Raw genomic sequence first — 268,520 nt, 5'->3', positions numbered from 1 at the left:
TACTAGTGATTGTGGCCTAGGAATTGGTCTATTTTTTTCAGCTACTTATCTCCTAGGTTGATCATCCAATATGGGTCCCCCTTTCTTTTCTTAAAATTTCTTACATCTGTGGGTATTTAATGGGACTGCCACAAACCCGATGCCTCCTTGATTTCCTCCTAGTGTACCTAGTACTTTCCTAAGTGATATACAGATCTCCCTCAGATACGGCAGTCCTACTTCTGGTACATCAGCCGAGGTAGTTCTATTCCCAGTGCTATTGGTGGTTGGGCAGGAGCAACGGTGGTACGGTGGGGGTACTACGGCCACCTGAGGGGGAGCCACTGCGAGGTAATGTGTTACGGTATGGAGGCGGCAGGTTATCTATGGCTCCCATTTATCATCTTTTTCTTTCTCTTTTTTTCGTTTGTGTCTCCTTTCTTCTCCCTTAAACTCTCTAACTGTTTTTAATGTAAGTATTGAGGCTGGAAAAGGACATGAAGTCCTGATCCATAATCCTGCATAATCACTTTCCTCCTGACTAAAAGGTTTCCTTTGAGTTAACATATAATATATAGAAGCCTGGCAAAATCCAGTCTTCAAAGGATCCAAAATGGGCCAAAAGACATGTGGTCCTTAAAGGCTCCTTTGGCCATTCAATCATGCAATATGACTCAATTTTATTCATTTTTCCTTTTTCTGGGCCTTCTCTGGGGCCCCTTTCATTCCAATTTTAATCATTACTCCTAATGGACTTTCTGATGGTATATCTGGTAATTTGCTCTCCCTTTCTTCTTCTCTTCTGGTCCTTTGGTCCTTTCGATTTTGTCTGACCCATCTAGAATTTACTGTGGCAATTCCTACAACGCCCTTGGTCACCGGTAAGAGTGTCTTGCAGGGGGTTTTAGGAACCTATCACACCCCACCCACGAATCCTATAGGAGTCACTCGGTCCTTCACCGCCAAGTCCCATCGCGGAGATTGGAACCGCGGTTAGAAGACCTCCACAAATCGCTTCGAAACTAAGTTTCGCTCAGTCACACTCTTACAACACATACAGGTGACCGAATCCCACCCAAACCGAACGGTATAAAACCCCTTAAATACTTACGACTCCGTCGTCTTCGTTCGGATCTTCTGCGCGAATTACGGGCAAAATAAACTCTGCAGCCAGCAAGGTCTCAAAAAAAAAAATCAAATTCTTTGCTTGCCCCTATTCAGGTTCAGGATGGCGTTAGTCCCGACCCGACCCGATCAGATCCCCACCAAATGTGTGGGCGCCCCTCCTAGATTAAGTCGAATTCAGGAACTAAGACCATCCCGGACAAGCCCCCAGTTGTGAAAAAATGATCACGTCCAAAACAGGATTCTAATTAAAGTTTACAATTTATTATATGAATAGAGGCAAGCAAACAGCGCTGGGTGCACCGGGAGCACCCAGCACACTGTCAGGTCTAATTGTGCAGGTTAAGTACAGGTTCTACATGCATATTCACTAGATTCCTGAGAAATGTTACATATTCATTAGTTTTTTTCCGGGAAAACTATTAACATATGTAAATGTCCCTTTACGACAGGCGCATTGGTCTCTGGTGGTCTTCCATAGTGTTCCTCACTTGTTCCGCTATTTGACCCTCCTCAGGTGATTCTGCGCAGTATGGCCTTTCCATTTTTTGATACCTTCGTGCTTGTTATGTTCTTATTATCTATAGCTAGTTCTCATTAGTGGTATAGCACCGTACGGTTAGTTTAAGCTAAATTATCTACAGGATGGGAACAAAAGGCAGGAGTTCTGATCTTTTCTCCGCCTTATCTATCAAGCAAGCCTCTACTTGTGTTTCCTTAACAAGATCGTAAATTCAATCGAACACTAATTAAGTCTTGTGATCGCTCTTGGTTCCTCCTCTTGCTCATCATTCCTAAGTACCAGTCTCCTGGCAGGCTTAATTCCTTGACAAACACCATCCTGGGTATGTAAAGTTACAGAGAGACAATCATTAAGCATAAGCATTTGTTTCTCTCTAATCATCCCCCCCCTCCTTTTTCTTTAAAACCTTTGCAACTATAGGATTCCGCTACTTTCCGAGAGACCGTGTGAAGTATTTTTTCGATTCCTCTTGATGTCTGATTTTATTTCGTTTCCAACTTTTGTAATTCCCTCTGTGTATATGGCTTTTGCAGGAAGCAAGAACTATATACATACTCTCCTACTTCCCTTAGGCCTACGGTTTATACAAGATCCAAGTCAAACGGTTAAAGATTACATTAGCAGAGAGGGTCACATTTTCACCATGCGGCCCTATCGTTGTTTTTATATTGACACGATGAGGTTAATAATATTTCACACTTAACTACCAATCCTATACGTTATGCTTCACAATTTTACTTCTTAATCAAACCTAACTCTTCTACTGATTAATTTTGATTTCTTTACCAGAATATTTGCAACAGCTGGAGCCCAGCAGGAACAGGGGGGGCATGGCCCCGACCCCCCCAGCGGCCTCACCTCCTCCTCCCCTTGGCTCCCTCACGGCCCCTCGCCCCGTGCAAAGGGAGCGCAACACGCAGCCCAGAGGGCAACGGGAACGGACGGCCAGTGTCGTTTTCAGCCAGATCGCGCGCCTAACGAGTCCTGCCAGCGAGTCCGCTCCCGGGGCTCGGGCCCCCCCCCCCGCTACCGTTCCCCCTGCCCCTGGGACACCTCTGATAGCATATGTCCCTACATTCTGTATGCCATCTAAATATTGTTGGATGGTTTTAATGTTTTGTACCAGCCGTGGAAACTGGTTTTGCTGCTAGGTGACTGTAAAAGTGAGATTTGGTAATAATTATTAGAACTCTTCCACTAACACAATGATTGAACAGTAAGCAAAAGTAATACCAAGCATTTAACTAGCAAGAGGTAGTACTCGTAAGTTTTGCAGTTCTTTGCTCTTAGGACTAGATGTTCCTGTGCACTAGATGAGAACAATGCTGAAACTGACCACGTGCGATTGAAACTGCTTTAAGCTTCAATCAAAGAACAAGGACAAGAATAAAGACTTCAAGGACAGCCAGCAAGACATTCAATGGGCCGGTGGTCGCACAAAGCAGCCCTTCGTCTCAAACATATCCTTCATTGCGCGTGATCGATGTAGGCAGTACTGCGTAATCGGTTGGCCATCTTTTTATGTATACGTATACTAATCTGATTTATGCAATTAGTTATTCTATAGAACCTGTGTGTGCTAAACCTGTGGCACGCACGCTAGGTGGAACTATCCCCGTGCATCCCACGCTGCAACTAAGATGCCTGCTTTCTAAAACTACTCCAAAACGAGCCTTAAGAGTTTCTTCGACCGGCCTTTTCAGTATCAGAGTACAGGGAGGAAAGGAGAAAAAAAAAAAAAAAAAAAACAAAAAAAGAAAAAGGCAGCGTGTGGTGGGAAGGGAGAGGGCGGGCAGGCCGGGAGGGACCGGAACGCAGAAGAGGGAGAGAGACAGGCCCCGAGGCTCACCACAAGCTCTTGTTCTTGGCGGCTGCCAGGAGAATTTGCCAGTTTCAGGAACGGTTTCTTTCTCTCCTCTCCTCTGCTCCCCCCCCTCCTCTGCTTTAACTCCCTTCGCCGTGCTGCACGCCTCCTCCCCCTACCCCGTGTCTCACAGGTCTTGCAAGACGAGGCTTCCTAGGCACAGAGCCTCGCTCGCTGTCGCACACTACTTGGCCGTACGGCACCTTCGTGCTGCATACGGCTCCCTGCAGTGCACCTCGGCAGTCTGACCTGCTGCGGACTACGAGGAGGGATCCTTCCACACGCTGTAGAGGGGGCCTCTCTTTGCCTGCACGGGAGGCAGCTGCCGGCCGGCCGGCCTTCCATGTTCTTCTTTCTCTCTACCTTCTCTTTCTCTGGCTCTCCAGCTTCAGCCGCAGCACTCCTGCCCACAGCCGGTGGCGGAGAGTCTGCTTGTCCATCATTTCCCGGGCCTCCTGTCCCTTGTGCTCCCTCCCGCGCGGTAGAGAGGGAGGCGCCAGGCAGAGACAGCCCACGCAAGCCTGAGGCTGCTGCTTTCAAAGGCATCCCCGGGGGACGAACGGACAACCGCACCCACATCCTGGCCTCTGGGAGAGGGGAAAGAGGCAGCAGTGACCGTTATGACCGCAGCTCGACCCTGGCCGGATCCCCCTCCTTTCCGCATGGGCTTCCGCAGACCCGCTCTTGTTCCCCGCACCGCTGCTACGACCCCACCCCTTTGAGGGAGACTCGAGAACACCGCAGGGCCTGGCTTGCTGCCCTCACCACAGGGCATCGGGGTCTTCCTTCGGCCAAGCGACAATTCCTCCAAGTTATGTTGGCTTTCATCTTTTTTCAGCCTCACTGGGCCTATCGTTTCCTTTGTTCTGTCAGCCTTTTGTCATCTCTTTCCTTCTTCCTTTTCAGGCTCTCTCTTTCCGTCTCAATCGCTATTTTCTTCTCTCCTAGACCTTCCTCCTCTTTCCCTTCTCCGTTCTTCTCTCGGGGACTCCCCGTCCCGGCTACGCATCCGGCGGACCACGAGCCATGCCGCGACGCCCGCTCGCAGCTTCCTGGCCAGCGCCCCGTGCGGTCCTCTGGCATGCGTGGCACCCCTCGCCCCTCTCGCTTTCTCCTCTCTACTCACCCGCGACGTTCACCTTTTCCTTCTCCCCTCTTCGCGAACCCAACTGCTACCGCGGGTTCCTTCTCACCCTTTTCCGTTCTCTCCTCCTCCATACGTTCTTGGAACACTTTTACTTCTCCTAAAAAGGAGAGATGGGCGCCGGAGGGGGAGCCCGGATCCGGTGCGCGAAAAAAAACCGCCGGGCTGCAGTACCCCGCGCTTTGGCCACCAATGCGGTCAGAGCGGAGGCGGCTGCGGCGCGTGTTCTGCTGCTCACCTTTTCCTGTTCACTGTCGCTTGCCATTTTACCCCTCTCCTTCTGTGTGGCCCCCTCTTCTTCCTCAGCCTGCTCTGCTTAGTCAGCTCAGTTTACTCGTTCATTATCCCCTAGTGTTCTTCCCCTTCTCTTGCTTTTGTCCGCTCTCTTTTCGCTTCACCACTGATACGTCCCTCCTCTGCCCAACAGCGAGACTGCAATGAGGCTCTGGCTACTCCAGTTTTTACTTCCTCTCCTTTTCCTTACCGGGATGAAGCAAACGAGCAGGCGTCACCCTCCCGTCCGTTCGCATTGCGTTATTACCAATACCGTCGTACTTCACTGGTGCAGTACAGTTTTCTCCCCTCTCAACGAGACTGCATCCATCCTCTCGTTCAGTACCCGACGTTGTGGTCGCAGGGGTGGCAACGTGCCAGGGCTTGGCGCGGCGCACCAGCGCGCAATGTCGCGGCTCCCCACTTCAGACCGAACTTTGGTCATATGCGGGGGGCGGGAAGAGAGTGCTGGCGAAAACTAAACCGCGCCGCACCGCGGCATAGCCGCGGACTGCCTACAGCATCTTCAGCTGCGTCCTTTTTGCACTGTCCCCCCTGGATTTCGGTCCGCCCCTCTCGATCCACCGGAGAAATCAATCCTGGTGAAGTAAGTAGATAAACGCGTGAGTGCTCTTCTGACGACTCCCTTCCCCTCCCTTCCTAGATCTTTTTTTTTTCCCCCTCTGCCACCCTCTCTTCTCACATATCTTCCCTACTCTCCGTCCGCCAGCCCTCTGCCCTTTTTTTCCTTTCCCTCCTAGTATTCTCGATGCCTCTTATTATCTCAATATCGGCACCTCTTTCTCTCGTACCCGTCGCCCTTATCGTCCTCTGCTCCGACTAGGGAGGTGCGTTCCTTGTGATTCCCCTATCTTGTCACGATTTCCTCTACTTTTTTGGTGTGTCTCAGTTCCCCTCCTTAGCTGCTCTCTTTAGGACCCAACCGCGCATGCGCGGTTGCCAGTACGCCGTGTCGCGCAATGGTTGCCAGGCAACAGCGGCGAGCGCCGTAAAAGGCTCAGCGCGCATGCGCGCCTCCCATTGTTTCCCCGTTCACATAGTTTTGGTTGCCTGGTCAACATCAGGAACGCCGTACCCGTCTCCTCTGCACATGCGCCGCTTTTTCCCTATAACGACTCCGTGTCCCCGCCTCTTATGTTTTGGCCAGTCACCCTCTTCTCTGCTCCTTAAGAATGTCCCCCCTCTCATTCCTTCTTTTCCGAGCTTCTGTACAAAAAACCGTTTTTTGTTGCCAGGCATCCGCAGGAGCGCCGTAAACCGCACAATCGCGCATGCGTCTTTGCGGTGAGGCCATGTCACGCTTTGGTTACATGCGACAGCGGCGAGCACCGTAAACCGCGCTAAAAAACCACGCGCATCGCTCTCCTATGCCTCGCATTGCTGTTTTCACCGGATCACCCACCATCTGCATTCTTTCTTCGCTTACCCCCTGCCTTTTCTCCCTCCATCCCACCCCTCCCTCGAACGAACCAGTGTGTAGGAGAGTGGAGTGAAAGTAGCCTGGGGGGTAATATAAGTGGGAGAGGCGGGACAAGATAGGCGTCTCATGCGCGCCTCCGAACGCCAGTTCCCTACCTTCGGTCGCCGCGCAGCAGCATCCGCAATCCCTCAAACGTCCCTCTCTGAGCATCACAAGGCTGGAGAGATGGAGAGATGACTGACAGCTCAACCCAGTACAGACCAGCCACAGGCAGTAACTACTTACTGGGGGCACGGGGCTTACATTGCCCTGCCCTTTCCCCACTCGCAGCCTGGGCAGTCACCTTCATTGCCTCCCTTCCAAAAAGCATCCAAGGGCTGGAGCGGTTACAGCAGTCAAGCGCAAAGAACAGACAATTCGGGCAGTCGCTTCTGTCCCTGCCCCCCCACCCCATTATCTAGACAGGAGAAGCAGCACAGGGAACCTGCAAACGGAAGGGGGGAAGGGGGGTTGCCCTGACCAAGCCCCAGGGACTGCTGTATCCGTCTGCATGCAGCATCAGGGTTCTGGGAGTGACAGCAGCCAGTCAACAGATGCTGGCGAGAGATTAAAAAAAAAAAAAAAAAAAAAAAGCACCACCTGGTTCAGGTGACAGCCTGAAGGCAGGCCACAAGAGACCCAAAGCTGCTTCGTGCCAGGGGGGCAGCTCTGTTCAGCAGGAAACGGCGCATCCCAGCGGACCAGATGCGAGCGGCCCACCTGCAAGTGAGCGATACCCTGGCAATCCTGGGGCTCTGTTGGGGTGGGGCGCACCTTTCCTCACCTCTGTGCTATCACAACTCTGCTCTCCTAATCCTGCACGCACGCAAGGCTTCTTGTGCGGGGCTTGTCTCTTATCGAAGAGACACTGCACGGTGTTACTTACCGCCCCGCCCTCCGGCGTGCAAAGTAATTAGACATGAAGCAGGGAAAGCAAAGAGGTGCGTCGGGATATTAGATGTCCTCAGCAGATGACCGCAGAGCCCTCGAGGTTCCATCTTTGCTCCCTACAGGAGCGTGGCTCCGCACCCCTTGCCGCTCCCCGCAGCAAGCGTCACGATTGCCCTTTGCTGCCTGCAACGTGCAGTACCTGCACGGCCCGAGTACTGCTGCTTACGGAGCAAGAGGCGCTCGCTATAAAGCGGCAATGAAGAACAAGGACGGCCCGTCAAGATGGCAGGAGGAACGCAGAGAGCCTCCAGCATTAGCCAGGCAGGGCTTGCGACTCGCCTCGTGTCGTGGTCTAACGCCAGCCGGCAACGAAGCCCCACGCGACCGCTCACTCGCTCCCCCGCCGCCAGTGGGACGGGGAGACAACCGGAAGGGCGAAAGTGAGAAAACTCGTGGCTTGAAACGAAAACAGTTTAATCATTAAAAAGAAACAACAACAACAACAACTTGTAAGGAAAAGAAGAAAAAAAATTACAGAGAATGGGGTGCAGGCAGCATGCCAGGGGTCTGGAGCCTGACAGATGATGGGGGGGGGTGGTGTGGCATATGGAGGAGGGAAAGGAGGGAGGGGGGGGGCAGGAGATAGGAGAGCAGGGCATGCAGGGGGGGAAACAACTCGCACGGGTTAAAAACTCACGTGGGTTAAGGGGGCGGGCCGGAGCAACGGGGGGCACATGGGGAAGAAACACACACGGGGGGAGGGCAGGTAAGGGTACAAAGGTGGATGGGGGGACACGGGCAGGGATGACCTACCCCAGGGAGTCCACCCAGGATGATCCACAGCAGGTAACTCACCTGGGATAACGCGCAACAGAGAATCCACACCAGATCATCCACACTGGGAGGACCCCCAGCAATGCCCCTCAAACTGCCTGTGCTTTGCCCCCAATCTTCCCCAAACTGGCAAGTTTTTTGCTTTTTCAAAATACTCAGTTTGGGGTGTGTTTCAGTGCTTTTCCACAACATAAAAAGGGGTGATCTTTTGGTTGTGGTTTTGCGCGTGAAAACGGGGTGGGATTTTTCCTTTCCAGCTGCACAGATCCAGGCGGATTTGGCTTTCCCAGGAGTCCCAAATTCGTTTGTTTTTTTTTCCCCTGTTGCAGACCCAGAATCAGGGGGTTTGGGGTTGTCCTGGTTTTGGCTGGAATAAAGTTAATTTTCTTCCTAAGTAGCTGGTACAGGGCCATTTTGGATTTAGGAATGAGAATAACTGTTGACAACACACCTGACGCTTTAGTTGTTGCTAAGCAGGTGTTTATACTAAGTCAAGGACCTTCCAGCTTCTCATACCGCCCTGCCAGCGGAGGCTGGGGGTGCACAAGGAGAGTACGCTGAGCTAAAGGAGGATTCCAGGGTAAACAGGTCAGCTCGAAATACACCACCTCCTTTAAAAGTTAGAGCTGATTTGAACACTTAAAATCAGCATTTAGGCTAATTGATATGCATTTTGAACACCTTCTTAGCACACACAGTAAACACTCTTGCCTGGGTTGGAAACATCTCCTCCCTTCCTTACAGCACTGCTGCAGGGAGATAACCCCTGGGAGGCTGCGGGACGAGGTCGTACACAATCAGAATCTACGCTTACGGATCCACCGCAACAGCTACAGCCCTTGCCTGCTGCTGCTGCTGCTTTGCATCTTGCTCTGTTTGGTGAATAAAGCTGAAAGTGAAGTGGAAAACTTCAAAGAGCAAAATGAAAAATAAGAATAAATCTCAATATTCACTTTACACTAAAAGGTTGTGCCCATGTTATATACATCCAATAAAAATACTTATACTATAATGTAAGGTATTTGATTTTTCCTTTTGCATTACCTTAACTTGCACAGCTCTGAATTCATACCATTAAATTATCTATCTCCAAAAGTACACAGTTATAATGTGACTAGGGGTTTTTGTGTGTGTTACGTAATGAGGAGGAACACCTGGCCAGCTGCGCTGCCCAAGAGAGTGCTACTGAACTGCCAGGGAAACACACCACTTGAAAGCCGAGACAGAAAGAAAGTACTTCAGAGCACTCTGTCAAAACGTCAGAAAGAAAACCCACAACATTCAGTTGCCTCTCTTTTTAAACATTTAGAAAAAATACCTAACCTGCTTACAGTACACCTCATAAATGATATACTACAGCTATTTGGCAGTTACACTTTAAACAATTGCAGGTCAATTTGTAAAATCCCCCAGTGCTGCAATACCTCAGACTACCAAAAAGGACTGGCGGATTTCCTAATGCTTTTGGCAGTACTGAAGCACGCAGAGCAACACATTTTCATGTTGTCGCGACTGTTACAACTGAGAAACCAAAGACCAGCGATGCCATCAACTTTAGGAATATGTGCTGTGCTTAGGTCTTTGGAAGGAAACTGACTTTTTTCTTTTTTTTTTTTTTTGTTTTGTTTTTTTACAGAGACTGAAAAGTCTTATTACTGATGACTTCTACTGTCAGGTCAATCACCTCTGAAGATCCACTCTGATGGGAAGTTCATAAAAGAAAATTTCTTTGAGTGAGAAAGACTTCCATTGTGGAAAATCTCTTTCCAACTGAAGTAAAAATTACACACTGTAGGTTAAAGGAAAAAATACATTATTGAAGCAGTAACTCATCAAAAACACCTCAGGACTCACTATCACTAGTTACAAGGCTGCTAATGCTTCTTGGGAGAGCCTGGAAAACACACAGATGCGACGCCAATTTGTCCCGTTTTGTCCACGTCTCTTCTTTGACCTTGATTGCTTTTAGTACGGATGCTAATTATCTCAGTAACGGGTTTCAGTACTACTATAAGATATTTTAAAAAAACTCATTGACTGCAAAAGCATAAAGCTTTTGTCATGAAAACAAAGTCTGTTTCTTCTGAACAGCTGAACTCTTATGAACAATTTCTTCTCCTCTTTTAGTACAAAACTATTTTCACAGTATCGTTTACTAGCAAGCACACAGAAACAGAAGATTATGCTTTCAGGAAGAGAAAATAAACAGAGGGAAGTAAACTTTGTATAGGTGTAACATGCTCCAGAACAGGACTTATTTTTAGTATTTGTGTCAAAATATTTCATGTAAAAAAAAACATAGAAGGAGAGTTGGCACACTCTTAATGTTAAAGTCCATACCGCAAGTACCTTTGGAAAAATGCAGACACACATCATAGATGTACCTTGTACTTGCAGACCACTATGGATTCTTTCCATCTGTCTTGTACCGTCATGGCAGAAGAAGGGCAACCACGGGCGAAACGGTGCCAGCTGACATCCAAGCTGAGAGAAGAAAAAACCCAGTTAGCATAAAGCTGGGTAGGAATACAAAGCTGCCTTTATTTGTGAAGGTTTGTCAAGACAGTACGACGGAGCAGAGCAAAAACTATTTTTGCATCATCTTCAGTACAGTTGTTGACACAGGCCACTAGAGCTTTTGCATTTTTTAGGCAACCGTGCCTTTTTTTTTTTTCTTATTCACTCATTAGCAGGTTTAGTTTCACTAGAACTCACTTTCCTAGATACACGCAGGTGACAGACAGAGAGACCTACGTACATTTTCTCAAGCCTTAGTATAGCCAAGACTTCCTCACCCTATACATCACAAGTTGAGTATTTCTGTTAAGAGCACAGCAACACATCTGTCTTTGTGAACTCCCTCGTTGCAAAAAAGGAATGATTTTATCCAGGCCATTGCTCCAAAAGGTCAAGATCTTTTAAAACCGCAGTTGTGCCACCAAACCTGCTTAGGGTCCCTCCTGGCTTTTGACTGCCCTGAGATTTAGCAGGCACACGCTCCATTCCATCTGCCCACAGCAAAAATACGTTAACGCTCTCAGACCCAGAGCGCAACCCTACAGATGTCCACACACACACCCACCCCTTGCCGTTTTGATGAGGAGCCACCAAGCATCCCTGCGAGCACAGCTCGCACTGGCCAGATCAGTTTCACCTACACTGTCGATATTACCATTTTCAGTGAATGTAGTTTTTGACACTTTAAACTGAAAAACCGTATTCTCAACGCTTTGCCACAGTAGAAACGACCCCATCGCTAGAACGCTACAAAAATGCAGTTAACACAAATTGCAACCCACAGCAGCAACAGCTCCAGAATTATTTAGACCAGGAACAAGGGAGAAAAATAAAACAGCTTCATCTCACGCTCAGGGGAGCGGCAGACAGAGAAAAGGGTTGGCATTCTGAGCCCTTACAGAAAACGGGCATTCTCCTTCCATTCCTCGGCCCGTCCGTTAAGGTCTCAATACCGCAACACTGCCCTGGCAACGTCGAGAGTAGGGAACAACAGCCCTGCCGCTGGACTTGCCACTGACCCATGCTATTTACCGTAGCAGGACGCGTACGCAGAGGGACACCTTTTGCCACACACAACCCTGAACTTCCTAAAAATTTACGTTTACCAAAAAAAGCCATTTGGAACATATTGCCAAACAACATTTGGCAATAAAGCTTTGATGCGTTTGACACACGCAAATTTTTGGTCACTTGCTATTTGCTTCCTGTTGCTGCTGCTGTTCTTCCTTCAGAAATTCTACTTGTAGCCAAGTTATTCACTACTGGTTCAAGCATTTGTCTTCCTGGTATTACCAGCACATTCACAGAGGCAAGTAACTTAATTGCTCTTCTACAATTATCCAAACGACAATTACAGCCATGAAAGAGAAGAAGAGGTCAGGCAGCAGAAGAGCTCTGCAGGCTGGCACCAGTCAATAAAGCACTCTTTAAAAACAAACAACAACAAAACAAAACCGTGACCCTGTAGCGCTTTTTTTTTTTTTCTTTCAGAGCTCATCCCTGCCTCAGCATTTTGTCTTGTCAGAGCATGAAGCGCAGGTGATCCGCACCCTGACGACTTTTGCATGTGATGAATGCCTGTTCAGAAAGAGTCCAGATCTGCAAGACTGGTGTCATTTTTACGGTTTTAATCATCATAACTCAAATTTTATTTACTCATGCATTTGTGAGGAAACTAATTAACTTTTAGACACTGCCTCTCCTTTTTTGGGGGGAGGGGAGGGAAATGTGTTAGAGACTGAAAAAAATTACGATTCAGAGCTACCAACCATGCGGGAGTGCTGGAGTAATCAATGAAAGCAAAGACCAACAGCAGCAACATTAACTGAAAGTTGGCTTTAATTCCGGTCACGTACTTGGTGGAGTAATCAATGAAAGCAAAGACCAACAGCAGCAACATCAACTGAAAGTTGGCTTTAATTCCGGTCACGTACTTAAACAACTCTCCAAGTCTATGCCTCGGTCCGATGAATGACTAGTCCTTTTTTGGAAGGACAAACTTTTTTACTTAAAAGTCCTAGACTGAAGACTCCGCTGAACGGAATGGGGATTGTGCCACGGGACAACATGCCATCAACACTCTTAATGGGGAAGAAGAAAAAAAAAAAAAAAAAAATCAAATAAAAAATCAAGTTTAAGTACCAGTTTCCATCATGTTTAACTCACTACATTTCTACTGGCATCTAGGTGCTTAAAAATGAACTACAGGGACACCACATATTCCTAAAAATTCAATTATACATAAAAAAAATAAAAGGCTATTTCCAACTTGCCCATAAAAATCAGTATGAACAGAAAGAAGAGAAACACTCGACCCTAAAGAACCTAACAGGCAGCTCTGAATTTACCAGACACAAAATTTCGTTCTTTCACCTGAAACAAAAACATATCAAGGGACCAGTTCAGGAATAGAGCACTATCTGGTAACAGCAATTTTTCCATCAGCTTTTCTGCAGTAGCAGCAGATTTGCCTTTTCTGTGGGTTTAACGTGGAGCATCTGTAGTGCCCTCGAACTCGCAAGTGTTTCTCTCCACTACCCCAGCCCGATACGTGCGATTACCTGAGCAGCAAGCAGAATTAACCACGCAGGATTTTCTTCGTGTGATGCGCAAGGTGACACTGGGAAAAGAGGAGACAAAGAAATGAACCTGCTTGTCGCACCCAGCCAACGGTGAAAAGACAGGGGAGGATTCTGCCGGAAGGGCTCTCCGCACCCCAGGAGCTCCCACCGGCCCGTTTCTCTCCCCTTTGCCCGGTACCGAGGGGACGACGACACCTCGCCCGCGCCCCCTCACAGGGGGGCTGCCCCAGGAGAGCCGGGGGACCCCCACCTCGCTTCTGCCCGCGGGAACGGACCGGGCGAGACCCTCCACGCAGAGAGAGAGGAGCGTGGCGCGGATTGCATCCCCGAGGGAAGAGGCCGGGCTCCCCGCCGGCAGAAGGACAACTCGCCTCCCTGCTGCTCGGAGCTGCTTGCTGCCGACAGCCCTGCCTGCGCCCGGACGCCCTTCGGCCGTGCTGGGAGCGCAGTCCGGCTGACGGACGCTCCAGCAAAAAGACGCTCCAGCTAATTGCAGCTCCTGCTCGTTACAGCCACAGGTTAATTTTGCCTCTGGCTAATGCACGCTCCAGATAGTGGACACCCCGCCTCGTTCCAGCTCCCGCTTGCTACAGTTCTGGCTCACTGAAGCCCCAGCTCCGCGCTGAAGCTCCGGCTGATTTCAGCTGCTTCTCCTTACAAGCTCCAGCTACGTGCAACGGCCTGGGCTTTCCATAAGGTTGTGTATCAACTGCTGTCAAAACTGGAGCATTAGGATTAAACGTCAGAGTTACACGCCGTATAAATATTCATTAGTTTGTGTGATTAATTACTGAACAACTATTCTGAGCAGCGCAGAAAGAAGAGCTGGACTCAAAGAGGGCACGTGGGGTCTGAAAAGCGCCCTTCCCCCCACAGACCATCGCAGATGTTGAGTTCGGCCTGCTGCGCGCCGGCCTCCCGAACTTCGGCGTCCGACACCAACCAGACCCCCATCTCCGGGGACGGTCCACGCACCCTGCCCACCCCCCGCTTCCCCCCACAGCCCCCAACACCCTCCACCCACCTGCCAAACCAGCCAAGCCGGCTTCTGATTTTGGCCCCAATACCAGCGGACTCGGGGCCCGTTTGGGAGCCAAAAACCCCAGCTGCCGAGCCTGTTCTCAAGGCCCAAAAACACAGGGCTGGACCTCTGTTTCTGGGCCCAAAGCCACGCAGCTCGGTCTGTTTGCGAGCCCCAAAATCAGCCGCACGAGCTTGTTTTCAAGCCCCAGGAACAGAAAACTTGGGTCTCCATTTCTGGCCCCCAAACCAGCTGACCCCCTTTGCAGTCCCCGTGGGCATGCTGGGGGGAATGTAGCCACCCCACAGCCCGGCACTCCCGGTGCCCCACACGCAGTTTTGGGGAGTGCTCGGGAACCGCAGAGGGCCCGGCCCCACGCCTCTGCGGGGCAGCCCCAGCACAGGCAGGGCGTCACTTCATTATTGCTGTTTCAGGCTTGCTTTCCCTGGCATCACCGCCAGCACTGGGCACACACCCCAAACGCCCCAGCCGAAGCACCCCTGCAGGGAGCTGGGCCCAGCCACCCCCAGCCCGGCCCCGCTCCAGGACCCCCCGCCGGCAGCAGCTGGGGCCCTTCCCCGCCTCTGCGGGCACCGGGACCCGCCTGCCGCCGCAGGAGCCCCCCCGGCCGCCGCTGCCCGACCCGCGCCGAGAGCGGCAGAGGCCGCCCGGCCCCAGCGAGGAGCAGCCGGGGACGGCATGGGGCTGCCCCTGCTCCCGCTCCCCTCCGGCCGGACACGGGCTCGGCCCCGAACCCCCCCCGCAACGACCCCGGGGCAGCTTCCGCCCCCGCCGGCCCCGGGAGAGCAGAGCCCGGACCCGCCCGCGGAGGGTCCGGCCAGGGGATCCCACCTCGGCGACCCGCCGCGCCTCCCGCTCCCTCACGGCCCGGAACCCGGCAGCTGGGGCAGCCGCTGCTGCTCTGCTGGCCCCGCCCAGGCATCCCGGCCCCGCCCCGCTCCGACCGCCCCCGGCCCCGCCCGTGTTCAATACAGCGACGGGGAGCAGGACGGAGGGCTGGGAAGCGAAAAATAAAACAAGGGAACAGAGAGGGAAAGAAAGAACAAACAGGGACAGGGAGAGAGAGGCAAGGAGAGGGACGGGCACCAGGACAGCGGAGAATATATACACAGAGAGGGACAAGGAGCGGGACACAGGATTGCAGAGAGGGGTACAGGGAAGCGGAAAGAATGACAGAGAGAAAACGAGGCGGGTGGGGAGCAGGTCAGAGAGCTGGAGAAAGACAAAATACTGCTGGGGAGCAGCACAGGAGGAGGGCACCAAAAGAGATGAACGGGAAGCAGGGCAGTGGGATGCAGACAGCAAAAATAATGATCCGCAACAAGACAGAGGGATTGACAGAGAAGTAAGGGACAGAGAACAGGACAGAGGAATGGAAGGAAAAAACACAGATGAGCAACAGGACAAAGGGACGTAGAGAAAAGGAAGGAGGGAGAGAGAAAAAAAGATGGTGATAGAGCATGGGACATGGAAAGACAAAAAGCTGGATAAGGAACAGGACAGAGGGACTGAGGGTGGTGGGGAGGGCGGAACCAGATGTAGATTAAGACAAGAGGTGGAGAAGTGGAAAAAACAGTGATGGGCTGCTGGACAGAGACAGATGAAGAAAAAGTAGGGCCAGAGTAGGGAAGAGAGAAAGGAAAAAAGGGACAGCTGGCTGTACAGGGGGTTATAACTAGAAACAATGAGACAGGCAGGAGGACAGAGGCATAAAGGCAGAATAACCAGGGAGAGGAAGCAGGACAGATGGTGAGGGAAAAAAAAAAAAAAACAAAAAAAGGCCAGGGAGCAGGACTGAGAGATGGAGAAAGAAGCGTTACAGGCAGAGGGATAGAGAGAAGAAAGCGAAGGCTGGAAGAAGGACGGGGCAGGGAGGAACAACGGATACAGATTAAGACAGAGTGACAGAACCCAGACAGACAGCAAGAGAAAGAAAAAAACCAGTGACAAGCAGCAGGCCAGAGAGGGGGGCAGGGGGAAGGAGAGAGGGATACAGAAGACAAGTGAGGGACAGGGACCAAGAAAATGGGATACAGAGAAAAAAAGGAGGGATGGGGAGCAGGACACTGGGATGGAGAACAAGTGAGAGCAACGGGGAGAATGACAGGGAGATGGAGCCAGAGGAAGAAGAGGGACCGAGAGCAGGACAGAGAAATGGAAAAGGAAAATTAGGGATGGGGAGCAGGACAGACGGGTCCGGGAGAGACAAGGGACCCAAGTATAATGACAGAGAAAGAGGGAGGAAGGGAGGGAAGGACAGATGGCGAGCAGCACAGCAGGATGCAAAAAGAAAGAGAGGAATGGGCAGCAGAGAAATGGAGAAAGAAAATGGTGGAGAGCTGGAGAGAGAACTAGAAAGAAAAATAAGACAAGGGAGAAAACTGAGGAGCAAAGAGAGAAAGGAAGGTAGAAGGATAAGGTCAGAAAGGTAGAAAAATCAAGAAAAATAATAAGGACGAGAAGCCCTGCAAAGAGATGGCACAAGAAAACATAGGGCCAGTGAGGAGGACAGAGGGATAGAGAGATGGGGAAGGAAAGGAGAGGAGGGAGAAAGGAGGAAGGAGGACAGGGACAGGGTGCAGAACGCACAGACAGAGAGAGAAAAAGGACAGGGAACAGCAAAAAGGGATTGAGAAAGAAAGAAAGGGTCAGATCAGTACAAAAAGACCAAGAAGGAAAAATTAAAAAACCAGCAATGGGCTAGAGGACAGAGGCAGAGGAAGATAAAGGGCCAGGTAGCAAGAAAGAGGAGGAGAGAAAGGGGAAAAAGTCAGAGCTGGTTGGACAGGGAGGTATAGCAACAAATGAACAGACAGGCAGTGGGACAGGGAAATAAAGAGAAAAACCAGGGGCAGGAAGCAGAACAGAGGGACAGCGAGAGGAAACAAGGGGCAGGGAGCAGGACAGAGGTGGAGAAAGAAGCATTGGGGCAGAAGGATAGAAAGAGAAAAGAGACAGGAAGAGGGATAGGAGACAGGGGGGTAGGGACAAGGAGCAGGACACAGATTGTCAGAGAAAGACAGGGAGCAAGACAAGGTGATAGAGAGAGAGAAAAAAGGGACAGGGAGGCAGGACAAAGTGGAAGACAGGCAAAAAGAAGAGACGGGGAGTAGGACAGAGATGGAAGAGAAAAAGCCTAGGATGGGCAGCAGGACAGATAGCTGGAGAAGGGAAAAAAGCACTGAGCTGCAGGACAGAGATGGATTGAGAAAACGCAGTGACAGGGAGCAGGACAGAGTGACAGAAAACAAAAAAAAAACAAAGAGGGAACAAGACAGAGAACGTGGGGAAAGGCAAGGAGGAGGACAGAGAAACAGAAAGAGAGTGAGAGGGATAGGGAGCAGGACAGAGAGACGGAGTAAGAAAGAAAAAAAGGATGGGAGGCAGAACCAAGGGAAAGAGAGACAAGGATGGGGAGCAGGACAGAAGGATGGAAGAGGAGAAAAAATAGTGATGGGCTGCAGGACAAAGATGAAGGAATTAAAAAACAGACACAGGGAGCATGACAGAAGGACAGAGAGAGAAAAAAGGGACAGAGAGCAGGCCAGCATTAGAGGGGAAAAAAACAACAGTGATGGGCAGTGGGAGAGAGGTACGGAGAAAGTAAAAAAAAAAAAAACGAGGAAGACAGAAAGGAGAGAAGGGACAGCTAGCTGGATGGGGGGATACAGTTAGACAGGATATGAGAGGGAATGGGACAGAGACAGAAAGACAGAAAAGACAGTGAGAGGAAGCAGGGCAGAGGGACAGCACGGGGGGGGAAAGGGAAAGGGATGTGGACAGAGATGGAGAAATAGGCAGCAGGGACAGAGGAAAAGAGACAGAAGGAGGGACAGGGAGCTGGGCAGAGAAAGAAGAATCAGGACAGCAGCAGGACAGAGATGAAAAACTGGGATGGTCAACAGGACAGAGAGCAATATGAATATGGGCAGGGAGCGGGACAAAGGGACACAGCAAGAAACGACAGGACAGGAAGCAAGACAGAGCAACAGACAAGAATAATGACAAGAGACAGAGAAAGACAGAGACCGTGAGAAGCACAGGGGGTTGGAGAAAGAGAGACAGGTATTAGGAGCCCTGCAGAGAGACAGAGGATGAATAAAAAAGGGCCAGGGAGCAGCACAAAGGGTCAGAGAGAGTAAGAGATGAACAGGAAGGAGGACCGGGACAGTGAGATACACAATAAAAAAAAAAACCAAAACCCAAAACCAGCAACAGTGAGCAAGACAAAAGGATAGAGAGAAAAAGAGAAGGAAGGAGGGAGAGAGAGGAAGGCAGGGACACAGAGCGGCACATACAGGCACAGAGAGGAAAAGAATGCCAAGGAACAGGCCAGAGAAATTGTGGGGGAAAAAAAAGAGACGGATGCAGATCAGTACACACAGATGGTGTCGTCGTTTAACCCCAGCCAGCAACTAAGCACCACACAGCTGCTCACTCACTCCCCGTCCCCCAGTGGGATGGGGGATAGAATCAGGGAAAAAGAAGTAAAAACTTGTGGGTTGAGATAAGAATGGTTTACTAGAACAGAAAAGAAGAAACTAATAATGATAACACTAATAAAATGACAATAGTAATAGGATTGGAATATACAAGTGATGCACAATGTGATTGCTCACCACCCACCGACTGACGCCCAGCTAGCCCCCGAGCAGCAATTCCCTCAGCCCCACTCCCCCCAGTTTATATACTGGGCATGATGTCACATGGTATGGGATACCCTGTTCGCCACTTTGGGTCAGCTGCCCTGCCTGTCCCCACTCCCAACCTCTTGTGCCCCTCCAGCCTTCTTGGTGGCTGGGCATCAGAAGATGAAAAATCCTTGACTTTAGACTAAACATTACTTAGCAACAACTGAAAACATCGGTGTGTCATCAACATTCTTCTCGTACCAAACTCAAAAACATAGCACTGTACCAGCTGCTAGGAAGACAATTAACTATCCCAGCTGAAACCAGAACAGATGGAAAAGGAAAAAAAAACACCTATGGGCTGCAGGAGAGAGACGGAGGATGAAAAAAAGGAGGGAGAAGGAGCAGGACAAGAACCCAGAGAGAAAAAAAAAAAAAAAAAAAAGGGGCAGCAGTCAAACAAGAAATAAAGGGAGAGAGGAAGAAGGAGCAGGACAAGAGAATAGGCAGAATAGGAGAGGTACAGGGAAGAAAAAAAAAAAAAAACCACAGCAGCTTGGGAAAAAAGGGGCCAGGAGAGGGGCAGGGAGGGACTGGGACTCACCACAGCTCTTGTTCTCGGTACTGCCAGAAGCCTTTGCCAGTTCAGACGTTTCCTTCTCCTTCTCTCCTTCCTTCCTCTTCTGTAACCCCAGTCACTTGACTGTCCTCCACCTAAAAGAATACGTGGATGTATCACAGCTCTTATAAGACGAGGCTTCCTAGACATATAGCCTCGCTCACTCGCACACTACGTGGCCGTACCCCGCTGCTGGTCATGCATACAGACCCTGGCGGTCTGACCTGCTGTGGACTACGAGGAGGGATCCTTCCACACCCAGAGAGGCAGGCTCTCTCTTGCCTGCAGTGGGAGGCAGCTGCCAGCCAGATGACCTTCCATTTCTTCTTCTTTAACATTCTCTAGCCTGTCCAGCTTCAGCAGCTCCTGCCCACAGCCAGTAAGCGCTCCGCCTGTCCCTCTGCGCTCCCGCGCCGCGAGGAGAGGGAGGCCAGGCAGAGACAGCCCACGCAAGCCTGAGGCTGCTGCTTTCAACGGCATCCCCGGGGGACGAACGGACAACCGCACCCACAGCCTGGCCTCTGGGAGAGGGAAAGAGGCAGCAGTGACCGTTATTACCGCAGCTCGACCCTGGCCGGAGCCCCCTCCTTCCGCAGGGGCTTCCGCAGACGCCGCTCGTTCCCCGCACCGCTGCTAGCGGCACCCACGTTGAGGGAGACTCGAGAACACCGCAGGGCCGGCTTGCTGCCCTCACGACAGGGCTCGGGGGCTGCCTGCGGCCACAGCACAGGCTTCAGGGGAGGGGCTGGAGCTGGGGGCAGCCGCACGGGCCGAGCGGGGCCGGGGGAGCTCTGGCGACTCGGGGAGGCGCCCGCTGGCCGCGCCTGGGGGGTGCGCGCCTCCGTCCCCTCTTCCCTTCTACCGGCGGCTCTCGGGGAACTCCCCGGCGCTGCCCTGGCCCGGCTCGCCTCCGGCGGACCGGGAGCCTGCCGCACCGGCCGCTTGGCAGCTTCCCGTCCCGCCAGCCCCGGGCGGCCAGCGGGCAGGAGGCACCCCCCGTCCCCACCGGAGGGAATCGGTCGCCTCACCCGCGGTCCCGGCACTCGCCCGCTGCCGCCGAGACCCGCGCCCTGCCACGCCGCTCCCGGGGACCGCGCATGCGCCAGAGGGGCCGGAACCGGCGCACAAACACCCGGCTGCCACACGCACAGAACGGCGCATGCGCCCGGGAGACGCGTCCGCACGGCTGGTCGGGGAGCGGGCGCAGCGGGAAGCCCGCGGAAAACCACGCGAAACCAGCGACGCTCCTGAGTCTGACCCGGTCGGACTCCGGGGGCCGCGGCGGCAGCGAGGACTACGCCGCGCCCGAGAGCCACGCTGCTGCCCAGCCGCCGAGTCCGCGAAAACTACAGCTCCCGGCATGCCACGGGAGGCAGCCTGCCCTGCTTCCCTGCCTCGAGGGGACGCCGCTTCCGTTTCCGCCCACCCCAAGACGGCGCAGCCGCAGTCTCCGGCGCGCTCCTGCCGCCCGGCTCCGGCACGGCGCGGCACCCCCCGCCCGGCTCCGGCTCCGGGCAGCGCCCGCCGCCGCCGCTCCGCCACGGCGCGGCCCCCCCCCCCGCTGCCGCTCCGTGCGTCCGACACCGACCCCGCCGTCCTCCTCGGAGCTTTTCCCGGTACCCGCCGGGCGATTGCGCAGCCCCGCCATGGGGCCGGGGCCCGGGCCCCCGCCCGGCCCACGTGCTCCCAGCCCCCCTGTGAGCCCCCAGGCCCCCCCCCCCCCCCGGCCTCGGCACGGGCGGCCCCCACCTCCCCCGGGCCACCCCCGCCTGGGACGTTCGCGGTCCGAGGGGCGCCCGGCCCCGCTCACCTCCCGAGGGGCAGCCGCAGCCCGGCCACCGCTCCGCTCCTGCCTGGGCTCCCACCGGCCCCGCCGCGGCCCCTCCCCCGGCAGCCCCCCCCTTTCCAGGGAGGGGCCGTCGCCATCAGCCTCACTGCCCGCACCTGGGGCTCCTCCAGCCCCGGCCCGCAGCTGTGGTACCGAAAGCCGCAATCAAACTCCTCAACACCCATGGGAAGTTAAGAAGCAGGCGCTTCGTTTATGGAATGAAAGGTGTCAAGAGTCATCTTATTTTGAAGAGTTGTTAACTGGGGTAAAAATACAGATTTTAATACCCATCTTATTTTCCTTCTAAGACTTGGCAATTGCCAGGTATCGTCTTCTCGATTTACCCAAGTCCACCATCGAGGCCACAAGGGAGATTTCTTCCAGAGAGAGGACAGAGTTATTAAGTCTAAAGTCCGTTATTTGCTTTTGTCCTTCATGAAGAGGTGAGTGGAGCATATATCATCACTAGTCACCCAAACAGTTAACCCTAGACTTTTCACCTGTCCTTTAATACAGTCAATTCCAAGCTAATTTTTTTCCATTATTAAGAGGGGACCCAGGATCATTTAAAATGTTACTATACTTTCTACAAATACATCCCCCCTCTTAGAGCTTTAGCCACTAGAGAAAGTCTTTGGATTGGGGGGTCAGAGGAGTTGCAAGTACAAACTTTCATACCGTTCTGTTTAGGATGTGTGATTTTGCTCTCTTTGTCTAAACCAATCTAAATTTCCATAGATGGTCCTGACTCTGGGTGGCTCTAACAAGGATCCTGGAACTCCAGTAAATTCTAAACATTGGTTTAGATTTTAAATAGGATCCCAAGTTCCTTTTTGCACTCGTCTCTACGGTTTTGGCAACTGACAGCCCCAAGGGGTGTTTGTACAAGTTTCTCCCTGAGGGCGATAAATTAATTCTTTTGTCCGTGAGGTGGATGGTTTGGTAATGTTATTATTCAAAATGCTATAATTCCTTCTTTCAAATTTAAAAAAATAATTGCCTTTTAAATCCATCCAATTTAATTTGCTAAAATGATTCTCATTGTTCTATGTCTTTTCTCAAGTTTTGGTTAAATTCAATGTCAGTACTCTCCATGGAACTAGATTTTCATCTGACTTTGGAATCGGAAGGCAGGCTGTTATTGAGGTTAAATTTTGTGTCTTTACAAAACTTTGAATCAATTACAAAACTAGATTTTTTTTTTTTTTCTAATCAAAATTACAGAAACGGTTAATATCAAGATTAACAGCTCAAACAATAATTGTTTCATTTTGTTTATCTTATGTTTAGAACCCCTCAAAAAAAAATACTTAAACCCTATAACACACAAAAAGATTACTGCCCTTGACAATATTCCTAATAGCAACCCCAATATTATAAACTTTACACAATTGTTTTCCCAAATAGATAACGTGAAACTTACTTACAGATTTTCAATTTCAAAGGGCCAGTTTCTTTAGACTTCCAATTTCCTGTTGGTGCTTGCTTTATTCTTGAATAACAAAGCCAAGGTTCTTCTCCCAGACCTTTACTGCTATAAGCGTTGTTAAAATGACTCGATACGGTCCTTTCCACTTCTCAGTGATTTTATAGATATTCAATCTCCCGGTCGGAAGGGATGTGCTGCTACGTCCAATTCTAAGGGTCCAGCTGCGGAGACATACTGACGAAGTTCTTGAAAAGAATTTCTTAAAAAAATCATAACACCTTTTAAAAACATATCTCCAAAGGCACTCAAGAAACTCAGAACATAGGATTCTTGATACGGTCTTTCATATAACATTGCATAATGACTTAAATTTTCTTTCTCTTCTGGCTATACTCTGATTCTTAATAGAGCCGTCGGTAAGGCTTTAACCCACGTGAGTGAGGTTTCCTGACAAATTTTACTCAACTGTTGCTTAAGGGTATAGTTCATTCTTTCTCCCCCCCACCCTGCCCCCCACTTGCTTGTGGTCTATATGGGGTGTGATAGTCTCAATCTATAGATAGTACTTTGCTCAACTTGTCTCATAATCTTTGCTATAAAGTGAGGGCCATTGTCAGGTGACATTCTTACGGGCACCCCATATTTTGGTATTATCTCTTTGAGCAAGACTTTAACTACTTCTCTCGCTTTGTTGGTGCGACAAGGGAAAGCCTTGGGCCACCCAGTGAAGATATCAGCTAAAACTACGATATATCCTTCTTTTCAAGGCAATTCTAGAAAATCAATTTGCTAATATTCCCCTAAAAAATTTCCTTATTTAATAATTCCAAAGATAATCTTATTACTGATTTGGGGATCATTTTATATATAAATTTCACATCCGCTTATAAGTGTTTAAACGATCTTTGTCATGTTTTACCTTCTGTTCCCCAATATACTTTGTTATGTTCAGCTCGGGCAATTTCTGTTATTATTGTGGGCGGGACTATTATTTGACCTGTCAGTGTTACAGCCTGTCCTGTTTCATTTTGTTAGCCTGCAATCTAACAATTCTTCATCTTGTTCATTATAATTTCGAGTTTCTTTAGGCAATTTTATACTTTTCTCTGGAACCAGTGCTAGGATGCCTTTTTCTGCAGCCTCTTTAGCAGCTTTATCAGCCAGTCGGTTACCTGCGTTAGGAACAGTCTTACCTAACTGATGTGCTTTACGGTGCATTATTGTGACTGCTGTTGGGTTTTGACCGGTTTCTAACAATTTCAGTATCTGTTCTGCATGCTGAATGGCGGCTCCTTGTGCAGATAAGAGTCCTCTTTCTCTCCGTTATCGCTCCACGTGCACGTACTACTCCAAAAGCCGACTTTGAGTCTGTCCAAATGTTGACTCGCTTTCCTTGGCTTAGTTCCAGAGCTCGAATAAGAGCTATCAATTCAGCCTTTTGGGCAGATATCATCGAAGGCAAAGTTGGCAACGCAATTACCTCCTCGGTTGTTATTGTATATCTTGATAAACGTTTTCCTTCACGGATGAAACCGCTTCTGTCGGTATGTAGCTCCCGATCCGTTTCTTCTAGCGGCACGTCTCAGAGATCCAGTCAGCTGGAGTAAACTCTTTCGATTGTCTGCAAGCAGTCACGTTCCCGTTCTCCTTTAACTTGATCAGTTCTTGAAAACACAACAGGGTTAACGGTGGTAGTAGTTCTCAAGTAAACATCATCTTGTTCCGGCAACACCACTTGGTATTTCAGCATTCTGCTAGGGGATAACCAAGGCCCCCCTTTCTGTTTTAGCGCAACAGTTATCATATGGGAAACATACAGTCATCCTTTGTCCTCAGGTGAACTTACGAGCTTCCTGGATCAGTAGCACAGTTGCAGCGACGGCTCTCAGACGACCAGAGCATCCCAGACTCACGTGATCTCATCGCTTCAAGAAGTAGGCCACAGCTCGCCCACTTGGCCCTAAATATTGGGCCGGGATACCCAGAGCTATACCTCTTCTTTCACGAGTAAAAAGTTCAAATGTCTTTGTGAGATCTGGCAGGCCTAGGGCTGGCACCCCCCGTTACAGCCTGTTTCGATTCTTTGAAAGTGGCTTCCTCGGCATCAGTCCAATCCATCGCTTGAGGTTTTGAGCTGCTCGTATAAAGGTCGGACCAGCAAGCCGCAATTGATAATCTACAGGTGACACCACTCAACCATTCCCGGAAATGCTCGTCATTAATTTTTTTGGTCTTGGGTTCGGGGAGACGACAGATTGCCTTTTTTCTCTCAGCTCCTAATTGTCCTTTTAGGATTTTAAAACTCAAATAAGTGTCTTCTTTCTGGGTTCTTTGGCTTTTTTCTTTTGACACTCGATATCCACCGATTCCCAAAAAGTTCAAAAAGTTAATAGTTAACTTTGTGCATTGTTCTTCCACCTCAGCTACAATTAACAGATCATCCATCTATTTCAACAAGATTTCTTGATTATTTTCTTTCTTCCAAATGTCTCATTCTTGTGCCAATGGATTTCCAAAAATGGTAAGACTATTCTTAAAGCCTTGAGGCAACACTGTCCATGTATATTGTGTTTTTCTCCCAGTCTCAGGCTTTTCCCATTCAAAAGCAAAAAGCTCTTGACTATTGGGATCCAAGGGAATACAGAAAAAGGCATCTTTTCAGCCTAACACTGTGAACCATTCTCGTTTCTCTGTCAGGGTTGTTAACAAAGTATAAGGATTTGCTACTACCGGATGAATACCTTGTACTATTTGATTTATTGCTCTGAGGTCTTGAACTAATCTATAACCTTTTTCGTTAGCCTTTTAACAGGCAAGGTCGGGGTGTTACATTTGGATTCACGTTCTACTAACAATTTATATCTTAAAAATTTTTGTCTTATCAATACTGACCCTTTCTGACTTTCCAGTTTTAGGGGGTATGGTTTAATTCTTAGCGGATTTGATCTGGCTTTAAATCAATTCTCACAGGTTCTGCTTTTTGGATTTACCGGGAACTTCCCAGTCCAGACGATTGGAATTACAGCGTTATACTTTGACCGGTATAATCTTCGGCTTTCAGCAACCATCCTGTAACAACAAAGCCACTGCTTCGATACGTTTGGTTTCTGGAATTAAAATTTTAACCTCTCCAGTTTTTAATTTAATTTCTGCCTCTTAAGTTCTCCAGTAGATCTCTCCTTAACAGGAGCTTAGGAGAATTTGGCACATACAAAAACTGCTGAGTGACGCATTGCTTTCCTAATTTCATTGTTCAAGATTTAAAGACGGGTCTAGTTTCTCGTTCACTTGTTGCACCACCACCACCAATTTCTTCAAAACTTAACTCTCCCTCTAAGGTATCTAAAACTGAAAAGGTGGCTCTAGTGTCAATTCAAATTCAATTTTCTGTTCTCCCAGTTTAGCTGTAACCAGAGTTTCTGCTGGGAGACTCCCCTCCGGTCCCCGTCAGATACGTTCCCTTAAAAAGAACAAATCTACATATGGCACTTTATTCCATTTACTCTCTCTCCTACAAAACAACAGTAATTGCGATATAGCATTATAACTCAAAGTTCTGTTTGTTTCCCATTTTTCCTGCAATTCACCCCAATGTGCCAATAGACATCCCAACGGTGATGTTTTTGGTATCTTTTCATCAGCAGTTCTGTTTCCTGCACTCTTATTCTTGAACAATTTTGCTAATGCCATGATACTTACATACATTCAAATACCAAATACCAAACAAACGCAAATGACAGTTGTCCCAAATAATACACAAAGTCCAACCCAGCAATAGCTTTCGCTCGTGACTTACGGGCAGACGCCTAGGCTTCCACTGCAAACGGGTACCCTCCAAGCCCCAACCCTGCGAAGCTTTCGCCGCGCCTCACGGGCAGGCTTTCCAAACAAATTCCAAAGAAGCGGCGCCTTACCTTTTTTCCAGGGAACGCTGCGAGGAGCTTTGCGAGTCGAGGGTGACGGTTCTCCCCGAGAATACCTCGGTGCCGGCCGGAGTTCGATCAACACTCGATCTTGTCCAGTCTCACTCGCAAGGTCCCATCTGGGTCGCCAAAACCGTTACCGAAATCCAGAATAAAACTCCTTAACGCCAAGGTGAAGTTAAGAAGCGGGCACTTCATTTATCGCAGCGCTGGGGACACGGGGGATCGCTCCTCCAGAGGCGTGTCCCGCCTAGTATCAAAATCCATCAGTTTTTACAGACTTTTTCTGTCAGGTCATTGTTACAGAAGCTCGTTCCATAAAAATGCATACTGTGCTCGTTCTTAAATTTAACCTTTATAAGGATTGGTCCTTTGATTATGTAACCTTATCAATATTCTTATTTAAAAACAATCATTGGTCAGTTACACTTAGCTCTCCTGACTGGAATCTTCGATACTCAAATCAAGATGGGAAGGGTGTAAGGGGGTTTCCAAGCAGCAAACTGGTGTCCACGACGGTTTCCTTCGTTTCTTGAAACAGAACATAGGAAAACCAGTAACTTCCTGGTGAGGTTTCTAGGGTTAGCTATTTCCAACTGTTGCAAATACTTTGATAAAGATTTGATTAAAACAAAATCGTGAGATAGGAGTGTGAAGTTTGCAACGTAGTTATAGAGACTTAGGAATATTACAAACTGTGCTAAGCATAATCATAAGAATACAAGTATTGTTGACAGTCAGTTAACCATAGAATTCTAACACAGATTGGTTAATTATAGTGGTTTGTTTTAAGAAATCGTTATGGACCTTAGTTCTGTTGCTTAGAAACCCTACTTTGATCAAAGTTCTGGTTAATGGATTATGTGAGATCGACCAATGATTGTTTTAACATAAGAATATTAATAAGGTTGTGTGACTGAAGGACCAATCATTAGAAACAATAAATTTAAGAATTAACATAGAATGTATTTTATGTAATCTAATACATGATGGCAAAAATCGGACTGCGCAGAATCACATAAGAGAGGTCAACTATCGGACAAAGTGAGGAAGACTATGGAAGACCACCAGAGGGCTTTTGAAGACCACCAGAGATTTCACTGAGTCTGCGTAAAGAGACATTTATATATGCTAATGGGTTATCGGGAAGTTGATGATTATGCATTACATTTCCCAGAAATCTAGTGAATATGTATAACAGGTGTGTATTTAACCTGCATAGTTAAACCAGACAGGTGCACACGCTAGGTGGAGCGATCCCCCGTGTGCCCAGCGCTGCAATAAAGGAGTGCCTGCTTCTTCTCATTGCTGTTAAGGAGTTTTATTCCGGATTTCGGCAACACAACTTTAACAATATTAAGGTTCCGATAGTCACACATAATGCAGTTCCTAAAGCTTCTATGGCTACGTTTCAAACGTAACAATCCTATACGTTATGCTTCACAATTTTACTTCTTAATCAAACCTAACTCTTCTACGTGATTAAATTTTGATTTCTTTACCAGAATATTTGCAACAGCTGGAGCCCAGCAGGAACAGGGGGCGGCATGGCCCGACCCCCCCAGCGCCTCACCTCCTCCTCCCCTGGGCTCCCTCACGGCCCCTCGCCCCGTGCAAAGGGAGCGCAAACGCAGCCCGGAGGGCAACGGGGACGGACGGCCAGTGTTCGTTCAGCCAGTCGTGCGCCTAACGAGTCCTGCCAGAGAGTCTGCTCCGGGGCTCGGCCCGCCCCCCCCCCCCCCCGACGCTCCCCCTGCCCCTGGGACACCTCTGATAGCATATTTCCATACATTCTGTATGGCGCGTCTAAATATTTGGATGGTTCTAATATTTTGTACCAGCCGTGGAAACTGGTTTGCTGCTAGGTGACCGTAAAAGTGAGATTTGGTAAATAATTATTAGAAATCTTACACTCACACAATGATTGAAACAGTAGACAAAAGTATAGCCAAGCAGTTAACTAGCAGAGGTAGGTACTCGTAAGTTTTGCAGTTCTTTGCTCTTAGGACTAGATGTTCCTGTATGCTAGACGAGAACAGTGCTGAAACTGACCACATGGGATTGAAACTGCGTTAAGCTTCAAGATCAAAGAACAAGAACAAGAATAAAGACTTCAAGGCAGCCAGCAAGAACTTCAAATGGGTCGGTGGTCGCAAAAGCAGCCCTTCGTCTCAAACGGATCCTTCATTGCGCATGATCGGATGTAGGCAGCGCTATGATAATCAGTTGCCATCATTGTTATGTATACGTATACTAATCTGATTAATATGCAATTAGTTAGTCTATATAACCTGTTTGTGCTAAAGCTGTGGCACGCACGCTAGGTGGAACTATCCCCCGTGCATCCAGTGCTGCAATGAAGAATGCCTGCTTTCTAAAACTCCAAAACGAGCCTTAGAGAGTTTCTTCGACCGGCTTTTCAGTATCAGAGGTACAAGGGAGGAAAGGAGAAAAAAAAAAAAAAAAAAAAAAAAAAGGCAGCGGTGTGGGAAAGAGAGGGGGCCGGGCAGGGCCAGGGAGGGACCGGAACGCAGAAGAGGGGAGAGAGACAGGGCCCCGAGGCTCACCACAGCTCTTGTTCTTGGCGCTGCCAGGAGAATTGGCCAGTTCAGACGCTTCTTTCTGCTCCTCTCCCGCTCCCCTCCTCTGCTGTAACTCCGGCTGCACGGCTGTCCTCCTCCCCCTAGGAGAACACGTGTCTCACAGGTCTTGCAAGACGAGGCTTCCTAGGCACAGAGCCTCGCTCGCTCGCACACTACGTGGCCGTACGGCACCGTCGGTGCTGCATACGGACCCTGCAGTGCACCTCGGCAGTCTGACCTGCTGCGGACTACGAGGAGGGATCCTTCCACACGCGGAGAGGCAGGCTCTCTCTTGCCTGCAGCGGAAGGCAGCTGCCGGCCGGCCGGCCTTCCATTTCTTCTTCTCTACCTTTCTCTGGCCTCTCCAGCTTCAGCCGCAGCAGCTCCTGCCCACAGCCGGCAAGTGCCCCACCTGTCCCTTTGTGCTCCCGCGCCCGCGCCGCGAGGAGAGGGAGGCCAGGCAGAGACAGCCCACGCTAGCTTTCCTTTTTGGCGGCGTTTCCTTACCGGGAGGAAGCAACGAGCGCGGCGGCACCTCCCGCCGCTGGCGCACTGCCGTTACCGTCGGACGGCACGTGCAGGACAGGGGCAGCCCCGCGCACTCGCAGCCTCCGAGCTGCAGTACCGAACGTTGGTCGCAGGGTGGCAGAAACATCCCCGCAACGATCCTCTTCTGAGCATCAGCTGGATGAGCGATGACTGACAGCTCAGCCCAGCAGAGACCAGCCACAGGCGGTAACTACTTACTGGGGGCACAGGGGTTACATTGCCCTGCCCTTTCCCCACTCGCAGCCCGGGCAGTCACCTTCATTGCCTCCGTTCCAAAAAGCATCCAAGGGCTGGAGCGCTTACAGCAGTCACATGCCAAGAACAGACAATTCGGGTAGTTGCTCCTGTCCCTGCCCCCCACCCCATTACCTGGGGAGGAGAAGCAGCACAGGGAACCTGTGAACAGGGCTTTTTTGCCCTGGACCAAGCCCCAGGGACTGCTGTATCCATCTGCACGTGGCATCAGGGTTGTGGGAGTGACAGCAGCCAGTCAACAGATGCTGGTGAAAGATTTTAAAAAAATAACACAACACAGGTGACAGCCTGAAGGCAGGCCACAAGAGACCCAAAGCTGCTTTGTGCCAGAGGGACAGCTCTGTTCAGCAGGAAACGGCACATCCGAGCAGACCAGATGCGAGCAGACCAGATGCAAGCGGCTGATCTGCAAATGAGCGATACCCTGGTGATCCTGGGGCTCTGTTGGGGTGGGCGCACCTTTCCTCACCTCTGTGCTATCAGTACTCTGCTCTCCTAATCCTGCATACACACAAGGTTTCCTGTGCAGGGCTTGTCACTTAGGTAAGAGACACTGCACAGTGTTACTTACCGCCCGGCCCTCCAGCATGCAAAGTAATTAGACATGAAGCAGGGAAAGCAAAGACGTGTGTCAGGACACTAGATGTCCTCAGCAGATGACCGTAGAGCCCTCGAGGTTCCATCTTTGCTCCATACAGGAGCGTGGCTCCGCACTCCTTGCCGCTCCCACCAGCAAGCATCACAGTTGCACTTTTCTGCCTGCAACACACAATACTTGGTAGGCTGGATGGGCTGTTCTGCCAACATGTCAGGTGAGCATTTCGGTTCCTTTGGCTGCCTAATTTGCCTCCTTAAAACAAACACTTCAACACTCAGTTTAATTCAGACCCCTCTAAAGATCTCCTGGCCTGCAAGCCACTTCCAGCTAGCAACACAGCTGAAATACAGTGCTGGTAGAGATCTAGCTGTCATCGTGCTTTGATATCAAAAGGCTATTGTAACTTGAGTCCCTGATTGTTTTGGCATCAAGACTGCAAGGCAAGAAATATGCTTCTACTTGAACAAGCAAGACACCTGCCAAACAGCTGTGCACAGTGATATGTGGCTGCCTGTGACTGACACTTTTTTCTACTAAAACCAGAGCACAGTTCCTTTGTGAAGAGCCATTGGCAGTGCAGAAAGTACCTCAGCTTTCCCTGCACTGGGTCCCCAGAGCAGCGTCTTAGTCCGACTGGAGCATGCGGGAGCCTGTTGTTGTCCCAGGCCCTCACCCTTGAGAAAGTGGCTGCCTGTAGCAGCCGCAGAACCACTGCTGCCCAAAGGGAAAGGAATGACTCGGTGTTAAGCTCTCCAGGGTGCTTATGTCCCGTGCAGAGTCAATGACCTTGGCAACCTGTACATAGGGCCAAGCTAATAACCCGAGAAGGAGGCACAGGGGGTAGCAGTTTCTGCAACAACTGTACTTTGTCCAGCTAGGCTGGAAAGAGGCACGAGAAAGGGGCCTGCTGGGTCCCTCGAGAGGCAGAATTGCTGTAGATTGTGCTGCGGCTGTTTCACTCTTTGCCTTTGGCAGAGTCACTTCCCAGCGGCTGGGAGACAGGTATGCTTGCATGGCCTGAGTACTGCTGCTTACAGAGCAAAAAGGCACTATAAAGCATCAGTGAAGAACAAGGATGACCTATCAGGATGGTAGGAATAACATGGAGAGCCTAAAGCATTAGCCAGGCATGGCTTGCAACTAACCTTGTGTCATTGTTTAACCCCAGCCAGCAGCTAAGCACCACACAACCACTCACTGACTGCCCTACCCCCTGTGGGATGGGGGAGAATCACAAGGGTAAAAGTGAGAAAACTCATGGCTTGAGATAAAAACAGTTTAATAACTAAAAAGAAACAATAGCAACATGTAAAGAAAAGAGGGGGGCGGAAATAACAGAGAGAAAAATAAAAGCCAAGAAGAACAAGTGATGCAAATGAAAACAATCGCTCACCACCGACCAACTGATAGCCAAACTAGTCCCTGAGCAGCACACCCCCAACCGCACTCATCTCCCCCCTCCAGTTTTATTGCTGAGCATGTCATCATATGGTCTGGAAAATCCCTTGGCAATAACTAACACATCCCTGTTACCAACACTGTTTTCAGCACAAATCCAAAGCACAGGAGGAGGGAAAGTGGGGTTGTCAGAGTTTGGGTAGGGGGCAATGGGGGGATTGGGGGGCAAAGGCAGCACCCCAGGGATCCAGAGGCAAAGGGCGTAGGTGGGGGGGCTGTGCAGAATATGGGGGGAGTGGGAGGAGGGGTGACACAAGATAGGCAGGCAGGGATTATGGGGGGCATGTGCAGGGGTAAAAACTCGCAGGGGGGGAGGTGGACACGATGGGGCAAGAAGAGACAGAAGGTCTAAGACAAGGAAGGTCTAAGACACAGAAGACAGACTACACAAAACAGACACAGGCTGGAACTGCCCTGCCCAGCACACGCTAGTGTTGTGGTGAGGAGTAAGCCGCTCCCTTTGTCTGCCTAAAGGGGACTGTTCCACACAGCCCTCTCTCCTACACTAATTTTAAAACCCCTCCCTGCAATTCCCAACCTTGTACCCTCCTCCCAGCCCTGGTCCCTCAACTTAGCTTTCAGAGGGCCAGCAGTCTGAATCCATCCTCAACAAAAATAACATCATCAATTAACTGGGATGTTCCTGTAGTCAACAGGTTCCTCTTCATTTGCACACACCCCAGCCCCACCTGAAAAAAAAAAAAACAAACCAAACCCCCAAATCTCACCCCCAAAACACCTACAATCCCCCCTCCCAAAAAAACCAAAACCAAACACACACACCAGTGCCAGCAGTTACCATCACCTCAGCCAACACCAAACTCTTCCACAACACCCTCCCCCTCAAAAGCACCATGGCATTCTGCTCACCTGCTCCGCAACAGTTCCAGAGTCAGACAGTGCAGCCATCACCACTTGTGGTACTTAAGATACCAAGAGACACAAAATTACCGTTGCGCTTGCAAGAAGTCACCAGCCCCATACTCCTCTTCTCTGCCACACCAGCTCACCTCAAATACCCATCCAATTCTGAAGACAGCCTGCACAGCATCTGCAAAACCAGGGGGAAATGTTTAACCAAGTTGCCATATGATTCTTTGCTATTAGACGTCAACTGGCCAACAACCACCTCACCTTCTTGGACTGCTTGTCAGCATGCAGCTTCGCCCCTCCACAGCTCTATGCGGCACCTGAAAAAAAAAAAACAAAGCAAAAGAAACATGCTGAAATACTGCCTGAAACCTCAGCAATTACCATCTCCCTCTCCTTTACCTTGGTTGCTCACCCACCCAGCCTCTGCCATTTTGGCCTGCCGTATTGAAGCTTGCACACCACCTGTAAAACCCCAAAAATGGAATGATTATAACTTCACCATACAGCACCTGAAAAATAACAGCTACTTCAGCCCCCATGACATTGCTTACCTCGCCCGAGTCATCTCCAGTGCTGATATCCACTTCACTCCAAAACAAGGGAAAAAAACCCACAAAAACCCACACACAAGCTAGCAATACAGCCACCAGTCACCTCTTCCCTCCGACACCACACACCAACCCGCCTTCTTACAGTGGTCTACTTGCCTCCTCTGTCACCCTTTGGCGCACAGCTCATCTCATCCCCCTACATCTGCAAAAACATTATCAAACAAGTTACCTGGATGCTCTGCGATAGCTTAACAATTCCAGAGGTCCTATTCCCATTTAGGAATACCATCTAGATTCCAACTACAGCCTGCCATTAAAAAAACAAACAAACAAACAAACAAAAAAAACCCCAAAAACCCAAAAAACAAACCCCAAAGCATTAAGCCTCACACATACAAGCCTTAACATCTTTGAGACTCACTCTGCTCAACTACCACTTGAGCAGCATCTCCCAGATGGCTCCACTCATCCCCTCTGCTTCCTCACCAGCTGCAGACAACTACTTGCTCCGAGATGGATTGTACAGCCTTTGCCTACAAAGTCTAGTCATATCAACATATTAATCATAGACTCTTATTGCTATTCTTCCCCTGACTCTACCATTGCTACACCCCCAGGCGGAGCAGCTCCAGTCCAGACACACATCTACAGACCAACACTGCATAAATAATACAAACAACATAACCCAAAAACGTGAGAAAACTCTTGGCAAGAAGAGTGACTCCCGGACCGGAGACACCACTGGGTGAAGAGACTTACAAGGGCCCTGAGGAAGAATCTACAATGGCCTTGGGAAAGTCAAATGCCTTGGTCCATGACGAAAAGTTATGGCCCCAACTGGGATGATGGATGCACCAGAAGCCTGTCTCTAAGACCTAAGAACATAAGGACACAGGGAGGAAGTCGCAGAAAAGGGCTCCGTGAAAACAGATGGCTGGAGAATGGAGATGCTGACACTGCCTGGAATACCACTACAAGAAAGATGACCATCTGTAAACTTCTGGGGGCAAGACACACAAGACATATCCATGCGTTAAACTTCTAACGCAAAAAAGGAAGAGCTCAGTTAGCATTACGCTGATGAGTCAAGGCATGTGAGACTGTCTGTATGGCTGCCAATGTGCCTGCCAAGCATGAAGATCACCAGGAACATCAAGACCCAAGTAAGGTATTGCATAGGACACATAAAACAGGCTACACAAACTACACAACACCACATAGATGGGCTGGAACTGCCCTGCCCAGCAGGCGCTTGCATTTTGCGCAAAGGAACCTGGACCCTCTCTCTGCCCAAACATGTCCTACTCGGAACCGCCCTCTCAGCTACACTGAATTTAAAACCCTTCCCTGCCACCCCATGCAAAGATAGCTCAATTTAGCTTTGAGGGGGCTGGGGGTCAGAATCCATCCTCAATGCAGACTGACTAGGGTAACTAGGATGTTGCAGCAATCACCCAGTTCCTCTTCGTCACCCGCAAATGGAGTGCCATCAGCCAGTTTCACACCAGTCAACGCTGACCTCTTCTGCAATGATGGCCTCTTTGGAAGCGCAGTCACACCAGTCAACGCTGACCTCTTCTGCAATGATGGCCTCTTTGGAAGCGCAGTGGCATTCTGCTCACCTGCTCCACTCCCAGTCTAACACCAGATGTTGCAGCTGGCATCACCCGTGGCACCTGGAAAACCAGAGAGGCAAAGTGACCATTGTGTCTGGAAGCACTCGCCTACTCGCAAACAACATTGATGTCTCAAAAATAACCACCAATATGTTTTGGTGTTGCACCTTGCCCAACACACTGCAGGACGGACATTCCGCTTCACACATGGTTTCATGAGTTTTTTCACACCTTCAAAACAGAGTGTTAACTGGTCATTTAGGCACCAACGATGGAACTATTCCCTCCATTGTTGTGTGCTGACTGACCTTCTTAAGGCACTCTGCTTGCCATTTCCCTTCAGTGACCAACTCCCTGCTCTGCATCTGCAGCAATAAAACAAAACAAGTCACCTGGATGCTGAAAAACACCCTAACAAACAGGAAACTGTCCTCATTCTGACTTTGCTCCACTAACCTTGTCAACCTGTGCTTTGTGCTCCAATCCACCATGCTGAGACAGTTACATCAGCGAGTCCAAGAAAAACAGTAGTACCCATGAAAAGCATACACCTTTCCCTCTTCTTTCCCCCACCCAGATAGCCACACCCCAGACTCACCCTTTCTGCCCACCTCCCATGCCATGCCTCTAGGGTCAGTATCCATGTCAGGCACCTGCTCATATCGTCAGTCCATCTCCAACATCCCAGAAAACAGAACCTTTGATGCCAGGCTCACCTTGGGAAAATGCAGAGGCACACAGGTTTCTGACATAGAGAGCCTGCCAAGCAAAACAGACTAACAAATCCCACTGACCGACTTACATACTCAGGCAACTCAGAGAGACCCCAAAAGCACAAAACCCAAGCTGTCGACCGCACCCCCCTTGGCACCATCTGCTCACCTTTGCTGTTGCACCTTCCTCATCCATCCTGCTTAGCCTAGACCTATTACTTAAACTGCAAGAATAAGTCAAACCACTCATCAACACACAAAAATGAGAGTTACCGCCAGATGACTCAAATATCACAGGCGGGGTGACAGACAGAGCTGAAACACTCAGGCCTGCAAATGCCAAAACAGGTATGGGTAGCTAGCATCTGTGGCTGGTGTAATGACAGACTTTTCCTTTATGGATAAATAACTCCTAAATGACTCCATGAACTGCAGCAAGGAGAACCTCTTGGTAGACAGCATTCTGGAATGAGAGTGCCAACATAAATGGGACAAAAGACTGGGCTGCCAGAAGCCTCTCACATACAGAACGCTATTATTGGATAACACGGTGCTAAAAAGTCTTAAGCCGCAACTGCATAGGAGTTACAGGAGACCTCACTGCAGACAGATGCTGAATATGACTCGATGGTCACAAAATCCAATGGAGACTGGCACCAAAAATCTAATGGAGACCTCTCAGACCCAAATGCTTGTTGAGAGCCACTTCTTGCCAAAATACAAGCTCGATGAGGAAAAGCTGAAGGTGACCAAGCTATTAAAAACTCGGTACAGAAGTATGCATTACTTCAGATGGCAGGATAGTTCTGCCAGGTCGGTCCGATCTGGGCACCAGGTTCTAATGCTTGTCCAGTGGTGTCTATGATAGGCCTCACTGCCTTGAACTTAATAGACAGTGCCCCCATCCAGGGCCATGTTTACACGTCCAAGCCCCACCCCCCACGACGAGGGGTCCCCTCATAATGAAAATCCAACAGACTCTGCTTCATCACCTTGGACTCCAAACAGGTGCTTCCTTCCTCTGCTGCCAGTTGACACACATATCTTTACGCAGTTCCTTGAATGCAGGGTGACCCCTGGGTGCCTGTACTGCCAAAGGAAGTGAAAATGATTATGCTCCAATAACCTGCTCCATCGTCCTCTTGTTCTTCAAGAAATCTAAAGAAAGCTACCATCCCGATCACTACATAACAGAAGTTTGTGCAGGAGATGACTAAGCCCATTCCCGTAAATGGAAAACTCTATGACCCTGCTTTGCCTTTTGGTGACAGCACCTGCCATTGGGGTGCCCCAAACCCTTTTGTGAGTTGCTGGGAAAATCAGATACAATTAGTTCAAAACATCTGGCAAATAAGATACGACCTAAAAACATGGGTGTATCTGACTTGTATCTATCCGACTGTTTTGGCGATAAAGTTTTGTGTGGGAGGAAGCCAGCTTCAACAAGTGCACAAAACAGAACATTACACCAAACAGAACAAAAACCTTACCCTCTGACACACTTTGAAAGGGATTAGTGCACTGACATCATATATACTCACAGAATCAACCCACATACTGGACTTCCTCAGGGTCAACCCTGCAAAGATGAGAGGAAGCCCAACGCTACCTCCCCAGATGATCCAGCGCTCCAAGCACTCTGCTTCCTCCTGCCCCCCCCCCCCCCATGGGAAAATGCTGGTGAAGATATCTGGCAAAAAAAAAGAGGAAAGAGAGCCACAGGGACCTTGATGTCAAAAGAAGACCTGACTTTACCTGCAGGAATAAAAAAAAAAAAGAAAGAAAAAAATCAAACTAAAAAACAGAAAACATGAAAAACCCAAAACGCTCAAAAAGACAGGATCCCACACCATACAGCAACCAAGACCCCCTAACAGATGAAGCTGGGAGGACAGGAGACCCAAACCTAATTACCTACAAAGGCCCTTAGGGAATTATGGAGGTGGTCAGCTGATGGAAAACCCACAATGGTGTGATGTAGTGACTTGAAGATCTAAAATGGACACCTTACAACTACAGAAACTGGTGCTAAATATACAGTAAAAGACTGTAACTGCCATAAGTGATAGTGGAGCAAACCGCATTGGACACTTAAGGAAAAAAGCAAAACTGGAGTAATAGAAGAAGCTTGCATGCCCAGGGACTGTGATAAAGGAAAGACCAGCAACTGGAGATTCTTACAAGCACAAATAACATGCATCCTTGTTTACAATAAATTCCAGGGAAGACAGTGACACAAACCTGTGCTGGAAATAAGTGCCTAGTCAATGCCTCCAAGTAACAACGACCATGACACCTAGATGGACAGTGAAGGGAAGGATACAAAAGTCAGGGAATGAAGTTAAGTAAAAGGCACTTTTAGGAGGAGCAGAGATCTCAGAGTTCTGGAGGGCACGTCCCTGAGGGAGTGGGGGCCAGAGAGGAAGACTACAATTACAAAAAACATCGCTAAATCAGTGAGAGGAAAATGATGACATGGAAACAAAACTGCCGTGGCTACACCACTTTGTGCTATACCCACAGCTTAGCCTTGCCATATCCCGTTGCTCTTATAGGACCCTATGCTTCCCTGAGCTTGAAAACATACCTTCCCAGACATCTTTATTAGCTCAAAGACCGCCAGCAAAAAAAAAAAAAAAACCAAAAACCAACAGACCGCTAAGCTCCTTAGAAGCCAGAAGCAGAAAGAGAAGCCCGCGGTGAGACCTGAGGTTGACATCCCGCTGAGCCCCACCCACAGTCTCCTGAGGAAGGGGAGGGGAAAACCGGGAAAATGCATGAAGACGGCCAGCGGGGCAGTCGTCAGTCTTGTTCTCTGTCTTAGTTTAAGCATACAAAGCACAGAAAAGGGAAATAGGCTAATACTATGAAGGACTGCGTGTATTATAGCAATGACATAAACAGGGAGGTAATTTAAACTTGTTTTTACTCTAGCAAATGCAGACTCTTATTTTAAGCTGTTAAAAGCATCTGAAGTTACTGGAGATTTAGTGTCATCTAAAAGGGATAAGAGAGGAAGGGAATCTCTGACAGAGAAAAAGAGATGCAGAAGGGGTCCTAAAAGGACTAGGCGGGCAAAAGAAGGCTGCGGGACTCACCTCCAAGCAGGCGGCGCGGAAGAACACCTCCGGCTGGCAGTCGGAGGACGGCAAGCCGCGTCCCCCGGCATGCCGCGGAGAACAAAGCGCCCGGTCGGCGGCGCCGTGCCGAAGGACTACATCTCCCGGCATGCAGTGCGCGCTGCTGTGGGCGGTGTGACGCTGGGAGCGGTCTTTCTCCCGCCAGAGCCGGTAGCCGCTTCGGCGCTCTGAGCCTCCGGAGCGGCTGCGGGCTGCTCCAGCCCTTCCCCGGCGATTCCCCCGCGACTCCCCGCCTCGACACGACCTGGCCCAGGTCCGTGTCCAGCTGACCTCAGGCTACTACGACTCCTCAGTAAGCTCCCCGCCGTCGTCCGCCTCTGGCGCAGCCCCGGCGCTCCGGCAGCCTCACCTCGCTTCCGAGCGGCCCCGCCGCGATCTCGGCTCCCCGCCAAGGCGGTGCGCCGCCCTGCTGCGGCCCCGGTAGTGCGGCTTCGCTTATGACTCTAGGCTGTTTCTCTCCTCGCTCGTTGCGTGCTGGGACCCCCAGCTTTTCTGCCAAGTTGCCCGCGACGTTCCCATCTGCCCCCCCCCCCCCCCGGAATGGGAGGGACCCGCTGCCCGAGCACAAAACCTCCATCAGCGCTCGCCTGCTTCACGGTTGCAGTCGTAGTTCTGGTCCTAGCCGGCGATGTTCGGCAAGTCCCTGCCGCACGACTGTCCCCCGGGGGGCAACGCACCCCTGCCCGTCCATCCGCAGCTGCAGTCCGGTCTGCCAGCCCCTTGGTCCGGAGCTGCTGTCCATCAGGAGCTGGTGAGCCACCGCCATTAGCCCCATCAGGGTCGGCTGGGCCTGCCAAAGCAGCTGAGGTGTGCCCCAGCTCCTGAAAATGGCATGCTGAAAGCTAAATAGAGAAACCTGGAGTGTGCAAGGAGAAGTAGTGTTAAGAGGACAAGAGAGCAAATGGAGAACTTTGCAGTGCGACAAAAGGGTAAAAGAGAAACGCCAGGGGGTGACACACAACTGGATGACTTTGGGAGCACAGAAAGGCAAAAGAATGGCCCGGTGGCATGCCAAAAGGAAATTGGAAAACCCTGAGGCACACCAAAAAGCACATGGAAAAGTCTGAGACAGAAAGGAAGGCTAAACAGAAAACTTTGTCACGCTTTTCATGACAAATGGCAGGCCTTTGTACACACCAAAACGCCCCTAATGCCTGTAATGGGGCTCAGTGGGGCTGACAGGAAGTCACCTGTCCCTATGGAAATTCCAACTCCCACCCCACCACCGAAGGCCCCAGCCCTTGGCGCCAGACACACCAGGAATGTCTCAGGAGCTGACGGATAATCCAGGACCAGCTTTCAGGACCTTGCACGGTACTGGAGGGATCCTGGCAGCCCCCAGGGTGATGCAAACAGTTCCTAACAGTCAGATGTCTGTGGCTATGTGAGAGAAATTCGCTGCAGCCCCGTGAACAGCACAGGGGTTGCTCTAGAACCTTAAGGAACCTTAAAATGGTCCAAGAGCCCTTAGGACTGGTCCCCATCTCCTTAGACGCAATGTGTAACGTGGTCCCTGGAGCTCAGTGTTGAGATGCTTTTTACTGATTGCAAAAGCTTGTGGGAGCTCCACTCATGGATGATGACATGGCATGTCTATCAGAGACTGGGTGCTGAGACCAGAGGAAGCTGGGTGTATCCCCCACGAGGTGGTGTTAACACTGGGCAGTGTGTGAGTCCAGCCCAACAGAAAGGAGGCAGGCAGCCCACATCTTGCTCACTCAGACACACTGCAGTTGTGCTTTCGGAGCGCCTTTGGGGAAGCATCCTTGCTGAGGGCTGTTTGTGCCATCTGAGAAAGGCACAATGAGATCTAGTGCTTGGAAGGAGAAATGAAGCATATTCAGACTGAAAAACAAGTTTGTTTTTCCTCCGTGGGAGGAATCAGCTGTTGGAACAACTTGTCCAAGGAGGTACTGTATTTGCTAGTGTTTGGAGCTTTCCAATCAAGATTATATATCTGTATAAAATCAAAGTGCTGTATTTTATGACGATATGGCAGTTTGGCCACTATCTTTTGTCCTAAGTTTCGTTAGCTGAACGTACTCGAGGGCAGTAGGAGTTTACTTCTTTCTAGTATGCGTGATCCAGAGTTTGTTTCTTCAGCTACCTGGGAATGACAGACAGGTGGGAACTGAAAATTTGTCTAGAGGAGTTAAGTCAGCATCACAGGCCTTGAGACAGCAAAGGGTATTTGAGGGAGCGTGTTACTAAAATCTTAGCCATATGCTCTTAGCTAACAGGCCCTGCCTGAAGAAGGAAATCGTCACAATGCCCATTTCTTTTAGGACAGGACCAATCCATTTTCTCCTGTGGAAAAGTTCCTGCCCTCTGCTGCTTGCCCTTGCCCTGCATTTAATTCAGTGCCTTCCTGATTTGGTAACTTGGGTGTCAGTGAGGCTGTGCTGTGACATGTTACTTCTAGCTTGCTTTCTTTAAACAAACAAAAAAACCCCTCCGTCCTGGGGATTATCTCTGTTACCTAGTTTATACTGTGACTGCTCAGACCATTGTAGCAGCTCCATGAAGAGAAAGGTGGATAGGGCAGTGAGAAGGAACTACTTACCCTAGCTTCACTGCCTGAGCAAGTCTGCCTGTGTACTTCACCCTGATGCCAGAAAGAGAGAAGTGATTTGCCCAGAGTGGCTGAGCCAGCCTTTGTCAAAGTTAAGTTAGCACTTGGCCATAGCTGGCTTCTGGCCTGCAGGCAAAATGCCAGTACCCTGACTCAGTTTGTATGTATTTGCAAAGTATAGCACTGAATATCCACTTCTCTGCTCCTGCATCCAAAGTAAGGGAGTGAGAATATGACAAGCAACCAAGAGCACTTTGCAGATTTATGGTCCTAGGGCAGTTTTACTCACGCTATCAGGGCTTTCAGAGAGTTGTTTTGAGAGAATTGGAAGATGTGATGAAGTCACAATGGCTGCGTATGTTTGAGGCGAGTCACACAGTATCATTTTAGCTGCGTTCCTCAGCTTCTTTCTTTGCCTTGTATTGTAGGTAAGGGTTACAGTTATTTTGCGGGCAGTACGTCTGGATTAAGAGGCTTTGACCCGCCTTGGAGGGCATTAATGTCCCGTCCATAGTTCTGTGGAGGTGTGTAAAGTGATTGAGTTGTAAAACAAAACACTTGGGGAGGAGATTTTTCTTTTAAAACCAAATAACTCTCTAGATGTGCTCTAGCTGGCAGCCCCACACAGCTGCGGCGGCTGTGGTAACCTTTGCTCCCAGGGGACAGAAGTGTGCAAAAGGAGGTGGTGCAAGTGGCCTTAGGAGCCGCTGCTGAAGGAAGTACTGCTCATTCAGATCCTTGCAGCCTGATACATCCTGCTTGACTTCCCTCTGTGCTGTGTCTTGACTGAGGACAGAGTCCATGGAAGCTAGGTTCAGTAATACTTACCTTGCGCTGTCTTTTGGACACTGGAAGGTTTTGCAGACTCTTGCTTGCTGTCTGTTTAGCTGTCACTGGCCTTTCTTGGTGTGGGACAACCATGATGGGGCTGTCAAAACCAGCTTTTCCGAGAGCTGTTTCGCTGTAGCTTCCTCTGTCTTGACTGCCAGATTCACACAAGAGACATGCCTGCTCTACTTTATTGCATGGGCAAGGGATCTTTCTCACAGAGGCTTTTCTGCATTGCACATTTACTTAGCCAGTCTCCTCTTTGGAGAGAAGGCAGAGCTTCTTGACTGTTAATAACCTTCATTTGGAGCCAGTTGTTGACTTTGGAAAATTGTGATGTGGTCGAAGGCTGAGCCTACCCTTAGAAACATGGCATGACTGACAAGGCGATCTGTGGAGCATGTGCTATCTCCAGAGAGGATTCAGTGACAGTTACTTGGGTTGTAGGAAGACAGCTGGTGACAGCTGGCGATCATCATGGCTGTCAATGCTGCTGTTCTTTGCTCAGTTCCATTTCCGTGCATGTCAGTGCTGCAGCTGTGCTGATTAAGTGCAGAGGATAAATTCACTCGCTTGTTATTTCAGCCTCTTACAGATCCAGATACCGTTAATGAGTCTACCTGGCAGAAACAAGAGGAGAGTTTGTTTGGGTTTTTTTAATTTTCTTTTTTTTTTTTTCTCACCCTTTTGTAATTTCACTGATAAGAGGTAATTCTACAACTCAGTTTTCACTCCTGCTATAGTATCATGCTCAGCTGGGAAAGCTGCAAGTGAATGAATGCACATTGCATTCAGCTCTCAGGATTAGTTTCTTATCTGTCCATCTGCATCGTGGCACAAAATTAGAAAGCAGTCCATCCAGCATGCAACTCTGCCCTGCATTTCCCCTGAGTTATTCAGTCCCCAAATTGTCAATTTTGTCATCTTTCAACTCTTCTTCCCAACCAACAAAATACATGTGAAAAGGAACTGCCTGCAGGCCATAAAAGTATAACTCCAAGTACTGAATCAAAGCTGAGCTGAGCTTCCTGGTCTTTTCACAGCTTTCTTGCCAAACTCTGACGAAGCACAGACCTTTTAGAAGTCAGCTCACCTGTGGCTTTCTCATCACCCTGCCAACACTGACTGTGGTATCATCTTTTATTTTCAGTTCACAGATTCTGAAATGTAAAACCCTCTTTCCATCTTATTCCCTGCCCACTACACTCGCCACCTGTCAGCTCTCACCTTACACAATCAGAATGCTCTTGAAGACTGGGACAGACTTGGCTCTGTACTGCCTCAAGTATGATGGAGTCCTGATTCTTTATTGAATTTCCTCACTGACTGGATAAATTCCATAGTTTGTGTTATGTAGGAGGTCAGCCCAGAACAGGCATTCCCAGATATTTTGGTTCATGAGTGAATGTACTTTCTTGCAAATGGGCAGCCACTGCTTCCTTTAAATTTGGGATGAGAATGGTATACAATCATACTGTTTCATAGGCCTGCTGTGAATCACTTACCTGCACCCTTCTGACTGCTGGTGGGCTGCAGAGCATGGTTAGGAATGCCAATGAAATGATCTAATTGTCCCACCTGGTTTTAAAATCTAGTGAGTGAGGCCTATGGGCATTACTTTAACTTTCATAGTTGTGTCCGGTATGTTTAAACAGCACAGAGGTTACTTCTAAGAGCCTTCAGAATGTCTTTTGTGTCGTAATAAATTGGTAAGAATGCAGTAAATAATGTGCAATGGGAATATTAACAGAGTATATATTTTCCCCCAAAGCTCTGAAAGGCTCGATAAGGAAGGAATATCCCTGCTGCTCACTGAGATACAGCTCCCAAAGACAATAATTCAGGACTAGGTCTGAGGGGTACTGTGTACGATGGAAGGCAATACTGAGAATTTTAGAATGTCAAAAGAAAGTCATTCCCAAATGGTAGGTGGGCCAAAATAGAAGTAGTGACAGTGTCCAAAAAGTGTCAGTGCAAGCTCCTTGCTTCTGTGTTTTGCCCAAATGGTGGTGCCTCTGTTGACACAAACCTCTCAATTGCCCTGCAGATTAAACACGGGCTGTTACCAGAGAGGAGTATGATACCAGATTAATCGCTGCTTGCTCCAGAGTTTGGCTTGCATTTTTCATGTTGGCTCAGCTTGGTTTGGCTTGCATTTTCATTGTTACTCTGATTACATTCCCAGTTGGGTCCATAGGTACCATTGGAAAGGGATAATTCGCATTCTTCACCATGGTGTAATTTACAGGTTCCTGACTCTTAGGCTGTAGTCTTCTGTGTGAGATAAGGAGTAGGAGAGGAGGAGGGCATGGAAGATGACTTCATTCGGACTTTAATTCTCACCTTCCTAAGATGTGGGCTTTGTTTCTAACAGTTTGTTGGCTGCTGCAGAGCTGCTCGGGGAAGGTGACCAGATGTCTGCGTTTTGCCTCTACTGTCTGGAATACAGGATGGTACCCAGTGTCCTGTTGAAAATTTCTACAGGGTTGTTTTTTTTCTGAATTTTGTTTGGGTCACGAGACTTTCCTTGTCTCTCCCTTTCAGTGATATCCAGCACCGAGGCAGAGCCTTAGTAGACCAGGAGCAATCCTGCATCCATGACACCTAAAAGGGATGTACCACCGTAGTCTGCAGGATGCTTCTGTTACAAGCTCCTTAAAGAAACTTAAGCAATGAGTTTTCTCAAGGGGAATATTTTCCATACAGAAATATCACAGCCTGACTGTCTGTAGTCTGTCTGACGTTTTAAATATCTAGTTCCCAGAGTTCATCTTCCTTCTTATTCAGCTATTCACTATGTGAGAGATGCCCCCTACTCCCGTTAGCACTATAAAGAGCGCGATATCCTGGAGTTAAAATCTCTCCCATCAAAGGCTGAAAAACAAACCGTTATTTGTGGTTGCTCTCCTGAGAAATGGCCTCTCTCTCTCCCTCCCCTCCCTCCCTCTCCTCCCCTCTCTTCTCTCTTCTTTGTTGAACTAGGCAGTGCAGTTGCAATTCTTGCATTTAGCTGGTTGATTGTAGCTCAAATAGCAGATTTTACTTCTCTCGGCTTTACTCTGATCACTTTGTCATCTCAAGATGCTAGAGATATGCTGTGTCTTACTCTGAAATGCTACGCTCTCAGGCATTTGCATTCCATCCCGTTCTCCAGAGATGCTTATGCTGTACACCTCATCATATTGGGTGCCTTCCAGTGGTGCACCAAGTGAGGTGGCTAACATCTGTCACTCTTTCTTTTTGAACTCCTCACTTTCCCTGGGGGAAAAGAGTGTGCCAATGAAGTTTTGCTTTGGTAGAATGTTTTGGCTATGGACTTTTTCTTGGAAAGATTTGGGGTGATTTATTTTGGTGTGTTTTTTCAAAAAAATTCAACTTGTTCTTGGAAGGGCACGAGAAGAGTTGAGTGGTGGTCCTAGTTTCTGGAGGGTGATCGAGAGCATTGGGAGGGCTCATTTCATAGATTTGAATCAGCCTGTAAGAAAGGCTGATTTTCAAAGCAAGAAAACGGTCTACCGGTCATCTTGATCAGTGATTCACAGTACTTGGAAAATGTAATGCCTCAGATGTGGCAAATGCTAAGTGCTATACAGGCCCTGGGGTGGACTGGGAGATTAAAATTAATGACAGCTTTGAACATGTGGTTTGGGAGTGCTGAGGAGAGACAGAGAGAGAGGTCAGTTTGATCTGTGGGGAAAGCAGGAGTTGCTTCCAAAATTTGAGTGTGGGTCAGGGCATACATTTCAAAGTTGAGCTGCATAGTGTTCCATCCAATCCCCCTAGACTACAATAACAAAGACAGTGAGTACAATATGAATCTTGAAAAATATTTAATATGAAATAATATTTTTATTAGGTTGCAGGAGCTTTTCAGCATGTGCATGCACAGTGGGTGTGGATGTAGTCAGTACCTACCTTCCCAGGCTTTGCATGGTCCTCTCAATGTAGCTGTGAGTGGCAGTATTCATATTTTAGGCTTGGGTAAAAGCCTAAAAAAAAAAAAAAAATTTTAGGCTTTTTTTTTTTTTTAGAGTAAAATTTGATTTACCCCAAATATAGCCATCTTAATTGACTTTGTAGGTGATGACTATAATTCACAGGCCTTTGGCTTTCTCTTTATCTTATTCTGTTATTGAAGCTACCCCTTCTGCATTCAGGTTTCTCACAGGTTCTCTGGGTTTAAGTGTTTAGAAAGCATCTCATTCAGCATCTGCTCAAGGCAGTACCCTGCAACTTGGAACGTCATTCATGCTTGATGTTAATAGATTTTGTTTTTTCCATTGACATGGGGAACATTAGGTACCTGTTCTTTTCAGTGGATGGAACAGATCCAGAATTCTCAGAAAATGTTTCAGGGTCAAGTTGGTTTTGGTAGGATTCTACTGAAAGTGCTAAAGGTGACCTAAATTGCTAGGGGTGGACCATAAGTGCAGATTTGAAGAGAGAGTAATGTCTAGCAGGGAAAAGAGGAAGCAGTGGATGACCAGAAACAACACATTCAACAGCAGTTTGAATGACTTGACTGAGGTCAGGCACCAAACCCACAGCAGAGTCGGAACAAGAATCAAAGCTGCCAATTTCTTCTGCAACATCTTCATCTTGGGACCTTCAGCCATTCATTTCAACACTCCAGTAAGGTGCTATGCAGCTCAGAAGTGGGGTTAAGAGACTGGATTAATTACTTGTTTACCAGAATCTCTTTGCTTAGGCACATCCATTCAAAGTGAACCCTTCTAATCACTGGCCTTCTGACCTCAGTGTTTCTCACTGATCATTGACAAATGCATGCACAGCGATACTGTGGTTCTAAGTTGCAGTGGGCATCTTGTTACAAAGATCGCTGCTTTGTAAAGATGCAGAATCATTGTGCTGGTAATAGCATCGTGTGTCCATTTCCCACCCCCCTCCCCACCCCCTTCTTGGCTGTTTGTTTGTATGTTTGTATTTGGTGAAAATAATACCCCTTTGCCATAAAAAGTGCAATGTCCAAGCTGCTACTCACATTACCGCATTTTATTTGCTCCTGCTGTCACACAGCCCCTGCAGGTTATAATTCACTGTGGCTGTCATCACAGAACAACCTTGCTGGCCCTGTTATTGTTGTGGGGTCCAGAAAGATGAGTTGCTGACCTTTCCTAAGTGCTATTTCTGTTGACTGCTAAAAACCTTCAGAACAAAGTTGCGTGTTTCTTAGTGGTGCAAGCCAGACTATCTGCCTGCAAGCCTGCTGAATCTTACGTAGCGCATCTGTGAAGATAGGTCCAGGTATTTCAGAGGAGAGCCTAGTTTACTCTGCATATACTCTGGGGAAGGGTAAGCTTCAGGCCCGAGCTACCGCTACTAAGTACTGCTGGTTAATCACATTCATGTAGCTTCTGGTTTGCTTGTAACAGAAGAGTGAGCTCACCTCTGCTTACAGGCTACCATGTAGAAGGCATACTGCTGACCACCACATACGACTGCCTACTGTTTGTGTGGGCAGCCCAGTGTAGGTCTACACTGTAAGGAGCTCATTGGGAATACAGTAGCAGGGCTGGAAAAAAGGCATTGTATATTCCACTGATTTCAGGATAACAGTTGTCAAATGTCTGCTATTCTGCTCTGCATCTCAACTCTTTTGGGTATTACTTGCAATGCTGATTTGGAGCAAAGCTCCCAAGCTGTTCCAAGCCATACAGGATATAGGTAAAGGAACTGCCAGTTCCACAGTCCTGCAGATTATGGAAGAAAACCCCACCTTTCTAAATACAGGATGGGGGGTGGGGGAGGAATTTCTGGAAAGGTTTGATGTTGATGTTCATGGGAAAGTTTAAAACCAGAAGTGTATGGAAGGTCCCCATATTTTCTCTAAATTTAGGGTGAAGGATGAGGAAGTTGTATTAGTTTAATTCCATTGGGGAAGTGTTATATATTTCTTAGCTGAGGGACATATCTTAGTGCAGCGAGAAAGAGACGGACGGATAGGTGCACTCCCCCTGTTTCCTCCTTTCATAGCTGTCAGGGCACATGCTGAAGCAGCATGGAGGCAAAGCTCAGGGCTGATGCTAGAGGACTAAATGGGAACTGTACAGAGTTCTCATACAGCAGCTTAACCAGTGGTGCTGTAGGCAGATCACTTCAGAAAATGCCTCTGTTTCTGTCCTGTCTGTAAAATGTGGATAAAAATCTTGGCTTTCTTAAAGAACTTAGTGATCTACTCACAGGAAGAGGTATATGTATCTAAGGAATCAGGGATTAGTTTGGCTTTATATAAAATGAGTTGAAGCAAGGTCATTGGTGAGCATGCTGCTACTCTCCGCATCTCAGTGTTCATTGCTCTGATATTAATGCCTCACCAGGGTCCAGCTAGCCTGTCCAGTGCTTCTAGACTAGTGCCTTTCAGTTGCTTGCACTAGCACTTGGCTAAGAAATGCTTAGCAGCAGTTGGGATCAAAGGTTTTTGATGAAGCAAAACACAAATGAGAAGAGAATGCTTTTATCTCCCTCTTTTTGTGAATGTTCTTGTAAGCCTAGATAAAGAACACCTTCCTTTTTTACTCATTTATTGGCCTGTATGAGAGGATAACAGTCCTCTTTTATAGAATTGTTCGGGGGTTTTTTTTTTCACTCCTGTGCAAAGCTCATGACAGTGCTGAAGGTCACAAGTTTAAACCACCCTGATGACCTTCGGGGGGAACCATTATGCTTAGGCAAAGTGTGATTACTTGCTAGTGTGAAGCTGTTCAAATAGTTGGTAAAAGCATGGGAACTGTTATTCAAATAGTTGCCTGCGGAGGAGTGAGACAGTTTCTAGTTGCTTCCATTTTTCAATGTTGAATTCTGTGCACTCCCGGATAAATCAGCGTCCAGTGTCACACAAGCCTCAGCTTTTGAATGCCAGCCATCGCAGAGGACCAAGCTCTGTGCCCAGCCAGGTAACTCAAGGAACAATGATGGGTATGCAGTGGCCATGGCATGTTCTCTTTCTGTCTATACAAATGCACCCTCCCGCCACCCCCCAAAATAACTTCCTGCTTAGTTTGGTCTGTCGGTTAACCAGCCAGCATTCCCAGTAGCTGGATAAAGGCCACCTGGACACCGATTGCCTCACCATGTTCCAGATCATAATCTGTGAAGTGTCTGGTATTTATGGTACTGTGATCAAAGGACTGATGTGGAAGCTCTCTGAGTTACCTGTGTCCTTATATCATCAACTTGCTATATCCTGTTATTCTACAGATGGCTGGGGGAGCAACTCTGCACTGAATGTAAATATTTTTAGTTTCAGTAACTTCAGATATTTTGTCTGTATTTAAACAATGCAGTTAAGCAGAGGAATGGAGTTCAATGTTGGAGAAGCAGAACTTTGTGAAGGGTCTGGACATAATTGTTGCATGTGAGAGCTGAAACAAGGAATGCTAGTGTACTATCAGTGCATTTGTACTGCCTTAAGTAACAGGAAACTCAGGCTCATTCTTGTAACGGGTTTGCATTAAATAGATAGGTGTATCATCAAAAGTCTTTAGCATTTTTACTTCAATAGTAATACAGTTTAAGAATTTGAGAGAGGGTAATCACCTTGAGATTGTATTTCACCACTGCCCCCCTTTTATTGTTTGAACAACTGGTTTCTGGGAATATACTGAAGTGGCCTTTAAGTTTAATATCTGCCATAAGGTTTTACATGTTTTCAGTGCCAAAGTTTATATGTCCAAATGATGCTCTGGTATCCTTGTTATTACAGTGGCTTGCTATAGCTGAAACTTAGTCTCCCTGCATAGTCCTCACTAGTTCTGTGACTGCAAATACATAAGCAGCTGAGATAGCTTCCTTTTTAGCTCAGAAGTACCTGAACAGCAATAAAGGGAGAACAGAACTAGCGAATTAGAGCATGTTTAGCTATTTATGAAGGATCACATATGAAGCCAGAGTTGGAGGCAATGGCTCAGTGGAAACAAAATATGACTCCATTGAGGTCAAAGCAGTTACATCAGGATTCATCTGTAGCCCCCATTTATTTTTAGTTTCCCTGTTAACATTCCTTCTTATGTACTTATAGCATGCCCCTCCCAATATTCTACTCACCCACTCAGTTTCCCTGTCCTTTCTCATGACAGAGTGTTGGAGCTCTGGTTTAACTTACGGTCAGATATTAAAAAAAAACCAAACCAACCGAACAAACAAACAAAAACCCGAAACCAAAGAAAAGACACCTAACTGCCATTGCTGTCAGCAGAAGTTGGCTGGGAAAACATCCTAATAAATCCAGTACTTAGTATGTGTAATCTTCAAAATCAAGACCAAGGCCTGCATTCTGATTTTAGAGATACAACTGTAAATCTCAAGTAACTGCAGGAATTGATAGAATAACTCCACATTTGCCCTAGTTTTATAGCTGAGACTGGAATTTGCCCTGTTATCTTTTAAATTAACAGCATAGCATATGCATATTTACCTTGATTAGGAGCTTCAGCTCATTCCTTCCATTATGTTTAATGCAAATATGCAAGGTCTGGGTTCTGTCTTTGGTAGAAGTCTCTCCCAACCTTTCAGAAATCGCATTGCAAACATTACGTGGCTGCCCTTGGTAAATGTCTGACTCTATTGCCAATTACTGGTACAGTCAGTGATTTAATGAGCATTAACCATGTCACCTATGTTACACAGGCCGAAATACCACAGCAGCCAAGGGCTAAAATTCTCCTGTTGAAGGAAGAGAGCTGATTGCTCTCTCTTTGGGACTGTATCAAATTTGTACAGGTTTGCAATAGGCTGTGGGCATGTTTTAACACTCACGATCTCCCTCCCAAAGGAGACGTAATGAAATCGGTTTGCTGTAGAACAAGGAAGAGAGGGACAGGTCGTAGCAGGCTAGGAAGGATAACAAGCCAGAAAAGCAGAGCATCCAGGAAAAAGGGAACCCCACGCAGGAAAAGAGACAAGCCAACATACTGGTCAGGCCGCTATCCAAACGGTGGGAATTTTATGCGGTACACAGGAATGTGTTGGAGCGTTTGTGAAGGATGCTTGAAGAGCTCATCAACCAGCATTATCAGACAGGAAAGCCACTATCAAGCCCTGGCCTGGTAAATGGTCAAAGAGCCCTGAAGAATTCCGTAATGGAAGCTGGAGTAGTTTATGAAGTGTTTGGGGAATGCAGAGTGAGATAATGGGGTACCCAGCAGTAGATTACACCCGAGGCATGAGCAAGAACAGCATGCTACTGGTCTCTTGACATTCCTGAAACTCTCCAGATGCCTGGCAAAGGTGTTTCTTAGAATGAAAACAAAAGCAGACTGCAATTAGCTGGCTTGGGAACAAAGCACTGGCCATTTTAGTTGGAGTTTTGCATGTCTTTTGGCAACTCCATGGGGGAAGCTCCCCAGCCATGGATGCATGCAGCGGTGTCCCAGCCTGATGGGATGTCAGGTTGCTAACCATGCAACTGTCACCTTCCCATAGTGGGCAACCCTGCTCCTTTCAAATGCAAAATCCAAAGGTCAATTACTACAGTAGCAAGTTTTCATCCTCCCTCCCAGGGGTTTGCTTGTGAGACCCTCAGCCTGGGTCACTCTCACAGTGCACCAGAGCCTGGTAAGACTCATGGTTACTTTTCCCTTTTGCCCACCTCTGCCCCAATCTCAGAATTTCCAGTGGCGTCACCTCTGGCCCCCAGACTGGGTAAGCTAAGTGCTGTGGAAAATAATGGCTAATAATAAGACACATTGTAAGATGCTGTGCATGATGAAGCAGGTGCTAAGGAGGAAATGTGATTAAGGAACTGGTTTCGGTGAAGTGACTGTAGATTTTTTCCACTTCTTCTGTAACAGAGCACTTTGAGACAGGTGCTGACAAAAAATGTCCCATTGCTGAGGCCTTCCCCTCGGCTGGCAGTCCTGTGTAAGCTGGAGCTAGGCCAGAGTATCAGGTTGCCTTCTGCCATGAAAAGCTAGAACTCTGACCTGGAAAGAATTGGAACTGCCCATGGAATGCTGTCAGACACACGATCAGATAGCGATTTGCTGAGGATGACCAGGCCTCAGTGTTATCCAAGATCAGTATTGAGACAACAAAGTCTGCAGCCATGGCAGTGACTGCTGTCTCTTAAATGTTACCCTTTACAGGGCTTGGCACCCTGAAGTGTAATAGAGACCGTTAGTCCTTCTTGTGGTGAGTCAACGGGGCTGAAGGAGCTGAAAGACCGTGCACAAATCGGGGAAGTGTTGCTCCTTTTGCTGCCTGTGGATGTATGTGATTGCACATGTATCTGCAGGCACATGCCTTGTGCATGCGCTCTGTTGCTTTCTGCCATCGTCATTTCAGTGTTGTGATCATTCCCAGTGCCAGGAAAGGATGACATGGTAAAGTTGCCTGTCAGTTATGTTAAACAACTGAGGACTCTTGACTATTAGCCTACACAAAGTGATTGTTATCTTCAGCTGTTTTCAAATAAGCTTTGCAGATTAGAACTAATGACCAAGGTAAGTCACTAAGAACATAACTGATTTTTAATATTTAGAATGTTTATGCTCCTTTAGTTGCTAAAATCTTGTAATTTCACATGCCATCAGACTGTGAAACTTCATCTGAGCAGCAATTGTTCATGTGCGCTCAACTCATCCCATTTTAGAATCGGCTTGTTACTTAAACTATCCAAAGTCTTTCTGCACCTAAGGCACCTCTTTAAATCCTTGTTGCATAAATTCCGGTGGGTTACTTTGCTTTTAGATTAGTCCATTTTAGTAGGTTGTGTTTTCTCAAGGTCTGAAATGAGTATGACTTAAGACAAGTCTAGAAAGAACTTATTTCAGGTGAGGATTCCCCAGCTCGTGCTTCAGCTCACAGATGCACATGGGCACACCCATCGATGTTATGGGCAAACAGTACCGGCCACACAAAGACACATGCACGCTCCTCTCAGAGACTGTAAGATGTAGTGAATGTTGACCAGATTTGCCATATGGTTCTGTTTATTTAATCACACTCACGTGATGGAATTTAGGTTTCTTTTCCTACCTTCCAAGCTCTCCCACCTTCTTACTCCCCCAGATCCTCTGCCTGGGAACTTGATGTTAAAACACTACTGGAAGAAGTTGCATGAAAGGCAGTCCTCCTGTTGTCCTGAATGGCAAGACCATGGTGGGAAAAGCGATGACTAGTGCAGCAAGAGAAAGATTATATAAGGTAATAGAGAAAAAGGCACGGAGAGGATTGATAAAAGCTATTGGTGAAAGAAGGGGAGAGAAAAGGCAAGCTATTGAAAAAAGCAAGGAAAAATGGTATTTTACTTTCAATGTCTCTTGAGGGGAGGATGGATGGTGACACTTAACAAAGAATGGAAAGGTCAGCTGAAACTTACCAAGTTGCCAGATGATTGTGACAAGAAAGGGAGCCTATCCCCTTCCTCAACTGAGCAGAACAACTCCACGATCAGTGGGCTGGACTCCCCTACTCTTCTTACACCAGTTTCATCCAGGTACAGCCCCACCAGCTTTGGAGGGATACCTCCTCTGGCTGATGGGAGTAAACAGACAGGCATCTGTTTTCAGATGCTGGCTAGTGGGAGATGATAGGCATGATCCCAGGCTTCCCTGCAGAGGAGTAAATTCCAAAGGGTGGAATGTGGAAAGTCCTCTGATATATCAGCTTCTTTTCTGCAATGCTTATTTGTCCTTCCAAATGTAAAAGTCATCAACAGCGCTGTCCAGGAAGATCACTTCACAGAACCCAATAACATATCCGAGCTACTGTGGAGTAGGAACATACTTCTTTCTTTATATGATCCTGGCTTTTTAAAGAAGCCTTACAGCAAACTGAAGTCACATCCACTTCCCATCACCCCAGTTTTGGCAGAAGAGTGTAAAGGGCCTTTAAGTCTCAGTAGTCCCAGAGATTCAACAACTTGCCCAATGATTGCTGGAAAGTCAGTGGCAGAGGGAAGACCGGAGCCCGATTGCTAGTCCCTGCTCTGACTGGTCTGCTAATGTGAATGAAAAGAGACTCAAGGAACTAAAACAGTTCATAAAATAGAACAAACTTAGAAATTACATCCAAAGGGGAACAAATCTGAAGTAAGGAAATCCAACAGCGAAGCACTTATCGTATGCAGCCGTAGTGCACAATTGATTTTAAGAGCTCCAGAATTATGACTGCAACGTGCTGTGTTGATCAGCATGCAACACACTGGCAAGTCACATTGAGGGCACTAGCAATCTTTTTGCATGTGCATTTGCCTTCTGGTAGTAATCAAGTTTCACACAGTAAGTGCAAAGCCTCAGGTCTTTTGCATGTGCATTGATGTGGTTTGTGCTTGCTTTGGCACTGCATGTCTATGTTTCTTGTGTCACGCTGAAGTACAGCAAAACACTCAGGAGTATCTGCTTTTAAGAACAAAGCCAATCACATGCAAATTTGTACACAGGCTTACGCGTCTTTTTGAGTTGGAGTTCAAGTGGACACGTGCATTTCAGTGATGCGGTCATTCCCTCTGCTTTGCCTGATGCTGTGAAGCTGCCTGCTTAATCCAGCACTTTTACAAATGGTGCATTTCAGCTCCGCTTTGACACTGCCAGTCATTATAGTATGTTTTAAAGACGTATGCTGATTAATCCAAGCTGTCTTGTTGGCAGCAACCTAGAACTTTGAATCTTGTTCTCTAACTTCATCTCCTCATTGATTAGAGGATTAATTTTGGAATATGAATGACAGCAAGCAGGAGTGAGCCGTGGAAGATGCCAAGCACCGCTTGCTAGGATAGGGAACAGTCTCCCAGTGGAAGGCTTGAGCCATCTTGCAGGTTGCTGCTTAAACTCTGGTAGCCTGGAACCTGTCAGAGCAGGGGGAAAGAAGCAATGTAGGCTGGCAAAATGTCATGTCCTAACAGCAGGACATGCATCCTGGCGGTCGGTTATAGTCATCAAGATTCCAAGCCTAAACCTGTGAATGTGCTGAGAGCTGATGGGTTAAGCTGGTGGTTAGGATGGCATGCTGCCTTATGAATGGTGCCAGTGTTACAAGTACTTCTTCTATTATAGGAGTACCGAGAGCTCCCAGTTATGCCGGATGCCGCCCAGTAATTCATGGGGTAAAAAATAGTCTGTCACCAAAAGAGCTGACCGCCATATTTGGCAAGACAGTCAACAGAAGTTGCTTTACCTGAGGGGTTGTTATTAGCTGTATTCTGCATATAGGATAACTGAGGCAGAGGAGGGATGAAGGTGACTAGTGCAAGGAGGATGTCTCTGACAGAATGGTTGAAGTGACTCGGGCTACTGCATTAAGCGGTTATGCCTGTAGTTTTAGAAGCGTCTGGCCCGGCATGAAAAAGAAGAAAACTGCTGTCTTAAAAATGAGTAAGAAAGAAATATTTCCCACCCTTAATCTATTGCACCTCTACATCCAGTCTGTACAGCGCATTTCAGACTCCTTTGGAACCAAGTCTTGGTTGTGGTGGTTGTTAGTATGACAAGGTGCTTTCTGTAATAAATGCCAAGACTGCTTCTTGCAGGAACAGCCTGATGGAGCATCCCGTACATCACTGGCAAATCTCCTACTGACTTGGCCAGCAGGATCTCACCCAAGCCATCTTTACAAAGCACAGCATCTGGCAACAAGCAGAAGCTGGTTTATTTTCTTTTTTTAGCCAGTTTCCCAGTACAGACTGGAAAAAGGCCAACCCCATCAGAATCAGCAGAGGACGAGAGGATATTAGGATGGGGCTTGGCAAAGAACAAACGGGCGGAAGTGAAGATACTGCCACGTGACCTACTTCTTGCAGGGAAAATCGATTCTGTACCTTCCCAGAGCACTCCCAGCTGGAATGCCAGGGGGAGAAATAGCAATGTTTTTGGCATATAAATTGCAGTAAGGACTAGGATAAGCTGAGGAAGGACTGGCGTAATTTGAAGAGTGCATGTTTGCTTTGTTGGAGGAATATAAACAATATTGTTCTTCTATTGCAGATCCAATGCAGACTTGCTACAAAATTGGCAGGCTCATGAACAAACTGCCCTCACACAGCAGTAACCTCTTGCTCATCAGTATGAAGTGCACACCCATGCAGATGCTCCGTTTAAATATTAGAGATGTTTAGAGATTCCCAGAAAGGACAGAATTTGTGACATACTTTCTCTGGACTTAAACAATAAACACTCACGTGGTAAGCCTTTCTATGGGAGCCTTCTCCAAAAGAAGGTATTTTGCAGGTCACTGGGAAACGGACAGTCAGCAGGAGGATGAACAGATGCCTGCTGGGATAAAAAGCCTGCCACGTTTTTTGCTCTGAAACTTTCAAGTGTTCCCGTGTGCTTGCCACCTGGCTGTGCTTGAAGGTCATCTGTTTGCAGGAAGACAGCAGACAATGTGGAAATCGGGTACGTGCCGGCTCCTCTCTGAGCTCCTCCATTTGCCAGTCCTTGTCAGGCTACTGTTTGCTAAGGTGAAATGTCCATATCTGCAAAACTCAGTCATTAATGTTGTAGAAGTAGGAGCCCTGAACTGAGTTCTCTTTGAGGTCAGCCAGTGTGCTTCGGCTCTGCTCCAGCAATGGCAGGAAAACAATGATTCAAAAATACTCTGAGGAGTTTCTTCACCAGAGGGAGGCAACACAGACTGACCTGTTAGTCTCTGCAGAAAAATCACAGACAGCTTTGCCTTCAGCTTTTAGCTAGAGATAGCGCTTCCTTGCCAAGCGGAAAAGGCACAGTATGAGAAGTGGTTAAGCACCTGTGGGCAACACTAAATTTATTCTCACAGCCCAGTTTAAGAGTAAGTGGAGTATAGATGGGATAGACCCATGTGTACCAAAAGTCCAGGTGCATATACAACACCGCACATCACACACACCCATTACTCATCCTGCTGCCTGCTCTTCAGTGCTTCATTTTAGCTTCTGTTCTCACTTCTTTACTCCTTTGTTGCTTTCAGTACTGATACCCTGAGGATCCTGCTTTATTCTCACTGCTCTTTTGGCGGTGGCAGCGGACAGCGGTGGTGGAGAGATACAGTCTTAGTCTCTTCACAAGCAGAATTTTGGCTGGCAGCAGTACAGAGGTTTCCAGTATCAGGACTGTCCAGCATCTGTCACAGCAAGCCCTTTAGACTCTTTTGATGGCAGAGAACAAGGCCTTTGGTTACTTTATAGAATTTAAGGTATGGTTTTCAAGCTGTTGAAGAGAGGAGAAGGGGGAAGGGAGAGGGAGAGGCAGAGGCAGACTCGCCCTGGGAAGCAGTGTACCACAGGAGATAAATGGCTCCTGCTGCAGACAGCCAGATAAAGGATGCAAGTAACTATGTAAGAACAAAATATAGAAAGAGAGATGGAAAACATGAGTGTGGCTAGGGCTGGTGACAGCATTGTTCTCTGACACCTTGCCAAAAGCAGCATTCCCACAGAGAAAACATTTTCCACCCCAGTGGGTAGCTGTCAGAGAATACAGCAGTTGCATCCCACCACCTTTCTGGAAGGAAGACGTCTCTGATTATATTTTTTTTCAAGGCAGGGACAGCTTCCCTGATGGCAATCATCCTGCCACCCTATTGGTTTATGAAGCTTTGCCAGTGTGGTGAGAGCTGTGTCAGCTGTTGGAAGTTACTGGGCAATGAGGTATGATACAAATTTGATGTGCGCTAATTAATCAGCATGCTTTGTGCAGAGTGAGACTGAGGAACTGACTCCATTCAAGGGTAGTCTCACTGCATGCTAAGAACCAGACCAGCCACTCACTGGTGCTCAGCAGAAGTGGTCTTCTTCCTTTCCTGGTTGCTGCTCTGAGTGCTGCCCAGTTCTTTCCTTCTCCTTCCATTGGCTCCTGGGCTTTTCAGATTCTATTCTGGGCTGACTCAGCTTACTAGCCCAGAAGAGAGCAAATCCATTTCTTTTTCACTTGGACTGGTTTTCTGCTGGGTTGAATGATTGAGTTAGCTCATGAAGTGTTCTGATGAACCTGGAGCTGGCGCAACACAAACAGTGGGAGTGAGGATGGTAACAGGGGACTTGGCTCTCCATCTCAGCCACACTGTACCATTAGATTGGATCAACTGTATCATCTCTCTTAACCCCATCAGTGCCTGTATAAGGAAGAGGTGTAGAATACACAAATGAACTTCCTTTTAGATGGCAGTTCCTTCCTTCAAGAATGGTGTGCTTTTCTGGTCAAATTGCAGAGGAGGATCTTTTCTTGATTACTCCTAAGTGCGTTCACATCAAATTTCCATCTTTTTCATTGTCTCCTCTGCATTGTCATGTACTTCAAAGGGGATGGAGGAGAAAGGCTGCTGTATTGTGTCTATTCTGCAGAGGAATAACATCCATCTATCGTTTTTTCAGCTGTGTTGGCAACCACCCAGAGTCTTAGTCTCCTGAAAACATGCGAAAGTGTATGTGGGTTTTATGCTCCCTCCCTAAAGGCCAAGGGAGTGTGTCCGTTAGAAGACTGCTCTTAACAAACCTGTAAGCAGAGGAGTTTGACTTTGTGGACAGTAATAGGGTCATCAGTGGAATTAAAGATCTATCGGTAAGTGATACTATAACCTAGGAGAACTTTCCAGTTGCTCCACAGTTCGTCAAGGCCTCTAACCTTAACATGCACTTTGCCAGTCTGAGCCCTGAAAGCGAAGGAAGAAAAAAAAAATTGGCCAGTTTTACACTGGCACTGGAGAAATGAGAGGAACTATGTTGCCTCGTGTGTGATGGTAGTAACCAATGAGGAAATTAACAGTATGTATCTTTTTGCCAAGGAAAGAGGTTTTGCACTCTTACAGTATGGCTTTCCAAGTGTCCCTGTCTTGCAGACCCATCTTTCTATTTCATGTATCTCACATGGTCTCTTTCCTCATGCCTGAGACCTTTCCTCATGCCTTTAAGCTCCTCCTTATTTCAAAGGCATTTTGATGACCAAAAAGAACATGGAAGATGCAAATGGGCCAGGAGCACTTGGAATCTTTGAATCAATATATCGTGTCTCATTGTTTTCATTAGTGTCTCAATTTTGCTTTTCCAGTTGGGAAGGAAGCCAAAAAGGAAAGGTAAAAATAGCATGTGTGTTGGGAAAGGGAGATGTTGATCCCATGGGTTACTTATAATGCACAGTTTTGCCCTATCCCTGCTTGTTACGTGGGCCACAGGCCAAATGTTCGGCTGATACAAATCTGCATAGTTCCAAAACACTGTGTTAATTTACGTGCTTTATTACAACACCATTGAATAGTAGCGTATTTCTCTTTAGTAAACATCTGATAGCATGGTAAATCCAGCCATATTTTCAGAGAAGCTACTCTATCTCCAACCATTATATTTATCAGAGCAAGCAAGAACAGCCACACAGTTTTGCATGTCTGGCTTTCCTCTTAAGCCTGTCTCCTATTTGGGTCTAATCACATCATACCCAGGAAGGTTTAGATGGATACCAAAAAATAACTCGATATCGGGGTAGTAATTCCAATTTAGTATCCTCTGACAAATAAGGGGAGGAGAAATGAATGGTTCCACAGTTATTTTCAGTACTCACACATTTTTGCAAGGTTTTACCCAATTGCCTAGTCACTTTGACCTTAAAGAATTTAAAATATAAGACAATCCCCTGCCCTGCAAAGATCAATCCAACTGCTTAAGCTCATGCTCTTCCAGTGTTCATTGAATTCAATGACTACTCATTAGCTGTTGATGAGCATATACCTTTTTCATAGCAACCAAGGCACTCGGGTATGGAGGTGGTAACAACAGGGGCTATCAGGACAGTGTTGAATTTGAAAATGGAAGAAGTCACTCCTTCCCTCCCTGTGGCTAGCTGGGGAGGAGTAGATACAGTGTAAGGAGAGATCACCCCTACCAGGAACACTTTCCACTGTGGATTCACTGCATTCTTATCTCAATGCTTCTCTCCTGGGACTGATGAATTCTGATGCAACTGGATTCACCTCTAGCATAACAAAGACACAGTTTTGTCCTTAGAGGCTGCAGAGTGATCCTGGGCTTTTTATTCTACTGCTGGTTTGCTTATCTCAGGTCATTCTTTATTCATGGAACGAGCCTTCTTGTTAGCCCTGAATATGGCCCTGCACCATCCCCAGTCACAGCAACTCTGACAACAAACCTGCCCAATAGAAGATGGGATAAGCAGCAACATTCTTGTATCCATAAGGCTTGATCCTCCCCCTCTCTGCTCTGGCTGAAGTGAGGAGATTATGCTTTGTGGGAGACCAGGCTTGCTCTTTCTGACTTGAACAGCAGGCTTGATTCTTCTTGCTTACATGCTGCAGTGGAGTAAATCAGGAACAGCTCCACTAGAATGAGAAAGAGAGAAGGCAGCCAAGATTAGGAAATTTTCATTAGATGGGGACTTTGTAGGGACGAGGACTCTGGTCTCCCTCCATTAAGATCCTCATTCATGAAAGACGCTGGAGAAAAAAACATTGATGACATATGTATGCACTAGTATGTGAGGATTTGTGTTATCACACAAATAAGCAGAGTTGGCGTGGGAGCGGGGGGGCTCGTGGTGTCAATACATAACTTGTCCCAGCAAAGAAGAGTATTTTGGGACAGCTAACTTCTGCTGTTGAGGTGCCTCAGCCTCACAGTTCCTAGGGACAGCATCGGTTGTCCATGCCCTTTTGCTAATGCTGCCTGGCAATGTGGCATGTCTCTCCTTATGTTATTTTTACTTTGGCTTACCCATCCATCTGTGGCAAATGTGCGGATGAAAGAAAGCTTCAGTCACCAAAGCAGCGGTAGCCACCCACCTGTCTAGGACATGGCTCACAGCATGTTGATGTCAGGCAGAGTCATGGCTTGTTAGTGAGGAGTGAATAAATGATGCTGCTGTTTCCTGGGGAATGACAATACTCCAGTGATGTGATGTATTATAGCCAATGAAATTGGCAGTCTGCATTCTGCCTCTCCTGGAAAACTTTACCATCCTTAAGGTGCTGATGTGTGTAACGATGAGGAGGGCAGTTCTGCCCAGGGTTCAACTGGCTTATTCTAAGTTTGCAGGGTTTTCGAGTCTGACAAAGCTAGTGACCTCACTGTTTTCATAATTAATCTCTCACATATTGTAAAATATGTTGTAAAATGCAAAATGACACAGTACTGTAAGTACTTAGTTGTCATTGTCTTGTCCACAGTGATTTGACCCTTATAAAAAAAAAATGATGAAGGGCTTACTAGTAAACCCTGGAAGCCAGAATATCGGACTGTAATTGTGTATGCCTTGATAAATCCCTAGCAGTTGCTTGCTGTAGTAATACCTGATTGAAGTCAATTCTTCAATAGCAGCTTTATGCTCTTACTTACAAGGTTTTTTCTGAGGCTACTTGGGGAAGGAAAGTGAAGCTTAGAAATAATGTTTTGCTTGGGCCCAGTAGTCTAGTTGCAAGTCCAGATCTGGAAATGGGTTATTTCAATGATTAAAGAAGGTCTGATGTGAGGGCTGGTTTAAGCCCCTCTCAGGTTCTCTACCTTGATGAGACTGTGTCAGGTGATATGCTCAATGGTGTAAAGGCTCTTTTGACCATGTCGTAAGTAGGTCAAAGATGGTAGAAACTAAGATTCGCCTTGTCTGGCCAGGGTTTTTTTAAAGCTTTGTTGTGAGTTTGAGGCTGGGAAGAGGTGTCTAGTTAGCAGCTTCAGACATGTGGGTCTTCTGCCCGCATACCAGCTACAGCATGAACAGTGTAGCCTCGAAGCCGGCAGACTGTGCCTTTCCTACCTTAAAAAGTTATACCATTTTATGTGTAGTGGCATATGGCACACTCTGGGGGTGCTATTTGAACTCAGAAAAAGCAACAGAAACATGTTGCATTGTTATGCTTCACTCCAAAGCATAAAGCAGTTCTGAGAGAAGGAGTGTATTGCAGGAGTAAAAAGTATAAAGACAAAAAAGCCAGTGAGGGCGTTCTTCCTCTGCAAACTTTCTCTGATTAAGGACCATGCAAGATGTAACATTTCTGTTCCGTGCTTCACTGAATAAGCAAGGAATAAATTCTTTCCTGCGAGTACCAGACTGGCTGATGAGCTCTTAAGTTCAGAGCATTGCTTTTGAAAAATAAAGATCTAATATGGAAAAGCTGCAGCATGTGCTTTTGCCCTTTTGGGTCTCATTGCAGGATCCAGTTGACACAGACTGGCAAAATGACTTAGTCTGGGGACTGTTCTTTCGAAGACGGCATTGGGACCTTGTGTGCCAGTGGCACTTGTGAAACAGGCTATGCCATTTGCAAACCAGACACTTTTCAGAAATCCAGAAGGTACCATGCAAGCAGATATTTATCTGCTCAGTGTGCAAGAATGCAGAACTTTCCATCATCTGGTCAAGGAGGAAGTGGCCTCTTCAGTACTGGAAATAACTGAAAGTTCTGAGCATAAGGATACTGCAGTAGTTTGTAGGATGCTACCTCCAATGAACTGAGCTGGCCTGGAAAGAATGTTAAATGTGCCTGATGAGAAGCTCTGCTCAGTCATCCTGAACTTCAGGGTGAGCTGAGCCTCCTAGCAACTGCTACTGTCATTTATTGGTGGGCCCTACCAAAGCCAATGGAAAATGACACCGCTGTGCCAAGTTGCTCGGAGAAGTGAAAGGCAAGAGAAGCATCTTAGCTGCAATGGTGGTGCCCAGAGTAGAATTCGCGTGACCTTCCATATATGTGACAGCGGTGGATACCTTTTACTGGCCCTATGCAGACCATGCTTAGCATCTGGGTGAATGACTCTGCTCTTCACATTGTGTATGATAGCATTTTTGAGGCAAAATTTGGCAGTGTTGAGGTCACAGTGCTGTTTGTTTGTTTTGCACTAACACAAATGGAGTTCTGGCCCATGACTGAGTTTCCCTTGTGCTATTATCATACAACTAAGTAAATAGTAATATTAAAAAGAGGAGGGACAAATGTGTGGTCTTGAGTAGAGCAGGTTGGATATTCTACCATGTTTCAGAATGTGCTCAGCACCTTGTGGGATTGGGCCTTGCATGTTTTGGTGTCTGATTAATTTTTTTTTGCCTTTGGGAGGGGAGATAAGAAGCTTTTGCTTCTGGGCCAAAGCATCTAAATCATGTATTTTTATATTCTACAGGACTAGAGATTTTAGGAAGCTGCCAAGCATTTTCCGATTAAGGGAAGTACAGTAGGGATTTCTGTAAAAATTCCATGAAGAGAGCAGTTTGCTGTAGGGACGTTGTAGAATTCTGCCTGCAGGACAGACTAACTTTAAACTTTCTAGGTATGTGGCAACCTGCTGTAATTAAGGTATCGTGTTCATGGTGACTGTGTCAGCAGAGGTAAATCCAGGCGTGGCTTCTGGTGTTGGAGTTGTGAGAGTAGTCGAGTTGACTGTCTTGGGTTTTAGTGCAAAACAGAAGGGCCTCTAAATGGTGCTTCTGTCATAGGAGTTGCATCCTTTTTGGTAAAAGGAATAAGCTCTACCCTTATGAGTTACAGGAGTGGTGATATAACTACATCAATGCTATGTGTTGTGTAAATATTTCAGTTTAGGAAAATGATACTCCTAACTTATATTATGTAATATCATTGCCAAAATTCAGGGTTTTCTAGGAACTGAAAGATGGAATCCAGGTCATGCTGTCTTTAGGTGTCTTTCTGCTCTTACAATTCCAATGCATTTAATCTCTCCAGCCTTACAGGCCTTCAGATGCAGCTGTCCAGGTGAAAAACAACTGCAGTGACCCACAGGTTTTATAAAAACATGGAAGGTAGAGGCTCTTAGTATGACAGCCCTCCGCTTCTTTCCTTCCCCTCAAAATATTTCAGAAAGGCAGAAACTATATTTGGCTTGAATTTTACTGAGTGGCTACCTTGTGTTACAGTTTATTGCATCAGGGTTTTTGTAAGACACTGACCACTTTCAGAAGCATCTCTGTGTAAATCAATTGCAGACTAAGCCATTATCTTTACTGTGGTACAGAACTAAGTTACAGGGCCCATGTCAAAGAGAATTAAATATCTACAGAGTGGAATAAATCCTCACTCTGATATAATTCACAGCAAAATGCACACAAAAAGATTAACTCTGTATATGCCACTGGTTAATACACCAGTGTAAATAGATAATTCTTGAAAGGAGGTCGTAGTGAGGGGGGTGTTGGTCTCTTCTCCCAAGTAACAAGCAATAGGAAAGGAGGAAACGGCCTCAAGTTGTGTCAAGGGAGGTTTAGAATGGATATTAGGAAAAATTTCTTCACTGAAAGGGTTGTCAAGCATTGGAGCAGGCTGCCCAGGGAAGTGGTGGAGTCACTGTCCCTGGAGGTATTTAAAGGATGTGTAGATGCGGTGCTTAGGGACACAGTTTAGTGGTGGACTTGGCAGTGTTAGGTTAACGGTTGGACTTGATGATCTTAAACTTCCTTTCCAACCTAAATGATTCTGTGATTCCTCATTTGCCCTGTTAATTAAGGAACACTCACAAGTATTGGTAAATGCCAAAATGGTGTCAATAATCTAAGTTAACAGAAGGGGAAAATAAAGCCTGAGGTGAAATGATATCCTCAAAGCCATGCTAAGAAAATGTGCCAGAGAGGACTAGTTCTGCCTCCAAGTCCTATTTCCAAGCTGTGAACAGACCTCTGTTCTTCACATAGCGTTTAAGTGTAATGATAGAGTATCTCTCCTAGGTAGCAGAAAGACTTCTTTTTCTGCACTGGAGTTTGCCACATTGTTGCAGGTGATTGATAAAAAGCTGGAGGTGATATCCCCTACTACTGAAGTAGCAAAATCCTGAAGGGGACATCTGTCCACCGCCTTCAATACCTACATGCTGATTCTCTTCTCATTCAGCTTTATACAACCTTAATTCCACTGAGCACATAGAATTAGTCTAGATTTACACCAGAGGTAAACAGAACCTGGGTCAGACCTTTGCAACTAGACTGGTAACAGGCATAAGAACCCATGACTTTAAATCACCCATATTACTGTGCTACACCTGATTACCCTCTAGTGCAGTAGTCACAGTGGACACAGTTGTAATTTATATCCTTAAAGATTATGTTAGGAGGAGGAGGCAGCAAGAGCTGTGCTTCATCTCAGGGCCAACTTGCAGTAACCTGAGTAAACAGGAGTCATTGGAGTTACTCCAGTTATAATCACAGTGGTGCACCTACCCAGAGAACATGGTCCATGCTGGAAGGAACAAACTAGCTTTGCGCAAATTCTTCTGCAACTAGAGGGGAGAACCAAGAGAAAATCACAGGCAGTTGCTGTGTGCAGCATTGCCGCAGACTTCTTAGAGGGAGCTCCATGGAGGTATGCTAGCATCTGTGTGCATAGAGCCCCTTGGAGAAAAGGCAGACAGCTCAAGCATTTCTGGGTCCTATCCTATGAGGTGTCATACATCAGACTGTGTAACAGGACCACGCGTGTGTATGCTAACGTCTTGCAACAGGCAACAGGCGATTGCTGCATCCAGAGACAGGATGCCTTTCAGTTGGGCTCCTTCAAGTTAAAGACCTGCTTAAAAGGCTCCCTCTCTCTGGCTACTGCTCAGCACAGAGGCAGTTACGCCTGTGTCCCTTTAACTATGCTGGCCTTTGGGCAACAACGCTGAGTGTGTAACTCACTGCAAGCCACTGCTCTTCTCTCCTCAGCTGGCCCGGGCTTTAACTGTAGAATGTCCTGTGGAAGGAGTAATCTCAGAAGGTCCCATAAGGCAGACATTGTTTGCAAGGTGGGGACTGAAGACTATGGCTTAACACTGACAACCACTGAGAGTGCCATAGAACAGAACTGGAAAGGACTGCAGCAAATGCTGATTCCAGAGGTTAAAGGGAAGGAGTGGAAGAAGGTGGTGTGTGGAACCTCAGCCTGTTCCAAGGGAGATAAGTAATATGATGTCAGTGCTTAAACCGATGTAAATCTTGTGAGGGAAAACAGTCCCACAGCCTGGGAAGATTTGTGACAAGAGCTGAAAGCCTCATTTTGAACTCTTCATCATCCTGCTCTGCTCACAATGAAAACAAAGACAGCAGTTGCTGAGCCTGAGCTTTTATTCTGTTCCCAGCCTTGTGCCTGGCAGGGGAGAACTGAAAGGAAATTCCGTCCCAACCCATTGAGCTTCCCACTTCCTGAAAATACTAAGAGAGAGATAGGTAGGAGGCGGAGGCTAACAAGACGGGAAGGATGTCAGTTTTTAAAAGCCTTAAAACTTTCAGAAACCTTGAAAGAGATAGCTGGAAACTCCTCTCATACCAACATAAAACACAAGTATCTTCCAGATGTTTACACCAAGTGAATGTCTAGATCAGATCCGAAGCGTTAAAAAATTCCCTCAGTGATTTATAAAGATGTAGTGAGACCCTCATCCAATATAGCTTATTCTCCTTGCACTGAATTCAACAGAGCTTTACTACTTCATATATATTTAAGAAGTGACCCATTAAATCTCAAAAGAAAGCACCCCTAGTGTACGTGGCCATTATATTCTTGTCACCATTTGCCACTGCAATACGTATTTCAGCATACTCCTTAAATGCATCCTGGCAAAATGATACTAGTTACGCATGTATTTGTAATACCACAGTGCTATTAAAATATCATGAAAAGCAGTTTACTCTGCAGTGGAAGTAATCTGTGAACACCCAAGACTAAAAGAAAACAACTTTTTCACAAATCTGAAGCTCAAATGTACATGTTGAAGGGAACCTCTGGATCATGCAGAACTTGCCAATCAATATTGGCTCATACTTATTTTAGGTCCATTTTATGCCAGTGATTGAGTAATCACCTGTTTTATCACGTTCTATATATGCTAGCAGATAATCCAAGACGATGTAAATCCAAATGCTTGGATATAAATTTGCTTACTGTGTTTAAAGGAGTGGGTTCAATTGTTTGGATGAAGTTTAATTTGGATGATCTTGTGGCCTGTTTTATGTGCCAAATTTTCACTCTCAAACCACAGGGAAAACGATTTAGAGCTTAGCACTGCAAATTAAACTATTTTAGTCTAGTATCATTGTACTAGAGCACTAGTGTTGATGTCAGAGATTTGAACTGCTGGGGAAAAAAATTACAGCAATGGATCAGTGCAGATCTGCCAGAACAGCTACACAGGTTTTTACAAAAACATACACACACATAAAACCATCAGCATTGAGCTTTAATGTGAAATAAAGCTTGGAACATTTAATAGATTATGTAATACAGTGTTATTTCCTGTCAAATGAGTGTCAAATGAGACAGACTTCTTTCTTTTCTTTCTTCCTCTTCCCCATTCCCATCTTTGCAGGAATCTTAATAGACTTGTGGAAGTGTTTCTATTCTCTGCTTAGAAATGCAGATATGGTGAACTTCCCTGGGCAACACTGGGAAAATGATCATGCAACTGTTGCATACCCTAGGTGTTCTACTGGGCGCAGATCAGTTTTCAAAAGGATTATTCATACTTGCACAAGGATCAGTGACTCATATTGCTCTAGTCCATAGTTCCTAACCAGGACCACTGAAGGCAGTGGATTTACACAGAAGACAAAATGGGCATCTTGTAGCCTGTTGTACTTTATCACTCCTGGTGGGGCACCAGATGAAAAGAACTCAAACTTGTTTATCAAAACCTGTGGTGAGCATGTTGGACTGGCATTTATTTAAAGACAAACTCAAAACTTCTCGCTATGTAAATTGAGCGTATTTTGTTCTGGACTGAAACATTTTTGGTTTTTCCTTAGTTTGGGGCCTGGCCATGCCATTTTTTCAATGAGTGTTTTCCACGCTAAAGGCAGCTAAACTGGCTATTTGAGATAGGCTGTGGAATGTAATATGTTCCATGGATGCTGGTTTGCTTGCAGGGTAGATTAGGTACTCTAGAAATGCCATAAGACCCTTAGGAAAAACATGTGATATTGCTACAGAAATTGTTCAAACTGTTGTATTACTGTAGGCTGTAGTATTTGGACCATTGCTAACAGAATATTGACAGGGTTATCCCTAGTCAGGTTTTCCTGGGTGTTTCCTCTTCTCCTGCCTGGAGATTTTGCCAAGTGAGATTTTGAGAATTTTATAGTCCTTGTCTAGGTTTCCCACATGCCAAATATCTTCAGTCAGGCTATCCTTCCTCTAGAAATCCTGGATGTAACCACAGCACATTTTTAATATCATTTGTTCATCCTCCCCATGACATCCAGCCAAGCTGTGTTACCAGCTAATTTAGCTGGAACTGTATGTTCTTCAGGTTCTAAACTGTGTCTGAAGCCGTAACTGGAACCTCTTTCTTGCTGGCAGAAGAGAGTTTATTTCATCGTAGTAGACATATGTCAAGAAGCCTCGTTTGGAGAAATGGAGGAAAGCGAAGAGAGTTTGTTTTAATGAAATGGCATGTCGCTGCTGTTCTAGGACAGTTTTTCTTTCTTTCTAGTACTCCAGATTGATTCTAAAAAGTGGTAAACACGAGCCCTTAGGGAACTATTGAGACCCCATGAACAGAAAAACACTCATTGATATTGGTTTTCGGGCTGTGGCTCATACCTGAAAAGAGATCGTTAACTGCTTGTACTTCAAAACAAAAAATCTTATTTCCTGATAGGATTTTACTGAAGAAAAAGAGCATCAGGTACTGAGACAGAGAGTGAAGGAGAGCTGAACATCAAATTCCTAGTGTGATTTGGGCATCAAAATCTCTTAGGTAAATTTAAGCTCTGAGAATCTGAGTGTCGTCTTTCCATCTTTGAATCGTATCATTTGGTTTGGGCTTCGCTTCTGGTGTTTACTTACAATACTATCTGTTTTGAGAGGCTTTTGGAGACTTAATGTATTCCCATGCTGTATCCAGCTGCAAGAGCTCCAAAGGAGATTTCAAATGGGAACAGAAAGGTGGGTGTGGTTTTAGACTAATGAAGTATGAAGCCAGTTCCTCATTTGTGGCAGGGCAGAGAGACAGACAGAGTGAAAGTTGTACTTAAATTTGCTGTGAGATTAGGAAGCATCCGAATTGTTGGTATCCTAACCTGTACTGTAAATTGTTCTAAATGCATGAACAAGAGGCAGTTTTGAAAATGCTAGGTTTTTATGATTGTTCTATGGTCACTGAGTCTGGAAACAACAAAAGAATTTGATTTTCTTGGCTCTGCTAGACCCTGCAGAGAGTGGGTTGAAAATTTTCTTTCAAAACACCTTTTGTCAGAAAACTGAATTTTCAACTAGATTAATACTCTGTGAAAAAGTGTAAGCTTTCCTTAGTAATTAAAAAATAATGTAAAAATGGAAATCTTTACCATGGAGGGAAGAATATTTTCCAAAGAATTACAGTATTAGTACCATTAGCTAATAGCTGATAGCTGTGAGCTGTCAACTTTAATATTCACACACACATACATATATGTTATTGTTAGATAAGTTTGTATATGTTAAGACATGACCTATGAGCAAGTGGTAATTGACTTCTCTTATTACTGCTCTAGGGTTTTACACATACTGACTTAAACCCTTTGCAACGTGGAGGTGGGGTTAAAAGTCGAGGCAGAGTTTCTCCAACTTTCCCTGTTCATTCTAGATTTACAGGCTCAGCTATTTGCTGCTGCAAATAATGTTAAGAGAACAACTGTTGACAACTGTTAAATGATGACTCCTTTCTGTAAGAAAGCAGTCATTATCTTGTAAGATATAGCCATTTTTCTACAGCAGTGTCTCAATGCTGTAAAATAGGTCCTACAAAAGAGCTTGGGGTAAGAGAAGGGGAAGGCAAGGAAAAGGAATGCATACAGTGGTACTGGAAAAAAGGAAGAGATAAGTTGGTATTTAAAGTTATCAATAGCTTAGATAAATGAGTAAGTATTACATACAAATACACACACATACAGATGTCCACAGAGGAGCCTAAGTTTGTACACACAAAAATTTAAAATGCAAAAACCTTTAAATTAGTGTGCATCTCTGTCCTGCTTCACTCCTGGAGGGTTCTGACACAGACCTGCAGGGATTATCTCTGTAGTGTTCTGCAAACATCTGGGAGTCTAGGCATGCTCGTAAACATGTGTGTAAGTGAATTAGTTTTGCATGTGAATGCAGTGTTCCTGACAGAAAGAGGCAATGATTCAGTAATATGGTAAATCTTGTATGGCACCAAAAAAGCTGTAGCTACCTGACATGAAGTACTGAACACATATAGGCTAACTCTGATGGTCTAAATTTGCTTAAAATATCTTTCCTTTTCCTCTGAGGCTTTATGCATGAGGTATTGTCTTGTGCTGCAGTAGGCAATAAAGAATGAACCCGAAAGCATTCCCCATCGCAGCTCTGGCTAGTTTGACAGAAACGTGTATCTCATCCCGCATGCACACACGTTGGATCTGCTGGATGATTTGGCAGCTTAGTATTAACGCCCATTGAATTACAGCCCACAGTGGGACACTCTTGAGCGTGAGAGTGAGTATGGGGGGGGTGTGGGGGGTGTGTACAAGTTTCTCTGATGAAGGGACATGTGAGCCTTCAGCATGCGTGTCTAAAGGCACATGCATGTGCATTTCTGTCCCTATTCTCCCAGAGACAGCTCTCCTCTCCCCTTGCCTCGGTGCTCCCCCCGGAAGAGATAAGCAGCGCTTACTTTGGCATCATCGTCCAAGCAGCCCGGGAAAAAACAGATACTTAGCCCTCCTCGCCTCACTCTGTCTCTCCCGTATTCCGCCCCGACCCCCATCTCCCACTCCTTCCTCTCCCTTCCCCGCACCGGCGCCGCGGCCCGCTTCGCGCCGTCTCGCTCCCGCCGCCCCGCCCGCAGCCCACCACGCCCGGCCCTCACAGGCCTCCCCAGCCCAGGCCAGCTGCGAACGAGCCAGCGCCCGCCCCTTCTCCCTCCCTCTTCCACCGTTGCCTCCTGAAATTACATCTGCCCCTTTGAAGAAGCGTACGCCGAGCGGGGCCGCCCGGGCAGCCGCGCCGCTCCCGCGCGCCTTCCCTCGCTCCGTGCCCCGCTGCCGAGGCGCAGCCCCCCCCCCGGCCCCAGGCGCGGCGCGGGCTCTGCGGGGCTCTTCCTTGCACCATGAGGGAGGGCCGCGGCCCGGCGGCAGCGGGCGCCGGCCAGCGCGGGGGCCGCGCTTAGGGCCGCCGGGAGGCAGCGGGCGTCCTCCGAGGGAGGAGAGGAGGCGGCCGGGCGCCTGCAGCTAGCGGCTCCAGAGCCCCTCCGCCGCCCCGCGCAGCCTGCGGTCCGCGGACACCATGGCCAACGAGATGGAGGATCTGAGCAGCCGGGAGGCGCAGACGGTCTGTGAGGCCCTGGGGCGCTACGAGGACACGCTGCGGGGCGCCGTCCAGGAGATCCATGTGGACATGCAGGTGTTCAAGCAAGGGGTAGGCCGGCAGGTGGAGGAGGTGCTCCGCCTCGCCAGCCCCCTGGCACACACCGTCTCTGAGCTGCAGCAGGAGAACCGGCGCCTGCGGGCGCAGCTGGAGCGCCTGTCTCGGCAGGTGGAGGCCCTCGGCCGGTCGGCGGGGCTGCCGCAGGAGTGGGCGGACGAGGCGGCGGGGAGCCCCCCGGCCGCGGGGCCCGGCTCTCCGGGGCAGGGTTCGGCCGGCGGCGGGTTATCCAGCCGCGCCAAGCTGGCGGTCGCCGGCCGGAGCCAGGTAAGCGCTGGCCGCAGGCAGGGAGGCGGCGGGAGGGAGGGCCGAGAGGGTGCGTGAGCGGATGCTTCACGGGCGCTGCCAGGTTCTGCGCTGGCATGGGGGCGCGTTTAGGGGCACGGGGCTCCTCTTTTGCAGTGCGGGGTCAATGGGCTTTTGGGAGGTGCTCTGAGAAATGGTCTTGGCCCTGATACCACCTGGAGATGTTCCTGATTCTAGCACTGCTTGGTCAGACTGGGATCTTGGTTAGAGTGGTAGCAACCTGTCAGTTCACTGTGGTTAGAAGTAAGAAGAGAAGCTGAGGCAGTCTCAGCTATCAATATACGTATGTATGTGAATATCCGTGTATCCTTTCTGGACTCGATTCAGGGGGATCTGTGTGCCAGCAGTGCTGTTTGCCAGTTGGCAAGCTTACAAAGGAGAACACCTCAGCATATAGCAGGCAGTAACGTGTTTTCCTAAGATAGTGACTTAGCATCCTTCAGTGAGACAGTTTTGCTGCACAACCACTGTCCCGCACTGCTGCAGCTCGTCCTTGCGAGGCGGGCCTCGCACAAGCTGTCATGGTCACCATGACCTAAACTAGCACAAACACACACGTTCCTCCCAGTGATAAAACTCTTTCTGCAGCCTAGTGGAGCATTGTAACTTGGTGTATGGAAACCTCAGTTAGTGGGAAGCTCATCTGGCCCTGAGACGTTTTGTGTAATACTTTTTCTATGCGTCCAGCTCTATGGAAAGAGTTGAGAGCTCCTGTACAATCCTTGGCACCAGGAGGTGGCAGCCAGACAGTACACCATGATTCAGTCATGTAAAACTGTGCGACACTAGAGACTTGTCTTTCACAGATGACAGCTTATTTTGTGTAATCTTGATTAATCCACGTCTTAAGGGGCCTTTAAGACTGTTGGAGCATGAAAAGCTGGTCTGTGGTCTATCCAGACTTTGGGGATGGAAAATAAAAGCTTGGAAATTAAATTCAGTGAAAGTTAAATTGGTGGGATTGAACAAAGAGTCTGCATTGCATTCCAGCCCTTTTCATTCCTACTAACTCAAGAATGGGGGCATACGGCTTCCCACAGCTGGGCAAGTGAAAAGGTAAAGCTGCTGCTTGATGCATTGTTCCAACATAGTCATGGCAACTGCTGCCTTTTCCCCCACGTGACAAAGGTAAGCAGCATACACACAACTTTCAGATCTGTTCCTTTTTGCTCCATGGAGCCATCCACACTTGTTTGTATTGCAAGGAACAGAAGTGAGCTGAGCAACATGGAAGGGACAAGGGGGTGTGGTCCCTCACACCATCTCACCTGCTCCATCATCACTGCCTACGTTGTAGTGTGTACTTCATGCTCTGTGAAAAGTCCTGCGTCGAGGGTATGGCAATATCCAGCTTTAGGTATCGGTCTGCATTAAAGCACGGAATGAGCTTTTGTTTGGATTGGAACCTTCCCGCTTTGCTTTGAGAGTTCAGGGAAGATCACTTAAGTACTGATAGTTCTTCAGTGCCCTCCCAACAATTTTCCCTGGAAGGTTGGACAACTAGTTCCCAAGCTAGCATAGTTGACCGAGAAGGAATTTCAGTACTGAGAACCACGGGAGATGCAGCTGCAGCTACACGCACCAAATGCATGCAGTGAAAACATGATTTTGTGGGTAAGGCTCTGATGTGGCTGTGCTCAAATGGCTGAAGAGCCTTGGTCACTGTGCCGGTCACCCAGATTCTCTGTAATGAGGAAAGTGTTCCCTCAGTTGCTTGCAATTTCTGGTTATATGACCAAAGCACTTGAGACAGAGTATCATAAATGACACTGTGTATATTTTCAGGTAAATGAGTACCTGTGATAAAATTGGTGACACTTCTAGCCTTAGTAAATACTTCTATGACATATGAAGAGCAAATAATACTGACTTGGAGATAGCAGCAAATCAAGATGTGCTCTTTTGCTCCTTAAAAGATTTATTGGTTGAGTTCCTTTTTACTGTGTGGTTGGTGTAGTGTTTGTGCCAAGAAAAGGCTGGGTTCTGTTGCCTTCAACGTTTGTAGCAAAATACTTGGGATAAGAGTTAAGACTATCTTTTGCAGATTGGATACTGGAGATTCTGAGCATCTTCAGTGTCTGAACCATTATTTTCTAATATTGCTAGATTATTTTTCCAGGTAATTTGATTTAAAAAAGTGAAGCTAGGGAGTTCCAAGCATAGTTCAGAAGTAAGGACACAGATCTCCTTTTAATTCTAATCTTCAGTCAATCTCTGCTGTGCTGTTCTTGAAATCTGGTATACAACAGTCTAAGTGCTGATTCAGTTGGCATTTTAAATGGCCATTAGCCACTGTGATTTGGAGGCGAGTCCTTCTGGTATTTTGATGCCAAACTTTAATTTGGCTACCTAACCAGGCCAGAATCTGAGAGCTGCTTTCGCAAAGGTGAAAATAGGGTATGTTGGAAGAGTTAATTTTAAAGCGGGATCCTGGAGCCATAGCTGCACTACGGAGGATTTATCCCTCACTGAGCAGTTTGTTGCTGTTTGTCATCCTTTGCAGTCACTGAGGTCTCTCTCCTACCTGCCTGTGACTGTTAGAAAGGAAGAGTTTTGACCTTCTTGTTCAGCAGGTCTTACATGTTGGCAGGAGTTTTATCACTTAGGATCTTTCCATAGTGTTTGTGGTTGAGCATGATGCCTTTGTGAACAGGGAGGACTGAAAAAACTCTAAGAGTGTTCTGGTTTGATACACAGAAGAGTTTCTGTGCAATGGGGACAGACTGCTGGACAGACCGCTGCAGAGAATGGGCCTGCAGGGGTCAAAGCAGCAGAGAGTTGAATAGCTGTCTATGACCACCTGGGAAGATCTAAACAAATATTACACATTGGTATCTCTCTGTTGTGACCTGATGGCACCCAACAGTTAGTTAGCCTGGGAGTAACTGCATGAGACATAATGACCTGGGGTATACAGGCAGGGAGATTAAGTGATCCAGCAGTCACCTGGCATTACATACTAGTGATTCTAAACAATCTCAACTCCTGTATTTGATAAAGGAAGTCCGGTAGGTCCATTTCCTTATATTATTCTCTTACACTTCCTGCAAGTGTCCTTTTGGAATGGTGGCATTCCAAGGTTGCCTTGATCCTTATCTAGATTTTTTGTTGTTGTTTGTTTTGTTTTAATTCGCTGTGACATAGCCATGGGCATCTGCTGAAGCTGCCAAGGTAGAATTGTTCCCTGCTGTCCATTTTTATCTAGCCTTGCTCCAAAAAAGGTTCTGTGAAAAGTGCTGCTACTGTTTTTCTTCAGTGATTATTACTCCATGTGCAAAAGCTTTCCTAATATGCTCACAGTGTTCAAGGCTTTTTCTCCAAGCTGCAGGGTCAGTTACCGATAGAGAATACTTGTGTTATGTGACCGATGATGGCTTTCTAGTACAAGAATTAAGGGGTAAATGTGGTGTGGTTCTTGCTGGCATCTATCAGCCTTGTTTGCATTTCCTCACACATTTCATGATTCCCCATTTCTGATGTATCAATGATCTCTTTATATGCAAGGAACAGAGTGTTAATTCTTGCCTTGCGGAAGGCAGTGGTGGTTTTGCTGTTCACCAAAGTGAAGCATCAGTTTCATCTGGCATGTGTACCTCTCACAGATAAATGGCATTTCTAGATCCAATTATTTTTGCCATGACCCTTTTGATAATTGGTGCTTTTATGAAAGGCTTTGGATGACTGAGATCTCTCATTTGAGAGAAAGGAATCTCATTTGTCTGTCATTCTTCTACAGTTTGACCTTGTTGCAGAAAAAAGCTTGAAGACGTAACAGACGTGCACTTTAGAGGCTCAGAGAGGAAATAAAAATTGTATTTCTTTTCTTTCTAATCTCATGATCTGGTGCTTACTTTTTCTGGATGCGTGGGATTTTCACTACTGGGTTACGATATTTGCCTGTTTTATAGCAGCTTCCAGTTACAGATCTCCAAGGTCTAACTTCTTTGCAGTGAAGGAGGAATTCCAGCAGCCCTACAACTATGGAAAGTGTTACCACTCTACATTACATGGAGACTTCTGAGCTACAGAGAGATTAGTTCTAAGAGCAAGCCTGAGTAAGACATACAAAACATTAGTGTTAACTTTCTTTTCTTCAACTTCACCAGTTCCTCCTCATCTTATTATTACGTGAGTTGTACAAATGAGCACTTATCATTATTAAGCACAGATACAGGTACCTGTCCCTCTGCTATTTACAGTCTATGTAACCAGCATTGACAGAAGAAGTATTGTTACACACATGGATTTGTCAGAAGCTTGCCATCTCCAAACAAAGTGGATTTTAAAGTACTTTAGCCTGACACTACTAAATGCGTGGTAGAATCTGATCCCAGATCCTCCAGTGTTTTATCAGCACATGGGCCTTCCCCGTCCTCCAGCCTGGTATCAGTTTCTTCCCCAGCACTGTTAGCCAAAATGTCGTAAACAGGTTTGCATAAAATAAATTAATGCAGCACCTGTCACTGCATTAGGAAGCCAGTTCAGTGTGTAGGATGCTACATGATCTTTGCAATGACCACCTCATTTGACTGCTTCACTCGCTTCGACCCCCACAGCTTATAAATTAGATTCATGTTTGCAGTCTACATAGGCATTTGACACATTCAGGTCATAATGGCTGACATGAATGGCTAAACAGTTCGAACTGTATGCCACGGGTACATTCTAGGGAGCTGCATTAGCTGTGCTTTATATTTCAGTTCTGGATATGGGCAATAATTGTTGACTAGGATCTCAATTACACTAAATACAGCAATAAAAGTTCTGAACCCCTGATTCTGTGTGGTTTGTATAATTAATATTTGTGTGCTTTTCTCAAGTTAAGCCTGGCAGTTAGTCATAACTGAATATACTCATGCGTAGTACCTTCTTCTTGACAAATATAAAAGTTTGAAAATAATTTTATTTTTACAAATTAAAAGGTCTGGATACAATGACACAGATCCAGTTTAGTGGCAGTAAGTCAGACTGTGTGTGCATATAGAAGCATTCTCTGTGGGGATAGCAGATGGTATAAAAACGAAAAATATTTTTGATTGAGAGACAAATGTTATTTTAAAGAAGTTGTTCTTCTGGTGATGTGTTGTGAAAAAAGTTTTGTAGACTAGCTTTGCTAAAGAACTCATGACTCCTTTTGGGCCTAAGCTGAGTAACTAAAGAGTGCAGCTTTGTTGGATGTGAGCTCTTCTGAAAACCTGTTTGTAATGAAGCCTCTGAATGGGAAAGATCCCACAAAAATCAGTGGAGCCTAGATAGCTGAATTGCAGTGCTTTTGCTTGTAAGAAAGTTTTAGATGCTGGGATAGTGGGAAGTTCTGAACGTTCCAACTTCCCCAATCTAGTTTATTTTCCTTTCTTTTTAAATAAGAAAGATAGAGGAAAATTAAAATGAAGCAAAAGTTCTTGTTTGGATTGATGTACTGAACTTCATTCCAGGTTTGATTTGTAGATGTACTGAATTCATTACAGATTTGATTTGTAGAACTTGCAGTCTAGGCAGGCTAACCTAGTTGTGGAATGGACATTCTGACTCCCAGCTATCTTAGGTGCACCTGAAGCCTTTATTGAGCATCAGTGGAAATCTGTCAGTCTTGTTAACAGGGCTATAAGCAACACTGGTAAAACATAGTGTTGTGTGTGGTTGGTTTTTTGAATGGTTGTCGTTGTTGGGTGCTTTGTTTGTTTGTTTGTTTTTAAAAAAAAAACAGCCACCCTCTCATGCATTTTAGCGGTAAACAGACTAAGAAATGTCTTGGTTTATCATGTAATCACTGTGCTCTTATTTCGCGGAGCATGTAAGTGCATATATAACCCCAGGAAGATAATTCACTTGGAAACTAGGCAAGAGAATTAAATGAAAGCTTCTGGCTGAGAAACCTTTAAAAGTTCTTTTCTGAGAGTACATCTTCCACATTTTCAGGAAGTCTCCAGTCCTCCAGTCCTCTTCTGAACTTTGTTTTGTTTGAAAATCATATCCAGGTGATCCTATTGCTTTTCCTCACCTCGCATAGAAAAAATTGACATGAGAATCTGACCCCAGCTTAAACAACAGTATACAACCCAATATAATAAAATACACCATCCAAGCTGAGCCTTAAAGACAGTTCACAGTATCTCAGTGTCTTGCTACCATTCCTTTCTGTGTTCTATTGTAATACGTCTTTGTAAGACACTTGCTTACGAGGCAGTAGGTCCTCATCTTAAAGTCAGGTTAATGGGGTTGTATCACACCTCAATGGTTTTTCCAAATTATGCTGTGGTCTTGAAAAGCCTGCATACCAACTGTGATCTGAGAATGTAGGGCCCAATCTTAAGAGAAGGATTTTCCTTTACTTTAGTAGTTGTGGTTTAACCCCAGCCAGCACCTAAGCCCCACGCAGCCGCTCGCTCACTCTCCTCCTGGTGGGATGGGGGAGAGAATCAGAAGAGTAAAAGTGAGAAAACTCGTGGCTTAAGATAAAGACAGGTTAATAGGTAAAGCAAAAGCTGCGCGTGCAAGCAAAGCAAACCAAGGAATTCATTCACCGCTTCCTACAGGCCAGCAGGTGTTCGGCCATCTCCAGGAAAGCAGGGCTCCGTCAGCGTAACGGTGACGTGGGAAGACAAACGCTATCGCTCTGAAACATCCCCTCCTTTCCTTCTTCTTCCCCCAGCTTTACATGCTGAGCATGACTTATTTATGGTCTGGAATATCCCTTGGGTCAGTTGGGGTCAGCTGTCCTGGCTGTGTCCCCTCCCAACTCCTTGTGCCCCCCCAGCCTGCTTGCTGGTGGGTTGAGAGGCAGAAAAGGCCTTGGCTCTGTGTAAGCACTGCTCAGCAGTAACGAAAACATCCCTGTGTTATCAACACCGTTTCCAGCACAAAATCCAAAGCACAGCCCCATACTAGCTACTGTGAAGAAAACGAACTCTAGCCCAGCCGAAACCAGCACAGTAGTGTAGGCACGTAACTCAAATTCTGCTACATACACCTGTGTTCCATTGAAATCAGTTGGAGGTTGACACTTAAGAGGATCAGAATCTCAGCCCACAACTGTATGACAAAATTCTGTTTAGGCTGCTTTACTGTAAATTCTTAGCAAGATCTCAGACCATAGTTAGCAGGAGTTGACTGAGATTTGTACTTGGGGTAATAAGAAAGTTCTAGTATCTCAAGTCATGGGATATTGCAACACTCTGTGCACTCTGCAGCATCTAACAAGATTGAACGCTTTCAAAAAATCTCAAAATCTCCAAGGTGCGTTAACGTTGTTGACTGGTGTTCTTAATTAAGTTTGGATGAGTGTAAACATGTGCATAGTAAACAGCAGACAAGTTCCAAGAAACTATTTTTGTTGATTTATCTTTAATTGATCATATGGTTTCTGTATTTTACATGAGATATATTTTTGCACCCTGTAAGTAAATTATTCTAATTTGTGAAGAAGCTATGGAATAAATAAGTAAAATCAAACTACCAGTTTGCTCTGTATTTCCTGTGTATGAAAAGCAGAGACAAATTGTTACTACATATATACGCCCTGCCTCTTTCCTTTTCTGTTATGTTCTGTTATTTTTATACTTGCCTGCAGTATAAAATCTTCTTCAGTATCTATCTTCAGTCTTTCTGTCTGTCTGTCTTTAAAAAAAACAAAAGAAAACAAAACTTGTTTGGATTGAGTTTATAAGAATTTTGGATTGCACATTACAGATTTTTTTCTTTATTTATTCATAAAATTTTTGGCCAATCTGGTAGTTAGATATCTGCCTAGAATCAATTAAAACTTTTTCATGGACTTTGTGTTGGGGGATTTCATTCTACTGCTGCTTCTTGGAAGCTACATTTTTTAATTGAAGTAATCGGTGTCTGTGAAGCAGTTTCTTCTTGCTTTAGTTCCTGCAGCCAAAAATCACATAGCTCCTCATGATTTTTTGCACGCCCACATACACATGAACCAACCAAAAAAAAAGAAACCACCAAAAAAATGCTTGGCTGATTTTTCTGGAATTACATTGGCAAACATTATGCAAAAAATTGGTGCTTTTCCCAGAAAAAACTATTCTTACAGAAGCTGCAGGTTATAATGCAGCTGTAAGTTCTAGGATCATACTTACTTTATGTAGTGCTTTTGCAATACATTATCAGAATGTTATTTTTTCTGCAGCAAACAGAAAAAAACTGCAGAGCATTAAGCGTTTTATGCAATCTCAGTCAATCTCTCCATTACTGTGCGGAGTCTTCTGTTTATCACCTTCACAGTGGATGGTGATACGTTTATCTAACAGAAGTGGAAGACCCCTCCTAGGTGCATGAGGCCTGTGAGGACAAGTATGTGAAGATTGATACAAGTCCTGCATTGCCAGTGCTCAGTTTGCAGCTTTGGCTCTTGGGGTTAGATAATTGTTGCCACCTTGTATTGTGGTCACTAGCACAAGGAAGACCTGTTCTTGGCGGATGTTTCTGGATATTCTACTAACTTTTGCTGCTGTTTGAAATTTAGCTGTTGTGTCTGTTGTCTGTTCTGACAGAGTGTAGACCTGGGCGACCACCACAAACCTGAGTTTAGAAGAGTTTTTAGTTCTTCCATCATTGAAAATGGGCATCAGTCTTCATCAGGTAGGAACAGGGCACGAAATGAAATAGCGCTACTTGTAAAATACCTGATCCTGGCAGTCATAGAGCAGCTCTCACATGTTGGAAGCATTAGAATCTTGCTATGGTTTCAGCATGGATATTGTACTCTGGCACTGATACCATTTAACTTTATTTCCTAATTAGGAGTTTAACTTTTAAACTTCAACTTTATTGTTAAGCATGCACTATGGTGTTTCATAAATTAGAGACTATTACTGTCACATTATCTTGGGCCACTAGTGATAATAAGGTCTGCTATTCTGGGTGCCATTGTAGCCTTGCATCCTAAAACATTTTGCAAATTACCTGTCTGCTTCCATCATCCTTCAGTGGAGGAAGGGCTTACTATCTCCATTTTAGAGAAAACTGAGGCACACAGCATTTCATAGAACCATGAAAAGAACAAGAATGCTGACTCCTAACACATGGCAGGAGATTGGGGGGCTGGGGGCGGCACAGAGGAAGAGGAGGAGCTTGCCAAATGCAGATGCTAGTGGATTAACGATCTGAAGAAGTTTCTCTTGCTGAGATTCATGTAGGACAGGTGTGATCGCTGTAAGGATCACTTACACTAGGATTGTTTCTTTGGTGTGCTGTAAATGGTATAGTGTCCCACAGGTGGAATAATTCAAATGACTTGTAAAATAAAGTTTTTGCATGGAAATTGGTTTGTAACTTTGGTACAAATCTGCAAATAAATTTACTTACTCTCTCCTTTTTATTTACTAGGTCAGGCAAAAGCCTCCCATGAACTGACCTCTTCTCACACGTCAGACTCTTCCCCTGAAGCCCATGCCCCTGCAGTCACCCTACAGATGCCCCACCTTCCCGTTACTGCAGTAACCAGGATATCAGAGAGGTTTTCAGGAGAGACTGTCTGTTCAACAGGAACAACTAATGCGTCTGCTGGCCTGCTGGGACAGAGCAAGAGCAAAAATGCGATGGCATTGAAAACTCCCAACCAGTCAGGTAAAAGAGACAAAAATTTGTTTGCTGAAGCTGTGTCCCGTTTCTTTACTTCAGGAAACTGGTGCTACAGGGATTGTTCTGTGACCTAGTGGTAATTATGAAACCTCACTTCTATGGCTACATATCCCATGGTGGGGCACTCTGATTTAGAATTTTGTGGCTGCTAGGTGGAGCTTTAGGCTATAATGTCACATCTGCTGAGAATTTTTGCTGCCTAATATAGTTGAGTTTATAGTGCAGCCTATCTTGATAGCACAGTTGCTGAATGAGTATCTCTTCAATATGGCCAGCTATTTTAATGGAATTTGCAGGAGTTTTTAGTGTTTTGAGACCTAAGGCCCCTTGAGAAGTTAGGCAGATATTTGGCTAACGGGTTCAACAGTCATTTGGAGGGAGGAATGACAGACAGCAGACTGACACATATACACAAGTCAGAGTGATTGCAGAATCTTATTTATATCTAAATTAAGTTTAAAAAAAATCTCATTTTGTTCATATTGAAGTCATTAATCTTTGAGCTGTATTTCATATACATTTAGTGATAGTGACACTTATACATCGGACTATATATATGGGTCAGAAATTACAGAGACAGACCAGATGGAATTGCCAGCAAGAGATAGGGATTATTTGCAGATTATTCGTTCAACTTTTATCTCAAGCTAAGAATGTAGCAAAGCCTTCCTTTGTCTTTTTTTCTGCTGTTTCAGTGAAGGCCTGGAATTCAAGTACGGTGAGAACAATGGGTTCATCTGCCACTGGAGGTGAGTGTTCCTATCAGCATGTCCTTATGCAACACAAATTGAGAGGGATTCCATGCTTCATGTCTGGGGGATTCAGATCTGAGCATGTAGTTCCAAGTAGTAGGTACACAGTAATATTAGAATTGCTAACAAGACTGTATGCAGATTCAGTTTCCCAGGTATCATAGAAACTTGTTCCACTGTATCAGATTCTCAATCAGTTCAAAGCGAGGGGTACTTATCCTTATTTGCACAGTGGTGTACATGTGTGCTGTTAGGCAATCTCTGCAGTGGAAACAATAGGTGCCAGAAAAGCGTGGCAGAACAGACAGTTTGAGTGGTGAAGATTTCAGCTGACCAAGTGGAAACTGTGACTGAACGCAAGGTAACGGCAGTTGGAAAGTGGTGGGCCCACCATATGGATGTTGAAGCAAGTTTCTTTGAGCAGAATAGCGGTAGTCTCCTTCATATATGAATGTGTCAAAGGAAAAAATGCCTTAAGGATTTTTTATGTCAGTCGAAATAGATGAGTCAAGCTCTGTCAAAAGTACTTCTGATTGATGTCACCAAGCTGTTACTGTCTACACAATGTACTGGCATTTCATAGTGGTCTCAAGTGTCAGTTTAGCAAAGATGTTGCTCTTCCAGAATAGGGATCACACTCCTCAGCTTAAAACCTCTGAGATTTTCACAAATAACTGGCAATTGTTTGTGGTCCCAGATTCGTCACATCTGTATGCTGGCATTTACCAGGGTGTTTTACGTGAGAAGTCTAATTGATGTGGATCCTGTCTGTAAGCAGTGGGGAGAGTTCAGCATTTTCAGTGTGGTTTGGACAGTGATCAGGTTGGATTGCTTCTAAGATGCCAGTCTTTCTTCTTTGTGTATAGAAGGAGCCTTCAATGAATGAGTTGCTGGCTTATGCAAGAAGTTTTGGCTTTAGTGTGTTAAAACAGGGCAAGCCACTCCATTGTTCCGCATTTACAGAGCATAGCTGGAGTCCAGAGCTGGGCTCTAAGACGAAAAGCACAAAAGGTAGAACCTCAGGGGTTGGGGGAGGAAGATGCAAAGTTGGTTTTAAGCCACCTTTGCAACCTTTGGAGTCTGTTCTACTCTACAAACTAAAATATTTCCTGGTGGAAATGGATAATTTAAATTATGCTCTCAGTCATGGCAGCCTTCCCAGGACTCCTTGTGTCTGCCAGAATGACTGTTGCAAGCTGAGCTGTAGCACCGTTTCTTCCTTTCACTGAAATGTCCATGGCAGTGTGCCCTCCACTGAGGTCTGCACAAGGGCCTGAAATGATCCAGCCTTCCCAATGCAGTTTTATCAAAGGCATCCTCTTACGGCCCTTTCTGGTATGTTTACACCATCCTCGCTGCAGTGCAACAGTTTTGCAGAGGGATTGAACCCCTGGGGAAAATCCCTCCCTGGCTTGTTAGCTCATACTGGAAGTTAGACAGAGGCCTGCAGCTTTTCACTGTGGTGAGTAAAAATCAATGTGTAGTTATCTATCAGGAAGCGGTTTGAAAATGTATGAGGAAAGGAGATAAAAGAAGTTCTGCCTTGATGTATCTTGTTTTTCCTGCTTTTATACAGAGAATACCACTTCTGTCACTAAGTCTGTCTCAACTGTGAGCTCTGGGACGAGTAGTGGAACCAAAACTGGTGAAAGGTATGCATTTTTCTTGACATTTTGTTAGGCCATTGTGGTCAATATAGTCTCAAGGGACAGGCGTTCTGCTGGCTTGGAGAACGGGTGAGTCCCAGATGCTGTATTTTAAGCCGTTAAAGGTTGTGAGCTTTCCTGAGACTAGGTGGAACAGAGATGGGAAGGGATAAAAATCTTTTCTAGAGCAGTTTAAAGCAGACCTAATTGTGGATTTCAGCATTCTTATAGTGTTAGTCAGTAAAACTCTCAGTGCCAGCGGTGGATTTTTGTTAGGAAGAGCAAGTTGTCAGGCCCTTTGAAAACACTTAAAAATACTCAGCTGTGTTGAAATTTGTACCTTGGGCTTATTTTTGGAAACCAACATATGACTGCCATCAAATATCCTTAGTTTGGCTAGCCTAGAATTCAGTTTGTAGATAAATGCCTTGCTGAGGACTGAGGACTACTACACATTCTTGATTAACTTGGAGTCGCAGTTGCTTAGTATAGGATTACATGGTATCACAATTACTACTGGCATATCCAGGCATCCTCAGCATGCAAAATATCCATCAAGAAAAATGGGACAGCAGCCAATTTAAATCTCTTAATTTGGGCTTGCATCTGCCTTGAAAATTATCCCAAATTTGGTATAACATTTATTCTGAGTTAGTTCCAACATCAGCGCTTCGGTATTTGAATCAGGATACACTGAGCACCCTAGAGAACTTGCTGTCAGATCTGACCTCCATCTGTACCAGAAATTAATGTGTGACACTGATGTCATTGCTGCTTGCCTCAGTTTCCCCATCTCTGTCATGGGGAACATTTCCAAATGCGATGTGTGGCTTACTTCATTAATGCCGATGAAGTGGTTCATGGCTCAAATAAAGATAAATTAGAATATAATCCTATATTTCTCGATCACATTACCAGCTTGCGGTCAGTGAAGCAACACTGACATGAGCTCAGGATTCTGTGTACTATAAGTAAAAATTCAAAAGTACTTCCTGAATTACTCAAGTTCCATTTTTAAAATGTGACTTACCCTCCAGGAACCCCAAAGTTGGAAATTAAAGGGATTTAGTGCTCTTGTGTGGCCACAACTTTTTTTTTTCTTCTTTTTTTTCCTTTTTTCTTAAAGGTGTTTAATTGCTGTTCTACTCAGTGCTACAAAGCATTTGTGACTTGTCCAGCTATGTCTCATTTGTAAAAGTACCTTAGACTCTTCTATACTTAAGTGCTGTTGTCTGTCAATAAAACTTTGACTTTCACTTAAATTGCTTTTGACTCATTCAGGTCCTCTTGAAACGGCTGGTTTGGGAGGTTTAGAGTAGGCAACGGTTGGACCTTTATGCTGACTTCTGGCACTGCAGAGAGTTACTTTTTTGTTTAACCATATACTTTTCATGTTATGTTTCTCCAGTGCCACTGACAGTTACCGTGATGTGACCTCCAGCTCTCACTCCTCTCCTCCCACTGTACATCGCCAAGTTGAAAGGAGGCGAGAACTCGTGCGGTCTCAGACACTCCCACGGATTACAGGAACACAGGCCAGGAAAGCACTTTTCGATAAATTTGAACACGATGGTGGAAAGTATGTCACACCCCTTGTCTCCAGAATGGGTTTGTTCATGGGAAACTAATTTGTCAATTTTTACCAGCAGAGGACAGCTGGGTGGGAGGACTCTCTCAATGTAGGATTTTGAGCTAAGGGACAATATGAGGTCACGTACAGCTTCACTGACTTCACAGTCTGAGCCCTGGAAATTCACAGCTACAGATTCCTCTGGCTTTGGAGTTGTTCAGCTGAAGCAGCAGGTGCTTTCTATCAGGAAAGAGTGCTGTGAAAGCTGCCTTCTCTGTCATTATAAGAGACTGGGAGTATAGTGACTTTCTGTTGCGATTCATTAAGGACTGAAAGTGTGGACTGTTCTTTATGCACCATGATGGGGCTATGATTTAAATAGAATAGGGCTTGGAATCCTGGCTTTAGTGAAATGAAAACGAGTTTTTCTTGCAGGACCAGCAAGTTGAAGTTTCAGCAACGTGTTTCTCAAATATCACCTGGACAGGGGCTGACCTGGGCAAGGTTGCATAGGTGTTGCTGACAAGTAGGTTTAAGTTTTTCTAGAATGTAATTTAATCTGGTCTCTGTTAATTTTCCAGAGGAAAAGGAGAATCCAGAGCTAAGCTGAAGAGGTCGCAGAGTTTTGGGGTTGCCAGCGCTAGCAGCATTAAACAAATTCTGTTAGACTGGTGTCGCTCAAAAACCATAGGATACAAGGTGAAGACATGCTAGCACTTTCAGCTCTCTCTTTTTCAGGAGAATTTGCCAAAAAAGCGTACTCAGAAAGTGAATGTAAAACATGCTAGACAATGAGTTAACCTCCTCAAGGTCATCAAGTTTTGTGCGGGTAACACAAACGTCATGGTTTGCATGGGCAGCACTTCAAGACAGTCAGTGATTGCATGAGTGAGATTCTGCATGTGTGTCAAAGCAATGCATTAGTGTTTGTCTGGAAGCCTACATTTTTGTGCTTATGGATATAGACTACAGTATACACTCACACATTTTTTTCTTAGTTGCAGGCTGTGATTTTAGCATTCTCATTATATATGGCAAGACCTGAATAACATTTTGCCAGTACGTGGAGACTATGGCCCTTTTGCTACACAGTAGACCAAAGTACTCTACTGGTATTAGACAAGTGAATTTGTAGTAAATGGTTGAGATTGAATCACACAGTGTTAGTGAGCTAATTTCTATGAGGTAACATCAGTGTAGCTAAAAGAATTTGGCAGTTGAGATTTCAGTAATTTTACCTGGCCTTAAACTGCAACTGCCAAAGCAATTTCCAGGAGAAAGAACGTTTTTTTTCCTAGGGTTTCTTTTTTGTGTAATATGTTTTTCAACATTACTGTAAAATGTGCATTATTATTGCTGAACTCTAAATTATAGTATACATAAGCAGAACTAGTGAAAATTACTGTTAGTTGCTTACCAGAAAAGGTGGGGCTTGAATTTTATATGATGGGAAAGCGGCATGAGACAAGAGCCCAAATATGTTTCTTTTCACTGTGGCAGTTGAAAGCAACAATAAGCATTTGTTCTAAGAATCAGGTTTTGCAGTAGGTGTAATTCTTCCTATATTTCTTCCTATATTTCTACCTATCTGTGTTCAAACAGGCATTGAATTGGGCCTTACTGAAAACCAAAGCGAGCAACCATAGTCTTTATCTAGTGTTATTCACAGCCACAAAATGAACAGTTCTTCGATTATAAGTATTTCACAGGGATAAGCAGTGTCCTTAGTTTCCGCAGATACTGAGCTGGTGCATTAGGCCTGCTCCAGAGCTCACTGACGTTGACAAGATTCTTCCCAGTATTTTCAGTGGGCTTTGGATCAGGGACCCTGACCGTGTGTCTGCTTTGCATCTAGGCATTTCAGGCAAAAGGCTTTCATTGCCGAGTGCTGTTTTTTTCTCAGAATACAAATAATGTAAGGGATGTACAAAGAGGGGAAGAAAAATGTAAAGCCTGTGCTCTGTTGCTTTGGTTTGTGGGAGAGGACAGAAAACTGCAGTGAGCAAAAGCAGCTGCTCTTCCCTGTTCCCCTGTGCTGCATTAACATGCGTCTTTTTTTCATCATGACAGCACATTGATCTCCAGAACTTCTCCTCAAGCTGGAATGATGGGATGGCATTCTGTGCTCTTGTGCATTCTTTCTTTCCTGAAGCTTTTGATTATAATAAACTTGACCCAGCTAATCGCAAGCAGAACTTTGAGCTGGCCTTCACCATGGCTGAGTGAGTATCACATTAGATCTCCATGAAATGCTTCCAGTTCAAGTCTAATGCAGCTGGGCAGCAGTGAAGAGTTTAATCATTCTTCTTGTAGATCCTGTATCACTAGCTTACGTGTCATGCCAAAAAAGATAATAAAGCTCTGCATAGAGAATGCATAGAACAGGACACTCAGGAGTTTAGAATCAGAGGTGATTTTACCAGGCACAGAATAATTTACTGGAGTCCTGTGTTCAGGTCTTTCACAGTCTTCAGGCAGCACTTGAATTCTGCTTTCACACCTCTGTGATTCTCACCAGCCTTAGCACTGACACACTAAACTTGAGAAATCAGCCTCGAGTTATGCTTGGACAGAAGAGGAAAAAACCCTAGTTCTCTCTGTGTTTGTTTTTGGGTTTTTTTTAATTATTTTGTTCTTGAAGTAATGAATGATTCTTAATGAATTTGCCGATATCAGTCATAAATAAGAAATTTGAGTTCATAGAGCACAAGGCATCCAATGTTTGCTGACAATCCATAGGAACTGGACATACAACTTTTAGTTTCTTAGCCAACCCCACCTGCTTGATACCTGATTTGAATTTGAGGCATGTTAATATACGCATCCAGCCTCTCTGCTAAAACCGTGGCCCCTGACTGACTGGGAGCAGGTAGATTAACTTTTGGAATTGGATTTGTGGGAGGGTTCACCTATGTCTGTACGTTGCTTTGGTTGAACAAGAATGAAGGTTGAATTCAGTGTAAGTAGAGTTAGATCAAGGCTGAGAGCTTCTCAATATCTCAACCTGGTAACTGCATTTTTGTAAAACAGACAGAGCTAATACCCTCAGTCACACTGTCCTGATCCTTTTTGATGCGGTATACCAGGCACTTAAATGATAGCTTGTTTGTTAAATTCATCACCAGTGTGAACTTGTCAGCTAGAAACAGTAACTTTTTTGACCCAGTGTCAACATGATTCTTAATTGCTGTTTTGTTTGACTTGTCTAACAGTAAGAACACTCCATGTGGTATGCAGCTGGGTTTGGTACACTCTTTCCGAACACTAACAGGATGTGGGAATACATGGTTAAAGTTACCTGCAGCTTCTGATACAGCTTCAAACAATGGTACCACCACACTGAAGCTCTGGGGTTCTTTCAGAGCGCTTTTTTTTTTTTTTTTTTATTAAAGCAATAACTTACAGAACTAGATTTGCTATTTGCCATTCCAGAGCAAAGCTTTAAAAATTCTTAGCATAATGTTGGCTCTCCTTATTAGAGCCCCTAGCAAAGTAATTTATTTGGGAATTACAAGGTTTCTATACACACATATATATGTAAATATAAAAAAATTTGTTGCTTGTCAGTGAGTTGAAAGAGATTCTATGACACTTTTAGGTGGTTGATCTCTAAAGTAGGAAAGTTGCAGTGTTTTTCTATCTCAGTTTATGTATAACAGTAAGTATAGGGGAGAACAGAAGACAGCATGCATAGAACAGTAAGAAACATTAGCTAAGAGGTATCTACAGAAATGACTACTTCATAGCTGTGACTGCCTTTAAACTGTTTTCTTCTAGTGCCAGAAAAGCCAGTTATTGGTGTTCACCCCAGTACGAGCTCTGCTGATCTAATTGCTTCCTGCTCTTGTGATTTTTCACCTTAGGCCTCAGCAGATCTGTCCCTTTCTGCTGGTCCAGATCTCAGTCAGGCTTCTGCTCTCCAACCTGATCATCTGAGATTGTTGTCCAAGTCACTCACACCTTGAAGATACAGGGGTGGTGAACAAACAATCCACAGCCACACGGGCCTTCATTGGCACATCTCATCTCTTCTCATGTTTTCCCATTCTTTTGGAGCTTCCTATATAATAACAACCAGAAAAACTCATGATTTACAGACTTGCATGACCCTGCTTACTGAGATTTGGGCAGAGGAGTGTGAGATTGGGCTACATGCTACAGATATCAGGGATGTGAATGGCAGTCAGGGGAAAGAAAAACCCTACAGGGCTTTGGATCAGATGGATCGGATCCCAGTATAGAGGAAGAGAGGGAAAGAACAGGAATATTCCATGGTCACAAAAATAACAATCTCCAACCTGAGCCTGACTATTTCATTGTGAAATGAAATGTTGCTGATAAACCTCAGGATTTCTTAAGTGCCTCAGTGACGCTCAAATCAGAGCAGCAAATGAATCTTGGAAGTAGTTACCGGCCTTAGATTTAACTCTTGATTTGCTGTATCTCTTTATTATTACTACAGGAAGATGGCTCACTGTGATCGTCTGATAGAAGTGGATGACATGATGGTGATGGGTCGCAAGCCAGATCCCATGTGTGTCTTCACCTATGTGCAGTCTCTATACAACCATCTACGACACTTTGAGTAAAACCATCGACAACTCTCCAGCCAGAAGGGTCAAGTACAGCATGCTAATGGGAAGAGTGACATTTTGCAAATGGAACGCAGTGTTATTTCTTGCTTTTTACTGTCCCTTTGCTTACATTCAACTGCGTGGCTGGCTGACTGAAGTGTTGCTGAGCAGCGCCCCGAAGTGTTGATCACATCAGCATGTCAGTAATATAGAAATACATTTGAAAAAGACAAAAAAACATAGGGAAAGGCAAATGCTGTCATTTTGGTGCTAGTAGTAGGTTGGATCTGTAATATTCTTGTGTTTAAAGATCACAGGAAGCTAATTCGCTGCTCCTATCTCTGTTAGGCTGGGGACACAGTTTTATGCAGTGACAGGTAACTGCTGCAAAGGTGTTCTCTCTTAAAATGCAGGTAAAATTCCAGAAGATAGCACCTTCGGTTCCACTTCTCCATTGAGCATAGCACAAAAGAAATAGCAGATGGACAAGGAAAATTCCATTTAGCAAATAATAACCTAGAGTACTCAACCACTAGGGCAATATTGCCTCTTCTCCAACCCTAGCCCCCCCAACTCCAGCATACATGCACACGCGCACACACACACATCCAACAGGCATTGATTGTTCTGTTCTCTTAAAGCAGAAAGAGCACATAGCCTCTTACCTGCTGACTGGGGGGGACAGATAACTACCATGTTACACAACAGCGTTTGTCTGTAATGGTCAAATCTAAAGGGATTTGCTTAGAGGCTTGCTAAAGCCTCTACTGGCAGTCCTGGGTGAATTTCTTGATCATGAAGAATTGCAACAGCTGCCGCTGTTCTGTGTATGAGACTGTGTGTTTGCCTCATTTAGGATTACAGGAAAAGAGGGAGCTAGGAAGGTACCAAATCCTCTGAACAGTTGTAATAGAAGCAAGACTGTAGTACGCTTTTGACCTGGACTCTGGGGGAGAGCAACTCTCCAGTGTGGACAGGAATTAAGTCTCTACGGCTTGCTCAGTCCTCATGCTGACTCTGAGGGGGAGAGGGCATGTGCAAAAAAAGTATGAAAGATGTGGGAGTTTTGAAATGTCTCAGACTAGTTTCCATTTTCAGTTAAATTAGCGTTAAAACCACAATACAGTGTGATTATTCCAGATTTACTGGACAAAAAGGTCATGTGTCAACCTTCCTGGTTTTCTCTTTGATAAATCAACAGAGCTTTGTTTCCCAATGAATGTTAAAAACAAAACCACTAAAAAATGATACTTTAAAAAAAAAGAAGCCTTTTAAAATTATTTCTTCCCTAAGAACAGGCTCATAAAATTGAAAACTGAAAGCCACGAGCCCTCTGCTCATGCTAGAGAATGTTTTTTAACCTGCATTTGTGCTTTTTGTAGATATTTATAAAGATGACTTTGGTTCTGCATTGATGACCATTTATAATAAAATATGTCAAACACTCTTCAGATTTACTGCTTCTCTTTAGAATGAGGTGACAGATAACAAAGTAAAATGTGTGAAAAGAACCCAGAGGTTTTGCTTAGATTTTTGTTCTAGCCATGATGCTGTGCGCTCTGAATTTCAGTTTTAAAAAGTACAGAAATTCAGTGGCATTTGCAGTAGGATTTTAGTTCAGCCGCCCTTTCTAGTGAAGTTTACTTAAGAAACCATAAGTCAAGCAACCACTTTGTTAGCAGACTCAGGAAAAAAAAGCGAACGCCAAAAGTGTACAAAGGTAACGTATAAGTTAACTGCTGAAGGTCTGGATTGTCAAATTCTGTTTGAAGTGTAGCTAGGCTGTTGCTGTGACACTATGGAAACAGTTTGAAAGACTTTTAAATAAATACACATCTTAATATAAAGTATCTGAAAGATACTTGGTCAAACTAGCAGGATCCTTGGTATTGCTAATCTCACAGCTTTAATGCAAGCGGACAGAGGTTGGGTGGGCTGTTTGTTATTTGTCATATGACTGCCATTGTCTTCAGTTTTTTTGACTTCATCTTGAATGACCATAATTCTGAGGAGTAAGTGTGCAGCTGTTGCTCCACCAAATGCACTGTAAGGATAAACAGACTGCACTTGTGTTTTGGAGAAGTGATTAGAGTAAGCATAATGAGGAATCTGTCCACAACTGGCACACGTGATACACATACTTACATTCTTACAGCAGAACAGTTTTCATTGACTAGCAGAGCCAAGTTCTATTGTAGCTACAACAAGAGGGGCAATACTGGCTTTATACATCACATTCCTTCACAGTCCCAGGTCATGGATGATTCTCCTGTGTGATGCGAGTGCTAAAGACACAGGTAAGTGCTTGGCCAATTTAGGCCTAGTAACAAATAATTATATAAAGGAAGTTTTAGACAGTAAAATTATTGCATATTCACCAGGGGGAGTTTACATCCTTTCTACAATGTACCTTGTTTTCACAGCTACCCAGAAGCTATTTGTACAGGTTTTCTGAAGTTGTCCCACTTCAGAGAGGTAATGGTAAAGATAGCTGGTACTTGCCAGCAGACTGATTGCAGCGGGATGGAAGACTATAAGCTGATTTTAACTGCTGGTGGTTCGCATGTAAGAAGATGAGGGAGATGGTGCTATGACATAATTTTAGAAAAACCTACAGCTTTGTGCTGACCTATATGACTAACCTTGACTATTTGATTGTATGATTAAATTGAATTAAAGTATGTAATGTATATGCCCTGCTGGATGTTTTAGTATTTTTAGTTTAAAAGAAAATGCAGAGTGTGTGTGTGTGTATATGACAGTAAATGTGTTTAGCATAAGTGATAAAAAGAACAATATATTAAGTTGGCATAGTATATGTTTTACACAGATGGACTGTTTCCTGGCTTTTCTAATGTTTCTGCACTGTATCTAAAATTCAGTACTGTCTAAGGTGGTTTATTGGCAACTTGATCCTACTTTTAAAGGCTTGATGAATTTGTTCTGTGCAAATTTTCAAAATAATCTCAGCAGAGACATCACCTACTTTTTAAAATTATGTTTGCATATAGCAGGAAAGTCCTCCTCCTTGAAAGTACAGTAATTGGATAGATGCCTCTCATCACTTCTCCCTTTGTGTGACGTTTCCAATAAAGTGTTTAATCTAAGCATATGCTCAAACCAGTGCAAACTCGGATACATGTAATTAGGTATAACACTAGCCCACATGCTTCAGCCTGTGTCATTAATTTAAACCTGGCCTGGCTCACAGAGATAAAGTGTCCAAAATAGAAGTTGGCATTGCTTTATGTAAAGTGCATTTAAAAGCCACTTCTGCTTATGCTAAAATAGCTCTATGTCTAGATAGAACCTCAGTGGAGTTAACACAGACTCATAGAACGGTTTGGGTGGGAAGGGACCTTTAAATGTCGTCTAGTCCAAGCCCCCTGCAATGAGCAGGGACATCTTCAACCAGATCAGGTTGCTCAGAGCCCCGTCCAACCTGGCCTGGAATGTTTCCAGGGATGGGGGCATCTACCCCCTCTCGGGGCAACCTGTGCCAGTGTTTCACCACCCTCAGCATAAAAAATTTCTTCCTTACATCTCATCTAAATCTACCCTCTTTTAGTTTAAAACCATTACCCCTCATCCTATCGCAACAGGCCCTACTAAAAAGTTTGTCGCCATCTTTCTTACAAGCCACCTTTAACTACTGAAAGGCTGCACTAAGGTGTCCCCAGAGCCTTCTCTTCTCCAGGCTGAACAACTCTTCAGCCTTTCCTCATAGGAGATTATTCCAGACGCTAGCGGAACACCAGAATTCAGACCCGTTAGGTTAGTCTGCTTTGCAACTTCAGCAACACTGAAAGCAAGCAGTTAACGATGCTGCAGTATCAGCTCAACCTAGAGACTTCTCCCACTGCAATGCACTGTCACAGCAGTTCGGTTGACAGTTTAATCCTCTGAAGAATGAGACAATCTGTGGTATTTTTAATGCGCCTAGTAAGGAATGTAGCAACACATTTAATTTAGCTCTAGTCTCATTAACGCCGGTTGTTTAGATTCCTCCACAGAAAACGTGTTTTTCCAGACTCGGAGGACTTTGGCCACTTCTTCGTAAATAACGAACGCAGCGCCTACGTCCAGACACAATTCACCAAGGTGAGGAACTGCTGCTTTGTCAAATCCTTTATAAAGGCGTTAGTACGGGATGTGGTAGGTGGAGAGCATTTCAGCAGCGCAGAAGTCGGTGTTAGCTTACCGGTGCTCCCATACCGAGGAGGATTCGCCTTCTCATCCCGCCGTCACTGTGTTTTTACGCGCGGTGTGGGACCGGCGACGCACGTTTCCGCACATCCGGCAGAAACCATTCCGCAATTCTTCACTCGCCGATGGGGACGGTGCGGCTCGTGCCACGCCGCCCCCGCCGCCGGGCGCGCGGGCCTGCGACCGTTGGCGGGAAGCGCGCGGCGTGCGGCGGCGCGGACAGCCGATTGGCTGGGGCGGGGCGGGGCGGGCGCAGGCCGTGGGCCGCGCGCGGGCGGGGCGGGGCCGGGCGGGGCGGGCGGGTAGCGCGCGGGCGGCGCGCGGCCTGGGTCGGGGCCGTCTTCTGCCCTCGTGGATTGCTGCAGGTTTTCGGGAATTAACAAGCCTTTTCCTTTTCATTCCTTTCCAAGTCGTCCTAGTGGCTGAGTCGATTTGACCTGTCTTATTTGACGAGCAGGACTGCTGTTAGCCTCGGGAAGTCTGCAATGATTTAACCCCGAAAGACACCTGAGGTAAAACCAAAACTTTCTTATGTCGTACGATTCATATGGGAGGATCGGTTGTAAATCTCGTATTAACAGTTTAAAAGGGTATAATCTTTTATGGCAAGCGAACAAGGACAGATTTAGGGTCGGTAGCTACAAATGAATTACTTTGTGATGGTGCCGCTCACAAGTTGGGTCGGGACAGCATCAGGTGCTGGGCTTTCTGACCAAACTGCGCAAAGTCCCACCGGTCTCGCAGTAACGCCTTGGAGGAGAGGACCATCGCCCAGGGAGCCCTCGGTTTTCAAAGTGACTGAGCGCGTCTTCAGAAACGTAAGACATTAATTGTTCTCAACTGCTGTTCAGATACCACAGCATTTCAGTTTGTTGTGAATCAGTTTGTCGTCTCTCTTTAATTTGCTCATACTTCTAAAAGCCTTGGAACGTTACTGAGAGTACAGATGATAAAATTTTGTGCAAGACGACTAATATGCAGCCTGATATATATTCTGTGACTCACGCTGGCCAAAGTCAACCTCTGTTCAAACTAGCTTTGAGTTCAGATCTACTTAAGTCATGGGAAACCTTTCACTTACTATGGAAATGGCTCCAGTTACTGCTCCAGCTGTTCATATCACAAAAATTACTGCTTTCAACTAACTCATTTTAACACGTTATCTGTTTAAAAAAAAGTATATCTAGACCAAGGCGGGGGGGGGGGCGGCGGCGGCAGAATGTAGAAATCAAGGGACGGCTCAGAGAAGCATTGCTGTCTTGGACAAATAGTTGTGGACTTCATGTGTGCAGTACCATATAAATTGATTTACAGGTCTGCCTCAGTAGTGGTCTGTGTAACTGGTTCTGATCAGTGTTCAGCCTAGTCATAGTTTTGCTTTGCCTAGTGAATCAGGAGCATGCTGAGTGTCTGTGACCACAGCTTTCCATCCTCCTGCATCAGTTAGCATATATTGTTCATTTTCCTTGCTTGCCTTGCACCCCATTCTCTGCTGCTTCTTGAATCTCTAGGTCCTTCTCCTCTCAGGCTAATGGCTTCAGTTCTAATGTCAACCCTGTCTTCTGAAGCCTGTATTTTTGTTTGGCTAACTGAAATAGCTGCTTTTTTCTATAAGACGGTGTTTCTTCAGCAGAAACCCCTTTTTTGCTCCTCTGGAGTATGTGCAGATTTCTGCTTACACAGTAACTGCCATGAGAGGCACTGTAGTTACCAGTTTTAATGATCACTGAGAGAATTTAGCTACTGTTTGAAATTAAAGATCATTAGCAGTTTTCTAGCTGTCACCGCACTGTATTTGCAGCCAACAATTGCAGTTGCTTCCCACTGTTCTGTCTTGGACCAGCTTAACTTCTTTTGACCAATGCTACTTGCTTCTTTATCACTTTGCAAGCTCTTTGAATCTTGTTGGGAACTCTGAGAAACCCTGCTCTGACCTAAACTACATCAGGGCTATACGGAGGGGGCATTACTGTACCATCTGATGTAATGCTCTTTTGTCTCCTTCATTTCTTCTGTCTGGCTCCCAATCTCTTTTGTCCCAGGAAAGAATATAGTTGCCACAAAGATGCAGCATACTGCTAAGGATATTTTATGACTGACTTTTTAGATAGCTAGGTACTTAACATGCCTTTCATTTGCTTTCACAATCTTTATGCACTTCTGCAATAAATCGATCAAAAATTGCTGTCTGATGCTGTGGGAACTATCTCAATTAATGTACAAAGAACACGTTTTTATTTCCACACAGATGTTAACCAGGAATGGGTGAAAGGAAGCACCACTGGCTTGTGCGTCCTGTGCTTCTTCCAGCCGGTGGTGCAAGAGCGGGAGGTTGCTAGAGGTAGTGTTGCTGTTCCCACAGCAACCTGTTTGTTTACCTTCCAGGCTGTTCTGAGCCACCTCCTGGAATATTTAGTTGCACATTTAGAAAGAAACTACGTGCTGCTGCTGTGGAGATTGAGGTTGGGAGCAAAGACCATCCCCCGCCCCAGCGAAGGGGGACCGAGGATGTGGCACTTAGCCAGGGTTTGACCCTGGGAGCGGTCCAGGCCGGGAGCAGTATCAGCCAAGGGGTGTGTGAGGGAGAAGGGGGATTGTTTTGGGGGTACCTGTGCTGGAGTGTGGGCAAAGCTGTGTGTTGCTGAGGAGCAGCTGTGTGCATTTGGGGTGAGGAGCTGTCTCAGGAACACTGGATGAGCATAGTGCAAGAAGAGAAAAATTGATAATCAAACTGCTGTGACTTTGCATATATTTTGGGCATCGGTTTCACCCTGCATTAAGCCAGTGTCCCCAGTATGCTTTGTTCTGCTTTAGCCCTTACTAGGTGTTTCCTTTTCCTCATTTACCTGCTGTATTTCCGCCTTCAGCTTTTCAGGACCTGTTTTCTCTTTTTTTTTTCTAAGGGCCATTACATTTCTTTTTTACAGCCTAGAGTTCATCCACCTCTCCAGCCATGTTCTTAAAAGGTGTTTACTTCTCCAACCTGTAGGAGACTATTTACCTTTTATATCTGTTCACTTTTTCTCAGTTTTCTGTGATTGTCCATTTAGTAATTCCATCCTTCCTCACAGGTCTCCTTTTCTTTCCCTTTTCTTCTCCCTCCTATTGCAGACAGCCCATCTCTCAGTTCCACTTTCAAGCTCCTTACTCTCTCTCTTCCTAGCTTCCATTCCCAAATTCTTCTGTTTCTTCATTTTCCCACTCCAAACTCTCTCCCCCACACCTTAGCAAAGTCTTGGGGAGTCTTGAGCAAGAAGTCTTTTCTTTTCATATCTGTGTCATTTTACAGGTGAAAGGGACAAGACTTTTTCTCACCCTCATGGACCTGTCTTCTCACCTTCTTGCAGCCAAATATAATGCTATTCCTGTTTTCAGGTTCCACATTCCAAGAACTGACCTGCGTTTTATCCAGAAACTTTCCAAAAAACAATGGCCAGACTATTGCAAGCTCCACCCAAGTTTCTTCCCACAGAATGGGACATTGCAAACAAGATGCAGTGTGCCAGTACAGAGTCTCAGAAATCCAGGTCAGAGCGCACAATAGCTGAGAGTCGGAGGCTGCTGGATGAAATAGAAAAGACAACTCAGAAAACTCAAAGTGATGTCAACAAGAAAATAGGTAATCTCACGTGTTCTGCAAGTGTCAAGATGTGTTATTTGAGCTCTATGTTTAAGATGGACTTAGAAAACTGGTTGATAGTGAATAAGAATATATGGCAATGCCATGCTCTCTGATCTCATGGAAAAATTAAAAATATTTTAAAAAATATTTTGAGACAGATTCTTTATTTTGTAACAAATAAATTACTTCTCCAAAACACACAGAAAGCTGTTGCAACCAAACCTCTTGACACAGGGTTGCAAAACTGTCTCCACGCATCAGCACTACATGCACTCCACTATGGAATAAGTCTATTTTTAGCCATATCTAAGATCTGACCCACAGCGCTTTGGCACATAAGATGGGCTTGTATTAATACCTGTTTGCAATTTTCATTCTGCAGAACAGAGACAGGAAGAAATAAAATTCTGGAGGCAAGAATTAGATAACAAACTTGAACAAATTGTTCATGAGACAGAGGTACTGTTGACTTTCAAGACTAGGCTGGAGAAATCCTTGGAGAGCTGCAGAGAGCCACTTGTCATTGCACAAAAGTGTCTCCTGAACAGGTGAGATGATTAAGAAGAAAAGCATTCAGGGAGAGAAAAAAAAATCTAGGTAATGAATATTTAACAAATAATAAAAAAGGCTGCAAACTAAGGGCCTGCCTGTCTTTGCAGTGGGAGTCACAGTTTGATTTAGGTGTTGTAACATTGGGGAATCAAGGCCATTAAGGAAAAATTTCCTGTGTCGCAAGGAAAAGCCTTCAATTTGGAAAGCTGGGCTTCATCATATTCTGTTAGCTGCAGGCATTTGAACGATGTGGCTGATGGCTTTTCCTCTTTTTGTTTAGGCAGAGGCGAGCTGGGATTGACTTGGTGCATGATGAAGTGGAACAGGAACTGGTGAAGGAAGCTGAAGTCCTCCAGGGGGTTATTGCTTTGCTTGGACGTACATTGGAACAAACCAATGAGCAAATCAGGTGCAGAGGCAAAGAGCGTAACTGAACACTGATTAGCTGAAAAGTAGGACAGCCTTAATTCTGAGAAGTTGTAGTGTTAGGCTGAGCACAGGTCCAAAGTTATCTTCAGTGCTTAACAGTTACAGGAGGTCAGTCCTAATTCATACTATTCGATCAGTAATGGTGAGAAGTTCTGTTTGTTAGAACTCAGAGTACTTGCACATGATCCCTGGTCTTCTCATGATCAAGTCCTGTGCCTTTAATTCCAGTGGGAATTGCTTATATGGAGGCAGCTTCATGCTCTAGATGTTGGGACTTTGCAACTAATTGTATTACCTAATGCATATACGCATGCGTGCTAGGAATACCTGTGAGTGTCCACACTCTGGCTTAGAGTCCAGTTGTTTCTCCTCCTAGACTAAACCGTTCAACAAAATACAACCTGGAAATGGATCTGAAGGACAAGTTCACAGCTTCGATGATTGATGATTACTGTGCCAGCCTGACAAACAACACTCCTGATATCAGATATGCTGATAATGCAGTGAAAATAGAAGGAAAGTAAGTGGTTATTTAGTGTAATTAACATATGATAATTATACAGCTAGTATGAGCTGTTCCAGCAATAGCAAGATTAAAGTAACTTTGTGTGAAACAGACTGTATCTGTCCATCATCTCTGTTATAGTTTTTTTTTATACTTCTGTCCCTCACTTTAGTATTTGTGTAATACATCTGTGAAATAAGCCACAATAATCATGTTCCCAGTGAACTGCCATTTACTGAAAGTTTTTGAGGCTTGCAGTTAGCTAAGGAAAAATGTCACACATTAATTAAACCCAGAATAGATTTACTAATCTAACTTCCTCTCCTCCCCCAGGGTGTCCTAGTGGGGAGAACACTGGACTGGGATGCATGAGGTGCAGAGTCAGTTTCTGACTCAGTTATTTACCTGTCAAATGCACCCTTTCTGTGTGGGTTAGTTAGTGTGAATGGTTTAGATGGAGAAATAGCTACCACAGAAAAACAGGCTGAAAAGAGGAATCATACTGAGAAAGCAGTGTGTATGAGAGAGGCAGTCTCCCAAGGACACTGTTGGCTCTGCGAGAACTGACAAACTTGTAACACCAAGAGACTGACTTGCTGCTAGCACATTAGTGTGCATCAACAGGTTGTATAACTCAGACCACACCCAGAATGGTGTTGGCTGCTATATGCAAATGACAATTACAGCTTTATATATCCATCCAATGAAACAACCCTCTGAGGAACTTTCCAAACACCTGCCTGCAAGCCACTGGTGCACAAGTATGACCCTCGAATTCTGGGGATACATTTGGGGGGTTGGCTTCCCAACTACTGCTCCAAGCAGGTACTATAAGTGACTGTCTTGTAGGCGGTGAACTGTGTGAGAGAATAAGTGAACGTTTTGTGTGAATAGTTACCAGCTATTAATAGTAACAGCTGAATTATATTGGTAATAACAGCTTGCTTAATGAAAGGTGTTTTAAGAAATACTGGTTATTATCTGTTTTTCCCCCACAACAACTTAATCCTTTGTCAGAGAAAGGGAAGTCATAACAACGTTGCTCTGTGACTTTAGCAAATTCATTTCCATCCTACCCTTGTCTACTTCATTCTGAAATGTTTGCAACAGAGAGGGTCTTTATTTTGTATCTGTAGAATTCCCAGCATAACTAGCACTCACTGGGACATGCAGTTGATAGTACTTCTTTATTCTTGGTTTTGTGGAGTAATTATAGATTTATGAAGTCACGGAGGGCCTGATGATGCCAGTTGATGACCTTATATTTTTCACCTCTTTCAGTTTTGTTAGCCCTGAAGACTGGATAGATTTCTCAAATATAAATGTCAAAAAGGCTGACAAGCAGAGAAACAATTCTTTGGCACTGAGGGCGCTGATTGATGGCATCCTCTCACAGACAGTGAATGACATGCGCAAGCAATGCGAGATGGTGAATGTCGCGTTTAGAAATAGGGTGATGGAAGTCAAGGATGCTAAGCACAAGCTAGAGACACTCCTTGCAATGGTAAGTGGTAGGGGACAGTCAGTGAAAAAGTGGAAACGATGGGCTTGGGTTATCTACCCGTTTTCTCAATCCAGTGGCTTGAGCTACTTTGCTTTAAGAATTTTATTTTTGCAATACAGGCAATCCCTGCCACATTTTCTTTTTTTTTTTTTTCCTCCCTCCTATAGAAGTTGTCTTAGATTTTATTTTCTCAGCTCTGTGTGCACCACTACAGAGGTGAATTTCTGGAATCACGCACTCAATAAGTGTTGCTGTAGACATCAGTAAGGTCAGGATTTCTCTTGTGATTTTTTAGTTACATGGTGCTCCTATAGAATTTTCATGATTGTGATACAAGAGCCTAATAACTTATTAAATCATGGTCAATGTGCTTGAAATTTGATACATGAAACCTGAGTGTTAATATTAAAAATTAATTGCTGAGTGTAAATCTCCAGTTTCACTCAGAACAGTGTCACCTGCTTTCCAATGAAGGAATCATAATCTTGGCTGATCTTTGTAAACTATCCCTTGATGAAATAACCTCTTAACATAATGAGTGTTACTGTGATTCTTATTACTATAACTGTTAAAGAAGATGTTGATGATTTCACCCATTGTAAGAGACAGTGTGCAGCACTTCCTTCTGTTGGATTTGTTAAGGTGATGAATGAGACTGCCTCACAGGAGAAGAACATTGCAGCCTTAAGGAAAGCAATCGCTGATAAAGAAGGACCTGCTAAAGTGGCTCAAACCCGCTTGGAAGCAAGAAACCATCGCCCCAATGTGGAATTGTGTTATGACACAGTGCAATACAGGCTGATTAGTGAAGTTCAAGAGATTACAAAAAATATTCAAAGGCAAGTAGAAATGATGAAAGAGGGGAAAATCTGTGGTATAGGTTACTGGGTTAATGTAATGAGTCAAAGTAACATCAGGTCCCAGCTATTCTCCCTGAAAGTTTGGGAATTGCTTTTCCCTTAAGGGCAGGACACTTTAAGGGAAGCTGCATGGATATTGTCTCTCTGTGAATCCCCTTCCATCTTTTTTTTCACTCAGAATTTTTATCCTGAATGAAAAAAAAGTATCCACATGTTTTCAACTAATGTCTGTGTGTATTTTCCCTTTAGATTAAAGGACACACTGGCACAGGCTGAGACAGAGCTAAAAGGTCTGAGACGCCAACAGCTTTCCTTGGAGGAGGAGATCCAGCTCAAGGAGAATACATTGTACATTGATGAAGTACTCTGCATGCAAATGAGAGAGTCTCTTTACATTAACAACTTCTGAAGCCATCATACTGGCAGATTGTGTGCGCTCCAAAGAGCCAGCTCCTGCTGAAATTTTATTGACAAACCTCCAGATTTATTGGGTTGGCTCAATGCTGTCCTGGTTCTAGTTGTGCAAGGTAATTAAAACAGACCTAGTACTTAGAGCTATCTGTTTCACAGCTGTCTAGGCTCTAGAATGCCTGATGAAACCTCCCACTTGGCAATAAGATTCCATAATAAGAAATGTCCCTTCTTCCATGTTATTTATCTTGTGTGCAACCAATGTTATCTTTTGCTATTGAAAGCTCTAGAAGCTGTGGAAGCTAGAGCAGGAGTCTCCTCATGAGTCACTTGTTGGAAAGCTGGGCAAGTGGGAGGGGTGACTCAGCACTAGCCATGGTATGTTTTGTTCTTAACAGCTGCTGTTAAGTAAGAACTAGGCACAAGGTGTCTATCAAACTTAACAGGAGATAGGGACTGGTGCTACACTGGATAGTACATCTGATGATTGCATCAGAGTCAAGATCAAGCCAAGGCTGACTTTGGGCTAATCGCTTCCTCACCCGATGTCTCGGTTTCCCTATTTGTAAAATGAGATGGGCTTCACTGGTAAGGTGTTTGAAGCTCTACAATGTGAAGTGCTGAAAAGAGGAGGGCCTTATTTTTACTAGAGATGCTTGTAAAGGTGGAAAAGGGCTCACTGCTTCTTTTGGTTCTGGCGAGGAAAAACAAAGCATGGGTAAGAATAAATGATGCTGGAGACATAGGAGGCCAGTTCCCACGTCCAACATTTTAATGCATGGAGTGTAAAATTGTCCCTTGCCTCTCTCTTGCTGTAATGCTATCTTCCCTTTCAGAGGCACTGCTGTCAAATCTCTTACTAATGCCCTCCAAAGGATCCATTCATTGCTTGCAGATGTCACGGGGTGTTCTTCTCTCTCCCTGTGGTTTACACCATTGGGTAGGTGATGACAAAATAATTCAGCTCTGAGTCAATCAGGTATTTGAACTTCCTGTAAATATCGCACAACAGCCGATCCTCCTCACTGCTTTCTTGTCGGGCCATGTAAATCCTGACCTGTATGCATGAATGACAGTCATATCTCTCAGATACATGGAGCAGGCTCAGCCCGTTAAAGCTTATGACAACAAGAAGCCTCTGTGACTAATGAGGAGTCTAGAGAAGCCAGACTCCTTGGTTTTGAGTAAAATCTTGAGGTTTAACTCTGGTTTCACTCCGAACTCACTGAAAACATCATCTTCTGCCAAAGAATTTGTGGGAAGATCAAGGTTCCTTTTACCCCCAGAACTGATGCATCCCTGGGATCTGCACAGATCTGGGAGGATCTACTGAATTCAGAATCTAGCACGCAAAGTAGCATGACAATATGGTTTACACCAGCTGCAATTGTAGTCTGGCCCCAGTTCAACACAGCATCCCTAAAGAGTGAGGTGTGTTTACATCTTTTCACAGTTTAGTGGGATTCAACCCACCTGTCTCAGTTTAAGCATAGATGTAAGCACTGGACTTGGGAGGTGACTGAGAAGCCCTAGCTTGAACTAGAGGTGACAGAGGGAACCCCAGTCTAGGAAGGACTTGTGGAATTGATGGGGCTTGTTATTAAACTTCTATAGTATTCTGTACATGGCTAAGTAGGTTAGAAAGCCCCATTTCTGTGAGTGGTTCTCAGGCTTGTTATAATGCTAAAACATTAGGGAAGGGAAGGTAGTTATGTTAACAGTTTCATAAGTGAGCTTTCTATGGGCTTGGGGACCTCGCCTTTCTCTGGGTATTGGAGAGAGGAAGGGAATGGGAGTTTTGAAGCACAAAGTCTTACCTTTATGGTAGTCAAAATGCATTTCCTTTCTGCACGGTTTTGTAGCAGCCTCTCAATAAAGGTGACACTTAGAAATGCCCAGACTTTCAGAAATAACAACCTCTTGCATGATAAGATGAGCTGTAGCAGCTCATCATCCAGCAGCTCATGGTCATTGTTTAGTTCAAGTGTTAATTTCTTGAAAAAGAATGAACACTCTTAGTACTACTGAACAGAGCTTGTGAGTGCAGTAACTAGAATTCAGTAAACAAGAGTTTCCCAATTTTACCAACAGAAGTGACTGTCAGCAGATCGATTTTGTACCTTGACATTTGCAGAGAAACGGTTTTATGTTATGACAACAGTATGTGCTACAGTAATCTCCACTGTCCCGTTAAGATGGGGGGGGGGGGGTGTCCCTTGTGTGTTACATACCATCCTAAGAGATGGACAACTTCTATTACCATTAGAAGATGCTGCACCCACAGCTCATGCCATGGTCTTATTTGATATATTGGAAATTATCCCAGATACGAGAATAGATCTGAAGACAATTTCTAGAAAGCTTTACAGATCTCTGGTGTTTACTGGAAACCCTGCAATGCAAAAGAACTTAAAGAAAGCTGTCAGCAACCGTCAGGTATAAGGCTGTGTGGTTCCCTCAGTAATGCAAAGACCTCATGCTCATTTACATGGGTCAGCTGTTGCACACCTTTGGTGACACATCCTTGGTGACACCAAAGTGCTTTGACATGGGCACCAGTTAATTTACGTGTCCTGTAAGACATTTGTGCATTGCCAAAATGGAGCAAAACCATCAGTGTAGGTTGATGCAAGTTACAGCTCTGTAAGCAAACAAGGTGTACAGACTATTTTCCTCATATGCAGATTTCCCTGCAAAAGGGTGGGGTTCAGAAAAAATCAGAAAGGATAAGAATCTTATCAGTTACTAAACATGAAGGCATCTAACCAGAATAAGCCTAAAGCTTTCTTACAAAAATGACATTTTTCTCCCTGAAAGGTTCTTTTTGCTCACAGCTGACATCACAACCACCAGTATGTTGGGTAGTTTAGCTTTTTATGAGGGCAACCTGACATCAGCCTGACAGTGAGGACTAGCATAATGGAGATTGTAACTGGACAACGATAATTACCTGAACTAGACTATAGCTGGAGCACTGGAATGGCTCGCTTTTATGAAAATTACCCTCTGAACATAAAGCTGAAGTGGTCAGGAATTCTTACTGATGACTGCTGTTATGCAGAAGGCCTGTATGATTACTTAGCTTTGTAATACTGCAGTAAGATGTCACTATTGTTTCCCTTACCTGCAGAACATGCCAGTAGGCTGGGAGGAGGTTGGTGAGGGTAGGTCTCATTGTCCAGTCTGGGTCACTGAAATAGCAGCTCCGTAGACTGATGCTCCTGACTGGGATCTCCACTAGCAGGATCCTGGCTAGGTGATCATGCTTCATGATTCTTTCAAAGAAGAAGTTCACATTTAGTTTTGGGGCTCTCTTGGCCAAGTTTGCCCACGACATTCCCCAGACCACTTGCCCATGAGGATCATGGACATGACATTTGATATTCAAGGTACACAGGGAATGAGCACTATTCCACAGGATATCCAGCAGTTCATCAGAGATGCAGTTATAATTTAAAGACAGGATGACCAGGCTGCGGAACTTGGACATAGCTTGGTGAAACAAGGTGCTGCTGTAGACAGGAGGGTGGAGACTGAAGAAATCCTCAATATTGATTTCAGATACAAAGCTTTTATTTGTCAAGCAGCTCAGAGAATTCAGAAGCTCACAGCCTTCTTCCAAGGTTACTCTCGCACCTTTTAAGTTGAGATAATCAAGCTGTTTGCTCATTCTTTTCAGGAAGGTAGCTAAGTTCTTGATAAACTGAGCCCTGACCGCGTTTTTCCAGATCAAGCGGTCTAATTCCAGGTACTTGATGCTCAGGGATACTAGGCGACTGTTACACTTACCCAGGTGTGAAAGAAGACCTTTCATAGTGACTTGAAACTTTTGGGTAAAGGCAGTATTGTAAGGATTCGATAACTTGATCTCAAGGTGCTCCAAATACTTGCCAAATTTCTTGACATACCACAGTGCACTTTGAAGCTCCAATGTGTGTGCCCTTGATGGTCGGCCATAGAATGTGATGGTTCTCCTTCTCCAGAGGGATCCTGAATACATGGCACAACTCCATTTTTTACAGACCAAGGCAGCCCGAGATCTGTCCCTGTCATCTAACCAATGGAAGACATGCCTCAGGCAGACATCAGGTAGATGAGCCCAGGAGCTCTGCTCAGGTTCGCTGTTGTCTTCCATTGAGAAGACAGTTTTTCACTTCTCTGCCGGCTGTTGAGCCAAACCTAGATGAAGAATGCTGTGGGTAGATTTCTTGTCATTCCCAGCAGAACAGGCTCCCAAGCAAAGGGATGAAAGTTTGCTGCTTCACATTCAAAACCAACAATCTTTTCTTTGCCTCTGTACTCAAGCTGTCAGTGTCAAACAAGCTCTTGGGTCTAAACTATAGTCTAACCTAAATCAAAAGAAAAAAAACAATGTGTGAAGAACAAGCACAGTACAAGCACAGGACCCATCTTTTGACTTTTTGGCCTTCAGTCTAGCTAAACAGTGAAATGATATCAACTGCTGATACAGCAGCGACAGCCCCTAGAAACCTTTGGTTAGCATCAGCTGTAATTGATAATGGCTTCTGGCCTGATGCCTAGTGTCTGAAAGTATCCAGTGCTTTGGGCTGTACACATTTGAACAGTACCATTGGCGCAAAACTAGTGCAAATGACTTTTCTTATCCTTCGCGGGTACTGTTCCATGACAATCATCTGAGATAGTACCCTGCCATAGATTAAGGTGCAATCCCTGTTGAGAGTAATAAGCAATATGTAAGCTGCTCCATCACTCAGTTCAAGCAGGATGTTCAGTCATTGTGCTCCAATGGACAGGGAGAAAGCTGGCGAGTCAGACGACCAGCTGCGTAGTAGTAAAACACATAAATAAACAACCATAATGCAAGAAGTTACCAGTTCCACTCTCAAGGCTGGGCTGTGTAAGTATTCAGCTTCCTGTGCATTTTTCCAGCTCTCATAGTCTCCCTCCAGAGTTCAAGATTTGTTTCCTCTACCTCTGACCCCTCCCTCTGCAAAGTTCAGCCATTGCCATGGAGCAAAGAGGTGATGTTTGTGATGTCATGACAACTGAATTTATGCAAGGGCAAACAGTGAACAGAGCTGACTTGAGCCAAGTCATTTGGGCTAAAGTGAAGACAGTGAAAAGGAAAAGCAGACTTGTTTGGTAGTCAGGAAGTGAGAAATAACAGGCTACAATGTACAAGCCAGATGCAGGCTGTTACATCTTGTCTTGTCACTTTTCACAGACCAGATAAATGGATCAAGCAGCTAAGCAATAAACAGCCAAGGTGGCAAGTGATGCATCCTTTATCTTTTCAGCTCTGAATTGCAAATGTCAGCTGTGAAATGCAAACCACATCCCACTGGCATGTTAGGTGCTTGTTCTCATGAGGCCTTTTACAGGCTATTAGTTGGCTCTGCAAACAGGCAAAGGGCATGGAAAGCTAGTGTTCTGTTAGTACCTTTGCAGGGAGGCAAAAATTCAGAATGTATTTATTTCCCACCTCTATAGTGCACGTCTTATCATGTCCACTTGGTAAATCACTCCTTAGCTCTTGGGGATGAAACTGGAAAAACACCTAGTGATACTTTCTTATGATCTACCCCAAAATCAAGGCTTATTGGCTGACAGGACTACAAGAAGATGCAACTCGAAAGTACATGATGCCAATCTCCAAACAATCTACCTTTCCTCCTTTGCATGTGCTGTTCTGTTGGGTTACAAAGTTGAAATGGATGGAAACAACAGAGGCACTGTAAGAAGATGAAAACATGCAGATCCCTGAGAGTCTGTTTACAACTAGGAAGGCTCAGATAGTTCTATTTTAATTTTCTAAACAGGCACGAAAGGACAGGCTGACTGCCCAGTTCAGCTTCAGCCTGCTGCTTCCCTTTTGGCCTACGGTTCTTCTGTCACACATTATCTCTCTGCCTGTATGTGCTGTCTGTTCAATTAGCACCATGTCTATTGTTAGGGATTCCCCCTTCCCATCCAAAATGCCAGTCTAAACCCCCAGCTCTCAAGATAACCCTTAGAAACTGAGCATGTGGGTCTGATTACCACCTGACTCCACCTCTTGTATTTAGTACTCCCATCTCCCCCCCCAAGAGCTCTTTGCTTTGTAGAACTGTCATCTTTTAGAAGGTCTTTAGATGAATGACCCCATTTTGCCTGTCCAAAGATCTGAGCTAAGTCTTAAAATATGGTGGCTCAAGCTGCAGTTTGCCAGTGAGAGGAGCCTGAAACTTCCCCTATAGAGACAGCAGGCGGGGACGGGGACGGGGGGGAGCATAACACATCTGCAACTATCTGGAAGCCGTAAAGCCAATGGGCAGAGGAAAGCAGAACAGCATATAGGGGGGGGTAATACATAGAAACATGTCTATTAACAAGGGATATTTATTGAGCTATACTCGACCGTATTATAGTGTATGAATACAAGGGGGTGCAAACATCATCACATGGAACTTTTTTTAAACCATAGCTCTTAGAAACTTAAAGAAAGTATGTTCATAAGCCAGTGGTGGGACTCAAGAGGTATCCTGCAGTGTTACTGGGTTGGCTTTCCCATGGCTCTAAGACAAGACTTAGCTATGGAGGTATATGTATCTGTCAGTGCTGAGTTTAACTTGGCGGGGGGGGAGGGGGGGAAGGAGATGACAAAACCAAACCTTTGAGAAAAAAACAGAACCTGCTACAGGTCTTTCCAGAGCAATTTTTCAGGTAGAAGTGTTTTAAAGGTAAATGCTTTGCACGTCTTGTTTTCATCTCGGGTAGGATAGAAAAAAACAAACAAAAAAACCCCACGCCAAACAAACCACGTTCTGTGCACTCGGCCTTTCTTTGCTGCCCGATTTGCCACAGAGGACATCCCAGGTGGTTTCCAGTACAACAGTGCACTTACAGCAGCTGTCTCCTCCAGCAAGAGCTGCAGAAGCCGGTGGAGAAAAAGCAAGCAAACAAAAGCTTCTAAGACATCAGCTGTCAATTAATTACTAGAAGAAACAGGATCCGTGGCTTGGACACCCAAGTGGGCGACCCAACCTCTCGATCTTTTGGCTATTCCTGCCGACGTGGATCTCTAGGCCACAGGGTCGCAAAGGCCCCAGACCTGCGGGGCGGGGGCGGGCGCGGTCGCCACCACCTGCAGCTGTGCCGCGGGGGGGGGGGGGGGGGGGGGGGGGGGCACCTGCGACTCGTCGGGACGCACAGCTGCCGCCTCCCCGCGCCTCGACCTCCGCTCTACTCGCCGCCCCGCCCCCCCCCGCGGCACCCCGGCCGAGCGGCCGGTGCCGACGCGCAGGCGCCGAGCCCTCCAACGGCCGCCGCGCAGTGCGAGGGGCGCAGCCAATGGGGGCGGGCCGCGGCAGCGGCGCCAATCCGGGGAGCCGGAGCGGGCGGTGCCGCCGTTCAAACGCGGCGGCGGCGGCGCAGGCGTGAGCGGGCTGCCGCCGGGTGCGGTGAGGAGGGTCTCGGTCTCGGTCTCGGTCTCGGTCTCGGTCTCCTCCGTCGCCGTGAGTACAGCCCCGAGCAGCTGCCGGAGCGCCCCGGTCGCGGCCCGCGTTTCCTGGCCGCGCTGGAGGCCCCAGACGGTCTCCTCCGGCCTCGGCGTCGCCCCTCGCTGCTCGTTGCCTCGGCCGTCCCCGGCGGGCGAAGCTGATGCCGTCGGCCGGGCTTCGCCCTGCGCCGCCGCACCAGCTCCCGCGGGGCAGCACCGGCGCCGTTAGCCAGGCCGCAGCTCTCAGCGGCGAGTGCGGGGGACGCCGGCCGCGAGAGCGAAGTCCTGCCCCGGGGCCGCGGCCGTGCTACCGGCACGGGCCCGCCTCCGGCGGCTGGCGCGGGAGGTGCCCGTCCTCTGCCCCGGGCTGCAGCTGAGCCGGAGCGCCGGGCTGTGCGGCGCGGTGCTGGCGCGGGAACAGATAAGCGTAACCCTGGGACGGTAGCTGTTCCCTTCCGGGCAGTGTTTTCTAGCATAAATTAATCAACAGTTTATCAAAAGGAAGCCGGATAAGCCGTGAGCTAGTAGGAGAACTGACTGGCTGCCGCGTGCAGGAATGCATTAAAGGTGTTGATATCCCAAATGCCTTCATGAATACAAGATTTCAATAAGCCTTATTGCTTTCGGACACAAATCAGGACACTCGTGAGAGATGGAGACAAGTTGGGAGCGCAGAGAGAGTAAGGAGTATCAATAGGCTTTCCTAATATGTGGTATAATGATGGTAGAGACCTCCCAGCTTTTTTTATTAACAGTAATCTGCAATGAAATATTGGTAAAATTAATTCACTCTCAGTTCAGATTGCTACAGTATGTCTGCATTTCAATTGCTTTTTAGAAGTAATTCGCTAGCAGTATCCTAGCTTCATAGCTAGTGAAAATGAAGAAGTTAAACTATATATATGTTTAAATTGTCATATATCCTATAGATAACAGGCATAACTCAGGCAGAAGACAGTAGCAGCTGTGTAAAGTCATCTGGCAGTGGGAGGCTGGTCTGATGAACGAAGGCAAAAATTTGGGATATGAGACCTTAGTCTGAGACACCAACAAGAAACTTGTAGTTACCGAGCATTCCACCTTACAAGCTTGAGACTCACAGCTTACCAGGTCTGATGTCCAGTCCTGGAAATGCAATGTAAGACTTCTTCATGAACACGCACAGACCTAAATAGCTGTAGAAATCAATACTGTTCTCCTTCAAGCCTCCAAGTAAAAGTCTGCTCAGCTCTGATTTTGTGGTTTCAGGCAAATGTAACTGAAAATATTGTATAACAATTTCCATTTCTCCTTTTCTGGACTGCTCTGTACCTTGCTCTGTCTAATTCTTGTTCTCATTCTGACTGTTTTAGAAATAAGGTTGACCAAGAACTGGAACAAGATGGTATCTGTGCTCCAAAATGTCAAGGCAACAATGGCCTGGCGGAAACACCAGCTCCTAGCTGACTTTGATGAGAATGAGAGCCCTGTACCCAACGAATTCAAGAGAAGGGCTTCTCTGAGTTCTCTCAGTACCATCCGCATGTCTGTAAGGAAGCGAGCACCATTAAAGCAAGTAGAATTGAATTTTCCTAAGACCCCAACTTGGGAAAGCCTGGAAGCAAGACAGAAGTGCCAAACTCTTCAGAGTATTAAAAGAACGGCAAAAAATGCTTTTGGAACAGTGTCCCAGGTACTTTGCCTTTGCAGTGGAGTGTGGATGGAGTTTAGTTTTTGCTTCAACTTCAGTACTAAGATTTCTGGAGTCTGTACAGAATGCTGTATTCCAGAGGGTTTATCCCACACCCTTGCACACCATAATGGTTGTCTCATAGCTACTAACTAGTAAAATCTTTAATATCCCTGCTAAAGTACAGACAGGCAAATTATGGATCTGGCAGAATAGGGAGGAAGGTACAAAGAAGAAACATGAGATGTAGTTTCATCAAAACTTTTATTTTGTTACTAAATAAATGCTTTTCCCCTACTGTATTTCCTCATGTATGACAGAGCAGCCTTTATGAGGAAGGAAGGTGGGTAAAAGACTGCCATTGCTTGCAAAAAATTTTTTCTGAGAAATGTGTAGCACTTTGGATTTATTTTTTTCACTCCTTCTCCTGTACCCATATTATTTATTAGCATGTTCTTCATTATAGTCAATCTAAATTTGGACTGACAAAAACTGCTAGATGGTAGCAGGGTAGCAACTAGAGCTTGCACTTCCCTTTGGTGGAGACCTGATTTTAACCACATCAATTATATGTTAGGGAGCCTGGGTCTTTCCTGTATAAGAGCAGCAGGAGCTCTGTTCCAACACCTGCTGAAGTCCCTGACAAGTTCCAAGGATTGGGGGAGCAAATGACTCCTCCAATGCAAATGGGTACAGGGGGTTGAGAAGCATTCATGCTAGACTAAACCTGATATGAGAATGAAAGCTAGGGATTCAGCTCAGATGTTCCTTGTCTTTCTGGTTCCAAACTCTAGGCTAATTGAGTTCATTTAGCATGACATGTCTGTCTAATGCTTCTTTCAGAAAATACAGAAGTCTTGCCAAAGCCCAGAAGACTTGATGGTGACCTTTCCAGCTGAATCCATCAGCAGAAGCCGTGCAACCAGTTCTACCAAGAAAACAAGTACTACACCTCGAACTGCTTGCCCTAAGAAGATCATTACTCCAGCAGCCAGTTCCAAAGGCACCCCAAGATCCAGCAAAAGAGCCTTGCTCGGGCCACCAAGGGTGTCACAACACAGAAAATGGAGGGGTTTCTCATCCTGGCTTGGTAAAGATGCTGTCTCTCTCCGGAGATCAAGAAGAGCAGCAGCACTGAAGAGCCCTTATTCATCACCTGTTCCTGCCAGCAGAAAGATGTAAGCCACATTCTTCTGTAAACCTTCTTTCTTTCTTTTTTAATTACCGTGATTAGAGTATGTTGTAAGGTAAAAGGCAAGATATGAAGTTTGCTATCCTATTCCCCTGAAAGGGTGTGCTCTTCGAATAGTTAAGAGAGTAGTTACAGGTCCCTGTATAGACAGGGACTGAGCACTGCATAAAGCTGAAACATGAAACTTAATTTTGTGCTGTGACAAGAACTTTTAAAAAGTCATTCTCCCACTGGGTAAGTTTACACCATGTTTCTCAGCACCAGTCCCCATCAAATACTAGAGACATATCCAAGTTCTTTGCTGATGCCCTTCTGGTAAAGAAAAATGCTTCCAATGCATCTCACTCCTACTTAGCTCTTAACTCTTCCAAAGCTGCTATTGGTATTGCAAAGATACCTGGAATTGCCTCGCTTATGCTGAGCTCTTTATAAAGAGTAGATAGATTCTTGCCTTGAAGATTTAACACAAATTAGATAAAGGGTTGTGAGCTAGGGAAATACTTCATAATGCGCACATAGGTTTTTGTTTTGGTCAAAGTCACATGAGAAATGTCAAGCTAGAAGCTGAATCCAAGCCTCATGAATCTGAACCCAGTATTTGAATTGGAAGATAGCTGTCTTTGGCATGAATGGAGATGTGAAGCAATTGGGTCACTGGACTTAAGAGCGTGATTGCTACAGCCCTAAACTTCTCTAGATAAAGTCTGGAGGTAACTAGAGTTGTTACTGCAGGATAGAGGCTTGGGTAATGTCACCTAGTCAGTCTGTCCTGTTTGATCTTTAGTAATGACCATTCTGTTTGCAGAGAGTTTGACTGCGAGTTGGAGCTGGTCTCCTCAGGGATTTGTCAATTGAAGCGTATCTCCCAGGCATTTGATGATGCCATTGTGCAAGAGGAAAGGTAAATACCACTAACTGTCCCTCCACTTTCAGCAACAGGTTACCTCTGTTGTGGCTTAATCCCAGCTGGCAACTAAACACCACACAGCCACTTGCTCAGTCCCCCTGCCCAGTGGGATGGGGGAAAGAATCAGAAAAAAAAATAGAAGTCATGGGCTGAGATAAAGACAGTTTAATAGGATGGTAAAGGAAGAAAATAATAATAATGGTAATAATAATAAAATAATTAGAATATACAAAACAAGTGATGCACAGTGCAATTGCTCACTACTTGCTGACCGATGCCCAGTTAGTTCCTGAGCGATTCTGCACCCCTGCCCCAGGTCAACTCCCCCCAGCTTATATACTAGGCGTGATGTCACATGGTATGGAATACCCCTTTGGCCAGTTTGGGTCAGCTGTCCTGGCTGTGTCCCCTCCCAACTTCTTGTGCCCCTCCAGCCTTCCTGCTGGCTGGGCATGAGAAGCTGAAAAACCCTTGACTTAGCACAAACACTACTTAGCAACAACTGAAAACATCAGTGTGTTATCAACATTCTTCTCATACTAAATCCAAAACATAACACTATACCAGCTACTAGGAGGAAAGTGAACTCTATCCCAGCCGAAACCAGGACAACCTCCCACTCGGACATTACCAATTGCAGGCTAAGTGATCCTTGTAACTCAGGATCAGGAATAGTTGCAGAACTTTCTCAGCTGTAATGTAGCAGGGCCTTTCTTCAAGATACCTGTGCAGATTAAATCTGTAATTGGACTTGCAGCTTCTAAAACCTGTCAAATGCTCTCCTTGTCTTCAGGTTTCTTGCTGTGGAAGTCATATTTTTCCCAGCAAGAGCCTACCTTTCATCTTGTGTGAGAGCAGTACCTCCCTGCCTCTGTCTAAAAGAGGTGCCAGTCCAGGCTGGGGGAGGCAGGGAACAGGGGGATCCCCATTGCACTGACACTGTCATTAGTACCTGCACATTTCTAAGAAAATCCTTTTATTAGGTACCATTACATTAACAAATAGTCCATGGTACCCATAACTCAAAAACTTAAGAGGATGCAGAAATGTCTTATACAACACCTTGGTTAATCCATGAGGTGGTAGGCTTCTGTGTTTGTAAAGGTTATGTCATTCTGAGTTAGACATATTAAGACAGTAAAACTAAAGGTCAGAAGTCTTGCCACAGGACAATTCCCTAAACGTCTTCCTCTCTTAGAACACATGATGATTCTATGTTGAGTAATTAAATGTCCAGCACCTAAAATCCTTGAGAGAGGGCTTAGTATTAAGTACTTTTATCTAGAAAAAGGTAAGGGCTTAAAGTCCTATGTGTTTCCAAAAATTCAATTTTTACCAATGGGACCATTTCTAGGTAACTATAGGTTAAATCTTGTATTAAGTTAATGTTCATATCCATTGAAAGTTCACTACATCTCACTCCTAATATTCTCCCATCTGTTAGTGATATGACAGTTTCTCTCATTCGTAACTGAAGATAGTATCAACCAGGTAAAGTAGTTGTTCACTTACCTTGTCTATATCTGCATGCACCTCTGGGGAGAAAACCTGCTGTTTGGAGACAGAAAGGCTTATTAACTCATGCTTCTTTAAAGTATTACTATGCGGAACCACAGGGTTCTTCCCTCATATTCACTGTGGCTGTCTGCTACAGCAGATCATTGTGCAGTTGTAAAACTTCGCCTTTATATTGTGGATTAGTGAGACCTTGTGGGTTCGCAATGAACTGTAAGTTGGGCTTCTATGCAAACAGCAGGTTTTCTCACCCCAGACCAGAAAACTACTGGTACTAATGTCTTTGTCACTTGACCTCAGTTCTCACTGATTACTAATGAAGATCACAAAGCATGACAGAACAAACTACCACCCTGAGCTGTCTAATTTTACAGCCTTTCTTTTCCATCCCTAGCATTGTCTTAGCAGTTAAGATGATGCTATCACAATAACAGCAGTTGATACCTGTATTGCTGGCATTTTTAAACACAGCAATTGTACCTAAATGGATGGGAACAGGAGTTCTTTGCTGTAAGTTTCTAAACATCACTTCCAGTGTCAATTCATTGAACCATTACCAGGTAAATGCCTTATTACCTTCACTGAGATCTGTATTGTGACATTAATATCTTCACCTATTGTGCTGGAAGTGTTCCTTTTGTTAAAGTTACACCCTGAATACTATGTCCTATTTTAGCAACAAAGACAGGTATAAGACATTGATTGCTGTAACTTTTCAGGAAAAAAGAGAGCAGTTTCAAATGCTTAACTGAAGCTTTAAACAGTGATGCGTACTGCTTCCACTATGCAATTTGGTCCAGTTCTCCTGCCTGCTCTGTCACTGGCTCATTTGTAGGTTGCCTACTGGAATAATTGTGAAATAAACTTTTTTGGAGGTGCCCTTACAGTCTTGCATGTGACTTTCTGTCCTGGTATTCAATTACCATGAGTTTTAGTCTTACAGCTCCCTCTTCATCTTTTCTGTGATGAAACAAACCCTGATCTCAAACTGCTTATAGTTGCCAGCTCCATGCATTGTTCTAATGTTTTTCATTTTAATGAATTAGATTATATCACAAGAAATGCTCCTGTTGCTAGTTAAAGTATTGCAGTACTTAATTTGTGTACTGCCATTTATGCTCACTGAAGGTAACAAAAATATTTTCTTGCTAGTGTTTACAACTGTTATGCAGTGAAAGTATACAGGTTCCAGACCTCCTCCTTGCTCCCATCTAACAGTTTTCCAGCAATTTGTGTGACAACTGGTTAATTAACCTTACTGACTTCATGCTGCTAATGGCAGTCTTGTTCTTCTGCAGGCAACATGCAATATCAAACTACTACTATCTAATGGCACAAAACTTACAGTCTGCATGTCGATCTGAGAAACTTTTTCAAGCTATCCGAAGGCAAACAAAGAAACTCCATCAAGCACTTGGTACCTAGACAGAGATGGCTGTAACTGTTGTTAGTTTATGAGCATAGATAAAGGAGAGCTCTGTGTAGCACATGAAAGGGTGCACTCTATACATTGAACAAGCCATTCCATTTTATAATCTTTCTTGACAAAGCAGCTCAGGACTTCCTTTCCTTTGCTTTCTCTTCTTAAGTGAACAGGAGAATCAAAATTATACCACAGTGTATTATCTCCTGCTGAGACAAGGGACCATCTTGAATGTGACTTTTATAAGGCAGTAAGTACTTTGAAACTTGTTGAACTGACCAATAGGAATGGCCAGAGCAAGGGCCACAGACTTATGAAGTGTGATCATAGGTAATAGTAGTATTTAGAGTGGTATCCAATTGCCACGGGTTTTAGTATGAGTACTTTGCATACTAAAAGTACTGGTCCATTATTCTGAAAGCCTAACAATTTTTTTTCTATATACAAACAAACCAAAAGTTAAGCATCATGTTTAACTGGAAGTTAATGAAACAGCAGTGGCTTGTTTGAGTTCTGACCACAACTGCCATTCCAAGGCAACAGGTTTCTGTGGAGTCACTCACACTACAACAGAGGAGCCACATTAGGACTTGAATTCATGGCCTTAAGGATTGCTATTAGATTAGCCTAACTGATCCTGTGTTAAGTAATTGGGCTCCAGACAAATCAGAGCAACTTTATGTCATTTCTTGCTGCTGCTTTAAATAGCATCTTGGCAGTTGAGTTAAACATTGCTTTTGTACTACAATATCTGTCTTTTAGTTATACACAGAAATTGGTTACTACAATTATTGTAACCTCTTATAACTACTGTTATTAGCTAGTATCACAGTGCAGGCATTTGATGAAGTATACTAAGTGTTTGATGCCTGTATTTTGCCTCTAATTACTTTTTTAAAAAAAGTAATGTTCATTTGATAAGCCTTTTTTGGTAGGTGATTCACTTTAACAAAGTTTAGTCTCAAACTAAAGCACAGATTTCTCAAGCTCTAGAATTCACCAGGGCTGTTTTCCATGGCAGCAGCTTTGTGCAGGCTTCTCAGATTACATTCACTCTAAGATGAACCTTCAAACAAGACTGATTTGGGAAACTTTGTTCTCCTTGATAATTTTTAAGATGCACATGTAATTTAGTAAAAGTGGAACTAACTAAAATTTTAATGGTATTAAGTATAAATATGGGAAGCAGTCATATCCAAGTCTGATTCATGTGTAAGTAGTGATTTTAAACTTGCTCCTGATTATTTTTTTTCTTGTCAAACTAAATTGTTTTAAAATATTGAAACAGTTAATGAGGCCTTGAAACATGAAAACAACTATGACTTCCAGGCTTTCATATGACTGAGAGTTTTAGCTTGTGTTATTTCTTGATGTAGTTTTTGTGTGTGTGTTTTGTTGTGGTTTTGCTTTTTTTTTTTTTTAACCACCTTTCTATATGGAACAGTAGCTTGAAGTTATTCTTTGTATGTACTGAAACTACTTCTATAAAGCTTTCACAAAGATGGTGTCTCATTACTGAAAAATTCTTATATGACTCTTCAAAAGGAAGGAGGGTTGGAGTTTTGTGAAAAGTCAACCTCCGATCTGAGTATCATTTCAGATAGTCAGATGTATTAAACAGCCTCTCTTTATACTGTTTCCGCTGGCTACTAGGACATGTACAATGATGATCTAATACTTCCCCCATCACTTCTAAGAAAAATCAGTGACACTGTTTGCTTAAAGGCAAAGAAGGTTTTATTTAAGTGACTAATCTGCTATAAGATTTTAAAAACCAGCTCACATCAAAATCTATACCAGTTGTAGAAATCTTACTCCTTATTTCATATTAAGAAATTCATTATTGTACATTTTTTGAATCTTTACAAGGCAGCCATAAGAAATATAAACATTTGTCACCAGATACAACCTTCTCACTGACAAATAATATTTAAAAGTATGCACTTAATAGAACTGTAGACTGAAAGAACATGTACAATTTCAAGTTTCCTTGTATGAATTCAGTTCTAAGTAGACTGCTCCCTTCCCTCCCTCACAAATAAAAAAATAAATTTTATGCAGGAGGCTTGGGGTTCTGCAAGAGGACTGCCATTCTGGGCCCTACACCAGTCCTCCCCAAGTAACCTTATCTTTAAAGCTTGCAATCTGTGAATTATGTTTCAATGCTGTAATCTCTGGTATACCATTTCCCAGCATGTCACAGTAAACCTGCCCCTCTCTCTCTTCCCCCCATAAGTTCTGTACATCCTTACAAATGAGAAATGAACTGTTAAATTTGTTTCATGTTCCCCCATCCCCCACAGTTATATCCACTTTCAAAGGTAGCTTATTGAGATAAATACAAATAGAGGGTAAAATGTAATCCCCTTACCTTGGGCTTGAACTAATATGAGGGAAAGAGGAAATACCAACACCTGACTTCAATTCCAGAGTCCATGGCACAGGATTCTAGCTGCTCCAGGCCCTTTCTTATTTCTGAAAAAAAGAGCTCTTTTCATCCCAAAAAATGTGTTATTACCTCCATTTTTCACGGGGCACTGAGTTTAGGATCATCTGTAGGAACCTATATTTACACTTGAGTGATTAAAGATCATGGAAGTCAAATTACCTTGTTACACCCACAATTTCTGCTGAAGCTATGAACACGGACCGTGAGGAATCATTGCTCTTAGAGAAGCTGAGGAGGTTAAGTTGGAAAATTTTGTGTTTATAGGAATTCTATCCTGTACCAGCTCCAGATGAGGATGGAAAGTGCCACTTTCTCCCCTGCATGCCTGAAATGAACAATTCAATGCAGAAATCTTGAGTTCAGATCCCACATTTCAAGCTCTAATCAGAAAAATGATGAAATTGCAGTGTAAAATCTTGTCTCCATTATTAAGCCAATCAGCTTATTAAAAAGGTGTCCATACTCCAATCATCTAGTACTTTTATGATGTACTCACCTTTTCGGTGGCTTAGATGCAAGAGGGGGGAAAAAAACCTGTGGAAAATCCTATTTGTTCAGTAACAATTGTTGCACTTGCTTACAAATTTTAAAAACTGAAAATACCTATTGATTTCATGTATTATTAAAAATGCTTATAAACAAACTTTTTAGCAATTTTAAGACAGGAAACTATAGAAAGATGGAAATGCTTTTTTTCCCTTCTAAATTTATTCTGTGAAGTACATGATGATACTATAAATCTAAGTATTGGGAATTTGCTTAAATACACACATTAGTAGTGCCCTGACCTAAAGACTCCAATATATAAATGGTACAACATAATGGCAAACAAAGGCTATTTTGCAGAATAGTGGAGCTTCCAGTTAAAGTGTCATTGTTCTGCTTATTTTAATAGTAGATTAAGGTGTGTCTTTTTTTTTTTCTCTAGTTTACTGATAATTCCACTTCTACATAACCAGTGAAAGTTTTAACTCTGTTTAGAAGCAACTTCCCTAGGTACTAGAGGAACAGGTGAAGTAATTTCTAAGAATTAAGACTCTATTTTCATGTAAACAAATCAAAATGGCAGCTCTCAGGAACCCCAATGAACAAGAAGGAATTAACAATGCCATGTCATTTTTACACCTAACAAAATTTTATGCTGAATAGATATAAACCATGCCACAAAACTAAACAGGAGTACTTTGGTCAAGCAAGAATCTGTTCCAAGAGCACTAGTGTATGCAAACACTTTAGAAAAAAAAAAGGTTATTCAAAATAAGCATATTTGGATCAACATCACTATTCAGGTCTGTGGAATATTCTGCACTCTTTACACAATTATATCTTTTTTCAAACTTAGCTAACTAGACAACAAAAACAAATAAACAGCCATTGTTGTAGGTTTTTTTTAAAGTATATTGGTTAGAAATTTGCTGTGAAAGCAGAACCAAAACTTCACTTAAGGTGTCTTCCAGTAGCTACACACACATACACACACACACACACAAAACCAAAACACCACAGTTGTGAAGGTGTGTTTTCACAATATCTCAGATAAATCTACCACTGCTATTAATCACAGCCATTTTTTTACAGTAATTTAAAACTGGACCCATATCAACAGGGCAAAGAAGTAAATGCTTCCAACTGTGGCCTACTTTGCACTGACTTGTACTGCTGCCTTAGCACCCACTGGAATAACAGTTTTGTGTTTTACAGTTTCACTTATGCTTCCTCCATTCAGCAGGTTAAAAGAATGTGCTTTTCTGTAACAGACTGGAGGCACTAAAGGTGCTGAAACGGCTGATGAGTCTAACTTGTGTTCCTTGGGCACCCACCATTCCCACCTGACTTCTCTGTCCCTTTTCCCTTCTGTGTATGCTTTAACACTTCCATAGCCTATAAATTTTTAATTAAGTGCAGACTGCAGAGACTGCAGCAATGAGAACCTGCAATCAGAGAATAAGACTGTAGGATCAAGCCTCAGCAAATGGCCTGCTTAGGAGGACTGATAATCCTGTGAAAGCACAAGTAAAACTGAAATCAAATAGCAAACTGCACACCCATGAACCACTGCGTGTAGTTTCATGTGGAAAAAGTGCGTAACTAAAATTCTGACCAGAAGGAAATGTTTTAAGAGAAAACACAACTGAAAAATTATGCTATAAAACTAGTGATTCATCAGACAAACCTCAGGGATTGCCCCAAGCATAGCTGGGGGAAAAAAAAGTTAGCGGTTCAACATGCATAAAGTCCCCAGCCACTGCCACAGTATTTTTTGAACTGCCTGCCAGCCTAGTTGTGACATGTCTAAAATCACACTCATCTTGTTCATACTCTCAGCTCCAGCAGAAGTTGTTTTACCCTTTTAGCGGCAACTGGCTAGTGCTTTCAAAACAAATGCATCTGGCATCTGATGTTTCAGAAGATCAGCTCCTAATTAACATGAAGCCTTAAGCTCCAAGCTAATGCCTGTATCACGGTTTGCCAAAGTGCTCAGCTGGAGGCATGTGATCAGGAGATAAACCATTCTATCCCTGAGCAATAAGTAGTGTTGTACCTATGCAAAGGCCACATGAACTCACATATATTCTAGGAAACGAAGTTAGGGAAAATGTTTTCAGCTTGATTTCAATACCATGTGTAGACACTTTGAAATTGTTACCACTCTAAATCATGCACGCACACTAGCATTTGTTTTACTACTATTAGCTCATAATATTCTTAAGAGAAGCCAGCACAGTGACTACCGTGCAAGTGACCCAGTTATTAATACACAAAATCAGAGTTTTCATGACAAGGTACCCTGCAAAATGTCATTGTGTCTGCAAGAGTAAAAGACAGACCTTAACAACCTAGATTTCTCTAGCCTTGTGCTCAGACACTAGTTCCTTTAATACCGTCACAGAATTACACAAGATCCCTCTTTTGAAAGGAAGTAGGCCTTTCTACTACAGCAACTTAAAATGAAAAATAGATTTTGGAGTCTCTTGGATGATAGAGGTAGATGGCTAAAGCAACATTAGCTTTGAACTTTGCAGCAGGAACAGTGACTGCTATCAGGAGACATGCTCCACAACACCCAGTGCTTAAAAAGAACTTTGCAATCAATGTTGCTTCTAGGTGCCCTCAGCAAATTTAAAGTCTGCCTAGTGAGTTCCTCCCCCACAAACCTTGGATTCCCATGCCTATTTAAGACTAACAAGCCGGAGCATGCTAACAGTGAACTGACTGGAGGGAGATGGAGTCTGCTGTACTTGTGCAATCTCCTCCTAGCTGCAGAGGACAGGAGAAGAAATGGACTATGTGATTAGAATTAATACACACAGCGGGCCAAGATGGAACACAGAATAATTCCTCCAAGTTTGTGGGTTAAAGAACTAGGTGTGATACTACTGGGAAGGCATTTGTAAACCTGAAGACTGCTTCATTGTAGTTTGTGGATATCTTTCATTTAGCTTTTGTAGCTGGCTGACTTGGCAACAGAGCATAAAAACCCAGCCCCCTGTAATGTAGTTAGCTGCTCCCAATTAGTGTGAGCTACCAAACATTTAACATCTTTCCTAAATCTCCAGTGAAGATTACCGCTTCCCTTAAAGGAAGCATTATAAAAAACAAATTACTGATGTGCCAGAGATCTTTCAGGAAGTTTGAAATAGGTAACTGACAATCTTGCCAAGTAATGTCTAAAAAAAATAAATTAAAGATCTCCATTTATAAGCTACTTTGCTGCCTTTTAAGGCAAAAGCCACATTACTATGCCCTTCAAAAAGCACACTGAAACTTTTGGGTGAATAGGGAGTATAGTCTTAGGCTTAGTTCTGCACTGTCTTAATAGTTTTCCATTGCATTTCTTGTTTGCTTTGCATGTCAACTTTCAAAATCATTAACCAAAAACTTGTTGAGAGACTGGTCTAGCTACAGACTAGGAAAACCTAAAAGTAAGGGCGGGGGGAAGGCATGACACCCTTTCCACCCCAACTTCCTGAAATTAAAAACAAACAAACAAACCAACCAACCAACCTGAAAAAGAAATCTACTGACTTCAAGCTTTCTCAGTGTCAATAGTCTGGTTTTAACTTTTAAAGAAAAGTTTTTTTATGTGCACTTGTAACTTCACTGCAGATTTTAAAACATGCTTCAGTTCAGTCATGAAAGTTCTCTTGGTGAATTTAGTGCAGTGGAAGTATCTGCATGAAGAATCTGCAAACTGCTACTATGTTAAACTAACTACAACACTTCAGAAATATTACCACTTAGGGAAAAATTCACACATTTTACTTCTACCAAGTTCATTGAGAGATCCAAGAGAAATTTAAACCAGTAGGAGAACATCTATTTGGCATCTGTAATTTGGCATGTCCGTTCTTTAAAGCTCAAATGCTGTAATTCTGAATGCTACACGTTGTCTTAACACAGCAGTTGCTATATAGCATGAGAAGGTAAACAATTTACCCATAGGAATTCCATTACTTTTTTCCTCCTCCAGTGTAAAGATTCTAGTTAGAATAATGAAAAAAGTGATTGCTCTGAAGTTTGCAGATCCCTTAGTAAAAGGGCTCCCTTTAGTTTACCATCTCGGGATCTGTCTCTCGGACTGAGATGGTCAGAGCCATCTCCTTACTCAGAGTAGTCTACACATTTTGCACTGTCACCAAGTTCCACAAAACAATGTGATCTTTGTACACTTGCACATTACTTTGTATACAGCAACACTAACTGCTTCAAACTGTGGCAGACACATTTATTTCTAACATGAAGCTTTTATGATTGGTTCATAAGTGGAGTTCTCCCATTTACTTGATGTCCAGCACCTCACACAAACTCGAGTGCCCATGTTGGGGTCTGTTGACCAACACTGTAAGCTGAAAGGAAATCTTGGGTTTAAGGCACCCAAAAAGCATCTTGCTGTACAAATCCAGACCACCCATTATTGTAGTTCCCACCTCTGCTTCCCTTGCAAGTGTATCGCTTTATCGAAAGTGGAAACAGATACAACTATTTAAAGTGTAAACCTTCTCTGTAACCTATGGGACCTACTGTTTATACTGTTTCGGGTGCAGCTAGCTAGCTGATACCACAACCCCTCTTCTGAGTAAAATCAGCCTGTTACAGCTTTTTCTCTTATTGCACATTTTATTGTATCTGTTGTAAAAAATAACCAAAGATATTTCCTGTTGCTTTGATGTTATAAGCACTTGCGATAGTTTTAGATTGTTTTAAAATTTCCCAATAAACATGTCAAGAGGAACAGACTGGTGGTTCCCCAATTGGTGTAAGAAGGCAGATTCCAGAGCAGGGAAGACTCCGAGGTACAGGTTCCCCTCTACGACTCTTAGTTTGAAGCTGCCTAAATATTATCTTTGAGGCATGCCTACAAGTTTAATTGGGTGCACCCAAGATCTATATTCTCAAGCTTCCTAGGGGACAGATTCAAATTTGTGAACTCCACCTCGAACCCAAGCAATGGAGGGCAAATGCCTGTCATGATCTTTGTCTGATTCAGGCTGGCTCTGGGCACGCTCTGGCTTGGGGTTCGAAGAAGGTGGGTCAGGTTGCTGTACAGACATAGTCCTGCGGAGATGGTTTCTCTTGCGCAAGAACTCAGGTTGGGAGTGGAGGCCAAAGCTGCCTTTTCTCAAGATCATCCGAGAGTTGTTCTTTTTGGGTCGTGAATGGAGACTGAACTCCAGCGAGGCCAAGTGGGCTGCATAACCTTCACTGAGGAACTGAAATAGGAAGGAAAGAAAGGGAGTGACAAATTACTGCTGCCTCAACCTATGAGTTCTACGAGGAATTAAGTTCCTATCTTTGGCATCCCAGTTAGATCCCTACAGAGTACTAATACTCCTCTCCCCTCACTGTTTTTTTTCAGTGACCTGTTCCATTTTGTCATTCAGCAATATGCGATGCATGCACTTACAGATACAACCTATGACCACTCAATTCTCTTTCCTATTCACCCTGCCAGAAAATGCCTCTGAAATCAAAAATGCCCTTCTTTCTTTGAAACATTGTCTCTGCTCTTTATCTTTTCTGTGTGTGTGTGTGTGTGTGTGTGTGTGTGTGTGTTTGCACATGCATTCACACACGTGCATTTCCTTGCTCCCCCTAGGACTTCCTGATTGAGTAGCAAGAGTTACTTACTTGACACTGTGCCTGGTATTTCTTTGTTGATCGTCCAACTATGTAGATCTGGGATGGCGACAGAGCCAAGACATTGTACACAGAAATATCCTTCATGGAACCATATGCGGCACAGATTTTGATGTGGCACTGAAACAAATATTACTTCCAAAGTGAACGCTCTATTGAACACTACACACTACAAGGATGGCACTTGTTTTGCAATGAAGCAGCCGATGAGTTCATAGTTAACAACCTCATTCTGTAAACCACAGAAAGCTAAATCTGTCTGCCTGCATGCCAGCAACAACTACAGATATGCACATAGGGCAGAACAAGCAGCTTATATATTTGTCATGCCAGGAGGCCCTTTTGGATGTTTTATCAACCTTCCTTGCTCTTTAAAAAGTGAGAAAAGAAATGATAAATGGCAAAAAAGACTTTGTGATGGCCAGTGAGATTTACTGTTCAAAAGGAAGAGAGAACTCTAACTTCACTGGATGATATTCTCTAGAAAAAGTTTTAAGGCTATAAACAGGTTTCTAGTACCTCTTGCATGAGATTCCGGAGAAAAATGGTCTTTTGTCGCAGTGGGTCATGAACAAGTCCATCTGAGAAGAAGATCATCCCTTGTGGAAAGTTGTGTTGAGACAACCATGAAACCACACGCTGTTTTTGCATATCTGGACGGCCAGTAATATAGATAATCAGATATCCCAGGTCCTGCCAATGCCTGTCAGAAACAGCAGGTAAATTATGTAGGTGCAGAAAGAGAATACCCAGCATTTTTTTGCTTAGCACAGACCCAGTTGGAAGTCGAACGTTATCCTTCAACAAGTGGAAAGCAGCATGCCTAAGTCTCTGCTCCTATCGAGAAATTAAGTAATAATGTCTACATCTTGAGGGAGATGGAGGGAAGCAAGACAGATTCTTATACAATATGTTACATAAAATATGACAGCTATTTAAAAATGTACTTTGAATAGACCTTGCTACACATCAAGTCCTGCTATACCTTTGAAACCTTTAATGAGATTTCCTGCCATTTCAGCTGTAAGGAGTGGAAACCCTTGGAAACTGACATCCCTCCATTCCCATGCAAGTTCCAAAATGAGAGCTGTATTTCCCCATCCAGTGTAACATCAACAGACTTGCAAGAATGGATTAAAAGGCCTTTTAATTTTTCCTCCAAAAAAAGCTCTTGCATTCATGGCACTTGATATTTTTGAAGTAGATGCCCTTATTTGAAGTTAGCGAAACACAAAATATACTCTTTGCTCATCACAGTAGAATCATTATTAATTCACTGCACACACTTTAAGGCCATATTCCCAAGAAGCAAGTTTTAATCTTTAGGCAACTTAAACTACAAATTTCAAAGTAAACCACAGCATTCTAAGATTCCTCCAAAAATCAGGCAGACCTGATGTCCAAGCAAATACAGAAATATATCTGCAAAGCATCCTGGCCTTTAAAGAACTGTTGTTTATTTAGTAAAAAAACCTATTCTGCCCTTTTCCTTCCTATTGTGTTCAAACAGGAAAGCCAGAGATTTAGAGAGTGAAGGGTGCAAACCTCGCTTACCTGACAACATCAACAGCCCCAGCTCGGACTTTGGGGTCACTTCCCATAATTGAAACACTTGCTGCAAATGAACCGTCAATGCTGAATACAACACATTCCATTCCTCGGGGAAGCACAGTCAGGTAACTTGCAGCACTGCTCTGGTCCCCTCTGAAGAGTCAAAGCAATAAATACATTTAAAAAGCAAAATGTTGGAATGCATTTTCTGCACGTTCTAGTTAAGACCTGAAATTAGATCTGTCTGGATCTACAGCTTCAAAAATCGCTGTCAAATAGGGCTTCTGATTTCAGTCCTATGTGGGACAATTAAAACTTACTTTTAGGAAATAGCTTTCCAAAGAGAAATTTGGAAGCTGACTTTAATAAGAAATCACATGTGTATAAATATCTAAAAGAACTAGGAAAAAAAGCCCCAAACCAGCTTGAAGTACTCAAACATGCTATCTATCTATATGTATATATATATGTCTATATATGTACACATATAAGACATGAATGCTATATATATATGCACACACACACACATACATACACACACAGCACACAGAAATTAGCTACATTTTTTTTTCCAGCAGTCTACAGTTACTTGCAAATTATTAAAAATTACAAGGGAAGAATTGATATGCACCTTTTACTGGCATGTACTTACACAAATCAGCTTTTCTCCATTAGCTAAACAGCTGGTAATACTAGCATTACCCATCCCTCTATCCTTGCAAATTGCAATGGGAATGTCAATCCAGAAAAGTGGGGGGGGGGGGGGGGGGAAGCCCACCCCAAAACAATCCTAAACCAAAAGATAAATGCAATCATAGGTGGCTTTTCTCATGGAAAAGCATGCAAAATGCAATCTTCTCATGATGTATTTTCCTCAAGAGGTCTGGACATTAAAGCACAAAGCGATCCAAAGCTCTTACCATCTCATGACCTCACATTCCCTAAAAAATGTAACCTGGAGACCACATCTTCTTTCATTTAGAAAGATGATTATTTTATGATCTAGAAATTTATGTCTGGTGATGAAGATTCTTACAATATGTGTGCACAGCTTAATGACCAAAGACAGGACAATTTCTTTCATTCCTGTTTGAAACTTACTCCTGCAGTCTAAAAGCCCATGGGAGCTTAGCTTCTGAATACTCCTTAATTAGTTTTTAAGTAACTCTCTTTTCTTGAACTGTCTATTACACTGAGGTAAAACATTTCTTCCCCCTCAATTAGCACTACATAAGATTGTAAATTGACTTTGGACTTGGTTAACTGGTGGGTATTAACACATTCTGTTTCAGCTAAATTCCTCCCACTGATTTAGCCTCTGAAGTAGGGATTCGAGGGAAGCTGTAAAGCTACTTCCTAAGTGGCTAGGCAATTTAATTCTAAGTTCAATATTAAACTAAAACTCTGTATTAAATCAAACTAGGCTTTTATTAAACATAAGATTTTTTAAAAGCAGAGCTACCCAAGTCCTGCACCTAAGCCAACAAATTTATTTCACACATCTTCATTCTTCATGCTTTACTTAGCATAGAGATTTTTAAGAAATGCTGGAGAGCTAGGAGAGCTGACTGATTTTACTTCAATGAATTGTTATTTTCATGTACTGGGGTTTGGGGGAGGGTGGTTTTGTTTGTTGGGTTTTTTTTCCCCAATTTAGAATAAACATGGTCTTGAGTACAGAATTAATGTAACTTTTGATCAGCCTGACATCAACAGACAAACAGGTGGCTGAGAGCAAGGCGGTACATCCTCTACTGTTAGTTTCAATGAGAAAAGCTTCTTATCAGTCTGAAGAACACAAAGCTATACATTTCAGCAGTCTTTTCCCCAATGAACAGGCTGCAAAATATCCCAAGTCATACATTCTTGTCACAAGAAGACTGATTACAGTCATCCAATCCCCATATTTTTGCAAGACCAAGAGCTCCTAAATTGAACTTCACTGAGGATTTGTGTTGCAGTAAGGATAAACCCATTGGGCTGGGCACCTCCAAACTGGTCAGTAAACAGATGATCACTGCTTCAAATCTAAGCTGACAACACAGTGACAAGACCAAGAAAAGATAACTAACTGACCGAAATCTCCCTCTGCACCTCCTTCAATCTTGTACACCTCAGTGTCTTTCTGATCACAGCAACCCACCACAGCTGTACTTCCAGCTTGGAGCTATTACCTGACCACCATTTTGACGGGATACACACCAACTCTCAGTCTCTTCTGTTTGGGTATGTTGTAGGATATCCGGCCACTGCTGTTGGATATCTCTGTGTCAAAGTACACCCACCTACCCGAAGATGGCTCAGTCATTATGAAGATATCAACCTGTAAAAACAACAAAACAGTCATCTAGTGTGATAGTAGGCAACATGCCCTCTATTTACAAGGCCTGCCAAGCCCAGATCACATTAGTATCTCCAATTATGGCTTGTACTAAAAGCTTACAAGGAAGTTTGAAGGAACTTCAAAACTCAGTAAAAACTTCACAGAGGGTCCTCTCAATTAGAAAATGCTTCCTAACACACAATACAAGACCTTATTGCCTTCATCATTTAAAGCACTTAGCTTAGCACTGCAGGTGTCAAACGAGGGTATAGAGCTCAGAAATTTGGCAGGAACCCTAAACTAGAAAAAAGATCATTTCAGCTTGCATGTGTATAATGCATTTTTGCATATGAAGCCTACAAAATGGAAAATTTCATCTGCTTATTAGCAAAATGAAATCTTTCTCAAACCATAACCTTGCCTACAAATGCAAAACCTAAACACTTCAAATTATCAAGATTTTTTTTTTCAAAAGGTTTCATCAATATGTCTTTCTTCAACTGAAATATTTCATCAAAATTAACATAAAGTGTATTAAATACTTTGACTTGAACTGGCACTTTTGAGCAATAAGTACATTGGTAAATCTGAGGGAGGTATCTGCCAAGCTCTCCTTCTGTACTCAATTTTTACAGAACTTAGGCATACAAGGTTTATGTGGATTTCTTCAGTGCTCAACATGCAGCCAAATACTCTACAAGATTCACCAGTAGCTTACAAGATGATGCTACTTGTGTCGATAACCTTGATAACTATGCAGATATGCTCTTCTTGGACATTATGTTCCACGACATTGGGATGTAACCATAAATAACACTAAAATTATTCTGAACTGATGAAATTCAGAAATGAATTTTTCTAAGGGATAAGCTTTGGTGCAAGGGAAGAAATTACAGGTATTGCTGAACCAGAAGTGTTATCAGGATCAAACAATGGGTTTACTCCTTTCTTCTGCTTTTTGACTGCAAAGTGAATTCACAGTTTGAATACAGATGTGTACCAACCGCCTCTTTAAAGTCTTGGATGGTATAAGTAGGAGAAAGGTTCACTTTGTACCCTAACTGATTCTGAATTTCCAACTTTCAGATGCACCATTACCAGTGAGAGGGCCAAGGAAAACATTTTTATGATTTGCTAGGGGAAAATCTAACTTCCTTCCAACCTGCAAAGGAATACAAGACCTAACAAGGAACAGAAATATCTTCTTTCGAGAATCATACTTCTAACTTTGTTTTATTCAGCCATTCTGTTCTTACCTTCTATTCTTCCCATTTAAAACATTTTCTCACATCAAGCCATTAAAGGTGGGGGCGGGGTGTGTGTGTGTGTGTATGTGTGGTTCAGAAAAGTAGTTTTAAGTTTGCATTGGGCATGCTGAAAAATCTGCACAACTACAGTCCTTTCAGATCAACATTTTCTTTTTTCAATATCAATGTGAAAGCTACTAGAACAGCATTCTGCTGACTGTGGTCATTGAACTGTTCTGGCTCAGTTTTCCCCTTCCACATCAGGAGATTATAAAATATAGCATTTTATGTAAAGTTACTTGAGATCCTTGGAGGAACAACATACAAGCATAAAAAAAAATAAAATACAGATAGTATTTCTATTAGCTTTGAAATCCCTCAAAATTAGAATAAAAACTATCAGTAATTAATCACTGAGTATGGAATTCTCCCCAGTGCAATAATTAGTAATAATCTTAACATTTTTACTTAGCAATTTCTTTCAAGAGATTTTAATGACAGGATTTTATTCAATACCCAAGCATAATATGAATCTGTTTACCCACTGCAGAAACACAGCTTACTGTTCACCCCTATTCTTCTGAAATAGGAATATGACTTCAAGGCAACCAGCCACCATACAATCATCTATGTAGGGAGGAAAAACATTAGACTATAATGCCCAGAAAATAATGGGTTAAGTAAATCCCAGAGAGACACCTCTGGCCTCAAGAAAAGCACTGAAATGCATCTTCAAGGTAGTTTGCATTTGCACACTAAAACACTGAATATCTTGTCTTTTTTACTAGCCTAAATTCATCTCAGTAAAAGACCCAGGGCTAAAATGAATCCACTCTACAAAACTGCAGAAACCCCAACAGGCCCCTTTTAGGACTCCTTGGGAAAACAAGGGTAGTTTCCAGGACTGATGCTTGCCTCAGTAAAAACTGGCATCTCAAGCCCACCTCAGGTTAATTAACATTTTCTAATAGGTCAACAGACTGAAGCTGAGATTACTTAGGTGGCCAGTCCCATGGGAGCATGAGGGATACTATTGTCAGAGACTCTCAGAGAAGCTTAAGCTCCTGTCTCCTTGTCTTGACCAGATGGCCTCATCCCCATTATCACTACTCTGTTGTGCCTCCACAGGAGCCACCCAAAGCAGATGAGGTTCAGGGAAAATTTCCTGCCCGCTGAGAATACCACCATGATGTGACAGAGCAGATCAGGCTCACCTGTCATACGCAAACTAACACTTCCAGGTCTGCTCAAGTCTGCACGCCACACTGCTAATTGACCTAAAAATCCTTCCCCCACTCTAATTCCCACTAGGGAAGGTGGGAGAGGTATGGCCTTTCCTTTGACAGATTCAATGGTCTTGTGGTAAAAACAGTTTCTTCTAATTTCTGCTGTACCAGTTACAAGAGCGTCCAACTTTTGACCTGAGGAATTGCCAGGATATAGGCACAAATAATGCATGGCAGGAGATTCATTACCTACACAGCTTTGATTTGCAGTCTTCCTGACTAAGATCTAATTGAAGAGCTCCGATGCAATCCAATACACTCAGATACATTTAACTGATGTTTTGAACTTACATTTGAGAAATGGCACAAAGAGGAAATTATTAAGTCTTGGAACCATACAATTTCGGTGTTCTTCATAGGACCACTATGAACCCCTTTGGTGCCCTACTGTCCTGGTTTCAGCTGGGATAGAGTTAACTGTCTTCCTAGGAGCTGGTACGGTGGTATTCATCGTTGTGCCAGAAGAATCTTATCAATGAATAAAATGTGATCAGATTGAAGAAATTTATAAAAGCTAGTAAAGAGCTATGATTAAAATCTTCAAAATCAGACAAAATCTGTGATCCTGTCTTGCATGTAAGCTCAAGTGATGGGGCTGCTTTAAGTTTTTTTACAAACCATATGGAATAAGATTGAAGCAGTGATGGTCTTAAAAATATAACCATAACTTATATTGACAGTTCAACGTGTATCAGCACAGGTTATGCTGAATTCTACAACAAAATCTTAGAAGCAGCACATCACTTATGTCTTGTGGAGTTGACTAACAAAAGCCCAGCTGTGACAGAAGCATGGTCATCAGAAACATGGTTCCAGAAACATCCATCCCTGCCGTTTGCACTAGCAAATACACTCCAAAGAAGGCATGCTGTCAGCAGGCTGATGCCTAGATGCATCAGGTTAGTGCTGCATCTTAGCAGAATGGGCACCCACAAAATAGGCCAAGTGAAGCCTCCATGCTTCAGTTTTACCTTCAGCTCAGAAGCATTGCTTTGTTAATTTCCACAAAAAAATCTTACAGTCTCCATGAATATGAACAAATGTGTTCACTTAATGCTTGGCTTTGTTAGCTGTAAGCCTGGCTACTGCAGGCAGCTTTAGGAGTGACAGTTCCAATCGTGTCACATTACTACTTAAATTCTAAAACTAATCTTTACTCTTCCATGTGTAAGAGAAACGGCAGCCACCTAGGCTCTAGAATCCTTATTCCTTTATCTAGTTGTCTTACCTGGATAGGAGGATATAAATGTTTCTTGTAGTGATTTGCCAACCACTATAAAATTATTTTTCCTCCTTGCTCAAAAAGTTCATTGTGTCCAGTAGGTGGTACGATCGGATGACAGGTTCAGAAATCACTGCACAGCACACTCATCATTAACCAGAGGAGATGGCCAGCATCATGTAAGAAGGATAAGCTGGGAAAAAGGTCAGCTATCAGGAAAGCCCACTTACAGCATATTTTTGCTGAAGTGGTGGGGGCTAGTGACATACTTCCCCTCACTGTAAGGCTTTCTCTGGTACTATACATGTGCTACATTCAAAAACTGTTTCTAGTAAAAGCTGGTTCAGAAAAGTAAGGAAATTGATCACTCAGACTTTACCTTTTCACCTGTTAAAGCTACCATGTCCAGAGGTCCATACATAAAGCGCCCAACTAGTACCTGAGGACCGTCTTCTGCTGCAATGACATCATTAGCTCGGTGATTAGCAGTCACATTCTGAAATAAGAGCAGAAGGTGGGAAGGGTAGTGTTTGCTCTTGTAATGAGGCTACTGTCTCTCATGTTAACAGTGACACAGAAACACAGTCCTGGACAGGGTGTCTGAGGTACATCACAGTGCACATTAGAGCACCTGGCAAAACTGCGTTCCTATTTTAGCTGGAGCCAGGTTTCCAGTAATGGTGAGTTCCTGAACAGACTTCCTAGTGAGAGTGCTCAAGACAACCAAATAAGTGAGAACATTTAAGGGAATGCCAATTATCTTTCACTTCAAGTGGTGCCATAGATTCACACGATTATGTGCAAGACACGCATCTTAATTGACATTTCTAACTGAACTGGCATCTGAAGAATGAAGAAAATATTTTTTTCTTGAGTTATGGATTCTTCTAGCATATAAGAAAATAGAAGAACAGCCTCTTTCCTTAACTAAAACTTAAGGCCCCTCTGTTATTTAAAGAAAGAAATACACTTTCTCCCAACATGTAGTAATAAACCAAGAATAAATTGTTCCTATTCCCTAACTGTTGTTTGCCTCTGGATTATGTTAGCAGTTTTCAGCTCTTTAGTAATATTCAGTTATGTAAACTCATGCTTTGGGAGATCAAACTCCATTTAAATTGCTCCCAAACCCAAGTTCTATAGCTGCCACATATATACAGATTTATACTTACTCTCAATTTGACATGTGTCCTTTTGCGTAGCCATTTTTCTCGTGGATTGGATGGACTTAGTGTTGCCGGATCCAGGTTGTCATTTTCCTTGAAATTTACGTTTTCATACCTCATCACCTGAAATTATATTAATATTTTAATAAACAGCGTGTAGCCTGGGGAGTCCTGGTACATGGCAAAGAAAAGGAAAGTACACTGCTGCTCCAGCTGAATGACACTGCAGAGCCAAAAGCACAAGGAAAGTAGAAAGAGGTACAGGCCATATGTTCACATTAATTGTATAGACAAATAAACTGCTTCCACTCTGTTGGCCAACACTTAATCTCAAGTACTTTTTGAACTGCTTTTCCATTCACAACAGAGCTTGCACATTCTTCCAGAGAAAATGGTGAAAACATTAGGATGGTATCAAGTGACAATCACATTGTCTGCTTTAGTCTTCAAAGTCAGTAAAGCAGCTTAAGACCACAGAATTATTTTTTCATGTCCTTTATGGGGCAGAGGTCAGATTTCTGACTCCATCTGTACTGATTTTCTATACATATATCCAGACAGAATGGTTCTTATCGCCTTTTGGATATTACTGCGGTAGGTGATAGGCTCAGGATTTGGCTTGTGGCTAGTAAACTTGTGAACATGCAGAACCCTAATATGTCATACAAGCCACAGATTCTTACAAGCTAAATATCACACACTTACCAAGAAACTTCCATGTCCAACTCAAGATTTCAGAACACAACCCACAGATTTCAGAATCTGTGGGTTATTATGCCCTGTTTCAGTTGAAACCACAAGCCCTGTCTTACTGAAATCTGTGGGTTGCACCCTGGGATCATGGATAGCGTGAGGCTACTTCATTTTGAATGAGACATAGCTTAGTCTGTCTCCCACAAGCCAGCAGAAAGTCACTCAAGTTGAACAGTTGGTTTTCCGTGCTGAAGTTTTCCACCCTGGGTGCCCTCTCTGGAAGAGTGGCCTAGAATCATTTTGAAAGATGTCTTATATGAAGTCCTTTGAGTAAAATCCTGTTGCATTCGGCCTTAGCAAAGCAGCTGGCTTGCAACAAATCATAGTAATGCTGAGGGGTCAGTGTGCTTTTTAACAAATTGGCATAAATTCTATTCACTGGAGGTCATGTGCAGGAAATATATGTGCCCACAGGGCATTCAGGAGCCATTAGCCTTAACCTTAACCCCCAGCAAGGGCAGAACATCCAGACTATGCTGGAACTAACCAGTCCTTTATGTAGTGCTGTAAGCTCACATATTGCTTTACAGGCATGTTCCAAATGCTTGAAGGGCTTATTAAATTCTAAAAGCTGTGATGCACATATAAGGCTAGGTAAGACACAACAATGCAACTTGATATGAATGCACAGAAATAACAAGTAGAATAAAGCAGAAATGATTGCTAAGACAACTGGGCTCAGGGAGGCATTTGAAAGGAAAGATGGGAGAATGTTCTGATGGATTCAAGGCAAAAAACATCCTGAGAGAGAAGATGAGATGACAAGAGCTATAAGAGAGCTGCAAAGGAGAGGAGAAACATCTATGTACAATTGCCCTTGAACAGAAAAAACAGGGATTTGCGTCCTGTCTCTTCCAGTAGAAACCTCTCCTCTACTTTCAGATGAGCATCAAATAAGATTCCTGTTTTAGAGACTGTTCTTGTTCATGGAAAAGCTCTTTAGCAACTTTTTCTTTGCCTTGATTACGGTGACACTAGTTATAAACAAAGTTTTTTAAATTAGCTTTTAAAATTCTGCATTGCTTACTGATACATTTTGACTGGAATCATATATACTAAAGGATGCTCTGAAAGGACAGCAAGAAGTTGAAGGACTCTTAGAATTTCATCAGTTAAAAACAGCAATCAAAAACTCCGCAAGTGGTCTGGTTACCAGTCAGACTGTATGCTGTGCACTCCACTCACAGACTGCTGTATAAAGATGGGGCCTCGATACAATTGCACAGTATGACTCAGCAACAGTTCTGCACTGGAGGGAACTCAGCCACTGAGCTTCCATTCCCAGGAAATACCAGGTGAGCCTCCAGGGAGCTAACATCATTGACACCAGCACTGGGAGCAGGAGGTGGAGGGAGTTAACACTCAAGAGACCAGCTAAAAGGAGTTGCGAGAAAGGCAGGCACACTGACATCTGCCAAACTGATTTCATGAAAAAAAGTCACTGTGCAGTTTTCTGCATTTTTCTCTCTACTGTTTGCCTGGCAGCAGCTGTTTCATCATTCACTAGATATAAAAACCACCCTGATTCTTGGGTTAATCCAGATTAAACTGCTTGCGACTGGCTTTCGGGTGAGGGTCACTTTGGGTTCTTGGAGAGACACTTATCCTGCAGGTTTCACTTGAACACCACTTCATGTTTTTTTTTTACCCCAGGTGAGATTTCTCAGCCTCACCACTTTCTCTAGAGGTCAGAGCACTGCATTATACCTAAGTCACTGCGAGCTGCTGTCAAATTACTGACATAGTAGGAACAACAGACCCATCATATGACTCAGAAATAAATACTGAGGAGACAATGCACACAATGCCTTGAAATACTCTCATATAGTTACAGGAGAGACTTGATTTTCTTATGGGAGTATTACTTTCAAACTGCTGGTTTATTATCAAATGTATGCTAATAATTTGACATTTAGTAGGGAAATACATAATTAAGAAAGGCTGGAAATAGCCTATTCCTTCAAAACCAGAAGGAAATTAACACATAATACAGGGTTATACTTATCTGGGGCATGGAAGAGGTGAGTAAGGTATGCAAGACAGTGCATTGTTCCCACACAGTCAGCAGTAAGAATACCAGCCAGCCTTGCTAATGGTGGGCTCACTGTCCCCTTCACCCCTCCAATAAATCCACATCTGTCATTCCTACCTCCAATTGTATGTGATGCAACCACAGTTAGCCATCTAACTGAACTAAAGATTAAAAGACTGATCACCCTTGGAATATGCAATTAACGATCACAATGTTATTGGTTGCAGAGCGAAAAAATACAGAGATCAATGACCTGTCTTAAAATGAAGGCCACAACATCTGTTGATTCCCAGTAGCTGGCATGGAAGAGATGCGGCAGGGCCACAGTTGGAAAGGCTGTCAGCACATCTGGACAATACAAGGCATAATCTATTCGTTTTGTTCCCCACCACTTTGCAGTAACTACAAAAAAACCAAACAAAATAGCATCACATTTCCATAAGGTATCTTCTTAATAAATCTCTTGCTGTCTTTTATGTTTAAGCTAGATAATTGAATGAAGTCTTCTGCTTTTTTAATCTTGACATTTAGAGTCTGTTAAAGATATCTATCAAACATGAAAGTATTGTTTCCACTGACTGCATCATCACTTAAACGTCTGCAATCTAAACAGTTCTATTGGGTCCAAGTTTGGGGAAGCAGAAATCACCCCAGCATGATTCCCATTGCTTCCTGGTCCACAGAAAATGTACAGTGAGACTAGTACTTCTATGATCATGTTATAGAATAAGAATTGCAAATGCTTCCCAAATAGTGAACGGAATATTTATATATGACTACAGTCCATAACAGGACAATGTAATAATTCATAGCACTTTTAATTATGGGTAACAAATCTTATCTATCTGTATTTCTTCATGCCTGGAACATGCTTCTAAACCCCTATTAGTATGAAACCCTTAATGACTATTTATGAGTGGCACCTTAATATAAAACTGTGACTTCACTTCTGTTACTTTATCTACTTAATTACAAACAGAAGAGGAAGCTAAATTGTGTTATTTACAATTGCAGCAAGTTAGGCTGTTCTCATTCTCCCCAAATTTCCAAGCAGGTAATTTTCCCTTTCATAATAAACTTTTCCACAGAAAGGATGTGGAGGGAAGGGTTGTTGCCATGTCAGACAGCACATAGCACCAGGCTTCACTCACTGTTGGTGAGGTATGCTGATGGCAAGCTTTCTGTTGACCCTGAGTTTTCACTGTTTGTGCTGGCCAAGCTCAACTTTCTTGTTCTTCCTTGTGGTTGATCAGATGCGTTTGGAGATCCAGGATTCTCCTGAGAGAAAGGTATGTTCAAAGAGCTGTTCTCAAGGAACAGAGCACTGTGGTTGTGGATAGCATCACCTGCAGGTTACAGAAAGGAAAATAATTAAAAAAACCCAATGGGATGAACAACATGGCTTTGAAACTGGGGGAGTGGGGGGTGTGCGTGTACATTTTTTTTATTTAATTTTTTTTTTAAACACAGAGCTAATGGGCGTTTTCCTGAATAATATCAGATTTCATGACCATGGATGAAACTCCTTCAGAGTGAGGAAGACATTATGACTAAATGGAGAAAGCACACCCTACTGCCATCAAAATGCAATGGCAGCTGGGCGGTTTTGGCCAAGATCTTCCAAACTGTCTATTTTACTTCACACTCAACCCTATCCATTTTAAAATCATTCTCTGAGAAGAGCTATACAGCCCTGGGAGTCTGTGATACTTCTCTTGTCCTCTTCCTGACATGAACAAAACGACTTTAGAAAGAGAACCTTCAGCAATGCTATCTACTGGTTTGCATGTTCCCAAAAGGAACAGAATTCTCATTTATTCATGCCACTCTGACAAAGCTATGGGCCATGGCTAACACCTCTACTTAATGAAACAAAACACAGCCTTTCTCCTGAGGTGTTCTGAAACATGTAAGAACAGACATGCATTTAAATAAAAGCATTACTGATAACTTTGCTTGAGGCAGCCTACACATCCCTCCTGTACCTAGGAAAGGCAGAACCTCAAGTGAGACAGAGGTTATACAGCGAAGTGCATATCAAAAGCAGCTGACTCTTCAGTGTTGTTTTTCAGAGAACAAACCTCTTTGAGAGGTTAAAACAGTGAACAAAAGTAAAAGGAGACCCAGTTCAATGCACATAATACAAAAGAAAGCAGATGTCCCTTGATGATGTATTACTCTACTTCTGAGTGTATTTCAATCCCATTCAGAAAAATAACTGTAATCATGCTGTGCTCATCTTTCACATGGTCTTTGGTTGGGGAATATGTCATACATTTCTTTATGTAGTGGAGGCCTGGAATAAGTTTCTCTTGAACTTTTCAAGTCTTACCAACTCTGAATGTAATGAATACCTCAATGGTGCACACAGAAGACAACAACAAGTTGCTGCTTTCAAGGATACCATTCCTTAAAAAAATACACTGGAAGCATAAGTGTCTATAGATTATCAGAACTGGTAAAACATGTCACCATTAAATGAAAAGGAATAGCAGCACAGCTCCCTACAATGTCCTCCCTTCCAAAAAGCAGACATGGCTAGGAAGATTCTGGCTTGTTTTGACATAAGCCTGAATATATCAACTGCGTGAGACAACACTAGGAGCTGTCCTGCAACTGAATCAGAGAAACAATTAAACTCTAACACTTTGTGACAGCTATGTAGTTTGGACAGGATATGTTCAATTGTAGTTTCCATGGGAACATGTGCTTTGAGTTTTCATTAAAGGAACTGCAATGTACTGTTCTTTCAAAGGAATCTTGCTGATGCCATACATTAAGGAAAGTTATGTGTGGCTACAGGAAAGCTTGATGGAGGTGAAAAGAATGGAAGGATAATTTTATTACTTCCCATGTCTCAGGCAAACTACATAGACTGCAACACAGACAGCTGAAAGGAACACACAATGCTGCTTTCCTATTACTTACCTCACAAGATGAGGAAGTATTATATTCTCTTTGTAGTGAAAGAAGCAGCACAAAGAAGTAAAAGGTCTGATTCTATGTCATACTAAATACTGAACAGCAAGGCACCTGGTCCTTCTGGCAACAAACCCCAAATCATGTGGCCTAAAGCATCACAGCAAATCAGTTCACTGAAGAGAGTAGCAGAATCCACGGACATAAGCAGTAAGGAACAGGGAAGCTGCCAAATTGCACCCCATTAGGGGCCTATCTGATCCAGAACCCTGATCCAAACATCAACCAAGAGGAAATTCCACAGAAGAAGGTGCAATGCATCCCATAAATGAGAGCTGTATCTCCATGAAGTGCTCATGATCAGCAGTGTTGTGATGCATACTTTCTGCTTCCCCTTCCAAAAGATTCACTGAAATATAAACGGTTGTGCTTTTAAAATAAATTTTCTGCTTCTGAATTCTTGTTGCTCGCTGAAACAGTCAGAAATTGACCCTAATCTAATCCTTCCTCCCCCATTATAATTTTGCAAGAGTTTTGGTTTTTCATTCCCACTAAAATGGAGATGGGGAGAGAAGTAAAAATAGTAACCTTGCACAGAATGGAAAATATGTTGTTAGCCAACATATCTGTTAGCCTTTTCCATATTATTGACCAGCTTAAGACCAGCTTGGTAAGGCGTCTGGTGCCTTGAAACCTGTTGTTTATTTTGTAATACTGTTATTCTAAGCTCAGTAACCCTTCTCCCTGTGAAGAGATCAAATCAATAACATGGAAGGCATTTTCTGCAGTTTTTTTTCTCCTGTTTCCTGAATTATCTTCATGTTAAAAAGGTAGGTCAGCCTGCCTTCATCGCTGTGGGTCAGGTCTTTGTTGAATTGTAAAAGAGGACAGAGAGTACTGGTTAGAGATTGATAAAATACATGTAATACTATTTTTTTCTAAAAGCCCTGTGCTCAACTTCTGACTAGGACAGTCTATGTGCATAATTCTTCCATTTAAATAACTGAAATGAATACTTCCCACCCAAAACAACCTTTCTCATGGCTCTGAGGATCACTAAAGGTTCTTATTAATCCTACTAATCTAAATTTACTATCATGCTTGATAAGAAATAAAATAAAGGCAGACCGTTTTACAGAGTCTCATCTTGGATAACTATGAGTTACAGCCAATAAAAAGAGGCAAAGCAACTTCCTCAAGGCCACACAGTAACCATCTCCAAACAAAATTAGCAATACTTTATTATATGCATACACAATTGGAGAAGTACTGTGCTTTTAGACCTTAATTTCTATCTATCCATAATGAAGCAGACCAGTTGGATCAGCCATAGTCTGGACTGGCACTCCTGCACATTCCTTAGAAATAAAACTTTGCAAGAGAAAAATTGCAGCACAATTGAAATAATTGCAAAAAGTAAAATGTAAGGTAGAAGCTCAAACAGTAAAGAGGATTATGTTTATCTATGTTCTGCTATGCCAAATGTCTAAAAAGTAGGATAAGTTGAAACCAGGTGTTTTGAATTAATACATAACAACCATATTTTTAACCCCCAAGTAGATATAATGCATCATGTCATAAGGAGCAAAGCAAAAAAAGGAATTAAAACCCACATGTTAATAAGTGTCAAAAGACATGACTGCTGGTAGATCAGAGACCTGTCACAGAGCTAAGTCTCACTTGTAATAGCTACAAAAGCACTTTGATTATGAAATGTCAACTACACAGCAGCTGAGAAAGCTGCTGTTTAATGAAAGGTCAAGACAGCATGGCTTTCTCTGGGCTTTAACAGAACCTGAACTTTGTACCTTGCCCTTATAGTAAAAAAAATCCCACCAATTAATAAATCATATTTTTGTCTGAACCATTATCTACTGCTATGTCTTCTGTCAGCAATCACCATAGATGAAAGAGTTAGGAAGATAAATGTTTTTTGCACCTGCTCGGTATGTCTGGCAATGCTTTCAACACAGTTTCTTTTACTTTCACTTGTCTGTATATCACAGCAACATGAGATAAATATCCCCTTAAGAGGTGACTTCTGAAAAAGTGGGATGCCTTATGTGAGTATTTCCATTCTATCTATCCAGTGCATAGGTCGAAGATATCTCAGATATTAAACTTAATCTTTGCTCATTTTTCTTTCTCTTTGCATATAATGTGTTGACTCTCCTATACATGCAGAAAACTGAATTTAAACCATGCCTCAAATAATTTTATATTATTAAGCTATTTTATCAATAGCCTAATAATGTTATCACATCCACATTAGGAATTGTATCAACAGAAGACACAGTTGCAACTGACCAAGTAATTGACAGAAAGAGGAACAATTCTCTGGGCTAGTCAAGTCTCTTGTGATTATCAAAATCAAGCCTGGTAAGAGTCAGCTTTCATCATCATTAACATCTTAATAGATTGATCCATCACACACACAAACACCACCACATTACTACAAACTGTATGACCCTGGGGGCAGACTTAGTGATAAGTATTGATGCCTGCTGGATGCAAAAGGCAATCATCTAGATAAACGTGTGCTCTGCTCTTTAAGTCCTGACATTTAAGTCTTAGATGTTTCCTGAATCTCAATGGAAAAAGTAAATTTGATAAACTAAAAGCTTCAAGACAAACCCTATGCACAGAGCATCTGGCTCCAAGAGCTTCATTTGATTGGCAAGAACTGAAAGACAGCTATAGAAATCCTGCCCCCCCCGCCCCCGCCAGTTTATCTGTTATCACTGAACCATTCCTATGAATCATATAGTGAAATTCCCTTCTAGTAGTAAATATTTTTCATGCAGGTTCCAGATCAGATTTTTTTTCCACAGAGGAACCTATCAGGAATTTCAGGAAGACAACAGAATCATTCTTATTTTAATCATCAGTTCTTATGAGAAAAGGAACAGGGAGTGAGATTGTTTAATGACATGAAAGATTATCAGAAAAAGCTGAAGGCTTTGGGCAGTGCATAGTAATTAGTTTGGTGCAACTAGGTCTCATCATAATTGATTAGTAAACTACCATTCCAGCTGACACCACGAAGGCTCTCATTTTAAGAAATACTTTCACAAGCCCAGGTATCAGAGAAAGCAAAAAAATTATACAGTCACTAGAATTAATCCTCTGTGAATGAAGAACCTTAAATTCCAAAAGGATCTCAAAGCACTTGCATTTAAATGGGAGGATTTCACATTCATTGAAAAATAACGCAGCGTAGCTGTAAAGCATGGCAATGATTTAACTCTGCACAGAGGCTTAAATACAAAACCATACCTTGGAACATTTGCTGATCATTAGCACTCAGGAATCTTTATTTTATAATACTTCCAACAGACAGGGTTTCCAGATTTAGATGCTCTGTAGGGGAATCTTCTGACCCAGTGCCTTAGATGAACTCAAAAAGAACACCAGTTGTTCCCAAATCACTTATAAAACCTCTGCTTCAAGAATCACTGTATCTGAAGGGTTTACTTTAACACAACAAAGCTGGTAAAATGTACCAACGCAAGGTTTTCCACTTGAAAAGCAGCCTAAGGGAACTATTCTTTCTAGGAGAGTTATTTAAAGGCAGGTTCAACTTTTCAAGGCAGCCTTAGATATATCTCAGTGACAGAATTAGTGCCTAACTAACCAGCCAGATTTCCAAGTGCACAGTCAGGCTTCATAATAACTCCAAGTCAGAATGCAAAGCAGGGTATATATTTGCATTGAAAGAAAACTTAGACATGGGGGCGAGGAGAGAGCACATATTCCCTGGTTTGGACTGTCCCTCACCTTAGCTATTACTTAAGTCAATTCCTGAGGAAGAGCCAGATCTTCACATGTTTCAGTGAAGCCAACACCTAGAAAACACCTTTCTGCAATTCAAGATCAACCGTTGCTTTTCAAACATTGATTTAATCAAACACATTTGCATCCAATGTACACCATATTTGAGCAGATAAAACAAAGGAGTTGTGTGTATCCTACTGCACAGAACAGTTTCCCAATGATACAATTCTCCTAGCTCCAACAAATAGAAAACACTGCCATTTTACTATATTAGCCTCCAACCTTAAACTCTGAATCCTGAAAAGCCTTTTGAAACATGCTGCTGAGGCTTGAATTCATGTCTCAATCTGTAGCAAAAAGAATAAATCCAATGTGCATGCATGTACAGATAGATACACACTGATCAATTCCTTTTTTGCATAATATGACAAGTCAAGGTACTTTGCACCTATATGAATTTATCTCATTTTCTATAAAGTCAAAAGAGCACAATTCCTTCTATTAGCACCTCGCTCATCCATGTCTTCCTCTTTCCTCCCCACAGATCGGTCTATTTCTGTTTTTTTCCTGCATTGAAACATTTATTACCCAATATAACTATTGTTTAGTAGCCTACCTAGGAGAAGAGCAATCAAAAGACAATTAGCCCAGTGCTCTGATTTGCCCTAGTAGATATCCACAATAAACCAACCACAAGCGACCAAAGGAAACAATATCTGAAGATCTAGGCAAAGGTCAACTAACTGTAAAAATAAATTGTTTAAAATGATAGCCAAAGACACAGAAGTTTGCAAGTGACACTTCACCTAAAGCAGTGGTATCACCTTCCAACCCCTCTTTAACACAACTAGCATCACAAAGCTCATATACGAGAATAATTTTTTCTTGTTAATCTTCTTTGGTTCCACACCTGCTAAATATGTCTGTGCCATTCTGTGCCAGATGACTTGTCTTTAGCATGTTAGCGCACTGGTATTTCAAATCCTCTTGACCTGTGTAAGGAGAGAATGCTCAAGAGAACAACAGGTAAGGACAGCTATGAAAATAGGCACTGTACCTAACTGGTGAGATCTTCCATCTCCTAGTGGGTATCTCTGGTACCGTGGGACACTGAATGGAGGCAGGAGATGGAACCTTTTCTCCAGCAATGGTTCAAGTCTGCAGGCAGAGGGGTCAGCAGAGTGAAAGAAACTGTACACTTGGCTGCAGGCTGGGCGGACCTGGCATACTTGGATGAGAATGAGACAGAGAAAGAGAGGTCAGTATTTACAATTTTCAAGGAGTCTATACAGAGACATGGTTAATATGGTCATCTGCAAACTCCAGACTAGCATACATCTGGCCACAAGAAATTTAACTAAATTGTTTGCTATTTCATATGTAAAGATCACTTTGCTGCAAAGGAGTTTATAGAGACATCACAATCTGAGATGCAGGCATGTAGCAGACATGAACACCAGCCAGAGAAATTGACAAGTAAGGAAGGAAAAAGAAGTTTTAAAATCTTGTAAATATAATATTGAGCATTACAGCTATGATGCTCAGCACTTCAAATATTTACCAGCAAAAGGGTTTGATGGGCCTGTTACGTCGAGAGGACTTAAATCTAGGTGACAGCAGTTTCTGAAGTCACCTTATGGAAGCTAATGTCTAGAAATGAGGCTGGTCATACTATAACAGCAAAGCAATGTTTATGATTCTTGCTGAAGGTGTGCAGTTCCTAAGGTTTTTGGGCTGCAACTGTAAATGCAAATCTGAAGATCACTTACTCAGCTAATAAGGCATTCTTTTGACTAAACATACAGCACTGAAGCATAACTTAGATGGGTGATCACATGAGACTGCTAAGGTCTGTAAAACAGTCTGTGTAGTCACTTCTCACCACACCACACTTCAATCACACTGAATCTTGCCAGTGTGAGCAAATCAATTCATTATAGGCTTATTAAACTTAGTACGGTTTGTATAGTACTGCATTTCACATTACAACAGTCAGTTTATTAACTACAAGAGTAAAAGAATGACTGAAGTATTTACAAAATATGTTTGGGAATATTATGTCTGCTCCCCATGAACTCCATGCAAGCAAGACATGTTTTCAAACTTGCTGTGCTACACAATAAACCCTAAATGTTGTTCTGATAGAATTACTATTTCCTCGTGGTGATAATGAAAACCTGGTAACATATATGATGTTTTTCTTAGAAGACATTTGGTGCAGCATTGTTCCCATGCACAAGCCAAACACATGCTTAACTGGAAACCATGAAGAAAGATGTTAGTTTTAATATAAGGTGTCATGGAATATTAGATCCAATGCAGTCTATCTTAAGTGACATCTCTCACCAGAGCACCCATCGTGGAATTAAAAAAAGAAAAGAAAATCAAAACCACACTACTTAGGTTCTTTCTCATTTTCAAGTGCAACAGTCAAGGTATCTGTACATAAGCAAAACTACAATGAGCAAACTTGATGCTGTACATCTTCCTCTGCTGCAGTCACAGAGAGTCACTAAGAGCTACAACAGAAAACACTACATTCTTACAGGTTTTCGCAAGTGCTTTCCATGTTGCTGGAAGGACTCTAAAAATTCATGTTCTGGTGCTTGCTGCTATTAAAGGTATACAGGGACAAATCTTGATATAGACTATGTCGATGTTACCAAGTTCTAAGCTTAAAAGATTGATACTGACTTGTAATAGCAGCATTGCCATGAACAGGTCAGAGCAATACTTTGTTTTGTCTTGTTCTATATGAGTGTTTGTTCTATGAAGGCTACAGCACAGGCACACAATGTTTCTTCTCAAACTAGTACGACAATTAACCTTTTATTGATCATAGCAAAAACCTTCTCAAGATACTTTGAATATGATGATGAATCACAGCCATGGGGACCACTTTACTGCATACGCTTTGTGCTAAACTGTCTAGGAGACTTATCTTCGTGTCATGAAGACGTCCATACTCATAGCCTCTCAAGAAATGCTCTGGGACAAATCTTCCAATAAGAGTATACCTATATATGATTCAGTTCTGCGAAACCATGAACTTTTTTCTTCTTTGGACATGCAGTCTGCATGGTATTTTGTATTCACTGACTCACTCTGAGGATGGTGCAACATCTCTTTAATTCTGCAGGATTTCTGTCACACAAAGTGAACAATGTGGGTGTCTTTGGAGGCATTAAGTGAAGCTTTGTATGTTGTTTTTTCCCCCCATGCTCTCTTTGTAAAACATTTTAAGATTGTTATCAGTGGCAATTACCAGGTTTCCAGCTGCAGGATAACCAAAACCTACTTTTGATGTCTGCTGTGTGTTGATTTTTCTAGAAAGGATGGCTCTGTGCATCAATCAGCACTCCTGGTAGCAGATGAAAAGAAAGTAGGAGAGAGTAAGACTGCTTGTTGAGGATACCACAGAATCTTTTCCCTTTCCCACTATCAAATAAATAGGAGCTTCATGCCACCTTTGTCCCTTTCGCACCATTAAGCCAGCCATATGCAAAAACTATGGCCTGTGAGATTCTTCTGTGAAGTACCTTTCCACAGTTCTCTGGGAACCACTATCAAGTACCCTTTTTTCTTAACATAGTCTCCAAGTAGGGTACAAAACGCACGCACCAGTTTATTGTGCTATGAAAACTGAGTAAATTCTCCAATGTATTCCAGTTAATTGCATCACAAGAGAAGCAGAAGGGAAACACCAGCAAGACTGCCAAGATCCAAGAATACTTTTGATGGCTTTCTTCAAGCTGTATTTTGTTCTTAGTGTTTGCCAGAAAAAATGGAAACAGATCACCTGTGTGAGAGCATTTAAGCACAGCAGAAATTAATTCTTTGCAAGGAAAGTATCATTCTCTTGCTGAGCCCAAGTACTGTGAAATACATTCTGTGAGGTAAAGCATTGCACTGCATTATAATTAAAAACATATTTTGGCAAGCCCATAACTTTGACGTTTGTATTTAGGGATCTAGTGCTTATGAAGTAGAGCAATAAACTGGGTATTATCCTACTAAACTAGAGCTTCCTTCCCTAGTGGGTAGTATATTGGTTTATTCTTTCTTTCTCATTATGCTTAATATTAACTGTCAGAGCTAAACATAAGGGAAGTGTTTAATGTAATTAAATCAGTTGCCTAATTGCACCTTCTAATACTTCCTGTACAGTAACTTTTTCTGTATATGTCTGCCTTCTGTATATGTACAGAAGGCAGACAGAGACAAAGCAAGCCAGGAATGCAAAACAGCAGGGTTATGAAAGTTGTTAGCATAGGGCAAATTATGGTATTTAGCGGCAACAAGAAAGCATGTCCTCTGAGTTATCAGCTGTTTTCATATCCCTCTTCCAAACTGGCAAGGGAATATAACATGTTCCAAAGGAGATTACTTCCTACTACTGTGGCATTTAGCAGTATTAGTTCCTACTGAGAGCAAGTGCAAAACACCCTACTATTACAACCATCCTAAGGTAGAACAGTGCCACTTTGTGGATGTAGATAGATGCTCATGATCTATTTGGAATTTTAAAAAACACTGACATTTTCACAGGGTAGCAAGCCTCATCCAAGGATAATCAGCACACAGAGAGTGGAAGATCTGGCAGAGACACACAAATGATCAGTACTTTAGAAAATAAGAACTGAGACTAGACAGTGGGAGGACCACAGAAAAGAGCATTAGAGGGTAACCAGAAGAACTGTTAAGGAAGCACTAAGGGACCAACAGAATATTCAACAGAAGAGAATTAAAAGGCATTTAGCAAGGAAATAAAAAATTGGAATGAAGATTTGGTTTTAGGCACACTCTTATTACTGTAAAGATAAATAAATATTCAGAAAGTAAAACATGACAAAATGCAGCTGTTCTGCAGACAGAACAGGCAAACCTCTGGATATAATTTTCTTCCATTTTATTTCAAAAACTGACTCTAACAAAATAAATAAATGAAAATATCCTGAATTTTATTTCTCAGATTTCCAGGTAGCTTTCTACCTTTCATTTCAGTAAAAAGGGCACCCAAGTCTTCTCACCTAACTTCCAACTATCTGCATGATAGGTTTCAACTTGTCTGCTTTCATCTCAACTGCACCATAATTATCACTTTAAAATGGGATTCTCTTATCATATGTACCTCTAAAGACTACTTATGCTTCAAGTAGACTCTGCTCACCTTGGAATGTGTTTGAAATGCTGGTCAGTTGAGCTGCTCTCAAAGCATGCTCCCTGCAGGACACCAGAGGGAGGATGGAAGTGAGAGCTAATTTGAAGAAAATAGTTTAAAATACCAGTAATTAATGTGAAATTTTCCTGTCAAAGTGTCTGGAGGGTACCAGAGCTGAGATTAGGGAAAGAAGGACTATTAGAGAGTTTAGAAACATACAGCCCCAGTCCAGTAAAGCATTTAAGCGTTGAAATTTGCCATCCATCTCTACCTGATCCCAATTCTTTATAGTTCTGTCATTCACCCACTATAAATTTAAATATGAGAAGGGACCTTTGACTTGTGAACAGAGCTGCCACCAAAATATTATAGAAGGACTCAGAAGTTGCGTTTGCTCTTTGCTTTCCAGTATCTAAAGGTAAAAATGTAATTGTATGGTCCATTAATTCCTTCCAAACAGGTAACAGGAACACTTGCTGTGCAGAAGAGCTTGCTTTAGATTCCTGTAACAAGTGGAAACTGTGGAATAGACACATTATATCTTGCCCCAATCTTATCAGTTTCACTGTCCATAAGCCATGTCTCAGACATCTTGCTAAAGGAAGCTATCAGAACTTAAAGACATTATGTTTTCTATTTACTGATACATTCTCATGAATAAATGGCAAGCACATACAACAATCAGAGTTGTGGTAACCTTCAGAAATTTCCTTCTTACCAGTCAGGACAAAGCTGTCTTTTTTTCTTCTCTTGCCTTGCAGCCTTCCCCAGTAACACAGATGAGTTTCAAGTTCAAAACAGCATTATGGCCTCATACAAAACATAGTCAAAATATGGTAAGTCACTTTGTTTTTAAAATTACCACCTGAGACAAATCCCAGTAGCCTCATTTTTACCTTGTTCATGCCTTGCCTGGATTTCAGACAGGGAAAGGTTATGATCAACTTGCAGAGCTTCCCCTGTCCCTGTGATCCTACTTCACAATATAAGGTTCCAGGATGGCAGCTCTCACCTCTGTGAATCCAACGTTACTTCTAAAGGGCATGTTTTTATGGCCAACAATGAATTTTAAATGTAATTGTCACAATTCTGAACACACAAATCCTTTCATATGCAGCACAGTGTTCAAGGGAAGACTTTCAGATTGCACAGAGAATTACACAGAAAAAGTACATCACTTCAGAGCAATCCCTCTTGCAAAAAGCCACAATTCCATTAAATTTTCACACATTTTCAATACATGTGTACATTCCCTTGAAGTGAACCATGAATTTTAACTGTGCTCATCAGGACTGACTGATGGGAGGGCTTACGACACACAGTCAACTGCTAACAGCCACCACTGGCTATAGGTAAAGATGTGTCAATGTCTGCCACTGAGGTACTCTTGTACCAAACACTGCCAGTATTTTCTACTTACTGTGCAGGAACTGGCATCTGCTAATCAGCATTTGTCCTCACTCTAAAAAGGTATCTAACAAAACAGATGCATGCTCTATTTCATATGTGATTCCAGAGTAAATGTGTCCATTCTGATTCATTAAATGGAAACCACGACATCTTGCAAAAATACAAATTCTAGCTCAAAGAATTTGATTCCATGCGTGTAAATTAATACTGATAGATTTTTCCACATGAAGTCCTAAAAAAAAACCAAAACAACCCCTTAACTCCCTGCCCCAAACACCCCAGCAAAACCCCCACCATCTTCCTAGGGAAGCGTTGCTAATGTTGTAAAGAAATCCCTAAGACAGAATAATAAATTGCAGTGCAGTTTTCAAAGCCAGCCATCATGTATGTAATTTTTGTTCATTTCCCTGACAGGTCTTTCACAGCAGCAAAAAGCCTTAGTTTGTGGGTAAACATATATGAATTCCCATTCTTTTTAGCTGAGCTTTGTTTTTGTTTTTTATTTGAAGAAAAATTAGTACTGCAAATACAAAGAATGAAATGCAAAATGGGAGTTTAATTACGCTCTCTTGTAAGTCCATGGAAGTTGCTAAAAAAATCCTACCAGATTTCTAAAGGCTCTGAAAGACATGTGTTTGGTTATTTTTTTAATTATGGCAGGTAAAATAATTTTCAGTTTATATTACATTCCTGCAATCAAATGTGACTTTGAAAGTTCAGTCAAATGACATTACTCAAAAGTCTATAAACTGAGAAGAAAAAAATTGGGAATCCTGAATTGTTGTCTCTTCTCACTATTGCAACTGATTTTTCTCCCTCACCCGATAAATGAACTTATATATAATCTCCTATGAAGATACTGTGCTAACCAAACCTCATTCGATGCAAAGAGGCAAAACACACACTGAATTCTGAAAAGTAAAGTAAGCTCTTACTTAAACTGAAAAATTGAAAAAATCCAGATGTATTTAGAAATAAAACAAAAAAAATCCTGTACGTGTCTGACCAGTAGGCTCTGTTACCAGAGGAAAAAATGGCTCACAACCAACAGAGCTGGGGGCCAAATTTACCCATGAAGCCAGACTTGAACAAGATGCAACACTGAACTAAGCACAGATGTTATTTTTGGTATCTTTTTCAAGGACTGATCCTTGGTGAGGTGTAAGCTTCATGTTATATGACATGGAATGTAAGATTAACAGCAGAGCAAAAGACACACTACTGTAAATTGGTGAGCAGTGACACCCCCGGAACAACCCTCATCACCTCAGTACCTACCTACACTAACACTCCCATCTTTTAGAGGAAGAAACTTACCTCTCTCCCCAGTCTTTAACCAGGCTCCTTTATTTACCTCCTTTTCTATGAGTCTCTTTGTTTACAAAGGTCATTAAGCAGCCTGCATTCTAACTCCAGAAAGAGCTTACCATCCAGGCCAGGCAGAACAGTACTCCTCATGGCCAGCACCAAACCAAGCGGCGATCCAAAGAGGAAGAAATCAGACACCTCGAATTCAAATCGGCCCAGGTTTACTTCTGAGAGACTGGAATTCACAGGAGGAAAGTCTGCACCATCTTTCAACACACTTGAGTGGATGCTGAGCAAAGAAAATGCACTGATTCAACAATAATGAAGAGGGCATCCAGAGAAAAAAATCCATTCCCAAAACAGACTGCTTAGAAAGCTCTAGCAGCTTATCTAGATCCAAGCAATATGCCTTAAACTGTAGATAGATATTGCAGTATAGCAGCCACTTATCATGATTTCTTGTGCATCTATTCAGTAAGTTTACTACCTTCAGCGTGCAAGAGTTTTCTACAGTTATTCTGCAGAATACGTATTGGTAGGTTACGCAAGGACTCTGAAGATTGAACTTTACCTCCCCTACCTTTCAGCAGTACAGATGTATGTAAGCTTATTCTGAAACTTCTGCTACAAATTCTAACCAACTCAAGTTGTATAAGGACAATGGCAGTAAAAGATTGCAGTCATGAAGTATGTTACATGGGTACATAAAAAGCATTGTTCTAATCCATTCCCTGAGCTATGAACTAGCATTTCACTAATTTTCAACTATTCATTACAGGTTAAAATTAGTGATGCTTATAGATAGCTTTTAATCTTTTAAGTGATTTAAACACTTTCATTTACTTTGTATGCCATACATGCATGAGGTAAATACAGATCACCTATTGCTCACTGACAGACTCACCCCTCATTCAGCTCTGCTGGAGATGAAATATAACTCCATTCAGAAGCAGAAAAGTAGCATATACACCTGCTGTCCAGTCATGAGACAGAGCAGAACATGCCTCCAGAGTGTGCAGAGCGTGACTGAGAGATGCTGACCATGCTGACTTCAACCAGAGCTGTAACTGAAGGCCTCATGAGTTACCTGTACACTATGCTCTGCATCAGTGGCCAAGCATGGATCAGAATCCAGAAATCCTGAAGACTGGTCCTGAATCAGGCCAAGACACCAGGCCTCTCTTTCAATCTGAGAACCTAGTGACATTCTCAATTTATAAGCTGATGTTATTAACCAAAACTCCGGGGACCAAGCTTAGGGCCCCTTTCGGGTAGAAATGAAGAAAGCCAAGAATTAAATCCATCAGCAGCACAGCAGTTAGGAGTTACCTCTCTATGCCAAAAGCACTTGGACAAAAAGCACAAGCTAACACACTGAAACACAACCACAGTGTGTAGGACAAGGACATGTCTGTGTGAAAGAGCGATCTTTGTAACCTCATTACTCACACTGACACACCACCTCTAAATTGCAGTAAATGAGCTCATGAGGAAAAAAAGTCTTCATGATCTTATGCAAGTCTCACAGACAGGAAACCAAATGCTTGGAATCTCTCTCTATGTACAGGGTGGGTCAGAGGATGACATGGTTTCATTTGATTTGTGGTCCCTGTGTCATCCCCCCCCGCTTTTTACCTTACCAAGGAATTTTTTCTGCCATCTTTAGGCTGTATTTGTCCAACTATTCCTCAATAGCTTAGCAACAGCCTACAGTTTGAGGAGTCCAAAATGTGAATGGAAGATAACACTTTTCTATTGGCTTGCTTAAGTACAGCTGCATGTAAAGCTTTCAGTTTAAAATCATAGATAAACAGGAAATGAAAAAAGGCTTGGAAGAACACTGTTATCTTTGTCTTTTAATTACCCTATTATCCCCCAAGTCTGAAGTGCTTTATATAAGCCAACACTGTGCTTTAAACATAACACAGTACTCCTTCTATACAAGAACCTAAAAGTGACTGACCAAAAACATCTTCACGTTTTCAATCATAGACAAGTGAAAAACAAGCATTTTGCCTCAGAGGGAAGATGATTTACAACATATTGATATCAAGAAAACCCAATGGTTTGAAAAGAAAAGTGGAACAGTCAACAAAAGCAAAGCAAAGTACATTCAGTCAAAGCAAGAAAATAAAATTACCTTAAACTGCTACTAACAAAACTGCCAGACTTGAAGTAAAGCACAGTAGTATGTCTGCACTATACTCAACTGTAGCAGAACTGAAACTTCAACACACAATAAAACTTCTCCCTCTGCATCACTCCCAATGAAATAAAGGAAATAAGATGATTGATAGAGGAAAAAAAGCACAAAGAACTCAAGTAAGTAAAAAAACCAAATAGCTTAGAACAGGAAGAAACAATGAGACAAAGGGAATGCTTATGTTCCCACCAAATCTGTGTTTAAAAGGTTTCTTAGGATCCAGGAAAGCTAATTAAGTCAACTCTTCTCCTGCAACCTCCTCTTCATTTAAGCCAAATGTTTATGCAGGGGGGTTTTTTGTTGTTGTTTTAAAGCTGACCTGAATAGGTCATAGACCAATGGGAGCAACTAAAGCAGTTATCTCACTCTTAACAGAATAACAGAAACTCTGTAAGTGAAGTCAGAGAGATCTTTAGAAAGAAAAATGTAACAGAAATTTAGAATTATAATGCATTCATCCATCTTGATTTGTGTGGGCTGCACTGAAGAAATGGAACTACTTGCATTCAGTTCTGCATATTCAAAACTCTCACAGCTGAATAAAGATTAAATAAAAAACTCTCCACATGTGAGTAAGTTCATACTAGACCCACTATTTCTATGGTTTTCTTTGAGAGGTATACAGGGACTTTAAGCAAACCTCCAGAAACACACCACAAACAATAAAAATTATTCTGTTGCTCTGGTACTGACAGGCTCCATTCAATGGCAAGCCTATTTCTTTTACTCAGTCATCAAACACTAGTTACCTAGACAGGAAAGCATGATGTTGGGTTATAGTATCACAGTCATAGGTGGATGAGTCACTCTGTTTCCTAGGCAATGGCTGCCTTGGCTTCTCATCCTCCATGATTCCCGAGATGTCAATATTGCTTTTGCTCAGGCGTTTGCTGCCACCCAGACTGGAGTCCTCTGCTAAGAGGGGATTATCCTTCAGAGAACGAACAGAGTAAAAGGAAGATTTAGACAGTGACCAAAACATGACAGAGCTTATATGAAATGGCTGCATTTACACAATTGACCTCACTTTATCCAAGAAAGGGTAGAAGGGGTTAGACTTTCTCTCTGCAGTAGAAGATAAGGAAAGAGATGAAGACTAAATTTCCCTCTACGATGTATAGCCTAAAAGCTGGAAGGAGAATCAGGAATTTTAGGGGGGGGGAGGGGAGGAGGAGTAACACAAAAGCTTTATCCCTCATGACTTCATCATTCTTAGAGGACTATAAATACCATAAGGTAATCAGAAGGGGTCTTACCTGAGTGCACAAAATGCCCATTACAACATTAATGGTCTTGCTCATCATGTTCCATGGATGCGGGACCTTATTTTTTAAGAATGTGAACTTCTGCAGGATGCAAGAGGAGACCAGTGGTACCATATCTTTAAGGTACCCCTTGAAATAGGAAATAGATTTATTTATTTTTCATTTCTTCCAGCACTTCTGCAGCTTGCACCAGCATCCTCCCTGACATATCCCTATTACCCCCAGACTTTTATTCCTGCATCCATTTCAGCAGCCAACACAAATGCTGCTTTTCAAAACAAACACCATCGGACTGAATCTGCCCATTCATGCACGAGATCTGGGTGCATGAGGCATGCAAGATCCGGTTCTTTATAATAACTGTGTAATCCAGTTCTTTGTAAATCTCCTTCTATTCGGATCAACAGAATAAGACAGTATGAAAATGCCTGACATCTACTTTTACAAAACTTCAAAGATACGAACATCAACAAGACACACTAGGAGAACAGATACAGTTAACCCCCTTCTAATTGTGTAATTATTGGTTTTCATCCACATTCTACTGACTCTTACAATGCAGTACTAGAATTCATAGGATGATATGATACAACTAGCACTAGCATCTTAATAGAGTGCAGAAAATTAGTTTAGGACCAGCATGTTCACAGGCCATTATTCCTGTGATGGTAAAATGAAAAAACTCAACATGCACATAGGAATCTCTTTCTGCATTTCATACTAACATAGCAAAATTCACATCATGCCAACTTTCATATTAAAATTGTGCAAGATTTAGGACCTTGTTTGGCATAATACTAATGTATCTACAATGTTAAAACTAGGCCTCACTTCTGGTAGTTGTTAGTGTTAGTGAGTGCATAGAACTATTTCACAGGGCCAGGTAGCATGAGGCCTCCTGCCGTGTGTTGGCAGCTGACTGCCCGCACTGTTTAGTGTTCTAAAGTGATGTAAAACCAAAATAAAGTCTCCACCTAAAATATGCACTTCCATTGAGTTCAAGACAGAACCAGCTCCAGGCCCGACTTGTATTTTTTTATGTAACCAGTAACTTTTTTTTCAGCCTGACACTGACTCTATGTAGCTTGATTTGCCCCACAGTTTACAGCCTTACATTGAAGCTCTGTTATAACATCAGTACTGTTTAGCAACTCTATATCTATTCTTCAGAACACCAGGGACCTTTCAAAGCCAAAATTCCTATAACCAAATTGTTCCTGACAGAGTTTCTTACAGAGTAAACTTTTATAGGTGAATTCTCAAGAAAGTAAGTGAACAACATTTCTTTATCTGCTCATGTCTCATCATTATCCCAAACTGATTCAGCAAAGGTAATTATCTACCTCTTAGCCTTTATGATGAGTTCCGATCTCTAGCTTGTTCCCAAGCAACAGTGCCACGAAAATGCGATATATTTATGATTTTAAATTGTAACTTGCATGCTACAAGTATATTGCCACCTTTGCCTAAAATTCCAATTTGGTGCTTTTACTATGAATAAATTTATTAGGGTGTAATATTCATGGTGGCACACAAAATGGAGGTGAATTGACATACACATAGCTGAAAGGGAATTTTTAGAGACTGAACCAAAGCCCATGAAATGCAGTGATAAATCCATTGATTTAAATGGGCTGTAGGTCAAGCTCTTAAACATCATACCATGAGTGACTTCTGAAAACCATATCAGTGCTGTCAATGCTCAGAGTTTCATCAAAACCCTGGTGACATTTTAAGGCTCTCTTTGTTAAAATCACATGGCAGATATGTCAGCATCTCAGCTCCCATTACTTTTTAAAAAGGAATTCCTGTCAATAGATTGAGAAAAATGGGAACCTTTGAAGGTGCCAGAGCAAGAAAGCAGACAAAAGGAACTCAACATGATTAAGTATTTTTGTTTAGGTCTCTTGATTTCCTGGTGGTCTCAGGAAGAAGGCTGGCTGTTGGAAAGGCATAGAGTTGACAGTAACATAGCACCAAACACTTTTCTTTTAGTCACACGCCTGTTTCTCTACAGTATTTAAAAACTGGAAGCTAATATCTTTATCCCTGAAAGCTGGCAACAATTCACCTTTGTCCTCTAAGCTTCAGTAACAGGTTCTCCTTGCAGAGGGCGTGTTCTTCTCTTGTATCATAAGACAATCTCAGATAGGTCAAATTTTGCAAGAGTTTGACAGTCTCAGAACAACTGTGTGGGAAAAGCATCAAGCTCCCTCTTCTGCACTGCTATCATTAAGGTTAACCTAGCATACCTAGCATTTCAGTTGTGCCTGTTGATTTACTGGGCACAACGTTTCTGTCAGAGACACAGTAGAATGGTAGCTGCCTTTTTTTTTTCTTTTTGTTAAACTCTACAATAATAATCATCACCTAAACCGAGTTAACAGGACATGGCATGCTATTGTAGCACTGCAGAAGAAAGCCTTCATTTTCTTTGGTCAAAATCAACACATTTTAAACTTGATTTTCTATGGGTAAAACTCAGGTCTTCCAAAGCATACATGGCACACACAGTTCAATGAGGGAAGACAAAAGTAGTTTTAGAAGGACAAGGGACTAGATCTCTGTGAGACGATCCTAGGGAAGATCACTGGGAAATTGGCTGGGCATTGTACAAGACAGCAGGATTCAAAGTTGTTCTTTTCCTTGTTGCATACAACTCTCTCCCCACACTCACTTACATTTTCTCCACTACTGCTCCCTGCACCTGTCTTCTTGGACATAGCATTATGCCGCTGTATTGCACTGTTGAAGTGTCATTGGAACACTCTCCACAATTCCTATCAGCAAATGCCCCAAGTGAAAATAGACTTTATCATGTCCAGTACTTTTAAGCAACTTGCAAAGAGTGTAAAATCCAACGAGACAAAACAGAGGATGTGAGAAATAGTGCAAAGCTTACAGGTGAGGACTGAGACATGACAGATCAAGAGAATTGGCGAAAGTCACGCAGACAGACTGTGGAAAACATGGTAACTGAATCTATTTCTCTGAAGCTACAGAAAGAACAAGTTCACAGGACAGGCACTTCCCATAACCTCACTCAGTACTGGAGCACATTAGCAGCCCTGTGCACGTGGGGTGAGATTTCATGTGAAGAAGAGATGTTGAAGAACCTAATCTGTCCTCCAGAATTATGCAGATGAGTTGCCGGAAAATGAAACCAAGACAGAAGCAGTATATGATCTGTAAGATGAACCTTCCCACAGTTCCACCTACAGTCTTCAACAGCCAAGAGGACCTCCTGGCTTCTGTGACAAGTGAATAATTAGTCTTATTCCTGAGAACAGGGAACCCAGGACTAGAGCTAGTGCCAGTTCTGGAGCTGCCTTTTATCCCATGAACAGTCTGTTCATGTGATAGTCCCTTGGGGACTGAACTGGGACCAAATTCATTTTACACGTTACTGAACAGCCATTCAGTAGGGAAAGTCTGACAATCATTTCACAGAGACAGAAGGTTACTTGGTGAGAAGAACTATCGCTGAGAAATTAACTTTGCTAAACCATCTGGGCCTTCTCTGCATCTGAATGGTGAAAATGACATCAGATGCTAAGAGTATGTCAAAATGTCTGCACACTGTGGCGTCACAGTGAAGAGAAAGTGTTCAAATTTATAGTAGTCTGATACATTTGGGGGGCAGGGGGGAAGTCTTGTTAAAAAATCCCGTATTCAAACCTATTCAAAAAACCTGACCAGATTTCTTTCTCACTTGTTTGAGCATTTAGGCTCACCTTCATGACACAGTCTTTCTTGTATGCTGCAAAACAGACTGAGCCAATTTGGCATTTATATCAGCCAGATCAGGGAGTGAGATATAGTTCTGAAAAATACACTAAACCACTTAAAAAAAAGACATTAGGCAACACTTTAGAAGAAGGTTGAGGTGATCAGTATAGAGACTATTCACTGCATTTTAAACAGTTAAAAAGCTTATTTTCCATTGCTACAAGCTCTTTCAACTCCCCCACACGCCACAATTAAAATCTTGTCTGCAGTAAAATGGTATCAATGCTGGGATTTGAATTAGTCACCCACAGGTGGCTTTTATTTATCCTTGATCCATGTGAAGCAAATCTTCCACTTTCTCCATTCATCCTAATGAAGAGTTGTCTACTTCTAAATTATGAGTATTTTAGCTGTTGCAACAAAAAAGAACCATCTTCCTCTTCTAAGAGACAGTGTTCCCAACCAAGTACAGTGATTGCTAATACAAGACTTTCACTTTCTGCTTCTGATGATGGACCAAGTTCACTTCATCCTTCTGTCCTTTAATAACCCAAGGAGTGATATGATGACAATGACAACAACAGTGGCTTTCTTTGTTAAGTATTTTGACATTTACAAACATAACTGATTTTTAAAGAGCAAGAGTTACTAGTCTGGTCTGAGCAGAGTGACATTTGCTCTACTGCAGATTCTTTTATTGAACATGCAGGTAAATTTTCAAATACTGCCCTGTACAAGCACGTACACACAACAATCATCATAATCTCAGTAATCATTCACATTTCTGCCAACACTGTAGAAGTCACTACCTATTATGGATAATCCTGATATGATTTTTAGTGTATATTGGAAACTAAAATACAGAAAACAGACTACAACACACAAACCAACAAATACTCACCTGGGGCAGTAGAAGAATGCACCATTCTAATTCCTTATATACATTGCCTCATTAAATTAACAGGCCCTCTCTCTCCAAAAGGAAGTTTCTAGTGCCTAAAACTGTGAACTATTCAGAGAATGTAATGGTCACTGCATCACCAATCCAGCTTATTATTATAGACCACTTTGAAATAAACAGAGTAAGAAGATAACTATAAAAACCTAATTTACTCTGTTTTCACTGTTTATAACCAGCACATAAAATGCAATGGTTGCAAGTACCTCTGTCTCATCCTTATTTCCAACCAGTTTCATTTCACAAACACCCCTGACATTTGTGAAATGGTAAAGTAAAAAGCTCTCTCATATTTCTGCATCTCAAACTCTCCCAATGAGATCCATTTCTACTGGAGACACCAAGGAAGGGGGGAACAACAACAAAAAAAAACAGTTAAAAAAAAAAAAAAAAGTCCTCCTGAATGTGTTTCACAGGAGGAAGCTGAGAACAATGGACAGAAAGACAACACAAGGAAAGAAAAGAATACTTAGGTTTTTTGAACGCACAGAGTAGTAGAGATAAAGACAAAAGGAGAAAAGGGAAAAGATGGAGAGAGGAATGGGAAGAGAAGCTCTCTGGTATCAGAAAAGACACGAATACAGGAAAGTTGAAATTACAAGAGCAGGGAAGTCGAAATTGTAAGAGCAGGGAAGTCCAAAGAACCTGTACTCCCTAAAGGCTGATCCCCACTCTCAGGTTCATCAGCAGCCCTTGCACAACCAACTCCATTGTAGGACTGGGATCCAGGAGGACCATTTCTCCATCTACTTTGCTTGCAATGTACTGTCCTCAGTGCTAGTACTAACAAAGGCTGGCTGCTGAGAATCCAGAGCCATATTATTAATGGTGAGTAATTATCTTTCCTGGAGGCATTTAGAGGATGTCTCTTTGCTCAGAAGTATTCCCATCACACAGAGCTCTCAACTGAACCATGCAGGTTGGTATCACTGAGCCCATTTTTGAGGAGAGTAGTAACTAAAGAGTCATGGGATGAAACAATTTGGCCAGGGTCACAAAACCATCAAAGAATGGAGTGTGGGCACTTCAATCAGTGTCAGTTCTAATACACCACACCGCCTCTCCATATCCACTTGAGTATGAAGTACATAAGATTAGTTGAACTTCAATTTTCTTTCTTAAGTGTTGAACACAATAATGAAGCTTACATGCTAGCATTACTTTAAAAAATTGTGCTTGTACTATCATGAAATCTTTCCTGGATCAGAGAATTAATCCTCCCTCCTCTCAAAATGTAGCACTCGTATAGACCCTGTTATGCTCAGTGGTACATTCACAGATCCTCAGGTGACTTGCATTCTTTATCAGGAAGGAAGCATTCTTTCACCAGTCACTAAAACTTATTCATGAATACATTTTAATGCTAGACTACTCCCAGGCAGTAGCATAAGGCATTCCGGACCCTATATGAACAAATAAAAAGATTATAAAAAGATAGATAAAAGATTTTGGCAAAAACAGGAGCCTACCAGAGATTACTGAGAGAGGACCTGTTTACATCTACAGTTAGGGATACAATAAAGGGCACTTGGTAACCCTACTTTGCAGATTTACAGGTAAAGCCTTCACTAGCGATTTCTGTATATCACAACACTGAAGCTGCAGACTTAATTTTCACACAGCAATTTTTTGATATATGAGCAAAATCCTGTGCTATCATGGCAATTTACCAAATCTTTAAATTTTCTCTGGTTTATATGGAGCTGATTTCCTCCAGGGAACGAATCTATAGGGTTTCAGCTGTGTGGATTTTTTCTCTTCACCTGGATGCTGCTGATGCTTCCTCTCCTGCTACTGTTCCGACTCTCGTCAGCTGTATTAGAATTATAGCAGATGGCATCAAAGCCCAAAATTCCTCCAATGCAGTCACCAATGAGACACACCTGAGAAAATAAAAAGATTTTTTGGGGAGATGTAGCAAGTGTTTTAAAAGTAACAAAAAGCATCACAGCACTGCAGAGGATTTGCTGTCTTACTTTACAGCCTTGTTCCTGTTTTTTTTACACCTTGGTTCCTACTGCAGCTGAAAACGTGTAGCCGCTTTCTCCCACTTCCTTTTACCTTCAGCCATATACCCTATGCCAAAAATATCTGTCCCAGGGACTATTTTGACCAGCTGGGAGTCCTGCCAAACAGGCTCAAATTCTTCTAGCTGCTTGCAGCCAGATTCTAGCTCAAAAAGTCCAGATCACCAGACAACCGGTCTCATGAAGATTTCAAGCCACTTAACGTGTCCTTCAGAGTCATACAAGGAAGAGGATCTCAACAGATTAAAACCAGATAGGTACTCCCCTGTCAGGACAAGGGAATGGAACTTTTACATGAGGTATTAAGCAGAGAGATTCATTCTTGCTTCACATTTAATATAAACATGCAAACTACCTTCAAAGTATGGACCTGGGAATTAAAATACAGAGAGTACTAAAATTGGGAATGCAATAGTTGGAGTAATTTTATGGCACACTATCTACCTCACAAGCCAATTTCCACTGAACACCTCCCTATCCCACAGGAGACAATTCTTTCTCTCCGTCTCCCCTACCTGTGTCTGAGGATGAGTAATAGCTGTATTACATTTCTCCTTGGTAACGATCCCCACAGTTCCACAGGTTCCAGTAACCCTTTCTCTCCAATTCTCAAACTCAAGCAAACATCTAGTCTGTTGTTCCCAATTCCAATTAGTTTAACAGAAGACATTACCTCTCCTTACAAACCTTAACTTGCTTTTAGCCTTAATTCAGCTTGGCTACAACACTAAACTACAAGTTTTGGATAACAGGATGTTGTGCATGATTTCTTCAAAGTGAAGCATGTTAGGAAAAGCAAGTGCTTCAAGATGCAGGTAGGGAAAAACCTCAAAATTCCCTTAGTGCATCTCCATATAACACACACTCTTAATTGAGTACATTTCTTGGGATAAAACATTTTAAAAAATAAAATATCAAAATACATTAAGGTTAACATCTGTCCTAAGACAATTCTTGTTCTAAAGTTGTATACAATTGAACAGCATGCTGATTTACTCTCTGGATTTTCAAATTCCTATGCTACACAATGAAGTCCACAAAGAACTGAAAATTATATGATACAGGTAACCTTAATAAAATTAACAGCACGTTTTGTGGGGGATTATATAGTACCTCCTTCAATTTACCATTCCATTTCTAATCCTCATTATTATTGGCATTAAGGTAATGGAGTTAACTTGTTCCAGATACTGTATAAAACCAAAAAGGCAATCTCTGATCTAATGAACTTGCAATATAAATGGATAGAAGAGACCAAAATATGAAAGGAAAGATACACACGGGGTAGGGGTCAGGTTATATGGTATGTATATTAGAAGTACAGAACTTATTCAGAGGTAGAGTTGAGATTTTTATCTAAGGATCAAAGCAAAGCACTGTAGACACCACAGAGAAGTCACTTCCATTTTAACAATGCTGGTAATTGTTGATGGTGAAAATTCTGTGGAGCATACAGAGGTCATGCAGACTTTTTAACATGAAAGATTAATATATATGGTTTGTAAAACACACCAAAGAGACTTCTTTGTAGCTTTGTCAAAAAAAAAAAAAAACCACCTGTAACACTTAATTTCTATTGAGAGAATTGTTTTCACAATTATTTCTGTAACTGGTATAATTCTTCTTTACATAATCTCACCTTTCATAATTTTCTGTCACTGCAGCTGGGCTGCTTTTATGCTTCAAGCAAGAATAGTTTACTAGGGATTTTAAAACTGGCTTAAAACCAAATTTTAGTCTAAAAATACTGATATGCCACAGCATAATCTTATTACTGCTATGGAAAAGAATTTGTTTGTGTAATAAAACACATGCTTTCCATCAAAGATTACACTGTACCCTATATTAAATGTCTTTTTTTTTTCTTTTTCTGAAGTCTGCAGGCCACTGTACTTTAAGGAAGTGCACGTTTCCAGCTATGTAGAGGGCCTCATCACAAAATAATTTCAGTAACACACACAGGGTAGAAGTATCATATTTATTCTATGTGAAGCACGAAAGTACTGGTTTTTGTAGTCTAAAGATGGAGAAGCAGGAAGAGTAACTGTGACACGTCAGCCAGAAGAAGTCTGAAGGTGACTTCACTGGGGAGTGGGTCACACCAGAAAAATTATGTGACTTTCCCAAAGTTACACAGAAAATCTGCAACACTTGTCTTCTAAGTTTCTTTACTGTCAATTGTTTTATTACTACTGTGATGGAGGCAAAAAAGAAATAGCAATAGTTAAATGTTGGATTCCTTATGCTCTTAGTTAGATGTCCCAACTTTTGTATCAGCTATAGCAGTTGTGTGAGGAACTAACATAGATTATTATTTGTCTTGGGCTGGCATGGTTGTTCACTGCTTAGCATACCACACTTACCGCACAGTTAAGGCTCTTACACATTACCAGTGTTTGTAGCAATACTTATTAAGAGCTTAGGAGTCAAAATGCTTGTGGGAGAAGGTATAGTATCTTCTACCAACTGAGTAAGTCCAGGTTAGACAGACACTTCTGGAATCCTGTGCAGTTTCTCATGCTGGGCACTGAGAAGGTATTTTGCATAGGTAATCCCATGCTAAAATTCATTCATCATATTTGCAATATTGTCTCATACTCATAACTCAAAACCCTCAACACAATGGGTTAAAAAGAAACAGCCTTGCTCCAAAGGAATTTTAATTTGATGTAAGAGAAAATAGTCCTACCTGTCCATTAAAACCAGCCCCATCTGTAGATTTGAGAAATTCATTGTAAACTTGATTGGCTCTACTGATCACCATGGCAACTGCGTCCTGGTACTGAGGGGATGAAACAGCCAGCAAGGGCAAGGCAGCCAGTGGGATGTGGTCTTCACTGCTGCTGAGACAGCTCTCATCATAGCTGTAGGGATTTAGGCTAGAGAAGGACATGCTGTTGTCAGGAAAAATGCAAGAGGCAGCACACAGCATTAGAGAATGAACAGTTACTTATTAACAGAAATGGGTTGGGCTACTGTAGTTCACAATGAGAGAATACAGGAAGGATCATTTTCTCACAGAATTCAACTGCTTAAAAAACCAAGGAGTTACTGCTTTATGTGAATGAGATCATGCTGGAAGGCATTTCTGTAGTTAAACATACTTGGTGCAATTTTTCCACATACAAGTAGACATAATTTAGAACAACAAAGGGATTTTTCCATTTCACCTTTTTTTTTTTTCATATAACAACTTAGTACATCAAAGAACAGGATTCAATCATCACAATGGAATATTGTTTCCTAGAACACACGCATGACAGATGTATTGTTCAAAAGCATATAAACCCATTTTTCCCAGTGTCCCACCCTTTCAGAAAGATGGAACAAAGCTGCACACATTCTGAAGTCATACGTAAATGTTTGCATAGTAACATGTTGCAAAAAGGAGGTGACTAAACTGAAAATGCAAGCTTAAATTTGATAGGATGTCAGCTTTACTTTAGCTTGGATGTGCACCCTGCAAGTTTCTCAGTAAATCTGCCGATCGTGTCTTGACTGATTTTTATTGATGAGTGGGGAAAACAACTTAGAGAGCGCCAAAGATGCAAGGCACACTAGCGTGTGCCAGATCCTCTTACAGTAAGTTGACTGTCCTTTTGAGAATAAAGGAAAGTCAGAAGTATTTTGGATAATTCAGCTCATCCAAAGTTCATCCAAAGCAGCAGGCAGGCAACTTCAACACTAATTTGTAGTCACTTTCTCTAGGAACTTGGTGGGCTATCACAATATTAAAAAGCAAGCTGCCCGAAATGGAATTAGTGTATGTCTTTGCTAAAACCTGCATCCCTGAGACTATTACCAGGGTAATGGAAGAAGAGCAGAAAACTTGCGATGCTCAAGTATGGAAGCTGGTCTGTGTTCATGTCCTGAACCTCACTGGACATTTCCGCACTTGTCTTTTGCTGAAGCACTCCAATGATTTCGTATTTTTCATCCAAAGCAGTGTAACAGTTTCCATGTCCTGGAGCTCAGCTGGTCTGCCAAGCTGTGTCAATTTACCAATTAACACAGCTTCATTTTGCCAGCTGGTTAGATTACCCAAACGTACAGCAAACATACAGTTATGAATGCTAACTCTCAAACATTAAAAACGAACCTTAAAAACCTAAATAAAAGGGCCTCATTTACTGTAACAATTGCCACATAACACCTCAGAAAGAGAAAGGGAGAAACACAGGAGGAAAAAAATTATGAAGTGAATGTTTGAAATAGAAAAAAAAGACCTGCATATGTTTTCATAATAAAAGTAAAATGCAAACAATATTCACAAGAGAACTACACAAAACAGAGTCAATGGAAAAATAAATATCTGGTAATTTTTTTTTTCTTGGCTGAAGGAATATAAATCAAACTGAAATTGAGCAATTGTTGTCTAGACAGTCACAGTTAACTGGCTTAGAAATGAGGGTTTGGATTTTTTAATCCCAATTTATTTTATTGTAAAGGTTGCAGCTGCAGAGACCTCCGTTGCTATCATAGACACAACACAAAGGAAGAAAGATCCAGACCACTGAAGATGGAGATGAAGAGATGAAGTTGTTTATCACAGAGGACATGCTAAGTGTTAGTGCTGAAGCTCAGACAAACAGGTAAAGAATCAGCACTGGAGCTGAGAGGAGCACAAGTCTTGTTATCTTGATGCATTGGCAGGACACTGCAGGAGGTCCTCCCAAAGCACCGGCTTGGAAACATCACACTTGCACAAAGGCTGGAGGTGGCCTCCCTGATAAAAGGAAGCAAATGACTAGGCTGCAAGACAGAACTGGTCTTCCATGGTGTAAGAGTACACTTGGCTCCCAGGGGAGAAATGATTGATGCATCTGCCAGCAGGGATAACTGAGACTGCACCATGGAGATGGGAGGGTGAGGGGTTATTCAACCCAGGGAGGAGGGGGCAGGAAAGGAGGCACAAGGGAATAAAAGCTTATTCTGAATGCAGAAAGCATCTGGCTAGATGCAGATCAGGACAAAACACTGGTCCCTCCTCAAAACTTCCTCAGGTCAGCAGTTCCTGACCATGGCAGAGGTGAGAGGAGAAAGTAGGGGAAATCACCCATATGGTAACACTTTTTTGGGTAACCGTCACACTACAGTTTTTTGACATTTATGGTTTGGCTATCTACACTTCATGCTGACAGTCCTAGGGACTTGCTATTGCTGTTTCTGAATGCCAGAATATGCATTTACTTCCTCCACTTTCAGGATAAAGGAAAAACAAGGAATAGAAAATACTCAAATCATAATGACTGGACTTCTCCATACACTTTCTAATTAAATTATAAAAGTATTTAAAAAAAATTACTAGGAAAATGCAACACCAAGAGCTTACGTTGCAGGATCCACCACCGTGCAAGGAGCATGCAAGGGGCTGAGCACTCTAAAACTCATCCAGCAAAAACACTTTCATCTCATTTGATTATTCATATGATTACTTTCTTACTTAAGTGTTCACTTCCTAAATGTAACTTTTGTTTTGGCCTTCCCCCCCTCCTCCCCCCCCCAATTTGCAATTACTATTCTCCAGTTTGGCCAATACTGTAATTTATGAGCTCTAGTCTGAGGTGTGAATCAATGTAAGCTCATCAAATCATATGCTATAAAAAGTGTAACAGTTGGTCTACTCTGGGATATTTTTCTCCCTGAAAAGGGAAAAGATGGCTCTCGAGTCATCTAGCTGGAACAAGAATGTGCCTTATCTGTCCTTAGCATCAAAGACAGAGATAAGTGTCACAGGAGATCAATCATGCATTATAAATTTAAACAGGTTGCATAAACGGTGTCTTTCTGATTTATATGAGATACAGGAAACTGAAAGTGATGGGAGTAGATGGGAGCAGACCAGATTAAACAACCTGAAACATTTACTAGATGGAGTAATTTTGCCCTGAAAGATCCCTTTCCTTTAAGCCACTGTTTTCAAGGCAGGGAGGAGAACTGCATAGGTGCATTCAGATGAAAAGTCCCAGTGGAATCCCTCTGAACCCAGGCACACAGCACACAGACACAGCATAATTCAATACCTATGCCAAGGTAAACAGACGGTTGTACTACCTTGGCACACACTATGACTGCACATGCAGAAAATGGAGGATACATTCAAACCAAACAAGAAATCTTGTGCTGCTGCTTAGTCAGTCATCTGGCTCACCCTTGATGAAACATTACAGTAATTAAAAACACACTTCCTCCCCCACAGTTTGCTAAATGGAATGTTTAACACGAGTTATGTTCCACAACTGCATCCTGGAGTTCTGGCTATGAAAGCTGCTGGCATGAAGCTGCAGAAATGTGAGAGGAGGGAATCATCTCTCCTTTTGTCAGCCCCAAATGGGTACATCACAAGCAGCTCCACACCAGAACATACCAAGGCAACACCAATCTTATATCAGTGCTGGGAATGATTCTATAGGACATTCAAACATCCAGCTCGGCTATTTTCAGGCTGGCTGAATACCATGTGCTGCAACAAGAGGGAATCCAAAAACAGAGAAAGAAAGTGGGAGGTCTGTTCATTTGGGCTGCCAGCACACACTCTTCCTTCCACTCTATCAGCTCTTCTTCCAGATAGTTGAGACCTGCAGGCACTGCATTATGGGATACCTAAGAGACACTACTGAGCCCTGTGTTAATCAATGGCCCAAATAGGCAAGGATGATCTTCCAAACACTCTGTGATGCTTCACCTCCTCTTCTACTATCAGTCCTCTTGCTTTACAGGACAGCAACTTGGAGATGCACACACTTTTTCCTGGTTGTTTCAGTGTATTCTTCCTTGATGCGAACAGTCAGGCACACCTTCCACCAGTCTGGTCTGCACTCTGCCACCTCTTCTTCCTATATGCCCGTCACAGCTTTAAGTCCAGCTAGTATTTTAGAACTTTAACGTATTCCCCATCTCTCCTCTCTAATTCTGTCATATGGACAAGAGGCATTACCATTCCCGCATCTTATGGTCCAAAATGTGGTTGTGGAACTCCTCAACTCTTGTGCAGGGTTTTCTGCTCTACATGAGGTTCAAATGTAACCTTGGGCACTATATTGCAACAAAAAAAGACTATAAAAGCAGCCATCACTTAGGGGAAGCCCCTGACAAAACCAAAAGAAGTTTCTCTTTGCTTAGAAAAGAAGAAATCAAGCAAATCTGATTCTCTCCTCCCCATCACTACAGAGTTCACAAGTTATTCCTGGTTTACACTTGTAGAAGAATTGAAGCAGGCCCAAGAGCATGTGTTTGTTTCTTCTTTCTCTATCATGCCATTTAAAATATTTATGTCAAGGAAAATATCACTAAGGAAAGAAATGTTACCTGAAAAGCTTCTCTCATTTAATGAGTGAATTTCAAGAGTGAAAAAGCAGGCGAGGAAGAGCAGCTACTTAAGTGCATACATCCAATGGAAAATTCCATTTGTTATTTCTAAATTCATTTCACTAGAGCCATGGGGGCAAACAACAACATCAAAAACATTTTAAGACTTTAATCCTTTCCCTTACTGAATATTCTGTATCTGCTCAGCTATCCTGTAGAATACTGCTTGGGCTAGTACCAGAACTAGACTGCAATCAGAACTACACTACCAGAATTGATAGAATATAATCAATTATCATTACGATGATGTGGAAGTCAATCATACAGCACTCAGTGGAAAGTTTGCTCATCACCTGCTAAAACTTTCATTCATTTAGTGTATAAGTAATACTGCATGGAGAAGTTGTTTCGGGGCAGGAGGGGAAGTAAAATTAAGTTGTTTATGCTCTTGCTGCTGTGGTCTTTGTTTCTGCACAAACCTTGTAAGGCAACCTGGCCATTTAATAGGCTTGGAATGAAAGTGTAACACCTCCTCAGTCATACAGGCTAAGATCAGCCTTTGTTCCTTGGCGTTAACAGCCCGACAAAGAAACACCCAGATCACACTCCTTCCCTCAGAAATCATCTCCTCTCATGCTTAACAAGGTACCCGTTCGTTGTCAGTAAAGTCTCAGCATAGCTGTTTCCTTTCCAGCTTTCAGGGAACATGCCTTAACCCCAGGCCTCTCTTACTCCTACTACATCCCTTAAGCTTTTCTCATATATCCTAGGCTAGAGGCACAATCCAGACAGCAGAAATCTTTCTGTTTCTTTCTCAGGCTTTATGTTAGGCCTTTGGTTAATGACAGAAAAATTCTCAGTATATCATTTTAGTCTTGTTTCTGTTCAACAAATTTGAGAAATGAGGCACTGACAGACTGATTTTTCTCATTTATGGTCAACCAGGAAATTCGTTACAGACACAGGAATAGTATACTTATTTCCTGATCCCCAAGTAGACACTATAACTAGAGTCATATTTCCTCTCCCAATGGAGTTGTTACATGTCATTTTTCACATCTCACAGCATTGTCAAAAAGAGTGCATATCTGAAATTGTTACTGCTGTACACATAACAATTGTTAAAATTAATAGTAGTAATAGTTTTGCAAGGTGATGATACCTTTCATATGAGCATGCACACAGGAACTTCAAAACATATCATTGTTGACACACAGTTAACAGTTCAGTGTTATGTTCTTGATTTGAGTGCAGAAGTGGTGGAGTCACCATCCCTGGAGGTATTTTAAAGATGTGTAGATATGGCACTTAAGTACATGGTTTAGTGGTGGACTTGGCAGTGTTAGGTTTACGGTTGGACTCAATGATCTTAAAGGTCTTTTCCAACTAAATGATTCTATGACTGTCTGAAATACTACACTAAGTAGGCCTCTGAGATGCAGTTGCTAACTACTCTTTCTCTGAAAGTTGCATTTAGTATTTCATAGTGACTTGTTTTTGCATCGAAATATTATCACAGCTTTTTACATAACAATGATTTTCAAATGCAGAAGTGACTACCAGGAACCTCAGAAAGCCACTAGACTTAATGCCAATGTGATCTGATGAACCATCTCTTTAAGCCAGACACTGAGAGACTAGAACATTTTTGTGAGAATTTTCTTAACCTGCCACCCCAAAACAACCTCCCCCCAAGAAATCCCAACAGCCCCAAAACTCTCCCCAAATTCCAAAACCACCAAACTACTTTTTTTTTCAGTTAATAAGCAACTTCCTAAAATGAAATCATTATCTCTGCTTCATATAGCAACTAGTAAATGTTTCCTAGCAGAACCTGAACTCAGACAGAAACAGGACCTGACAGCTAAATGTGAATGTCATGTAGCATAACCATACTATAGCTCAGTGTCATTTAGGTTTGCAGAGTCATGCTAGTTGAGAAATACACTAATTTTACCAATGACAAGATGTTTCAGGCATTCTTGACTAGTGTTCTTCATTAATGAAAAGCTGATCCAGTATCTGCTGTAATGCACAGCATTCTCTCCCAGTTGCTCTCTAGAAGCCCTGAACTGGGGTCTATCTACCTTTATGCCAGTGAATTACCAAATTGCTTAAAGCAAACTACGCATCTCTCATGTCAGTAAGGGCAACCTCGTAAGCAGCATCTCCATTTACATCAGTTAGCAAATGTATCTGCTCAGACAGGAAATTCCATCAAAGCTAACAGAACCCTCTCACTATGCATGCAACCAAATCCTAGTTGTACTGTGAACTGAAGCCTTCCTCAGCTAAAAGCACTGTTTTGTAGAGATGCATCCTTTGTAGCCCATTCAAGACACTTCTGTATATGGCATTCTTATAGGTTAATGACAATAAATGAGTGGTCTACCACAAAACACTACAGGACCTCAGAGTGCAGTAGCTGCTATTGGGAATGAATAGATACTAAAGTTTTGTTGTCTTAAAATGTAAAAAACATGTTCATATGTAAATTCTTTCTCCCCAACACGACGTGTTAAATCACTCTTGTTTTAGATATTTCTTTCTGTCCTCAATTTCCACTGCAAAGCAGAATTTACTTAAATCCGTCTAAGTTTCTCAGCAACACTTCACAATCTCCACTTTATTCCTAAACCAATGTTAGCAATATGCCATTTTTGTTTCTAAAACAGGAAACATTAAAACTATCAGGAGGGTTTTCTATAACATCCTCTCCCTACAGTGGCCAAATAATGAACACATAAATAAGATAGACAATGTCAGTTGGCATATCCTTAGGCAGAGCTAGCTATGTTTCAATTTTAAAATAAGATAAAAATTGACTACTGATTTTGGGGGGTAAAATGGGGGATGGGGGGAGAAAAGTTAACAGTTATGACAGTTTTCTTCTTCTGTCCAGATTTTTTCTGGATTTTTTTTTTCTTTTGGATACATGTGGACAATAGGCTGTAGTCTACCATGGGGTTTGTTTTTTTTTGGTTTTGGTGGGGTTTTGTGGTTTGTTTTTTTTTTAAAACAAATACCTCCACATAGAAAAGGATGAAAGATCATTCCAAGTTTTGCAGTAAGCAGAAGATAAGAAGGATTCGCAACATTTCATTATGAAAAAGACAGGTCACAGAAAGACATTCAAAACCACACTGCAAAGCCAAACATTAGAAAATGCAAATCAACTTACTTGGAAACAAGAGAGAAAGCTGCTGAACAGATTGCTGGGCAGGGAACAAGTCTGATTAAGATGTGGCCCAAAGCAGCAGGGAAATGGGCTCGGGTCACTTTCTCAAACACAGAACTGAAGGTGTTGATGTCTGCCAGCTTGCTGCTGTGGTCCCCACCTCCAGTATCTAAGATGTTACCCCCATGTAGGATCAAAATTAGCACATGAGTTTTGCAGTTCTGGTGTTGAACTCCTTCCTGTGAGAAAAACAGGGAATAAGGAGGGAGGAAGCATTTTTATGGACAGTGTTGCTATACTTGGTGTCAATGTTCACAAGCAGTTAGTAGTGAGTTTTTTCCCCCACCACCACTGTAATCTTTTTACGATATTTGCCTTCACTGGGGGTGGTGGTGCCCTGTGTTCCATTTAATTCAAATATGTCTGAACCAGGTAGAGCACGCTATGCTCTGCCAGAACACCCTTGCAACACAGGTGTAGGTTTCAGATCAACAAAGATTATAAACAGCTTTGCGTTCATCAAAAGCTATTTTAAATATATTGAGACTGGAAAAGAATTCCAACATCCACAGACAGCCTAAGCAAACATCTGTCTAGGTATCGTGAACAAGGCTGCTGCATTTACTGGAAAAGTTCTAACTCAAATCATCACAGGTTCTAAAAAACCAAATTTCTCTGCCAATGAAAACATCCAGCAAAAGCTGATGATAACAGTTATCTCAGCCTTTTGAGACTGACAACTTCTTATTAAAATGAAAAATGGGGCTAACTTATCCAGACATTTACTGAAAGAGTAAAAAATGTATCATTGCTGATATCCATAAACCTCACAAATACATTTACAAATATGTGAATACATGCATACACAGACAATAATCAGTGTGCCCCGTTGAATCAACAAGATGCTATCTACTTGAGACTGGAAAAACTTTTTGAATGTCTCACAACTCTGGTTTTTTTTTCTTCTTTACCCCTTGAGAGTTATGTGCACTCAAAGAACTCAGTAATAAATTAAAAGATTAGGAGATTTTTTGTTTTTAAATCTTGACTGCCATTTTCTTCTTCACTTTGGATCACACGATTCCTGAAGACTTCTAGTTCCCGACCAAATATGAACACACAATAAAAATAACAGTAACATTTCTTCTATTTGTCTGAGGATTGTTAATTGCTAGACTGAGTGATTTACTGAGAAAGCAGGCAATGTTCTGCACACTTTATTCTTAAGTTCTGGAACAAAAGCCACGGTCTTCAACAGTAAATATAAAATGAGAAGAATTACTCCGAGTTCGACAAGAATAACATTAATCAGAAAAGCTGACAATTAAACAAACACACACACACACATTTCAGGCTGTAGTTTAATGAGGGGTAGGGGTGGAAATGTTGTTGACACGGATAAAACAAAGAAATTGGTAACTTTAGCACCTGTATAATGGTGACAGAGAAATGGTTGAAAATGAGAGAATTATAAGTTGTTCTATAAAGCCACTATCTCTGTTCAGCCCATGATTTTTAGTATCCAGTAGCAGTAGTCACTGTGAAGACATTTTGCTGACCTGCCTTGTATCTGCTTAAGTAGTGGATCTTATGAGATTTTTTAAAGTTCCACTTTAACTTGCTCTAATTTACAATTTCCCTCTCCATACGGTCCCATCCCAGTTATTCAGAAGAGAAATTTAATTCCATTTAAAAGCTAGGAGTAGCTCCTTCCACAGCCAATGTCAGCTTGTAAGTGGCACTGCTGATGGGCTGGTGGAACTGAAAAGCTTCAAAACAGATGTAAAAATTCCAGCAGGTCAACATCGTTAAAGTCATTGTTACAAAAAGTCTCTCAGCTGGATTTAACTGGTATCCTTCACAGGAGGACTCAAAGGGATTGAAATTAATTTGCCTCTCAGCAGTAGTTCAGCTATGACAGAGACAAGGGACTCAAGGGCTAATCAAGAGGACATCTGAAGTCAATCAAAGACTGCCATCATTTTCAGGGGACTGTAGGACTGGAATTCTTCAAAAATGGAAAAGTAGACATTTCCATTGCCTGTCCTACGTGTGGACAGAGGACCTTAATCAGTTAACTGGAAGGAACAGAACTTGTTTAGATTCTTTGCTGCTTCTGAAAAAAAAAAAATACAGTACTGTTACTATCAATTTCATGACTGCTGCTGAACCTGCTTCACAAAACCTGCATTTCCACTGAAGTATTAAGTAGACATAACAATTTCTCTTCAGAGAACTGGGTCATATTTCCACCTAAGTTAATTATGCAATGTCTAAAAAGCTTGTTATGATTTTCAGTGATTGCATGTGCACCTACTGAACAAGTGAAAGATACACTAAGCCATCAAATGGGTTTATAATTCTGTAATACAATATGAGAGTATTTCTACAGGTCTGCTCCTTGGAAATCAGCAGAGCTTGTTTTGGGAAACAATCTCACCTCATTGTCCTCGTGTATTTCAATACTGCCTTGTGCCGGGAACCTTTGTTTTCTTAAAGAGGCTCTATATAATTCACCTGAAAGGAAAAGAGACATAATTGATCATATAAATATTTGGCTGCCTCATCTTTTACAGACTTCTATGGAAGTAAGGCACATTTCTAGTTTCAGGACAGAAAGATCTGTTCACAGGAAATCGTGTGGACAAACAGAACAATAGACAAGGTTTCTTGCAGCCCTACATATTAGAGGCTCTTCTATTCTTAACAGCAACATTTAGAACAGGATTTGGGTCCTTATACAAAGGTGTGTAGGACCAGTACAGCTGCTGTTGGTCATCTGTGCCCTTCTGCAGCAGCAGCAGCAGAAGAGGTTACCTGAGGTTCTGCATCATCTCTCCTCATCCCCTACAGATATCTTAGATACTCTGGTATGTCTTTAATGGCACTAAACACCTATGAATAGGTAAGTGAATTAAGCCTTTAAAGTTCTCCAAAGACCTTCAGGATTCAGCTCTACCACAAACCTTTGTGACTATCTAGGAAACCCCCAGAAGTAACTGCAGTGCTCCATTACCAGGAAGCAAAATAGGAGTAACAGACCATAGAGCAAAAGACAGTTTTTCCTCAAAAACTCTTGTAACCTGAAAAATAGGAAGTGACATTGCAGAGAAACACAGTGCTTTGCTAACACCTTTTCACAACAGGATCATGCATGCAGCATCCTCTGTTATAAACACAACAATGAAAGTCTCCGCACTGACTTCAGAGCATGACCAAAGAGACCCAATGACCCGCTTGTGACTACTTCTTAGGCAGACTGGCTGGACAGCAACTCATTGTAATTGGTGGAACATTCACGATAACAGCTTTAAGAACATGAGACTGTCCACTGTCTGGCCTTATGAAGCAAAATTTAGGAAGCATTTCTTTGCAGAGAGAGTGGTCAAACACTGGAACAGGCTTCATAGAGAGGTGGTTGGTGCTCCATGCCTGTCAGTGTTTAAGAGGCATTTGGAAAACACCCTTAATAATACACTTTAACTTTTGGTCAGCCCTGAAGTGGTCAGGCAGTTGGACTACATGATCGTTGTAGGTCCCTTCCAATGGAAAATATTCTATTCTATTCTATAAAACTTCTGAAGATGATATAGCACTACCCACTTCCCCCCCCCCCCCCCCCCCCCCCCCCCCCCCCCGGTGTTTCTTCAGTCACTGAAAAGAATTGCTACAGAATCTTTCTGGTCTCTTCATAATGCAGTCTTTTTTCTCCAGCTGCATGTGTTAGTTACCTAGGAAACAGCTGTAGGATGACATTTGATTAGCACTGTTGTCAGCTTCATTGTCACATTTATACACGGGGCCAATCTCTTCCTTACAAATTGAAGGAACGTTCCATACTCCTGTCTCTTACAGCATTTATGAGACATCGACACCAGAGGAGATGAGCAAAGCTTTGCAAAAAACACACTGAAGCCCACTTACTCACACTTTAGCTTACAGGGTTCTGCAATCAGATCCTGGAACACTGATTTCTCAGGTAAAGAAAGAGGAGGCAAGAAGAAAAACATCAAACTTCTGATTTGCTGCTGTCTCTAAGAGGTATTCTACTGGCCATTGTGCTTCATTTCTAAACACAAGGACAAGAAAGTGACTGCTGGTAGTCAGCATGGATTTACAAAGGGAAAATCCTGCCTAACCAAACCGATAGCCTTCTATGATGGTGGATGAAGGGAGAGCACTGGATGTTGTTTCTCTCAACTTTAGTAGTGCTTTCAACACTGTCTTTCATAAGATCCTCATAGAGAAACTGAGAAAGTGCGGACTACATAAGTGGACAGTGGGATGGACTGAAAATTGGCTAGCCCACCAGGTTTAAAGGGTTGTGATCAGCAGCGCAAAGACCAGCAAGAAGCCAGTGACCAGTGGTGTACCCCAATGGTACTACTGAGTCCAGTCCCATTTAGCATCTTTATTAATGACCTAGATGATGGGAGAGAGTATACTCTCAGCAAGCCTACAGACAATACAAAACTGGGGGGAGTAGCTGAACCACCAGATGGTTGTGCTGCCATTCAGAAAGATCTCAACAGGCTGGAGAAATGGGTCAAAAGGAATCTCATTAAGTTCACCCAACTGAAATGCAAAGTCCTGCATCTGGGGAGGACTAACCCCACTTAACAGTACAAGCTGGGGAGCAGCCATCTGGAAAGCAGCTTTGCAGAAAAGGACCTGAGGATCCTGGTGGACAGCAAGTTGACCTGGACCCAGCAATGTGCCCTTGCAGCAGAGTGCCAGCCACATCCTGGACTGCATTAAGAAGAGTGTCTGTAGGTCAAGGGAGGTGATTATTCCCTTCTACTCAGCTCTGGTGAGACGACATCTGCCCTGCTGTGTCCAGTTCTGGGCCCCTTAGTGTAAGAAAGACATGGACTCACTGGAGCAAGACCAGCAAAGGGACACAAAGATGATTAAGGGACAGGAGCACCTGACATGAGAAGAGGCTGAGAGAGACGGTACTGTTTGACCTTGAGAACAGAAGGCTTGGGGTATGTGGGGGAATCTTATCAATGTGTATACCTGACGTGAGGAAGTAAAGAAGATGGAGCCAGAGTCCTCTTCATGATAGTCAGTGAAAGGACAAGAGGCAATGGGCACAAAGTGAAACACAAGAAATTCCATTTAAATATAGGAAAGAAGTTTTTTACTGTGAGAGTGGTCAAACACTGGAATGGGTAAGCCCAGGCAAGTTACAGAATCTCCATCCTCTGAGATATTCAAAAGCTGACTGGACGTAGCCCTAAGCATCTGCTGCTCTAAATGACCCTACTTTGAGCAGAGGAGTTGGGCTATAAAATCTCCAGAGGTCCCTTCCAACCTCAGTCATTCTCTGAATTAGGAGACATTGGAACACAATATTTAGGTTTTTCATGGCCTTCAAAACATAGCAGTTCTTTAAAAATCAGTACCTGATGGCCACTATAACCCACAAACCAGGTATTTGGTAGGATGGTCTCTTTGAATTTCTAGCAGTATTATGAAAACTCCAGTTTTACAGCACTCAGCTGGCTTTTTTTAAAAGGTGCTAAGAAGAGAGTATCAAAACTAAAACCTGATGGTTTTCCATTCAGAATTTAAAATGTCTATGATGTGATTGCTTCTGCTACAATCTCAAGTTTCCTAGCAGTGACTTTTTACTTAAGACAGTAAACACATAATGCATACAAGTAAACCTGAGAGGAAGACTTTAACACCTAAAACATTGTCAAGTTGACTTTATTTGTTTAGTCTGCTAGCAATCTACGAACCAACCAATATTAAGCTAGGAACAACAAATCAGTTTCCTTTGAAATACTAACTCTAGTGATACCTAGACCAGTAGAGATGCATTCTGCTTTATCTGTTAAATGTGCTCCTATTCATGAGTTTTCCTACTCATTTCACAATGCTTGCTTCTTTACTTTATATGCCATTGTTCTCCAGAATATTAATTTCATTTTAAGATACAGAATATTATAAGCTACAAATTAGTCACCATTTATTAAAATGTGCCAAAATGGCAAAATTACCATGATTTACTGCTAAGTCCAGCATCTCAACCTCTTCCTAAGTAAAACCACTCTCACATAGTGAGAAGCAACAGAGACCAGCAAAAGTTCTCTATGAGAACTATGGCATGGTCAAACTATGCCAGCCTTTCTTTTAAAAGAAAGCAATTACAAGCTAAAAGTGCCAAGCTCTCTTTAGATAACACCTTTTATTCCTGTAACTCAGTAGCCTTAAACAGAGAAGCTAAATATTGAAACATCTCACTGAAAGGGGATTACTTCAGCTGAAGTCGTGGCGGTCAGTTCTTTGGGGAGGGCAAATGTGCTTTTCCCTTCTACAGACAGCGATGAAATTCCAGACAAGATGTGAATACTCCTATCTCTGTAACACCTCCTCCTCCCTCTCACGGGGGGAGGAGGAGGCTTTGAAACCCTTCTGAATGGCAACACCAGAAATTTATAATTTAAAACTTCAGCCGACTGCAGTGTTACAGCCTTAAAATTCTACTCATCTCACAAGGGTTAGCTGTCCTGAGAAAAACTGGGAGGCCTTCCTCCCTCCATGACAGATACAAGTTTTAAGAATTAATGAGAGAGGATTGTACTAAATAATAATACCAAAGTAGTTCACTGACAGCTTTCTGGATTTAAAACATTTTCCTCTGTTTCTTCCAGCATGTCAGAAGAAAATAAATCCATCACATAATGCTATTGATGACTCAGTTTACTTCTTTTTTTGGCATTCTGAGTTCACATCCTCTTTGTGGTTCCACTCCATTTCACGTATGTTTATAGGCAGCCTGCCAGACCCCAGGGTCTGGCCAGGTTATTCTAAAAGTACTCAATTTAGTCCAAAACACATTTCGAACACTCTCTACTCTTCTGCATTAGGACTGAGAGCTAATTCTATAGCAGATTCTATGACTATCATTCCTTATAGCCACTAGAAATTTATTTAACCTCTGTGGCTACATTCCTCCATATTTAAAAGGAAGGTAATTATTCTTGCCATTCTGGCAGGCAAGGATTTAAAGGATAGTCATTTAATACTTCTATAAAGCAAAACAATACAAGAACAAAACCCAAAACACCAGAAAACAAACCCAACAGCAACAACAAACACCCATAAACCCTGAACTTCCACCAAATGCAATTCTATTCTGGAAGTCTCTGCAATTTAAAGCTGCTTCTAATTAAAAGTGTTGTTTCCAAAAGCCTGTCCAGAAGAGTCACTTTTTTCTGAAGGTCATCACATGAAGAAGTGTCCATTTTTTAACACCTAAGCTCACAACAGAACCAGTACTACAGATAGAACTACTATAGTTTTGTGTCACAAAAAAGGATTATTCAGGGCCATGAGGTGCCACCTTATAGTGAACCACAATATTTATCTTCAAGAGAATACTGAAAAAGGAAACCCAGGACTCCTGATCACATGCTCACAAACCTCTTCAGTTATCTATACAGCGCAATGCACTAGACAAAATACTTCCTTGGATTATTTGTGTGCTGTTCCTTTGAAAATCTTGTTCTAAAGATATGCTTTTAGAAAGCAGAGAGGGTGGTTTGCTTTTTCCTTAATGCATCAAATGCCAGGCTGCAGGATAGCTCCTTACTCACACACACAAAAACATCATAGACAACTGGACACTAGGATTCTGGGTATTGTTTTAATCACAATTTCTATTCTATTGTTAAAGTAGCCCTCTATCATAAAATTTGGCTTCTTTCAAAACTGCTTTCTCACTTTGGCTGAGAAAGAAAAAAAAAGCATGGTATCAACTTGCAATATTAGAGATTACAGAAATGATGACACACAGATCAGTTTAGGGAAGCATACAAGGTATTCTTTTCTTTCAGACATACTAATGTGCACAGTTAACTGTCTTCAGAACACTGCTATGCTGCCAAAAGTTCAGGCTGTAGTAACATTAGAATGTATACCATCTTGTTTTGAAAATCTGCACCTAGATGTAAAGTTTTAACATAAAAAGAATGAGGAGATCTAAACAAATTAAAAAAAGAAAAAAAGGCAAAGGGGAACCAGGTGGCTTTTTGCTGACTTGCAGCACAAGTCGGAATTTCAGCGGATAGATCTTCAGCACTGTGCTGCCCAAAGAAACAAACCTGCCTGAATTCAAAGCAGTCCCACAGTAGGGGAGGCTGGGGGCAGTATTAGGCATGTGGCATTTCAAGAAATTTGCTGATCATACACTTTGGAAGATAATCAGATTTTGGGTCTACATAGGTTCAGCTTCATTGTTTAGGTTAAATATCAAAGACTTAAATAACTGGGGGACCTTCTCTGTCATGATGACAATATAAAGGGTAAGACTATTCAGCAGCTAAAGCTCTGTAGGAGACAGAAACGGACAGCATGACCTACTAGAGAAAATGACAGAAATTTAATTAGGCACTGACATGAAACTTATTACAGAGAAATTATGTGTTTTACTATTTACTGGAAGGGCTTTAATGAGGTAAAATAAGAACACAGTTTTGCTGGACCAAACCTCTTTGATGACATTATCAACATTTTACAGATTTTTCCAGCTGTCTTGATTCATACCATCATTATACCAATTCATGTTAATTGTATCATTATGTAAATTACAGTAACAAAAAAGGTACTCAAATCCCACACAGAGTCAGAAACCAGTGGGTTGTAATAGCTTACACTGTAACAGCTAGTGATGCAGTTAGGAAAGGTCAGGGTGGGATAAGATTAAAAACTTTCTGTACATTTGTTTTGTCTTGTTTTTTTAATTAACCTGCAAACACACCAGCTACAGTCCGCTAGGCATCTCAAATCTGGCACAAGGAGAGACATAGGAATAGGAGAACATCCTGAAATCTCATTCCTCAAGGAAGTCAGCTCCTCCACAGGCACTCAAACTAACTAATCAGTAGTGGGTAGGTGGCAGTAGTGGCTAGTTCCAACTGCTGTCCTAATGTCCAAGTTTACAAAAGCAACCAGGTCTCCAAACACACTGAGAGCTTTCAAAAACCCAGCTTTTGTTTTAATGCTTTCCTGGGAGCAAAACACTTGAAAACCTCAATCTAGACACAGTTGCTGAGCCACCGTACACAGCTCTGGCTCATATTAACTGAGCAGAGTGAATTTTTCATGCTATTGAGTGAACTTGGCCTAATATCACTGCATTGGTTTCCTGCAGGCTACAAGTCAGAATGCAAATTCCTAGTATCTTTTTTTCCAGACATTTCCTCAGCCCACGCAACATGGCAGGATATAAAAGTCACAATCAGTTGTTCTGCTTCTAAGGTGCCATGACCTCCCTCTAAAAGGGTAAATAATCTTGCCTCTGCAGACAGAAGCATCTTTTGCGGAGCTAGTCCAAGACTGTGGAATTAACTCGCCTATCACAACACTTTACACCTCTCACTCCCCCCGCAAAACGCTCTGCCTGTCAGAGAACAGAGTTGAATGTACAGTAGCATGGCAATAAAAAAAAGTAAAAGAAAAAACAAAACAAAAAGAACAAGAAAAAAATTTCTGCTAAATCACAAAACTATCTTGCACATAAAACTCCACTGAAAAGAGAAAGAAAAAAATGCATGGCACATGATGGATTTAAGCTACAACACTCTACCACACTCATAAAGGCTGTCAGATACAAAGGAAGAAAATAGTGTAAACCCACTTTGGGACAGACTAGTGAAACAGACAAAGAATGAACTACTGGCTAGGATGTAAGGTTTGGATCAAATTTTTGTTTCAATGTATGCTTCTATGGTACCTAAGTGTGGTGGGTTGACCCTGGCTGGATGCCAGGCACCCATCCAGCTGCACTATCACTCCCCCTCCTCAACTGGACAGAGGAAAGAAAATACAGCAAAAGGCTCATAAGTCGAGATAAGGACAGTGAGAGATTACTCAGCAATTACCATCACGGGCAAAACAGACTCGACTTGGGGGAATTAGTTTCATTTATTACCAATCAAATCAGAGCAGGCTAATGAGAAATAAACCCAAATTTTAGAACACCTTCCCCCCACCCCTCCCTCCTTCCCGGGCACAGCTTCAATCCCAAATTCTCCACCTCCTACCGCAGCGGCGCAGGGGGATGGGGAATGGGAGTTGGGATCAGTTCATCGCACCTTGGCTCTGCCACTCCTTCCTCCTCAGGGGCAGGACTCCTCACACTCTTCCCCTGCTCCAGCATGGGGTCCCTCCCACAGGAGACACGTTCACCGTGAACTTCTGCAACATGGGTCCTTCCCACAGGCTACATAGTAGAAATCACGCAAAAATTCCTGGATTATTGGTAACAGTGCATTGCACATTGTCAAAGCACATCGTATAATACATACGTCACAACAGACCTGTATAGGCTTCCTACCTTACATGGATGCCAGGGTACTCTCACACTTCACTAGCCGTCTGGGTGAATCATATGACATCAAAAAGATCTTGAGTCTGGTTTCTGTCCTGCTCAGCAAGACTCATAGCAGGAGCTCTTGGCCCTCACTACAATCATTATACCACCCTCCTTTCATTGTCCCATATTGTTAAGTACAGTACTCAGAAAATGAGATCTGACCAGTCTACGTGGAGCCATGTATTCTAACATTTCATTTGCCAGAGAAGAAAAACAGGAAATGCATGCAGAACCCTCTGTCTACTTGAAAAATCTATCTCAACTAGAATAAGGGTTCTTGTAGGGTGAAAGTGGTGTTACTCAGATCTCGCCTTCCCTAAGCTTGAGCTGTCCTTTTCTAGATTATGCACTGGAATCTTAAAACACAGAAAATCAATAAACAAAACCAACAAGCAGGAATACAAATGAAATAGAAATACAGATAAAGGTTTTGCATATCATCAGAATGCTTTTACACGTTACAGAAGCTAACCCTTAGTACCCAATAATTCTCCCACACTACAAGAACACTGCTGACAAATGCTAAGAAAGTAATTACTGTCTAGCTATTCAAAACCTCACTAGTCTACTGATTAACAAACGTATGGTCAAAAATTACTTTTTAGAAGCACAACTCTGCCTATTCTTTATTCAGAAATATGCAGATATTTATTAGCTCTCAAATCTTTATTGCTTCTCCAATAGCAGAAAGTTTCAAAACCACACACTGAATGCAGGGGGGAGTAATTCTGCTATCCTAATTCAGCATTCTGGAACAGCAGCAGCTGAAATAGGGAAAGAGGAAGGAGTACTTTCATTAAAATAACAACAATAATTTTTAAAATGTTCAATTGCCCATTTCCTCCCCAGGGAAATTTCTTGACATTTTAATATAAGCTCTGCTCAGGAGTTGTAATCCAGGCTCTGACAAATGCCTTTCATAACTTTCTACAGGTTTGTAGTCCGGTATTAGCAACAGAAGTATGAGTTGAGAGAACAAAATTAATGCCATTATATTCCAACTGCAACAAGTCAAATGAAAAGAATACATGGCTCTCATTCTCTTTGGGGGGAGAGAAAGCAAGAGAGGGAGGCTGAAGCCTTGGAGAAAGAGTAAACCCTCTCTAACCCAATCTGAAAACTGAAACCAGAAAATCCCATGTCTGGATGAAAATCTGAGACAAAATAGCATCCTGGAGACACATCCTGTAATCTGGGGCTAACTTGGCCAACCTGGAATACCTGGTAACCTTAATTAAAACAGGTGGCCAAATGTAAGTACTGTGAATAATTTGATTTAGCTGAGATCATAGTAGGTGCTCAACTATCATGTGGAAACGGTGACCTCATTATTAAACAACTATGTCAACAGTATGAATATTAAAAGTTCTCTCTTTTGGGAGATTATCAATTGATACCATTTAAAACATAAGGCTGCATTACGAAAAAACAGCAGGAACTACTAAGCTTTTTTTCTCAGGATGGCCACTGGACCACGTACCAGCTCACTGAGAACTACCCTAAGCAGTTAAATGGCTCTTAGCAATACGCAGTACCAAAACAAATTAAAGTGAAGGAGGTGAGTAAAAACAGAAACTGACACTTACCCTGTTGCTGATCGGATGCTGAACTATAAGACAGCTCACAGTCCTAAATTAAGGGCAACCACATAACAGAAATTATACTGCTTTTAAGTTTAGCAGTCAGTATTCAGGAACAGTGGCTACCATCCAAGCCAACTGATTTAATGACTAGGGAAGAGATGTACCAAGTATTTTTGGAGACAGAAACACAGACTGCTACCACAGATACCAATGAGCCAGCACCTCCGGCAGGGATTGTTTTGGACTCAAATTCCCACTGGAATTGGTGTATGTTGCACATGTTCATCAGTGACATACAGAGACGCCAAGCAAGCTGTGGGTCTATAGCCTTGCCTGAAATAACTCATTGCCCAAACAGTGTCTTCATGTGGAGTACATCAGATCTCAAGATCAGCCATCAGCATGAGAGGAGAGCCAGATGAAAGGAAAAGCTCAGACAGTGATTCAACACCCCAAATCAGCCATGAAAAGCATCAGTTCAATCCGTGACAAAAAAATAAGTAAAATAAGTACCTTGAATCTAGGAGAAAAGAATTCACATAATCATTCCCAAACTTCTGAGAACATGAGGTACAGTTCAAACCTGCATTAAGAATCAATCCAGGTCCTCTTTTTTTTTTCCTAGATCATTTCAAACATCCTTAGTATTTTGCCATGTTAATTACGAAGGAATTTAGAATAAAAACAAGAGAACTTGCTTTAGGTACAAAGCATAAGGTGGTGACAGTCCCCAAAGAAAACTGCTATTTCCATTATCCCACTTCCATGAGAAATTATGCCATTTCTTGCCATCTGCTGTGCTATTACTAGCTGTTTATAATGACAAATCCATCATGAGAAGTATGTTCACATGAAGGCTGTAACATATGCTTTCTATTAACAAATGATAAAGAATATTGTAATACACTGCAGATGCAGTTTCGCAAACTGCACCGTTTGAGGAAAATAATGGCATACATTACTGAGCCCAATCCTGTTCCGGAAGACACAACATCAGATAGTGCCTGTGTTAACTTCCACACTGTTTCTTCATTGAATGAGTCTTACACACACATGCTACCAGATCTTGTACATGGCTACTATGGAGCACTGGAGTAGAAGCAACACACAGGGTTTAGCTAAGGATCTAGGCTGCAAGTGTTCCTCAGCTCCAGTTCTCCAACCAGCCTAGATGAGCTGGCCAAAGCATGATTTCCAAAGGGGAAGGGGTTGGCACAGAGTGACAGCACGTGCTTACGAACACAGCTGCAGGAATAACGAAGAGACGTTTCATTGTGAACTCAATGAGGGCAACCGACAATTGTTCCCAGAGAGAACTGTGATGAAAGAAAACACCCTCATTACATCACTCATTTCTATAAGCCAATTTGCTCTCTTTAGCAAGCAATGCAAAAGCTTGATCTTGCTGTGGCAAGATCAACAGCACAGTGACACATGTATACACTCTTTAAAGTGGGGCACCAGCAGCAAAGGAACCCTAGCAATGCCAAGCATGACACTACTTTTAATTCCTACAGCACTCAGAAACTTCAACAGTATACCTCTCTTTAAGCAGAGATGGGAAAAGGAAGTCCAGAGCACAAAGCACTGAAGGCTTCTACACTTCAAATCAAGCCACACTGTACTGTCCTGTATGAGCTATCATGTATACCAGCAGGTTCACCCTCCAATATTCCACCTCTGCCAGCCTAGACAATGCTATAAGGCACTATCTAATGCATTAAATAATGTTACATGCACTTTCTTGGTACATTTTCCTAATCCACATTAAAAATAAATACATTTAAAACAAAACTCAAAAGAATCCTCATCCCTCCACACCCAACTCCCTTCTCAACATAACACCAGACCTGTGTTGGTTAAAATTTCTATTCTATTATTATCTCTAGTTGTTGAACAGCCTCGGTACAAAGAAAAATGGTAAGAACTTCAACTCACGTTGCTTTTCCTGTAGAAAGCCAGATGAGCAAAATGCAGACTCTTCACCTGCAAAAGGAAAAAGCCACAATATGAAACATGATTGCTTTACATAAACACCAAGCTCTTTACTTTTTCTACTGTATTACAGTAAATATTTTGCAATTGACCACTACCTTGATTTCTAAAACTCCCATTGGCTTCAGTGGGAACAGCTCAGCATATGACACACTTGAAAACTGCTCTAATTTATTCATCAAAATGGTTAGTCTAGAAGCCAGATTTTACTCTTCATTTCAAGAAAGGCATCATAAGCAATGAAACTGTAGCTAGGAATCTATTTGATTACCTGTAGCATTACCCATTGAATCTCTAAATAACTAAGAATTAGCATAACTTATCTAGCAACACAAAACAGATTCTTATTCCAAATATTTAATTAGCAGTGTTTTCAAGAACGTCTCTGTCCTTCCATTCCCTCCCACAGTCCACCTGTCCAAGGGAAGTTGCCAGTCCAAAGGGATTTTCTCAGATCTAAATACAAAAACTAAAATACAGAGACACAAGGATACAGGAATAGAAGGGCCTTTCATTAGTTTGTGCATATAGATAAAGGCCTCCTACAGCACTCAAGCCATTTCTACCACGGAGGGCAAACACTTTTGCCATCATTCCACCACTACAGAAATGAAAGCCCAATGGTACCAGCCCACAGCTAGCATCAGAGCTATGATGGGAACACAGATCTCTCCATCCCTTCTTTAGATTCCTTCTTCATAGGCCTAGGCAAAATTTACCCTTCTACCTGCAGCCTACCTACCATTTGAGTACATTCAAACAAGCGATAGAGGCGGCACTCTTCTGCTGAGACACAGTCTGAATAAACAACAGAGGCAACATTATGTTCTATGTATTTGGAAACAAAGACCAGACTGGTCAAATGACAAGGACCAGAGAAGCTGGTGGCACTCCATGATACGCGAATAAAACAGCACACATGTTGCAATTGCCTGCCCACTGATTTTCTTGTGTTCAGTGAAAGCTTCTGCCCAGTGCCTTAAGACTATAGAACTTGTATGCACTGTTCCTCATCTCATGAATTAAAAAATGCTGTTACACTAAACCCCAGTAGGGTTTATATATAATAAATAATAATAATTTTTAACTCCTCTGGTGGATGCAGCATAAGAGGTCTGCCACAATTCCCTTTTTCTTCAGATGCTCCAGCTATCACAATTGATAACTTGGCTTTTAAAGGGAGTAAAAAGAAGAGAAAAAGTGACAGGCTCTACAATATACAGCATAGAAATCTGCTTTTCTCCATTCTTTGTGCTGAAACTGCAAGCAAAGAGACCACCTCGCTACCTGATTTTGAGGAATGAAAATTATTTGAATTAGCCATTTCCCAAACTTCACATACAAACTTTTTTATTTTCAGATCCTCACCAGGGCAATTCACTGACTGTTGTTCTGCCAAAGAGCTTGGGTCACAACTGTTACCTGCTTTCAGCTTATTAGGGAAGAAGTATTATCTGCAGTACCTCACAGGGAGAGTAATTGTTGAGGCAAAGCAGCTATCAGTCATTGCCTTGGGAAGAACCTGTGAAGCTCTCAGGAATGTGAGAGCTAAAAGCAAAAACCAGGCCTCCGTGTCAAGAGCACAGACCAGCCTTCTGAACTGCTTGTATACGCAATTCTATGAATTACAACATGACTGGAAGACAACGAGTTGCATGAATAAAACTCCTTCCCATGACAGCTTTAAATGGCTGTGCAGATAGAAATTCTCCATCTCAAAAGAACAGCTCTTGATGAAAAGTGAAGCCATTTTCACTACAGAATTGAAGCTCATTTTTATTTGGTAGGTTTCAAAAACAGACAATTACTTTTTTTAAAGCTTTACTAACAAATTTCAACTTTGAATATAAGTTTTTAACATCTAGATTTAGGTCTTTTGGTATGCATTACTGTCAAACAAAAACATGAAGGCAAACCAAAAACACCAGAAAGAAAACACTTGTTTTTAGATACTAAGCAGTATATAAAAGTCAACAAATTCAAGATCTGCTCCATGTTTTCATGCATGTTTTCCAGTTCTTCTTCTGTAAAAAGCTCTCATCACATTCATGCCACTGCCTTGTGCAGGATATGATGAATGACAATCACTGTGGAGGCACAGCACATACTGTTAAAAAGCAAGCGCAGCAAGGAAATGTGATAGAAGGGACACAGATATTTCTCAAAGTTCTTTAAATTGCAGTGGTTTTGGCAGGGATAGAGTTAAATTTTTTCACAGTATCTTGTATAATGCTATGTTTTGGATTTGTGATGAAAACAGTGTTGATAATGTCTTTCAGCCACAGGTTCCTAGACTTAGGTTCTTTTCTCATTTCTTCCTCCTTCTCATGAGTGAAATGTTCTCCAGCTTCAGGATACATGCCACAGCACAGACTACAATGCAAGTCTAAAGGCCCCCTTAAATCACATCGTTTCTCTTCACATAGTCATCCCTCAAGAGGTTCAAGGAATATGAACCTAGACTGAAATGCAGTCCTGGCATATTTTAAGTTACCCTTCTGAAGACATTTACTCTGATATGATGGGAAAAACATGGGGGGAAAAAAACTTGATGTGAAAATGTTGAGCCCGATTAACCACTTGAGGGCATTCTACTTCATCTGTGTAACTATGGTCCTTGAAAACTAGACTACTAAAGCACTGAGATGTTAGTCCTACATTTAGAGACAAATTCTTGGAGACAGCTTAGTTTATGAGGAGTCTCACCAAATTCAAAGAACCTGATCAAAAGAAATCATGCTAGTGAAATTAAGGCAGTAGGAACTCTATGCTCTAAAGGAGTGTTAACTGTTTGTCAGAGGGGTCCAGATATTTTCATCATACAGTAACTTCCACAGACTCTGCAAAAAAATGCCACTTCTCTGGCCTGGAACTAAAAGATGATCTGCAATTACTCTAGTTGCATGCTACCAGCTATTACAATCCTACAAAAAAAATTGGCAAGCAGTTTTCTGGACAGTGTTGAAACCAGAATAGAAACCACCTTACTTTCCCACAAAGGACTGGTAACCCTATAGAAATAAACATTACCTATTCACCAGAGAAAGTAGCTGTAGGTAAAAACAAGATTCACTAAGTTACCTTTAGTGTCATGCTCTGGTACATAGTCATTACACACACACGCATCTTTGCAGATCTGTGCTCCTGAGATGTCAGAGGGCATTTTGTACAAGTGCTGTCTCTTGTTTTGCTCTCCCCTGGGATTACATTGCTAATGAGATCAGCATCAGATGACAGCACAGCAGAACAGAGTTGCGTGCCTCAGCACCAGTGAGATATTAGGGCGACCCTTCTTTGCCTTGTTCCCCACATATCCAGTCTTGCAGCATTAGCTACTGCAGTGCCAGTAGGCTTTATGGTATACATGACTTTCTCTTTCTCTGAATTCATTTAACAACATAACCATACCACTGGAACAAACAATGTTCATGCTCCACTTTAGCACGTGGTTTTTGCCCCAGCAAGAATACTGTGAAATTTAACTTCTGAATAGAAAAATCTGTTTTGTTAGTATTTTTTTTTAGATGCTTACTGGTATGAGCACAATTATGTCAAACTTGGGAAAGCAGGGGGAGAGGAAAGGAGGTAATATACCTACAGATGGTATGACCCTCTGGATGGGAATGGCAGCCAGGGAATCTCTAGGCCCAATGAAACTGATGCATGAACACATGCTGTTTTCAGCGTGTGGACTGGATCTCAATACAGGTCAAAAAAGGAAAAGGGAACCTGCGGAGGGACTGCAAGGAAAGCAGTGGTCTCTGCAGCAGGACTCAGCTCTCAGCTAAAAAATATTTTAGCGGCTAGTTTAAGCTTCCTCCATTTTCCATGCATTTGCTGAGCTGTATTTGAGAACATACAGCATCACAAAATTAAATGGTGGCAGTTACAGAACACTGGTAACCTGCCCTAGTGTAAACTGCTACCATGGATGATTTGCAGAAAACCAATTCACTGCTTCTCTCTAAAACCTGCTGCTACAATTAAATCTGTTCTTTATACAAGCCATCTGATGTGTTTTGGAAAGCTGTTGACTACTCTAGTTTCCATCCTTCCCTTCCACTGTTCACTAAGCCAAATTTTCTGTTTGCCATTCTTCACATTATTAGGCAGTAGCAGATGCTACTGCAATAAATTTAATAGCAGCATAAACACTACAGTCAGCTATGTACAAACACCCTTTAATTAATTATATAACTCTAGGAGGACATGACAAGGAGGGGGAGATCACATGCTACTGAGGGGAAGGAAGAGAGCAATTTGTTTACACAGAACATTCAGGGTGGACAAAATTAGGCAAGGCAGCCTTCAGATGAGAGAGAGAGAGAGAAACACTAGTACAAGGTAAAAATCACTATACTGAAAGCAGAGTCATGAGGTGTGAGTAGTAGAGAGTAGTCAGAAATTCTTCTATTCTATTGAGTGTTTTGATCGTCACATAATGTTGGAGAACCTTTGAGATGCATGGCAGATGTAGCAAAGGAGACTGAATCAGTGAGCCAATGAAAAATGAGACCAGATGAAGAGCTTGCTAAAAACATCTTTGTGCGCACCCAGACTTGCACAGAAACACTAGTCTTCTGTAGGAGTTTAATGGATCCAATGGAGCATAGTTCATACTTTCAGATACCATGGGTTAGTATCCACATCACAACTGACAAGTATCTTAACAAAAAGTCTAAACCATTCAATGCAAAAAATTAACCATTCCCATTTAAGTGGAAAATGCTAATTCACAGCCAAGTTGGCATATCTGCAACATTTTCTCTTTATTCTCTTGACCTAATCATCAAATCTAACTTTTTTTTTAAATATTAGAAACACAAAATTCAACAAAACAATTAAGACCCACATATAATTACGCTGAAAAAAAATTAGTTGATTCCATCTCTACAGGAAAGAAACAAGTGAGAAGGAAATATATATATTTCACATTATTATACAAGGAAATTATACAAATTATACAAGGAAAGCAAACAAGAGAGAACAAAATTATACACTCCAATCTTGCCTGAAAAAGCTGGCCTTAAAAAATCAAATTAACAGCTGCCTTCCTTCTGTACTTTGCAGTTAACTCAGGGCTGATTGCTAGCACCTTGGGTGGTTTTCCTTGCCAAAGGTGTATTTAACCATTGCACAGGGAGCTGCAGGCTCTTCTTTACTACTAACCAAGCACTATATGTACAGATTTAAACACTGTATGAGCTTTATTATTGACTTAATGAGATGAATTTTATTTTACGAGAAACAAGAGATGGTTTCCAGACTACAAAGTTTTTCTCCTGCAAAAACATCAATCTGGAGAGGGATGTAGCTAAACTCTCCTGTAACACTTAGGACTTGTACCTACTTCACAACAACTCGCTTGAAAGTTTGATAAAGACAAATCTCCTGAAGTTGATGAATTAATTCTCTCTCATGTTAATATTTCTCCATAACACATGACTGGTTAGGCTCTTAATTTGATGGAAAGATAAAGCAATACTGTTCCACAGCCAAATTAAGAACTGCTTATGCCCTAATAAGTAATAAAATAGTAATTACTTTCTCATTCACCTCCCTATCTCTACCTTCCACTGTGGGGTGAGATTAGGGTAAATTTTTGTAGCAGCTGTCCCGTGTATCCTATCCTTCTGACTGGCGTTGTCTCGCCCTGTGCTGCATCACGTTAGTCTAACCAGAGATTCAAGAGGTCTGGGACAAGGACAAAGGCATTTTCATAAGTTCTTAATGCTCTTGAATGCCCAATACAATTTATGGCAGCTCAGTGCACTTTGAAAACCTAGCCCTTGTGAACATTCTACTCAAAACCAAACCAAACCAAACTTTCTCAAAACAGAACAGGAATCACTATCATCGAGTCAAGTCTTTACAGCAGCCTTGTGCACCCAAGGCAACAGAAAAGATGAATTCCAAGTAGTGCAACAAAAGCTATCATGAATCCTAGGGCTTTAGAATTGCAATACAGCACCAAACACAAGGGTGCCCAATGTACTATTGCAGAAGTAGCCAGTGACTGACCATCCCTTCCAGACAGATTCTGCTCTCCATTTTACTGCTGCAAGTCCAGTTTCTTCAGCAGAATAACTCTTTACAGTAGTCTTTGCAAAGGATCAAAAGGTACTTGCATCAAAAGGGGCTGCAATTGAGAGATGACTCCTGCACATTTTATGGAAGTATAGAAATGCTGTAGTAATGCTTGTTTCAAATTAGTGTGAAATACAATAGTATAATTGGACAACGCTCTTAGTTATAGAATCATAGAATGGTTTGGGTTGGAAGGGACCTTAAAGATCACCTAGTTCCAACCCTCCTGCCATGTAGTCATGTGGTTTAGTTTTAGGTAGTCCTGTGAGGAGCAGGGAGTTGGACTTGATGATCCTTATGGGTCCCTTCCAACTTGAGATATTCTATGATTCTATGAATTAGCTTACTCCACAGATGTATATTAAACTTAATCTTAACCAAAAACATTGTTCTAGTCTTCCAGTTCTGTTCAGTGTCTTGTGGACATTATGGCAGGAGAACAGAGATAGCAGTTGAGGGAATTAACAGGAAATTGCCCCTGCCATCTCTTAGAAACGTGCTGCTTCACATGTAAACCAGGCTTTTTTTTCCCCTTATGCTAGATGGAAAAAGATGAGATCTGAAATATATGGTATCAGAGAGTAAAAAAAAAAAAAAAATCATCACTCAGTGATGTATCTACTGCACTCAAGATCTCATGAAATATTTTTTTAAAGGGGAGTTACAAAGAATAGCTAGAGCGGTGGGGAGTCATAAGTGCAGACTGTGAATTCAACAGAATTTTATAGTCTACCATTCACAAGCCACAGTGTTTGGAGAACAAATCTTTCTAAGTTTTAAACTAAGAAGCACAGAAGCTGCCATTTTAAAAATCAGTAGGAATTGCACAGCTCAATCCTAGGTGGTGTGGAAAGGGCAGGAATCACGGGTTTCTATACACAGACCTAACACAACTTGCCCAACAGAAGCACCTCCCAGCTCCAAACTACTACCTTGTAATGGGCTGGATGTGAAGAATAAAAGTTTAATCTAAATCAACAATTCAAATGAGTCCCAGAAAGAGAGCGATATTACTGTCAGCACTATTTTCCAGATAGACAATCAATACATTAAAAGATTAAAAGATCTGAGTAACCTGGTCTTGCACAATGGGACCAAGAAAGGCCTTTCACTCACCTGATATGAAAATTTCCAGTTGTGAAAGCTGATCATGTCCATCTATTTTGCTGGTTACCAGTAAAGCAATCCATCAGTCTGTATGTGTGGCATATGAAGCACAGGAAAAGTGAATTTCACAGGTATTGTACAGTCAGTTATGTTTTAAACAACTACAAAGTAAATTGCATTTTGTCAATTGCCTACCTGAGAATTCATCCTCATTTGAAGCATTTTAATTCAATTAGCTGAATTTGCAGAGTAAAATAGTAGCATATTACTGACAGAATTGACTAATGGCTCTTAAAATTTAATTAGGGTGTACTAAATCAATAGTCATCCTTTGTGGCAAGCTGTATTACAGAAATTACTTTGTCATTTGTTTGCTTGTTTACTTCATGTTGTACAAAATACCACTAATGCCAGCCTCTTTTTTTTTTTTAATTTTATAAGACCTTCATATTGCAGAAAGAAGGTTGCAAGCCCAGGCTACGCAGCAGATTTTAGAATGTCTTCTTGCCTTCAGACATCAGAAGCATATTGACAGTTCCAATCCTATCAATTTAAGGATGCTGTGATCGGGGAACTAAAGATGACTGCCTTAAGCCTGTTGTACAAATTAAGTTTCAAAACAAAGAAAGAGTCAAGGTTCATTGGGGTTTTGCCTGTTTCACTTTTTTGTGTGTGTGTGTGTATTTGTGGGTTTTTTAATGTTTACATTTTGGAAAATGCAAATGTATTAAAACCAAAACTATCCACAGAAATGTCACTTTTTTTTTCCAAGGAAGACTTCAAAAGAGACAAACTCACTGCATAACGGCCAACAGACAAGCATTTATGGAACCCTTCTAAAAGAAGCCCAAGTTCAAGCCCCTGCTGCAAATCTGGTAGAACTGAAATTTAAACCGTTTTACAGAAAAGTAAAGTAATTGTATTGGATTTATGTAGCAAGGTCTTGGTAGCAGGGGGCTATATGGGTGGCTTCTGTGAGAAGATAAAAGGAGCTGTCCCCATGTCCAAGAGAGTCAGCTCCAGCCAGCCCCAAGACGGACCCACTGGTGCCCAAAGCTGAGCCCATCAGTGACGCTGGTAATGCCTCTGTGATAACATATTTAAGAAGGGGTAAAAAGCACTGTGCAACAGCTGTGAAAGAGAGGACTGAGAACATGTAAGAGAAACAACTATGCAGACACCAAAGTCAGTGAAGTAGGATGATGAGGAGAAGGTGCTCTACGCTCCAGAGCAGAGATTCCCCTGCAGCCTATAGAGGAGACCATGGTGACCCAGGTTGTACCCCTGCAGCCCATGGAGGACCACAGTGGAGCAGATACCACCTGCTGCCCGTGGAGGACCCCATGTTGGAACAGGTGGATGTGCCTTGAAGGAAGCTGCAACCCATGGAGAGCCCATACCGGAGCAGCCTCCAGCCCCCTGGAGAGAGTAGCCCACGCTGGAGCAGGTTTTCTGGCAGGACTTGTGGCCATGGGGGACCCACGCTGAAGCAGTCCCTTCCTGAACGACTGCACCTCGTGGAAAGGACCCACGCTGGAGCAGGCTCCTGGCTGGACCTGTGGCCCTGTGGAGAGAGGACCCCACACTGGAGCAGGTTTGCTGGTAGGACTTGTGACCCCACAGGGGACCCACACTGGAGCAGTGTGCTCCTGAAGGACTGCAGCCCGTGGAAGCGACCCACGCTGGAGCAGTTCATGAAGAACTGCAGCCCATGGGAAGGACTCACGCTGGAGCAGTTTGTGAAGAACTGTCTCTTGTGGGAGGAACTCCATGCTGGAGCAGGGGAAGAGTGTGAGGAGTCCTGCCCCTGAGGAGGAAGGAGTGGCAGAGCCAAGGTGCGATGAACTGATCCCAACCCCCATTCCCCATCCCCCTGCGCCGCTGCAGTAGAAGGTGGAGAATTTGGGATTGAAGCTGTGCCCGGGAAGGAGGGAGGGGTGGGGGGAAGGTGTTCTAAAATTTGGGTTTATTTCTCATTAGCCTGCTCTGATTTGATTGGTAATAAATGAAACTAATTCCCCCAAGTCGAGTCTGTTTTGCCCGTGATGGTAGTTGCTGAGTAATCTCTCACTGTCCTTATCTCGACTTATGAGCCTTTTGCTGTATTTTCTTTTCTCTGTCCAGTTGAGGAGGGGGAGTGATAGAGCAGCTTTGGTGGGCACCTGGCATCCAGCCAGGGTCAACCCACCACATGTTTTATTTCTCACGAGCCTACTCTGTTATAATTAATTGGCAATAAATTAAATTAATTTCCCCAAGTTGAGTCTGTTTTGCCTGTGATGGTAATTGGTAAGTAACCTCCATGCCCTTATCTCAACCCATGAGCTTTTCGTTGTATTTTCTCCCCCTGTTCTTCTGAGAAGCAGGAGTGATAAAGCGGCTTAGTAGGACCAAAAAAAATTGCCTTTAAGATATAAATGTACTTTCCATAGCAAAGTGTGGAATGATGAATCAAAAGAGAACACTGAAATTTGTAAATATTCTATATAAATTTATAATGGTTATTTCAGAATCCAGAATCTGAAACCAAATCCCCGTCAACCAGCTGAGGGAAGTGGAGACTATTACCACCCATCTCTTTGGAACAGTTTTCGCCTCTCACAATGGACCAACTAACCCTGTAGTTAGTTGTTAACTAGTTGTTAGTTGTAGTTAACCAACTAACTTCCTTTCATACGGTATAATACTCCAATCTTGGAAGCTCTTGTTTGAGTACTCTGGATAGTAGCCTGGTTGATTTCTCTGTTCAGTGGGCCAGACAACCACTTCAGACACTCATCAACTAAACACTGTGTGACTACAATCTTCTAATTCTCCATGGTCTTTTTATGATGTGGCAGTCATCCTAGATACCAAGATCTTCTGAATTCTGTACACGCAAAAAAAGTGACCGAGATGAAAAAGGTCCTCCACAAATCATTCAAAAGATATGACCTCCTTGAAAGGAGATTGCTATCCTCTTAGGTGTACCCTTGTACTAGAATCATCAATAATATGACCACCTTATCATAAGGAGATGCACAGTTCTCAATGAATTCACATTTCCAAATTCCAGTCTCCAGGACCAGCTCCAATTGTTCCTTCTGTGCTACCAGGACACCTTGGTCTTAAATATCACTGTATATCCCAATGAATCAACACGAGTTATAAGTTTACACAAACATATCCTCATAGTCGGGGCCCACATTTTCAAACGTGATCTATAGTAGGTAACTCAACAAAGTATATGCCTCAATATGTTTGAGTATGAGCTGCATGGAAGACCACAGAGTATCAGAAGAGATGAAAGAAAAGAATGAAGAAGTCTTAACTACCGAACTCCTGCCTAGGACACAAATCTACTCTGCACCAGGTGTAGGCACATTAATGTCATTTAAGTTGGACCAACCTTAAAACAGAGGAGCTTCAGGCACCTGAGCAAGAATGAAACAAATCAAACAGAAGGTAATAGGTGATTAAAACCACTGCACTTAAACAGGAGCTGCTTGAAAACACACACGCAAGATTGGTTGTCACAAGAGGTAAGCATTACTCATTCTAATTTTCATCAACTTTTCAGTTAGACTATTTTAAAAGACAACAGAACACTCAGTACGTTCTTGCTAGCATAAAATGTAGTAGTTTGTGAGGTATGCCAAGCATTGACTCTACAGTTAGAAAATAAGGGTCTAATTTATTTTAATAGAGTAGCCACTATTCAGTCATGATCCATTTTCCTTTTACTGCAATTAATTACAGATAATGCCTGTCAGGATCACAAGCGTTTCATTAATAAGGAGCCAGATTTTATGTTTTGCCTTATGTGCAATAATATACACCACAGTCACTTTACTGGGACTCTGTGCAGTAACCAAGCACAGAATTTGGCTCTTTAACAGAGTAGGTAGGGATTGTTGGAACATCAATCTGCGGAATGATACTGTTGTCAACCAGGGCCTTAAATACACCAGTTCTCAAACACAAAGCAAGCAACTTCCCCCCGCTTCAACAATAGCCACACCTATCAAAGCAGATTTACCTCCATAAACAAGATGATAGGTTAGACTCCGTAGACCCTGAAGTCCATCAGCTCCTTGCTGGAACATCCAGCTAAGAGCTAGTCAGTGTCAAAAAGCATTAATTATTTGGGGCTGGATAGGGAGTGTGGGGCCATGGCGGGGAGAGAAGTGTAAGAGTTGGCAATGAGAATGCTTCTCCACTTGTTTCTTAGAGGTCACAGAATGACCTCAGATGGTTATAACTGTTGGCACTCATGCAGCTAAAATTTTAACTTATGTTCTAGATGCTCAGTTCTCTGTATGCGAGTTCTCTGTTCTCACTTGTCCAGGCCCCAGACCTTTAAAAAACATTAAAGTCATTTTCATCAGAGCCTGCAGCAAACGTGCCTAAGCAAGCAGACACTTCCCATACATCTCCAATAAATTCTTTATGAACCAGAAGAGCAATAAAACTTGACTGCTTTCCAAATGAGCTCTTAATCATCATCTGTTACTTAAAACATTGGAGGTAAACATACGTCCTGTCATACAACATGGTCTTTGGAGAGACAAAGCCAGACAGATTTATTTTTGCTTTTTGTACTGAGGTCAAGGTTCCCTTATTTGTCTCAAGTAATTTCATAGCTTTACAGCAATATAACTTTGAGAAGGTTCAGAACAGGAAAAGTCACCTATTGCCATTTTAATGAGTGTACGAACTTTATCCCCAAGTGTATTTGCCCTTCGATCCTAAGTACATCTTCTGGAGAAAGCCAGAAATTGTGTGCTCCTGAGAACCAGGAGATGCACACCAACAGACAGTCAAAAGAATCAGAAACTGCACACAGCAATTTTCAGATGTTACCTAATTCTATCACATCTTACAAAGATGTATATTTCTTTTCCTTAGAAGAAATAATGACCAAACAAGGACATGCCAATTACCTACTACCCCACAACTACACCACAAATTCACATAACTGCAAATATCCTGCTATTGTGATTTTATTACATAATCTAAAATAGACCATTTCAACCTTCCTACTCACACATCCATCTATCTTTCTGAAGATCATCATCACATCTCTCTAAATTTCTACAGGCAGCTTTTGTAGAAAAAAGCTATTCACAGACAGGAAAGATGCACAAGCACTTTCCCTTCACTGCCAGACAAACTTTCCTTCAGGAACTCTCTCATCATTGCTAAAGACAAGAGCTCTCTTTCTACCCAAGTCAAGGTCAGTAAACAAACCTGTTACACATACAATGCATTCCTATCATATTACTGAGTAATTAAAAACAGTATGACAGAGCAAATAGACAAAGGACATCCATAAAGATTGCATTAAGATCTCAAGCTTGGCTTTTGCTGAATTCTGAAATCTTGGCTTTGCAAACTTAGTTATGGGATATTCAGCAACTGTAATGAAATATAGCCTGGCCTGAACTTCTGGTGTGTTGGGCTCCTGTCACTTCAGTGAAGGGCTGAAAGCGAGATCTGCAATGTCAGCCAGCCAACTGAATAGATACACTGTTTTCACATCCAAACTGCTACACAGCAGCCAAGGGACAACACAGTCCCAAAACTCACTTGCATCATAAAAGCTACAAATGAGCTTGGAAATCCACTGCTCTTATGGTTTCTAAGGTTGTTTTTGTTTTATAAAAAGCACAGAGCTAAACAACACACGATGAAAAATTAAGCCTCTGGGCAAGAGGAAAAGAGTCCAACATCCCTCAAAAGGCAAGTCAGTCTCCTTTTGTTCAAAAGGGAACCGGTTGTGCTAAAAAATGCCACTGACAGAAAACAGTCCTTAATGAACTTAAGTGTTTGGATACCTTCAGCACAGTCTCCAGACAATTTTTAAATTTTATATGTTCATGCTACTCTTGCTTGGTTTTCTTGCAGAAGAGATACAATCAGCAGCTAGAGGCAGCAGAGAGCTCAGCAAATCAAAAATCCCTACCAATTAACTGCAACACATAGTGATAATGACTGCACTAAGAGACTGCAGTACCTCAACATTAAAGCTGTTCAGGGGCTTGAACAAAACACCTTTGTTTCTCCAAATAAAATTTGAAGAAAACAAACAGTAAATAGGAAATACTAAAAAGAGCACTCCATTTCAACACAGCTGCCTTTCCCATCCTGCCATGATCAGTCAGTCCCTAGTTGGAGTATTTCACTACACCCAGAGCAAGCAGCAAGAGTGCAGCCTACAGTGAAAGGAACATTACCGTGGTCATGAAAAGGATGCATACCTTTGCTGATCAGCTTGACTGCTTGTGCAATCATTATGCAAGCACCTTAGCCATTGTGAAATTTTTCCACAATTGTACCAAGATCAACTATAGGTGGAATTCTGTTTTTTTCCTTGCTGCATGACACACATGGTACATAGAGCTGGTATACAGAAGACCTTTCTCCTTTCCAGACACTTTCTATGTCATCTCTCAGTGAAAGAAGGCAGTACAAGAAAAGCAAAGTCTAGCAACCTTTGCTTGGAAGAAACCTCCCTGGCATTTCTGCTAAGGTGGCCAGGAATCAGAGTTGTCCAGCAATGGTTGTTGGCTTACTGAGGACAGGCAGACAACCAGAGAGACACAGTCAAAAGCAGAAACTCAACACAAGGAAAACCATAAAGCTTGCATGCTTTATTAGCTCTGATGCAAAAAAAGAGGCCTGAAGTTGCAATGTAGCTTGCACAAATTTATGCACAGCAGTTCTGTCTGTGGCAATGATCCAGAAAATGCCAGCTGCTTCTGCTTCACCAGTTAGGAAAGCAGAGGTGAATAAAATTCCCCAGCATGGAAGTTACCAGCTCAGGAAGGGCAATCTGATCTACTAAAGCTGCAGAACAATGCAACCTTTTTCTCACTGCAGTTCTATGTAATTAAAGGTGTTTCATGTTCACAGATGTGTGATGCTGGCCAGCTGGCAAAGCCCAGATATATTGACATCGAACTACATTGCCCATTCCTTGACAGCTGCATGTTTCCATGTTTCTTCTAATCTTTAGAAAAACAAGATGGATTGGGGCACAGGGGCTGTGCTGGGGGGGAGGGTGACAACATGAAGGCCGAAGAGCAGCAAAGTCTGCTGTCTGTATATGGAGACTGAATCATAGCAGGACTGCTGCTCTGCAACTGCAATGGCAAGCACTTACTGCCTCCCTATGGAGCTCTGTGGTTCTTCATCCATTTCACATGTTTCTGGATTCCCTCATACTTTAATTTGTGTGTGTGAGAGAAAAGAATAAAGAAATGGTATGTTAAACTCTTATAACACTTTCCAGCTCTCAAGTCCACATTTTAAAAAAGCCAAATATAACAAGAGATGGGCAACTGAGGGAGAAGGGACAACCCTACTATTCATGTAACCTTTTTTTAAATCTTATGCAGTTTTGGTCTCAAACAAGCACATCTTGATCTCATGGATAACGTGTACTCCAGCTATGGCATTTTTTCCTGAGGATTTCACCCTTTGAAATGCTGACACACGTTTTAAGTTCACATCGATTACTAGCTTGGGTTGAATGACATTTTTTCTGTAACAAGCATTTGCCTGGTTTGCCAGTTAAAATATATAGTAACCTCATTTCCTGCTATAAAGAAACTCAAGTAATGAAATATAAAGCACATATTGAATTCAAAGTATACAAATAGTCTTTGCTGTATCTGCAAAGACTTCTTCACCTCACCTTCACTGCACCGCGTCAAGAGTACAAAAACAAACCAACAACAACTTCAACCTTACAAACATTAACAGTATATACTTAAAAGTACTTAGTGCTCACTACATGCAATTTTCCTTAATGTAACAGACAGATACTTTGCAGCAGGAATGAATTTAAATGCATAACTATGTGTGAAAATGCTTTTGTTCCACAACAGGGAAGGTATCTGCATCAACATAATTTACGCAGCTGTATGAGTATTCAATTCAGCTTGATTGCTGTTTGTGTTATTTTCTGTAATGAAAACTTAATAAATAAATGAAAACTTTAATAAACTGCCAGTTTTCCCCCAAAGACTTATTTCTACCTCTGATGAGAAAGGTTGTGCTGGTCAAGTGCTCTCAGTCGTAGTTACTGAAAATCAATGATGGAATGAAATTATATACTTGCCATTTATAAAGTTCCTGAGGACCTTCTCTGTCTCACATTGGAACTGTAGTGTTACATCCAGTGGGCCTTCAGCTATGCCCAGAGCATACTGCATCTTCTGATACATCTTCATTTGTTGAAAGAGCCCATAATTACGTGCTTTATTAAATCAATTTATTAAACCGTGAAAAAGAACCAGTGCTCTGCTCTCTGCACAGGCACATAGCTAAACCACTGGCCCCAGAGACCAACTGAATTGTAACAAAGCTCCCTGCAACCAAAGCAAATGAACTCATCATTCTCTGAGAGCCATAAGTAAATTCAGCTGGGGAGGGGTGGGGGGGCGGACATGGAGTTTCCCTGAATCAGCAGACCATACTCCTCACACCTTCCATTGAACGAGTGAAGTACCCTGGGAAAGAAGCCAGACAGGACATCTTCCTCTCTTCTACATAATGTTTTTAAAGAGGGAATCCAGCTTTACCTGACACTTTTAATTTTTAACTATAAACAATTGGGCTAAGGCTGAAATATCTTTTTACTGTGGCACAGAAGACAACATAGTCTTCCTTCAAACATCCTCCTCTTTCCCTCTTTGCCTTTATCATTTGTATCTGATGGTTGCTAATCACAGACTTTTCTAATCAGTAACAGTTGTTAAGCTATAATAAAAGCATTGTACAATTATGTGCACTAACAACACTGCAATACAACCTATCAGCATTTGGCAGATAATTCCATAAAGATAAGATACAGGTGAGTACACGTAAGGAAAAAATAATAATTTAAGAAAAATAATAATCAACAAGTAGCTAATCAATACGACTAAATCTGAGAGTATGAGGTGGCCAAGGAAAGAAGGAAATGCACGTAGTTGCCTCACCTATTTAGAAATCTGATTTATTTAGCAGGGGTGCGTCAGGGACAATTTCTAACTGGCAGTGTGCATTACAGCCAGAATTCTACTTTCTTTTGCATTACTGAAGCAGTGAAATCACATTCTGGCATAACGAGATACGGTACATGTAATACTGGTTCAGACTTGTGCTAGCCCAGTTCTTAATGACTTCAGTCCTTGCCTGACATCTCTATTCAAGAACGGTCAAAATCAGCACAATGAACTATAACCTAAAAGCCATAGTATTCTTGCAGCATATGTGAAGCAACATCAGAATGTAGATGCATCTTACACATAGGCCAATTCATCAAATGCTTTGAGTTAGGTACACTGGCTCTAAATCCTCTTCTAACAGCTGTGTGTGAACACAAATGAAGTAAAAGAAGAGAATGGATGAGAATTCTTTCTTTTACAAAACGTCACAGAGAATTAGATTAAATGAAAATAGAAACCCTTTGTATGAAGAAGGATGGATTATAACTCAGGAGACTGCTTCATTTGTTTCTGCACAGATCTTCCATCCAACCCTGGGTCTCACGTTCTCTTTGCTGCAGCTATTCAGCTGCCTAATGCAAATAATAATCCTTTTACTAGCCTTGTTTCTTAACAGCAGAAACCCTTAAAAAGTCTCTTACAACTCCTTCCTTAGTGCCCAACACAAAGGGCACTATGAAAAAACAAAACAAAACTGTCCTCATATAATGGGTGCTAAAATGAAAATAAGCATTCTAAATCCTTGCCAGCCCTGGAAGAAATAGAAATATATCTGCAAGAATGCAAGGATAGTTGGTTTTTGGCAAGTCATTTAGAAGACTAACTCATATTTGATGCAATACTGTATTACTTTTTCTTGCTACTTTGTAGCAGAGAAAATGGCATATTTACAATACATATAGTATCTCTTACAAATTGCCATTGAACCTCTGACTCCAAATGCAGTAAGTTACCAAGCAAAGTGAGGCCTTTATATCATTAAGAGCAAAGGCAAAACAGAGAAGTTTTTTCTCCTCTAATTACCTATTTAATGATTGTAAATACACTGGGTGTGTTTTGTCTACCTGTCAATTAAATACTATCAAAACAAATCATTCTCATGGTAGGTAATCAAGAAGTTTGTGACTCAGATAAATATTACTTTTACGTACCTGTATACTAAAATAGAACTGTTCACAGCTATCTTCAGGATTGACTACATGTAGCAAATCCATAAAGAAAAGTCTCCTGAAAAGGGTCTTAAAATGGATAAATCCATCAAATTCTTTAAAAAGCTAGATTAATTAACAAGCACCATTATACATGAGTCCCACACCACCGATGGATAAGGAAGTTAGGCCCTTCTCTTTCCCTAAAGTCAATGAAGTAATTTCAATTTTCAAACAACTAGGCAATTTAGGAGCCAAAGTAACAACTGAAGGAAGACTGCTTAGGCCTTTGTCCTAGGTCCCAGATTCTTACTGGTGTATCAGTGCCCATTTCCCACTCATTTCAGTGGCACATAGTTACCTAAATGTTTACCTAAAACTGGCCCCAAATACTCCTCAAAGTACGTGACCCCTTGAAAATTCCAGATAATGATTTTCTGACTTTAAGAAGCAAAATAACACAGTAACAGTGACCAACAAGTCTCTTATATATGTTGATTACAGGAAACATGCAAAACATAAGTTGTGGTCTTGTAATCTACCTCATGATTGTTGAGCTGAGTCCAACACTGACTTCCCACTGAAGTCAATCAATTTGTATTACCTGGCCTGCCAGAGAAGTGTCCTCCTGAAAAAGATCACTGCAATTCATTTCCCAGCACTAAAATAGTAATTACACATCTATGTAAATCTTTTAACTATGGGATGCTGTAAAGGATATTTCTGTTGAATATTTACATAATATCTGACAACTAATTGCTTCAGTAGTCAGATTTTCTCGTTAACTTTAAATTAATATGTAAGGCAAGTTAAACATTACCTTGATTTTCTTCCAGATTCCCAATTGTTTCTATCTGCTCAACAAGGTCATTTGAGTTCCACTGGCTCATGCCTATGAGTATGGCACTTTTTCCTTCCACCATCTCTTCTGTAGGAGGAAAAAGGAGAATAGAATAAATTGCAGTGACGAGCAAGACAAAAAAAAGACAGGGTGAGAACTAGTAATTGAGAGAGAAATAAACATTCATCATGGTCCCTAATGGGAATATATAACACATTAGCATATGCAGGGCTCTCCAGGAAAGCTTCTTGCTTACTGATACGACCTACAGCGTACCTACATGCTTCATACATTGTGTGCAGGAAAACCGTGGAAAAGAGAGGACTGCCTGAATTTTTGCTCTTACTTTGACCAGTCAATTAAAAACAAAGTTTATAATAAATCACTTTGAGTATTTAATATCAAGTAACAAAATTAGTTAGAATTCTTTCCCCCCTCTTGGAAAAAAATAATAATTTTTTTTTACTTTTTTTTTTTTCACTTTTACTTCAGAACATTCAAGAGGCAGAGCAGAAGGAATAAGACACACAAACCAGTTTAAGGCTTTTCAAGCATGTTTTTTTCCTCTTTTATCAAAGCCACCTGTGCTACACAAAGCTTTAAATTTTCATCCAGGGACGGACACAGAGACATAATAGAATGGCACCAAGCCCACAGCACAGAGAACCACCTCTTTCATTGGGATCCCACCCAGGGAGGGGGGTGGGAAAAGCTGAAACCACAAAACACAAACCATAGATATTGTGTCTCTCTCTCTTAAAGAAACCCAAAAAACCAAACAGGCCTAGAAGCTGTAGGAAAACATTTTCCTTCAATTTAACAGCTGTTTCGCAAGAAGAGTGCATTAGTCCTTTCTGAATAAATTTACTAAAAGCATTTCAGCCTGGCTGTATACAGCCCAGAATGGTCTTTGTACCTAGGGTAAGTGCACAGAAAAAAAACAACGTAAAAGGAATAATCACAGTTTGTTACTTGTTCAGGCACATTCAGAGAATGGGTCAAATTCTGCTCTCTCTTACTGCCTTTTGTAGAGTGAAGGGCTCTATTATGGGCTTAAACACAGAAGAATTTGGCCAGAACATTTCTGGCTAAAATTATGCACATTTTCAAACAAAAAAAGAAACATGAGTTTGTTGGCAACCAGGCCTTGCAGTGGGCCTCTAAATGATTTAAAAATTTATGTTCTTTCATGTTCTCTCATATGCACCTCTCTCATTTAGAGCGATCTTGGTACTGGGGAGGAGGAAAGCGGATCTGTCATCACCATATCTTTCCTCTCCCTAAGTCCTACCTTTTAGAAACAAACACACATAAAGGTCATTTGTCAGATTTATCAGAGAAGCTGGATACAGCAAAGCCCTACTGGACTTGATGCAATCTCAGTGCTCCCTGAGGCAATGAAAATCAACAATTTAGAATAGCATTTTGCTCAGGTTTTTGTCACTTCCTCTCACAAAGGTGGCTTTATTTGAAGTTCTGTAAGGAGGGAGGGAGGGAGGGAAAGAGCCATGGGGTGGCTCTGGAGCGCCCTGACGGGCTGGCTGAGGGCAGCTTGGTGGCACCCTGCCACAGGCACTGCAGATGGACTGAGCTGCCCCAAGGACACCCTGCACCTCCTGTGACCAAGTCAGCAACTGAAACCTTTGCCTATAGCTCAGGGGCAGCTTGTCTACTGTGGGATGAGCTCCTTCTGCATTAACTGCTACCATGAAGCGAAATGAGGGAACGCAAGACAGGGCCACTGAGCTCCTCGATGTCAGGAGGAGGCAGCTCTTTTGGTCTTCTTCATGCAGTGTGCCTCCTGAGAAACCTGCCTCATCCAGCAGTATTTTAGACAGCCAGCTTTGGGATGAGGATCTGCCCTGGTACTGGCTTTAGAACTTGTATCAAGAGGATGCTAAAGAACTGTCTCTTGCAGAGAAATAGGGCTCCAAAACTGTTTGAGCATTTAGATCTAGTATTGTCTTATCACTTTTGCTGTTATGTCATTTACCAAGCCAGGCATTCCAGATGGCCTTGCTGTTTAGCAGAAAGATGAAATAAGATTAGATGCCAGACTCTGTTTCCCATTTCTATTGGCTTTCTGATTTAGACAGAAAGCATTAAATGTGGTCTGGAATACAATGGTATTAAGTCCCGGGCACCAGTGCCTAGTGCACTCCAGACCCTGGCCTTATGCCCATTCAGAGGAGAGGCTGTGGATCACCCCCCAGCCTTCCCATCAGTTTCAGGACCCCTCTTCCTCTCCCAGCCTAAAGAAAACAGCTGTGTTGCTCACCAGCTTTGCTCCCTTTACTTAGAGAGCTTATTAACTATCCAGGCATGAAATTCCTCTATAAATACACATGCATGCTTTCCAAACTGGAGTTCTGCCATGCCTCTTTCCCCCAGACTAAATAATAGGAAAGGAGACCCTTAAGGACAAGCATGAGAAACTAACCTAATGCAATTGCACAACACTGCAGAATATGCACATTCAAACACTTGTGGTCTGGTGGACAGCTATGATGTTCATCAGTATCAACTGCTACCGCAAGCATGAACCACCTCTGAACACTCTGTCTCATGCCATCATCTGCTGGCACTCTAAATTGGGTGAGCCTGCTGGTGGTCTTCAAGTTGCACTGTTCCCAGTTGTTTCAAAGCAGACTAACAAGGATAAACACATAGGGCACTCTGTAAATGTCTACCCATATATACCAAATATATATACCCATATATATTTGGGTTGTTGGCAACCCAAAAACCAGCCAGACAATAAAGCCAAAATCATGTGGTAGTACACCTAAGTAAGCAAGACAGTTTCTCAACTGGAATAAACTGATGCATATAATTGAGTAAACAAGGTATCTGGTTAGTCTTAACTAGGTATCTGGACCTGTGAGTTTTCAAAGCAATTTTATGAGTTGTGGACCACTACACAAAGGGATATAAACGTGCATCTCCGCCTTTCGAAGTAACATTTCAAAGCAAATTCACTTAAATGTACACAGAAGGAAGGGAAAGTGGGGAAACAATTCGCTCTGAATTTTGTTATGACTTTCAACCTCAATCAAACATCATCAATGAAAGTGAAAAAAAAAAATATTACAGATAAAAGGTATCCTATCTCCTTACCAGACTGCATATAAAAATGTCAAGTCTCTGCTTTTTTCTAGCACAAAATAGATTATCACATCTCTATAGTCAGTTACTTAAAGAGGCACAGAAAAGTGTCAGGAGTAGAAAGGAGTTGGTGGCTTCTGCACCCCAGGAAAGCACAAGGACTGAACACTGTAAGCCACTGTCTGCAGTGCTGGATGTAGGTCAAACTATTTTTCATAATGGAAACCAAGACATACTCCAAGGTGTTCTGATTTCACAGACAATCTTGACCTCCATAAACAATCTCCATTTTCAAATGCAGTTTCACTTCACAGCACTGGAGTCTTCTCTTGCTATTTGCCTCCGTTGGCAAGTAAAAGCACCAGACACAGTTTATCCTTACAAAAAGTTATTTCAACCTACAATTTCTTTATGAGAAGACAAAGGGGTACAAAGTACTTCTTGTTTCCTTAGAAGGGCTCAATTTATCCTTCTTTCTGTTATTGTTCCTCTCCTTACTTCCTGCTTGCCCTGAACTCTCATTGATTTATATTACAACTGGTTTACCTTCACGAGCTTCAATAGGGATACTGCAGCAAGGAGCTGGACACTGCATTAATGTTATCTGCATCTAAGCAGCTGATTAGCTATGAGGATTGTATTCAGCCAAGCATACCTCTATGCCTATGAGGAGCCCACTGAAGTTTCAGGAGGAAATTGGGGGGTGGGGGCATGTCATGAAATGATAAAGTGATCCTCAATATGCAGAACAAAGCAAACACTAAAGAATTTAAGAGAAAGTCACTGCAAAGAGGGACAAATAACACCAGGAGGTAGCCCCTACTCTGATGCACTCCAGCAAACTGCAATGTCACAATACACATTAAAAGAAACAGCCACGTCAAGCTCAGGGGTTAAAATATCAAAAGTACTACAGAATATTGTGCATGTGTATTATGCGTATAGCCAAAACACTTGTACTTCAGGGAGGCTTGTAAAGTGGGAACTCACTCCCAAGACAGAGGTCTCTCTTTTTGGCAGAACCCTTAACTGCATGCCAAATTCTACCACTCACATGCTTCACCTAGGTCGCCAGCCTTTGCCACTCACATCAGCCCACCCACAGGGCCATGTGCCACAGAGTCTTAAGGAATGAACAAATTATGCCCTCCATGCCCGAACTGTAGCAAAATTGGTATTGTGATTCTTGAGACTTTCTGATCCTTCGCCCAGAAATCCACAAATTCACTGAAGTCTTTCACTATTATTTAGCTGTTGGACAATTTTATGTCCTGGCTAAGACAATGTCTGCTCACAGAACAGCAATGTGAAAACAAACAAACAGTTGGCATTACAGAGAAGCTTCTCCAAACACTGTGCATATGGAACTAGTACTTAAAAAATACCATTCAAATAATTATAAGCATTGCATCTGTGTCAGTTATGTATAGTTCTTTTTGTGGTAATTGCTCCTGTTTTGCTTATTGTTAACTCACAAAATCTTCTTAACCTTCACTGGGTTTGATGGGCACTGCCACAATCAAAGTAACAAGACGGTAGTGCTTCAAGTGGTTTAATTTAAAAGTTTTGTGATGGCTTATATTTTTCTTGTTTCTTTAAAATCGCAATTGTGGACTCTTCTGATTGTTTTAGATTGAAGCTTTTAGCTTCTTAATTAACAAAATAAGTTGTATTTAAAATGTACAAAAAACTAGTGTAGCTAAAAGCCCCAAAATGTTAAGCCTAATAAAATGCAATCACTTTCAATCTCAGGAATTTCAACTGTTCTCTACCTTTAACGCCCAAATATTGATGATGACAACTTCATTCATACCATAGATTTCATATATTTAATCTTTGAATTTCTTAATCTTTTTCCCTGAAATACCATCTGCAATTCACCAAAATGGGTAGAAATTCCAGATAACAATGGATCTACCAGATTCATGCACATTGTTCTACTACTCAGCTGCTAGGAACATAACTTCACCAGAAAGGGTAAAAGCTTTTTTAATTGGCGATGCTGTAACCCTTGTCTCCTACTTATTTACCAAATCTGAAGTGTTTTTTGTCTCTTCCCTCTGCCCCATCAAATGGTTTTAAAATCAATCTGAGAACGATGGGGATTATCAGTAATGTTTTATGCTTACTACTTCCTGCTGTTCCCATCCGCCGGGTGGGGGTGTCACAGGGGGTGTTTGCCTGTCTGTTTTGGAAGTCTGATAAAATGGCCAAATGGGAACGTGCAGGCTTCTTTGAGCATCTTTTCAAATCCAAGAAAAAAATGCTAGTTAAACAGTGGAATTTCATACTCTGGACCATTTTGTGAAGATGTATTCAACTGTAACTTCCATCTTCTGTGATCAAACAGAGGTATGTTGCAGTTAACTGACAGGGTAGTTTCCTGCATCAAATATCACTAGTTAGCAACATGTTGAGATGTAGCTGTACTTTTAAAACTGCTTATTGTTTGCATTATGGTAGAACCTATGGATTCCAAAGAGGTTGGGAAATGCATTCAGTTTGCAAATGAGAAAAGCTTGAAGTGTAAGGCCCAAATACTCTCAAGTTTGCATATAGCTTCACTTAAGAAGGCTAATGTTTCATCTACAAGCGATCACATTTTTGCAGTTGCAACGAGCAAGATGAATGCATGTAGGGGGGAAAAGCCTTACAGGTTTTAGTGGGCTCTCTCTGGTTTGATGGGCCTTGTGTAGGAGAACCAGCATTCTCTTTCCTATTTCACAGATGCAGCAGTCAGGCACAGCCAGTCCTTAAGTAGTAGAAACTTGAACTTTCAAGGGTATTTTGGTTGGATTTGTAATCTGGTAGAAGATCTGTATGTAGGCAGCAAATCTAACAGCCACCTTTGCAAGTGTGAAACTCTTGTTCTCTTTCAGCAAAAAGTAACCTTTTCAGAAACAAACATTTAAATCTCCTCTGACACATAACACATTCAGCAGGCTTTGCCAGCACATGCAGGAAGAGTAACACTTGAGCACAGCCCCAGTGGTCTCTGTTTTCTGCCTCCACTTCCAACTTCCAGAGCAGTTATGAGAAGGGCAAGGCGAGAAGGGCAAGCAGAAACTTCAATGCATTTCTTCTTGCCTTTTTGTTAAACCAGTTTTCATATCAGCAGGAAAAATTTCAAAGCAGAAATATTTCTAACTCTAGCACATTCACCAGGAGCATAAATTATTAAGGTGCCTTTGGTTAAAGAAACAAGTCTCGGGCAATCTGTTCAGTCAAATTAACACTAGGTAAGGAGTTGTCACAGCAAATTACTAAAAGCAGCAAATTATTAATTACAGAGAAGGTTTGGGGACAAGATAGAGCTAAAAGTCACTCAGCAAGAGAAATTAAACAAAACATAGATGCATCCACAAGAAAGGAATTCTGCATTAAGAATAAAAATCAAGCTTAAAACTTTGGATTTTACTCAAACTACAGTGATTTATATGTACCGTAACTGAGATGGATTTTGAACTGCATTAGGCTAGAAAGCCAGCTAACTTGGATCACTACTGCTGCTCTGGGGGCAATGAACATTTTTGTAGATGAAAACCAGTAGGACAGCTTGAGTACATCCATGACTACCAACAGGTTGCTACACTTGGAAAAGAACATGTACCTGAAATTCTTTGTTCAAGTATAATTTGTCTTCAAGGAGACCAAGATATATATGTTTTTCACACTCAGGATATAAATATACAGTATGCCCTATGCCTAACTCACCAACATTTTGCAGCAAGAATCATGAGCTTGTGCCTCTTGTGACTATCAATGATGATTTTTATCTTCCATTTAAATGCTTTGAGGAGATGAAAAGTGTGTTTTTTTCCATCAAGTTAAATAGAATGAATGTTAGTATGAATAACACTGTTTACAGAGGGGAGATTTTTCTCTGCTTACTGTAAACATAAAGATCAGCGTTGAAGAGCTCAACACAGTGTAGGTGGTTTGGGTAAAATATATTTTGAAATACCAAGAATAAAGACAAGTACTGCTGAAAGGCCTTCACATTTACCTTGAGTAGTCTTCATGTCACACAGTTCTCTGTGAAATCAAAGTAGCCCTCTAATTTGAGCAAGGGCTGGCCCCTTACCCCTGGGCCATTCCACTTTAAAACTCTCCTAACAGGCAAATGGCTTCCCAGTACACAAGTTTGGGCTCGAGTTTTTTATCCCATTTAAACCTTTAGCATTCCACAGTGTTTCTGAAATGCAGCTTGTCCGAGAAGAATGCAACTATACATGCCGAAGCAAAAGATTCCCCCTCCTGTCCTCACGTGTTTGCTTATACCCGCTCCTCCACTGCTGAGGTGATGGCAGTAGAATACACTCAAAGTCTGAAGGACAGAGGGTGCTAGCACAGCTATAGGCAGCTGACTCTTACTCAAAAGACCTGGACTCTTTCTGTGGCTGTCACAGAACCTGGGGCCCTGCCTGGCCCTGGGAAAGCCTTTCAGTTTTTCCTTGCCTCCAGTGCCTTGCCAGGAAACATAGGATGACCCTGCATCTTTCCTTCCATCCCTTGCCTGGTCCAACTGGGAAAAGCTTCTTACCTTGTTCACACACAGCTGGAAGTTCACATTGGGTAGGACATTTGATACACAGAGAATATATTTTTAGTGATCATCATTTACCTCAGGAAAAGCTGCTAGCACCAAGGCAAAAAAATGTAGTAAGCCTAAAATTTCCAACACGGAAGCATAACTCAGTCCTGCTATGAACTGAGAACTTTCTGCGTAACTTGCTGCATGCCACATGGAAAGCCAGAAACAAAGGAAATTTGGGCAAAAGAAAACAGTGAAATATTACTTCTCCCTTTCTCTATGGATTTCACTAAATTAAGTAGATAGCCAGGGCAGATGAATCAACAGTCAAAACATGTACAGCTGCTCCATCTCAAACACAGGTGCTTGATTCTCTGTTTACAAGGCTGTCAGCCAGAAATTTCTTTGTTTGAGGAACCAGGGTTTGACCCCAGCTGTTTTTCAGACTGCAAAACCAGCTCACTAATGTTATACTTTAATTGTGCCCACTGCTGTGCCCTCTGCCTCCTAGTACTTCAGGCTGTCTCTGAAGTGCAAATTACACATGGGTAGATGTAGAGTCTGGGATAGCTTCCAAACTCTCCCATTAAGAAGCACAGTATTCAACTCCAGCTGCACTGTGCAGAAAGTCCTTTCAGCTGCAAGGATATCAAGCATTGATGAAGCACTCTGTATAAATAACAGAAAATGGGTGAGAAATACAGGTAAGAAACATTACAGGAAATGTAATGTTGGAGACAAGCTTGGGTATCAAGCTACTTCATTCTAGGAGGTGAAAGCTGCAGTCTCTCTCCTGGACAGGTTCTCCTCACTGCAGCACAAACTCTTGCAGTTTCTCTGGTGCTATGTTTAATCCACTGATAATGCCAATTACTTTAGCCCACACATACGCTTTCCTCTACCAAAGACACAAGCTCCCTCATCACCCAGAGAGTTTCTGAGCATAGAAACACCTTCTGCCTCTTTTGCTAGTATCTATGCTTTTGTGCATATTTATTTTCCTGACATTTAAACACTTCATCATTCCTGAAAGGCTGTTTGGGAGAAAGCGGAGATGATACTAAATTAGGAGGAGCTGTGGACTCCCTTGAGGGTAGAGAGGCCTTAAGAGAGATGTGGACAGAGAGCTGGGCAACCACCAACCGTATGAAATTTAACCAGAGCAAGCGCTGGATTCTCCACCTGGCACAGGGTAATCCTGGTTATATGTACAAATTGGTGGATGAGAGGCTGGAGAGCAGCCCCACGGAAAGAGATCTGGGGGTTCAGGTTGATGACAAGTTGAATATGAGTCAATAGCATGCCCTGGCAGCCAAAAGGGGCAACCATGTCCTGGGGTACATCAAGCACAGCATCACTAGCTGGTCGAGGGAGGTGATTGTCGCACTCTACACTGCACTGGTGTGGCCCCACCTCAAGTACTGTGTGCAGTTTTGGACGCCTTAATATAAGGACATCAAACTACTAAAGTGTGCCCAGAAGGGGGCAACCAAGATTGTGAAAGGTCTCGAGGGCAAGACTTATAAGGAGCAGCTGAAGTCACTTGGCTTGTTCAGCTTGGAGAAGAGAAGGCTGAGGGGGGACCTCATCGCAGTCTACACCTTCCTCAAGGGGGGCAGCGGAGGGGAGGTGCTGATCTCCTCTCTGGTGACCAGCGATAGGACAGATGGAAATGGAATGAAGCTGCATCAGGGGAAGTTCAGGTTGGACATTAGGAAAAGGTTCTTCTCTGAGAGGGTGGTCAGCCACTGGAACAGGCTCCCCAGGGAAGTGGTCACAGCACCAAGCCTGTCAGAGTTCAAGGAGCATCTGGGCGACACGCTTAGTCATATAATTTAGTTTTAGGTAGTCCTGCAAGGAGCAGGGAGTTGGACTTGATGATCCTTATGGGTCCCTTCCAGCTTGAGGTATTCTATGATTCTGTGAAAGAGTACATGCACAAAGATGACAGAACACCAAATCCTCCTTTCCTTTCTTTACCTCTCATAGATGCGCTATTGCTAGGGGGTTTTTTTTCTCCTTTTCTTTGTTAATTGCTGATGCTAATCAGATTGACAGAACAGCCTGGTCACTGTTATATAGTTTACAGGCAGCAGCACCAGAAAACAAGAAACTTCAAAAGCAAGTGCAAGAAGCCAATAGTGAGATAATCTATACCAGAGGAGGTTTTCTACCTATGCCCTACTAGTAAGATACAGGCCAGCAAACATAAGAGTTTGTCCCCACTAGTAAGTTACGGAATATAAATGCAGGACTGTCATCCTTCAGGTAATCCAGTAACATGTCCTTGTAAACACCATCTTTTCCTTCAAACAATTTGGAGATTTTGAAGCTTGCTGCCAGATTGGAAGGCAGGTTGGTAACATCAATTTAGTAATCTTCACTTCTGCCTCACAAGGACTCTCTTATAATGCATGGTTCACTCCCTCCTTCCATCCCATCTTTCTAAAAGCTGGTACTAAAAACTATCCACCATTTCTGCTTTTTTTCAGAAGCACAAAAACCAGCAAAAGGCTTGTATCAGAATTCTCTTCTCCAACTTAAATATATATTGGAACAAGCAGATACCAATTTATGAACAGACAAAGTAATGGCATCCTTCTTGCACTGTTTTCAAAATTGGGTTGTATTTTTCCTTCATGACTCATTAATAAGAGATGCCAAATTTCTGTTGGCTGGGATCTGATGATACAAACTCACAATCTACCAGTTAGGCTAGAACATCATCTTAGTGCTGTACGAACACATCAAAGCCAACCTCCTGCTTCACTGTCTTTACCAAAACACTTGCAAGGGAGTCAGGACTAGCACATCACTGAGAAAACCTCCACATTTGCTTCAGTGAGGCCAATGATGAAGCAGTATGAAAACATGGGACTGTTCGATTCTTTTTTTCTTCCTTACATATTTAAACTTAAGAAAAAGCCCACTTACAATGCCTGGCTCCCAGCATAAAGAACAGAAAAACTGAAATCTCAACCACCTCAAATAGGAATTTCCCATAAAATAATACCCTTTTTCATCCACTCTTCCAAAAATGCATGAACATCAGGAATTTCAATTACCTCTGCAAGAGGTACAGGGGAGCAGCAGCTACCAAAACAATTTCAGAAGTGCCTAGAAATTGAGAGCTTGACTATCACAACAACAGTTTTGGTAGTGGAGGGAGGGGATACACCATGCACTCCCCAGCACAAAGTCCATTTCCCGAGGGAAGAGTCAGCTTCACCCTTGCTGTGGGACTTGTTATCTTTGAGTAATAACAAAGGGAGGCATGGCAGCAGGACCAATTGCTCAGATGACAAAGTGTCCATTCAGAGACCCCAAGGGCTGACATCAAATGCCAAACATAACCAGAAGGAATATGATCTGGGATCACTTCTCTATGGATTGATTAATTAAACTATTTCTTCTCCTCACTTCTTTATTAAAATGCAGTACTTTCAGGTTGTAACACCCAGTGAACCTGTTTTGCATAAGAAGCAGTACTAACCAAGGCAAATTAAATACCCCAAGGCCTCAACCATAGCTGGATGTCCCTGAAACATTCCAGAACAACTAACAACCAGCAGTAAGATACTGATTTAACATGTTTAAACATGCACTGCATTCTCTAGAAAGTAAATTTAATTGTAGATAGACTATTGGAATAGAACCATTTTTTCCCTAGTTCAGCCACTGATACAGTTTATGGCCCTAAGTAAGATGATTCCACTCTGTGCTGATTTCTTCAGCCTGTTGCCACCCATCTACTCAGAATGAAAGGTGACGAAGACAAGGGTGCAAAAGACATCCCTAGCGCCTTTGCAAAGGGTTTAGTACAATAAGGCTTTTGTACTGGCCAAAGCCTATATGTGATCATTACAAGATACTACACATAAACAATGTTATCTTTGGTTGCTTAATAGACCAATGACCTTTCCCACAGAAATGAAGGAGTCCATTTCCCCATACCACTTTTCTTCTGGAAATCTGTCTGAACAAAACTTGATTTGAAGAGCATTTTTGCAAGCTAACTACAAAGTAATCAAAACTTGGAAATACTTGTGTCAAGCTCCCTTGGTACAGTGGGCAATCACCGTTTATCAACATTTTAGACTCCTGCAAAATGTATTCTGAAGTCTGTTCTATGACTTAGCTTGAATATGGACTATGTTCAGCAAATTCCAAGTGCATTTTTTGTTCTCATTAGTCTATGATCCATGCCTCAGCAACTCCAAAAATGCAGTCATCACACTGACCTTCAAAGCATTCTTGAACAATGGATGTTGACAATTCAGAAGAATATTCCATCAAGAACAGTAAGCGATCGTACTCCCAAAGACAGAACCCAGCAACGTTTTTTGTATCAAAGGAACTATCTCATCTAAAATGTGTGAATCATCATTTTAGTTCTCTTTTTAGACAAAATTTGAAGTATGAGTTGGAGCTCAAAGTTACAATTCCAGCTTCACATGGAATTTGGAAACATCACTGAAACCCCCAAGACAGCTGTTTTAAGCACATGGTAGGAAATCACTGAAAAGCACAAAGGCAGCGTGGAGGAAAATGAGCAGAGACTATTTTTCTTTTCTATTTCCAACTCTTGCACTCACTAAAGCTTGAGATTTCAATGCAGCTTAAACAATTTAGGTATCCTATTCTCATTGAACATCCAGTGGGAACAGAGCACCATCTCTCATTCTCTTCATGCATAGATGTCTCCAATACACATTTAATTTTGATCCACATAAGCAATTTATCACATATTAAATTATTATCACTAGAAGTCTGTTATTAGAAGATTAACAACTCAGTAACAGATGTTCACTATCTATACATAGCAGTCACTTTTTATTTCAAGTAACAATTATAAAAAGGACAGCTACTGTCATTGTAAGCATTTCAGACTATAGAGGCTGCTCCTGACGTTAAAAAATTAGTAAGTATTTAATGAAAGCTGTATTACATACTAAATCAATATACTTTACATACAGCATTCTGTGCTCAAAAGCTAGGAGTATCATGACATTTCTCCCAAATATATTGAAAATATAATATGTAAAATACTATACATACACACTTAGCCTCTTCCTTCCAAACTTTGGAAATCATCCTGCCATAGAAGAGCTGGGACAGTCAACAGCATTAGAAATGGAAAAATCATTTCACAGACATTCTGATTTTAAAGTAGTTTATCCCCCAAAAAAGAGGAATTAAGAGAATGGAGGCAGTAGACTGGGATAAGGAATATTGGGATTGTCTTCTCCATTCCAAAATCCAGTGCATTATATACAAAGTGTTCTTGCTAAAGTTTGCCACTGCAGTAGCCACACAGCTAAACAGCATTGGCTAGCACATGGAATATAGCCTACTAGGTCCAGAACTGTTACTGACAAAAAATGAGGTCTATTTCAGTTGGGCCTGAGCAACTCCTGCTATGTCCTATTCTAGGCAAGTGCAGAGTAAGCGAGGTTTTGGGAGGGAAGATTGCATAAGCCTTTGAATCACTTCAGTTTGACAGAAAAGTAGAGAATAGTCTCAAGCATAAAGAGGAAAAAAGGCTTAATAGGAGTATGGGATGCTTTTCAAAAATGAAGATTAAGATTTCATCTTTCTTTTTTCCAAATCTTTCCAATTTGGGGGTTCTCAATTTATGTAACTTCCAGTATTTTTGATTTTCAGAGCCTGGGTACTCTGAAAAAATGCTTTTAAAAACCCCCTTCAAACCAGACACCTCAAATTAAGGTACTTAAGCAAATTAAGTACTTAAGCAGTCAGTGTTGACTTTGGTTTTCATTTGATAGGGGTTTTTCACCCAAAAAGAATCTAGACTAACTTCAGTGAACTATGAGGTTCCTTTAACATACATGAACTCCAGGAAGAGGGTATCTTCCCTCACGTTTCTGAAGCCTGTGAATCTGGTGCAGTAATAAGTTACATTAGTATCATCATCTGCACTAAACAAAATGTACTAAAGATACCACACATTACAAGAAGTGATGGCACTGGATAAACTCACAGCACTTCGCAATGATCAACAATAAAAGTATTTTAAATAAATTTTGGAAGCATCAAAATATTGAAACTGGTATTGTCATGATATGACAATGTCCGCTATGAAACAACTCAATTCCAGCATCAAATCTGCCATCTGACAAAAGACACTGCACTGGCTTTAAATTACACAGCTAAGTATCTGTAACCAAGAACAGACACTATCTATCAGTTTTAGGCAACAGCTAAAAAAGATTTATCAACAGGGAGGTTTAGAAGACTTGCATTCAGTTTGCACAGAAGTATCTGGACACTTTAATACCTATATTTGTCTCTTCGAAAGTCCTGTACGTAGAGAAGGCAATGGAAGACTATGCGTGGAGTCCATAGATATACTACAAACAGCAGAGACAAAGAGCTACTCTAATGCCGCAGATGCAGGAGTAGCACTAGCAACATCAAGCACTTGGGTCTCTTCCAAACGGATGGGGAACCACATATCATCAGCAATGAATGTATCACATGGAAAATAACACACTTGCAGAAGTGCCTTCCATTGATGTTTAAACTCGGGGGGGGGGGGGGGGGGGGAATGACTCCCACTAAAACCTGAGGCAGGAAAAGATAGATATCTTGATATTAAGACATTCACAAGCCATCTTTGCAACACAGCCTTTTCTTAAAATTCATGTGCTTTTGTGAATGAGGGTCAGCATCCTCACACCTTGAGAGGCTTTTTGCTAAGCACAATAGAATTTTACATCACACTGTTGCCTTAGAGCATAAACATGCTGAGGAGAGTTTAGACCTCCCAAACTTCCACTTTAGTTCACTGGCAGCATTTCCAAATATTCAAGTTGCTCAGCAGAGCATTTTAAAATTAAATTAATGAGACTAGTGGATCTATTTTCAGGAGAGGAAGGTGCAGCAAATTAAGAGCAGCTCTTAATTAGCAGAGAGCTACCATAGCCTCTTTCATGAATAAGAATCTCAAGAAAGCACATGCAGAGCCTGGCTTGAAATATATACCATGTATCTATGGTATATAAATACCATAGGTATCTATGGCTTCAGCTTTATATGAACATAGTAATACAGAAGACAGTGCCATAAGGCTCATTTTAAGAAGGAAAAACTAATGACAAAAGTTTTCATGCAGACTAAATAAACTCAGCTGGAGAAAATGAGGCAGCTGTATTCCATGCCACCTCTTCAATCTTTAGCAAAGCTGACAGCAGGCTTTTGACTGTAACAGTTGCTACAGTTACATACTTAGGAAGCAAGGGCGGGGGGGGGAAGCCCTCACATCCTAAATCAGAAGCCTAATGCACAGATAAAGCAATGATGAAGAAGGTATGTTTCTGATAGGTCAGATTCTCATCTGCTGGACTAGTTTAAATCCAGAACAACTGTGGAAGTCAGAGTTCATTTGAATTTAAAGTAGGTCAGAAAGTGGCTATAGGATCCCCTGTGAACAGCAGTACTACCATTTACATCTTATCACAAACATGATATCAACTGTTAACTTTGATTCTTCTGAGGAGTCCACAGAAAGCCTGAAATCACCTCCCAGGTACTTCAATAATAACCATCATCAACAGCTTCCTCTGAAATACCACTCTAATTTCCAGCCACTTGCCAGAAAAGATTTCTCATAGTTTACAATTGGAAAACTGAAAACCTAGAAATAAAACAAATAGTTTTATATGACTCAGAAAATCACTGCTCTAAAATAGACCATATATACCCACAGTCTACCTGTTTTTCACCCACTACCTCATACTGCCTCCTATAAAGAGTCCAGTGCCCAAGTGGGACCAGTCTTTAAGTCAGACAATCACACTTTTGTGTCATACAGCATGATCCAACATGATCAGTTTTGCCATGTCTTCTCCCCATTATTCCCAAGTCATACCTTTAAAGTCTTTCAACTCCTGGAAAGGACATCTTGCTAACTTCATGAGGTGGTATGAGGAAAGTGTTTGCTGAATGAGAACTTGTACCAGAGCTCAAATGCTGTAGGGAACATTTCTGTCAGTCCACAGGGCACGGATAAAAGGCTTACAATAAGTATGTAGGTGGAAGCTTAGATACACTGGCTTTGTTTTAACTTCCAAACGTATAGATTTCTCCTTGTGCTCTGCTCTGCCAGCTGCTCAAGCCAGTAGGCTCTGTGCTAAAATCAGACCTGCAAGTTGCTAGACTTGTAAACAGCACATAAACTCCCCAAAAGGGCAGGGAAATAAGGAGATTAGTTTTTTTAGCACAAAATCAAGGTACCAAGAACAAAATTAATCAAGGTAACAGGGCCATAACAATAAGTAAAACCTTAAATTTGTGTTCATACTAGTGGCTGGAGTCTAGGTTATAAAAAAAAAAAGAATTGGAAATGTTAATTTAGGAGTGTAAATGCAACCTAGTTTGCAGTACATGGATTCAATGAGAAGAGTTACACAGCAACTGTTAAAATAAATGCTTATAGCCTGTTTAGGAAGCAGTACACTGAACAAGGGAAGGGAGAGGCATGCAGTTTGTCAAAAACAATATTTCCTGCTTCTGCACCACCACACGAAACCAAAACTAACTGAAATGATTACCAACAATGCTCCAACAGCCCCCACCAAAACACACAACAGTTTCTGTTCTTAACGCACGTGCATCCTTCTTCTTCACTTCTACATTTATTCACCGACTTCAACAAAAAATGGCAACTTCCACAATTAGCTGCTTCAGATATGACCCCAGACTGAGACTACCTTTGGCTAGTTTCCTACTCTCATTTTGCTCTTAGACCTCCCATTGCTAAAGCCAAATTATGCTTCTCTCATGACTACATCTGGCTGCTATTTACATCACCAGGGATCTGGAGTGGTAAACATGCCATGTTTTAGTGGCCTGACTAGCAAAGAGTCTCACTGCAATGTCAGTACATGCTGCTGAGATCTCTCCTCATTATCAACTTTTGCTTCATGCTCTCAAGTGACAGCTATCAGGGAGTATCAGATAAAACGGAGGTTAGAGGGTTTTATTATTATCTATTCACATATTGGAAGACACACATTTGAATACACCTGACTATTCCCTCAGCTTTGCTCTTCTTCAGCCTAATTTTCTAGAAAAGTCATAGTCCTAGAAACATGATGAAATTACAACAATTTCACATTATGGACCCCTTTCAGAGCAGCACCCGATACAAAAGCCTACAGGCCATTACTTCTCAAGAAAGCACAAAACCTCGCATTCCTATCAACAGCTTGTAAACACTTCCAAGTCTTTTCATGGTCCACCTGACAGCAGCTGGAAGATGATCGCTGTTCTTAACAGCTTCTGGTGGTACACAGACTTACAGCCCCTTCAGAAGCCCAAAGCAGTCTATCTGCAACTCAATGCAGCATTTACCCAAGTTGTAAATACACACCAGGAAAGCTACTTGCTACATAGCACACAGTTCTCCTGCCCAAAGAAAAGAAAGAAAAAAAAAAACAACCAAAAAACCCCACCAAACCAAAACAATGCACATTGAACAGCCTTGTATTTTATGCTTCATTGTCGTGCTGTGCAGCAACTGTCCACCTGCCCTTTGGTGTGAATTCAGCAACAATTTTTGGTAGCTGAAGCTCTCTTCCTGCCTTCCAGCCAAGAGGCAAAGCAGCATTAACTACAGGTTTTCAGACCATGAAGCATGTAGTATTGGGTAAAGCAGAGGCATTTACCTTAGCAGGACTCAATGCACATGGGGCAGCAATATCACAGTAGCAAAGTGACAAGAGAAAATGAAAGAGCTTAAAACAGTGGCAAATTCTGAATGGCAAATAAACTAAATCCTGGTGATTCCTTTCAGCTGCTGTTACTACCTGGAATTTGATACTGTCCACAGTTATCTTACCATGAGTATTTCAGTACATGCATTTCATGAAACCTATCCATAAGCAGCCCCATGGAAAGAAGAGAGACTAGTATTTCCTCAGCAAAACTCTGGACATTGATATTTCATCCTGCCCACTCCTCACTGCCAGGATCTGTGATCCCCTGCATGATACAGAACACATTTCTGTGATCCCCGAAGGCATTTTCTGCTTCACAATAACATCTCTCACTTAGTAGCGCCTCCTCCAGTCTAGAGCTTTGATACAGGCAATATAGATGCTACCTCAAAACGTAAGATGGCAGATAATGCATCAAAAAGGAAAAAAAAAAAAAAAAAAAAAAGGAATGTCTACCAACCTGAAACCAGTGATACCAAAATGACTCCTGTGATGACAGACTTGAGGAAAATGACTCAGCCATAAGCAATGTCCCTGGGAATGTGGACAGTACAGACCAAAGATCTGAGAATCTCAGCTCCTACCTGGTATCTCAATCCAAAGGCAGCCACCTCCCCTAAAATTTCCATGTTTTTTCATCTAGCAAAGTCACAGTTCAATCAGCAATGCCAAAATGATATCCTGGCCCTCTGATAGAATGGTCACGACCTCATGCACCCCTGCACTGAGGGCAGGAAAGATCCACATTTACAGACTTGGTGTAGTCAAGTCTGATGCCTGAGGAAATGGCAGCAAGGCTTCTGTGCTGGGGTAAAACACAGCAGTGTAAAGGCAACATGGGGTAAGCAGGAATCCCTATTTAGGGTTATACAAAGAAAAGAATTTAAGAAAACTGATTAGATTAGACTGGACTGGACTTCTCTGGCAGTCCCTCATCTTCTACACACACATCTATTCTTGCATGTCATAGCTTTTAAAAATACAAGTAAAAAACTGAAATCAGTCTTTTACATGCATGTTCGGGAGAGACTTGATTCCAGCAGCGATGTGGCTCTTCCAGTTTCTGTAACTTTTATACTCGAAACAAACTACAATTTCAGATGCTCTCACTTTTCCTTGCTTTAAATAGTTCTGAGTGAAAATGTTCATGTTATTAATTTTAAACACAGAAATCCAAGGCCTGAGTCTTCTGTCAATTGCACTAATTTGTTTCCATTGGTTCTTCTCAGTTTCTGTCAGCCTAAAATACAAAGGAGGAGGGAGCAGCCTGTTTGACAACTGCACGTAAGATTAGCTTTTGTCAGGTTTCTTCTGTTCTTTTTGATGAATTAAATAGCAGACTAAATTGGTGCACATCCACTCATTTCCAGGGAGCTCTCCTGACGCACAGCAGCTATTGGCCCTGCCTGCATCTCTTCCCACAACTTAAATTCCTCTTTCTTTGTGGATACGTATTTGAGAAATGAGAAAGTGCAACTCAAACATTGATTTAAGACATTACATTTTGATTTCTCCAGTTTTCTTATGGAATAAGATTTGGAAATCTGTACTAGAAATTATTTCTTTTCAAGATCAATCCAGACAGGCTGCTTTTCATAAGCTACTCACCTAGATACCCTGCAGCACCTTTTTATAACCATGCTTTAACCCACATGTCAGCCCCAGAGTCCCAGGACACATTTTGCCCAGAAAACCACACACTACTGTTACAGCTATAGCCTTGTTTCAGTATCACTGTGGCGAGAATCCTTCTCTCGTTATTGCTCAGAAAAATTAAACACATTTCTCGAAGGCTGTAGAACTTACCCTTCCCAAATAGCACTACACTCTATCATGCTTCAAGGGTCAAATATTCAACAACAGTTCTCAGACAAGCTGCGGTAGCCAACCCACAATCAGGCCAAGTTAGCTGAAGTTTCACAAGTGAGAATACAATGATTTTAACATCTAAAATTATGGTCATAAGCAATCACTGAAAGTGATTACTTACTGACTGTGACTATGAAGTGAAACTCTCCAAATGAGGCTTAGAGTAGTTGTACATGTAAATGTTTTCAAATTTGGCCCTAGCCTGTAAAGAAACAATATTCAACCCCAAACCCCTACTGCTGTAGTCAGTCCTGTGGACTAGGCACTAGGAGAGATGCAGCAAGTCAAACTTAAGCACTGTGGTCATCATCTTATTTAACATTGTGCATTCTCCCTACAGTGACAGCTTTTCACAGTGCCAGATTCACTTCACTTTGAGTAAGCGCAATGCAGAACAGCATCTTCAACACTGATTTTTCATGTGTGTCACAGAGCATTGCTTCTATCACATTACACTTCAGCTACTTAGCAGAAGCACACAATTCTGCCATACCTAAAGCCCCTTCCCAAAAGAGCAAAATTCCTCCCAACCAGCAAACCCAAACCAAGCCTGGAGACCTGATCAACAACAATGTAGAAAGCTTTTCTGTACTGGTGAATTAATGTATTGTTTACTAGTTCTCTCAGTCCAAGGAGACTTCCATAGACTGAGATGGATTTCAAGGGCATGGATTTTTCACAATTATTTATTTCACAAATACCTTGAGATTTTGGTTTTGCCTCCAAAACACAAGATGACTAGCTGCCATTCTTATGGTTAAAAAAGCAAATAAAATATGTATCTACACACATATGTCACACACAGCCTCTCCCCCAAAATCTCTGTTACACATCCACATCAGCTTTGTACCTATGACCATTTACAGCACTCATAATGTGATGTTAAATTCCTGTAATAATGAAGCATCCATCCTGGGGGGTGGTGGAATCTAGGTGCAAGGATCATCTGAGTACCAGCTGCAGTGCCTGTGTGCCTACCCACTGACAAGATAGAGATTACAAGGGACAAATCAGCTTCTAACATCTGTATTTCTTTCCTCTCTGTGCAGACAGCTGGAACATCCCTGTGCTAAAAGTCGCTTTCAGATAAGATAGCTGTTTGGTTCAGAACAAGGAGAAAATAATCAGTGTTCAGCAATGTATTTTTCTGAAACATGCACTCCTGTGCATGCACACACACACACAGAGCTCAGAGCTGTTAGCTCAAAGCTCTCAAATCCCTCTTCAAATAGAAATGGGTTGCTAAATCCCAGCTCAGAAATACAGATCTGAGCTGACTTCAGGCTAGGCACGAGCTGGCATTGTGACATCAGACAGCATATAGTCAGGCTTCGTGCCCCAGCCTACCTATAAATTTTTTTAAAAACCCTCATTTATTTACCTTTCTGGGTCACTTATTTCTCTACTCTTCTGTGGATTGCTTCTTGATTCTCAGATGTAGAACCCTCTACACCAGCCAAGTAGTTATTACTGTAAGCCTAGCTGTACAGGCACAGGGAAGAAAACTGCTATTAGATGCAGATGTCATGTCTCAGACTTCGAAAAGGCTCTGACCTGAATACACACCTTATTAATAAAGGCAACAAACGAGGGAATTTTGTTTCCTGGAATGTACTTAAGAGTGGGTTTTTTTCTTTAAAAAAAAAAACAAAACACAAACCCAAAACCACAAAACCACCAAAACCAAAAAAGCAAGCAAGCAAAAAAAACCCAACCAAACAAAAAAACCACCACCAACCAACCAAACCTACTGTAGGACATCCTTTCAAATTAAGTCAGAAAGAACATCTGCATCTCTTTTTCTGCACAGTGGCTGTAGCATACTTGTACAGCTAGGGACTCATTTCTAACTATGGTAAATCAAGAGGATGCAAGCATATTTCTGAAAGAACATGAAGTCCACAGTCAATTTCACAGATTCTAGAGATAGCAAGGTCCATTAAATCATTTCACCAGACTTCCTGAATAAACTACATCAAATAGTTTCATTCTGCTCTACCTGATCAACAAAACACAAATCATTTGACTTTCACAAAAACATTATTCCAATATCCATCTCCATTTAGAACTGCCTGATGTCAATGGACAGCTGTAGTGTTCTAAGTGAGGCTGGAATTTTGTGCAAGTTTTCAAATTGCATTTTATTTTGAAAACTTTGCTTCCCCTGTTTGATTGAGGCTGTGTCCTATGGGGGGGGGGGGGGGGGGAGGGCAATAAAACAAATAAATCTAACTCTCATGTAAGCAGCTTGTCTTTCAAGTTTAAAGTTGTCAAAAATTTTATAGCTACAGTAGGCAATTTACAGAAAGGAAAATGGGAAATAAGTGGTTCACCATCAGATAAAGTCACTATCATTGTCAGAAAACCAGCAGATAAACTGCAGTCGAGGCATCCTGGATCCAAACCTGTACTTTGAATAATACACAGCAATAATCTGATTAATTATGCCTCTGCAAAAGCAGCTTGTTTAGGAAAATAATATTGCAAATTCAGCCTCACAGAAATAAATCAGTGAGTTATCAGTGAAGTTGCCTCAGAGCTTCCAAACCATTCAGAGCACAGAGCTGATCCCCCCACAAAAGCTGTTTCATTTTCACTGCCTGCCTCCTACCCTCTGCATTTTTAAAGCAACTAAAAAGCTACTGATGTAACAACTCCTTCATGCTGAATTTCAACTCAAGCTTATACCAGCATGAAAACACAAGAGTCGGCCGCCAACCATTCCTGCAACAATTCCACCCACAAAGAAAATTAAAACATGCTGAAATATGAAGTTCACTGCAAGACAGCAGACATTTAATGCCAAATACTGCCTTAAAAATACCAACTGCCATTTGCAATACCACCATGCATCTCCAGACATCGAATCGGCACACAGCAATGAGACTAAAGCCAATGCAGTCCTATAAAAGAAAATTCATTTGCTGTATCATAAATATCAACAGAGGGAAAAATTGAGTGACAATCTTAGCCGGGCAAATGTTTTTGTACTTAGACATCAGCTGAATGTCTGCTGACTGTGCTGTTAAAGAAGCAACCAAACTAAAAATAAAAAGCACATCCAAACCCAAGCCAAGTTTCCCATGAGACAGCTGAGTTTTCCACTTTGGATTAGGTTTACTTTAAACTAGAAAAGAAGTCTCAACAAATATTTGGGGGGAAGGGAATCCCTCTGCTTTTCATAGAATCATAGAACTGTCTGGGTTGTAAAAGGCCTTTAAAGATCATCTAGTTCAACCCCTCTTGCCATGGGCAGGGACATCTTTCACTAACTCAGGTTGCTCAAAGCCACTGGGATCACTCTGTACTTAATGAATCCAGATTGCTACAAAAGCCAAGGTACATTCAACAAGTTTATTCCATCACCCTGCACTCCTGACTTCCAGGTAACATGAGGACATAGGGGCAGCTCAGTCTGACCTCAATAGCCTATGCTATGAAAGATCCTACAGTTGGATTTCACAGTAATAGCAGAATTAATCCTCCCTTGCTCGTTATTCTCTTCAGAAAATCAACAAAACATGTCAGAAAAGCATTAGGTTTGGATCCTGCCAACAAAAGCAAAAACAGAGCCCCTGTCTCCCACTGTAGGTGGGAGGTTGTGTGTGCACAGAACCTACAAACTTTACTCCCACTTCAGAACAAAACTTGGCATGTTAAAGAGCATCCCAAGATTCAGGGTCTCATCAGATGTTGTAGGGAGTGCTGCATTTTGGATTCACCCAATTAAACCCACAAGCATTCAGATATTGCTGCTTTTTGAACAAGCAGAGGTCCCAGTCACTTCAGTGAAAGTTTTGCCAGAGTGGAAAACCTAGGCCATTGGTTTTAAAAGTTGGTCATTAGTAACACACACACTCATGGCCTTCATCAGGAACTGTAAACAAGAGCACTCCAACTGTAACATCATATACTACCTGACTTGTAAACAAGCTGGGCCCTTGAATCATCAAATCATAGAATGGTTTGGATTGGAAGGGACCTTAAAGATCATCTAGTTCCAACCCCCTGCCATGGGCAGGGACACCTTCCACTAGACCAGGTTGCTCTATACTGTTGCAGTCATGCTGCTTCTGATGCCAGATCCAGTTCACGGCAGCTTGCTCATCCACCCCAGCACTTCACCCATCTCCCATAAATCTAGGCCCATTCACAAATCCTTCAGAGAAGATCTGATGGGTTTTCTTCAGATCTCAGTCTGATCAGGACAATGTTTTCAGTTCACTGCCAAAGGAGCTTAGTTACTTGCTATGAAACTGCGGAAAGAATGGGGAGGGGAGGATAAAACCACGTACTGACCTCGCGCATCAAAGAATTCATCATCGGAGCTCTCCACAGAGTCTTTGAGGACGTTCTGCATGGGCCACTGAGCACCACTGAATCGGCACGGGCCAGCTGGAAATAAAGAGAGACTCACATTAATGCAATGGCATGCTCACCTCTGTTCCAGGCTTAAAGAAAAAAAATAGATTAATAAACAGTTTGTGTAGATGGCTCAGGTGGATCATTTTGGTCAGTGCATGTACTTTAATCTCAACAGTCAGCCAGAGTTCTCAGGATGACACAAAAATTAGACCTCTTGCTTCCACCTAACAAAAGTGATTAAACCAAGAACTTGTTAAAGATAAGCCTGCATGACTTTTCAGTTAATGCAGTGACTTGAAAAGATAAATCCTTCCCTCTTGAATTCACCAGGCTGTTCAATTCCAACACTCAAACCGTACATTGTTTTAAGACAAGAAGCGTTTCCCCAGGACATAGCAGTAGCTCCCATTTAAATTCAATTTCACTTCTAAGAGAAGTGCCATCCTATTTGGCTCACAGATTTACAGACAAACTACTGAATTCTCACTCACTGAGCTGTTTTCATGAGACAGCTTTGGTTTGCTGGAGCCCGGGGCTTTCATTTGAAGCTTGCCATTTGAAGACAGGAAGGCAAAACCACATTAGAATACGTATAGCAACAGATACAGTCATAACAACTTAGATGGTCCCAATGGGTTATCATACTCAAACTAATTTGTAATTAGTAAACTAGAGCTGCCTAACTATATCAGTTCTCCTTACATCTACAGCAATCCAACACTAGAAAGTAGTAGTGAAACATATTAACAACGAAGTTCCCCCCCAAATCAGTGGGGAACCAGGGATCAAATACACCATATCTATAGCAACACTACAGCTATTACCAACCAGAACAGTGTCTTTGGTTTTATTAATTTCTCCAAATGATGACATCAGACCTGAAATCTAATATCCTGAGGCCCTCCCTGTCCACAAAAGCATTCTCCTTCTCCCAGTAGTAAAAGAGCAACTCAGGCAGGGGAGGCATCCTTCTACATTGTTCTTGGGGAAACATGCCACTAGGTCACAGCCTTTTGTTCTACTTTTACTCCATCTACAGCTGATCTAATCAGAAATATAAATGAAAGGTGGTAGGAGGAAGCAGATTTTAGCTGGCCGCGAGTAAAAATACTAATCAGTTAATAGCATTTTAATAGCTTAAAAAAACCACAAACAAAAACATTCAAAATAATTGGTTATTAAGGAGTCAGTGTTCATTACAGGAGTACAGTGTGTATTGGGAATATGTCCAGTGATATTTGGCAGCTACCACAGAATGCATACAGATCATTACATTTACTGTTACAGATTTCTGGAACCTTTTACTAACAATAGGGAATGGCAAACTGAATTATTCCTTACCAAACAACACGTTGCTGTCCCTCCCTTCAAATATATGTATCTTAAAACTTATCGCTATAGTCATCAAAATAGAGGTAGAAAGAACACTATTCTGAACTTCTAATGAAGAAAAGTCTGCATTTGGTCAATGCTTAGAAGAGCAGGAATTCCAAAATTTCAAAGGACGAGAATGGGAAGCACCACAACAAAGCCAGAGTGACAGATGGGAAAGGGAGAATTTGCAAAATTCAGCCTTTGGAGAAGAGCCCATATGCTACAAAAGAGCATAAGGAGGGAATAATCTGCCTCACCTTTTGAGATGCTACATCTGAAAAACAAAATATAATACTATTACTCCTAGTAGAAAAATTCTTGAGTAAACTACTCTTTTTCAGCCTTATGTAGATTAGATTTCCTGATCACAGGACTTAAAATCTATGAGGAGCCAGAAGGAAGGCAGTAAACTAGGAAATTTATGAAGAACGTGTAAATGAGAGGCAAGTCCACAGAACATGAGAACAACAGTGAGACAGAGAGAATGACGAGAAGGCAAAGGACTGCCTCGAACATCTCAAGAGTGTTCAGAATCTTCCTCTGCAAGAAAACAGCTCCTCGCTCAGCTACCCTGGTCAATCAAATAACTGTAATTGAAGCTGAATTTCTGTGCTATTGACGTTTATTAAACCACGGGAACATCCAAAGACAGATAGACTTCATCAGTAACACACAGTTAATGTCTTTTGGGGTCCTGTAGATACAGACACTCCCATACTGAACTTAAATTTCACACTGAGAAAATTCTGCTCAGATTTTCCAGAAGAGATGTCTGTACTGATGATAGCTCTTCCAAGGCTAAAAACTAAGGAGTCTGATTTTCATATATTTTGAGCCTTCAGTGACTCCACAAGAAGCCAGAGGGCTACATTTGCAGAAACAAACAAAAATGCCGCAACAAAAAAATACCCTCTTATGGCAGCAGATCATTTGTTTTGAAGAGACATTTAGGGCCCTGACTTTTTAAAGCCATGTAACTGTATGGCTCTAGTCAGGCACTACAAATGCTTTGTATCCAAAGCCAGCAAACAGTGGGAAAAAGAACGAGCAAACAAAAATAAACCAGAAGAAACAAGTACTTGCCATTTTGGATAATTATTTTCAGGATTTGTCTTATCATGATTTTAAAGCTTCTCCAATTTTTGTTATGTTAGTCAGCTACATTTCCCATGGATTGGTGAAGTCCCATTCAATGTGGTCTTGGGCTTCTATGATTCTCCAGGTAAAGCTTAGGATTTAAGACCAGAAGGACCCACTCATTCTTCCTTACTTCTCTTATTTGCCTTTCCTGATATCTAGTCCCCTTGCAAAATTCACCTTCAAAGAATGAATACTAAAAGTTACAGGATTAATCCAACACCTGCAACATGTGGGCCAGTTCCTTCCATTTCATGGTATGTGCCTTCTCACCTCAGTTTTGATTTGGTTCCTCCGCTGAAGACAGCCAGTTCTTCTGGGAAGAAACTGTCTGCTACTGTTTGTTTTTACCTAACAGATTTTGAGAGATTACTATGATGAAGACAGTAAATAACATCAAAACCACTACAGAAATCACTGAAGAGTAAGGTAATTTAAGCATCTGGATGATTCACACATTTGTATCCAATAATAACAAAGGCATTTTCAGCATGGTTTTCATAATCAAATAAAAATTCATGCAGATCAAGACATATATGACTACGCTCCACTTCCGCACACCAGAACTGAACTAGAATTTAGAATTAAAGGATTCAGAATGCAAGCTATTTATCAAGGAAGTCTCCTGACACACAGAAAATTTTAAAAGAAAAAAAAACAAGAAAAAAAAAAAAAAACAAATCAATGTTTCATTCCAGAAATTTTCAACTGGATTGTGAAAATAATCTGATCTGCATTTGACTGGAGGGAACAAAGCACTGTTACAAAAAAAAAAAAAAAAAAAAAAAATCTATCTATCTATCTCTATATCTCTATATATAAAAATCTCAAGAGAACACCAAAAGAAATCCAAATAAACTCAGTCTTGGTACAAAACTTCTTTTCTTAAGGACTATATTCATTACTTGACATTTTGGCTGTCAAACACAGATTAATTTGGAGCACAAAAAACCCAAGAATATAGACCTCAGTCCTTCAAGAAACCAAGTATCGTCAGCTTTTGTGTAACAGGACCCACAGTCTTCACGTATCAGTGGAAAGGCTAGAGCCAAGCTCCATGGATTGCCGATCTCATCCCCTCTCTGCCAGGTTACAGGAAAAGCAATACAACACATTTCCATGGGTGCTTGCTGATCTTTAACAGTTCTCTAAAGCAATGAGTTTTTCAGTTGTCAGTTAGCAAGTCATTACTGCTTTTACCATAGACATTTTTTTCCACAATACCCTCACGAACACAAACATTTCCTTCCCGTTTGTCCTGGGTTCAGCTGGGATAGAGTTAATTTTTTACAGGAACCTGGGAGGTGGGGGGGCATAGCCGGGGCAGCTGACCTGAACTAGCCTAGGAGCTATTCCATACCATGTGACATCATGCTCAGTATATAAATGGGGAGCGGGCCGGAGGGTGCTCTCGACTTTCGGTGGGGGAAGTGGCGGAGCGTCGGGTTCCGGGTGGTGAGCGGTTGCACTGTGCATCACTCTTTTTGTATACTCTTTCATTAGTACCGTTGTTGTTGTTGCAACTTTTTTTTTTTTTGTGTTGTCCTAGTAAACTGCCTTTATCTCAACCCTCGAGGTTCCAGGTTTTTTTTCTTTTCTCTCCTCCGTCTCCCCCCTATCCCACCGGAGGGGGGCGGGAGGAGTGAGCGAGCGGCTGCGTGGTCCTTTGTTACCGGCTGGGCTAAAACCACGACACCGTTATATCAGAAATGACAGCCGCCTTGGTAGTTTCAACATTTAAAATGCCTACAATTATACGTTACATATAATTATCAACCACAGTAACTTGTTTCCAGCTAAATCTTTCTCGTTCAGACTTCCATATTGTCACCACGGCTCCCAAATATTACAGCATGTTAATTTATGGTGTCTCCACTGGAATTTCAAGGTCTAATTTGCATGTTGAGGTAGTAATTTCCTAGGGAGCAAAAAAACCAAGAACTAGTTCTTTAGATACATTGTTTTACAACAGATGCTATTCGCAAATTTAACTTTCAGTTCACCTTGACAAAGTTCCCATCTACCCTCGAGATAAAAGTAGACTTTGGACATTTTCATTAAGAATCTGCTTGAATCTCTTGATACAATGTAGAATAGCAATCCTGACAATGTGGGTAATGGAAGAGGGCAAGATTTTTGGTAGCTGTACTTGAATTCCACATACTCTTTAAAAAAAATAAAAAATAAAAAAATTCAATTTTCACTTTTAATCCATTTTTTTCTACTGAAGGAAATGAAATCCAAGAAATAAGTCAGTCCAGAAAGCACATCTATTACTTGTACAACCTCCAATGGCATAGCTTCTGAACACCTCATGAGCACAAATGCACTTCCCCTTAACAGCACTCCTATCAAGTAGGGAACTGGTTTCCCTCCCATTCATCATGTAGGGAAAAAGATACATTCCTGAACTTACAGTAGTTAAATTAGTACAGTCTTTCATGTAGACAAGACCTCAGGATCCCCACAGACACCTTGGAATTATTTCACTTGGGCCCCAATTTTTAAGCACATGAGTTTTCATGCAAGGACCTAATCTTGAACTTGCATTTAACTTCAGTTTCAAGTTCAAATACTCTTTTGGGTTGATAATGTCAGCATGCAAAAGCTGCATAGGCTTAATAAGAACAAAATAATTGCTCAGATGCTTCTGAACCTGTTGTAATCAGTATGTCTAAATGCCTTTGAGATACCACCTGAATTGTTTTTTGGCAAAAGAAGGTAAAACCATAACAAGTAGGTTTACAGAATCACAGAATGGTTGAGGTAGGAAGGAACTCATGGACTTCATCTGGTCCAATCCCCCAGCTCAAGCAGGTCACCTAGAGCAGGTTACCTAGGACCATGTGCAGACAGCTTTTGAGTATCTCCAAGGAGGGAGACTCCACAGCCTCTCTGGGAAACCTGTGCCAGTGCTCGGTCACCCTCACAGTAAAAAAAAAAAAAAAAAAAAGTGTTTCCTGACATTCAGGGTGAACCTCCTGTGTTTCAGTTTGTGCCCGTTGCTTCTTGTCCTGTTACTGGGCACCACTGAAAAGAAGCTGGCTCCATCCTCTTTATACTCTCCCTTCAGATATTTGTTTAGCTGATGAGAGCAATACAAGATCACTGACCAAACACCTCAAAACAGAAGAAACATCAATGAGTACTGCTGTCACCTCACCTCTCCATTTCCAAGACTATCTTCCCAGTCCACTACACTCAAGACGAATACACTTCCAACTTCTACAGACTACCATTAAGTAAAGGTATCATGGCTGATACCTATTACTACATTTCCTAACTGCTGCAAGGTGTATTCATCCCAACAAAGCAGAGAACATTCTTCCTCCTCAATGATGCATAATTTCCCAAGGCCAGCCCACTAACAGTAATTACAGAATACTGTTGATTGCACTTAAATCCCCACAGGGTACAGAAAACTGTTTGCTACTGAAGCCATGTTTGACAGTCTCATTAGAGAGAGAATGCTAAACAAAAGCTTAAAAAGTATGTTTCTTCTAACTGAAGCAGTGGTACTAATGAGTGCTCATATCAAATTTTCACCTTTTTTTTTTACCTCTGTTTTTATTTCTGTTTAAGAAAACCTCTGTAACAATATACAATGTTTTTAAAGGCTGCAATTTTTTAAACCATCACACTGATACGAAGAGTTATTTCAAGCTTGTACTTAACACAGTAATGTGCATATTTAAATTGTTTGTTAAAAATACCACTGCAAAAGCATGGTTTGCAAGTTATCAGACTGATACACAGAAGATGAGTTACTGTTGAAAGGCATTTAACAACAATTTGCACAAGATGCTCCAAGTCACGTTCACAGGAATACAACTTCTCCACTGCAATTACAAGAAACTGTCCCATCGGTAAAGTCAACTTAAGACCTCAGATTCATTTGTCTCAGCCTTAGGCATGTAACTGAGGCACACAAGCCAGGATTTCAGTGTTCCTTGACAGTAGAGACAGCAGGGGAAAGTTATCACACTTCAGAAAAGTACCTCTTTCTTGACATCTAGCCTCCTAAATTAGGTTGGATTGGATTGACTGTATATGATTGATCATTACTAGGAAGATAAGCAATCACAATATTCTTATCTTGCAGCATGTACAGCAACACACAGCACCTCCTCCAAAGCAGAGACTGTTTTATGCATGCTGTGTTTCCCACCACTTCATATAACGTGATCTCCATGTGGGACTGAAGTTCATGGTTACTATAACAAATCAAAGAACAGAAATCCCACAGACTAGGAACAATGCACAGGGAAGAATAAGAAAAGAAAAAGACAATTCTACTTTTATTAATTGTGATTATGTTTAAAGCCATGCTGGTTGGCTAGGCTTCAAAAAAAAGAAAACTAAAACCCCACACAATACGCCATCAGGCACTAGGATCACACTCGGTACTGTTGGTTTTTTTCTGTCAAGCATCCACCTGAAAAACTCGGCAATTATGCACTCACCCAATACAGTAAGTATGATTCATTGAAGACTCATTCCTCATTATGATTATCATTCATTTGCTATGATTCATTGATACAGTAGAGCAACTGTTTAAAGACTTCATAACAGCCACTACTTTTCCTCAACTCCCAGTTCCCTTAAAAATAGATAAATTTGTACTCATCTTAAGAAAAAAAGAAGATTCTCACCCTGAGCTGTTTCCAGACCAAAATAAGGAACAATAAAGACAAGCTACACAATTGTGTCCACACAGGTGCTTGCAAGTGTGCAGATAAGAAGCCTTGTGACATGAAGGAAGTGTCCTAGAGATACAGTTCTTAACTGTGCCTCAAGCTCACACTGCTTAATTGCATAAATGCCACAAAAGGCGATGGAACTTTATTGGAAACGGAGCAATCTACAAGCTCGGTAATGGCAATGGAGGTGGAGGAAGCATAAGCAAGAGAAGATAGGCTGGTGGGGAAAAAAGGACAAGACCTGTGTATGAAAAGCTCTGCATGCTTTGGCTAGGTCAGGCAATGTAACCCAGTAGCAAGTTGGTGGGCAGATCTGAGATTTACAATGCAGGACTCTGCCCAAGCAAGCAGACAGTACTCCTCAAACACCCTTCATTTAAGAACCTCCCAGTTCAATCTTTCCTCATCACGTTGGTGTCCAGTGAGTCAGATCTTTAGCTCATGTGCTAGCAACCCCAAGAAATTAACATGTCTATGTTAATTTGTCCATTTGAATAAGGAAAAGTTGTCACACAAAGTTTAAAACCCTCTTCATTCTAGGAAAACCATATACCTGCATGTGACAGAAAAAGTTTTGAATATAATTATAAAAAATAGTCTCCTATTGCAGTGGCCCCTGCAGATTTTCACACTGCATTTTACTTTGGCCTTTAGTGTTTACTATCAACAAAGAGAACTGTAGGAGTTCTGAGACAGATTAGGTGATTCTAAAACTCTAACAAGTTTTATAGAAGTTTTATCTTTTTCAAACCAAAATGTTAAAATAGGACACAACTGCTTTGAGTTGAGAGGACTTTGATTTGAAAAGATTGAAAAGTTGACCCTCCTATCTAAGATTCTAATTGACTCTTACCAGTTAATAGGAGTTTTACACCCTTAAAAGAAAAGCAAGTATTAGCACGTTTATTTTAAGGACAGGCACTCCCAGACACAAACAAATGAAGCAGATGGATCCAAGTCTCATTTTTGTCACTGAACTTCCTTCCTATACAGTTGCCTGATGATGAAAGGCTAAGGGAACAGGGCTTGTTCAACCTGTAAATGAGAAGGCTTCTGGGGGAGCAGATAGCAGCCTGCCAGTGCCTGTGAAGAAAGTGTCGAGGAGGCAGAGCAAGACTCTTCACAGTGGTGCAGGATGGGAGAAGACACTGGCTCTAAGTAGAAATGAGTTTCATATTGGGTTTTTCCTTAAACATTTTCCCCAGAAGAAAAGTAATTCTTTAGAAGCAGCTGCCCAGAGTTGCGCAATCTTCATCCTTTGAATTTTCAAGGCCCAGCTGGATAGAGCCCTGAACAACCAGATGCACTTCCACAGTCGACCCTGCTTTGAGCAGGAGGTTGGACTAGAAACCTCTCCAGGTCCTTTCCAATCTGAATTGTCCTATAATCCTACATCAGAAGGAAAAAAAATTGTGATCTGCTGGGGTAACGGGAAGCAATGGAAACATCTGTGGATGCACTGAAGAAAAATTTATGGCAAAGACCACATTCATTCACAGAGTACTGGCATGAGATGTTTCTGCTCTAAGAGTAAACAGGAGGTAGTATGAGAAATTGGCATTGGCTAAACTACTGGTAAAATAGGGCAAGCTCCAGGGTGAGATACACAGATCTTAAGACTATGGAGTAGACTTAGAAGCAGTCTGGCTCTATTATTTCAGTAAGTTCACAGCAACCACCCAAGATTGTGCCAGGCCCTGCAAAAACACAAAGCAGCAGACATCCTGCTACCCTGCAGAACACACAATTTAAACACTTCATTTGGAAGAGAAGCAAATTTCCCTAGCATTCAGAATTGAGTAGGGAAGGTCTGATGGTTTGGTTCAGGCCTATTCTTTCAAATGTATTTATTTATATATTTTTAAACACAGTTGTCTATTATGAACATATGATTAATTTTGAAAACAATCAGGCATGATTCTAGGAAACAGAAGAGCTGGATTCCATTCTCACCCCATTCCAGACTCCTTTCTCATTGCATGCGAAACCAACGCTCCTATTTCCAGAAGAAGCACTAATACCTATACAATAGAAGCATAATGGAAAAGTGCAATTGTAAGACCCTGGTATTACATTTTAACTTCATAATCCATTTTAAAAGTCAGCTAACATTATATTCTGTGAAAGCATTTTCTTCCCTCCCTTCTAAAGATAATGGAAATTAAATGGTTTCTAAGCATTAGAGATGTTATAATCAAATTCTCAGCCAGTTTTTATTTCTCTATTTTCACTGAAGATTACAGATTCATCTGCTGTGTGTTTAATCACATCGGAAGTGCTTTATCTTCACTGTGCTGAGCCCCTTAGGACACAAAACGATTTTCTAAGCCATGCAAAGATCATGAGACAGGTTCTTCTGATTGTTTTGGGGTTTGGTTTGTTTTGCTTTTACCAGTTAAGTTTAAAGTGAGTTCTCTGAAATACAGATAACAGCTACCTGGATCAGAAGTACTACACGACAACCACTTGCACCTTCTATTGCGCTTTCAGACAGGATACACTGCATTAGAAGACAGAGACAAAACCAGAAATGAAAGAAAACTTGGAAACAAACTCCAAAGTGACAATCACTGTTTCAGGTAAATCTCAACACAGGAAGACAGCAGACTATTATGGCTTATCTTGCAGATAAATGCATAACTAGTAAATGCTTAACTAGTAGCTTCTTAAACTAGGAATTCCTAGTTTAGCTCTACCAGACTAATTCCACCTTTTCAAGCTGCCTAGGCTACATAAGGCCTCATCATATATATATATATAAAAAAAAAGCTTTCAACTGTATTCTTACAGATTACTCTTCTCATTAATCAAGTAATGAAAATCTTATGAGGCTGGATAAAGGAGTTAAAACACAAAAGTGAGGAAGGTACAACAAGGATACATTGGACATAGGCAACAGAATGCCCAAACAGAACAACCATCTTTAGATCGCACAGTTGATGTCTTCACCCTTTTATAATAATTAAGGTGAATATGAACCACCAGCTTTTAACACAGCCTTTGAAAACTGAAGTTGGAAAAACCTGCAAGCAGTTTCTGTCCTTTCCCTTCAAGGGCACTTATGACAGAACCAGTGTCTTCTTCAGTAATCTTACCGATAGTGTTTTAAAGCTAACACTTTGTTTTGGTTTTCAGTGACAAAAGCCTTCCCCTCAAGTCCATTTTCCATACAAAGTGCCTAAGAATTATTCTATTAAACATCCAGTCTCTGGCCTCCAGCCAAACAAACTACTACTATAGCTAACAATGTTAGTGCATAATAAGCACTGAACATTATTTAAAAGCTCTTAGAATTTTAAAAAGCAGTAACATCAGTCTGAAAAAGATATACTCTACTGTTTGGGCTTTTCCCTTCACTTGTGACCTACAGAAATTCAAAATTGGGCTGATAGCTGCTGCCTTGCAAATCAAGCTCTTATAGACACATGCCTGAGGAGAAAGGATGCTCTTTGCATGGATGTTAAGAGTTGAAATGCAGCCATGTTATATTAAAGACAGATAGAAAACACTAAGTCAGGATCAAACTGTTCTGAAGACTGTGCAAGGACTCAATCAAAAGCTCTACTGCTACTGTTAACAGACCCCAAGACAGGTCACAGACACCTTATGCCCAAAACAACCTTATGCCTTTCCAAGGAGGGGAAGAGATCATCACAGACTTCAATTGTAATACAGTGGTGGGATTAGTCTTCACAACCAAAATCCTGATAGAAGTCTCATCTTTACACCCTGCAAATGTAGTGGGAAACAACTGCAGCTCCTCTCCATTCCAGTGCTCTGTCTTTTTCCATCTATTTATTATCCACATAAGACTAAGGCAAATACCGGCAGCATTAAATAAGGCTAGCAGCACCAAATCTGTCTTCTGGCATAACTTCACTGAGGTCAATAGTTATATCAGCAGGGATCCATCTGTACAGATGAAGTCAGCATATCAGATGAGTTTAAGTGTCTGCCTCCAAGCTCAGCAACCATAATGAAGCCATAGCTCTGTATCAGCCTCCTGTAAATAACTCTGGCCATTCATTCAGGTGTTTAAACAATGATTCAGAAATCTGGCTACAGCATCGCTTCACAGGAAAATCCCCAGGGCAAACTCAGATTAAAAGAAATACATAGATAGCCTCAGAGTATATGCAGTGAATCCATGTAATTCCACTTCATGTCCTGTTACTCATCATCTTAGCATGCAACAGGACAAGTTTGCTTTCCTGCTTATTTCCCATTCCAGCAAGAATCCAGGTCTCCTTAAAACTTGCACAAGGAAAGACTGATGTGGAATAACATAATCATTAACCAATATTAAACTGAATATTAATATTAATCTGAAGCACTCTAAAAACTTTAAAAAAACCCATATATTCACAGCAGGGTTATGTTCACTACATAAGGCTAGAAAGACATACCATGGAAACAGAGAAAGTACAGTAAATCACAATTACATCTCAGCAAGGGTGGGGGGAAACTAGATGAGCATGCATTAACTATTTCCAATGAGGTGAAGAGCACGAAAGCTGCAGAACCCCTCTACATAATCTTTATTTTCATTTATTTACTGCCAATCAAATTTTACCATTTAGCTCACAATACAGGAAGCAATTAAAATAATCGATCCATCTCCTTTTTTTTTCCTAGCAGCAGTTTTTTGTTCTGCTTTTGTCTGTAGAGCAGATGTATCTTAAACCAGATCAGTACTGAGAAAATTGGCAAAGGTGGGAGGGAGAACATACAAGTGCATATACGCACACACACAAACGTGTATGCATGTAAATGAAATTCTGGTGTAGACACTCCAACTTGAAAGATAAAAATACTCCCTGTGATGACACACAGCACACTGATCAGAGGGAAGACACAGAAGAGAATGCCAATAAACTCCTATTGCTGCAACTGCACAGACTGCATTTCTGAGCAGGCCAAGTTTCTGCACGTTGTCAATATCTCATTTACAGGCAGTTCTACAACACCCTGCTCCACCACAGAAAGGTATAGGTACAGTCATTTTAGAAAAGGTCACCAGAGGCTGAAGCCCGCTGTGCATAAAGCAACCAGAGCAAATATCTGCAAGGAAAAACCATGACTTTCTTTTCTGGGGAGAAGCATTAAACATCCATAACCCCATTACAGATTTAAGGAAGCATGCATGTCAAAGGGATCACTGGACTCCTGTCTAAAAGGATGTGTCACCCAGCAACAACAACAGAAAGAATAGTTAGAAGAATAACAATCTACAGGAAAAACTTTATTCATAGGTAAAGAAAAGTCTCATCTATGACCCCTGAAGATCTTTGTAGCTGGGGATAGTGGTGGAGGGCAGGGAAGAAAAGCAGACACCCTTCCTGAAGTGAGTTAAAGGAATTAAGAAAGGTTGCACAAGAATCCATAGAGGAGCAAATCCATTTCAAAACCAATGGTATGACATTGTACTGAAAAAGGATGGCAGCTGAAAGCTGAAGCTAATTGAAGCATTAATGTTTCATTGCATCTATTTCCATTTTTCATTTTTACTTCCTCTTTGACTATGTTACCAAAAAATACACTGGGACCCTGCCCACTTCCTAGTGGCATCTGCTGGGTTTCAGGCAGCTGACATGCAGGTCTGTTAAGACACAGAACTTGTCCAGATATCCTTTCAAACCCAGCATGTTGTACATGGAGGCAGAGCAAAGAGGACGCCAACAGCTCTATGCAGGCTGCTAACTGCGCAGCTAGTGCATTGTCTGGAGTCACAGGCACAAAGAGGCACTATGATCAATACTGCAAACCCAAATGCCATACTAAATGCCTAAATATAGCAGAGAACGATTAGAGTCATGTATTCTGCCCATTGCATGGGAAACTTGGCCAGCAGCTTCCACTGACAGCTATAGATGTAGTTCTCAGTACCTCTAAGTACAAGACCAAAAAAGTCCCATCAGTCCTTCTCTGGAGTCACTTTTATGTTCTTCTGGCTGACCAGCTTAGAAACAAAATGTCTTTTCTTCCCCTGGGCAGACCACAGCCTTGTGCAAACCCACTGCATCTCTGGCAAGCAGGGAGATGAAGCACAAGAAGGACGAAATGGGTGCACAGGGTACTTAAGTGACCCTGTTACACAACAAATCACTGCAGCACTCAGCACAGAGCCACCCACTTGAAAGATAAATGCCAGAGAAAAAGGACAAGTCTATAGGTGGTTCAAATACAGATGAAGGAGAGAGAAAAGCTCATGTTTGGTCATGGCCCCTGCTATAAACTCAATAGGCCAAGTCACTTGCAGCAGGATTTCTTCAACAGTAGCTAGGGCTGATCCACAGCAGATCACAGAGTCAGACTGTGGCTCAAGCTGGTAATCTCATTTCCCCAAACCAAAACAAAGGTGCTATAGCCACATGACTCTGGTCCAGTGTAACCTCATAACACAAGTTCCCATCTGTCAAAAACATTCTGGAGGATTAACTTTGGTACCAGACAGCTCCATGACAAATCAGGCATTCTCTGCCTGCAGTCAGAAGAGATACATAAAGCTAGAATAAGCGCTGCGTCACGTGCTTCAGCTGGTTTGATGGAAACTTGATGGTGTACCCTTACCTGATCTGAACAGACGCTATACTGCAGGGTGACAACACACAAATTCATAATGTCCATGACTGGACAGCAAACACAGCCCTTCTGAAAACTGGTCCTCTCTCTCCACAGTCCTCAGCAATGAGACAAGGAGAAGACTTGATCACATCTCCACTCTGTCATCTAGTTTTGTTAGTCTCTTTCCCTGAAGAGCCAACACTGTCTAGTGGGTGCCCAGACCTATCAGAATTGGATCCCAACCTCTTTTGCAACCTCTGCAATCAGACTGCACTAGTACCAGCTTTATGATAAAGAAAAAATGTACTGCAATTTACTAACAAAGCCCTTGGTTAATTTTTTTTAAAAGATGGAATTTAGCCACAGTAAAACTGTTATTTTTAAATGAAAATAGAAATAGTGCATTTCTATTAGAGAGGAAGTTATATGCTCAAAGTTTTTTTCCAGCTCTACTTATGTTAAAACTCAGTTTCTGGTGTTTACTCCCTTCCAATTGTTCAAAGTTCATTGCTGCATCCTGAAATAGCTGGGTTATCAGTCTGCAGGGAACTCATACTTCATAAGGCCTCTTCTTAAGGACAATGTGCCACAACTATCAGGCCTACTTCAAAGACACTTAGAGGAGTAAACAGTCCATTAAAGGACATCCCTTCCTGGCTACAGGATTGGACTTCACTCCAGTCTCACAATTGCCACTGATTTGCTGGATGACATTGGACATATTTTCTCTTCCCCCATCCTTTATCTGTCTCATTCAGTTTAAGTTCTGACTGAAGGGTTTCCTATCAAGCTGAGTCCAGTAGCCCCAAGGGTTGGCTGAACCCTGTCAATGTTGGAGAAAAAAATTTTTTTTAAATTACCTAGTCTTTTGCAGAATGACTGCTACCCACAGCCACACTGTTACTGGATTCCCATTCCTGGTTCAGCTTGGATGAGTTGAGAGGGTGCATCAAAGGGAGGCCCTGGTAACTCACTGAGACCAGAGAAATATGGTGCCCTGCTGACCCCACCCAGCATCAAGGTCATATATTTGAGCTGGAGATAACAAAGCTGCTTTTTTAATGTTGACAATGTGTTACCTGCAGGCTGTTCCTTAAAATGGAATTCACTCTCTCAGCAGCTGTGATGCCACAACCTCAGCAGAAGAGGAAAGGAATTAGCCGAGGAAGATCACCAACTATAAGCAGAAGAGGCACCATGCAGAAGAGCTAGAGAAGCTGGCTATACACAGTTGGGCAATAGCAAGCTTGCCACCCACTGTCACAAAACAAGCCTGCAATCCTTAGAGCAGGCCAGCTGGCCTGAAAAACCTCCTGTACCCTAGCAGCAAGCATAGAACAGTATGGCATAAGCACGCTTGGGCAATGCTAACTCCTTTGACATGCCATTACCAAAACAGATTTGAGTCAAGCTGGACTTTGCCTTAATGATACACAAGGTAGAAAACACAGCAAAACTCCACCAACAGATATTCTCTGTTGTGCAGGTCAAGAAAGCCAAGAAGCAAGCTAAAATCCTCAGAACCTTCTAGGAAGAGCCAACTGTACAAGCTGGTCCCATTAGAGAGCTCTTGGAAAAGATCTTATTTATTAATCCTCATTGTCCTACCTCAGAGCAAAAAAACTCATTCTCATGCCCTTCTACTGTCAAGGGATGTCAAGTATCATGCATGTGTCAGAAGAGGCAAAATGCCTTCCTTTTAATGAGTCACATTGAGAGAAGTTTCCCAAGTCATCACCATATGCTTCAAAAAGCACCAAAGGAAGATAAAATACTTTGAACTCTTGTTGCTTACTCATTAGAGCAGCAGTTAGAAGAAAAACAAAATAGAAAACAAAGCAAACAAAAAAACCTCACCACATTCACAGTCATTGGGCAGTACAGGTTCTAACACAATGCTTATAAAAATGCTGTCTCCATAAAATGGAAAAGAATTACCTTAAAACAGCAAGAAAACAAAAACATGAGCATCAAGAAATTGAAAGGGAAGATGTTCCAGGGAATAATTTTTTCCTGTAACACTAACAGCAGCTTAAGCCAGGTTATTCTCCAGAAAATAAAACCGCTTTCCGTGTTTTAAAACATGCAGAAAAACACAAAGTATGGGGCAACCCCAGTTTTACTGTAACACCAGGGGCCTAGTTGTCACACAGAGAGACTGCCTCACTGCACCAAGTGTCGTGAAAAGAGTATAAAGATGTACCTGCAACAATCTTAAAGTCTTTTTTTTTTTTTTAAGCAGTTTAATGTTCTCGTTCTTGGTAACACAAGCATCCTGCCAACTTCTGCTCTATAGAAAGTGTGCTCATGCAGAGTAATTTAAGTGGCAAATCTACTCCCATATCTCTAGACAGGCAGATATCCCTTCACGTATGACAATGCTTTCGGCCTGTATATGCCCTCAGGTTCATTAGTACTGACTCTTGGGCCAGGGTTTAGGTTTAGCTCACGTTTTTATATCCAAATTAGAGAGGCTTAAGCACTTGACCTATCTCAGTAATTAGGCCTAAGTTATCTTGACAAGACCATAAAATTTGAGCTGGAAGACTCTCCTTAGCTTCCCTCAGTTCAGGTCACCATCACGCAGATATCAAAAGGAGGACTGGAAATTGGAAAGACAAAATCTGACTCAGGTAAAACCAGCAGCCCTTTACATAGCGCACACTCAAAACACGCACTGAGGCTACTGTACTACTGCAACTACTTAATTCTTGTTTCTCCACTCCTTCAGCTGGTACTGCTCAGCAAACAGGCTCTGGGGAAGAAAGAGGAGCAAATGAACTTCAAAACTTATCAATTCTTTAAAAGGGAGCCCACATCCTATCTTTAAGGGAAGGAAAGCAAATCTTAAAGAATTTCATTCCCACTGAAGAACAGTTCTGTAAGAGATATTTGCCTAACATGTTTGTGATGTACTTTGTAGGCAGCCATCCAGCACACAATATATAATAAAGACAAAAAGGAGTGAAAACAAGAGTTAGGTGGTTTTCTTATGGTTTTCTTTTGACCCTGCACAGAATTACTGGAAAATCTTGAGTAACAACAAAGACAGCCAAGAACTCAGGGTGCAAGCAATGTGGATTCTGTTAAGTAAATATACACCCAATCAGCTACAGGGCCACCCAGAAAAGCCCACTGATACTGCATAAATTCACTGTCTTGGCTTAAAATTGATCCATACCTATAAATGATAAGCAATGCACAATGTCTGTGCAACATTTGCTAGTATTAATAACTGTTCTTCCTCATACATTTCTTACCCCAATCTATCCAATTTGTTTGATTTGTGCTCTCTTCTCCTGAGCTCCAAGTTCTTTTGTTTTTTCTGTTCTTTACTCTTTGGCAGTAGGGAAGAGTTATCTTCTGATGTACTCATTTTTAGGCTTAGAGGGGTTGTTTTGGTTTTTCAAGGCAGGGAGAAACAAAGAACAACTGACTTCAAGCATAGCAATTTTAAAATGTTTCTACAAAACAGTTCTGTTTCTTAGTAATAAACTTAAAATAAACCCAGCCAGCCAGGAAAAATGTGAATCTCAAGGCACAGCAAAGTAATGCAGCAATGAGCACATGCAGATTTTCACATAATCTGTACATGCCCCAAATATTAAGACAAGTGAAAAACTGTACCTCAATCCCTAATCAAAGCCCTTAAAAAGATGCCTAAGCACTTAAGTACCCTTAAAGCCCTAACAAAGATCACTACTTACTCTGATCATCAGCAGAGTCCTGCTCTGTCCTGCAGCTCAGCCAAATTTCATTGCTAGCAACTTGATGCGATGCAGAAGATGCAGGTATACAGAGTTTATCAGAATCAAAAGCTGTTCTCTACAGGCTTTTCTACACTGGTGATACTAGTAACTGCTCTAGGGACTCCTGCCCTTATGTTCAACTGTCTAAGCTCTGATCCCAAAGTCCAAGGTCAAAGTGTCTACATTTGCACCAGAGAAAGCTACTGGGTTTACGTGGCAAGGTTTTGGTAACAGTGGGGCTACAAGGGTGGCTTCTGTGAGAAAATGCCAGAAGCTTACCCAATGTCCAACACAGCCAGTGCCAGCCAGATCAAAGACAGACCTGCCACTGGCCAAGGTTGAGCCCATCAGCGACGGTGGTAGCACCTCTGGGAGAACATATTTAAGAAGGGAAAAAAGTTGCTGTGGCACAGAAACTGCAGCCGGAGAGAGGAGTGAGAACATGTAAGAGAAACAACCCTGCAGATACCAAGGTCAGTGAAGAAGGAGGGGGAGGAGGTGCTCCAGGCACTGGAGCACAGATTCCCCTGCAGCCCATGGGGAAGACCATGGTGAGGCAGGCTGTCCCCCTGCAGCCCATGGAGGTCCATAGTGGAACAGATATCCACCTGCAGCCCAGGGAGGACCCCACGCCAGAGCAGGTGGATGTGCCTTGAAGGAAGCTGCAACCCACGGAGAGCCCATACCGGAGCAGTCTCCTGGCACAACGTGTGGCCCCATGGAGAGAGGAGCCCATGCTGGAGCAGGTTTTCTGGCAGGACCTGTGGCCCATGAGGGACCCATGCTGGAGCAGTCCACTCCTGAAGGACTGCACCCTGTGGAAAGGACCCACGCTGGAGCAATTCATGAAGAACTGCAGCCCGTGGGAAGGGCTCATGTTGGAGAAGTTCGCAGAGGACTGTCTCCTATGGGAGGGACGCCACGCTGGAGCAGGGTAAGAGCATGACGAGGAGGGAACAGCAGAGACAATGCGTAATGAACTGACTGCAACGCCCATTCCCCTGTGCCACTGTAGGGGAGGAGGTAGAGAATTCGGGAGTGAAGTTGAGCCCAGGAAGAAGGGGGAGTAGGGGAGGAAGGTGCTTTAAGATAGTTCTTATTTCTCATTATCCTGCTCTGATTTAGATTTGTAATAAACTAAATTAATTTCTCCAGGCTGAGTCTGTTTTGCCCATGACTGTAATTGCTGAGTGATCTCCCTGTCCTTATCTTGACCCACGAGCCTTTCATCATATTTCCCTGCCCCCCCCCCCCCACCCCGTCTTGTTGAGGAAGGGGAGTGATAAGAGTCTTGGTGGGCACCTGGCAGCTAGCCAAGGTCAACCGACCACAGAAGTACACAAAGAGCATTCACACACAGGGCATTCATACGTAGTTGCCACTACATTATGGATTCCATATTCATGCAAATTTGGGAAGTGTTCCAAAGTGCAAGGTGTTGGGCAGAGTATTCTCTTCAGCACTCTCCATTCTCATTCCTTCATGAAATGACAATAAAAAAGGCAGACTTTGTTCAACTATCAGCTAGGACAGTTTCTACCTTTGGGCCCACTGACAGAGAGGAAAAAAAAAAGAAAAAAAAAAGGTCATTTCCCTGCTCACTGTGCTGGAGATGAGCTGTTACACCATCAGCCAAGGTGTGCTGAGCAGAACAGTCGTAGGAACATAAGGCTGAAATGTACCTTTTGTCCAGCGTGCTCACATGGTACCATAATAAAAAATTTGTTTAACTTGCACAAGCTCCCTCATAAAAAGACATAAGGAATGGGTTTGCCTCATTATTCTGACTGGGAGGCTCTTACAGTATGCTGTTACTCTGCCAGTCCAAAATTTTTTCCTTATTTTCTGTCTTGATGTATTCATGGCTGCTCTACACCCACTTGGTTTACAGTCAACATCAGTTTCAGTACCTTTTCTTCAATGTCCTGGCCACTCACCAACCTAATCCACAGCAATGAAATCAGGCATTGATTTTGCTAGACAAAGAAAGCCATCTCCTTCCAATTTCCTCCCAAAGGAGGACTCTTCCACTCCCTGTTCCACTGTCCCATCCCTTACTGCACCCTTTCATGCTTTCTTTTAGACCAGCAACTATCAGGGAATGGTCAAGTACCAGGCTAGAAAGGAAGATTATGCAGAGCCGAAAAAACAGAAGCTGGTGTTGTCACAATTCCTGACCTCTGATGCAGAAGCTGGGAAATGAATGCAGAAGCTATTGTGAAACTCTGTAGAAACCCTAATAAGAGAAGCCACTGCTTCTCTGGAAAGAGCTCAGGATTGTTACAAGAAGAAAAGAACTTATCTGAGGGACTGCAAAGGCATGGAAGTCTTGATACCTGCCTACAGAGACTTTCATGAAAGCACACAGTGTAGATTAAAAAAAAAAAAAAAAAGTTTTAGAAGTCTAAAAGCACTAAAACATGGGAATAAACAAATGTAGCAGTACTGAATTTCAGTGCCAGCACTGCAGTGCTGCACGACACATGACCCACAGATAAAATAGCTCTAAGACGTTTCAGGTCATTTCCTTTATCTACTGATTCCCCTTCTGGAGGCGTTAAGATAGTCAAAGCTTCTCTTCAAATCTATTCACTTTTAAATTTCACTAGTAATTTATGCTTACAAGCAGTAGTAGAACATGGAAAGCTGTTCATAGTGCTGGATGGAGTGGCTTCCAGGAATGTTTCATACATGGAAGTAAGGCCCTGTCCAAAAGTGGAAACTGCCATTTCCCTCAGCCAAAGAGCCAATGCTAGCACGACAGCTTTAGAGTGTTCACCTCACGCACAGCATGCTGCCCATGGAAAATGGAAGTAAATACAAATGCACCTCTCACCAGGGAAAAGAATGCCAGTGGTTGCACTAACACTTCCAACTGAAATTCAAAAGACCATAAGCACCTCCCTAACCAACACCATTCTAGTGTTACTTAATCTGGATTAAGTATCCCCTGATGAATAATGTAAAGTTGAAGGAACTTCTGGCTGAAGAAGAGCCTAAAAGGCCTTGCAGGGATTATTGCCTTTTTGCCAGAATAAAAAGCTTTCTGTTTCAGATGAGGGAGGAAGGGAAGGAGGGAGAGAGGGAGGGAGGAAGGGAAGGAGGCAAGGAGGAAGGGAAGGAGGGAGGGGGCTACGTAAATATAAAATTGTAAACACTTCACAAGTACTCCGAAGAAAACAGCAGCTCCCTGGAGATGAACTGCCACTAGCCTGGCTGGAAATCAGTAGAACTGCTAGCCCTACAAAGAAAGCTCATGCTTCCAGTGACCTTGGAGTTTGATGCACAATGTGAAAGGAAAGCAGGGAAAAGTGTCACAAATCTCCAGGCACAAATTCTGGCTACAAGAAAAGCCCTTGGGAGCATCAGTTTTATTATATTGCACTAGGAATGCTTCTAGATTTAGAAGCAGCTTAAACATAGCCACAGTCAGCAGCACAAGTCTGCGTAAGATCACTGCAGCAGTTCTTCACATCTACATTTATTTGCTGGCTGGACTGCATTGCATCGCCCTAATACATTTGTCTTATTGAGTCCACTTCCTTCTGTGCCAACAGATTAGCATTAGCCACCTTAATAGGACTCTATTAACATTTCTTGATTGCATTAGACACTGGCATTGCCTGGACTCACTGATTTGATTTACAGTGTCAACCTGCTACATATTTTATTTTATTTCAGAGAACAAAAAGACCAGTCCTATTTCAAAATACAGGCTAACTCCTCTGTAATGACACTTGATGCTTCTATGTCAGTGAACTTTCTCTTTATCAGATTTGTTGACTGATTCTTAGCAGCCAGATTTCAGCAGTTTTTGCAAGCAGAGTAGCAACTTACATTTCATTTCAGTTGTTCAGCATCACAATTTCTGAGGATAGAAGGGGAAACCATGTAGAAATGCAATGCCTTTAACAGAAATCCACTACATCACTAATTTGCCAGTCACAATAGTTGAACTGGACACACATGTAGTAGTTCCCACAGGCTGTTGAGGCAGCACAACAGACTGACAGTAGGCTACAAGGGGAACATTTCCAAGTGGCAGAAGGAGAGTTCACAGAAATGCACAGGTGCTTTTCTTCTAGGAGAAGCAGAAGCAAGGTTTCCTACCTAAAGTGTTTTCTTTTGCATAGTACTGCAGGTTGCCACACTCGCCTGTTACAGAGGGAACTGACTGGGGGGGCTTGCCCTGAGCGCACAGCCACAATAACAGCAGGGGAGAAGACAAAAGCAGAGTCATCTTGCCGCACTATGCACAGAAGCTGAATTCTCTAGCTAGGCTAGCAGTAATTGTAATTAATTGTAATTAAGATTAATTATAATTAAGACTACAATCAGTGACTTTCTTCTGTAAAAAAGTCTTGCTTTTTTCTTCAACAAAGAACACCTGGCATTCCATTGGTACTTTGCTACATCTGTGATCTGGTGACACGAGATGAGGTGATGTGATGTATAAGTAAAATGCAACACTGAAAAGCACTCTCTTGATTTTCCCTGCACTAAATCATTTCACATTTTAATTTTTCTGTGGCTGATGCTATCACATATCTGCATGAAGACAACCCTTGCAGGACCTACAGAAAACAATTTTCTACATCACGGATATACTAGATCAGGGTTTGTGATTCACCATACTTCACCATACGCCCCAACCTCACAGTAGCTCTCATTATATAAATTGCTAATTAAAAGCAAAGTCACCTCTGAAGGTTGTTGAAAAAGAATCAGTTAAAGTAAGATTTACCCATGTTAGATATTGATTTCCCTGGCACTAAGATGTATAAATAAGGATCACAACTGAAACCTATATCCTGTACAGCAGTAGCTTCCTTAAGGGCAAGAGCAGCACATAACAGTCAGTTGCATCCTCTTGCGATAGGCAGTAAAATAGCTTACTGACCCCACATTTGAATGAGCACCTAAACTCATCCCTGAAGAATGTTCAGCTGCTCTGACCCTCATTTAAAAAGAAAAAAAAAAAAGAAAATCCTCTTCCCAGGAACATCCAGGATCTCACTTGACTAAGAATTGCTATAGTTCCATGTCCTATTATGTGACACTCATACTTCTGTTTGAGGGCAAGTTAGACTGCACGTCTGTAGATGTCATCCAAATTTAGATGCGAGGCAAATTTCATCCTTGGTGTTTAATGACTGTACATAGTTCCAGCAAACTACAGAAGAAATAGTTCCCACTCACGTATCAGCAGCTTCTAATGCTATCCATCTAAAGAATTAGGAAAAACCCACTATGATCATGCAATTTCTGATATGTTCCACAAATAGACCTAAGGAGCAGAACAGCCACGGGAAAGGCCAGTTCCACTTTTACCCACAAACACCAGCAGAGCTCATTTTCTCATAGGTTCATAAGCAAATTATCCTGCTGAAATCAACAGTAGTTGAAAAGTGTATATAAAAGAAGAATTGGGTCTAGTTTCTCCTGGTCAGGAGGCATAAACCCAAATTCTTTCCAAAAGTGCCTTTTTTTTTTTTTTTTTTTTTTTCCAAAAGAACTGTGACAAACTGGAAGTGATACGACAATTAAGCAGTGCATAAGTGCACTTCATTCCATGTGATCTGAGGGTGTTTCTAAAAGAGAGGGGGGAAAAAAAAAAAAACCACAAGAGAAATTAAAGTGACCTTACAGGTCTGTAGCCAACATTCTCAGAACTAAGGAAATGGAAGCAGAAAAACAGACAAGAAATGAAGTAAGGCCTAAGAAGCTCTGAAAAGCACTTTAAGAAACAAAAGGTCTTCCTCTGAAAAACTGAATAGCTAATGCTGCTGATTCCCAACATTAACCACTTTTCTGTATCATCTTAAACAGATCTGTATCATCTGTATCATCTGTATCATCATTCTGTATCATCATGTCCAAAACCCACTCATCCTAGAAGTCCCAAGCATCCTAAGACGGAACAGCTTACCACTGTCACTCAATAATTCCACAAGCTCTGCTACCAGTACCAAAAATGATGTTTCAATATTACTTGTTATGCAAAGATTGTATTTAAAATGCCAACCAAGTCAGGAGACAGAAAAGGCATCTACTTGTTCCATTCCAGTAACTGGCATTACCTCTCACTTGGAATAGACCAATACTGTACATGGTAGGCCCCAGATCTTTAGGTGCAATACATGTGGAGATGACAATAAGCACAGAGCACAGTAATACCTTCTGTAAAATGGAAGGAACGTTTGCCTGCAGAAATGATGTCCTCTACTGGACAGCACACTTTACCAGGATACAGGGCTTTCCCATTGGATCTAGTGAGTTGAAAAGTCATTTTTACAAGTGCACCAGGAAGTAAGCCTAGCCCTGCTGTGAAACCAAAGCCATGTTACCTTCCTTCACCTTCTGCCTTCTTCTCAGCTTGAATTAGCTTTTACAAACACTGACTGCAGCTGAAAAAGAAAACCATGACTTGAATCATCACTGTTTACAGCAGAACCTCACCAGCAGGATCAGCACAAACACTTGGGAATGAAATAGCAATGCTTTTACACTTGAAGCGTATTTGTGAGAGGGCAGAGTAGCAGACCAGTAGGCACAGTCCAGAAGCATCAGTTAAAGAATCACTCCAGCATCTCCTAAAGGCCCTCTCCTCATTAATAATGCACAAATCAATGGTTACCTTGTCAGGCAAATAGGACAGATGGAAAGAAAGTAGGCTGATCAGAATGCCAGTCATACCAGCCACCCATATGCACTGGCAGTATCACTAATGTACCAGGGTAGTCCAATAGATCATCCAGGCTCAGGTGTGCTTGTACTGGACCTTCCAGGAAGATGCATTCAAGCAGCCTGGGATAAGAACAGCAGTTTTCATTGGATGTGATTACAGGAGCGGGCTTTCCTGTAAAACTAATTCAATATGATTCACGTCACTGTCATATTACAGATTTCAAGCTTTGCAGCAGGCCCAGCAGTTTGCTACATCTTTTGCTTGGCAATAAGCATTTACCAACCAAGCCTAGACATAAGCACAAGCCACAGACAGGTCACCATAAAAAAAGCACTCCTGAATACTACTACCACACCAACCTAGTCAGCAGAGACAAAATAGCACACCATGTTCTCATACCTACTGAAAACTCAGTCTTTTACATAGCAAAGTATTGAAGACTGAATTAATCTCAGTAAAAAAATAATCAAAAATAGACTCTGTTGCACAGATTAAAATATTTCCACTTGTCAAAACTTGTTTTAAAACTGTGACCATTTTGAATTCAGGGATGGTTTTCCTAATAAAATTTAAAAGCACAAGTCAGTTTTCCATTTGGAAAGAGATGCTGGGTAGAAGGAATGACCTTTGCTGTTGCCATTGACTGCTGTTGCATAATAATACTTTCTGTTCTGCTGGATTCAGATGCTTCCTGCCTACCATTAAGTGATTTAACTGAGCTACCCACACAGTGTTACCTAGTGACTACACAGTTAAGACTTACTGGAGGCCAAAATCACCCACTGTTATTTTCTAGTTATGCCTTATTTCTTCTCTGGCAAACATAAAACTGAAGATGTACTTTAAAAAGATGTGAATTTAACTACTGGAGGCGCTCCTCAGACTCAGGAGCTCAGGCAAGACAGAGGGAGATGCTGATCCTCCCTCCAATTATTCCAGAGCGAAAACTAAAGTACACTCAGAGTTTGCCCTCAGCTGTGCACAGACCACCAGAAAAGAAGGACCTTATATGCCATTATTGTTAGCAGGCCAATAACATAGAACATAGACCTCATCCAAAGTCACACAATGAATCTGTAGCAGAGACTAGAACTGAAATGAAATCAATTGAAATTGAGATGAAATCCACTGCAAGTGGAAGGAGCTGGAGGGGGAGTGGGAGGCCTATAGAAGTGTGAGGACAAAGGCATAGAGGAGGAGGCCAGAGAGGGAGAGGGAGAAAAATAAAAGGGGGGGAGGGGGGGGGAGAGCACACAAGGCCAAGGGGGATAGGGAAGAAAAAAGTGGAATGCCAAGGGGGAGAGCACCCAGAGAGGAAACTGGGAGGCCAGAGAGGTAGAGGAGAGAAGGAGGAAAATAGAACCTGATGGGAGACATGGAGGCTGAGAGTGACAGGAAGAGGGAGGGGCGGGCTGAGGGGGAGACAGCAGGAGGCCAAAGGCCAAGGGGGAGAGCAGCACTCAAGGCCAACAGGACAGGGGGTGGCTGGAGGGGGAGAAGGTGGCTGGCTGGCAGGGGAGGCAGAGGGGAAACAGGAGGCCAAGGGGGAGAGTGCACGAGGCCAGAGGAAGATGGGGAGCCAGAGTGGAGAAGGGGGAGCCCCAAAGGAGAGACGGGGAGGAAAATAAGAGTGGCAGACCAAGGGGGAGGGGGAGGAAAATAAGGAGCCAGAGAAGGAAGGCAAATAAAGGAGTTGGAGGTCAACGGAGGGCAGGAGAGGCATCCAACCAGCCTAACTCGTAGCTGCTTCTAAGGGATGTGATCCTGTTCCCTTCTTCCCACCAGGCAGGGCAGTCACCTGACCCTGCAGTTGAGCCTGTAAAGACTGTAAAACCAGCAGAAAACAAACTTTCTAAAAATCTAAGATAACGAAGAGTTTTCCACCCGTTTGGTTCCCAGAATTAGACTGCAGAAGAGCCGGGGAAGTTTGGGTGCTGGCATGGGAAAGAGGTGGAAATACACAAAATTTCTCTTACTGTTGGCAGCAAGCCACCAGATAATCAAACCATACCTTCCATTCATGAACCTGCAGTACTCTAAGTACAGGTCGAGTCCTGCCCTGCTGAAATTAGTGTAGGCTTACAGTCTTGTGAATTCCAGACTTGGAAGCATTGCTGGCCCTTCAGAAAGAGGACAGAAGAGGAAGAATTAAAAGGGACACAAGCACAAGCTTTGAGGACAAGTACTAGGAGAAAGTTCCTGGTTTAACAGGCAGCAAGATGAAAGGCAAGAGGTCAAGAGCATATAAGTGGGAGAAAAGGAGAAGAAAGTTAATCCTGAAAGGGCAATAAAGCATGCAAGGTCACAGAGTGAACAAAGTCACCAAGTTTATCAGAGAAGCTGCAGCCCTGAGAAGAGATGTTACAATACTCCCTCTGAGAGCAGTCCTGGGCTGACAGAGACAGCGTACTGAGATGGGATTTCTAAGAGGTGGGGAAAGGGTTGACAGGTACAAAGGAAAAATTGAGAGGTGAAGGGAAGCAATAAAGGAAGAATGAAGTGGTCAGTTTTGGAAAGAAGGCAGCTTGGGACAGGAAGCAGAGAGGAGAACCAGCTTGAAGACAGTCAGTAAGATCGAGCAGATACCGGGAAAGGCCAGAAAGGGGAAAGGTCAGGAGCTCCTTTTATTCTCATTGTGGCTGCATCAGTCCCTAAATAAAAATCAAAAGGAGAGCAAAGAGCACAGGTGACAAAGCTAGAGGCATAGTTAAAGGGAGAAGAAAGTCCACACAAAATGCCAGTTCCCTCCTCAAGAAGTCAACTGAAAGAGCTAACTGAAGACACCACTGTGGTCAGAAGCACCCAATATAACCAACTCCTCTCTCTCCCATTCCTCACTCAGTGTCTTTCATCTCACAGCAATTCAGCAGTGACAAGTCTCTGGTTACCTACTCTGCAGATCCTTCAACTGGCAGTTCCGCAGCAGATGGTTAAGGACAGGCATACATTTGCTTATTGAGTACAGGAAACAAATCAAGAAACTAAGCCATGCAGGCCTTTAAGCCCCTATTTTAAGGTACCAGTGACATTTCCAGTCTTGCACATTATGGGTTTAGTGGTGAGATGGAGGGAGAGAGAGAGAGAAGGTTTAACATGGCTGTTCAGGCTCCAAATCCTAGATCAAGCATTCCTGTAAATGTGGTACACCTTTTAGAGCTGTTTCTTGATGCTTCAGATGCCAGCTTCCCCACAGCAGAGATGAACTTCACCCTCCCTCTCAGCAGTACCATCACCTCCTCCAAACTCACTCCCCAAAACCAGAGAAGATATGAATATTCTCTAACCTTTTCCTGCAATGACTGTAGGTGGACTGCCTGCATCACATCTGAAAGACTCTCACAGTGCAGAGATTTTGGCTTTCTGAGGAGGATCTGGCATTTTTGTCACTGCTGTCTGTTAAAAAATGAAGTAGGAGATGAAGAGCAGATACCACACCACCCCCACAGGAACATGTCAGGTAGTGATGTGCAGTTGCCACCATGTGGTTTTGCAACCTACAATCCTGCAAATGTCCAAGCATTTCTGCGCAGGAACTATTCCAAGCGCTTAAGATCTGCAATTCACCTGGTGAGATCTAGCTACTCAAACAAGTCAAGCTGGCCACCTCTAAAAGCCCTTTATAAGCACACGTGTCATTCAACAGTGATCAAGCAGTAGATTTCATGGCTACCAGAATGCTGGTCTTTCTTTGTATTTGTGATAAGGCTACAGCACTGGCAGGGGCTGCAAGGCAGGGTACGTACAACCAAAACAGCCACAACATTTCTACATTTGTGCACATTCCAGCTCATGTTGATAAACTCAGTAGGCTGAACTTATGAAAGCAGCACATTTCCCCTGCTTTTAACCCAGGTATGTTCTGCCACACCTCCTTTGTCAATGGTCAATTTTTGCTTTTCTTTACAATAAGTAGCAGCAACAACATCATAAAGCTGGCACCAAAAGTCATATTTTGTCTACTGGTCTGGAATCAGATCCAAGAGAAGTACCATCCTTTAAAATTCCTGTGCAAAGTTGGGTTTGAACAAGCAAGCTATGTATGCAGGCTACATTACTTAAGTACCACTGAAAGCGAAAGCAATGCTCCCTTATTTTCCTATCAAAGTTAAAAGGACTGCAAAACAATGCCAGAGAAAAAACAATGACACTTTTTCCCCATTTGATTATTTCTTCATCTTCCAGTGATGGAAAACAACCATTTAGTTCACCACTATATTTGCATCTTCTGAAATTATTGATGCTCTCACATTCCCGAGCACTATGTCTCTGCACTGCCACCAATCCATGCCTATTTTGGGGGAATAATAAAAAAAAAAAATAAACACTACTAGGCAAAAACTTTGGGTTTAGCTTTAATATTACCATGCTGCTGTAAAGCTGTGCTGAGAACTGGCACCAAACACCAGGCAAGTTTCGCATGCAGACCAGCAGGCATTCAGTCATAGCACAGTTAGGCCTTCACCTTCAAAAGCAATAGGCTCTGTGTGCAACATCGAAGAAAACCACTTCTGCAACAGCAAGAGGTTTCTCATCTGTTCTGCTAGCTGGCACTGGTCATTCAGGCACACAGAGTATATGCCACCTGGTGTGGGGCTGCCACTGCCACCAGACATGGGGCATCGGGGCTTCGCTGCTGAGTATCCCCAAGCCCTCTGGACCCAGCCCATCAACCCACCTCCAAATCGCTCAGACTCTGGAGGAAACATGAGCTAACACACATGTGAACCTTCGAGGTGCAGACAGACCACATCTGCCTTTTCCTTTCAGCAAGTCCTACCCAACAAGCACACCTTCATTATTTTCAGAGAAGCCCACGGCTGCTGCGTCCCAGTCTATTCCTCCCAGGCAGCGAGCATCGGCTCCACAAGGCGGCAGGCACAGAGCTCCTCCAGAGCTGGGAGACACCCTTCCCGGCCCAGCACCGGGAAGCAGAGCCGAGAGGAGGCCAGGCACCGGCGACAGGGGCGGACGCCCGCGATGCCCCTGCAGCCCCGCACGGCACTCCCGCGACCACCGGCACCGGGCGTACGCGGGCGCCGAAGGCAGAGCGGACGCCGCTCAGAAAGACGAGGAGGGGCAACTGCACCTCTCTCTCGTCCGCAGAACTTTGCGGTTTACCGTGCCGGTGGGCCGGCGGCGGGGTCAGCCCAGCGCGGCGCTCAAGGAGCCGGGACTGCCCGCGAGGCCGCCGGTGGGCGGGGAGCGCGCTGCAGCCTCACCTCCCGCCGCTCCCCTCAGGGCGGCCCCCGCCCCGCCGCGCGGAGCCGCGCGCTCCCCTCAGGGCGACCCCCGCCCCGCCGCGCGCTCCCCTCAGGGCGGCCCCCGCCCCGCCGCCCGCTCCCCTCAGGGCGGGCCCCGCGGTCCCCTCAGGGCGGTCCCCACCCGGCCCCGCGCTCCCCTCCGGGCGGCCCCGTCCCGGCCGGCGGGCGCAGCGCTCACCTGGGCGCGGAGCTTTCGCCATTTCAGGGCTGCCCGCTCGCAGCCAAGCCGTCGCCAGCCGCGTCAGGCGCTCGCCCGCGGGGCCCTCCCGGCGCGCCGGCACCCCGCGCTCCGCCACCCCATCTGCTCCCGGCGGAGGCCCCGCACCGCCCACTCGCCTGCGGCGCTGAAAGACGCGGCCGGGAGACGCCGCCGCGCCGCTCGGTCCCGCCGCGCAGCCCGCCCGCCGTGGCGCAGCCGCCGTCGTTAAAGGCGCAGCGAGCGGCTCCGCGGAGAGCGGGGGCCAGGCCGGGCCACTGTGGGGATGTGACGGCTCATAAGCGGCCTGGAGAGAGCTGTTAGCGTGGCCCGAGCAGTCCTCCGGTGCGGGATGGAGCTCAGCGGCGGGTCTCCCGGAGACCGCCCGCAGGGGCTTGCCTCGTCTCGCTGCTGCCGGCAGGGACCCGTGCCGGTGCGAGGCACAGGCCGAGACCGCCCGCTCCGGTGGGCGGTGGGGCCCGGAGCAGAGGCCCTTCAGGGCTGCGGGCGGCTCGCCCGCCGGGGAGGGGGTCGGAGCTCCCTTGCCGTCGTGGTGCTCCTCGGAGCCGCGGGCGCGGGGTGGCCAGAGGAGGAAAGGGAATGGGGTCTGCCGCCCCGCTTCTGTCCCCGGCAGCCCGGGGAGTGAGTTACGGCTGGCCTGCAGCCCTGGCCCGAGGTGCCAGAGGGCGCACGGAGCGGCACGCGGTTCAGTCCCTGCCGCAGCACTACCCGTGCAAGCTGCCGCAAGTGGTTGCTCTGGATTTTGACAGCAAAAATTCTTTGGCTGTTGCCAAGTCCTGTGTCAGTGCAGTGGTTGAACTGCTGCAAGGCGCTGCCTTTTTAGTCAGCTGTGGGCAAGCAGCTTACAGTCTGCTGAGGGAGTTAGTTGAACCAGGGGACTTCCAGGACAAGACTTGCTTCCTCCCTCTTCAAGAGCCTCAGTAGCGGCATTTCTCTAACACCATCAAGGAAAAAAGTAGAGTAGCCAGCTTCTCCAGATCTCCCAAGAATTGGGAGAAACTCACCTTAAGAAACGTCTTAAGTGCCAGCCCATCTTGTGGGAACAATGGGAGGAGGCAGGCAGAAAGCCTGTGAGGGCTTATATTTTATTACAGCATGTCACAACACCACAAAGTAAAGCACAGTGAACAAAAGCTTTGTCAGAGAATCATAGAATCGTTTAAGTTGGAAAAGACCTTTAAGATCATCAAGTCCAACCGTCAACCCAACACCACCATGCCCACTAAACCATGTCCTCAAGTGCCACATCTATGCGTTTTTTTGAACACCTCCAGGGATGGTGACTCCACCACTTCCCTGGGCAGCCTGTTCCAATGCCTGACAACCCTTTCAGTAAAGAAATTTTTTGTCCAAGGAAGCATCCAATTAAAGAGCTAAGCAAACACAATGCAACCAAGTCCTAAAGCAACTTACAGGCTCTGTGCCAATACCAACTTGGTAGGTATAAAAATAAATACATGCTTTGCTCTGAGTGTTCCTAAGCAGTTCATTCAAGGAGCCACAGCAAATAACCCTGAGAACAGTGAGTTAAGTGGTTTTGTTTGAGGTTTAAGTGGAATAGCCACAACTCCCAGCAATTCACACCCCCAGAGCCAGCTGCAAGTAAACTAACTATAGTTCACCTTCCCCCAGCTATGTGTGACAGTGCTACATGCTGGAAAGTTTGGCCTTGAGCCACATTGCCTCTAGTGTTTCACCCAAAGTCCTGTTTAAAAGATTTGACCACATGATTGCTTTCCCCAAAATTCTACCATGTCACTAAGCCACCAAACAAAGCAATCCTAGAGAAAGGCTGTGGATATATTCACAGGTCTGGTGGCAGTACTGGCTCAGGGGAAAATGTCTGAAAGGCAGAGATACGTTTGGACAAGAGTAGCGAGTTCCATACTTTGTGCTGCTTCCTGCTGTGAAAGTTGCAATACTTTCCAAACAGCTTCTGTCTTGTACAGATGTGACATGCCACCATCACTTCTGGGAAGGAGCAGGTTGATAATCAATGGGATAAAACCACCTATTTTAATTGGATTTTAACTCAGTATGAGTCGGAGTAAGAAACAGAACAAAAGACAGATGGTGGGACTGAAACGTAGTTTTAACAGGTAGTTGAAAATGCATAATTACCCACAGCTATTAAATGTATGACAAAACCATTTGCTATCATGACAACAGCATGCAAGGAAATGATGGACAAACAGCAATTGTCTTCTCCCTGCTATTCACCAAGGGCAAATGTGCATTCAGCTTTGCTTTCTGTTATGCCAGTGCAGTATCTCTGAAATCTACAAAGCTGGCATACTCAAAGGCATAATTTAATCTCTTATTTCCAAAGCTGATGCTGTCACCTATGCAGAAGCCCAGCACAAGACATATGCCTCACATCAGCATTATTTCAAGAAACCTAACTATACTGAAGGCACATGCTAAGCAAGAGTCTCAGTGATTCACATCCAAGAAAATAATCATTACAGACCAGACACTGATCTACTTGTACTGTAGCCTTTTGAAAAGTCTTCATCCTTCCCATATTTGCATTCAGTCTGGGCACACAAGAGCATGAGCAATGAGAAGCTGTACCTAGGCTGAATTCACCCAATCCTAACTGCTGTTAAGCAGTTTCATAAAGGTAACCGAAGCAAACCACAGTAACTTTTGAGAAGTGTCAGTCTAACAGTCTCCGTGTCAGCTACCATGTAGAAGACACACCAAAACAGATTCTTATAATCATCTGAACAGAACTTTGAATGAGAAGTTTTTCTAGGGCTTGGAAGAACTTTGTTTCCAAGTAGGAAACAACCACGGAGACTCCATGAGACATTTACATGTCTTATTATCTCTGTCCTTTGTTAACTGCACTCAATTTGATAGCCAGACCAAGATTAAAATGAAAGTGATTTCCATGCTCTCCAAATCTTCATTGGGAAGGAGACAACCTGCCTAGAATAGCTCTTCTATTTAGAGATGTGAAGCAGTTCACACAGACACAAAACAATGCAGCCATTTACATAAAATGTCTGTACAATGTATCCAAAATTGTTTTATCAATAAGATTTATGGATAATATTATATTCTGGGTAAATACAAATACTGAACTAAATCAATTCAGTCTCTTCCTTAAGCAGAAAACACAAGATGCAACCAATTTAGGCATTAACAACTATATGAGATTCAACCACTGTATTCTATGCTCCAAAAAGATTTGGCTAATTTTAATGGAACAATAACTTTTCTTCTGAAATGCCTTGAGAATTTGAACTGTATGGAGAACATGAACAATACTGTACTCAGATCTGATACTCCTTCTTTGTCCTCTACCCTCTTTTGCTGACAGGGAAAGCAAAGTACAAAGACCAGAGGCAGAAGTGGAATCTAGGTGTACATTCCCAGAGTTCTGCCCACCACGCTCAGAGGTTCTTCATTAAACAACTCCTTTCAACTAACATCACAAAGAGCAAATTTACACCTTGCAGTGACAGCACACTACAAGATCCCAAGCCACTATATTTACATAATATGGTAGTAGGCAAAGGCTGGAACTTGGGTCAGGAGACACTACTACCACAACAGTTTGATAGACACTGCTTTTTCCTGCCAGCTCAGCTCTCTCTTCCTTGCACTCCTTTGCTCAGAGAAAGTAGACCCTGAATAACATGTAAGAGCAATCTTTGCTTTTAGTAAAAGTTATATTAGTGCCTCTTTGAACACACACTTTAAAATCAGATTCTCACCCAACCATTGAAAGAAGATTGGATTAGCATTTGATACCAGTTTAATAGGATTGGTTTGCAATTTGAACATAAACTGGCACCACTATCAACAGGTGCCTCATCCATTGTTCAGCAATTTTTTATGGAAATCATACTAGCAAACTGTACTGGAAGAATATGCTTTACAAAGCAGCTTTTTCATTTTCCCTGCCCCAGATTCTGTCATCTAGGAGTCACTGCAGATGTGCTGTCTCCTTACCCACCATCCTCCCACAAGGAGGTAGAAAGAAATTAGACCTTTGCACAACAGCGCTGGACGTAAGAAAGCATAAGCTTTGTTGTTGTTCACACACACCACCACAATTATTCCAATACATATTCAATCCTTAATGGCTCTTTTGCACTGAGCTAGATGCACTGACTGAAAAAAATAAAAGGCTTTCCATTGGCATGGCTGCTTTCCACTGGCATGGCTGCCTGAGCAGGCAGTTGACTGCAGCCTTTGAAGGCAGTGAGAACGACAATGCCTCCCTCGAGGGGAAAAGATTAATTTACATGGTCCTAAATACTGAAAGCAGACAACTGCCAGCCCTTGACAACGTAAAACTCCAGAAATTTTTTCTTTCTCCTGAAGACTTGCAAAAGCTTCAGAGATTGCAACTAAATCCTTTCAGTGCATAAAGGCACACAGTTTTTTTCATGCATTACAGAGGACATGTAGAACCTCTGTAAGAGTCATAGCCAAATAATAATGTAAGAAAAATATACTAAGCCAGGCAATGGCCTGAGCTGGAATGCCTTTAAAGATATTTATACATCCAAGTACCTGTTGAGAAAAGAATTTCAAACACATTTACTCTTAATTCCGAACACATTCTGTTTTACTGGTGACCCAAGTTCTTTTCCTCATAATAGAGCAGAGAAACTCCTCTCAAGACAAAGCCTCTGTCAAAGGATGCTCCCCATCATTACTAGGTTTTCTGGTGTTGCAAGATGTCCAATTATACAAACCTTGTACAAAACACAGTTTGCATGCTAATTCATGCAGAAAAAGATCAACACAATAGGCAGTGCCATGTGTTAGAGGCAATGCAGAGCCACCTGAGGATGGGTGCTCAGAAAAGAATGCTATCAACAGACACTGTTGCCCCCCTGAAAACATCTGCCCACCTAATCATCCAAACCTGCTCAAACTGGGCAGGGAAAGTTGCTCTAGCTGTACACTTAAGGTCCTAGACAGCAAAGCTGAGGGTTGATTGGTTGGTTAATATCTCCAGGACTGAATTCAAGCCTGGCTCCTATAGAGTTGTGCCTGCTGACACTAGGTTCAATCTGGTTTAAGCAGCCTTCAGAGCCAATCCAGGAGACTGCTGAGGAAGTAAGGGAAATGAGAGATCTGTCCTCTAGAGCCAACATTGTTTGTCCGAAGTCAGAAGATAGTTGCTTATTTCAAGAAGGGGTGATGCTGAGTGCAGTTCCATCAGCAGCTGTGGGCTTCAGTGATACAGCAGTGTGGGACTCAAGGAAAGCAGCTGATGAGGAGGGTGCAATGAAGGTCAGGAGAACACTTGAAGCTCAGTTCCTATATTCTCCTTGAAGTCGCCATAGAATTTGAGAGGCAGCCCTAAGGAGCAGACACCACATTGAGTCAGAGAAAACAGCAGGCGGTAGAGCAGCTCACAGCCAAGTGTTGCACGTCAGCCGCCCACTAGAAATGGGTTGCACTATGCTGTTTTACTTGGAAGGACTGAGAAATTCTCTGGCAGCAGATACACCTGCTTTGTGGCTGCTCATGCCAGTGAAACAGCCAAAGAAGCTGTCCAGGATCCAAGAACAAGCCTTGAGATGGCAACTCTTGGCAACATAACTTCAAATAGTTTGAGAGGCCTCTCTGCACTGTTTATATGTCACCCACAGGCAAAATAAAGAAGAGGCAGGATATGTCAGAGCCCAGCACTTCAGAGAAGAGCGGCATTCTGCCAAAACCCAAAGGGAACAAAATCATAATCCACAGAGGCGTAACAGAAGACAGCAATGGATGGGCAACTGGTCCCAACAAAGACTTTATGGTGCTCCCAGGTACAGGGAATCGTCTAGCAGGAAGGTATGTGGCTTAGTGAGGAGACTGTGATGTTGCCAGGTTGCTGCTAGCTCTAGTTAATCCCAGATGCCAGAAAGGCCTCATACAGTCTTTATTACTATGGTTGCACTGACTGACACCAGGATTACTCAGCTTTGCAGCTGAAGCTGGATGCATGGCTGTGAAAAGTCCACAACAGACACAAGGCAGCCAGACAAATGCCTGGGCCTGGCAATGAAAATTTTCCTAACAATATCGCAGGTCTTGCTGTGCAGAGAAGCAGGGTCTAAATGGCCAAGACAGCTAGCAATAGCTGCAGAAGCAAGAGTTGAGGGAGGCTCAGTCCTGAACCAATCAGCCCCTCATCTGTTACTTCTTCATTGGCTCTGAACGGAAAGATGCTCTTTCCTCCTGCCTCAAGTCTTCTCAATAGCCAGCGCCTATCTAATTAAAGGTCTATCAGAGTGGGAGCAGACTTGTACTGATCAATAATGTCAGGGCTGAGGCCTTCTTAAATGCAGGCAAGGAAAAATGGTACTTGCTGTTTTAACTCCAGTGCTCTCCAGTATTAGTAGCTACATGAGGAGGAAGGCACAAGGTATAAAAAGAGATGGAAAGAAAGTTGCTCAGGATTAAAATCACAGGATTTAAGCAGGATTTCATAAATAATTAATTTATATCTAGTATTTGTTACCACACTGCAGAATCACTACTTTAATCAAGATTGTCTGTTTTCTCTGCACTGTTTACAATTCTTTAATAAAAGGGAGAGATTTGCTGAGCACAAGGCAAACAGCTTCCAGTTCCAGATGGGAGACAGAAATACAGCTCACAAAAACTCCTTGGGTACAAATGAGAGCACATGGAAGATGTGCTCCAGACCCTACAGGAAAGCTCCCACATTCAAATATGCCCATATAGTCATGACTTTTCATACCTGGTAGTGCTGCAGAAAGAGTTACTTAGAAGGAATCCTCCCTGTCCACTCTAAATAGCACACCAAGGACAGTGATCGTAGCAATTTTCAGAAGACCAGTTCCACAGATTAAAAAAAACAAGTGTTGAGAAATTCATGAATCAAAACTTAAAGGAATAGTGTGAAATTGTAGCAGCTGTAGATTTTTATGCTGTTACTTTAGGGCAATTTTGGGAGCTTTTTTGTTGTTTTTGACATGGGGAGGGGAGGAAGCTGGAAAAGGACGGGAATGTCTTAATTTTCAAAATGTTAGAATACAGGTTGTGATTGTCAAGCTTTCCACTCTCAAAAATCAGGACAGGACAGTGACAAAACATCACATTGAGAGGGAAAGGAGGAAGAAGCAAGGAAGCCTAAAGGTATTTTTATCCAGATTGCTGCAGACACACAGAAAAAGCCTAAGTTAATCAGCATCTACCAATTAAAAACAAAAGCTAAAGCCTGCCATGCCTACATACTGGTTTGCTCATACTATAATCTTTCTGGTTAGATATCTCATTCTTTCAATATGGAATAGCTCAGATTTTGTCCTCTCTTGCCTGTCCAATCTAACCCACTGTCAAAGAATAACCCAGACTCTTCCATCTCCAATATTACTGATATTTGCTCTGCTTTATTAAGCACTTTCTGATTTTTCCATTAAAAAAAAGAGGAAGATGGTGATAAAATTGCAGGATCTCTCCATTCCAGTGGATAAGCACAGGGCATCTATTCTTTCCATGTGGAAAAGTCTATCAGTTTCCCAATGCTATTTTTCATAAAGGCAGCCTGTTTTTTCTAAAACATTGTTATAGTGGCTTAATGCGTTGCTAGGAAGCCTTTTTCCCAGAGCCTGATTTCTGGTCCATAGCAGAGCAGAATGTTAAGAAAGATCAGCAGGAGGAAGGACTATGATAAATGCAAGAAGATTTGTTGATGAATATCATCTTGATCTTAAATCCATCTTTTTTTTACTAAATGAGGGACTGGGTATTTGAAAAAAAAAAAAAACAAAAACAAAAAAAACAACCAAAAACCTGGATACATTCAGGAGAACAAAAATTAAAAGCTAAAGGAGTAATCAGACAGCACAGCTCTCTGGGTGCTTTAGACAGTAGGCTATTTTTAGTCATCTGTTTCCTAACTGAAATGCTGAGGGGAGAGGGAGAGACTGTGATACCAGGATTTTTAGAAATATCTATGAAGCATTCCCATTCTGCAGTGCAGCAGCTGTTTGCACAGACATACCCAACCTCAATTTCCACTAGCTTTCTCAGGCACAGACCAATCTCAGCTAGGCTTGTGGATGGCGAGCTGCATGGCAGACAAACCTGCATGAACCATGCTCACACTCCAGTCATACTATGAGCGAGGTAAGGTAGAGGAGCCCAAGGAATCAGGGACAGAAGGGTAGCTGAAGTTGTAGCTACCCTATTCAGCAGGATGGAGACTTTCACACCATCCTGCCATGCCACCCATGTCACTTTGACTGGTTAGACCTTTCCTTGATAATTATGTGACCATCACAGCTGAGAAAGTCAGAGTGGCACAGCTAGGCTGGCATTAAATTGTCACTCTCAGATACCAATAGCCATATAGCTGTGGTATCAAACACCTTATCTGAAGCTGCAAAGCATCTGCCGGAAGCGAGTTACTTGTGTAGTTAGCCCATCTGAGTTCTCCGCTACTATACGTATATTGCAGTCAATTACCAAGTAAGACTGTCAGCTATAAACAGCCATTATAGCTTGACGATAGCATACACATTTCTTTATCCCATGTTTAGAGAGTTAACAGTTTGGAAAATCCCATCATAGATGAACTGGAAATGCACAATGCTCCTAAAAAAGCATTTTTGCCCCAGGACTTGCACCTTGGTTTCTGCTGGTACACAAGTTATTCAGAACCAGCTCTCAAAAACATTCAGGGGTAAAGAAATGCAGATTTTTTTTTTGTAATTTTTTTTTTTTTAATTTGCTGCATATTCAGAAGGTACAAATATTCTCAGCTCACTCTGTGCTGGTTCCTCCTCCAAATTCAGCTTAAGAATTCAATTAATAATTTGGTAAAAAGAGGGGGGGGGGGGGAGGACCTCAACCCATATTTTTCTATCCATCAACCCACAAAGGCCCAGACTGAGTTAAGAGACTGACTCTGCAGCCTGCTGTGCATATGCTGGGTGACTCCATACACATCATTTCCCTGAGCCCCATTTTCTCCTGTCTGTAAAGAGAGGCAGGTGATGCATTTCCTCACCTAGATCTAGGTGAGGAATACAATTCTAGATCTATTAAGATTTCCAGTAATGGTTTATCATGAAGCAAGCAAGACTCACCTACTGTAACTCCCAAACTGCTAGCTTCTTCCTTCTTTAGAGGGTATCTGATCTCCACTTTACATTTTGAGGAAACAGTCTCCTAAGGTATTCACAGCTTCCTGCCAATAGACAATTATCATTGTCCTGCTGATACACACGGAGTGAGACGGCATACTAGGCATTGGCTATTTCAATACCCACCTTTATCTCTAGTAAGCGGAGTAAAAAAAAGTCTCAGCCTGTAGGCAAAGTCACAGAATGCTGTGCAAAGGAGAGGGGAAAATCTCTACATTAATTAGAAACTTCCCTAGAAGTCACAGATTGGGGGTGGGTGTGGGTGGGGGGACTGGACAAAGCTGACACTAGTGGCAGAACTCTGGCTAAGGGTGCTCTAATTTGCAAAGTAGATTGTCTCAAGGGTCTATTTAAACAAATTAATGCAATAATGCAGCTGAGATGCAGTGAAAGCACAATGACTGAACTTCTCTGGAGGTACTACTAGCAATAGCTCCACTAGGTACCAGCAGTGATATGATTTAGCTTCTTCGTCAAGGTAAGAAGGTGTGGACTGAAGAAGTGATATGCGCCCTTCAATCCTGCTAAGATGGATCAGATCCAGTTAGGTTACTGTCTCAGCAAAAGCCACCACAGTGCTATTAAGAAGATTTAAAAAAACGTTTTCCATTGTTAGTGTTTCCACATAAAGCAAGAAGGTACACACCTTGGGCATACCAACCTATCCATTTTCCTAAATATCTGTCAAAATGGAAAAGTAAAAACATTTATTACCCAAATCAAAAAACATTGACACAGTGCATTGGAAAGACAATGCTACCTGGTGCTTGGAGACTTGAAACTGCTCTGTGGGCATCCGGCAGACTTCAGCAAGCTTTCCTCCCACACATGTACGTGGAGCTTTGTTCAGCTCACACAATTTCTATTCAACAGATAAATCTTCCCCTGGCTCAGCTTTGCTAAGACACGCTGCCTAGAACCACAAATGAAGTTGATGCAGCTGGATTGTTTGGTTCCAAAATCAGGCCTCCACGCAATGCCATCAGTGCAATGCAGAAGAGCGAGTTAGTAATCCATGAGTGGAGACACTCTGAAGAGGCCAGTGCATTCAAGAGGGTGAAATTCTGTGCGCGCACCACCCCCCCCTTCCCACTGATATTAATAACCTCTTGTTAGGGAGGTCTTCATGCTGATGTTAAATGTCACTCTACACCCCCTGCCTCAGACTAATAACTTAGAGAACATTTTTTTCTTGGTGGCACCCATGGCCATCTTATTTGTCAGTACCATGTAAGAGAAGGCTATGGAACCATCTGTGTAATGCACAGGGAGAAATAATGTCAAGCATGCAGAAACTATGCTTCCAAGGCTGACTTTTTCAAACTCCTTCATGACCCTTCAAGCTCAGCTACTCCAGGTTACAGTCAGCCTTTCCCTTTCTCTGACACAGGGGATTTTGCAAAATTTGTGACACTGAGTCTTCATCCTGGAACCATAGTACCTGGTGAGTTTTCAAAGAACATTACTGATCTGCAGATATTTTTTTCCCCTGCTTCCTTGCCACAACCCAATTCATCCTACCTTTTGTCACAACCTAGGTGCATTAAGCAGACATTCATGGTTTTCAGATGTTTTGGGGAAGATTTCACCCTGGCCGCAAGGTTATAGCAGAGAGAGATTGGCTTCTTCCACTTGTTCTGCTTCTGCATAACTCATTGCCTAAAGGGTCAGTGTCACATTGCCCACAGGACAAAACATACCGAAGGCACAATAAATCCATTGCAACTTTCCCACAGCATTGACACTGATCCAGAGCCCTGCCCTGTCTGGGACTGGGCAACAGGTATCTGCTGGTGTTAGACTAGTAATGATGCTGGACCCCTTCTTAGTAAGACCCAGAAGGCACAACATGTCACTAACTTTCACCCCAACCTCAGGGAGTTCTGACTGTGCCTGCAGGTAAAGTCCAAGCCTGCAAATGTTTCCAGGCTGTTCTTCAGGTTCTGGGAATGGACTGAAATCTGGATTAGAAGACAGTTTATTGGGTCTTAGATTCAGAGACAAAATGTGCCATCAACAGCTTTGTCACAAAGCAGAAAAGCAAAGTCCCTGGAACTCAAGAGCATCTATTTTAGAGCCAACACCCCCCCACACCCCCCAAAACCCAAGGCTAATGAGGCCTGTTGGAGAAGCAAAGGGTGATGTTTCAGAAAGGGAACAAATGTGC

General features: G+C 42.8%; 6 protein-coding genes and 2 long non-coding RNA genes across 29 annotated transcripts; 4 read left to right on the top strand and 4 right to left on the bottom strand.

Moving 5' to 3' along the window:
* Positions 1–9,747: 9,747 nt before the first annotated feature.
* Positions 9,748–14,149, bottom strand: LOC121233595. Of its 2 annotated transcripts, none has more exons than XR_005933392.1 (3): positions 13,192–14,149; positions 10,498–10,597; positions 9,748–10,007 (listed from the first exon to the last, which is right to left on the bottom strand). It is a non-coding gene; the product is annotated as an uncharacterized LOC121233595 (long non-coding RNA). The 2 variants fall into 2 exon arrangements; XR_005933391.1 differs by having other exon boundaries at positions 10,498–10,585.
* Positions 14,150–19,615: 5,466 nt separating this feature from the next.
* LOC115347782 lies at positions 19,616–40,763 on the top strand. The gene is made up of 4 exons (XM_041127030.1): positions 19,616–19,721; positions 19,965–20,493; positions 28,359–28,364; positions 39,381–40,763. The coding sequence occupies exons 1-4, from the start codon at positions 19,616–19,618 to the stop codon at positions 39,772–39,774; spliced, it is 1,035 nt and encodes a 344-aa protein (XP_040982964.1). The 3' UTR covers positions 39,775–40,763.
* LOC115346971 lies at positions 31,931–39,357 on the bottom strand. 7 transcript variants are annotated; one of them, XR_003925330.1, is made up of 9 exons: positions 38,978–39,357; positions 38,121–38,175; positions 35,765–36,968; positions 35,124–35,226; positions 34,310–35,069; positions 33,261–33,316; positions 33,137–33,177; positions 32,997–33,049; positions 31,931–32,815 (listed from the first exon to the last, which is right to left on the bottom strand). It is a non-coding gene; the product is annotated as an uncharacterized LOC115346971 (long non-coding RNA). The 7 variants fall into 7 exon arrangements; XR_003925333.1 differs by lacking the exon at positions 31,931–32,815 and having other exon boundaries at positions 32,889–33,049; positions 34,310–34,425; positions 35,023–35,069; XR_003925332.1 differs by lacking the exon at positions 31,931–32,815 and having other exon boundaries at positions 32,889–33,049; positions 34,310–34,425; positions 35,023–35,226.
* A 16,728-nt stretch (positions 40,764–57,491) lies between the features above and the next one.
* SMTNL2 (smoothelin like 2) lies at positions 57,492–91,581 on the top strand. Of its 2 annotated transcripts, XM_030027710.2 has the most exons (10): positions 57,492–57,548; positions 57,895–58,002; positions 80,504–80,591; positions 81,339–81,578; positions 82,289–82,342; positions 83,922–83,997; positions 85,400–85,570; positions 86,143–86,260; positions 87,632–87,783; positions 90,024–91,581. In XM_030027710.2, exons 1-10 carry the CDS (start codon positions 57,507–57,509, stop codon positions 90,148–90,150), a joined length of 1,176 nt encoding a protein of 391 aa, XP_029883570.1. In that variant the 5' UTR covers positions 57,492–57,506; the 3' UTR covers positions 90,151–91,581. The 2 variants fall into 2 exon arrangements, with proteins under 2 accessions (XP_029883570.1, XP_029883569.1); XM_030027709.2 differs by lacking the exons at positions 57,492–57,548; positions 57,895–58,002 and adding an exon at positions 71,217–71,957.
* FBXO39 (F-box protein 39) lies at positions 88,923–109,348 on the bottom strand. 3 transcript variants are annotated; one of them, XM_030027711.2, is made up of 4 exons: positions 109,182–109,348; positions 105,349–106,573; positions 104,042–104,218; positions 102,980–103,281 (listed from the first exon to the last, which is right to left on the bottom strand). In XM_030027711.2, exons 2-4 carry the CDS (start codon positions 106,357–106,359, stop codon positions 103,153–103,155), a joined length of 1,317 nt encoding a protein of 438 aa, XP_029883571.1. In that variant the 5' UTR covers positions 106,360–106,573; positions 109,182–109,348; the 3' UTR covers positions 102,980–103,152. The 3 variants fall into 3 exon arrangements, with proteins under 3 accessions (XP_029883572.1, XP_029883574.1, XP_029883571.1); XM_030027712.1 differs by lacking the exons at positions 102,980–103,281; positions 109,182–109,348 and adding an exon at positions 88,923–89,621 and having other exon boundaries at positions 105,349–106,839; XM_030027714.1 differs by lacking the exons at positions 102,980–103,281; positions 104,042–104,218; positions 109,182–109,348 and adding an exon at positions 88,923–89,621 and having other exon boundaries at positions 105,349–106,839.
* TEKT1 (tektin 1) lies at positions 94,709–102,367 on the top strand. Its single transcript, XM_030027718.2, has 8 exons — positions 94,709–94,853; positions 97,717–97,960; positions 98,346–98,511; positions 98,796–98,924; positions 99,321–99,464; positions 100,731–100,953; positions 101,596–101,792; positions 102,063–102,367. Exons 2-8 carry the CDS (start codon positions 97,771–97,773, stop codon positions 102,220–102,222), a joined length of 1,209 nt encoding a protein of 402 aa, XP_029883578.1. The 5' UTR covers positions 94,709–94,853; positions 97,717–97,770; the 3' UTR covers positions 102,223–102,367.
* PIMREG (PICALM interacting mitotic regulator) lies at positions 102,252–126,567 on the top strand. 7 transcript variants are annotated; one of them, XM_030027724.1, is made up of 6 exons: positions 102,252–102,340; positions 111,036–111,355; positions 112,196–112,530; positions 113,350–113,445; positions 114,896–114,942; positions 126,487–126,567. In XM_030027724.1, the coding sequence occupies exons 2-5, from the start codon at positions 111,065–111,067 to the stop codon at positions 114,924–114,926; spliced, it is 753 nt and encodes a 250-aa protein (XP_029883584.1). In that variant the 5' UTR covers positions 102,252–102,340; positions 111,036–111,064; the 3' UTR covers positions 114,927–114,942; positions 126,487–126,567. The 7 variants fall into 7 exon arrangements, with proteins under 7 accessions (XP_029883584.1, XP_029883585.1, XP_029883582.1 ...); XM_030027725.1 differs by lacking the exon at positions 126,487–126,567 and adding an exon at positions 124,936–125,119; XM_030027722.2 differs by lacking the exon at positions 126,487–126,567 and adding an exon at positions 116,265–117,889.
* Positions 118,109–257,982, bottom strand: PITPNM3 (PITPNM family member 3). Of its 6 annotated transcripts, none has more exons than XM_041126770.1 (21): positions 257,184–257,982; positions 227,467–227,562; positions 203,899–204,006; positions 185,705–185,752; positions 174,237–174,313; positions 171,800–172,035; positions 164,000–164,204; positions 161,047–161,166; positions 154,588–154,725; positions 154,081–154,262; positions 151,248–151,417; positions 144,307–144,477; positions 137,708–137,902; positions 136,810–136,958; positions 133,778–133,894; positions 132,985–133,101; positions 128,702–128,850; positions 126,531–126,680; positions 125,496–125,679; positions 124,968–125,096; positions 118,109–124,549 (listed from the first exon to the last, which is right to left on the bottom strand). In XM_041126770.1, the coding sequence occupies exons 1-21, from the start codon at positions 257,203–257,205 to the stop codon at positions 124,241–124,243; spliced, it is 3,072 nt and encodes a 1,023-aa protein (XP_040982704.1). In that variant the 5' UTR covers positions 257,206–257,982; the 3' UTR covers positions 118,109–124,240. The 6 variants fall into 6 exon arrangements, with proteins under 6 accessions (XP_040982704.1, XP_029883564.1, XP_040982706.1 ...); XM_030027704.1 differs by having other exon boundaries at positions 164,000–164,189; XM_041126772.1 differs by lacking the exon at positions 257,184–257,982 and adding an exon at positions 256,535–256,971.
* Positions 257,983–268,520: the final 10,538 nt, after the last annotated feature.

Source organism: Aquila chrysaetos, chromosome 10, assembly GCF_900496995.4.
Source record: "Aquila chrysaetos chrysaetos chromosome 10, bAquChr1.4, whole genome shotgun sequence".
Lineage (NCBI taxonomy): Eukaryota > Metazoa > Chordata > Aves > Accipitriformes > Accipitridae > Aquila > Aquila chrysaetos.
This window is presented reverse-complemented; position numbering and strand designations above follow the sequence as displayed.

Excerpts from the sequence above, each read along its gene's own strand:
- LOC115347782 (XM_041127030.1), top strand. The coding sequence starts at position 19,616 with ATGTATCACAGCTCTTATAAGACGAGGCTTCCTAGACATATAGCCTCG. Across the intron at positions 19,722-19,964 it reads CATGCATACAGACCCTGGCG|GCTGCTGCTTTCAACGGCAT; the intron begins GTCTGACCTGCT and ends CGCAAGCCTGAG.
- SMTNL2 (XM_030027709.2), top strand. The coding sequence starts at position 71,553 with ATGGCCAACGAGATGGAGGATCTGAGCAGCCGGGAGGCGCAGACGGTC. Across the intron at positions 83,998-85,399 it reads GGAACCAAAACTGGTGAAAG|TGCCACTGACAGTTACCGTG; the intron begins GTATGCATTTTT and ends ATGTTTCTCCAG. Across the intron at positions 86,261-87,631 it reads CAAAAACCATAGGATACAAG|CACATTGATCTCCAGAACTT; the intron begins GTGAAGACATGC and ends TCATCATGACAG.
- TEKT1 (XM_030027718.2), top strand. The coding sequence starts at position 97,771 with ATGGCCAGACTATTGCAAGCTCCACCCAAGTTTCTTCCCACAGAATGG. Across the intron at positions 97,961-98,345 it reads TGATGTCAACAAGAAAATAG|AACAGAGACAGGAAGAAATA; the intron begins GTAATCTCACGT and ends TTCATTCTGCAG. Across the intron at positions 100,954-101,595 it reads TAGAGACACTCCTTGCAATG|GTGATGAATGAGACTGCCTC; the intron begins GTAAGTGGTAGG and ends GGATTTGTTAAG.
- FBXO39 (XM_030027711.2), bottom strand. The coding sequence starts at position 106,359 with ATGGAAGACAACAGCGAACCTGAGCAGAGCTCCTGGGCTCATCTACCT. Across the intron at positions 104,219-105,348 it reads CCTACTGGCATGTTCTGCAG|AAATTAACACTTGAACTAAA; the intron begins GTAAGGGAAACA and ends TTCTTTTTCAAG. Across the intron at positions 103,282-104,041 it reads GCATTTTGACTACCATAAAG|GTCAGGATTTACATGGCCCG; the intron begins GTAAGACTTTGT and ends TCATGCATACAG.
- PIMREG (XM_030027719.2), top strand. The coding sequence starts at position 111,065 with ATGGTATCTGTGCTCCAAAATGTCAAGGCAACAATGGCCTGGCGGAAA. Across the intron at positions 111,356-112,195 it reads CTTTTGGAACAGTGTCCCAG|AAAATACAGAAGTCTTGCCA; the intron begins GTACTTTGCCTT and ends TGCTTCTTTCAG. Across the intron at positions 113,446-116,264 it reads GCCATTGTGCAAGAGGAAAG|GCAACATGCAATATCAAACT; the intron begins GTAAATACCACT and ends GTTCTTCTGCAG.
- PITPNM3 (XM_041126770.1), bottom strand. The coding sequence starts at position 257,205 with ATGGCGAAAGCTCCGCGCCCAG. Across the intron at positions 151,418-154,080 it reads CATCATGCTTTCCTGTCTAG|CATCCACTCAAGTGTGTTGA; the intron begins GTAACTAGTGTT and ends TTCTTTGCTCAG. Across the intron at positions 125,680-126,530 it reads GGGGCTGTTGATGTTGTCAG|GCATTGGCAGGACCTGGGAT; the intron begins GTAAGCGAGGTT and ends TGTTTCTGACAG.